General features: G+C 36.4%; 1 protein-coding gene and 1 long non-coding RNA gene across 2 annotated transcripts; one reads left to right on the forward strand and one right to left on the reverse strand.

Annotated features, from left to right (window-relative positions):
• Window positions 1-12,017: 12,017 nt before the first annotated feature.
• Window positions 12,018-212,195, forward strand: LOC110201195 (uncharacterized). Its single transcript, XR_002322421.2, has 3 exons — window positions 12,018-12,096; window positions 160,236-160,374; window positions 209,040-212,195. It is a non-coding gene; the product is annotated as an uncharacterized LOC110201195 (long non-coding RNA).
• Window positions 26,800-31,483, reverse strand: LOC110201194 (cyclin-dependent kinase 4 inhibitor B-like). Its single transcript, XM_020976698.2, has 2 exons — window positions 30,690-31,483; window positions 26,800-28,579 (listed from the first exon to the last, which is right to left on the reverse strand). Exons 1-2 carry the CDS (start codon window positions 30,846-30,848, stop codon window positions 28,319-28,321), a joined length of 420 nt encoding a protein of 139 aa, XP_020832357.1. The 5' UTR covers window positions 30,849-31,483; the 3' UTR covers window positions 26,800-28,318.
• Window positions 212,196-288,358: the final 76,163 nt, after the last annotated feature.

Genomic DNA, 288,358 nt, shown 5'->3' on the forward strand with positions numbered 1-288,358 from the left:
CTCATCTTTAAATATGGGGATTGGACTAAATGACCTCAAATGCCCTTGCAATTCTAAATCTATAACACTTAAAGCCCTGCTGTTCAGAGCTGATTGGTAAAGATGACTTTCTTTTTAGGGTGACTGAGGAGGAGAAAGAACAGAAGGAATGGCCTCATTATTATGTAATAATTTACATTTCTATACCTACAGCCTTATATTATTATTATTGGGGCATCTAATGATGACTGAGAAAATACTGTACTTCTTATCATTAAAGTACATCTATTTATTAGGAGTAGGGCAAGACCTATAATTACATATAGGGTATACCCAGATGAGGAAACTCCCTCTATCAACACTTATAGAAAGTTGCCTCAGTACTGCTAAGATTAAGTTACTTGCACAGGGCCACACAGCTAGTATGTGTCAGAGATTTGGACCCAGATCTTGACTTCACAGCCAGGTCTCTATCTACTATACCATACCAACTCTGCTTTTTCTGCTTACTAACATAGGAAAATGAACAATGTATTTTTGAAACCTTTTTATTCTAAAGGTTAATAAAAACAATTTCTTGAGAATTACATGGTTAATTGGAAAACTGATGACCATAGTGCCTGGCTTGTAGTAGGTGCTTAATAAGAGCATGTTGAATTCTCTAATGAATAAATGAGGCATCTACCTACAGCCAAGGTTCTTAACCTTTTGTGTGCATATCTTAAACCACACCATCCCTTTAGAAGTTCTTAGTATAATATTTTTAAATGCATCAAATAAAATGCATAGGAAGGAAGGAGACAAGTGTTTATTAAGTGCCCACTATGTGTTAGGCACTGTGCTACATGCTTTCCAAATATTATCTCATTTGATCCTCACTACAAAATGTGAGGTAGATGCCATTATCCACATTTTACAGTTGAGGAAACCAAGGAAGACAGAGGTTAAGTGACTTCTTTAGGGTCACACAGCTAATAAATGTTTATGAAGCCAGATATGAACTCAGGTCTTTGTGACTCCAGGCCCAGTTCTTATCCACTGTGCCACCTAGCTACCTTTAATTAGGATTTTTGTTTTTGGTTGGGCAATGGGGGTTAAGTGACTTGCCCAGGGTCACACAGCTACTAAGTCTTAAGTGAGGCTGGATTTGAACTCGGGTACTCCTGACTCCAGGGCTGGTGCTTTATCCACTGTGCCTCCTAACTGCCCCCTCTAATTAAGATTAAAAAAGAAACCAAAGGGTAGTAAAAATGAAACTGTACTTTTTCCCCATCCAAATTTACAACCTGCCCCTGAAATCTATCAATAGATCACATGGTTTCTAGTTCTTTTTGCCCAATTTGGAATAGTGTAAAAACCAAATATCAAAAAGAGTTACATGAAATATTATTCTTCATTTAATTGGACTCCATCAATTTTTATTATAAAATTCCATTTTAGATGATAAAATATCAGAAGCAGATGGGATCTTGAAGCTATCTAGTAAGAGCCCTTCAGTTTATATGAATATGAGGAAACTGAAATCCATTGAGGTTATGTCACTTACATATGATCAAATGATGTCAAATGGCAGAAATGGGACTTTAACCCAAGACAACCCAAAGAGCTACAGTGGAAATTAAATGACTTGAGTCAACCAACAATTTTGATAGCTTTTCATTTCACGACAGCAATGGTCATGAGCATGTGCTTCTATTGACACTAAGCTGACTCAGAATATCTAACTCTGACAAGCCAAAACTTAACTGGATCAAGCCTAGGGAGGTTATGACTTGCCAAGGTCACATTGGTGGTAAGTCTCAGACGAGATTTGAAACCAGATTCTCTGACTTCAGCACCAATGCTCTTCCTACTTTGTTACAGTTACTCTTAATAGCAACCTAGAATCACAAAATATCATTTAAGGGATTATCATTCTGAATACTAGTCAGAAGTTATATTCAGAATAATCTATATAACTTAGAGAAATGTAAACAACATAAACTAATGCAAGATTAATCTTAAAAGTATTATAAAGCAGTTTTCAATTAGAATAGAATTGTTAGATACCACTTTTTATATTTGTTCTAGAAATAAATTTGAATTCCTATATGATTAAAAATGAGTCTAATTTTGCAACCACCTTTGTGTGCACTGCTGATCTAGGCATTAACAAACTACTACATTTGTGGTAAAGATATAGGACCAAGATGACTTATTTCCGAGGAATGACATCTTTCTTTGTCATGTTTTCATCTCTTAGGGCCCCATAGGTGTTTTCACTTTGTACTTTTGCTGTCCAGTCTCCCATTCTAGTACCCTAACCCAGACCTACTCATCCCATGATCCAGCATTATTGACTTTCTCTTGCCCACCTTGCCTCCAAATCAAAATAAAATTTCCCTAATGTAACTAATCTCAGCTAGGCACTAGGAAGAAATCAATGCGATAATTCACAGTAAGCTATTAGCAATAGATAAGCTCATCCTCCTAGGTACATTTGCATTTTTTTAAACTCCTAAGAATCTATTACTATGAGTTGATAGGAATTAGTACCCACTTCTGAGAACTGGATTATTGTGCTAATCAAAGAGCTGTTCCTTACTATAGAGATCCTTAGCTCTGCCCTATCATTTTACAGATGAGGAAATTGAGATAATGTAGATGTTGCCTTTTATAAAGTTTAAAGCACTATATAAATGTCATATGTTATTGTTTGTATGATTAGGCTAAACATATCAGCTATTGGCAAAGGGAAAACTGAAACAAAGTAAGCTGTGGCTTTTTAAATTTGAGCCATAAGCAGAATACAAAAACCACCACCATACCTTGACTAATCATTTCATGAGGGTAAAACTGTACATTAATCACAGAATGTTAGAGCTGGAAGGGACCTAAACATTCTCATTTTAAAGATGACAGAAAAAAAACCTAAGAGGGATGAAACAATTTCACACAGCAAGCAAATGACAAAGTGAATGTTCCCATCCAAGCTTTGTGACTCAACATTAAAGTACCTCCCAAATATTTATTCTGAAAAGAAAATGCTAATTTAAATAGGTTTCTTTGGAAAACTAAAAAGCAAAAAAACCCCCAAACAAACAACTTGAAAAATCCAAAATATACACAGAGTATAATTTAGTTGCAAAAAATGCGTATTTGTTGTGGGTTTTTTCCCCATGCATTCATAGTAAACATATTTTTATATACACTCAACAGAATGAGAAAGAATATCAGGTAGGGGAAGTGACTGTTTTCTGAGTGACTCTGTTTCTTTAAAAAGTAGTGAAATGAAAAGTCTATTGAATAAGTGCTGAGTCAGATCATCAGGCAGCCAAAAAGAATCATGAGGCAAGAAAATGGTGGCACTGAAAGAAGGGGGCAAAACATGAGCATATTTTTAGAACAGATCTCCTAAATGAGATGCTGTCACAGAATAATTAAGATTACAAATCACAACAAATATTAGCCTTGTACTTTGGAAGAATTGTGTGTTTTCATTTGTGTTTCAAAACTGTAAATAATCCTTTAGTTTACATTATATTATTTTTTTTATTCTGTCAGTGTATTGCATAGAAACACACAAGACTAATCAGTTTTCTCTTAGTACTGGATTCCACTGGGGCCTCTTTTTCTGTAGTCTTACTGTGACACTTAGTTAACATGATTTTTGGCCTTTTTTATTGTATATCTCCTATGTAAGTTCATGATGGTATTTGTACTTGACTACATTTGAATTATATAAACCAAATGAAAACATTATTGTAGACACTTCCCATTCTTACTCTGTGTGTGTGTGTGAGAGAGAGAGAGATATAAGATAGTATTATCTAGTCAAAATGACAGATCCATATATGTCCTATTTCAATAGAAAATGGGTATACATATATTAGGTTTTGCCTTTTCTCTCCTTTTGTTTGTTAGTTTAGTGAAAGCTTTAGCAGCTTTTTAAATTGTGAACATACAAATCTAGATTCTGATCTAGAATCCAATCTTCCTGATTGAGATGAGTGAACACATGATTATAAAGGCTATCTTTCCTTTGCCAAAAAAAAATTCCCCACTAATCACAGAGGCCTTTCCCAGCCACTATATGTCTCTAATATTATTATTAATATTTTACACTATAAACATGAGACACTTCGAAACAAAAAGTAAATAAAAACAAAATCACATAATCTCCAATTTTTTTATTGTTCCTTTATATTTTCATAACTAAAGTATAGCCAAGACAGAAGAAAGCCTACCCCCTTGAATAGACAGTGATGGTGAAGACAAAGAATTTTATTGAAACTACCTTTACTTTCATAAAGAATGACTTTATATTCCCCTACAGATCTGTAATTTATTGAGAAGAGGTTCTTTTCAGTCCTCTTCATGTACAGCTTAATTCTGAACCTCTGCATTTAACTCTGTATTTCCAGAACATTCATTTAAAACATTCCCCAGAGCTAAAAATGAAATTTTTTTTGAGGTTAGGGGATGGAACAGAAGATGGAAGGAGTGGAGGTGGGGGGAGAGGACAGAAGATGACAGTAAGGGAGAACAAATTATCCAAGCATTTTACAAAAACCAAAACCAAAACCAGAGGTCACTGTAATTAAAACGAGGAAGAATCAAGTTACATTTTCAAACAAAAAACAAATTCATTATTTTCTATATAAATATAGAAAAAACATTTAAACATATTTTAACATGGCCCTGATAATATGAATTATTTTTCCTGTAATTTGTAAGCCAGATCAACATCTAAAACACTAGTCAAAATACATCTAACAATTTTCATGCAAGCTAAGTTGTTTATTATTAGTAAAAAGCATTTTCGTACTTTAGAACATAGGGTTTTTAAAGTTTTACTATTTACATTCTTTTAAATAGTAACAGTAGTCTCAAGCACAGGAAGGGACTTTGGGAATTATAACATCTAAAGCTTTCATTTCATATATTTGGTTTTCTGAGGTTAAGTCATTGCCCTATGTAACACAAATTTGCAAGATGTAGAAGCTAGACTTGAACCCAGCTCTTCTGATTCCAACTCCAATGATCTTTCCATCCTCTCATTAAAAAGTATTTTTACTTGGGGTGGGGGGAGGGGAGAAAATCTGGAACTCAAAATCTTATGGAAGTGAATGCTGAAAACTAAAAATAAATAAATAATTATTTTTAAAAGTGTTTTTTACCTTGGAGATTTTAATACAAAGCTTAATGAAAATGAATGTATCCTAACTGAAGTTGTCATTTAAATGCAGATAAGACATAATGGTTCAGGTAGACTCCTAGCTGTCAGAATTTTCTTAATAAAAATATTGATTTTTTTTCTTGCTTTTATACCATTGATTTTCTTTTTTTAGGCAACTGGGGTTGAGTGACTTGCCTAGTGTGACACAGCTAGTGTCAAGTGTTTGGTCTGAGGCAGGATTTGAATTCAGGTCTTCCTGACTTCAGAGCTGGTGCTCTATTCACTGTGCCACCTAGCTCCCCTATATCATGAATTTTCAAATAACTCTCTTTACCTCCTCCCCAGAGAGCCAACCTCTTGAATCAAATAATTTTTTAAAGTGAAAAAGAAAAGTCAGCAAAATTAGCCAACATATTACACAGTTCTGACAACACATGTAAAGTTCCACATTCATAATTCCCTACCTCTAGACATTTACTGGGAGCAATGAATTCAAGATTTTTCCTAAAGATGTGTACTTATCTACCTCACAAGGTAGACAAGGTAGTTATTATATTCTTATTTCTGCACTTTTATCTAGAGAAAACCTTTTTTTTAATATGGGAAAAGAGATAATAATGAAAAAAAATTTACTGTCTCCATCACTGGAAACAAGTAATAGCTTGTTGTCTCCTTTTAGTAGGGGATCAGCCCTTCTTCCATTTCCAACTCCCCTTTTTCAAAATCCCAGGAGGTAAAGGAAAAACAGGAGAGTGGTAGAAATGCACTTGCAATCACTTCAGAGACCTAGCCAGACCTGATGATAAAGAATGTCCCTAGCAAGGTTCAGAATCTGTTAAGTCTTCTCTGAATCTTTTCCTGCAAAGGTCATTAGAGAGCTAATTGCTTCATACACATACAGTCATATGTATATATACTCGTATGTATATGTGTGTGGATATATATATATATATATATATATATACATATATATATGTATATATATATATATATATATATATATATATATATATCCATACTTTGAACACCCAAAGCCAGAGTGACAGCCCTTAGTGTGAAGTTAAGAGAGTAGGGCAGTCATAAGAGTGAGGAATAAATATAAGTGGGAGTTAAGAAAGGGTCGAAGTTGGAAAATGTGGTTAGAGTGGAGAAGAAACCAAGGTTTACAATCACAGCTAACGCTTTCAGTTGACAATTCTAGTCTTAGGGCTTAGAGCCTGGGGAAGACTGTGTGTGTGTGTGTGTGTGTGTGTATGTTAAGCAGCTGGTAGTGGGGAGGATAGAAACTGATGAAGAGTCTGCTACTGCAGAATTGATCATGTCGCAAGAAAGGAGTGGTGCAAAATGGGGAACTAGAGAGGTAAAGGGTCTCCGGTATTTTTTCCATGATCTACAGGTAGGGAATTCTCCTAACTGGGAGCGCACATCATTCAGCCTTTTCGGCGCTCTTGGATCTGGGGGTAGATAAGGGAAGATGGTCCAGACCTGTAAGTCTGAGAGGTTGCTAGTGATCTGGGCCGAAGGAGACAGAGAGTGAATCGAATAGATCCTTAAAAAAAAATAGTGATGATTCACACAGACCTTATGAGGGAGTAAAACAATTGAAATTCTGGAAGCCTTGCTTTCTTCCAAGGCCTCTGAGAATGAAGTTTAGGCTTAATTACAAAAAACAAACAAACAGAAAAACAGCTTTACAATGACCTAATCTTTCACCAATGACTAGGGAGTTTGGGGTCCCACCTCCGGATTGGGAAGTAATCTATATCTAAATGTATCTATGTCCGTCTTCTATGATTTCCTGGGTATGGGAACTCCCTCTGAAGATGTCGAGTGGTTATAGAGAGATAAGTGACTTGTTCATGGTCAAGCTACTTGTAAGGGTCAGAAATTAGATATGAACCTGATTTCTTCACTTTAAGTCCAGTATTCTATTGACTACACCACATTGTTTCTTGTATGTGTGTGTGTGTGTGTGTATAGGCACACACATATGTATGTGTACAAATATATATCCTGGGTTTATTCTCTCAGCATTGAGTCTTTTCCCTTTCTCCTTACTCTCTACTCCTCCTAAGTAAAATAGATATGAAAGTTTATTTGTTATACAGAATAGTTACGTTAGTCTAGTTTTTTTTAAAGTGTAGTGTTCAATCAGCCCTGCACAATAGACAATAAAACATGCCATTAGAGATTGAATTGCTTCTTCTAAAGCATCACTGATTGAAGGCTAGAAGGAACTTTAAAGATCATCTAGTTCAACTCCCTCTTGGGAATTGAAGGAAAAGAGATTGTTAAGTAATTTGTTCAAGGTCACACAGGCAAAGCTCTGATTTGAACCAAAGAAAGTCCACTAACTCTCAATTATGGGGATTTTCCTCATGGTATCACCATGCTCCAGGGTCAGAACTGTGCATGGCAAGTGATTTGGAAAGTGCATTGGTTCCTCCAGGCCAATCCAACATATTTAAAGTCTTATCCTGGGAGAGAGGAGAAGGTAAGGGGGGGAGTGTTAAATTAAATAAAACTTTTACTAAACTTTTACTGTGTGCTAGGAACTGTGCTAACTGCTTGAAATAGAAAGGAAAGACAGTCCTTGCCCTCAAGGAGCTTATATTCTAATGGAGAAAGAATACATAAAAGAAGAGTTAGCTACCCCTGAGCATGCCTAATTTACTAATTTAGCAGTGATTTAAGCCTCTTGTCTATACTTAACGATCATAGTGTACTCATACAATTATCAGTCTCCACACAGTATTTCACAGCGATATATTACCAACCCATAAAAATATATTTTATATTTATGAAACTAGATCCTGTCATGTTCAACCTGAGACATACAATGTAAAAAAAAATGTGTTCTCAAAATGGCTTGAATTTATATATTTATAAATTCTGAGCCTCATATTGCATGATGCCTGTATTATGTACATTTCACATAAAGTGCAATTATTACTAATTGTATTTTTGTTGTAAGGAAATAATATACATTTCTAAAAACTACTATGTCATATATGTATGTCTCTCCATCATACGACACTTAAAACTTATCCATGCAAAAAAAAAATCAGAATCATGATGACTTACTTGACTTTTAAAATGTATGTGGTATTCATAACAGCATTTTCATGAATACATTTACATCTGTATGCTTAAGATACAAGCATATCTAAACTGATATTTTATGTGAAACATACATTTGCATGACAAATAAATGTTCATTAGCATTTATACCTATGTAATTTAATTATAGAGTTAAATTTAATACAGTTTTCAGCACGGTATTTTTTGTTGTTGCAAAAATACATTTTATAAATTGACTCAAGATGTCACAGGGAAAATGGGGTTTTTAATATAGACATTAAAGTATGTATATCTATTTACATCTTTCTATCTACCTTCACTAAAGCCCTACTACAATGTTTTGTGTTTGTTGTGGAAGACGCTTAGTTGTCTAAGACCTTTTCTTACAAATAGTTTTGGTAAGTGGTCAGTCCTAGCACACTAGAAATTCTTTTAGTATAGGCTTGGCAATGAGCTGTCTGTTCCATCTTAACCAGTCTAGCTAAACGCAATAAACTTATCATCAGGTTTTCTGCAGGGTGATGATTTTTTTTTCTAGTTAAAGGATCTCATGAAAACTAAATGGCAGAAAGGTTATGATTTTCATCAGCGGTGAAATTACATACACCTAGAGAAATACAGATCCTTAAGTTACGGAAGTGTCTATCTCTGTGTACATATACACGTGAATTTTCCATATATGAATCTCTAGCTACAACCACTAAAACATAGTTTATAATTTTGTATATTTGCTAAAAGTCCCAAAAATACCAAAAAAAATCTTATGCATGCTTTTAAATGAAGACATTACTATGCTGTCTTAAAAACAAATTTTAAACACAAATGCTTCACCAAGAGAATCCATACATATATTTTAAATATCTAAAATATGTAACTGTTGTAATACATCTGTGACTACTAACATAGTCTTTTCCGCATACACACAATATTAACAAAGTCAACATGGTGTGGTGGGTAGAGAGCTGGCTTTGGAGAATAAAGGGCTTGGATTTAAGTACTACATTTGACACATGCAGCTGTCGGACTCTGGATAAGTCACTTAATAACCTCTCAGTGCTCCAGAAAACTCTCTAAGACCAATGAGTGCAGAGAAGATTCTGACTTGCAATGGCAGAGAGGGGCACTGCCTTACCAGGACCTCACAACATAGATGAAATCACAATTTCAGTTCTTATTCTACATCATATTATTCCCATAAGCAGCCCAGTCTCTTATGTGGAATTATTTGAACATCAATAAGTTTTAAATTGGCTGTGCAGTAATTTTAAATTATGAATGAACAAAATGTCATATCTATAATTTACATATGCAGAAATACAATTATATTGTTTTTAAATTATGCATGCAATAACAGATAACTGTATGTCTTCATATACAGATTTACAAGTAGACCGGAGGAAGCAGGACCTCACAGTTGTTAAACAAAGAAGCCAAGCACCAGAATAATGCACATTTTACTATCATTCCCCCTTTCCTTATATTCACTCTAGTTTCAACCTATACCAAAGGATACATTTTATCTTACATATCAAATCACTTTATATATAGAGGTCTATGCTAATGGTTGTGAGGATCTCACATTTTTTTTTTGCTTAAGATTCAAAACTGTAATATTTTTATATCAAGAACCTCAGCTTTATTATCCACAAGAAAAAAAGAACACAATAAGTAAAATCTATTTTTCATACGAAATGAAGTGAACCCCAAATTCGACTTTGCCTCTTACTTTTACATAGGTATTTTTTTTTAAATGGGGAAGGGTGGCCACCACATGGGAAGTTATTCAAATAATAGGCCTCATTACTGTGTTGACTACATTGTTTTCAGGTTTATAATCAAAGATAGGTTAAGTAGCTTTGCTATCTTGACCCTAACATTTCCTTTCTAAACGAGTTTCTAAATGAGCTGAATTACCCTCGATAGCGAACATGTTTGCCTTCAACATGTGGACCAAATAGGCCTAGTATATATTAATTCCTTGCTCAGTAGTGTTGTAATCTGACTGGTTAGGGGGAGATCGCCAAATTAAGATGGTAATTGTCCTTCCTTATTTATAACGGAGGGACTTGCACAAAACATGACATCCCAATAAAACACGATCGAGTGTACCATTGAACAGACTGATTAAAACAAAATCATTCCTGAGAGCAAGTTGGCTCTTGCTGGTTGACAACTGGTGTGTGCAGTTTCAGAGGGGGGAACATTCTTCGAGGTTTGTCTCACTGGGGCAGTTGGAGTTAAGGGGAAGTTAAATCTTTTGGGTCCCTTCGCCCCCATTTCCCTCCAAAACTTCTAGAAAAGGGGAGGGGGAAATGCTAGTAAAAGGCGCCACCTCGAAAGAATGAAGAAGTTGGGACGGTAACAAATTTTCATGGCTAACAACAAACCCAGAAAACCACAAGAGGACTAAATACACCGTCACTTAATGGGGTCAGAATCCCACTCATTCTTGGACTTTAGGAAGTCACCAAATCACTAAGATAGCATCAGAATTCCCTATTGAGGAGTTTTGAGATAATTCCCATGGGAATAGCATGGGGGGGGAATACATGTGCTGGGCAGAACAGGGCTTTATACACCCTGAGCAAAAGACACTCAAAGAGATTTTTAAAAAAAAAAAAAGGTACGAGGAAATAAAAGGGCAGCAAGGGGGTGGAAGTGGGACTTTTTTCTCTGAAGGTCTCTAGCCGCTGTTCAATTACGTACAAAGGATAAGTTACCTGTTAATCAGACGCACCCAAAACACCTCTTTTTTTTTTCACGGCTTCTCTCCACGGCTTTTGCTTACCTGGTCTTCTACGATCACGTTTCCTCCTCACTATCAGCAACACTTGGAAGGGTATCGATTGATTGCTGCTGGCCAATGCCCGGCACAGCGCCTGCACTATCTTTGCCACGAAAGTCCCGATGCGGTAGGGTCGGCGAGCTCTGCCCACGCGGATGGTCACTCTAACCCTCCGCATCATTCTCTTGCCCGGGTTTACAGGCCCAGCACCTCTGCTCTGTTGCGCTAAGCCTGCAGCACTACAGACTCTCTCTCTCTCTCCACACACATAGATATACACACGCGCGCACGCACACAGGAGCGCGGCTCAGAGCAAAGCTGAAGGAGAGGGGCGGGGAACCTCTAGATCAGTCCCGTTGCTCAAGATCCGCTTTGCTTTGCTCGGGTAATGTGGACAGTAGGCAAGATAAAATTAAGGGCACGGGTGGGTGGGGACGAGAGTTGGGAGATGGGGGTGGGGACCTGGGGGTGGGGAGAAGACTTAGGGGTCGCTTCATCCCCCACCAGCAGAGACTGGCTGCTCTTTAGCTTCCTCTCCCTCCCCTTTCCCTCCTTCCCCCTTTCCCCCCCACCTTCCTCATCTCCTTCTTCTTACACCTCCCATTCCCCCCCCTTCCCGCTTTTATCCTTTCCCCTCCCCCCCGTTTTAGTTCCGCCAGTCTCAGCTAACCCCCCCGCCCCTTCCTGCTGTTTTCTCCGCCCATCTCACTTCGTACCCCTAGTATCTTGCCCGCCCTGCCCCCTATCTCTCCTTCCTTTCACCCCTCCTGGAGGGTCGCTAATTTCTCATTCTTGCTTACAATTATAAAAAAAAAAAAGCTTCGCCTAGATTGTATTCATCGACCAATCAGGAGCTAGAGGTCAAGTTTGAAATAAACGGCTGCACAAACACTGATATTTCTTAGGCGCGGAGTAGGGTAGTGGTAGGGAAATGGAACAAATAAATAAAAAGTTAACTTCACCTGGGGAGTGGCACCAACATCTGAGCTCTGTAAATCGAGGTTTGTGCGCTGGCTCCAGCGGGCACAACGAGAAAGCGTCAGCAGCTGCCGAGAAGCGGAATCTAAAGACTGATGAGAAGGACAAACAGTAGGTAGGCAAAGTCGAAAACCGAGGCGTGTCTCTGTCTCTGTGCCTTTCTCCCCTTCCCCCACGCAATCCCTCTCTCCCCTCTCCTCTCCATCACCCACGATTCTCCTCTCCCCCAGTCTTCTTCATCTCCCTCTTGATTTCAGCTCCTATAAGCCTCCCTCGATCGTAGATGGCCGGTATCATTCTGTGTTGCTGCTCTGCTCCTTTAGCAGACACTAAAGGAGGTGTCCACACACCCATTTTTATTTTCGGTTTTAAACATATAGATCCGCACAGAGAGGAGAATACGGACCCCTCTGGCATCCCTTCCCCTTGTCCTCTTTCCAAGGTCCTTTTTCCCTACGTCTCCTTGCCTCTCCTTTCCTACAAGAATTGGAACCGGAAAAGCAGGGGTGGGGGTGGGGGTGGGGAAATCCACAGGGTGAGGTCAGGACACCAAGGCTCCCTTAACAGCTGGGTCTTGGGAGGCCCAACAACAGGGTATTTCCTCCGACCAAAGGACATGTAGTGAGATCGCTTTCTTCGGGGACCCAGTCCTAACTCAAATTCCGAGTATCTGGAAGCCCTGCCTCGGGGCAGGCATCGAGTCTCTCTCTCTCTCTCTCTCTCTCTCTCTCTCTCTCTCTCTCTCTCTCTCTCTCTCTCTCTCTCTCTGGCAGAGTCCAACGGCCGGCCCCCACGGGGATCCGTTGCAAATGACAATTGTAGACCCCATGGTGACTTCAGTTAGAGACATTAGGAGTGTATCCCACATCCTCTCTTGGCTAGCGCCAACTATGTTGCCTCTTGTCGAATCGGGACTTGGATCTGCCTGGGTCCTGGTGTCAGACCAGATCTTCTCAGAAAATCTTCCTGGTGGTAGAGAAATACTCTATAGATATTTTGAGACAAGGCCGACCACTCTAGAAAAAAGAGATGTCTTCGATGTAGGTTATTTACTCTTCTACTCCTCCCTCCCTCCCCCCTTTGTATGTTTAAATTCGATAGTGTCTAAGGTGTCTTCTGAAATTCTGACACTTGTACATACTACCAACACCCACACCAAATCACCTGTTGGGGGTGTGTCCTAAATCTAGGATCATAGATTTAGAGCTCTAAGGGACCTCGGAAGGGGAGTCAGACTTCCTCATTTGACAGGTAAGGATACTGAGGCCCAGAGCAATTTATTGATAGTCAAACTTAAAGAAATCGGGGGAGCTGGGATTGGCACCCAGGCCACTCAGGCCCTTCAGACTCCAAATTCAGAACTCTTTTCATTGTACCAGGAATCTATAAAATTTCTAGTTAATACCTTGTAGCTGCAATCAGCACCCCCCCAAAAATAAACCAGGTATCCTCACACACACATATTGTTCAGATTTAGAACTGTAGTGTCTTTCCCACAGGTATGACCAACAGGTGATATTTCCAGATTCCTGACACAGAACCTGACTTTATGTGTGTCATTTTAAATGAACACTGAATATTGATTTAGAAATTAAGAACTTTGCTGTTGTTAAGAATGGTGAAAAATACCTGTCATGTTCCCTTATACTAATTTCATCTCTAATTCATCTTTCACATGGCATCAGGGTTACTCTTTTTTTTTTTATGCACAGAACTTTGGCTATGTCCTCTTCTCAGAGAACCCTAATGCCTACTCAGTAAATTACAAGCTATTTAGTTTTGAATTCAAGGTCTTTCCCTCAAATCACCTCACCTTTCTTGTCTTATTGTATACCCACTCCTCTCTACCTATGTCATGGTCTAGCCAAACTGGATTACTTATTATACACACAGAGACACACATACATATGTACACATACACACATTACACACACACACACATACATGCGTATATGTATACTAGGCTTCCCCAAAATTATGCTTTTGGTTTGTACTGTTCCCTACACCTACAATGCACTCTTAGCCCCAATCTCATCTCTGTCTCTTGAAATCCTATTGATACATAAATGAAACACTGAGGCCCAGCTCAAATGCCATATACTCTATTGTGACTATTTCCAATCCCCTCAAGGTTTTGATGCTCCACCTCCTTGCACCTTGAATAGCACTTGGTTTATTATATCTTTTTATATGTATATATATGTATGTGTATTGTATGTGTGTGCATGTATGTATACACACACACCTTGTTTCATTTTTTATTATGCTCAGTCATACATGTGCTGTAAAACTCTACTAGGTTTTGAGTTAAATGAGCTGAGATACTAAATCTTATGGGATTTCTGCATAGATGGTGGGAAGAAAGGATATTTTTCTTAGTTATGTTTTTTAAATCCTCCAATCTTTTCCCCAGAAAAGAATAGCTACTACCATATAGAGATACAAGAAATTTACGATCACAAAGTGAAACTGAAAAAAATTTTAACAGCCAATTACTGTATAGTCAGGATATTGAATATTGCAAATATCTTTTTTCCTTCATAACCTGAACTCCCATATTATGATACCAATTTTATGTTTATTTGGTGAAACAGGGCTTATCTATGTAAGACCATGTTAATTTTAACCTGTGGAACTTTCTGAAAAGTTAAAAAAAGAGGAGGTGCACCATAGAACTATAGGTTGTTTCACTGGAGGGGGAAATAACAGTACTTATGAATTCAGAGAAATATCTACTTCTGCCTTCACTGTTGTAAGGAGAAAGATGATAGTAGACGTTTCATTCTTAGTTCTCTGAATGATGAAAAATTTTTAACTCTATTTTTTTCCCCCTGCCATCCTGCACCTGACCCCATTATCAGTTGATGTATGCTGGGGAATTCCAGCTAATTTAAATAGCACAACAAAAATAATTAGGAAGATGCCTCTGTAGCGAAAGCATTCCAAAGAAACACTGAAATACCTTTTACTCGATCAATTGATACATCAATCAAAAAAATTACGTCCTTGTTGTGTGCCAGGAACTGTGCCCCTAGGTCCTGAGGATGCCAAGAGAAAACTTAAATAACTCTTGTCTTTAAGGAACCTACATTCTATTAGGAAAAAAAAAACACGTACAAAATATATAGAAAGAGATTTTTGGGGAGGGATCCAAGTACTTGGAGGGGTGTGGAATCAGGAAGGGTCTCATGTAGGAGATGGCACTTTAACTGAACCTTGAAACAATTGAGGGATTCTAAGAGGTGGAGGTAGAGATGAAGTGCACTTTGGGCATAAGGAGCAAGACTGCAACAGAGAGGGAGGTGCAGTGTTAGGTATGAGAAACAGCAGGTGGTCAGGCTGTCAGAAACTTGAAGAAGAGTAGAAGGAAAAATTTGTAATAAGTCTGGAAATATAGGCCAGATTAATAAGACTTGGAAGGGATCTTAGAGGCCAACTAGTTCATTTTACAGATGAGGAAGCTGAAGCACGAGGAAATTAAGTTACTTGCTCAAGGTATTATGGATAGTAAGTAGCAGGGCTGGGATTTGAACCCAGGGCTTCTAACTCCAAACCCAGTGTTCTTTCTATTACATTATACTTCTGCTCAGAAGACTACTGTTAGAACTGGGATGCAATCCCACACCTCCAAGGGAAACAGGAGTTTTTATCTTATCCTAGAAGCAATAGAGAAGTAGTTGAACTTTTTGTATGAGGTATTCAAGGTTTTTGTATAAAATATGATCCGATGTGCTCTAGGAATAGAATTGATGATGTGGGGTGATACTTGGGGCAGGAAAGTCTCATTAAGAGACCAGGTGAAGATGGGTTGAAGACCTGAAGTAGGGGATAACTAACTGTATGAGTGGAGAGAAGAAAATGGATAGAAGAGATATTGTGAAGGTTACATCATTAAGATTTAATAATTGATTGGATTTGGGAAGGTGAATGAATGTGAAGAAAATTATTTTGAGTTTGCAAACCTGGATGATTGGTACTCGTAAATTTTTTTAACATGTAATAGTATTTTATTTTTCCAATTGCATGTAAAGATAGTTTTCAATATTCATTTTTGTAAGATTTTGAGTTCCGAATTATTCTCCCTCCCTTCTTTTCCTCCTTCTTCCCCCAGACAGCAAGTAATCTGATATAGATTATACATGTACAACCATATTAAACATATTTCCACATTAGTTATGTTGTGAAAAAAGAAACAGAACGAAAGGGAAAAACCATGAGAAAGAAAAAGCAAAAAAAAAAAAAGTGAAAATAATATGATTCAATCTTCATCCAGACTCCATAGTTCTTTATCTGGATGTGGTTAGCATTTTCTGTCATGAGTCTTTTGGAATTGTCTCAGATCATTGTATTGCTGAGAAGAGCTAGTCAATCGTAGTTGATTATCACACAGTGTTGCTGTTACAATGTAGAATGTTCTAGTTCTGCTCACTTCACTTAGCATCAGTTCATGTAGGTTTTTCTGAAATCCTCTTGCTTATCATTTCTTATAGAACAATAGTATTCCATTACATTCATATATCTCAGCTTGTTCAGCCATCCCCTAATTGATGGGCATCCCTTCAGCTTGCAATTCTTTGCCACCACAAAAAGAGCTGATATACATATTTTTTTGTACATGTGGGTCCTTCTCCCTTTTTTTGTGATCTTTTTGGGATGCAGACCTAGTAGTGGTATTGCTGGATTAAAGAGTATGAATAGTTTTATAGCCCTTTGTACATAGCTCTAAATTTTTCTCTGGAACTGTTGAATCAGTTCACAGCTCCACATTCACAACTCCATGCATTAGTGTTCCAATTTTCCCACATCCTCTTCAACATTTATCATTTTTCTGTTCTGTCATATTAGCCAATCTGATAAATGTGAGGTGGTACCTCAGTTGTTTTAATTTGCATTTCTCTAATCAATAGTGATTTAGAGCATTTTTTCCCCCATGACTTTAGCTTTAATTTAGATGATTAGTACTCTTGACTGGGATTGTGGTATTCTTGACAGATATATGAAGTTAGGAGGGGGATTGGGGAAAAAATAATGAATTCTGATTTGAATGTGTTGAGTTTGAGGTGCCTATGGGACATTAAGTTGGAGTTCAACAGATAGTATATGTGTGGGATGTTTTGCATTATCTATACCACTACTTCCCTGTATTACCAAGATAACTCACAACAAACTCTAAAAATTATTTGTTATTTTAAAAGAGGATGTTTCTATATTATTGATCCCACTTCTTCTCTTCATGCCTTCTTTCGTGGTCTGTCATGAACACAGAATTCAACAAATGTTAAATACCTACTAGTCAGAGTGCACTGTGCTAAGTACGAAGATAAATAAAATCCCTGACCACAACGAATATATTCCAAAAATACAGAGGGAAGACCCTCCTCTTTGCCCCATTCAAGACTTGTGGAGGACATAACTTTAATCTGTGGCTGAATCTCAGGCTTACAGTATTTTACAGTTACTTTCTATATCCAGTACATTTTTGTATTTAAGATATGTGCAGAAAAGTGATATAGTGGGGGCAGTTAGGTAATGTTGTTTTGTCACTGAATTGTTCTTCAAAGGGTCATAGATTAAGATCTGTGTGGGAGACCTTAGTGCTCATCTAACAAACATCTCATTTTGGAGACAAGAAAATTGAGGCCTGGGCTGGGGATGTGCTTGCAGAACCTTGCAGGTTCTTAACTTCCATCCTCTGACTACAAATCTAGGGCTCTTTTATATAATTTATTACTCATAGATGGTAGGAATAAAATATTGTGAGACCACTTTGTATCCTCTTATCAAGTTCTCTACAGCATATATATACTTTTTTGCAAACCTTAAAGTATCATCATCATCATCATCATCATCATCATCATCATCATCATCTTGCTGACCAGCTGGTATGTTTGAGAATTGAGCAAACTATTATTATTGTTATGGTCAGACTATTATCAGCTGAGAGGCAGCTGTTGTATTAGAAAGTCTTCTGGACTTGGAGATAGGAGGTCTGGAATTGATTTCCCATTCCAACACTTTCTTCCTTCCAATATGTTCTTCTTCTGATACTTACTGGTAGTGTGGCCTTGTGCGAGTCACTTACTCTCTTAGTGTTCTAGGCCATTCTTATGACTGTAAGTTACAGAGAAGGTGCTGACATGCATTGGAGGAAGGGTTTTCTCCTATGGGAGCTCCTTATGTTAATGAAATCACAGGTCCAGTCCCTATACCTACTTTATCCAATATTTAGTAGCCATGTGATAATATGCAAGTTGCTTAAGTTATCTGAGGCTCAGTTTCCACATGAGGAGAAGACCTTGTGATATATGTCCCAGAGGACTATTCTGAGGATCAAATAATGTACAAAAAATCACTTTGAAAATTTTAGAGTGTTAGACAAATGTCAAATCTCATTATTTTTCAGATTATTTGGTCATGATGAAAAATCACAATGCATCAAGCTCTCAAACTAGCCTAGATAAGGGAGGGAATAATAATATGTAAACATATATGATAACACTTAAGAATGATAATTCCTAAATTACTTCTATTTGGTTTTGTAACACAGAGAGATACACAAATCAGCTTTTCTTTTATTGACACCAGTCCTTCCAAACTCAAGCATACTGGTTTATAAAAAAGCGGGGTGAGATTAGGGGTATGAGTAATTAAAACTAATATTTATTTGTCATTTTTACATTTGCAAAATTCTTCCCACACCTCATCTCACTTGTGCCTCACAACAAAACTGAAAAATAGATACTATAGGTATTATTACCCCCATTTTGCAAATGAGGAAACTGAAATTGAGAATGGTTAACTGACTTTGCTATAGTGACACAGTTAATATGCCTTAGAGGCTAGATTTGAACCAAGGTCCTTCTGATTCCAGTGCACTCTGTACTGTCATGCTGTCTCATGGAAGGGGATGAATTTCAGAAGACACACCACAGATACACAGCCAGTGTGTTATACCTATCTCTTGTTAAGATTAAATAATCTTCTTTGTCTGGAATCCAGACATGCCTTCTATATAAAAATCAGCATCTAACAAAGCCTCAGTTTCTTAAAATGGTTTAACAAATGTAGAAGCACACAACTGTTTAATTGACCATTGGTATGTGGTTAAAGACTCAGAGGGAACCTAGAGACAATGTAGTCCAATCCTTTTGTTTTATAGGTAAGGAAACTGAGGCCTAGAGAAGTGAAGGGGCCTTTGCAAAGCCAGATGACTCATTAGTGGGTAATTTGAAATTCAAAACCAGGTTACCAAGTCCTAGTCCAGTACTTCTTTACTATCTTCATATTTGGTTCAATTTTTTTTGTAAGGATCACAGGGCATATTTATTTTTTCTGATTCTGTTCTTGTAATATTCTGGCTTTGAAGAACAGTGCCAACAGGCTATATTAAGATTATTAAACAATTGAGTATGTAATTTGGGATTTGTTATGTCAATAAATCAACTAATTAAGGTCTCTTTCAGGAGCTATTTCCTAACACATTCCTACATATGTATTTATTACAAAGTGTTAATCACAGCTTTGTAACTGAAGACTAAAAGTTTACAATCTGAGTATTATTCAAAGTAGTTAACATAATAATCTTCTAATTACTGTTACTATTATCCCATTAATATCACCTGTTGCAAAGTAAGTTTTCCTTCATTAAATAATTGGGTTAACTGTGTCACTTCCTTCTCCAGATCATTTTACAGGTGAGAAACTGAGACAAACAAGGTTAAGTGATTTGCCCAGGGTCACACAACTTCTAAGTGTCTGAGGACAGATTTGAACTCATGAAGAAGAATCTTCCTGGTTCCAAGCCCAGTGCTCTACCTACTGCATCATCTAGGGGACCTATGTCAGTTACATATATATGTGTGTATATATATATACACATACATATATACACATATGAAAATGTAAGAATTATATATACACAAACATATTGCACATCTGGGAAAGTATTATAATCCCCTCTTCCCTAGAAGAGTAATGTTTCAATTCTACAAAATTTTTTTTTGTAGAATTCTACCTAATGCACTGTGCTAGATAACATGCATAATTTACATACAGCTAGGTCCCTGAACTCATGGAGATTACAGCCTATTATAGCCTAGTTGGGGGAAGATAACTATACAGCACAAAATAATAAATAATTAGTATAGTATATATGTTAAACAGGTATAAAGGAGTCACTGATAAATTTGAGAGTACATAACCTGATCACAAAGAGTGTTGAATCTTCTGAATCAACTTGATGGAATTACAGGTTGATGACCACTGGATGAAGGCAACTGATGAACAGATCATCCATGCTCCTTATGGCCTACATAAAAAGCAAGATGGCCTTACCTTAACTGAGCTTTGAAAGAAGGACTCAGTTGTTAAGGACTTTTGCCTATCAGAGACTGAAGCAAGTGTGTGTGTGAAATTTCTCTCTCCTCTTTCCTATCAATGGTGGCATCTTACACACAGCTTGAGAGGGAAATTCAAGCACATTGCCTCCTAAACTCTAAATTTCTGTGCTCAGGTTAGAATTCTTAAATGTTCTAGGCCTGGGATCTTCTCTATTGAGAAGATTTTTTTTTTGGATGTATCATGATCATATGAGTTGGAAAGAGATAGTTCCCATGTTTCTGATCCTGAGGCCTACTTAAAGTTCAAAGCCACTGAGGAGTTCTAATGGAGTGAGAAGCTAAAGGTGATGGAGACTACAGCAAAGAAATGATGTCATGTCCAGTGAAGCAGCATCTTTCAGTATCCAATAGAGTTTGCCTCTCCTCTTGTCCATCCTGACCATGTGTTCTCTATGGGTTCCCCTTGTGACCCCTATGTGTGTCCACTGTTCCCATTCATGCTGTCTTTATTTATGGAATAGTGTGCCCCAGGTTTATGGAGGGGGTCTTTTAAGGTACAAACCTTTTTAAAACTATGCCATTTCAGTAAATGCCTTTGTTTTAAGCTAATAGTATACTCTGGTTGACTATTAAAAAGGTAAATTTATTGGTGGAGGCTTTTGAACTATAGTTTTAGGAATGTTGTGGACCCACAGAGTACCTTGAACGTGCAATAGTTGTCTCCTGGAGGAACCCAACCTGTAAGCATGAATTGGGAGGAGATACTACCTATGGATATAAAAAAGTACAAATGGTTCAGAAACAGGGAAGGGAAGGTTATTGATGTCAAAATATTAGGAGACACCTGGCTTTCCAGAGCTGAGGACCAGCAAGCAAGTTATGCCCTGAGCTGGACATAACAACAATCCTTTGCACTCACTCTCTGGATGATCTCACCCTCTGGCAAAATCACATAATTATTGTATTGCTTTGACTAGCACCAGGTGTTCTCTGAGCTCAGACAAGCACATGATAAGTACTCATGTTCTGGTCATGAAGCTCTGCAGTGAATCAAACTTGCCTCATTATTTCTGTTACCCCCTTGTTGTCAGGGGTACAGCTCACTGCATAGCCATTGATATAAGTATTGAGACCCCCCCACACTGCCTTGGGTCCCCCCAGTAGGGGTGGGGTCCTGGCATATGTCTAGATCACCTCCTTGCTTGTAAGCCATTTCCCTCACTTTGAAACTTGTTTAATTCCTCACTCTCCTGTCTTTAACCTGCTCTACTCCTCTCAGACATCCACAGGTTAGGGGCAGGTCCCTCTGGTTGGCATTAACTACTTATGGGATAAGTCAGGGTAGGCTTTGAGAAGAGGTGCATTTGAATTGATCTTTAAACGCTGTGTGCTTCAAAAGGAAAAGTTTTTGAGGGTGGGGGAGGTCAACATAGTATAGACAGAAAAAACGAATCAGAAGACCTGAATTTAGATTCTGTTTCACATGGTTACTACCTATAAAAGTCTTAGGCAAGTTACTTAACCTCCCTCATCCTCAATTTCATTATCTATAAAATGATGGACTTGGACTAAATGGTCCCTATCATCCCTTTCATCTCTACATATATGACATTTTGTGTATAGTGAACAATTCACAATGCTCTTGTTACTACTGTATTCTAACAGGCAGATTGGGCTACGAAGCCCAGAATGAACTCATCTGTGATAATTTAAGTTAATAAAATAAAAGGTGGTACAGTGAGTCAAGTAATAGTGGGGTTTGAGATAATTCCTAAGACTTGGGGCACATGACTCATAATATTTCAGAATTCCCACCAGCATGAAGCTCTGGAGACAAATATACATTGAATTTATTATTCTGTTGAAATCCCAGCTTCTTTCCCACAAACACCCTTCTTAGTTACAGCTGTCAAGAGGGCAGTATGGTGCAGGAAATATACTGTTAAATGAGAAATTATAATTTACTTCTAGCTCCGCTATTTACCAGCTGTGAGACCTTGGACATATCATTCCCTTCTCTGGGAGAAGTGCAACTCACATATGACAAACAATTTGTCTCTTTTTATTTTACAGCTGTTCCTACATTACTTAATAGAAAAAACATTTTATTTTCAGTAAAGGGATAAATATGGCATAGATATTGAAATTTCTAAGAGACTTTTTCTATCTTTTCAAAGTAGCAGTAATAACATTTGTGTATCAGATTTTACATCAGGTTCAAAAATCTTGAAAATTGAGTTTCTTCATCTTTAAAATGGGAGGTCTGGATTATGTCACCTCTTAAGTCACTTCCACCTCTGATCAATTCCATATTTGTATGATTCTGCCCCTGAGACTTATTAATGGCAACGCCTATCTCATTCCTTTCCTGCTTTTATTCTCTGCCTGTCTCAGTAGCTCTCTCCCAGTTATAGCTGCCTTAAGTGGAAGAATATCCTGACTCTTTATGTGCTCTGCTTTTTCTCTCAGCCAAGTTGCTTCTGTAAGACTTGGGAAGTAAGGGACTAAAGAAAATGATCTTTGAAGCCAGTCAAGGAGTTAAAATATCAAAGATATTCTATCTTACTGTACTAATTCCACAAGAGTTATTTGTAGAGTATTATAAGAAGCTTCTAAGACTCCATAAAATATCAGAAATATAATGCCCACTTCAACTAAACAGTGAATTTTTAGTCTCAAGATCACTTACTCAGCTTGATCTGCATGGGGAAAATGCACAAAGACAAGAAAAGCAAGAAAGAAAACCTTTACTTTCTGCCTTCATTTTTACTCCCTAGGCTTAACTAATGTTTACACAATCTCTGGAATTAAAGGATATATTCTGAAATGAATAAAACAAGAGCAGACCTTCTTATAACTTTTTTTTTCCTCCTGAGGGCTCAGATTGTGTAGTAAATATGGCTGATCACGTTAAGAAAACATTTAATTACATATATACATTTAAAGTATTTCCCTTCTAGTTTACCCTGTCGCAAGAATTCTCAAAAGGAAACAGTTCCAACAAATGTGAAACTTAAATTAAAAAGTCTCAATGTGATCACTGTACAACAAAATTGTGCTTCATGATTAAAAAAAAAGGATCACGAGAATCTCTTGAAAATAATGTACTTTCATTTCACTATTTTTCCTTTTTAAAATAAAGTTAAATGGAAAGTCTTGAATCTTTGTCAAATGATTTTTTTAGAAGGTAAGAACAGCAATTTGTAAATCGTTTCAGAATCTGCTTCTATGTATTTAACAGAAGATATGAAACTGAAGTCCTGGTTCTGCCACCAGTTAGCTGCATGATCATGGACAAGTCATTAAATTTCCCTGAACCTCATTTTCTTCATCTTTAAAATAAGGAGGCTGAATTACATAACCTCTAATGGCTCTTCAAGATCTAGTGATCTATGATTTGTGAATTAGGATTAGAATAAACTGTATTGCAGATCCCCAAAACTGACTTTTACTTCAAAAGCCATCATCCCTCTCATCCCCCTCCTCTTTACACAAACTACTATTGCTACTAAATCTTTCATTCAGGAGACACTGTACTAGATTCATGAAAACTACATGATATTATATGATCTCATCAAATAATAAAATTCTTGTTAAGACTAAAGTATAAGAGAGAGGGGGAGAGAGAGAGAGAGAGAGAGAGAGAGAGAGAGAGAGAGAGAGAGAGAGAGAGAGAGAGAGAGAGTGTGTGTTGTGTGTACATGTGTGGATATGAATGCACACATCTGAATGCTTAGGTGTATACACCTGGCTGAATTTTGGCCTTTGTGCTTTGCAAAATGATTGTCTTAATTGAATGTGCTGGTAAAAAGCAAAATCATGAAAATTGTGGTAAATTTCAGATCTCCCGACCATCCCAATACACCTTTTTACATTTTCCAAAAAAGGTAAATGGATAGGTTGATAGATAGATGATTGATATAAAATAACCAATATGGTTATCTATTTCTTTCAAGATAACCAATATAGTTATCTATATCTTTCAAGAAAGGCCTTGGGCTCCCACCCTACTCTGCTACTTAATAGCTAAGAGAGCAAGTCATTTAACTCCAGAGGCTTCAATTTCCTGATCGAATAAGTGAGGTAGACTAGATTTCTAAAGGTTTCTTATAGGTTCAGCATTCTGAGATTGAACCTGAATTTCCGTTTGTAACATTTGCTAGCTGAACAATTACTCGACCTGTAGAGAAACAGAATTTGCTGACTTACATACATGAGAACCTAAATAAAATAGTTAATGATTATGAACTTTTCAGGCTTTTCAAAATTATTTATATCTCTGTAACTCTTTTTGAAATTCCATGAATTAACTAGCTATTAATTTATCATAATTTATTTCACTTTTAGTATTAAAATAATTTTTAATGAAAGTTAAGAGGTTATAAATTTCTTTAGGGCAGGGTTTATGTCTTTGTATATCCTCAGGTCTCATATATAATATTGCTTAATATTTATTGAATTAAATATAAAATTTAAGGCTACTTAGGAGCAATTATATTATTGTTTTAATATCCATTCTTGGCTCAAAAAGCCAGTGTGACCTTCTTCCAAATAGCACATATGTAGCAAAATAAAATCAAAGAAGTATTTATTTCACTGTGTACTATTTGGATTGAAGTCAGGCTGGGTTTATGAACCATAAACTTTTTGGATCTAGCTTGTACTACTTATGTGACCTATTTAAAACACACACACACACACACACACACACATACACACACACCCCTTTCATTTTTGACTTAGTGGTTGGTTAATGAAGGTATCATAAGAACTAAAGCAAATCGAAACCAAACCCATTATATACAGTGTCCCAAAAGTCTAGGTGCAGTTTTAAGCCTTCAGATTGAACTCTGCATTATAATTTTAATAAACTAAATTGAACCATACTCTTCTCTTTGTTTAAACTATTCTATAGATGTCTACTAAATATCTTGAAATTACTCTTATAAGTTATTAATAAGTTACTGAATCAGTGAATAGTCCCTAAATAGTTTATTTTTCTAAAACTTTTTGGTCTTGGGAAAGTAAGTTTGACTTTAAAAAAACACAAAGCTCAATATTATTGTGTTAAGAGAGTAATTTTCTTTTGGTTTTACTTTCAATTTCAGCTGCTCATTAGTAATAACTATAAGAAAGTTTTACTTGCCTATAAATGAAATAATTTGTACACAAACTTGAATTTATTTTATATACACCCTACAAAAGAGTTCTTTTACTCAGCATCATGCAACTACTAAATTCTGGCTTCTTGGAATTTTGGAAATACATAACAAGATAGTACACTAATTAATAATAATTTCTTTGGATTTACAAAATGCACTTTTCTCCCATAGCTTGTGAGCTAGGTAGTATATCTTCCCTAATTTGGGGTTAGGGACTGGTTTTAGGGTTTCATCTGTACCGGGAACTTCTGGTTAAGGAAACTCCCTCTATCAATTCAGGTCAAAAGCCTTCTTTGTCATTTATAGCTTTAGAGGGTTGCCAGGAGTGCTAAGACAAAAGAATGAAAGAGAGTGGGAAGAAGGGGGGGGAGGGAGGAAGGGAGAAGAGAGGAGAGGGGAGAGAGAAAAAGAGAGAAAGACAGACAGACAGGCAGACTGAGAATTATTAGGTCGTTAAAATGTCTTCTATTCAAGCTAATGAAACTATGGAAAAATTTGAAAAAGTTTTGGTAAGAAAATCTGCTCGAGATTCAATGAATATTTTTTAAATGCTTATTTTATAGCACTATGGTGACAAATAACCATATGGAATAAAGCAGATTGTGGCCCATAAAATTCACTAAATCTCCCAATCAGATATTTGCCAAGTGTTCCTCCAGTACATTAGTGGGAGAAAGTAGAGACTTCACATTTAAATAAGTAATTTTTTACTCTTCATAATGCTTCTTGTCTGATTTGTCCTGAATGTTTTTCCTCCATTTGAGCATGTTATGTACAATGCTTGAGATCTTAGAAGTGAGATAGATTCATCAATTAGATGTTTTGTTAAGTCATTGCATTTTTACTTGTCAGATCATTTTTTATAAATTGTTTTGCATAGTTACTTGCTAATGTTTGTTTAAAAAAACCCTGAATCTTCACAAAAATTAACACAGTTCTAAATGTGCAAATGTTTTAAAACATATATTTGGTATGGTGCAATTTCAGGATCTTCGTAACTTCGTTAGTTGGTGGTGAATTCATATTCATTTACTTTGTACCCAACTACCTACAACTTTGTGGGATTTACTTTGTGTCCTAAGTCCTGTTATTTAAGACTAAGAATTATCAGCTGTTGTGTTTCTGAATCAACTTACAATGAGCATTTAAACCTGGAAGCCATGCATTATGATTTATGCATTAGAAGGCAAATTATCATATTACAAGCTATTACAAGTCATTCCAAGAGCTATGAAAATTTCAACGGCTTTTAGACTCATTTCAATCCCTCTGCAAACCAATGGGAAATTTTTTCTTCCTACTAAGAAACCTAGTAACTGAATTCTGAGATAATTTTATTGAATAAATTCATCAGTGCTCTAAACCACATTTATAATATTTAAATGGTCATTTAAATACATCCCCCGAGACAAACCCACAGAGAAAATAGTTTGAAAAACAACAGACGAATAGGATAGGGATAGAGACTACATCTGTGATCTCTCTGGCTTAGGAAGCTCCTCAGTGAGGAAGTTCCTTCAACCTATGCAGATCAGCACCTTCTCTGCAACTGAGGGAAACAACAGCTCTCTTTGTGTTAAAGAGTTTCTTAGAGCCCTGAGAGATTAAGTCTAACTAGCCCAGGGTCACAAAAGCCAATTTGGATCTTGAATTCAGACCTTTGCTTCCAGGTGGGCTTAAAAGAATTGTAAAGGGATCCATTATCTCAGTTTAGACTAGTAAACAGGTTGTAATTAATGTAGTTCTAATAGAAACCTCCCAGGATGCTGTATTGAATTCCTTGATATCTAATCACCATAGTAAAATTAACATGGATGTTTTAGGCATGAGTTTGATGAGTTTACATGGTGCTATGGCACTTTCCCAATACAGTTAGCCTGAGTTTCAAAGAATCTCTTTAGAAAACACTTCCCTAACTCACACTTTTTTTTCCCACTCTGCTATTTCATCCTGGCTAGAACCTTTAAGGAGATAGGGACCCAAAAAACACTAACAGTGGCCAAAACATTTCAGAGAGCCATCTATCATTGCATCTCTTGGTTTTTAAAGTTTATGGGCAAATCTGTGACTTCCAATACTCCCTTCCCTTCCCTTCCACTACAAGCCAGACTGAATAAATCTGACCCCCCCCCAAAAGTGAGCACATCAGTTCTATTTGCCATCTTTGGCTCCCTTAGCAACTCAGTAGAATATCCCTCTCCCATAATAAAATCTACCTGCATCATTAAAACTTTCTTCTTCCCTCCACTTTGTACCAATATTACCAGTGTTCTAGGCCACTCCAGTTAAGCCGGGGAGGATTCCTACTGTACTGCCAGATCCTCCAGTGAAGGTTTTTCTAACTGGTTCCTCCACCAGGGATGCCTATCTGGATGAGACAGTATTCCATAGACCACCATTCCCCCACCTTCAGAGAAAAAAAAAGTCTTCTATCCACCACCCCACTAACTTCCCACCACAAATTATGTATTTAGAAGTCTCACATTTGCAGATTTTCTACCCTGTTCTTATTTCCTCAGATGGAAATACTGACCAAAAAATTGCTTCTCCATTTCTACTCAGCTCCTGTTTTTACTGTAAACTGAGAAAATGAAGGAAACAGTTGAGGGTATAGCTAGAGTATGAATACACCTTCTTCCTCCTTGGGGAGTTTTGGCTGGGTGGGTCTCTGACTAGAAACTTGTCATCCTGTCTGAGAAGGTGCATAAGGGAGTATGTTCAAAGCTGCTCTCTGTCACCTTCCAGGTATCCCTTCCTCAATCTGTTTGGAGCTGCTGTGGAAGCCAAAGGGAGAAGGGTAAGAAGTCCCAAGGGTGGATTAGTTTCATCATTGCTTTCAATCCCCTGTAACTGTTTGAAGGTATAAGGTGACTTGGTGGTGTCCCTGCTGCTGAGCTAGGTGCAAGGGGAGGCGGCCTAGAGAGTCTCCAATGTCCAAGCGGGCTCCTGCACGATGAAGCAAGATCAGGGTGTCCAGGAAGCCCTCTCGGGCTGCATCGTGGACTGGTAGGGTGAGGGTGGTGGGGTCAGGGACGTTGGGATCTGCTCCATGCTTCAGTAGGAGCTCTGCTACTCCGACATTGCCCATCATCATGACCTAGAAGATAATTGGAGTGTGGTCAATGAGGTGATGTGAATGTCTGACTTATGCCAGTGGAGATATGTGTACACACACACACACACACACACACACTTACAAATTTGCTATTTGCCTGGAAATTTTTTCATAAATTATTTTTTATAGTAGTGAAAGATTATACATATATTTGTCTATTTTATGTAAATCCACATATAAAAATAAGTTAAAACAAATTTCTCAGCTGTCAACTTTATACATGATTTCCCACCCCACCCCTATTTCAAATAATGATAAACTAGTACAGTAACCTTTTCTAGAAAATGACTTTTTAGTCAGGAAATGACAAATTACTAATTGTCTTACAATTACAAAATTTTATAAAACAGAATTTGACAGTATTTTTAAAAGATGAAAACAGTGACTGTTTTATTGACTTGAAATGAATATGAAAGTTTTAAACTATTAGTATTTAAATTAAATTTCATGTTGGAAAAGATGCACGTAAAAGATACATGCATATATATAACATATTATACATGTTATATATATATATATATATGTCCAAAGAGTATTTTTGCCCTGTGAAAAGTGTCATTTAGTCATTCTAAAAGAAAGTTGGAGTATTAGCAGTAAAATCCTTTAGACTACCAGCAACCCCCCCATACACATCTATATGAAGATTGACCAACTCCAGTTTTTAAACAGAAATATTTTTAAAGTGACTTATAGAATAAACTCCTTATAAGAGGAACTTTCCAAATGGAGAATAATGTGGGTTGGGTTTTTTTGTTTGTTTACTTGTTTTGGTAGTGCAGTCAGGTGAAATGGAAACAAATATGTTTAAGTGACAAGACCTTGAGTTCTAGCATACGCACATGTATGTATATGTATGTGTACATATACACACATACATAAACACAATACACTCACATGCATACATGTGCACACACATATGAAACTAGCTTCTACCATTCAAAGTTACAGTAGAAATACTTTGAAGCAAAATGGACATAATAATTAAGGAGAACTAGAAAGGAAAAACTGGTTCTCCAACAGAATCATATAGTACAAGTATGCACTATAAATTATGATAACATTTTAAGATTTTAAAGAATACACAAAAAAGTATTTCTATTGCCCTTCTGTTATATGTATGTTATTAAATACATATAAAGGGAATGATTTTTTTTTTAAATCGGCAGTTTTAAATCAGTATAGCATAGCAAAAGGCAATAGTGAAACGGACTACTTTCTTTGACTCCAAGTATTGGGGACAGGGACTCATGAAATTGTTTGTTCCTCTATAGACAAAATGTTTTTACGGGGAAACTGACGAAAAAGTAGGAATGATCTGGGGGAAAAAAAGTTATCGTTTCAATCAGCATTCTTTGACACCTTTCTAAAGTCGGGGGGGGCGGGGTAGTATTAACGAATAATAAGTATGCTACTCATGCAGTACTTTCATTACAAGGCTTGACCTACATTTAAAATCTTTTCAAATGTAATATGTCTGAAAAAATAATAATCGCTCAAATAAGCATGCAGTCTCCCCAACCCTCCCTGCTGTATGTAATACCGATAAAAATCTCGGTAGCATAATTTCTTTTCCCGATTCTCTCTGACATATAACATACCCGTATATAAACGCCCCACTTAGTTTTTTTTTTTTATTGAAAAGTAGCATTAGTATTCCTTATTTTTTGTTAAGTAGAAATACTTGCATACCTTCTGAATTGCGGAACTGTTCATTTACTTTCCAGCCTGTATGTGTTAATCAGTAAAAGTCAATAAACAAACAAACAAAAAAATGGCCCAAAGTAAATCCACAAAGAGCTTTCAGAATGGGAGAAGGGAAGGGAAGAGGACATCTTGGATATATTTTTAAAAAATATTTTAAAAAGTCGTGCGGTGCATTATGTCTATTATCCAGATATTTTTAAAAAATTCATTTCTCTTAATAATGCGTTTCATCAGATCTTACGGGCAAAGCACAGGTACCCGGCCGGGGAAATGTTGCAGCACCCGATTTCTCTGGCCCCACGTACCGCGTATTTCAAGAAACCATCCCAAGGCCAAGCTCCTGCTACTCTCCCGCCCTCTACCGACCATCCAGTATGGCCCCAGGTACCTGGATGGGCCGCCTCCCAAAGCGATTGACTCCGTTGGGATCTGCTCCCGCTGCCAGGAGCTCCTGCAAACGTTCTACTTGCCCTCGGGCAGCGACACTGGTCAGGTCGAGATAGCTGTCGAGGCGAATACCCCTTTCCTCCTCTGATTTTTCTGTCATTTCAGAATCCGTGAATGTCTCGACTGGATACTGCAAGGTTCACTCTGTGTACTTCTCTTTCCTCCTTCCCTTCTTCACTCCAGGGCCTTTGCACCTTGTTGGAGAGGGTTGCTTCAACCCCTTTTTCTATTCCTGTGGTGTTTTTGCACTGAGTCTTAAAGCTGATAGCTGGGCTTCCAGCCACCCCTCATATCCCTTTTCCGCCTCAGTGACCCGTGGTTTCGCAGTCCAGAGTATTAGCTAATTCCAGCTTTCCACCCCCATGAGGACTTTGGAGTGAATCTAATAAGCGAAAGTTTCCTCGCCTCTGCTAATGAAAGGGGTTCCAGTACTCAGACGCACCTGGGCAGTGCCGAAGCAAAAAGACCTTTCCCACCTCTGCTAGTTGCAGTAATGGGAATCCGCGTCTGGGAGACCGAAATTATTTTCTCTCTCCAGCTGGGACAGTGCCCTACTCTCCCCACCCCTCTATGGCTCCACCTCCGCTCCAGGCTAGCGCTGAACTTGTTCTAACTTGCCTGTCTTTTCACCCGGCAGCCGATGACATCACCGCAGACAATCAGGAGCGACCACACTCTCGAGAAGGGGAGGGCTGGGGTAGATACTGGGGAGCATGCGCCGCAAATCCATTCAGGTGGACCACCCCAACCCAAGAACAGACTGTGGCTTAGTACTCCCATGAACATTCCACCCAAAGTTCGTATTGCAAATGAAAGGCAGGAACCCAAAGACTTTGGAAATACTTGCAGAAACACCTCCCCTTCCACTTTCCCCATCTTCAAGTAGTCGTAGTCGCTCCCTTCTTTCTTAAGAGAAAACAGCAGGCCAACTCGATTGCTTTTGTTGTATCGGTCACAGTCAGCAGCTTTTACTCTTAAACCTAGTTCCTGGGATTCGCTCCGCTGGCGCCACTCTGTGGTTTAAACGACTGATTTTTTCTGCTGAAAGTTTAGTGAGATATTTTCAATATACATTTAAATAATTCCTCCTTTCCAGGAGTTCTCCCTTTTGAAGAGGACCAGTTGGTGACAGTTCTGTACCTGTCATGCTGGACAAGCCCTCTTCAGGAAGAACTTGGCATTTTAAAGGCTTTCCTGAAACCAAGTCTTGCATCAAGTGAAGAAGCTTTCTCACTTGGGCGTGTCTGGCAGCCAGAGACACTGAAAAATCTTGAGTATCCTGTTTTGTATGTGTATGTTTTTACTTTGAAGTATAGATGCAACTAGGTGGACATAATGCATTAAAAAAAGAAAATGTAGCCTAAAATGAGAATATTTTTATGAAAAGAAATCTTGGACTGTAGAATTTCAATGTGTTCACTCAATGTTTCCTTGTTTACACTTTCACCTATTTAAACCCACCACCTTGGCAAGCAATTAAATTTTTATTGTCAAGGGAATTTATGCAATTATAATTAAGCATATAGCCATAAAAATAAAACAGGGTGTGGTGCTGTCATGAAACAGCTGAGCAGTCTTTCATTTGCTTGAGTATAAAGGTCAAGTGTTTGGTATGACTTTTTTTTTTTTAAACCAGTATATATGGCAGTCATCTCCCAGTTCCAAGCTCATTAGGTTTAGTGTTAAATAAATGTATGCATCACCTAAAAGATTTTTTTAAAATGCTGTCTGTGCAGTTAGGATAGGAAGATAATGATAGGTTATGTCTTCCTGGGATCAAAATTTTATTTTTCTGAGGAAATATAATGGTGAATATACTTATGGGTGGGCTGTCTGAAGAGCTTTGGCTTGTAATGACAATGCAGTTAAGTGTACTGAAGAGGACAATTTCTTCAGTGTTGACTGAGAAGATTTAAAAGGCAAGTTGATTGTTTTCATAGGATTAAGACATAGAAACTGGGTATTTGTCAGAATTTCTTCCTTGCAACTCACATGAATGTAAACTACTTAATAATTTTTCTCTTCATAAAATGAAGGGATTGGACCAGATGACCTCTGAATCACTTTTTAGCTCTAAATCTATAATCCTCCTCTTTACTCTCTTCTTTGCTGTTTCCTTTTTCTCTTGAGGAAACCAGGATTTTAATGCTGCTGGTTTAAAGTTTGCTGCTGGGACATCCCATCTAATGAACCCCAGTAGTACTAATGTGACCATTAAGGATGCTATTTCCTTGTAACTGGGATTTTAATGTAGGCCTTAGTTTTTTTATTGACCATGCAAACAATATAAAAAGAGCTGGGAATAAATGATCTGGATTGAATTGTCACAATATACTTTCCTCATGTAGGGGCACCAATGTGAAGATTTTGCTTTGAAAGGAAGTATGACAGTGTAAAGGGAGTAAGAAAAACTGGATTCCTTGACTAGTTTTGTGTAGCTGCATGACCTTGGGTGAGTTACAGTTGTTCAGTCTCAATTCCTTTTTTTTTTCTTGCCTTCTTCACAGAATTATTGTGAGGGTCAGGTAAAACAATGGATATGAAATCATTTTATATAAACAATAAAGATCTATGTGAATGTGAGCTATTACTCTAGGAATTGTTTGGGAGAAATGAGGACTATGAGGTCACATTTGGGGAGTAAGGAAAAAAAGCAGGCAAAGACAGCAATATGGTTGAGATATTTCTAAGAGATAGCGTATCAGAGTGGGAAAACCAATACGTTTGAAGTTAGGGAACTGATTTTTGAAACCTGTCTCTGGCATTTTCTGTTGGGCAAATAATTTCAACTCTCTGAAAATCAGGTTTGTCATTTGTAAAACAAGGGATGAGGGACTAGATTATTTTTAAGGGCCCTTCCAGCTTTAAATCTTATGATTTTCCCCATGACAATTATTGGGAAAACATGTTTAGGGCAGAACTGGCGCCACAAATGCTTGAAATATTAGTACCACGGACAGCAACTTCATTAGACTCTTCTCAGGGTGGTCTTACATGCAACTCAGTTCCTGCTCTGCAGACCTTAAAGGAAAGAGGTGCAGCTTCATTTACTTTTTCTTCATATTTATCTACATGGGAGTCAAGTGTACACTTATAATTTCTGTTCATAAAATTATCTTGCCTTTTTTTTTTTTACTTCTAGTAACTGATTTGTCAAATGCAACCTTTTAATGACTAGGTCAGTTGTGATTGAATTCAACAACAGCATCTTTGTATGTATATAATCTATGGTCTGTAACAGATTTACTATCTCTCTCATTATTTCTTTGTACTTGTGTCTCCTTTCCCTCTCTTCTGTCTCTTCTTGTCTCCAACATTTTGTTCAGGTTATTCTCTATTGCTAATATATAAATGCCTCTTTCAGCAACCCACCTCTTTTTGTCCATTTCCTCTAAATGCAATGGATATCATCTTTGGCTACTGTGTTTTATTGCTATGGGGCCGCTAGAATATTTTTGAAGTGATTAGTAATAAATCATATACTCTAACCATATAAGGTAAAACTTAAGAAAAAAACCCCTACATATCTTAACCCCAAGGATTAATTTACATTTTGCTTTTCTGCTCATATTAATGATCCTGAGTTAGGTAATAGTGATTGTTAGTCTAGTTTTAGATTTGGAATGGGAAGAAATATCATGACCAAAATAATACAGTGCCAGTGCAAAGAGTAGAACCTGGTTATTTTGACTACCAATCTGGGGAGCCTCTCATATATCCCTTAGTTTCCTTTCAATTTTCTTTTTTTTTTTGGGGGGGGAAGGTAGAGGGAACAAGAGAGTGATAAATAGAGTTTAGTGTTATGAGAAAATTTACAATAAAGTTGACAAAGAACAAAACCTGAATGATTTTTTTATTTTATTTATTTTTATTTTTTTATCATAAAATATGCATCTTCTAAATATACTTCAAAAGTTCTTTATAACTAGAAAGCCCCACATATTCTTTTGTTATAGCACAACCCCTATCATGTGTTCTAAAATTCCCAATTTGGTCCTCATAGTACATTGGTCCTGTAAGCAAACCTAAATTTGAATAGCTACTTGTTATAAATAGATGCACATGTTTCTGCACAAATATATAAACATGTACATAGATGTACACATACTCAGATGGCCTTCACATGTGTTCAGCATAATCAAAATAACTGAAAGATTTGATTAGCTTGATTTTCCATGGCCAAGGTTCTACAATCACAAAACATTCTGTCTAGTTTATAATGGATTGGGCCAACCAAAAATTTCAAATGTTTGTATACATTCCAGTCTACTTGTACTGCTGACCTATATCTAACATGTTAGGTCTCAGGATATACTCTGATACTTTGATGGATATGTGATCTTATTGATATGAGTATTTCCTTAAATTTTTTTAGATTATAAAATTATAGAGTCAGGTGGCACAGTATATAGATCACTGGGGCTGGAATCAAGAAGACGAGTTCAAATCCAGCCTCAGTTACTTACTAGCTATGTGATCCTGGCAATTCACTTCACCTCTTTTTCTTCAGTTTCTTCACCTGTAAATGGGGATACTAACAACATCTACCTCCCAGGGTTATTGGAGATAAGAATGGTAAAGTGCTGAGTACAATGCCCGGCACATAGAAACTGCTATATAAATGTTAGCTATTATTATAACTTATCAGGCTATCCCATCCTGTGTGAAACTTGTTCATGTTCTCCCATGTATCATTCTCATGGGGTTCACCTGACATAGTGGATATCTTCCTCTAATTCTCTTGACCTTGTGTGAGTTCTAGTGGAACTCATGTTAAAGGGTCTTCTATCACTCTCACTATTTGACTTTTTTCCATTGTACATTTCTATGATAATAGATTTTATACCACTTCTCCTGTACAATTCCCAGATGGTAATATATTGTAGTGGTTTTTTTTTTTTAGCCTACCATGCGCCTGTCCATTACCCCTTTGGTGATCTGAAATTTACATTCTCTGGACACAGTGCTTCTGAACTTTACATCCATAAAATATTATTAGAAGATTGGTATTACAAATATGGGCCTTTGTTTAAGGGAAAAGATTAAGGTCATTAAAAGAAATGAATAATTTCCAATTATTCAGATGTTCCCACATATTCAGTTAGGGAGTTACAGACTGTCTCTTAAGTAGGAACCATATGTTAATATGTTAACATGGTACTTAGATTTTAAGTACAATAGTGGAATAATCTTAGAAAGAAAAAAACTGCATAAAGCCAAATAATACTTCGGCCTTTGGGCAGTTGCATAATATGGTTAGTATCTAAAGCTACATTTTTCATTACTTCAGCAGATATCATTAGGAGATAAAGGACATAAAAGATGGCATATTAGACTCAATTCGTCCTTCCTTTAGAAATAGAATAAGCAACATAATCTGGTACAAGAAACTACATTTGTAACCATAATTGGTAAGCAGCATTGTTATACTATCCTGGAGGTAATAATAACAATAGCTAGCATTTATATAGAACTTTGTTTTACCAGATGCTTTGCAAATATCATCTCATTTCATCCTCATAACAATTCTGGGAGTTAGAAGTTATATTAGGAAACTGAGGCAAATAGAGGATAAGTGATTTGTCCAAGATCCCACAGCTATTAAATAGGTGAGGTAGGATTTGAACTCAGATCTTCCTGACTCCAGGTCCAACACTCTAATGACTGTGACACCTGGAGAGAAACTTCTTTATATAACTCCAGGAATATCTATATCTCACCTTCTTGATTTTCTTGGATCATCTCCCCCCTCCCTAATTTTTCCTTAATTTCTCTTATTTGATTAAAAAAATTTTTTTTAAAGTTCTTCCAAGAACTCTTTTTGTGCTTGAGACCATTTGACATTTCTCTTTGAAAAAGCAGTGGCTTTTTAAAAGCTCCATTACCTTCCTCTGAATATGAACTGAGATCTTTTCTATCCCCACAGTAACTATCTGTGGTTGGGTTTCTCCTTTGCTTACATTCATTCACTCACTCACTCACTCATTCACTCATTCATTTATTTGTTTGTTTATTTATTTATTGCAGCTATTAGTGTAATCAAATTGTAGTCCTGAGGTATGAGGAATGATGCCCCCAAACTCAGGTCCTTCTTACTGCTATGTTCTGAGGTCTTTCTTGGGGCCCAGCCTTGGGCTCTCCTCTCTACTACATCACAGCTAGAGCCTCCTCCCCCCTGCCCCACTTGCCACACTGTCCCGCAATTGATCTTGCTCCCTGAGGTTCCTCTGGTGTCTGCAAGCTACAGCTGTTCTCTCTCCCTAGGAAATGAAACCAGGGACTTTGCTCTCTGGCAAGTGCCCACAGCTAATAGGGTCCCTGCTCCTTGCTAGCTCCTTCTCCCTGAAGCCACAGCCTGGGATGTGTCTGGTCAGCGCAGCTGTGCTAGGTGTCCCTCAACAGAGTAAGGGCCTTCATTCTTTTCCTACTCAGTCATCAGACCCCCACACTGGAAGTTTCTAAGGCTGAGGCTGCCTCAACTCAGCTGCCCCCAGGGCTTGTTGTTTGTTGATTCTGCAAAGTCAGCTTGAAGGTGTTTACACTTCACTGGGGCCAAACCTCTGCCCCTAGAGGTTGGGTCTTTTCTGGGGTCTTCTCAAATGTTCTTAGGACAACTGCTTTAGCTAGTGTTTATTTCTGTTGTTCTGAGGCAATGCTTGTCTTTTTTTTTTTTTTTGGTGGAAATCTGGAGAGCTGAAAGTTTTCTGACCTACTCTGTCATCTTCCCAGAATCCTCTGAAAGTTGGGTTTTAAAGAGACGCTTCCTCTCCCCCCTATTTTTCACTTGCTCATAAATGGAATAGAATTAATGTTCTTTCTGCTGATTCTACATTGTAATTTTTAAATCTTTTTTCCTCCTTTGGTGAGAAATATACTTTGAGAAATTTTACCTCCATTTCAGGGGTTGGGGGAGACGGGGACAGAAAGAGAACGGACAGAAAGGAAGGAGAGGGAAACACACACGTGCACACACACACACACACAGAGAAAGAGAAACAGAGACTGATTGAAAGTGAGAGAGACAGTAAAGAGAGAGAGATGAAAGGCAGAGACAGAATCACAAGACAGAGAGACAATGAGAGAGAAAGAGAGAGAGAGAGAGAGAGAGAGAGAGAGAGAGAGAGAGAGAGAGAGAGAGAGAGAAGAGAGAGAGAGAGAGAGAGAGAGAGAAGGGAAGACGTAAGGAGAGAGAGAAAAGAGAAAAGGGAGGAAAAATGGGGAGAGAAAAGGGAAGGAGGGAGAGGGAGAGAGAAACAGAAAAGAAACAGAGCTCTACGAGCCAAAAATGATGTTTCCCAAAATACAAAGCCAGAAAGCCAGAGGGGGTTTTAATCTCTTTAGAGCAAATTAGTGAGATAGTAACTTGAGGTAAGTAGCCAAGTTTAAAATAGCCAGGTGCCCCTCCCTGTGTGAGGAAGACAAAAACAAACACTGTAAAAACAGCCAACCTTACATTGGCACTATAGGTGAATCCACTTTCAATCTTAAGGCCTCACCTTCTCTCTGGGTGCCCAAGTAGGACACACCCAAACTTCCCACTGCAGAGGTGGGGCTAAATTCATGTCAGTGTAATTCTTGTTGTCATGGAGATGGGTAAAAAGCCTTTTTAGACAATAATCAACCTATACCTAATTGCCTAACCAAAGTAAAATTAATACCTAAATAGACCTGTACCTAAATAGTCCTATACCTATACCTAAATAGACATTTCACAGTACTTTAAAATGAAAAATGCCAGAACAACACTGTAATTAGTTCATATATGTCCTTTTACATGTAGATATACTTTTCAGTAATGTAATTCTTCTTCTAGTTCTTTAGCTGCTCTAAACCAGAGAAGCAATATTTGAGGATTTAGAAGAGAGACATTTTACTTAGTTATTGCTTCTCTCCTACCCTCAGGCCCATTGCATAGTACTTACTCCCACACTACAAAGGCAGTTGAGGGAGAGATAACTACACACTGGAGCAGGAACTGGAGAATGGGGTAACACTTCAGTTTCATTGGAGGCAGTGGGGTACAGTAGATAGAGTGGTAGGCATGAAGTCTGCAAGGCCTGGGTTCTAATTTCACTTCTGATCATCATTGGCTGTCTGACCCTGAATAAATCACTTAATCCCTCTACCTATAAAATATTTACAAAATATCTATATATCTATATAAATATTTATAAAATATTTATAAAATAAAAATATAAAATAGCTATAAAATAAAATATAAAATAGGGATAATGGGAGCACAAATCATCCAGGCTTTCTCACTCTGAGTAATTCTTGACCATGGCTTTCTACAAATCTTTCACAGGGAATCTCCCAAATATGCTGGATACTTTTTTCAGATTATTTTCGTATTTCATGGATAGTAGTACAGCACATGGGTTGTTATCACTGATGGTCAACCTATCTTTTTCTTTCCTTTTTTTTTTAATGGGAGTGGTAACTCTAATTTGCTAAATTGAGAAATGATATATAGTGTGTTATTGTTATTGTTCAGTCATTTTTGACTCTTTGTGAACCCATTTGGGGTTTTCTTGGCAAAGATACTGGATTGGCTTTCCATTTTCTTCTCTAACTCATTTTACGGATGAGGAAACTGGGGCTAATAGGGTTAAGTGACTTGTCTAGTGTCTGAGGCCAGATTTGAACTCAGGAAGATGAGTCTTCCTGGCTCCAGGCCCAGCCTTCTATCCCCTCTGACGCCTAGCTGCCCCTAAGCCTATCTTTTTTGGGTCAAGTTAACAACTACTATTACATGTCAGGCACTATGCTATGAGCTGAGGATACAAATAAATGTGAAAACAAGTAACAAATCCTTTCTAGTAGTAATAAATGTTAGATAGATTTTTGATTCAGGCAGAGTGGGAGAACTCCCAATGCTGGAATTCCTTCTACTGATACAGATCACAATTCATCCATGATTTAGTAGACAAGTTCCAAGGAGTTGCTTGAGCCACAGAAGTGTTAAATGACATGCCTAGAATCACACAGCTAGTAAATGTCTGAGGTAGGATGTGAACCTAGATCTTGTTGGTTATAAGATCCAAACTTTATCCATTATGCCATGCTTCCTCTAGTAGTACTGACATTTATATAATACATAAAAAAATGCCATGCATGATTTCATTTGATGATATATTTTACTTTACTTCTTTCATACCTATTTATACCAATCATATATTTTTTTTTTGGGTCATCTGCAATTTTGATTCTTCTGATATTATGGTACTTCCTAGTAACCACAGAGTGCCAATGAGAGAGCACTACTACTAAGATATAATATATGAAGTAGAATTTAAATTCAAGTCTTTCCTATTCCAACGCTTGCTTTCTATTCATTATGATCTTCTGCCTCATATATTAACTGTATACCTTTAAAAAGTAATTAAAATCTAGAGGCAAGTAAAATTTACATTTAGCTTCTTCATCCCAACAACCTTGTCTCCTCCTCTTCCTAACATATACAGAAAGTTATGAGGAGAAGTTAATGACTTGGTCAATTTGTGGCCTGGATTACTTGACCCCTAAATAGTAGAGAATTGACCTTATGGGATTCTTGGTTTTACTATAATTATTTGCATTGCTCAAACATTTGTGGGTGTTGAATGCATTTTGAGCAGTAGTCAACTATATTTCTTAGTTTACTTTTAAAGATTTTTATCGTCATTTTCCTAAAGAGCTCTATTCAGTCAAATCAGCAAGTATTTATTAAGCACCTGCTATGTGCCAGGCTCTGTGCTAAGCATTGGAAATTAAAAAGAAAGGCAACAACAGTCTCTTCTCTCAAGGAGCTCATAGTTTGATGGGGAAAACAGCATACAAACATTATACACACATACACATAGATGTATAGATATATAGATCTATAAGTTATATATAACTATATTATACATACAATTATATTATATAACTTATAAATATGTAGATTGTATATATCTCTGTGTATGTATGTATATATGTGTATATACATACACATACTACAAACAACTATATACACAACTATATGGACACATATATAGTTTGTACATACTTGTTTGTATGTTGTCTCCCCCATCAGATTATGAGCTCAAGAACAGAAACTATAGACATAGATGTCTATATACATATATGTATATAGATCTCTATATATGTATGTAGATCTCTCTCTATATGTATATAGAGATGTATGTATCTCTCTAGATATCTATACAGATTTCTATCAGAGGAAGGCCCTAATATTATGAAGAAATTCACCAAGAATTTATCAAGTGCCTACTATTTGCAAGGCCCTGTACATATAAAAGTAAACAAGCAAACAGTCCTTGCTGTTAAGAAGCTTATCTCCTCCTGGGTTTTAGAATACACTCTTTGTCAGGAGGGTAAGAATTAATTAACTTTTAATGTTAATATATTTAAATGGGATATATTTAAATCATCCCTTTTAACATTTCCATATATGCCCCTTTCTGTCCTCTGACTTACCACTTTAGTTCAGGCCTTCATCACCTCACACCTGGATTCTTACATTAGCCTGCTGGTTGGTCTTCCTGCCTCAAGTCTCTCTATATTAGTCATTCCTCCACTTAGCTATCAAATTGATCTTCCAAAAGGAAAAATCTGACCATGTCATCTCTGCCCACCAATTTCCACATTCAAAAAACTCCAGTGGCTTCCAATGATCTCTAATATAAAAATCTTCCATTTGGCATCTATCTTCATTATCTTATGCTCTCTCTTTCTTTTTCCATTGTTCTTATACTTTACTTTCCCTGACATTCCCTCCCAGCCCACATATTTTTTGATCCAGTGACACTGACCTCCTTGTTATTTCATTAACAAAATAATCCATCTTCTTTGTTTTTAAATAATTTTTTATTTTATTTTTATTTTAAATAAATTTTTTATTTTGTTTTCTATTTCTTATATCACCACATTATCCTATGTATCCTTCCCTTATTTCCTCCCAGGAAACCACCCTAAACAACAAATGGTATTTTTTAGAGAAGAAAAAAGGTCAGCACAACTAATTGATACATTGAAAAGCACAAAACTACGTGTAACGTGTAACACTGTGTAACCCACCTCCACCTAAAGTTAAGTTTGGAGTGTCTTCTCACATCTTTTCATTTGAATCCTACTTGATCATTATAATTTTGCTATATTTACTGTTGATTTTTTTGTGCCGGGAGGGAAAGACCCTCAGGGTTGCTGGCTAAAAGAAAAACAGTGCAGATATTTTTGAAAGCTATTTCAAATTATGCAAATAAAGTGATGAAAATATCCTTTGAACCAGAGATTCCATTATTGGGCTTATACCCTTAGGTATAAGAGAAATGTGACTATATAAAAATGCTAGAATATTTATAGCAGCACTTTTGTAAGAGCTAAGAATTGGAAACAAAGTAGATGCCCCTCAATTGGGTAATGGCTAAACAAGTTATGGTACAGAATGTAACTGAATATTATCATACTGTAAGAAATGTAAAGAACAGTGATGCACAAAAAAATCTTTACATTTACATTGTTATAGTTACTATGTATATTGTTTTCTTGACTCTGCTTAACTCAGCATCAGTTTGTACAGATTTTTCCATGCTTCTCTGTATTTATCACATATGACATTTGATTTTTTTAAAATTGTTATTAAAGGGGCCATCCTTTGACTCACTTCTTAAAGAGGCCTATTCACTAAATGGGTGTTGCCTTACTCAAAGTGAGAACCTGGAAAGACCTTAGCTTAAAAGGGCCAAGGTCTCCCACTGCATCGTGGGCCATCTCTAGTCTTCCTGATCAATATCTGGCTGCTGGACTGAGATGTGTTTGGAAGAGAAAATGAGGCCGGTGACTTTGCACAGCCTTCCCTCACTCAAATCAAAATTAATTTCAAGTCATGTCATCATCTCCCTGATATCATGGTTCTCTTCGAAAATGAAGAACAACCATTTCATAGCTTCAGCAACAATGTATTAGTGTGCCTGGTTTTTAGATGAAGAAATTAAAGCTATCTAGAGTCATATGAAAAAAATGCTCTAAATCACTATTGATTAGAGAAATGCAAATCGAAATGACTCTGAGGTACCACATCACACCTATCAAATTGGCCAACATGACAAAACAGAAAAATGATTAATATTGGAGAAGATGTAGGAAATTGGAACACTAATGCATTGTTGGTGGAGTTGTGAACGGATCCAACCATTTGGAGAGCAATTTGGAACTATGCCCAAAGGGCTATAAAAATGTGCATACACTTTGACCTAGCAATAGCACTTCTAGGGCTGTATTCCAAAGAGATCATAAAAATGGGAAAAGGACCCACATATACAAAAATATTTATAGCATCTCTTTCTGTGATGGCAAAGACTTGGAAATTGAGGGAGATGCCCATCAATTGGGGAATGGCTGAGCAAGTTGTGATATATGAATGTAATGGAATGCTATTGTGCTATAAGAAATGATAAGAAAGCGGACTTCAGAAAAACCTGGAAAGACTTATATGGACTGATGCTGAGTGAAGTGAGCAGAACCAGGAGAACATTGTACACAGTTAACAGCCACATTATGCGATGGTTAACTTTGATAGACTTAGCTCCTCTTAGCAAGGCAAGGATTTAAGATATCTTCAAAAGTTTCATGATGGGAAATGCTGTCCACATCCAGAGAAAGAGCTATAGAGTTTGAATGCAGATCGAAGCATACTATTTTCTCTTTTCTGTTTTGTATCATTTCTTCTTTCTTGTGGTTCTTCCTATTGGTTCTAATTCTTCTTCACAACATGACTAATGTGAAAATGTGTTTAATAAGAATGTGTATGTAGAGCCTGTGTCAGATTACACACCATCTTGGGAAGGGAGGTAGAGAAGAATGGGGAGAAAATTTAAAAACTCAAAAGTATATGGAAGCGATTGTTGAAAACTAAAAATAATTAATAAAAAAGTATTAGTGTGCCTGTCTTTCCACAATCCCTCCAACACTGATTGCTCCAATTCTGGGGGGTCATTTTTGCCAATTTACAGAGTGTAAGGTGAAATCTCAAGTGGTTTTGATTTACATTCAATTATTATTAGTGATTTGGATCATTTTTATGTGGTTGTGAATACTTAGCAGTTCTTTTGAGAACTGTTCATATCTTTTGTCAATTTGCAATTGGGGGATGATGTGTGTGTGTGTGTGTGTGTGTGTGTGTGTGTGTGTGCATGTGGAGAGAGAGATAGAGGGAGGGAGAGAGAGAGAAGGACCAAGGGGAAGAGAGAGAGAGAGAGAGAGAGAGTTAGTTTATAGCAGGGGTGGGGAACCTATGGCCTTGAGGCCGCATGTGGCTCACTATGTACTCAAGTGTGGCCCTTGGACTGAGTCCATGCTTTACAGAACAAATTCTTTTATTAAGGAGATTTGTTCTGTGAAGTTTAAATTCAGTGAAAGGGCCCTGCCTTGAGGCCCCAGTTCTCCACCCCTGGTTTACACACACCCACACACACACGCACACACACACGCACACACACAGAGGATACTGAATCCTTATGAAAGAAAATGGATACAAAGATTTTTTTCCCCCAGTCAACCACTTCCCTTCTTGTTCTAGATATATTAATGTTGTCTGTGCAAAACTTTAAGTTTCAAGTAATCAAAGTTGTCTATTTTTTTATTGCCCTTATCTGCTTTTTGGTCAAGAATATATCTCTTAATAGCTCTGGGAAATATAAAATCTATTTGTCTTCTAAATTATAATATGATCTTTAATATTAAGGTCATGCTTCCATTTAGAATGTATTATGGAGTATGGTATAATATCTAAGTCTAAGGCCAATTTGCACCAGACTGCTTTCCAGTTTTCCTGGAAGTTTCCTGGATAGGTAGTTTTTCTGTAGACAGTTTATGTTTTTTCACTTCATCAAACACTGAGTTATTGAATTCTTTTGTTTCTGAATTTCATCTATACTGTTCCATTAATATATCTTTCCATTCTTCTGCCAATACCAGGTGATTTTGATGACTGTTGCTTTATAATATAGTTTGAGGCCTGGAAGTCCTATATCCCCTTCATCTTTCTTTTCGTCATATCCTTTGATATTCTAGATCTTTTGTTTTTCCAAATAAATTCAGTTATTATTTTGTCAAGTTCTGAAAAGTATCACCTCGGTAATTTGTTATAGCATTAAAAGTATAAATTAGTTGTTAGTATTGTCATTTTAATTATATTGCCATGGCCTAGCTATGAGCACTGAATATTCCCATGTAAGTTCGTTATTTCTTTAAAAATCACACCATAAATGACCCTATAGAAGTCTTTTGTATACTTTGAGAGTTTAATTCCCAGATATTTTGTGCATTTTGTCATTATTTGAAAAGGATTTCCCTTTCTATTATTGCTTCTTGAATTTTATTATTATTATGTAGAAATGCTATTGATTTTTGAGCAGTTATTTTGCAGCCTGCAAATTTGCTGAAGTTATTCATTGTCTCAATGAATATCTTTGCTGATTCCCTAGAGTTTTCCAAGTAAACCATCATATCAGCCAACAGGCATAGTTTTATCTCCTCTTTACATATCTTTATTGCTTTATTGTCTTATTGCTATTACTAGCATTTCCAGAACTACTGTCAGGTAATAATAGGGAGAGTGCATGTCCTTTATTCACTCTCGTTTTTATTAGAAAAGATTCTAGTGTATCCCTATTAGATATAATGCTTGCTTTTGATTTAGGTAGATGCTTTTTAGGATATTTTAAAAAGGTCCCTCTATGCCTATATATTGTAGGATAGGTAGCGTAAAATAGTCTTGTAGTTTGTTTGACTTTTTCAACATCTATTGAGATGTTAATTTAGTTTTGGATGTTTTAGTTTTTAATATGATTAATCATATTGATTGTTTTCCTACTGTTGAATCATCCTTTCATCTCTTACCTCATTTAATCATAATGAATGCTTTCTTGGATACATTGCTCTAGTAAGTTTGATAGAATTTTGTTTAAAATTTTCAAGTCAGTGTTCATTCATGATGTTAAGTCTATACTTTTCTGCATGTTACCTTTCTCTGATTTAGGTATTAGGACCATATTTGTCTCCTAACAGGGTTCTAGTAGGGTGTTTTCTTTCTCAATTTTTGAGAATAATTTTTGAACTAAGGTTACTAACTGTTCTTTAAAACTTTAATAGAATTCTGCTATGAATTCATCAAATCACAAGGTTTTTTCTTTTAATAATTTCTTTACAATTAGATTTATTTCTTTCTTGTGTTTGGATTATTTGAGCTCTCTATCTGGTCTTCTACTAGCTTACATATTTTATATTTTGAAGGCATTCCTTCATTTATTTTGTATTCTTAGACATATTAGCATATAATTGTGTATGGTGTGTTCTGATTGTTCTTTTTTTCTTCTTCTGGATTTGCTATGATTTCACCTTGTTTATTTGCTATTCTATTGACTTGATTTTCTGCTGTCTTCTTAAGCAGATTGGCTAAGGATTTATCAATTTTATTAGTCTTTTCTTTTTTTCTTAGATTTATTTTTTCATATATTTTGAATTTCAAATTATCTCCCTCCCTCCTGTGCTTCCCTCATCCATTGAAAAGGCAAACAATATGAGAGTAATCATACATGTAAAGTCATGAAAAACATATTTCTATATTAGCCATGTTGAGAAAAAAGCAAGAAAAATGAAGAAAGTGAAAAAATATGCTTCATTCTGCAGAGTTAATTGGTTCTCTCTTTGGAGGTAGATAGCATTTTTTATCTTGGGTTCTTTGAAATTGTCTTGGATCATTATATTAATCAGATTAGCTAAATCTTTCACAGTTGTTCATTATTACAATAGTGCTGCTAACCATGTACAATGTTCTCTTGGTTCTGTTAATTTCCCTTTGCATCAGTTCGTATAAGTTTTCCTAGGTTTTTCTGAAACCATCTTATTTGTCATTTTTCATAGCACAATAGTATTGCATCACACAATCATATGCTACAACCAGTTCAGACATTCCCCAGTCAGTGGATCTTCCCTCAATTTCCAATTGTTTGCTACCACAAAAAAAGCTGCTATAAAAATTAGTACTAGTCTTTTTTCTTTTCTTTGATCTCTTTGGGATACAAAGTTAGTAGTGGTATTGTTGGGTCAAAGGTATGTGCAGTTTTTTATAGCCCTTAAGGCATAATTCCAAATTGTTCTCCAGAATGGTTGGACCAGTTCACAGCACTAACATTAGTGTATCAACTTTTCTACATCCTCTTCAACATTTGCTATTTTCTTTTTCTGTCATGTTAGCCAATTTGATAGGTATGAGGTGGTATCTAAGAGTTGCTTCCATTTGTATTTCTCTAATCAATAATGATTTAAAACATTTTTCATGTGACTATTGATAGCTTTGACTTCTTTTAAAAACTGCCTGTTCATGTCCTTTGACCACTTTCCAATTGGTAAATGGTTGTTCTTTTTGTAGATTTTGCTCAGTTCCCTACATATTTGAAAAATTATATCTTTATCAGAGAAACTTGCTGTAAAAATTTGTTTCCCAGGTGCCTGTTGTAGTTTAAATTTTGTCCGCATTGGTTTTGTTTGTGCAAAATCTTTTAAGTTTCATGTAATCTGTGATAAAATACTACTGTATTGTAAGAAATGATGAGCTGGTTAATGTTAGAAAGACATGGAAAGACTTGCATGAAATAATGAAAAGTGAAATGAGCAGAACCAGGAGAATGTTGTATATAGTAACAGCAATATTGTTCAAAGAATAATTGTGAATGATCAAGATATTCTGATTATTATAAATACTCAAATCAAGTACAAGAAAACCTATGAAAGAAGATGTTACTAGCTCCAGAGAAAGAACTGATAAATAGAAGTATGCATAGTATGGTTGTTCATATATCTATAAATCTGTGTCAAACAATAGCCTTCTGTAATGTGGAGTGGGAAAAGAGGGAGGGAGAAAGGCAGTTTGGAACTTAAAAGGTAAAAAATAAATAAAATTTTAAAAATTTCATGTAATCAAAATTATTCATTTTATTTCCTATGACCTCTTCCAACTCTTGTTTGGTCATAGACTATTCCCTTATCTACAGACCTAACAGGTAAAATTTTCCATGCTCCTCTAGTTTACTTTTAAAATAATTTTTAATATCTAAATCATTTACTCATTTTGACCTTATCTTGGTATACATGTGAGAAGTTGGTCTATGCCTAATTTCTGCCAAATTGCTTTTCAGTTTTATCTCTGTCTTTATTACATACTAGATTAGTATGGTCATTTACTACCATATATTGTGTACCTAATCTATTCTACTCTTTCATAGCCAGTACCAGATTATTTTGTTGATTACCACTTTGTAATACACTTTGAATTCTGGTATCCTTCTCTTTATTTTTCATCGATTCTTTTGATATTCTTGACCTTTTGTTTTTCCGATGAATTTTGGTATTATTTTTTCTAGCTCTATAAAATAAAATTTTACTAGTTCAATTGATATAGCATTTTAACACACCCAATTAGTATGGCATTTATTGCATTGGCTTGGCCTACTCATGAACAACAAATATTTCTCCAATTGTTAGATTGGTCTTTGTGTGAAAAGTGTTTTTTAATTTTGTTTATATAGTCCCTGGGTTTATGTTGGCATGTATTTTATAGTGTCTGCAGTTATTTTAAATGGAAATTTCTCTTTTTATCTCTTCCTACTGGATCTTATTGTTAGCATATAGAAATGCTGATGATTCATGTGATTTATTTCTTATCCTACAATTTTGTTAGAGTTAATTGTTTCAAATAGTTTTTTAGTTGATTCTCTTGAATTCTCTAAGTACACTATTACATCATCTGCAAAAAGTGACAGTTTTATTTTCTCATGATTTATCCTTTTTCCTTCAGTTTCTTTCTATTGTCTTATTGCTATAGCTTGCTCTTCTAGTACAGTATTGAGTAATAATGGTGATAATAAGACATCCTTGCTTCATCCTTGATCTTATTGGGAAGACTTATAACTTATCTCCATTACAGATAATGCTTGCTCCTGGTTTTAGATAGATACTACCTATCATTTTAAGAAAGTCTCCATTTATTCCTGTGCTTTCTAGTATTTTTTAATAAGAATGTGTGTCATATTATGTCAAAAGCCTTTTCTGCATCTATTGATATTATCAAATGATTTGTTCATTTATTTTTAAAATTTATATGATCAATTCTACTTAAAGTTTTCTTAATATTGAACCAGCCCTGTACTCCTGATATTAATCCTAGTTGGTCATAGTATATAATCTTTGTGATATACTGCTGCTATATCCTTGCTATTTTATTTAAAATTTTTACATTAATATCCATTAGGGAAATTGGCCTATAATTTACTTTCTCTGTTTTTGCTCTTCCTAGTTTAAGTATCAAAAGCATATTTGTGTCATAAAGGGAATTTGGTAGTTTATATAGTATTGGAATTAATTGTCCTTTAAATGTTTGATAGAATTTACTTATAAATCCATCCAGTCCTGGGGATTTTTTTTTCATGCAGCTCATTTGTGACTTGTTCAATTTATTTTTCTTTGATAGAGTTATTTAAGTATTCTGTTTTCTTTTCTGTTTCTCTGGGCCATTTATATCTTTGTAAATATTCATCCATTTTACTTAGATTGTCATTCCATTGGCATATAATTGGACAAAATAGTTCCTAATAATTGCATTAATTTCACCTTCATTGCTAGTATATTCACCCTTCTAATTTTTTATACTAAAATTTTGATTTTTTTTTTAAAAATCAAATTAACAATGGCTTATCTATTTTCCCCACATAAAACCAGCTTCGAGTTTTATAAATTTGTTTAATCATTTTTTTCATCTTTCAATTTTATTCATCTCTCTGATTTGCAGGACTTCCATTCTGATGTTTAATTTTTAAAATTTAAATTTTTTTCTAGTTTTTTTTAGTTGCTTACCCAATTAATTTATCTACTCCTCTCTTTTATTGATTTACACATTCAGAAACACAAATTTTTTCATAAGTATTGCTTTGGCTGCATCCCACAAATTTTGATATGTTGTCTCATTGTCATTATCTTTAATGAAATTGTTTATTGTTTCTACAATTTGCTCTTTGACCCAGTCATTCTTTAGGATTAGATTAGTTTCCGCTTAATTTTAAATATATATTTCCTTTATTGAATATAATTTTTATTACATTATGATCTGAAAAGGATGCAATTAATGTTTCTTCTTTTCTGCATTTGTGAGATTTTATGATCATTTTGTTTTGTAAAGGTGTCATGAAAAGCTGAGAAAAAGATATGCTCCTTTTTATTTCCATTTCATTTTTTCCGGAGGCCTATCATATCTAGCTTTTCTAAAATTCTATTCATCTCCTTAACTTCTTTCTTATTTATTTTGTGATTAGATTTATCTAACTCTGAAAGGGGAAAGCTGAGGTCCCTCACAAATACAGTTTTACTGTTTATTTCTTCCAATGACTCATTTATCTTTTCTTTTAACAATTTGGATGGTATTGCATTTGTTGCATATATGTTTAGTTGTCTTTTTACTTCATTGTCTTTTGTAACTTTTATTAAGATGAAGTTTTCATGCTTTTCTCTTTTAATTTTTTCTATTTTTGCTTTTGTTTTATCTGAGATCATGATTGCCACCCCTGCTTTTTTTTTTTACAGTTGAAGCATAATAAATTCTTCTTCAGCCCCTTATTTTAACTTTCTTTCTCTGTCTTTCTCTTTCAAGTATAATTCTTTGAAACAATATATTGTTGGATTCTACTTTCTAATCCATTCTGCCATTTTTTTCTGTTTTATGGGTGAATTCATACCATTCAAATTTCATTATGGTTACTAACTGTGCATTTTCCTTCATCCTATTTCTTTTGTTTAACCTTCACTCTATTTTAATCACGTTTCTCTTCAAAAGCCTTTTTTCCTCCCTGACCACTGCCTTTGTTAATTTGTCCTCCCCTTTAACACTCCTCACCTTTTTCTTTAATCCCCTTCTATCTTCTACTCTCCTGTTGGGTAAGATATGTTGTGTGTGTATATGTGTGTGTGTATGCGTGTGTGTGTACATACATACATACAGACATACATACATATATATATATATATATTTTTTTTTTTCCCTTCCCTTTTTGAACCAGTAGATAAGAGTGATGCTGGATGCCCAGCCATCCTCCCATTTTCCCTTCCACTATAAAAGCACTTCTGTGCATGCTTCTTTTATGTGAGATAATTTTCCCATTTTCCTCTCCCTTTCTCATCCATGCATTTTTTAAAACACTATCCCAATATAATTGACAAACTCCTCTGTTCTCTGTATAGAGTCCTTTTAACTGTCCTAATAATGATATAGTTCTTAGGAGATATATTTATCATCTTCCTGTATTGGAATGTAAACAGTTTAACATTATTGAGTCTTTTACAATTTCCCTTTCATGTTTAACTTTTAATTTTTTTCTTGAGTCTTGTGTTTGCACGTTACAATTTCTACTCATCTCTGATTTTTCCATCAGGAATGATTGAAAGTTTTCTATTTCATTGAATTTCCATCCCCACCACTCAAAGGATTATATTCAGTTTTGCTGGGTAGATTATTCTTGGTTGTAATCTTGGCTTCTTTCTCTTCTGAAATATCGTATTCCAAGCTCTCTACTCCTTTAACATGGTAGCTGCTAAATCTTGTGTCATCTTGACTGTATCTCAGTGGTATTTGTATGGTTTAATTCTGGCTGCTTGAAGCATTTTCTCTTTGACCTGGTAGCTCTGAAATTTTGAAATTATAATCCTAGGAGTTTTCTTTTGGCAAATTCTTTCAAAAAGTGATTGATGAATTCTTCCAATTTCTACTTTACCCTCTGGTTCTAGGATATCAGAGCAATTTTCCTCACATTTCCTTGAAATATGATGTTTAGGCTCTTTTTTTCCATCGTGACTTACAGGTAGTCAAATTCTTAAATTATTTCTCCTCAATTATTTTTCAGATAATTTGTTTTTCTGATGGAATATTTCACATTTTCATATATTTTTCATTCTTTTGATTTTGTGTTATTGTTTCTTGATGTCTCATAAGGTTATTAGCTTCTACTTGCCCAATTCTAATTTTTAAGATATTATTTTCCTTAGTGAATTTTGACACCTCTTTTCCCATTTGGCCAATTTTGCTTTTTGCGGAGTTATTTTAATCAGAGAAGTTGTGTACCTCTTTTTCATTCAACCAATTCTGTTTATTAAAGTGTTATCTTTGTTAGCATTTTTTGTGTCTCTTTTAACAAGCTATTAATTGTCTTTTCATAATTTTCTTGCATCAGTCTCATTCCCCCCCCATTTCTCCTCTTCCATTCTTATTTGATTTTTAAAATAATTTTTTAGATTTTTTTCAGGAATTTTTATTTGGCTTGTGTCCACTTTGCAGTTTTTAATTTGAGGCTTTATTTATTTATTCTTGTCTTCTCAATTTGTGCCTTGATTTTTCCTGTCATCATAGTAACTTTTAATGGTCAGGTTCTTTTGTTGTTTGCTAATTTTTTCCCCAGCCTATTTCTTGACTTTGAACTTTATGCTAACTTAAGGGTCTGTTCGCCTTAGTGGGGGGAAGAGGAGTGGATAGTCCCAAGCTTTAGGCTTTTTTGCACTGCTATTTTCAGAGCTAGTTTTGGGGATTCAAAAGTTTTTGGTGCTTCCAAAGTGATGATCCAGGGAGAGATGTGGTCATTGCTGTACTGGTTTGTACTCTGCTCCTTACCCAGGAAGGATCCCTTGTTCTTTTCAGCCAAAAGTACAACTGCAACTCAGGGCCCCTGCTCCCTTGTGACTGAAAGCATTTCTCTCCATTCTGGAACTGTGACCCAGAAGTGGGTGTGGTCAATAGAGTTGCTAAACAGTGCCCTGTCCTATGCCTAGTGCTACAACAGGGGTCCCTGTAATCTCTTCCTGAAAAGCTGCCCAATCCCCTTACCTGTCATGACTGAGAGCTATCAAAGTTATTGCTGCTGTTGTCACCACTGCCTCCAAGGCTCAGAGATGGTGTTGTTGACATGTGTGCTCCTGGCCAGTCACAATCCCAGTGTTATAGACTTCTATTTCCAACCCCCTAAGTTGTCTTGGACTGGAAAAATGGCTTACCTCAACTTTTTGTTGATTCTGCTGATCCAGAATTTTTTCTTGGCAAAGATACTGGAATGATTTGCCATTTCCTTCTCTGGCTCATTTTACAGATGAGGAACTGAGGCAAACAGGGTTAAATGACTTGCCTGGGGTACTAGAGTCTGAGGCTGGATGTGAACTCAGGAAGATGAGTCTTTCTGATTCTGGGCCCTGTACTTTACCCACTTGCAACTTAGGTGCCCTTTCAGCTAGTACTATTCATTGGTTTAATTTCACTTTTTGTGCCCCTATCCAAAAAAAGGTTTCTTTCACTCTCTTCATTATTCATCTTTTCTTGCCATTTATTCTAGACCCTCAGTCTCTGATTCATGACTTCTAAGATCATTTGGTCTCTCTCTTTTCTCTACATTTTTCACACAATCAAAATTTTCAAGGTATTCATTCTAGGATCTCTCTTCAAGATGCTTTCTTCTACTGCTTTGTAGGTCTTGCCTCATGGATTCCCCCTTTTCATTGTGCTTTATTCTCAGAACGATGCCAATTTTTGCATGCTTCAGAGAGGACACTGCCCACGGTAGGACCCTTTCCCAGTTCCCCTCCCACCCCCCCCCATTTATGTACTCTCTTTTTAATTATTTTTTCCTACATTTGCCTATAAATCTCTTCCCTATGTCTATGCTCTCCCATTCCTCCAGTTTCCAGTTGCCCACAAGGGTTACAACTCCTCCTTTCCCAGAAGAAGTAGACTTTTTTAAGCATTAAATTTCCCAGGCCTCATTCAGTGTACGTTCTTCTCTCCCTTAACCTACAGGAGCATTAATCAGTGGAACTGCCTCCTACTTCTTTCCTTTTTCCTTCCCCCCCCCTTCAGTCTTTGACTTCTCCTCCTTACTCAATCCCTTGTTGGCTCTTTTCTTTCTGAGGCCACAAAGGTCATCTTCCTCTCATTATTAACACTTGATTTGATTCCGGTGCATCATTCAGTCAGTCTTCTCTCTAACCTCTGCCTCCCTCCCTCCCTCTCTTTAATGTATCTTCCCCTGTTGCAACATGGTCCCACAAAAGAAGTATTCACCTGTAAGCAGAGTATCTCCAGTTTCTGTTGATAATTCCCCTTGTCTGCCTCTTTCCAGATTTGCTACCTCTTCCAGATTTCTGTCTTCACCCTTGTCTCCTTGTGTAAATCTAGAAAGAAGTCTTTCTGTGGTTACTTTGTTGCTATTGCTGTCCTCCTGAATTTCTGTTGTGTGGGGTGTTTAAGAAGCAAATAATCTCTTCACTTCCAGTTTTCTTTCTAAAAAAGTTTCAAACACTTTTATTATTGAATGTCCATCTTCTGCCCCATATAGTTAAGCTCAGATTTGTAAGATGTGCTGCATCTTGAGATCCATTGCTCTTTAGAACACATGATTCCATTCCCTCCTCCTTTTTCTAGTGGATATGGAATAGTGCTATGTTATCCGAATATCCTTTCCTTTGCACTTCAGGGTCTTTCCCCATCCTGATGGCTTGCAGAAATTGTTGTTTCTGAATTGAATTATTAAATTTAACCACTATTGTGTCTTCAAGTTTACAGCCCTAAGCTTTTTTTGGGGGGGGGGGTTTCTGGAGGCCATCTGTGAATTCTTTCACTTGGAATTTCATTTTTTCATGTTTAGAAGTTTTGGGCAATTCTCTTCTATTATTTCCTTCATTTATGCCCTGTCATGTTGTTCTGGGGGACCTATGATCCTCAGGTTAGCTCTATTCATCTTGTCTTCAAGATTAGTATGTTTTGCTCACATAGAAAGCATGTTATCTTCTAATGTCATTGTTTTTTTGCTCTTCTTTTAGATTGTCCTTTACTTCTGTATGTTTGCATTCTCAATGTATTATTCTTTCTTATGTTTCTTTAATGAGGCCTGCCATTGCAGATCCAAGTTTTTCTATTCTTCTCATTATCTTTTCTATGCAGGGAATAGATTCTGCTTTCATAATTCTAATTTTTTTTAACCACTCAGGAACAGTGTGTTGTGATTTTGCGTTCTCCTCAAATATTACCAGGTCCTTTGTCTCATGTGGCACTGAAACATTTCCTTTATTTTTCAGAATTTATTCAAAGATGCCTAAACTTGTTTACTGTATCAGGAGGCCATATTTAATTTTTGTTATCACTTTTTCCCCTTGTTTATCTACCTTTTTATGTTCAAGGTTTTTGAGATTTCTTCTTGAAATCTTTGGTTCTTCTAGTCTCTCTTCCCCTCCCCACCCCCCTATTGTCCTTATTACTTACTTCCTGATTGTGGTTTCCTTGGGGGTTGGATCTCAAAGTATCTTAGTCTCCTCCCACGCTGGACAATTCATGATTCTATTGCTTAGTCCAATAGAATTTTGGCTGTTAGAACTGGTCCCAGTTGAGTATTGTCCTCTTTCCCTGAGGTTTGGTGAAGTGCTGCACAGCCCTACACACCCATGGTGTCCTGCCCTGGTGATCTCCCACTCTCTCACTTGCTCACTTCTCTGGCCCAGCACGAGCAGTGCAGTCTGTTTTTCCTCTAGCATCAGCAGTTAAACACTTTGCAGAGCTAGTGCTTCTGAGTTGCCGTGCCTTCTGGCAGGCTTTTTCTCCTGAAGAACCCTTGACCAACCAGGATTGGTCAAGCTAAATGTTAAGCCCTGAACAAGCTTCCATAGCCTGGAGCTGGGGTCTCCATGACCCTAGAAGGAAGGAACAGGCACTAGGTGAGCTCAGGGTCAGTAAGCATGAGTTCCTGGTTTGTTCGTTTTTTTAATCTTCTTTTGATTCTTGGTGTTCTGGATAATGGAAACAGCCAAAATTGCTTTATCTTTGGTGTGTGATTTCTGATTTGGAGAAGCTTGAGTGGTTATACGGATCAGCCATCTTGTTCCATCTTGATGCATTTTTACTGACAGTGGACCATTCCTGCATCTCTCTCCTACCTCATAGTCATTTTGTGACTTTCTTTAAGTCCCACTTTCTACAAGAAGCTTTCCCTTAACTCCCTTAATGCTAATGCCTTGCTTCTGTTGATTATCACTGATTTATTCTGCATATATTGTTTGTACGTATTTTTTTGTATGTGTTTTCCCCAGTAGAACACAAGCTTCTTGAAAGCAAGGACTGTATTGCGCCTCTCTTTGTATTCCCAACCCTTCTTTTGAATTCCCAGCACAGTATCTGTCACATAGGAAGCACTTAAATGTTTGTTGACTTAATAAGTTTCCTTGGACTACATCTTTTTTTTTTCCTAAGCCCCATCAATATCATTCAATGCTGCAGAAAATTATCTTATCAACCCAGTTACTGGCTCGCATTGTGAGATGCTCATTTTTAATATGTAGGATTGTACAATCTCAAGAAAATACCTTTTATTGAGAAAGAAGCATCACAGGAAAAAGATAAACAGTTGTGGAAGTCAATAAGAAATCTTGGGTAATCATTTGCTATTATATTATGCATTTAACTTCTCTCAGTTTTTATGATTGAAAAATATATACCTTCCATACTGATTTCCATAATAAATATCAAAATAATTTAGAGAGAACACCTGCAGGGCTGAGAAAAAGCATATTACTGGGGCCGTGTTGTTGGATTTGTTTGTATGCACTGAAAAATATTTCATAAAATTATGAAAATCTGTTCCTTAATTTGTATGGTTATGGGCGGAAAGTAAAATTATTCTATGTTTATGTCAGTATCTATAATCATACTTAATTTAAGTCAGATACTTAACTTGTCTTACATGTTTAGGAAATATATGTATATACACTAGTGGAATTCTGCTTAAATATCTTTTGTTTTTTTTATTATCAGCTTCTATTACATTGCCTTGCATATAGGTATGTAATAAATAATTGTTACAGAGTCAAATCTAATCATCAAAATTGAGACTTTCAAAAGAAAGTTGGAATTAAATAGTATTCTTTCTCATTTCTACTTTCTATAACATTTAGACTTATTTCATATCCTTTAAAAATATATTTTAGTAATTGATTTTTGGACAAGGAGGGACAAAAGAACAAATCTGTGAGAAAAAAACCCTACTTAGTGGACATGGTTACTTTTTATTTAAATGCCGCAATCTTATAAATGAAGTATAAACTGGAAAGAATGTGTTGTGTGTTTAGTGAAAGTTGTATAAACTTTAATCTTTCTTTATAAAATTTTGGGATGATCTCTAAGTTTGTTTCCATTTTCAATATTCTATTATTTTAACAAAGTCTGCCAGGGGACATAGATGCTACAAATTGTTAGAAGTATGAGCTCGCCACCTAGAGGAAAGATTCAGACTTCTATTTTTTCAGGCATTTTATCATATTAAGACAAGGCAGTATTGATACATTTTATTTTAATAATCTAGCATCATTGTATGTGTATTTTGATCTAGTTACTGAAATAAAAATCTTTTATGTGCCTTTAATGAAGTGTTTTAAATTAACTTTTTAAAAAATGGGTGCACAAACATAATTACTTCATTAAACAAGCATTTATTAGGTACCTACTATATGCTTGGAACAGTACTAGATACAGAGGATATAAATAAAAAAAACACCAGTACCTTCTCTTAAGGAACTTACTTTCTTCTGGGAGTATGGGTGGGGACAGGAACCAGATTCCCTTTTCCAGTTCAGGTTGGCATCTTCCCTGCACTTTTTAGTCTTAAAGACTATAAATTGTGACATCAGCATTGGGAGATTAAGTGACTTGTCCGCAGTTCAAATATTCCTGGCTTAAAGGCCAGCCCCTTAAGCATTATGCCAAACTCCAGATTTTAAAAAGGGCATAATTTGAGGAGGAGGGAGAAAGAGAGAGAAGGAGAGAGAGAGAGAGAGAGAGAGAGAGAGAACAGTAATAACTAGATGAGGAAAGGCTTTTAAAAAGAGTTGGCAGTTGTGTTAAGTATTATTTGGTTTCCTTCAACTACTCTTGGCACAGTAGTGTACATATATATATATATATATATATATGTGCGTGTGTGTGTGTATGTGTGTGTGTATGTATATATATATATATATCCTTCAACAAATACTTTTTGAATAAATTTATTTTTGAATTGATATTAGCACAGTTTTCTGTGATATTTTGAAAGGTACTGATATTGATTTCCCTCAAGATCCAAATACCAATTAGGAGAAAAAGACCCTTTGTCTTTTGAAGATGGGATTAGTTAGGTTACAGCATTTGAGAGTGAGAAGGAACGTGAGAAGATCACCTACTCTAACCTCATTTTAAATATGAAAAACAAACAAACTGAGACCTAGAGAGGGAAATGATTTTACCTAATCTCAGCTAGCTTCTTTTTTAAAAAAACTTTTTAAAGCACTTTTTTCCATAAAATTTTGAATTTTACATTTTCTCTCCCTCTCTCCCCTCCCCCCCAAGACAATGCGCAATGTGATATAGGCTTTACTTATACATTCATATTAAGCATATTTTTACATTAGTCATGACATATAGAAGAGTTAGAACTAATGGGATGAACCATGAGAAAGAAGAAATAAAACAAAACAACAAAAGAAAAGGAGAGCTATGACTCCATCTGCATTGACTCCATAGTTCTTTCCCTGGATGTGGATAGCATTTTCCATCATGAGTCTTTTGGAGTTGTCTTAGATCCTTGCATTGCTGAGAAGAGCTAAGTATTTAAAGTCAGTCATCACACAATATGGCTGTTATTGTGTACAATGTGTCTGTTACTGTGTGCAATGTTCTCCTGATTCCACTCATTTCACTCAGCATCAGTTCATATAAATCTTTCCAGGTTTTTCTGAAGTCTGCCTGCTTATATTTTCTTATAGCACGATAGTATTCCATTACATTCATATACCATATCCCCAACTGATGGGCATCCCTTGAATTTCCAGTTCTTAGCTACTACAAAAAGAGCTGCTTTAAATATTTTTGTACATGTGGGTCCTTTTTCTGTTTTCATGATCTCTTTGGGATACAGACCTAGAAGTGTCATTGCTGGGTCAAAGAGTATGCACAGTTTGGGCATAGTTCCAAATTGCTTTCCAAAATGGTTGGATCATTTCACAACTCCACAAACAATGCATTAGTGTTCCAATTTTCCCACATCTGCTCCAGCATTTATCATTTTCCTGTTTTGTTATATTGGCCAATCTGATAGGTGTGATGTGGTACCTTAGAGTTGTTTTGATTTGTATTTCTCTAATGAATAGTGATTTAGAGCATTTTTTCATATGACTATAGATGGCTTTAATTTCTTCGTCTGAGAACTGCCTGTTCATATCCTTTGACCATTTATTAATTTGGTAATGACTTGTATTATTATAAATTTGAATCAGTTCTCTATATATTCTAGAAAAGAGGCTTTTATCAGAGACACTGGCTGTAAAAAGAGTGATGCTATATCTCTTAGTGCATATTTTTAGTATTGATATTACTTCATCGTTTATGGTACTTTTTAACAAAATGAAGTTTCCTTCCTTATCTACTTTCCTTCCTTATTCCCTATTATGTATTTTTGCTTTTGTTTTGTCTGAGATCAGGATTGCTTTTCCTGCTTTTTTTTTTTAACTTCAGCTGAAGCATAGTAGATTCTGCTTCAGCTCCTTACCTTTACTCTGTGTGTGTCTCTCTGCTTCAAGTGTGTTTGTTATAAACAATATATTGTAAGATTCTGGTTTTAGATCCACTCTGCCATCCACTTTAGTTTTATGGGAGAGTTCTTCCCATTCACGTCCACAGTTATGGTTACTATTGGTGTATTTCCCTCAATCCCATTTTTCCTCCTGTTTATCTTTTCTCTTCTTTCACCCTTTTCATCCTCAATAGTATTTTTCTTCTGCCTACTAACTCCCCAAGTCTGCCCTCTCTTCTGTCAGTTCTCCTCTTCATCTTTACTTAATTTCCTCCTCTCCTAATTTCCTGTCAGGTAAGATAGATTACTATATTCAACAGATTGTGTATATTATTCCATCTTTTAGTCAATATTGATGAAACTGAGGTTCAAGTGATGCCCACCACCCACCCTCCCATCTTTCCCTCAACTATAATAGGTTTTTTTCACCTCTTCATGTGAAATAATCCACCCCATTCTACCTCTCCCTTCCTTATGCACCAAGTGTACTCCTCTTTCTCATCCCTTAATTATTTTTACATCATTCTATCAAATTTGCCTTATATGCATATCCTCTGTCTGTGTATATTCCCTCAAATGGTATGGTTTTTAAGAATCACAGGTATCATCTTCCCATGTAGGCATGTAAACAGTTCAGCTCCATTGAATCTCTTATGCTTTCTTTTCCCTTTTTCTATTTTTGGGCTTCTCTTGTGTCTTGATATTGGAAATCAAACTTTTTGTTCAATTCTAATCTTTTCCTTATGAAAGCTGGAAATCTTTCTATTTCATTAGTGACCATCTTTTCTCTTGAAGTATTATGCTTAATTTCATCATGTAGGTGATTCTTGGTAGTAGTCTTGGCTCCTTTGTCTTCCAGAATATCATGTTCCATGAACTCTGATCCTTTAATGTTGCACTTGCTAAGTCTCGTGTAATCCTGCTTGTGGCTCCTCTATATTAGAATTACTTCTCTCTGACCATTTATAGTATTTTTTCCCCTTGACCTGATAGTTTTGTAATTTGACTATAATGTTCCTTGAGGATCAGTGACTGGTGGATAGTTTCAATGCCAAATTTGCCCTCTAATTCCAGGATATCCGAGCATTTTTCCTTGATAATTCCTTGATAATTTCCTTGATAATAAGGAAAATGCTTTCCAGGTCCTGCCTTTGATTATGGCTTTCAGGTACTCTAATGATTCTGACATTATCTCTCCTGAATCTATTTTCCAGGTAAGTTATTTTTCCAATGAGATATTTTAAATTTTCTTCTATTTTTTTCACCCTTTTGAATTTGTTTAATTGATTCTTGATGTTTCATAGAATCATTAGTTTCCACTTGCCCTAGTCTAACTTTTAAGGAGTTGTTTCCCTCAGTTAGCTTTTGTATTTCCTTTTCCATTTGGCCAATTGTACTTTTCTTTTTGGTGAGGTGATTGGGATTAAGTGACTTTCCCAGAGTCATACAACTAGTGAATGTTATGTGTCTGAGGCGGAATTTGAACTCAGGTCTTCCTGACTCCAGGGCTGTTGCTCTATCCACTGCACCACGTAGCTGTCACCGCCCCCTCCCCCAATTGTACTTTTTAAGAAGTTGTATTTTTCAGTGGATTTTTGTATTTCCTTTTCATTTGGCCAGTGCTACTTCTTAAGCAGCTGTTTTCTTTTTCCAAGCTGTTGATTTTTTTTCATCATTCTCTTGCATCACTCTCATTTCTTTTTACAGTTTTTCTTCTACCTCTCTCATATGACCTTTAAGCTCTTTTTTGAGCTCTTGCATGAATTCTTTCTGGGCTTGAGACTACTTCCCATTTTTCTTTGGGGCTTTGCCCCTAGGTGTTTTGACATTGTTGCCATCTTCTGAGTTTGTATCTTGATCTTCCCTGTCACCATAATAACTTTCTATGGTCATATTCTTTTTTAAATTGTCTTTTATTCATATTTTTTGGCCTTTTTGCCATACTTTTAAATTTGAGCTCTGTTCCTGGGGCAGAAGGGGCACTATCTCAGGCTTCTTGTGTCAGGGGCTGTGGGACCTGGCTGTTTATCTGGTGTTGCACTGATGTTGCTCTGAGACCTATAGGGTACCCTCATGTATGGTGCTGTGCTGAGGGGGAGGGGGATGGCTGGCACTGCTAGAGGCTATAGAGGTCTGGCAGCTTTCCTGATACTGAGCTAGGGTCCTAGTACTGGTGTCTGGCTTGTGCTGAGGCTGGTGAGATGTTTCTGCATTTTCACAGAGCTACACTGAAGCACTTGGTGGTCAGGCCGTGGTGGCTGTCTGTTTGCCCAGGGCTAGTTGAAGCATCTGGCAGTTCTCAGTGGCCATTTCTCTGAACTATGACAAGGCACTTGTGGGGAGGGGTCCTGGTGGGCATTTGCCTGCTCCACCACAGTGGGGCTCAGGATCTTCCTCTGGTTTGCTGAGGTGGGGCTTGCTTCTGCCTTGCTGGAATGCTTCTCGTCATGGACTGTGTTCCCCTTTTACCTGAGAGAAACAGACCTTTCTTGTTGATCTTCCAAGTTTCTTGAGTAAAATGATTATTTCCAACTAGTCTTTTTGCTGGTTCTGCTGTTCTAGGATTTGTTTTGGGTTGCTGTTTTGTGGTTGTTTGGAGGTGAAGAGAGTTATGATTAACTGATTACTCCACCATCTTTGGCTCTCCTTTTAGAGACTTTTCCCAGCAAGGACATCCTAAAAACCCCACTTTCTTCATCGGGTCTTCTTCATCCTCTTTTGGCAACAGGTCTGGGAACACTCAACTCTGTAGAATGCAAGTATTGCTTTAATTATTGATTTTAGCCTATTAACTTTTTTCTCTTTCTTAACTCGGCAATGGAGATAGTAATAGCACCTACCTCCCAGGGTCATTGAGGGGTTCAAATGAAATAGTATTTATAAAGTGCTTTCCGCAGTGCCTGGCACATAATTGTTGTTTGTTGTTGTTTGTCCTCTGTTCTCAAAGAGGACTATGACATCAGGGAGGTGTTGCCATGACATGCAAGTGAATTGGATTTAAGTGAGGGAGAGCTGTGCAAAGTCACCAGCTTCACTTTCTCCTCTAGAGTCATCTGGGTCTAGTGGCAAGATGGATTGATAAATGCTTATTTCCTTTCTTCCTTCATGCTTTCTAGTCATGTTGTATTTAGTCCCTTTTTTCATTTTTGTGTTGCTTTGTTTAGGTTTTTAGGGAAATGTTAATTGTCTAAGTTTTTTGGGCAGAGAACTTTTTAAATTTACTCAAAAGACAGTTAGGTGGCACAGTGGATAGAGCAATGGTCCTAGGGCCAGGAGGACCTGAATTCCAATCCAGCCTCAGACATTTACTAGCTGTGTGACCCTGGGCAAGTCACTTAACCCTGATTTGCCCCCCTCCCAATAAAATAGAATAATTTAAACATTCTACAGAATAAACTCAGGCACACCAGTGTTACTCGTTTATGGTAATGAACTCTTATAAGAGAGTGAGGTAGAGACTGGTACAGGGGAAAGAATGTCAAATTTAGAGTTAGATGAAATGGGTTCAAGTATTGGCTCTACCACCTACTAGATATGTAATAGTGGACAAATTACTTGTCCTCCTGGATCTTTGGTCTCCTCAACTGTAAAATGGGGATAGTCACACATGTTATCTTACAGATCAATTATAAAGACATACTTTATAATCTATAAAAGTCTATGTAAATATGAACTGCTATTATAGGCAGTAAATGTTATTACCTCCATGTTTATTTGATGAGGAAATAGACAAGGACATAAAAGTTCCTGAGATAAAGTGTCTATGGTCAAACTGAAGTGGCAGAGAGAGATAGTTGTTTTGATAATTCTAATGAAATCTCCAAAGAAAGTTAATAAAAATCAGTGTCACAGCAAATTTTCTAAGTCTCGTTGCATGTCAACATCATCCCCTATATCTCTGTAGGCTTTACAGTTTTCAAAGCATTTTATATACACTTTAATTGATCTTCATAATAGTTTGTAATCTGGGTGAAGGAGGTATTACCATTTTTAACTGGGAGTCAAGGATGATGAAACAAAAGTCCAGAAAGTTTATCCCACGTCTTAGTCTTTTTCTACTATATTAGTTTGCTTTACTAAATTTGTAAACTTACATATATTTTCTAAATCCACACTTACCAAATGGAATAAGGCAAACTTTTTACAATGTAAGCAAAATGTCCAATATAGATCTCACTACTACTCATACTAGCTCAGCTTACTCCATCCTTACTACAGATTCTCAGTAGGGTGTAAGTCCTTTGAAAGCAGGGACTTTCATTTTTGTTTATGGACCCTCAGAGCATAGCACCTTGTCTGACAACAGTAGGCACTTCATGAATGGTTGTTGAATTGAATTGAACCAAAAAAGACAAGTCCGAGGTCAGCAAATTAGCCGGAATTAGTTGTGATGGCTAGTGGAATTGAAGGAAGAGAGTAGAGGCAGCAATTACGGCTAGAATTGGACTTATCCTTGCCTAAAGACAAATTTATAATTTACTCATAAGCAGAGAGTGGCACTAATTTCTTTATTTTCATTGAAGTGTGGTTAAAGTTCATGTTTTTCAACATATAATCTCAATGTGACTGGACAAATTCCACTGTGAATTATTAGACAGCCTATTTGTTCCTTTTGATTACTACATCTTCATAGCTTAAAAGACTTGCCATTTTAAGAAAATAGTATTTATTGTAAAACTTTTCTTTTAAATTTTGAATTCCAAATTCTCTCCTTCCTTCCCTCCCACCCCTTCCTCAACCACTGAGAAAGCAAGCAACATATCAATTATACATGCGAAATCATGAAAGCATATTTCCATATTAGCTGTATTTTAGAAAAAAAGATCAAGAAAAATAAAGTGAGAAATTTACACTCAGAATTCACAGCTCTTTCTCTGGAGGTGGAGAGCATTTTTTTCATTATATAAATCCTTTGAAATTGTCTTGGATCATTGTATTGATCAGAGTAGCCAAGTCTTTCACAGTTGATTGTCATTACAACATTGCTGTTACTGTGCACAATGATCTCCTGGTTCTTCTCACTTCATTTTGCATCAGTTCATATAGGGCTTGCCATGTTTATCTGAAACCACCCCTCTTGTCATTTACCATTGCATAATAGTACTCCATTGCAATCATATGCCACAACTTGTTCAACCATTCTACAATTGATAATCATACCCTTGATTTCTAATTCTTTGCCACCACAAAAAGAGTAGCTATTATTTTTGTTTTGTATATTTAGGTCCTTTTCCTTTTCCTTTGATTTATTTGGGGTATAGACCTAGTAATGGTATTTCTGGTTGAAAGGGTATGTGCAGTTTTATAGACCTTTGGGCATGGTTCCAAATTGTTCTCCAGAATGGATGGACCAATTCACTGCTCCATCAACAATTCAGTAGTGTACATATTTTCTTGTTATCTCTTCCAGCATTTATCATTTCTGACAGATATGAGGTGGTACCTCAGAGTTGTTTTAATTTGCATTTCTCTAATTAATAGTGATTTCAAAAATATTTTCTATAACTATGGATAGTTTTTATTTCTTCTTCTGAAAACTCTCTTGATATCCTTTTACCATCTTCTGAAAACTCTGTTGATATCAATTGGAAAATGACTCTTATTTTTATAAATTTGTCACAGTTCTATACTCAGTATGTATTTGACAAATGAGGCTTTTATCAGAGAAACTTCCTGTAAATTTTTTTGATATTGCTTCATTGTCTGATTTCCTCTTTAATTAAGTCTATTTTTGCTTTGCTTTGCCTTTACTTTACTACCCTTGCCATTTGTATTTCACCTGAAGCGACCCACTATTTTTGAAGTACATTAGAACTTGTCTAAACTAGCAGAACAAGTATGACATATATAACCATTTTTTGACTTTTCAGTTTAGGCTAATGCATAGAGTTTACTATTTCTATGCTGTAACTCCTTTGAAAGGGAGCACCAGCATCATTTGAACAGCTTGCTAGCAAAAAATGCTAGCATCATTTGAAAAACCTGCCAGTGGGACCTACAGGGCTGTCCCTTTCCTGAAAAGCCCACTTGAGAGAATAATAAATAACCAGTCTCCAACAGCCCAGGGCAGCTCTTCATCTGGAGATGGCCAAGCACTGATGGTGCATGGGAAAAAGGCTATGTGCTGCTCAGTCAGGGTGAGCATCTCCCTATTCTTCCTATATGAATCTTCCCCTCTGCCCCACCCCCTTCCATGATTACTGGGGTGTGTGTGTGTGTGTGTGTGTGTGTGTGTGTGTGTGTGTGTGTACTTAGCTGTGCTGGATTGCTCAGTCATTCCTATTCCTGAAACTCCCCTTGTAAGGCTAATAAACAGTTGTCTATTAGGACAACAGGCATTCCAGGTGTCTCTCCTTCTTTGCAGAATCTGAACCCATTGGCTCACTCCACCTACGCCTTGCCCCAAATATATGCATTCTTATATAGCCCAATTATAAGAAATAGCAAGTTTCACCCCTTTTGCCTCCTTTCTACACTAATGTATTCCTTTTATCTTTTCTTCTCTTTTGCCTTTTCAAACTCTGAGAACAGAACTAATCTACTCCCAGGAGCTCTGTTTTTTCTTCTTTAACTCTTGAAGTGCTCTTTGAATACACAAAGTTCTGAAGGACTACTTGTTTTTTTCTACCCTCATTAGAATGCTAGCACTACATCATCATTTGTCTCCTTTCAATTGCTCCAGTACATTTACCTTTCAAGATTTCTCTGGACTCTTGTGCTTGTATTTCAAGATTCCTGTTTAATTCTGTTCTTTTCATAAAAAATGCTTGAAAGTTCCATTAAAGGTCCTTTCATTTTTAGGGTAAGTTATTATTAGTTGTAAGCCTACATGTTTTGTGTTTTGGAATATTGTATTCTAACACTTCCTTTGCTTTTTGGTAGAAGCTGTAAGATCTTGTGTGATCCTGATACTTCATACTTGAACTGCTTCTTTCTGGAGGCTTGAAGTATTTTTTGTTTTGATGTGGGGACTTTGGCTTTTTAAAAAAATGATATTCCTTTTATTTTTTCTTCTGGGTTCATTTTTGGAGGTGATTGGTAGATTCCTTATATCTTTACTTTGACCTTTGTACTTGGGCAGTTTTCATTTATTATTATTTCATTATTCATTTTCATTCATTCATTATTCTTTATTATTAAAATATTGTGTCCAGGCCTTTTTTAAGAAACATAGTTTTCAGGGAGTCTATTAGTTCTTAAATTATCCCTACCTTGACCTGTTTTTTTGGTAAGTTGTTTTAGATATGAGATATCTTATATTCTTTTCTTTTTTTCCAATCTTTTGATTTTGTTCTGATATTTCTTGCTCTCTCATATAGTCATTGTCTCATTTTGTCTATTCTTACTTTTAGGGATTCCATTTCTTAGGCATTTCTTAGGTTTTCTCTTATAAACTACATATTTTCCTTCGAATTCTTTCCTCTCAAGCATTTATTTAATTAAACACATCTTTTACTTTCTTTCAGATATTCACGTAGTCTTTGCAGAAAATCCATTTTCTTACTTTGAGTTCCTGCTTATGTTTGCCACAGAGCTAGATTTGTGATGATTTTTTACACAATTGGTGTTTAATTTATTCATCTCTCCTGGTCAGTTTCATCAACAAACCTTTTCTCCTGCTAGTTCCCTTTTATCACAATATCTCTGGCTTTTAGGCTTATCCATGCCCCAATTGGCACACAGATTAATTCACAATGGAAAAGTTCAGCAAAAGGACCTTGACTGAGATATTGCCCTGGCTTCAGCCTGCTCTGTTCTCCACCCCACTTAAGGCCAAGTTCTCTCTCTGTCTCTCTGTCTCTGTCTCTCTGTCTCTGTCTCTCTTTCTTTTTCTTGACCTTGTAGATAGAAATTTCATTATATTTCTCAAAATCACCGTGGACCTGGAAGCTTGCTCAGACTAAGTGCCTTCATTTGTCAGATTCCCAGAACTTCTGGCATTGTCACTGGTTTCCAGCAAGGGTGCTACTACATTATCATTACTATTATAAAATCAGGGAATGGCATGTGTTATGAAGCTTTTACTTCATTGTGGATGGAAGCAAAAGCCTACGATAATTGATGAATTGAAGCATTTATCAACTGGCATGAATCAACGAAGGAAATAGAAGCATTTATTGAGTATCTACTGTGTCCTGAACTAGGCTAGATGAAAAGTACCAATACTCGCAGTGTCAGCATTTAAAAAAAAAAGGTAAAATGGGTAGCAAAGATTTTTGGGGGGTCCAGATTTGAGATTTCAGAGATGTCAGGAACTTTCCCTAATACTAATCAACAATTTGTAACTATCATTTTAGAGAGCTCCCTGGGGGTACTGAAAGGTTAAGTGACCTTCCAGTCATGTATGCAACAAGTGGAAGTATGGGTCAGAAACAGGTCTTAATCCAGGTGTTCCTGATTCCAAATCTGGCCCAATGTACCAGAAAGCCTATCGTAACTTGCTGATACAATTGAAAGTTAAATGAATTGCTAAGAATGCATTATCAATGACTAAAATACATTCCTTCTGGAAATACTTCCGTGCTAAGCAATCATTGGGCCTTAACATCTTATATGGTAAGATACAAGCTTAAGACATTAGGAAATGCTGCAACTTTAACATTTGGATTTGAAAACACTAAGAATGAAGTAAGTAAGTAGATATATTTTTAGAGCTGAGCATTTTATCAATAGCTGCCTGCCTATTACTATCATCTATATAAATGTCTAACATATCTAACCACCTTGTTAAAGTGAATGAGCCCTGTGTTCTCTGCCCCCAGACCTAGTGCCTGCTAGCAAATAATATCTCAGTAGGAATGAGCTCAGTTACTCTGCATAAAGGGCCTGAAGTAGGGCACATACCAATTAAATCTCCTCATAGAATTGTGCTAGTTTTTCATCATGGTAACTAAATAAGATTTTTTCATCCTCTTAATTCCATGTAAAATTTCACTTGAATTGAATATTAGAGTCTGCTTCATAGAACCTATTCTTGCAGTTAAGTGCTTTCATTTTTCATAAAATTTTTATTACAGTTTCTATTCCATACTTACATCATTTTCTTTTTCTTTTTAAAATTCTTTTTTAATAGGATGAACTTGACAAACTTGAACATTTCTACATGCAGAGAACAGAAAACAAGATTGTATATAAAATTCTAGACTTCTATTACATAGTTTATTTTGTAAAATAGATACATATATATTAAATTTACAAAGTAGTAGCAAATCTGCCCTGCTTGTATCTCCTTCTGAACTTTTCTGTTTTCATCAGTGTATTTTTACTGTGTTCTATTGATCCCTTTTTCTTTCTTTTCTTCTTTTCTTGAATCCCCTATCATTTCAGATTTTCCTAGAAAATCTTCTCACCTTTGCCCCATGTAGAAACTCTTTGAACAAATAAATACACCATCATGCAAAATAAATTCATATATTGGCTATGTCTGAAAATGTAATCTGTACCATCATTTGCATCACTTCTCTACTATGAAGTAGGAGGAATGTTTCATTTTCAGTCTTCTGGAGTCAGGACTCATCAGCATATTCCTCAGAATTCTAGATAGCAAGGTGGTTCGGTCAACAGAGTGTTAGACTTAGAGTCAAGAATACATGAGTTTGAATCTTCCTTTAGATACTTGCTAGCTACGTGAATCCTAGTTGTTGTTGTGGAGTCGTTTCAGTCATGTCTGACTCTCTATGCCCCCATTTGGGGTTTTCTTGGCAAAGATACTGGAGTGGTTTGCCATTTCCTTCTCCAGCTCATTTTACAGATGAGGAAACTGAAGGAAACAGGGTTAAGTGACTGGCTCAGTGTCACACAGCTAGTAAGTGTCTGAGGCTGAATTTGAACTCAGGTATTCTAGGACTCTGTGCCCCTGGGTAAGTCATTCAATCTTGCGCAGCTTTGGTTTCCTAGTTTGAAAAATGGGGAAAATAATAGTGCCTATTTTACAGGACTGTTGTGAGGATCAGATGAGATAATATATATAAAGTTCTTTATTAACCTTAAAGTACTGCATAAAATATAAGTTTATATATCATAACATAACATCATATCACATCATTAGGCATAGTTTATTCATATCTACAGCCTCTTTTCCTGCATTGGGAATTTGGATTAAGTCCAGACTCTGCTTATTCCTGTAATTTTGGATGAGATGAACAGACCTTCCACTTATCACAGTGCCTGGCACATAGTAGATGCCTAATAAATATGAATTCATTGATTAATGTGGTCCTCTCTGTAGTCTATATTCTATTACTGATGCTTTACCAAAGTTCCAGATGGAGTTTCCAGTTTCTGATTCCCTTTTCTTTCTTCTTTTACAGCTCTGACCTGAGACATAGTACTGGGATTAGAGCTAAGATCAGGCCTGATCTCCTGCCACGATGCCTGCCTTCTGTTTCAATTTCCTAGTGGCCCAACATTGGCATTGGCCTTGGCCTTTTCTATGGCCTCATCATTTTGTACAAAGTGAAAATTTGCTTTCTCTCCTGCTGTGACAGTGATAGGCCCCAGTGTCAGTATACTATAGAAGCTTGTGCTCACTCTTTATACAAATCTCTCTCCTTACTTCTTTTCTAGAGGAATGACAGTTTGCAGTTACCCAAGGGGCTCAAACAGAAACTATTAGTACATGTATTGGAGAGAGCACATGGGATAGTTTCTACCTATATGCCAACATGCAATATTCATGGATGGCAGGGATGAAGCATAAAATGGTTTCATTTACTTGCTTCCTTAGGAGCTGTTGTCTTTCTAGCACTCATGTAGTCTGGGAATCTGATGTACAAACTATGGTGATGTATATATGTGTGTGTGTGTGTATAATAGACATGTGTATATTATATATATATGTATAGCTAAAGTAGTGTGGATATATATATGTATATATATGTATGTATGGATATATATATACGTATGGGTAGCTAAAATTATCTGAGTAATTCTGAAAAGAACATTGACCTAATGTGGGACTTAGATAACTCATATTATCTCTACTGAAAAGACACTGTGGTATTGTAGGGACAACTAGGTAGCTCAGCAAATAGAGTGCAGGGCCTGGAGTCAGGGAGATTCATCATCCTGAGTTCAAATCTGGCCTCAGACACTTATTAGCTGTGTGACCCTGGGCCAGTCAACCCTGTTTGCCTGAGTAGAGAGCTAGAGAAAGAAATGACAAACAACACCATTATCTTTGCTGATAAAGTTCCAAATGGGGTCAAAAAGAGTTGGATATAACTGAAACAACTAAACGACAATAACAACTGTTGGTTGAGACAAGTTGGAAGGAACCAAGAAACAAAAAAATCACAGAGATTTGATGTTTAGGAACAAACTCAGACTGTGTCCATGAGTTTATGTGAGTCACATGGACTGTTCAGATTCAGGAGAGGAGGGGCTGACTCTCTAGAAACCTTAAGTTCTTTTCCTGCCTGGAGCTGCTTCAACCACAAGGGTAGTTCTGTAAGTCTGATATGACTGTATACATTCCTGGAAGAGATGAGGGCTTATCAGATATTTGGGTTTCATGACTTCCTAGAAACCCTATATGAAAGGGTCTTCAACCCTAGTTTGGCACTTAGAGTAGAGGCAATTCTAGAGGTGTGCCCCCCCAAAAAGGGACTACAAAGTTTTCTTGACTTGTTTCAGATTGTGAGTAATTTGTATTCTTTGTTGTGTATAGTAAAACCTTATTAACCTGAAATGCTTAAAGAAAAATTAAATACCAGATCAAAGTCAGACTGGAGTCAAATTCAGATGTTGAACCCTGGACTCTGGGTGGGGGCCAAATGAATTACATAGATTATTTTCAGTGGGAAGTCCTCAGGTTTTAATGAAGTCAGTCAGAAGAAAATGTCTGGCAACCCCAGATAACACGTGAGTGACAATACTATTATTACTGGTAGTACTCTAGTTCACCAAATAATTATCAATAAATCCTCCGTTTCCCTTGATATAATGTAGACATGGCTATTATATCCAGAAAGCTGAAGAGCATAGAAATAGGAACAGCCAAAGAAATCCCTGCTCAAAAGTAATTGAAGGGGGGCAGCTAGGTGGTGGTGGATAGAACACTGGCCCTGGAGTAAAGAGGCCCTGAGTTCAAATCCGGCCTCAGACACATAACACTTACTAGCTGTGTGACTTGGGGCAAGTCACTTAACCCCAATTGCCACACGCACACACACACACACACACAGAAGTAATTGAAGGGTAGAAATACTAGCAGAGAGCTGGCTCATTTCTAGTGTACCCACATTTGATATTTTCTCTTTCAGTAAGAGTAGGAATTACTCTGGCTCCCTACTCTAGCCACGTAAACACTGCAGATGTTAGTGGGAGCTATTCCTGAGCCTCCAAGGAGCCAAGAGTGTCTTGGCACAGTGCTGTTTTAGCAGTTTTATGGCAATTAAGAACACATATGTTAGAATATCTGATGTGGTAACAATTTTCCAAAATATGCCTTAGGCTTTTGACATTTTTTTTTCTGGAGCTGTTTTTAGAAACTCTTCATATAATTTGTCAAATCAGGATTCTTGATACAAATATTTTATTTTGCTGAGAAATCTGTTGCTACCAGTCAAATCACTGGCCTCAGTGAGTACTTCTTCTTCTTTTATTCAAAGTGCATTAGGAGAGGTTCCCATCAACCTAGATAGGTCTTTTTTTCTTCTTGTTCTCTATTTTTAAAATGGAATCCATTTTGCACTTTTTCCAGAAGCGGTTTCCATAGCACTTGAAATCAGGATGTGGTCCAGAGTTAATGACACGAGGAAGCACTTTGCTCCTTATATTGCCAAATTGGTTTTTCAAACCTCTTATGGACTTGTCTTATGCTGTGTCACAGACCATGACTTTGTACTTCTCTCTCCACTTCCTCTCCAGGCCTCCCTCTGGTTTACAGTCCTCATAACTCATCTTGTTCCTCTAATTCTATCACTTGGTAGATGTCAAAGGAGTTCTGTGCAGTTTTTGCCTCCTGATCCAGCCTCACATATCTTGACTTTATTTCTGTCTGAAGTATTTATTCTTTGATTTATCTCTCTTCTTATAATTTTCCTTAACTTTCTTCTTTCACAATTATAAAAAAAAAACAAACCCCAAAAACCCAAAAAGCAAAACTTAGTTTTTCTGTGCTTAAAAACAAACAAAACCCCATAGGGGGTTTGTGACCCCATCGTTTCACACAACAGTAACAAAAATTTAATAAGCATCTACTCTGTGCCACGTGTTGGCAAAATGTATCTTGATAAAGTAGGAGTGGATTTCATGACCCCAGAGCCTTGAGGTATCCAGAAATTTCTAATCATAGGGTTTTGTGTAAGAGCTCTCTTCTAAATTCTATTAAAGCATTTAATTTCATTTAAATTCCATTAATCTATCTACAATTATGTGACTCATCTAGGTTGAGGTTGTAAAACCTGGGTGGGTTGTGATACCATAAATCTTATTCATAGCCATAGCTAGCACTCAAGAAGTCCTTGTATAGCTTGGTGAGGGTAAGGGGGAGGGAATGGAGAGAAGGCAAGTAGTGACAAAAGGGGCCCCAAGAGAACAGCTCCAAGTCAGTGTGGGGTCTCCAAAATTATCCCCTTTGCTACAAGTTCATGGTTTTGCTAATTCCACAAATTGTTACCTGTAGATATCTAAGGGTTTATAGAACACAGTATTTACTTGCAAGGCCCACCTCAGCTAAATCCTCTAAACTTAGAGTAAATGCCTCCCTGCTGAAGATTAATGACTCAGCTTCTCGATTTTTTAAAAGTAGAGCATATCTAATTTTTGTCATTATTAAAGCAGAAAATCTAAGCAAGCCTAGAAATAATTCAGAGGAGATAGGTAACTTTGAACTACTAGGAAAAGTACAAAAGTCCTGTCACCATTCATTATGTGTAAAAAAAAAATCCTTGGACTTCCAAATGTTATAGTTGCTTTGTCTTCTATTAACAACTTGCATCTCTTTCTCTCCATTCACACAGTCATCACTTATTCAGACCCTCATCTCCCTTGCTTGAACTAATCCACACAGTTGCTGCAGTGTCATTCCTAAAAAATAGATCTGACCATATAAACCTCTCTTCTCCCAGGTTAATAAAGGCTAATGTCTCCTTTTTACTTTTAAGATAAAATATAAACTGTTTGGTATTTAAAGCTCTCCATAACATGGACCCATCCAACCCCTCTAGTCTTTTAATACATCACTCTTCTCTGTGCACTCTATGGTTCAGCAATACTTGCCTTCTTTCTGTTCTTCACACATTATGCTCTGCCTTCAATACTCAATGCCTGCACACTGGCTGTCTCGCATGTCAGGAATATTTTCCCTCTTAAGACCTAGTTCAAGTACCATCTCCTTCAGGTGGCTTTTCATTCTCTCTCCAGCTCCTAGTGCTTCCCCCTCAAAGGCTACAAACTACTTTATATTTTTCTTGTATGTATTTATTTATCTATTGTATCTCCCATTAGAATGTAAGCTACCTGAAAGCAGGAAATATTTTTTCTTTGTTTACCCAGTGCTTATCATAGTGGTTGGCACACAATAAGAACTAAATATATGCTTATTGATTGACTGATTACCCTTAGTTTGATGGGAGGACTAGAGATTTTATTCATATTTAAGCTAACATAGGGCAAGGCATCTCTTCTGATAAAGTTATATGACCACAAATTTTAGTTACATTACTCATCCAAAGTGTTAGTATTTCAAAAACTTTCATTCCTTTTCCCACCTATGCAAATAGTCATTTACTTATCTTTTGGCAAAGAACAATATGCATATAATTAGAAATAAAGCTGGATTCCTTGATGAAACTGAAGGTGATAAGAAAAAAAACATAAAATAATTATTCAGGGCATATTTATTGAGTCATACCATGCACCTATTGAAGCATTTCATTTAGTCTCATAAACAGGTTTTCAGCCTTCAAAGCATTTCACTGTATTGCATATATTTATGTTTCTTGTGAAAAGAGTAATGGAACTAGGGACAGGTGAGCTGGATTCAAATTCCTGCTCCACAAGCCAAGGTAGTGGATAGAGCACCAGGCCTGGAGTCAGGAAGACCTGAGTTGAAATCCAGCCTCAGACACTAGCTATATGACCCTGGGAAGGTCACTCAACCCTATTTGCCTCAATTCCCTCACCTGTAAAGTGAGCTGGAGGAAGAAATGGCAAATCATTCCAGTATCTTTGCTAAGAAAACCCTAAATGGGGTCACGAAGAGTCAGACATGGTTGAAATGACTGAACAACAACAACAACTACTGTGTCACAACCAAGGAATGAAAGTTGGTAGATTTAAAAAAAATGAAGAAGCCGCTAGGACTTGAGATTCTGTCTCAGGCTCACCTAGGCAAGTAGATGAAGTCATTGCTATGTAGTTGCCTTAGGTGATACTGGGGAGGAAGAGGGGAAAGAACCTTCCTCCCTCCATCAGGACTGGAGAGTGGTGAGAAGAAAGAGAAAGAGGGCAAGTTATTTCTCCTTTTAAAGCCAACTAAGTGGGTAGTTCTTCCTTTTCAATAGCCAATAATCTTTGACATGATCCCAAGTGACAGGGATCGTGGAGACCAAATAGGAACTTCTGGTCATTCATGTCCTTTAGTAAGGGGTCCAAGGACAGTACTCACTAGAAGAGCCAAAGAGGTGAGTTCATCTACATGGGATGCGTCCTATTCAGAAGATCGGGGTTCTGATTGCCCCCATTATATATATGTAAAACTTTGATTTTGACATTTTAGTTGCAGCTGTTTGTAATGAATACTAGGACCAACTACAAATCTTTTTCTTGCAAATGCATGGAGCATTTGAGAGAGACTGGTCATCTGGAATATGAGGAGACCTAGGTCTTATTTCCTTCTCCGACGATTACTTACCTTGTGACTGACTTTGCATTAATTGCCTCTTTGTTCTTGTCTTTTCCTGGGAAAATAAGAATATAAGTAACTTATGTTTACAATGCACTTCAATCCTTAGGACACTTCTGACTTATACAGAAAACAGAATTGGAAACAATCATGTTTTTGGTGCCCCCCACAATGAGAAATTCAAAATTCAGGCAATATTTAAAGAGAAATACAATAAAGATAAGTAAAAGAATAGATAAATAAGGGACTCACAGATTCCTGTGGAGCACAGATTTAAATGTTCAGAGGTGAGCTTGTCTTTCACTAGGCAAACCAGTAACTTCCTTGGAGCTAAATGTGATTTTGAAGATGAGATCTTTGAAGATGAAAGCCTAAGCAGCTTTTGGACTATTAGTGCTCCCCCAGTCTATTTCTATTAAGAAAAATGTTAGTTTGGTGTCTTTTATGAAAACTTTTAGGACTTGGCTGACTGCCTGGTTTTATCCCAGGACATTCATTAGTTAGTGATAAAAGCTTACATTTGCTTTTCAGTCCAGAGCAACAGAGCAGTGCCGTTCTCCCAAAAGCCCTTTGTTCACAGTTCCTTTGTTTACCTGATTTGTGAATACAGTGCAATGAAACTGGTGATCTTTTGGGGTTTCTCTCCCTTGTTTCTTTTTTTAGTGGAGCAATCTGTAGGTAGGTTTCCTTACCTTTAGGGAGGCCCAGTGGCTGCTCCTCATACCTCCCTTTTATTTGGATGGCTCCTAAAAATCTCTAGGATGTAGTTAAAGAAACCAATAGTTCCCAAATAGTTGTTTTACTGGTATCACCTTTGAGGTAAGTAGGTTATTGAGCTTTTGGGGAAAATTTTCATCAAAATCAATTATACAGGTAAAGGAAGAAGATAATATGGTGTTGGGGAGAGGGGAGGAGATTAGGTTAGAATCCTTTTTTTATCTGTCACCCCATTGTACATTAAAAAGAGGCTTGAGGTTGAAACTTTCCCCACATAGTACCAGGGCTTCATATAAACTAAATTCAGAAAATGGAAATATCAGGACCCCCTCAATAAATCACTAATCTAATGATATCAGACCATAAGTAATAATCATTTAAGAAGCTATGTTGCTGAATTGAAACTGGACACAAAAGAATGTTTTTGTTCAGGGAAATTAAGATGAAGCAGGGTGGGGGAAGGAAGAGGGGATATAGGAACTAATAAATAAATTTTGACATCTCTAAAAAGTTTTAAGATTTATGCCCAAAGCAGCTTTGCACATATTTTTCGAAGATTATTAGGTCTAGAAATCCTGGGAATGTGGCAAAATGAGAGATATCCTAGAGGCCAGCTTTCCATTTACTCCCAAATAAGTAAAGACTACGCAAGTGCAGCAAAATCAGCAACGACAAGAAGAGGAAAATGGAGAGAACTCACTATGCTGTAATAATTACAGAAAAATAAACATTAACGGAAAAACAGCTATTCAGCTCATTGGTCCTGGTCTTTTCTCCCCACCTCTTATTGGTGCCAAGTTAGGACCATGTCTTCCACGCTGCAATTTTAGGCACTGATTTAGGCATAAAATTAACCCTTTGACAATATCCCAGAGGGATCTTTCCTTTCTTCCTTCTCTTCCCTTGAGGTCAGATTGAGGTCCCATTATTCCTGTAACTTCGTCTCCCACTTTACCTTCTTCTACCACATCTTGGAGCCATGAAGGCCTGGTCCACCCCTCCCCCCCAACTGGCCATCTAAATGTCAACTTTCAAAGTTAAGCCCTTGTTAGTCTAGGGTGGAGTGGATGGATTTTATTACTAGAGCATATTGAGACCTATGACTCAGACTAGCTTCAGTTTTCAAGGGGAAGGAAAGGGGGCAGCTGTTGGATGGATGGGCAGTTTAGCAAACAAGATTGCAGAGGAGGGAAGGGTCCACAGCTATAGCACTAATTACATCTACTTAGTACTTCAGAGGAGGAAAAGGAAGGAAGAAGTGGAAAAGGTAGAAGAAAGAACTAATTGCATAGGCTTCTCAGAGTTTTCCCTCTGCTTTGACCTGGGTAACCCATTCTAACTTGTTTCTACCAGCCCTTGGAGTTGGCATAGATAATAAAGTCAGTCTGGAGTCCATAAGAATGAGCCTGATAAAGGTAGAGAACAGATCAAATCACAAGGGCTCCTGAGAGCCTCTCTGCTAAATGATGCCTAGTGGGCACTCTAGTCTCTTGAAGGTAACAGATATCTAACCTCAGAGCTCTGAGAGAACAGAATATAGGCATCAAGGCTGGGGGAGAGGCACAACAGTGATGGTCCTACAAAAGGTGAAGAAGGATTGTCTGTAAGAGGCATGTTTATATCAAAATCATAATGGGAAAATCAGCAGAGTGATTGACAAAGGCAAAAAGCTGATTGGGGAGGAGAAGTGGTTGAATGTTATAGGAAAACACCATCTCAATGAACAAATACTTGGAGACAAAAGAAATTGAATCAATATCCCTGAAAAGAAGGTGAAGATGGTATTATTATAAATTCTTAAAGTTCCCTAGAAATGTTAATATAGTAATTCTTAGCCTCTACAGAATGGTTTTGAGAACAATAAAAAAATGGGTATAAAAATTAGCGTAACAAAAGCCTGGAGAATTTATGACAACAGAGACATTCTATGGTAGTTTTTCTTTTCTCTCCCCACCCCATTTTTGTTTAGTACTTTATTTTCCCACAGTCACATGTAAAAACATTTTTTAACATTCACATTTCAAATTTTGAGTTCTAAATTCTCTCCCTTCCCCCTGCTCCCCCCCCATCACCTTTCATTGAGAAAGCAAACAACTTGATATAGGTCATACATGTGTAATCATGCAAAACATTCCTGTAACAGTCATGTTGTAAAAGAAAACATATTGTCTATGTTTAAACCCGCAAGAAAAATAAAGCAAAAAAAAAAAGAAGTAGAATATTTCAATCTATATTCAGACACCATCAGTTCTTTCAGAGTTATCTTGGATCATTGTACTGCTGACAATAGCTAAGTCATTCACAGCTGATCATCTTACAATATTGCTGTTACTTTGTGTGTAGTACATTTCACTTTGCATCAGCTCATCTAAGTTAGGGTTTTCTGAGAGCATCTTGCTCATCATTTCTTAAAGTACAACAATATTCCATCACAATCACATGCCACAATTTGTTCAGTCATTCCCCAATTGACGGACATCCCTTCAATTTCCAATTCTTTGCCCCTAGAAAAGAATGACTATAAATAATTTCTGTGCATCTAGATCCTTTTCCTTTTTTTTATTATCTCTTTTGGGATACAGACCTAGTACTGGTATTGCTCTTTGAGCATAGTTCCAAATTGCTCTACAGAATGGTTGAATCAATTCACAACTCCAGCAACAGTGCATTAATGTCTCATTTTTTCACACATCCCATACAGCATTTGTAATTTTCCTTTTCTGTCCTATTGGCCAATATAATAGACATGAGGTAGTACCTCAGAATTATTTTAATTTGCATTTCTCCAATCAGTAGTGAATTAGAGCATTTTTTCATATGGCTATAGATAGCTTTTGGTTACTTCCTCTGAAAACTGTTCATATCTTTTGATCATTTGTCAGTTGGAGAATGGCTCTTATTTTTACAAATTTGGCTAAGTACTCTCTGTGTTTGAGAAATAGTATAAAACTGTTTGTTTATTAGAAATAAAGGAAACATGGAATATGATATTCTGAAGAACAATGGGCTTCATTACCTAAATTCAGAAAATGGAAGTATTAGGATCATTTAACAAACCACTAATCAAATGATATTAGACCATGAGTGATAATCATTTGAGAAACTACATTGTTAATGCTTATGTTTATTTTAAACACAAAAATTTGAATGTTCAGCAAAAAAGAGGGGTTTAATAATTCCTTTAAATTCCCTTTAAAAAGAAATTCAGACTAATAAAATAGAAAAATGTCCAATGATTTCAGATGGCACTGAGAAGCTAGAAAATAAAATATTTGAAAAACAAGTTGGGAGAATCTTTTGTTTGTCATTTGGTTTTCTTTTTAAAACATAGCATGTTGAAAGACATTGAGAAGACTAAGAGAACATTGATGGGTTAAAGAATTTAGAATATGAAAGATATAAAGAGAAAAATCAGTAGAGTATTTAGAAGAAATTATTTAACATTTTAGGGTAAAAGTATCATTTTCTCATTAGTAAATCAACAATATTGGTGGGAAATTTATATAGGGGAACTCCTATCCTATAAAGAGAGGTGTGACAGTGGGTACAGGAAAAGAGCGGTGAAGACTTTGAAAAAAGAGAGGTGATTAAGAGGCTTTCAATTTTTTTTTGTGTGCTAACTTTGAGTTTCTAGAATATCAGGGACCAGGTCACAGAAGGAGGAGTGGTATCTGTGTACATCTAGCAACAAGGTAATGATAAAGGCCCATTTTGAAGTGATCACACAGAAATGTGAAAGGTTAAGACAAGGTCTTTGAATGAATTCGTTTGTTGAAGAATGGACAGACATTTCAGATCAACTAGCTTTGTGCATGTTTGGTATGATTTTATGGACTTCCAAAAGCAGGGGGGAAGTGACTGAGAACCCAGTGGAGGGGAGGGACATAGATCAAATAATGCTGAATTGAAGGTCTTAGGTTCAAAGGAAAGATGGCAGGACATCATAATGAATAAACAACAAAATAAAAGACAAAGAATAGGATCAAGCCCTTTGGACTAGGGCTACAGAACACTTTCCACAATACTCTGTTGCCTCTGTTGAGAATTGGCATTCTTGGGAAAAGATTCTAGAATATGATAAAATGGTAAAGGAATTAAAAAAAGGGATAGAATGAAAACAATGCTTCTTGGAAATTAATTAATGCCACTGAAATGGGAAAATGGTTGAAGTGGTAGTGGTGGGTGGGGAAGATTAGGTACTCTACTCCTCTCTGAACAAGCAATAAGAAAAGTAAAATAAATAAGAGAGGAGAGAGAGAAGAGAGAGAGAAGAGAGAGAGAGAGAGAGAGAGAGAGAGAGAGAGAGAGGGAGGGAGGGAGGGAGGGAGAGAGAGAGAGAATATGAATACACTGAAGAGGGGGAAAGGAAACAAGAACTAATTAAATGTCTGTTGTATGATAGGCACTGTGCTAAGGGCTTCACTGTGTCAAGTGCTTTAATCCTTACGACAACCCTTCGAGATAGGTGCTATTATTATCCCTATTAGATAGAGCTCTGGTCCTAAAGTCAGGAAGACTTGAATTCAAATCCATCTTCAAATACTTACTAGATGTGTGATCTTGGGCAAGTCATTTAACCTCTTCTCTGCCTGAGTTTCTTCATATGTAAAATGGAGGTGATGGCACCTACCTGCTAGAGTTGTTGTGAGGATCAAATGGTATAATATCTATAAAATGCTTAGCACAGTGTAGTACTTAATAAATACCTGTTTCCTTCCTCCTCAATTTCACTTTTGAGGAAATTGAGGCAGAAAGCAGTTAAGTTATTTATCTAGGGTCACAAGCTAATAAGTGTCTGAAGGCATTTTTGAACTCAGGTCTTTCTCACTCTAGGAGCAGCACTTTATCCACACTATATACCTAGTTGTCTTGTGCCTAATGGGAGTGAAGATGAGTTGGGAGAGGAGACTGGTAGTGTAAAGAAAACAAAACAAAACAAAATATAAGGAAAATATGTATGGATGCATATATATAATGTATATGCATATATATGTATATGTATGTATAATACACATATTTATTCATTTATGTTTGCATGTGTGCATTTCATGAAAAGCCCCCACAAACAAAAATTGTGACCTAAAATATTAATGCATTAAATCCCCTAATAAAAAGAACAAGAATGAAAGAATGGAGGGAAAAAATGCTACATATAATAAACACAAAGATTCAAAATGAAAGTGAGAGGTTGGGACAAAATCTATCTGGTTGAAGTGGCAGGTGCAGAAGTTGCATTTCTGATTAATATGATTTCTGATTAATATGCTATAGAAACTTTCTTTGCTTCCTCTTTAAAAAAATGATTTTTTTGGAAGGGGAATTTGTTTTTTGGGAATGATATATAATGTTTGTTTGTTTTTGAAAGTTTGGATAAATATGTGCAATTAACTCCCCGGCTTGTATGCAGATGGTCAGCATCTCTGGCAAACACTATTTATGAAACTATAAAAAAGAATTGCATTTGGAAGATTTTTTTCCAAGGTTGATATCTTTTGACCCCATTTCTGGAACTCAGTTCATAGACTATACACTGAAGTCATGGATTCTCCAATTTTTTCACTTGTTTGTACATAAGACTCCCCCCCCCCCCACTGTACTTTAAGGTCACTTGCTGTACAGGTTAAGATAGTGCAAACATTTAGTTACACTCCTCTCATCACCCTACACAAAGTAACGTCTGTGACAATGGTCTTTGCTGGCAATTTCTGGGGCTACATTCAGATGTATAAAATAGTTTGGAGGGGCACAAGTGCATTTCTTTTGTTGTGTGCCCATGATTTAATTGATATAGGGAGCTCATACTATGTGACCTATCTCCAGCATTGCTTATCAGCCACTTTCTAACTTATAGTTTTAGAAAGTTGCCTGAGAGATTAAATGACTTTTTCATGGTCACACAACTAATACATGCCAGAAGCAGAACCTGAACCCAGGTCTTCCTGACTTCAAGGCCTGCCCTCTTAATCCTAACCTATAGCATTCTAGATAGCTTTTGTTGATTTCCTTTAGTTAGGAATGATGGCTTATAGCCTTTATTATATACTAAAGAAAAGTTACCTTTCCTTTAAGGAGATATTTTCTGGTTACTGAGTTTCTAGTAAAAACAGATAGTATAGACTGAGAGTCACTATAAAGGTGACCACAAATAGAAGGTACTTGAAACTTTGGGAGTGAATTAGGTTGCCAAGGGAGACAGTCCAGAGACTAGGTGAGGGCTATAGATACATTCTTGGGGAACACCCAACTAAAGATGTTAAGAAGACAATAGGGAGCCAGTGGGGAGAGAGAAAGAGTGATCAGAGAAGCAGGAAAGGTGGAAGGAAGTTAATGTCTTTAAATTCAAGGAAGGAGAGAGGAGGGCATGGTTAAATACTGTCAAAAACTGCAGAGAGGTCAAGGAAAATGAGTACTGAAATAAGGTGATGGGAGTTGTCAAGTCTTGAAATAAATAAAACTCATAAGTGGAAGAAAGAAGTGTCCTTAATTGAGATAACAGGGTAGCAAACCTGCCACTAGAAGGATATCCTGCCACATGATTTACAGGAAAGGTTCTCATACTTTTAGGAGAAAAGAGGGAAGGGATGACATTAGGTAGCAAGGCCTGGTTATAAGATGCAATAAACAATCAGAGCAAGGAAAACATTTCATTCTGGATGTTTTGTCCTTCATGCCATGAATCCCAATGGAAACAGGGTTAGGACATCAGAAGCTATTTTGGAAGCTGGTCTGGCTCAAGCTGGATTTGATTACAGGGAAAAGTCCCAGGGTGGGGACTTAGGTTGTGGTTGAGCTCAACCTAATGGAGAGTAGTAGGAATGCAAGGACATTACTGGAATTCTGACATTACTAGGATCATCATGAGGGAGTGGCAGGTAATATTACATTTGATATTAACAACTTTTTTGCCAGGGTAGAGAAGGGGGGATTAGAGAGGGAGAGGTAAGAAAGTGAATGTATTTGATCCTTCCTCCAGTAGTCAAGACTACTCAGAATCTTTTTCCAAGTTACCTCTGGGGTTAGGTTCCCAGATCATGCTGTGTGGCTCCTTTTGCTTTATTGGTTTTCTTTTGCTTTAGGGTACCCTGAATGAAGCATATCCTTTTTTATCTGACCCCATACAGAATTCCTGTGGATTTCAGACCATCTTGCATTGACCCAGCCGTTGTTTCTTTTGTCTTATCCCTCCTTGTAGTCTCTGGCCCCAAATCCCTGCTTTCCTCAATCTTACTTTTGATCTTTTTTCTTTCTGTCCTTTTTAGTCTCCCTGAAGAATCTTCACTCTCGAGGCTGGCACAACTTTTTAATTAAGCTCAGTTTTTCACCTAAGCTAACATCTTGATGTAGTCTCTTTTGTTCCCATGTGGTCTCAGTATGGTATTATCTTTTGGCAACTAGAATGTGATCTTGGTTGCCACAGGTGTTATCTTTTCCTGAAACTTACTCCCTTTGATTACAGGAAGTAAATGACTTATTTCTTCCTGTTTCAAAACCTGAACTCTTTTTTGGGGTCAACCCATTAAGTTTCTGTTTCCTGCCTAAGGGAAGCCTCCAGTTCTCAGTTAGACTGTTAACCATGAGCTCAAAGAGTGATCAAGTCATTCTTGGCCCATGCTGTCAACTTCACCCACTACCCAAGATCCACTCTGAAGATTAATTGCTCCAGTACTTTTCTCCTTTAGCTCTTTCCCACCTTGACTTCACCCCCCCAGTTACCAAAGGTGAGTTGTCTTACAGAACATTATTCCCATTTTTAACATAAAAATACTTTGAACATTTTTTTAGGGTACAATTGGAAATAACTTTGAATCAGAGAACTTGGGGTCAGATTCTGGCTGTGCTAATTACAACCTGTGTGATCATAGGTAGTCACTTCCTCTCTTTGATCTTCAATTTCCTCCTTAAAAAAAAAAGGTTATTGAACTAGGTCTTTTCCACCTGTAATATCTTTTTTTTTTTTTTGGTGAAGCAATCAGGCTTAAGTGACTTGCCCAGGGTTAGTATGTGTCACTTGTCATGTGTCTGAAGCCAGATTTGAACTGACTCCAGGGCCAGTGCTCTATCCGCTGCACCACCTAGCTGCCCCTCAGCTCCAGTGTCTTGAAGGAAACTCTAACTCCTATGGGATCTGAACCCCAAAAAAGAAAAAGCCCACATAGCTCAGATTCCTGGCATTCACCTGAGGCATCACCCATCCCAGTAATCTTTTCAACTGTCATTTCATTGTGCCCCACCTTCAACCCTTCATTCCTTGTTAGGTTTGACCCAGCTCAACCTTTCATTCTCTATTACCTCTGGATCACCCTTATAAAAAAAAGTCAGCCTCGTGCCTACCAAATGTGCAGATTCTTAAAATCCTGCCTGGCTTCTATTGGTGACACGATAAACCTTGTCTCTGACTGAAAGAAGGCTTGAGTGGTCAAATTCTTTCGCCACAGACCCGCATCCTTTGCCCTGTCATTTCAGGGTTCTTAGCACCCCCAGACCACAACACTAATATATCTTGTTTGTATATAGTTATTTGTATTTTCTCTCCTCCATTGAGGAGAGAAATTTTGAGAGAAGAGAGAGATTTATGTTTTCTCTCCTCCATTCCCCTGCCCCCCTCATTTTTTTCTCCTGTGATCTCTTTGAGGGCAGGAACTGTCTTATGACTGTATCTGAACAGGTACACACATGGTAGTCACTTAATAAATCTTGCTGACTTATTGACTTGAGCCATTCCACCTGTCCTGTCCAATGGTATGATTACATATGGTTAGTCCTATCAATTTGTTCTCCTGATTCTGCTTACTTCACTCTGCATTATTTGATAGGATTCTCTAAATCACCTCTTTCATCATTTCTTATGGTAATCTATTACAGTCCATTATGGTAATACATCTGATAATCCATTACATTCATATACCACAATTTGGTAATTGCATCATATAAGGCACCTCCTTTGATTCTTTTAAATTTCTGTGTTCCTTTAAATTCCTGCTTTTTTGTTCTTAACATTAAATGGAAAGCTAAGAGGGTATCTGCAGAAGATCCTGCCTGGTCAGGACACTGTCTTCCAGGACTAAAGCTATTGGGTAGACTGATAACTACGAGTAAAGTACAGCGGAGGTAATTGAATTGGGAGCTGAACTTGAGACTGGACCTAGGTGGCTAATAAGATGTGGATGAGAGAGCTGATTGGGCCAATGAAATAATGGTTGTTGAGAAATATTGGGTCCTATCCATAGCCTTTTATCTGCTCCTACTGTCCAGGGGAGCTGCTTTCATCCCTATTTCAGTCCATGGGAGAAGGAATAAAGGGAGAAAAGTAAATTCTGTCCCTACTTGGTTGTGCAAGTCATCTCCTTGATTGCTTTCTGGTTCTTTATTCACTTTGAAGTACCTGTGTAAAGACACTTGTTGGCCATCAACGTGAGCTTTCACTGCTGTCCTCAACCTTTGTCTGATGTCAGTGAGCCAATTAGGTAGTTTATGCAACTTATTAGTGTTACAGGAAAGATGATTGATTTCCCAGACTTATTTTCTTTGAAACTTTGTGTGAGAAAAGCTAGATAAGGACTAGAGCTAAAAAAGAGAAATGCTAAATAACGCCCAAAAGCTGTTTATTGTGAACAAAGCAACCATTTCTTTTGCCTGAGGGCACATTGTTCGATTAGCTGCCTGTGCTGTGTAGCTGCTAAACCTGGCCTAAGCGGAAGATGAAGGGCCAGGATCACTCTTACTTTGGTGCTAGGTGACACCTGACCTGTCTCAAGCACTCCTCCAATGGTTACACTAATAGCTAAAAGCTATTTATTTTCATCTTCTCTAAGAGTTTAAGATCCCTCACAATTCCATTGTCCACTGGAGCTACAGATATAATTACTGGCCCATCTGGTAGGCACAGTACTTCCAACAACTAGTTAAACATTACCATATCCAAAATACTTATTCCATCTAGGAATCCAGCCTCATCACTGTCCTTTTCCTTGCTAAGTGAACATTTTTCACAACCCCACCGTCTTTGTGATGTCAGTTCCATTCCTAGATAATTTAGGTTTTGTCATCTCACCAGTGTGATTTCAGAGGAGTTGTTATTTTTCAGGCTAGACCTTAGTCTCTAAGTGTAGGCCCCATATAAAGAAAACCTTCTGGCCAAATGTCTCTCCAAAAACCCTATCTCTTTTCCAAACCTGCCCCATTTTTTGACATCCCAGGAAATCCTAATTCTAGTTATAAAAGCTCCTAAGATAGTCATTCATTCTTAGAGTGGCATTGGCCATTTGCTTTTTGAGAGAGATTCCTAATCATTTTGAAACTGGCGTCAGTGGAAAGAATATGAATTTTGAGTAAGAAGACCTGGGTTTGAGTCATGGCTTATGACCACTTTCTAGTTTGGAAAGGGAAAGTTATTTCCCCTAGGTCTTGATTTTCTTATCAGCAATATGGAAATATTAATATTGCACTACCTACCCGATGGGATTATTGTGAGCATCAAATAAAATACTGTATGCAAAATGCTTTCTAAACCATAAAAAGCAGCATATATCTTTTGTTTGTTTTTGAGGGATTATGAACTTGTGATTCAACTGCTATGAGGAATTCCTGGTATGAAAACTCTTTCACCAACACATATAGGCAATCAATATGCAACTTGCAGTCTTACAGTCCAGTGGGGATACAAACAGGGCAAATCAAGCCAACAAGTCATCATAATTACTTTGTGTTTATTGTATACCAGGCACCATGATAATCTAAGCACTAAGGACAAAAAGAAAGGCAAAAATAGGCCCTGCTCTCAAGGAACACACATTCTAATGTGGGAAATAACATTGAAATATCTATGTACATAAAAGATATATATATATATAGGGAAATTTTGAGGTAATAGAGAGCTTCTGAAGTTTCCTGGTTATGGGGTGACAGAATCGGATCTATGCTTTAGAAAGATTAAGTTGGTGGGTTGAATCAAGGATAAATTGAAGTGGGGGAGACAAGCTGTGGAGACCAAACACAGGCTGTTGTAAGAGTTCAGGTATGAGATGATGAGGGTTTGCCGTCATCCCTGGTCACAGAGTTAGTATGTGTCAAAAGCAGGACTTGAAGCAAGGTCTTCCTGATTCCAAGGCTGGCACTCTATTTATCACTCTAGGGTGTCTTTCATTATATATTATCAACTATTATCATTATTACTTTATTAGAATTATTCTTCTCAGTGTAAGGAAAAAAAAGTCTTTACATATTGTCTCTTTTGTCCAGGTTACTACATCAGCTTAACTGTTATAAGGATGAAGAGAAGGAAACAAGCATTGATTGTGTGCCTACTCTTTCCCGGGCATTGTGTAAACTGCTTTACAAAAATGATGGTATAGTATGGAGAGAAGAGCTTAGGCACAGGCATATCTGGGTTTGGATCCCATCTCTTGTGTGGTATGAGAAAGTAACTTTATGTCTCTGAACTTATTTGCTCATCTGTAAAATGGGAACAATAATATCTATAGTACCTATCTCACTGGCATGTTGGGAAGCTCAAATGAGAACAAAGTGCTTTGCAAACCTTAAGGTGCTGTAGCAATATCAACTGCTAATCTTAATATGGTTCAGAATTAGTGTAGGATGTGAAAGAAAGGAGACCCAGTAGAGTGAGCTGGGTTGAGTCATTTAAGTGAGGTTTTACTTTCGTTACTGAAAAACTACCAAAATGTGTAGCTGTGATTATAGAAAAGTGATAAAAAAACCAACAGCAACTACAACAAAAAAACTGGAACTATAATTCACTGGAATAGGGAACACACTGAGGAAATTTGGCATACCAATATAGACTGGCCGCCTGTGCAATATGTGGTCCTGGAGAATTGCCTGAGAGATGGGGGACAGGTGGGGGGGAAAGGGGGAGGGGGAGGGCTGAAAGGTTAAATTATTTGCCTAACCTCACACAGCCAGTATCAACAGAGGCAAGGATTAGAATCAGGGTCTTCTTTAAGGAGTCAGCTCTCATATCTACTACTCCTGCCTCTTGATTTTTAATATTAACAACAATAACATGTATGAGTTAGTATATAAAGATATGTAAGTAGACATGCATGTATGTATGTATATATGGAAATGCCACAAATGCCTGTGATACTGTAGGTAGTGATGAAGAAGTGTGACATTTTGATCAAATGAGATAAGGTTAATGAAAATGCATTATATAACTATAATTTTGCGCCACTGCTACTACTACTATTACTATTGTTAAATCTCCTAGGTAAGAGATTTCTTTATAGAAAGTCAGTCCTCTCGAAAAATAAAAATAAAAACCTTAATTAGTCACATGAAGCTGAGCTGATACCTCTGTTAGAATTGATGCATAGTCCCTGGCAAATTACTAAATGCTTATTGATTTGACTAAAGTGCTTTCCCCCTCACTTTCTCTTCCCTTTATCACTACATTTGTTCAGACATCTGCAGACAGACTGATTTTCCTTAAGTTACATACACCTATACTTGAGACCAGCTTTCCAAAGCCTTCCTTTCCTGTGAATTCATGAGTGGTTTCCTCAAGTTGTTTCACTGTAGAATAAAGCCCCGCTGTAATACCAAGCTGCTAAGAAGTAGAATAAATTCTTTCGGTAGTTGTAGATACATGTCCTCTCCTCCTCCCCCCAACAGTATTAGTCATGGGCCAAGCAACCGAAATTTAAATTAGGCCTAGAGATTCTCTAGTTGAGGGAGAGAAAGTGACTTGCTTCAAGTGGCAGAATCAACACTTGAATCCAGGTCTTCTAACTTTACCTCTACTGTAACACACTTTCAGGTCCTCAGCCTTCTACAAGATAGTAGCACATCGATGTTTAATTATGCATTCACATGTAGTAACTACATATAGCTCATTGGATGGGATCAGAAAGATGAAATCCGTAATGAACTCTTTCTTTATCAGACTCTGTGCAGCATGATTTAGGCAAAGTAGTACCTCACTTTCTGACATATTGGGGAATAGGTCCATTCTTGCCTTCCTATCTTTCCTAGCACATTATGAGCATGGTGTTTTGTAACCAATCTCCACTTAATCCTCCTTTTTGCGTATAACCATACAAAAGACTGTAATTTTTAGTGTTAGTTGTACCTTGTGGGTTCTAGTCTGCTTTTCTGAGGAGGCAATGAGATAATTTGTGATAGATCAGTGATAAATCACTAATTGGTACAGTGGAGAAAGCTCCAGGCCTAGAGACAGGAAGACCTGAGTTCAAATTCAGCCCCTGATGCTAGTTGTGTGATCTTGGTCACTTAACTTCTGTTTCCTGTAGTTTCTTCATCTGTAAAATGGGGATAATAATAGCACCTGCTTCTCTAGAGTGTTATGAGGATTAAATGAGATAATAATTATAAAATACCTAGTACAGTGTCTGGCATATAGTTAAGTGCTATATAAATGTTAGCTATTATTATTATTATTTATATTAGTTAAAAAATATGTTAGAAAAGACTCCAAACATATGATTTCCTTGATATAGGGAATTTTTTTTTTTGGTAAGGGCAATTGGGGGTTAAGTGCCTTGCGTAGGGTCAAGTAAGTGCTAGTAAATGTCAAGTACCTGAGGTCACATTTGAACTCAGGTCCTTCTGATTCCAGGGCCAGTGCTCTATCCACTGCACCACCTAGCTTCCCCGTGGGGAGCTCTTAATGAGGACATTCACTTTACCAACACAAATCAGTACATGCTCGGTAACTTATAGTCTTAGAGAATTGCCCAGAAGACCAAGAGAGAGGTGATTTGCCCATGGTCACAGGGTCAGTTTGTCTCAGAGGAAGGTCTTGAACCTAGGACTTCCTTTTATTTATATTATTCTATATACACTCATATATGTACATCTCCCCCCCACCCCCATTGTTATAGGAATTCTAATGTGAGAAAATCTTCCACTTTTTTCTTTGTATCTCCAGTGCTTAGCAGAGTGCCTTAATAAATGCCTTTTCATTCATGCGTGGATGTATGCATGCATTCATTCCTTCAGGTGTGGCAAATGATGGCCATTATCTCTGCTCTTCTGCCAGGCCTATTGAGTACATGAGGAATAGTAGTGTGGAGATGTTGGCTCAGCCACTTACTGGGGGACTATTGATATTGCCTCACATCCATGTATTATTCTTTTCTTTTTTGTGCATAAGAAACTATGAACAGCTGTTACATGGCATATACATATATATATATATATATATATATATATATATATATATGTACACACACACACACACACACACACGCTAAATTTAACAAAGTAGTAACAAAATTGAATTGTGTCCCCATTTTCACTTAAAAAAAGTGTTATTGACACCTTTTTCCATGTCAATTGCTATGAAGTCAACTTATGTTTTCCCCCTGCCTTAAGCAGTACCTCACTTTGTAATAAACATATACAGTCAAACAAAACAAATTAATGCATTAGTCATGTCTGAGAAGGCAAATCAGATTCAGTTGTGTCTTCCTCTTCATAAGTCCATTTGGGGTTTTCTCGGCAAAGATACTGGAGTAGTTTGGCATATCCTTCAGCTTATTTTATAGATGAAGAACCAAGTAAACAGGTTTAAGTGACTTGCCCAGGATCACACAGTTAATAAATGTCTGAGACCAGATTTGAACTCATAATGATGAGTCTTCCTGACTCGAGGCCTGGAGTCCACTGTGCCACCTAGCTGCCCCAGAGGTGTAAATTCTATGCCTCTCTGCCCAGAGATGAGAGATATGTTTAATTACCAACTTTTTGAAGAGATAATGCATTGAAGAGTATACTAGAGCTTATTCCTTAACTGCAAAATGGGGATAGTAATAGGTTGTTGTGAAGATCAAGTGAGATGCATGTAAAATGTTTTGCAAACCTTAAAGCACTATATACATGCTGTTATTATTTTTGTTAATAATCACAATTTGTTTTTATTGAACACTGGTACTATATTTGGTAGTTTTATTGATCAATAAAATTAAGTAGGACTCTCCAGTCTGAAAGTCTTATTGATTCCACAATACCCTCTAATAATAGTAACTTAAATTTATCTATCACTTTATTTTAATAAACTACTTTAATTCATAAATCCATTTGATTTGTCACTACTTATATGATCTTTGACAAGTAATTTAACTTCTCTGGGCCTCAGTTTTCTCATCTATAAATTGAGGGGGTTGGACTGGATGATCTCTGGGTTCCTTTCCAGCTCTAAGTCTGTGATCTTTTGATTCTTTTAATCCTATGAAGTTTGTGTTATTGCTGTTCAGTCATTTCAATTATGCCCAGCTCTTCATGACCCCAGTTGGGATTTTTTTTGGCAAAGATACAGGAATGGTTTAGGACATTATTTTCTCTACTTTAAGGAAGAGGAACCAATTACTTACAGGTTAAAAATGATTTGCCCAAGGCCTCACAGGTTGCAATGAGCAGAGCCAGCATTATATCTCAACTGGGTTTTCAAGTGTGAATGTCTTTCCATCACACTGACCATCCTCCTTGTATTGTAAAATGGTTGCCTTCATGATGTTGTGGTGCTTTAGCTAACTGAAAAAGTTCCTCTATACTCCAGCTGTATCTGGTCTATTTAAATAGACCTGACTTAGATGTATTCAGGACTTGTAGAGGATCTGTTACTGAGAAGCTCTTTAATATGATACCCTACTCATTTCACAATATCTTCATCTTTAAGAGTGGATGTGGTCAATGTTTGAAATAGAATTGTATTTCAAAGATGCAAATTACTGCAAAAAAAAAAAGCAGGTACTTTCTGTGCTATTTTTCTGTTTACCCTGAGTCAACATCTCTTGATGTGCTTAAAAAAAATAGTGAAGAGTTCATACCATTCACTATCCATTGCTGATTTTAAACACACATCATTTAATGACTTCTTCTGACTCAATGGATGAATGAAAAGGATATGTAAAAAGTTTAGAGAGGAGATATGAACAGCTACTATGCATCAGTCTGAAAGGTCAGTGTTCTTTTTGTCCAATGTGGTGTGGAGAATAGAGAGAAATTCTGAGTACGGAGGTAGGCTAGAGAACCAAATGTAATTAGAAAAAACATATTCTTTTTTAAAATAACATTTCCCCCCAATTATGTGTAAAACAATTTTTAACATTCTTATAACAAATTTTGAGTTCGAAATTCTCTTCCTCCTTCCTTATTTTCTCCCCTCCTTGAGAGGTTAAGCAATCTGATGCAGGTTATACATGTTCAGTCATATAAAACATTTCCATATTAGTCATTTTGTAGAAGAAAACTCACACCCCACCCCCGCCCCAGAAAATGGAAAGTAGTATACTTCAGTCTATATTCAGACTCATTCAGTTCTTTCTCTGGAGGTTGTTGACATTTTTAGTTTCTATAAAATAGAGTTCTTTGAGATTGTTTTGGATCATTGAATTGCTGAGAATAGTGAAGTCACTCATAGTTGTTCATTGAACACTATTGTTGTTGCTGTGTACAATGTTCTCTTGGTTCTGTTCATTTCACTTTGCATCAGTTCATTTAGACTTTTCCAGGTTTTTCTGAAATTGTCTTGTTCATCATTTCTTATAGCACAATATCATTCCATTACAATCATATACCACAACTTGTTCAGTCATTCCTCAATTGATTGGCGTTCCCTCAATTTCCAATTTTCAGCCACCACAAGAAGACCTGCTATAAATACCTTTGTACAAATAGGTCCTTTCCCCCTTTTTTGGGTCTCTTTGGGACACAAATCTAGTAGGGGTATTGCTGGATCAAAGGACATGCAAAGTTTTGTTTTGTTTTGTATTTTTTTTTCCTTTTTAGGCAATTGGGGTTAAGTGACTTGCCCAGGGTCACACAGCTAGTAAGTCTCAAGTGTTTGGTCTGAGGCCAGATTTGAACTCAGGTCCTCCTGACTTCAGGGCCAGTACTCTATCTAGCTGCCCTGGACATGCAAAGTTTTATAGCCCTTTGGGCACAGTTCCAAATTGCTCTCCAGAATGGCTGGATCAGTTCACAACTCTACCAACAGTGTATTAGTGTCCCAATTTTCCCATATCTCCTCCAGCATTTATCATTTACCATTTACCTTTCATCATTTATTTTATCATAAGTTTTCTGTCATCAATCTGATAGGTGTGGGCTGATACCTCAGAGTTATTTTAATTTGCATTTTTCTAATCAGTAGTGATTTAGGGCATTTTTTCCATATGACTATAGGTAGCTTTGATTTCTTCATCTGAAAATTGCCGTTCATGTCCTTTAGACATTTATCAATTGAGGAATGACTCATATTCTTATAAATTTGACTCAGTTCTCTATATCTTTGAGAAATAAGACTTTTATCAGAGAGATACTTGTTGTAATCCCTCCCCCCTAAGCCCCAGTTTTCTGCTTTCCTTCCAATTACATTGGTTTTGTTTATATAAACCCTTTTTAATTTAATATAATCAAAATTATCCATTTTACATTTTGTAATGCTATTCATCTCTTGTTTGGTCCTAAATTCTTCCCTTATCCATAGATCTGACAGGTAAACTATTCCATGATCCCCTAATTTGTTTATTGTATCATCCTTTATGTGTACATCATGTACTCCTTTTGAGCTTATCTTGGTATACAATGTGAAATGTTGGTTATGTACCTAGTTTCTACCATACTGTTTTCCAATTTTATTAGCAGTGTTTTTCAAATAGTGAGTTTTTGTCCCAAATACTCAGATCTTTGGGTTTATCAAACACTGAATTACTGTGGTCATTTACTACAATATATTGTGTATATTAGAGGATCTAATTTTGATCCTCTATTCTATTTTTTGGTCCATACCAGATTGTTTTGATGATTACTACTTTTTAACACAATTTGAGATCTGGTATGGCCAAGTCATCTTTCTTCACGCATTTTTTTCATAGATTCCCTTGATATTCTTGACCCTTTGTTATGATTTTTTTCTAGCTCTACAAAATAGTTTTTTGGTAGTTTGATTGGTATGGCACTGGATAAGTAAGTTAATTTAAGTAGAATTGTCATTTTTATTATGTTGGCTCAGCCTACCCATGAACAATTAATATTTTCCCAAATGTTTAGATCTGACTTTGTGTGAAAAGTGTTTTGTAATTATGTTCATATAATTCCAAGGTTAGTCTTGGCAGATAGACTCCAAATTATTTTATATTGTCTATAGTTTTTTAAATGAAATTTTTCTTTCTATCTCTTTCTGCTGGACTTTGTGGTAATACATAGAAATGCTGATGATTTATGTGGGTTTATTTTATATCCTGCAACTTTACTAAAGTCGTTAATTATTTCTACTAACTTTTTACTTGATTTGGATTCTCTAAGTATATCATCATATCATCTACAAAGAGTGATAGCTTTGTTTCCTCATTGCTGATCCTAATTCTTTCAATTTCTTTTTCTTCTCTTCTTGCTAGTATAATACTGAATAATAGTGGTGATAATAACAAAAATTTAAATTACTCAGATTAACAAAACAGGAAATAGAATACTTAACTAACTCCATCTTAGAAAAAGAAATTGAACAAGCCAACAATGAACTCCCTAAGAAAAAATATTCAGGGCCAGTTGGGTTCACAAATGAATTCTATCAAACATCTAAAGAATAATTAATTCTAATACTATAAAAACTATATGGAAAAATGGGTAAAGAAGTTGTACTAATTCCTTTTATGACATAAATATGGTGCTTATACTAAACCAGGAAGAGCAAAAACAGAGAAAGGACACTAGAGACTAATTTCTCTAATAAATATTGATGCAAAATTTTTAATTAAAATACTAGCAATGAGATTATAGCAACATATCACAAAGATCATATACTACTACCGGGTGGGATTTATGCCAGGAATATAGGGTTGGTTCAACAATAGGAAAACTATCAGCATAATTAACCATATCAATAACAAAGCCAACAGGAATTATATGATTATCTCAGTAGATGCGGAAAAAGCCTTTGAAAAAATGCAACACCCATTCCTATTAAAAGCGCTAGAGATCATTGGAATAAATTGAACTTTCCTAAAAATGGTAAGTAGTTTCTATTTAAAACTATCAGCAAGCATTATTTGTAGTGGAGATAAGCTCGAAACTTGACCAATAAGATCATGGGGTAAAGAAAAAAAAAACACATTCTAATACCAAATAGAATTGCTTTTGAATGTCTAGAAATGAATTTCATCTCTACCATTTTCATCAGGGAAGATACAGTCTGGAAATATAATATTATCAGTGTCATATCTACCCACTGATAGAGCTGGATAACACTTCTTTAATTTGTGTACTTAGATGCCAAGAGATAGTAGGAGGTTAAGTGATTTTCCCTTGTGACACAACTGGAATTTTCCAGAGGCAGAAATTAAACTCTAAAACACTGATAACTAACTCTGAACGTTGATGTGATATAATTAGGAAACTAGGCAGAGTGATGGACAGAGCACTGGTCCTGGAGTCAGGAAGATCTGAATTCAAATCTGGCTTCAGACACTCACTAGTTAGCTGTGTGACTGACCTTGGGTCAGACACATAACCTCTGTAACCAATGTAAAATGAGGATATGACAGCACTTACATGCCAGGGTTGTTTTGAGGATCAAATAAGATAATATTTTTAAAGTTCTTGGCACGTATAGTAAGTACTATATGAACACTTATCCTCTTCTCCTTCCCTTGAACTCAGGTTTCCTAACACCCAGGCCAGGCTTCTATTCACCACTTTATACTGTCTTTATTTATAGCATTACTCAAATGGATCTGGGAATCTCATTTATACTTCCCTCCAAGTATACAGATTTTGCCATCCGTCTATGTCTCACCATCTTGTGCTTCTCTCATCAGTGTTCTTTTAGAGATTTGTTGCAGGCTATATAATACACCCAATTAAACTGGAGGCCTTTTCCTCCTCCAGACATTTATAGGACACTAGTGGAAAACTCTGGCTGTCCATGTGTCATCTCTTGCTCTTTCTATCGGACCAGGCCTTCTTCTGTCACGAAATTCTTAGATGGTATTCTTCACTCTTATTGTTCTTTAGTATTCCTCACTGCTTGTATATTACAACTTGTTCACATCCACCACATGACTCTCCATTGTCCTCTGTGAGATACTCATCTTTATTTCATTGGAAGTAGTTTTGTTCCATATTTTTCTGCCATATAGCAACACTGGTAAAATGTTAGTGTTGAAAAGAAGGGCGTTTGCTTCCATGGGATGCTTTGGGTCAGTGAGAAAGCTTGGCTATTTCAGGAAAACAGTCTAGCTCACTCTCCTTTTAAACTTGGGGTTTAGCTCATTGTTCATCTGTACTCCTGTCCCAGATATACATACTAATAGACAAGCTCTATAGGATGTCTGTCTAAATACAATGAAACATATTTTTGGACATGGCCAATGTAGTAATTTATTTTGCTTGACTATGCATATTTGTTACAAAGGTTTTGCTTTTCTAATTCTTTTTTAAGTGTGGGTATATGGGGTGAGGGGGGTGTTCAAGGAGGACTAACACCTTTGGTGTGAGGGTTTGCTGACCCCTTTTCAGGGCTGCTCATCCACCTTTGGCCCTCAGCTCTCACCTGTGGCTTCAAGAAGCTTTAGCACACTCAGTAGCCATGCCTTGGCAAACCATCTTCGCATTATGGGCTAAACCAGGTTGAGGGTAATACAGGCCTCAAACCCATTGGTGAGTTGAAGACTTCCTTCAGTGGAATGGGTGGATAAGAACAATTTATTCCAATGGCCCTGAAGGCAGGTGAAGCATGTGCTGTGGAGCACTTAGAGCTTGGTCAGACATTGAACATCCACTGCATCCTGGGCCATCACCACACTTGAGTTGTTGGTGGAGAAAGACCCAATCTGAAGGACTTGGGGAGAAAGTGAAGAGGATCAGTGTTTGGTCTTGTGCATTTAAAATATGAAGATAATTGACATTTTATTTTATTTGAAGATGATTCAAAACTGGGAGGAAGAGCTAACACATTGGATCACAGTCAGGATTTAAAAAGTTCTCAATAAACCAGAATGTTTGGCCTAATTGAATAAGATAAGACTTTATAGGGGTAAATGTGGTCTTACAATTAAGTTTAAAAAGAAATCAATCTCATTAGTACAAAACTGAGGGAATGTGTGTAATTGTATGGAAAAATCTTGACTCTGCCACTAACTCACTATGACTTTAGATAAATCATTTAATCTATATAAGGTTATTTAAAAAAAACAGGAAAAGAAGTACAATATATCTGCCTTATATAATTCATAGGACAGAGTAGTTCAAATGAGACAATGAGAGGGCTTGTGGAATTTATAAAGGACTAAATTAATGTAAAAGAATAGTTAATGTTGAATATTAATGATGTGCTATAGTCTACCACATGGATACAATTATTCATATTGCTTATCTTCACCTTAAAATGGAGATAAAACCCATGGTGTCCTCCTCATAGAGTTATATCTCTGGGACCTAACATACATTGGGCACATAATAAATGCCTATTAATTGTTGAATTTAGTTGTGATGATCAAGTGAAATGGTATTTGTAAAGGGGTTTACAAACCTGAAAGCAATATATTAATATCCTACATTAATATCATTATCTTCTTTGGTCTTCAGTTTTCATGATGACAATAAAAAGATTTTTCATAATGCTAGAATTAACTTAGATTCTTCAAAGCAACATTATAGACTATAAAATGAACTGACAGTTATCTACTTTATAGCCTATTGCTTATCTTAGGTTAAAGATCATATAGTACATAGCTCATCAAGGAAATTGGGTAACTGGATTTTTGACAAGTGTATAGAGCAAACCACACAAAAAGAGGTCTTGCCTTTAAGAAGTAGATGACATTTCTGAATTTTTTTCCCTTGAGGATTCAATAGGTTTGTAGTTTATAAGATGTAATGAAGAGATGATTTAATAGTAACATTTCTTAACATCAAATATGAAGATTTTGCAAAATATATATATGTTTACCTTTAAAATGCTTTTTAAAAATACTTAGTATTTGCTTCTGCTTTCAGCAATTCTATAAACCATCTGTGCCTATGAATGATGCAAGAATGAACAAAAATCCCCCAAAGTGCAGTACTCTGGCATATAGCCAAGTGTATTTAATGTTAAACAGCCTCAAAGAGAAAAGTTACCAAGCTAAAGATATAGTATGATGGTGTGTAGAGAACTGGGTGATTTCTTAGAACTAGCTGGTATTTCTCAGTATTTTATTTTTTTATATGGGTGCAAATTTCTGTTAACCACTCTGTCTATAACTAAAAGTTCTTGGAAATTAGGCTGATGAACAATCTGTTTATTACAAACAACAGTATCTGAGAAAGTACCTGAGTTAGGAAGGATTTGCATCCTTCTATGACCATTGTCTGGAGGATTCTACAGAATAGCTCATGTTTTTGCTCCTCATCTCCCTAAGTACTTTATTGAAGTCTGTGTGTGCTATATAAATTATAAAGTGCATTATAAACCTTTAAGTGCTTTGTACATGCTTTGTTGTTGTTTCTACTGGATCCAGATGGACTCTGTAGGAGAAAGTGAGGCTTGTGACTTTGCACAGCCCTCCCTCACTTAAATCCAATTCACTTGCCTGTCATGGCATCACCAACCTAATATCATGGTCCTGTTTGAGAACAAAGGACAAACAACAAAACAATATAAATTGTAACTAAATAAATTAACGAAGCAAGGTTTAATGAAGAATTTTTGGGTCATTATTTAGTACTCATTTCTATGTCCTTAGCATTCCTCTATTTTGATTTTATTCGTCTTATATTTTGCATTTCTTAAAACTGTATTCCTTTCCATCTTTTCTACTTAGAGTACCCTTCCTGCCTTTTCTTCATATGCTAAACAGGCTTGAGATCCTTTAAAGCTCCAGCTTGAAAATATTTTTTGTTTATTTTTAAATGAAAAAATTTTCAATTATTAAGCATTTTTTCTCTTCCATCTCTTGCCCCTGTTTTAACCCCTACCCCACAGAAGAGAAAAATAAAAATCGAACTCTTAGAAAAATATATATAGTCAAACAAAACAAATTCTCAGATTAGCCATGTCCAAAATATGTCTTATTCTGCACATTAAATTAGTCAATCAGCATTTATTAAATGCCTATGATATGGCAGGAACTGGGTTAAGTACGGTGGATACAAGAAAAGACAAAATATGGTCCCTTCTTTCAAGGAGCTCACAATCTAAAGAGGGAGACAACATGCAAGTGAATATGTGCAAACAAGATATGTATAGGATAAATTGGAGATAATCGACTAAGTGAAAGCATGAGCATTAAGGGGGTTTTGGAAAGGTCTGACACCTCTCTTTCAGAAGGTAAGAATCAATTTGAGAATATTCAAGCAAGACAGGTTTAGTTACAAGATTAGAAGCTCTTCAGGGTCAGGGGCCACGGCAGCTAGGTGGTGCAGTGGATAGAATGCTGGCCCTGGAATCAGGAAGACTTGAGCTCAAATTCAGCTTCAGATACTCACTAGCTGTGTGACCCTGGGAAAGTCATTAAACATCTGTTTGCCTCAGTTTCCTCATCTATAAAATGGGGATAATAATAACATCCATCTTGAAGGGTTGTTGTGAGGATCAAAAGAGGTAATGTTTGTAAAATGCTTACATTGTACTTGGCACATAGTAAGTGCTATATAAATATTAGCTATTATTTTTATTCTTTTCTTGCTTTAACCTCCCCATGACCTGACACACTTATCGACATTACTAACTTGCTAGCTGAGTAACCTTGAGCAAGTCATTTGACTTTCCTGAGGCCTAGTTTCTTCTTCGGTAAAATAGACATAATAATACCTAAACAGTCTGATGTTAAGGGTGCGTGTGTGTTCAGTTCTGGGTGACATATATATGTTTTGGAGGCAATGGGGGTTAAGTGACTTGCCCAGGTAAGTGTCTGAGGCCAGATGTGAACTCAGGTCTTCCTGAGTCCCAGGCCAGTGCTCTAACCACTGTGCAACCTAGCTCCCCTGGGTGCTATATTTTAAGAAAGATATTTAAGAAGGATAGAATATTTCCAAAAGATGGGAACAGTGAGGGGAGTGGAGAACATGCCATGTAATAATTAGTTAAAGAAAGGGTGGCATTTATTCTGGAGAAGAGATGGTTTAATATGGGGATGGGATGAGACTGGGCAATGATAGCTCTAATAGTTCAAGAATTGTTATGAAGAAGAGATAAAAATAAGTTTTACTTTTCTCCAGAGGTCAGAACTAGGAACTACAGGAGAAAATTTTAAGGAGGACTATTTAGACCTAATAGAAAGAGAAATTTCCTTTGAATTGTTGTTATTGTTAGTCATGTCTGACTCTTCATGACCCTATTTGGGGTTTTCTTGGCAAAGATACTGGAGTGGTTTGCCATTTATGAGGAACTGAGGCAAACAGGATTAAGTTGCCCAGGTACACACAGATAGTAAGGTTAGATTTGAACTGAAGTCAAATTGGAACTCAGGAAGATGAATCTTCCTAACTCTAGGCCTGGCCACTCTATCTACTGCGCCACCTAGCTGTTCTTTTCCTTTAAATTAGAGCTATCCAAAAGGTAGCAATGGGCTGCCTCAAGAGGTGTGTGTGTGTAAGGTGAAGGATGTGGGGGGGAGAAGGTTCTTTCTATCCAAAGATCTTTTGGTGAAAGTTAGATGAGAACTTGCTGCTGATTTTATCACGTAGGTAACAGAAAGCATTAAAGAAGTAGTCCCCTGGGCAGGATTTCTTTGTCACTTCTTCATTGTCCTTTACTTAGTTATACTACAATTTCTTCTACATTGTTTTTCTGTTTCATAATACTTAAAAACAATATCACAGCAAAGGAAGTAAACTCCTCTTAGAGATGACTGAGGCAGGGTGCAGGTGGGAGGTGAGAACAACCATGTAGGGGGAGGAAGTATAATAATATCATGGATGGAGGGAGTCAGAAAGACATGATTTTAGGTTATACCCCTGACACATTTCTAGCTATGGGAATTTGTAAGTAAGACCCCAACTTTTTTTTTTCCTAGCTTGTCAGTTATGTATGCATATGACTTATGGAAAGGTAAATCCCCTGGCTTTAAATAGATGTGTACATACAAATATGAGCAAACTTGAAAAAAAAAACCTCGCCTCTTAATTTCATAAAGACAGCTATAGTCAGAAGAACTGCATCAACTTGAACAAATTTATGATGTAATGGAGATTTGGGAAACAATAAAAATAGCTGAAATTTATATAATTCTTTAGTTTACAAAGCACTTTACATTGATTTTCTCTTTTGAATCTTACAGTATTCTGTGAGGCAGAAGCTACAGATTTTAATGACCCCATTTTACAGTTGAAGAAATTGAGGTCAAGAGGTGACTTTACATGGTCCTATGTCAAGAATTTTTAAAAAATAGGATTTTAGGAGAGTCTCCTTGCCTTCAAGTCCAGCACTCTATGTACTCCACTATGAAAACTCCATTTTAAAATTTGTTTTAACCGGTCATATTTATGTTAAGGAAAAATAAAGTGGAGATGTTCTTTTAAACATACTCCTTTCTTGTTTCAAGCCATCCAAGTTCAGGACTAGAAGGAACTTTCAGAAATTATTATATCTAGTCTGTTGCCATAGGCAAGTATCTACTTAAAACTTCCCAAATGGAGAGTTCTTGATCTTGTTTTGCAGTGTGTCCATGGATAGACAATTCTATAATTTCCTTTGCTAATCTGTTAGTACTTAATTGTTTTCCAAGAGGCAGCATAATGTAGTGGCAAAAACTCTGAACTTGGAACTAATTTGATGAATATTTCCCATTTACAACTTAATCTGGTTCAGGCTGCATTTAGCCCAGAATGCAGCTGAAGGCAGTCTCACAACAAGATTGAACGGGCAGGGCTGGGTTTTTGCATATCTCTGTACTAAGTTATCTCTAAGGAACCAGTCAGCTTTAAATTCTATGGTTCTACAAGAGGAAGAGAGGCATATTTAGGCTTGATGTCAGGAAAACTTTTCTGTATCTCTTTTTAGATTATGGGAGCATAAAATGCTAGTGCCCCCTCTCCTAAAACTTGTTCATGACCCCTTGGACCATCTCAGGAGCTCTCAAGGACAGACATACAAACTTCCCAACACTCTGTTCTTGGCTCATCACCTTATTAATTTTAATCTTTCCAAACTGAAAATATGATCTAGGGGTATATTCTGACATTCCTTCAGAAATTACTTAAATTACAAAACATTTTTTTTTCTATTTGGCTCAATCCCCTAGCCTGATAGATAAAACCAAGGGAATCTTAATCTTTCTTCTTTTCTCAGATTCAAATTTTTAATTCACAGGCTTAAATAAACATCACTGTAACTATTAATGAGACAATAAAGCTTGTTTTTGCTATTTAACTGTAGTAAACAGTTATCTACTTTTTAAAAAAAATTAGTAAATAACAAAGAAACAAATAGCAGCTTAGGCCACCTCATACAGGGAGAAGAAAACGTTAACTGAAATTCTTTACACCAGCTGTCACCAAGTTTTCATCTGTGGTCTTCTTTATTTTCATTTCCTGGTCTGCATGAGTGTCCCCTCATGTTTCACCTTCTCATTTCCCTCTAACTCCCTTCATGCATTCTCCAAAACTTGGGTGAAAATCTTCCTCAGTCTGTAACTGTCATAATTCTCAACTGCCAACTGATAACAGAGCTCTCATCAGATTATCTCTTAATAAATTTTTTCTTTTTAGGAAATCTGTGATTTCTCCATTTCTCCTCAGAATGTACTTCTATCAAAATGCCTCATAGACTTCTCCAAGAATAATTTCTTTTCTGAGAATACTTCTATAATCTTTTTAAAGGTACAGCATAAGAATCCAAAGTGTCTGTGGTACTGAGTCCTGCAACTCAGGGGCAATAGTTTGTTTTTCAATATCATTTCAATGCATCTGAGAGCCTACCCTCTGGCATGAAAAGTCTGGGCCACTTTGGAAACCTGTCACAAATTTTTCTGGCTTACATGTTACTGTTGAGGGGAAAACTTACAACTTCAGCACTTGGCACTTCTGTTAAAAGGGTGTCTTCATTACTTCTGCAAGCACTCAGGTGCTATAGTGCCAACCATCAGGCAAAGGATCTCATCAAGTAGTTGTGGAGACCTCTTCATTCACCCTGTATCAACCCAAAGCCCTTGGTTCTCTAATCCTATTTTAGCCCATCTTTCTTCATCTCTTCCTTTCTATACTGCCCAGGCAATGTGTCCTTCTGCTCAGCCAAAACTTCCTAGGCTGTTAAGGGCTGGGAAAAACCACAACCATGACATGCTACCCATTCTTATTTGCCTATCTTTTTCTCCTCATCTCCTTGAGTGGCTGGCCTAGACCACACAAATTACCCTGAGGCTCAGGGAAGTCTTGAGTAAGCATTGTAAACACCAATTGAGCAGGGGTAAAGCTGGTGGCTCATATCAGCGCTGATACCTATGAAGCACAAAATGAGGTTGCGTGGAGGAGAAAGGGAGTGCCAGGGAGAGATATGCAGAAACAGAAGATTCACATCCCATTTACATAATCTCCCTGGCCTGAGCTAAATGTTGTTATCACACTTTTTTTGGAAGCCCTCCATGTTTTCAATGCTTCTTTGCAGTAATTCAGATCCCCAAACAGATGTCTTTCATGTGGTTTGCTTATAGTCATACAAAAAGATACCATTATGAGTGCTGAGTGAGCTGACACTGAATTTGCCAATTCTGCAAGGTAGGATTATGAAAAGTAGAGACACAGTAGGTGTGGAAAGGAGGCTGTTTTAAGGTCACCAACTCTCATCAGAATCACAGAGACAGCTGGATAGTTAATAACATCAAGAGACTGGATATATGATGGAATCCACACTCTTTCCACAAGGTCTTTCTATGAATAGAGGTATTGGGTTTTCTTGCAGCTGTTGGCGATGTAAAAGAAACTTTCCTCACCTCAAGTCATTTAAGAAAAATGGGTAACATATATTTGAAGTGGGGACTCATTGTGATAGTAAACACAGGTGCCTTTGACCACTTGTAAGGCTCTGATAAATCATTTGATAACTCTAGTAATGCCTGGTATGAGAATGATGTTTGGCTTTAATTCATTAAAGGAGAGGAGTTTAATAATACTTGATAGCAGAGATTTCTGTAAAGGGCAAAAAGGGACATAGTTATAAAAATTTTTCTTCTGCTAGATGAATCATCTTTCCAGCCAGATTGACATGCTTATTATTTCCCTTTGTTCATGCTGTCCCCCTGACTTGGAATGCTCTTTCTTTCCTCATGTAAATATCCATATCTAGTCATCCTTCAAAACTCAATTCAAGTTCCATCTCCATGAAGCTTTCTGTGACCATTAGAGATATTTCTATATGGTAAGGAAATTCTATAAAGTATATGCACAAAGTAAAATTTTTTAGATGACAAGGCTTATTTGCCTCCTTTTCCATTGATTCACTATGTGATCTTGGATGTCAGCTACCTACATGTAAAAGAGATAATGTAAAGCACAGTCAACCTGGATTCCCTAAAGAAATTAGGAAGTCTAATTTAAAACAAGCTAGGCCAGTAAAATCCGCTAAGTAGCACATTCAATGTTATTAAAATGCTTTCTGAGTTTTGCCTTTAATTTTTGTTTTCAATTTTTGGGAAGAATTTCTTCCCATCAAGAACTGTAAAAGTCACCTTACTGAATCTAGTGTTACCTACCTTTTGAAGAAGAATATTTCAGTATATCTCAAGATTATTGAGATATTCAGCTATTTCTCAAAGGAAATTTAGTTCTTACTCCTGATTCTATTGTACTCTGGGCCCTGTACAATGTTCATCTTCAGTGTCTGCTCAAGATATTTGTTAATCAGTTCAATGGGCTGTCAATTACATATCATAGTTTTAAAAAGTTATTTTTCATCCACTTGGCTTTTCCTATATGAATAGTTAGGGTGAAGCCTTTTGAGTGATTGTTAATCTCGTTTAGGAGACTCTGGTATTCCAGGACTTGATACAGTCAGCAAAATGTCTTCTACAAATAGAAGTAGCTGGAGAATTCATTGCGTGTAAGAAATCCTTTGATGTGAACTATGTACTGAACCTTGTACGTTGCAGTGACAAGCACTTTCTGTGAACATACGGTTTTCTATTTTATGACTTGCTAGACATTAAAAACTGGCCTTTGATAGTCATCTTTGTTATTATATCTGTGAAAAAAATTGTGCATGATTTAGACATAAACATCGGAGACACAGCTGGAAAAAAAGCTTTAAACAAGCATTTTGCTCTATCAAATCAAAAGCCTACTTTATAGTCAACGATCAAGTAAGTACATTGACTTTAAAAGTTTTACTTTTTATTATGAATTTAACAAATAGGAACATTTTAATCTGCAAGGGAAAACAGGAAAACTATATGAAATTTTGAACCTTGGTTATGAACAGGTCTAAGTATATATTAAATTTAACATAATAGTAATAAAATTTCTCTGTCTGTCCCTGTCTGAATTTTCCCCTTTTCTTTTGCATGTTTAAGTTTTTTTTCTTTGACACTCTCTTCTTTTATTGTATTACTATCATGGTCTACCAACTGCCCTACCCATAGCACTCACTCAATGGAAATTTGCTTCCTTTGTAGCAAATATAATTCAGGAAAAAAAATCAATGTATTGGCTATATGATAATATATCTTTTACATCTCTAGTTTATTACCTCCTTGCCAAGAGTCAAGAAGCATATTTCATCATTAGTTTCCTGAAGTCGTGATTGATTGTTGTGTTGATCAGAATTCTTAAGACTTTCATAGTAGTTTCCCTTAACATATTGTAGTTGTATAAATTTTTCTCTTTGTTCTGCTTGTTTAACGCTATATTATTACATATAAATCCAGGTTTATTTGAATCCATCATAGTCTTATGGTATAGTGATACTCTATTACATTCATATGCCATCATTTATTCAGTCATTCCTCAGTTGGTGACATTCAATTTGTTCCCAGTTCTTTGTCAAACAAAAGTGTTGCTATAAATATTTTTGCTTATGTGAGTCCTTTCCCTTTGCCATTGACCAAGTCTTCAGGGACAGGCACATGACTAATAATGATATCATGGAGCCAAAGGATATGAAGAGTTTAATTCATTTTTGGAAGTATAGTTTCACATTTTTTTCAGAGTGGTAAACCAATTCATAGTTCCTCCAACAGAGTTTCATAGTACCTGTCTTTCCATGAACCCTCTAAAAGTTATAATTTTCCTCTTCTGTTATCCTTGCTAATCTGATTGGTATATTAATTTGCATTTTTCTTATTAGTAATGATTTGGAGCATTTTTATAAGATTATTTGCAATTTGCATTTCTTCTTTTGGAAAGTACACGTTCTTATCCTTTGACCATTTTTCTGTTGGGGAATGGTTCTTGTTCATATACATTGTATCAATTCCCTACATATTGTTATCTGAGAAGCTTGTTTAAAGAATTTTTCTCAGTTAATTGTTACTATTAACTTTCAGTTAATTGTTACTAATTCTAAGTGCATCAATTTTTCATGGGCAAAACTTTAAAAGCTGATGTAATCAAGATTATTCATTTTATTTCTTATGATCATCCCTATATCTTATCTAGTTATGAAGTCTCCTATCCATAGTTTGAAAGATATCTCTTTTTATGTTTAAGTTATGCATGCATTTGAAGTTTATTGTAATATGTCTGAGATACTGGTCTCAACCTAATTTTTGTAAGACCCCTTTCCAGTTTTTCTAGTAGTTTTTGTAAATACAGAATCCTTACCCCAAGGGTTAGTGTTCTTTGATTTATTCAACACAGTGCTATTATGTTTGATTGCTTCTGGGTCTTATTTACCTAATCTGTCCTATTGATACAATTTTCTATTTTTAAAATAGTATCTAACAATTTTGATAATTTTTGTTTTATAGCATATTTGGAGATACAGTTAGCCAACTCTCTCCTCACCTTCTCCTCATGTCTTTAATAACCTCAAGTTGTTCCCTAAAACAAAGGCTCATCTTTTCAACATCAGTATTCTTCTAGTGTTGTTATACGGTCATGTGAGTCATGGAATACCATTGTTTCCAAAATATTTAAGCTGAGGATCATCTAATTAAGAGGTGTATATTAGATATAAGGAGGCTGAAATATGCTTCTGATAAAGAATTATCCAGGAAAAGCAGTGTAAGATATCATTAGTGTTTGACCAGAAACACTTATGTAATGAGTGCAAAGGAAAACCAATAAAACAATTAACATGTTCCATTGTTCTTCACATAATGGTAAGAGATCTAGAGGGAAATTTCTAGAATGTTAGATCTCCTTTAAAGAACTTATAGGTTGTCATGTATAAGATGAGGAGTAAGGACAGATTACGTAGTGTACAATTTGAAATGGTATTTTTACTGACGATACTGCACAGGTTCATTGAAGTTCTATTCAATAATAATAATAATAATAATAACAATAATAATAAAACAATTACAGTTGGCATTTATATGGCAACTTAAGGCCTATAAAGTATTTTAGAAACATCAATAAATAATGAGATATCAAATCAATTGTGCAGAATAGCATATACTGATAGGCCTAATCAGAGCCATAACTAGGAGAAAATGACTTGGGCTTTGACCTAGGATGGCAATATCAGGAGGATTCACAATGTCCATGGTAGCCCTTTGCCAGTCTGTGTCATGCAATACTAGTGTGCCCCCTCCATCACCTAGTCTTGGGTTGCTGATAACATAGTTCTATCACTGGCATGCCCTCCATTCCAATGCCCACTTTTCCTTGTACTATAGATGAACCTCTCCTCATAAAAGAAAATGGAGAAATTAAGACTGATTGTTGGGGGCATGTGCCATACTCTTTGGGCATAGACCTCTCCTGTCCCAAAATGACTGCAGTTAACTGAGTTAGATTGTTTTGTGGACCTGGGCCCCACTTTACATGGGCAAATTCACATGAAATTACTCTCACTCACATAGATGAAGCCTTGAATCTTTATAAGGATCTTTCTCCACATAGGCCCTTGTGATTTAAGTTTTGCCATAGCCAGTTGCCTGCTGGTAAATGTTTAATAACCGATTCTCTGGGGAAAAATGTACACGTGACACACTTTTAAGTTTAATCTGCGTTATTAACATTTTCTCATTACTTTCTTAAGTCTTTATAAACAAGAGAACTTTAAATCAAACTCTGATTTGTAGCATTTGCTGATTTTTAAGGTGTACATAAATGATAACACTGAAAATTTAACAATCTGCTCTTGTGAATCATATGAATTGGCTCCAGCAGAACTCTGGCCATACCTGTCATTTGAACTTGCTCTGGGTGCCAGAATTCCTAGTTATGTTTTCCTGGACCCACAGGTGAGAGTTGGGTGAATTAGATGGACACCAAAGGTGGATGAGCAGCCCTGAAAAGGGGCTGGCAATCCCTCACACCTGAGGTGCTAGTACTCTTAAACACCCTGTGATTTCAAAAAGGTGGTAAGAGCCTAGACTTAAATCAGTGGGCATGGCAATGGAGAAGAAAGGGAGTTGATGACAGACTACATATAATGAAAGGCAAGAAAGAGTCAAAGGTGTCTCAAAGGTTTGTACCCTGTGAGGCTGGAATAATAACACTACTAAGTAAAGGACTTCTACACTTTATGACATACTTGTTTGTGCTCACCTGGCCACTGGAAGCCTAGCCTCATGTTTAAGAGTGTTGGGACTGGGAATCAGAAACTCTGGGTTATGTTCCCAGTTCTGCCAATAACTACCTATGTAATCTTGGGCAAATCACTTTACCTTTGTGGATTCTATTTTTTCACCTTTAAGATGAATAAAGTAGACTAATTGATCGTTAAGGTCCATTTCAAGTTATAAAAGACTATACTGTTTTAGTCTTTGGAAAGTATCTTGTGGAGTAACTTATCTTTTCTGTACTTCTAGATATAAGTAGAGAAGAAATGAGTAAATATGGAAATTCTGTCCAATGACTTGGCATTATAAGAATCTCCACTACCTGTGTTATAAAGATCAGCTAATGTTGGGCCTAAAATAAATTATGCAATTGGTGAGTATAAATAGCACTATGTATTGAAATTATAGCTCTTCTCAAATATTGTATTTTGGAGGTTACTGACAAGCAAAATGAAAAGGGTCATGGAAAATTTTGTGGACCAGTAAGAACTTCTACATGCCTAGATGATATCTTGATAGTTCATTTACCTCTAAAAGAGAAATTATATAGTTATCTTATGGTAAAAAAAAATTGTCCCCAAGTAGCTATTATTGTTTTATTTCAAAACAATTTACTATTAGAAATTGAGAGAATAAGAATGATCACAGAAGCCTGATGAAAACTCAGAAAACATGAGTCTAGGCTTCCAGTGGTCAGGTGAGCACAAACAAGTATGTCATAAAGTATAGAAGTCTTTTACTTAAAAGTGTTGCTATTATTCCAGCCTCACAGGGTACAAACCTTTGAGACACCTTTGACTCTTTCTTGCCTTTCATTATATGTAGTCTGTCATCAACTCCCTTTCTTCTCCATTGCCATGCCCACTAAATAAGTCTAGGCTTTTATCACCTTTTTGTAATCACAGGGTGTTTAAGAGTACTAGCACCTCAGGTGTGAGGGATTGCCAGCCTCTTTTCAGGGCTGTTTATCCACCTTTGGTGTCCATCTAATTCACCCAACTCTCACTTGTGGGTCCAAGAAGCTGTAGTATGTGTAGTGACCATACCTCAGTAAAATGCCTCAGCAGATGGGCTAAACCAGGTAGAAGGCAACTGACAGGCCTCAAACCTGTTGGTGAATTATGGGGATGTCTACCCCAAGTATGTGAAAATTTTCCTTGGCAGAATGGGCAGTTAAAAATAATTTGTTCCAATGGCCACAAAGGCAGTTAAAGCAAATGCTGTGGAGTGCTTAGAGCTTGTTGAAACATCAGATGCCAAGGTCATCATCCACTGCATCCTAAGCCAATGCCTGGAATATACTTCCTCCTTACCTCTGGCTTTTAGAAATCCCTGTTTCCTTCAAGGCTGAGCTCAAGTACCACCTTCTATATGAAACCCTTCCCAATCCTCACCACTAAGACTTTTGTCTTGCCACTGAACTTCAGTGACTCTGGAAGAGAAAGTGAGGCTGATGACTTTGTGCAACTGTCTCACCTAGATCCAATTCATACATGAGTCAAGGCGTCACCTGTGATGCCATTGGTCCTCTTTGAAAACAAAGGACAGACAACAGAAGCAGAACAACAAATCACTACAAAACTACATGGATGATCTTCTGTCTCAATTTCAGAATCTACAAATCTCAGTTGGAAGGGATTTCAGAGGTCATCCAGTCCAACTAACTTGAAGAATATTCTTTATGACCTTAGTCAATCAATCTTCTGAAGGTCTCTCATGAGGAGAAACCCACTAATTCTTGAGAAGTCCCATTCTACTTTTGGATAGGCGTAATTTTTATGAAGCTGTTCCTTAAATCAAGCTCTTCCTAAAATCCTCTCTGCAGCTTCTATACATTATTTCTAATTCTGCCCAGTTCTTTGATCTGAGATTAAGGTAAATAATGGTAATCTCTCTTCCACATGACAGCCATTCAGATACTTGAATACTGGTCTCGTATGCCCTTTAAATCTCCGTTTCTCTAATGCCCTGATTCCTTCAACAAATCTTCGTAAGATCTGTTCTCCAGTCTTCTCATCATTCTTGTTGCCATCTTCTGGAAGTGTGTTACAGTTGTCTTTTTTTGAAATGAGGTGCCTATAACTGGACAAATAGTCCAGATTTGTTATGATGAGAGGGTAATACAGTGGAACAGTTGACCTCCTTCATTATTCTTATTACATGGCTTCCATGTCACATTGTTGACTTGTATTGAGCTGGTAGCCTACTAAAACATTCAGATCTTTTTCACATTTGCTTTTTTACTGTTTAGCTGTGTCTCCATCATCCTACATTTGTGAAACTGAAATTTTGAATCCAAGATTCTTTTCCAAACCAGCCAATCCATCAACATGCATTTATTAGGTGCCTGCTATGTACCAGACACTGTTCTAAGCACTGAGGATATAAAGACAAAAATGAAAAAGTCCTCTCTGCTCAAGGAGCTTAAAATCTAGCTAGAAGAGACATAAATATAAAATATAACTGATTAAAAGATCATTTTGGAGAGAAGGCACTAGGAGTGGTGAGGATCAGGAAAGGTTTCATATAGAAGGTGGTACTTGAGCTCAGCCTTGAAGGACACAGGGATTTCTAAGAGGCAGAGGTAAGGAGGAAGTACAATCCATGCATTGGGGATAGCCGGTATAAATGTATGGAGAGTTATGATGGAATGACATATAAGGGGAACAGCAAGAAAACCAAATTTTCTGAACTATAGGATGCACAAGAAGGGTAGTTTGAGGTCAGATTGTAAAGAGCTTTTAAATGCCAAATAGATGAGTTTATATTTAATCTTAGAGTTAACTATCAATTAAAGAAAATGTAGGAGGGGAGTCACATGGTCAGACCTGTGCTTTAGGAAAACAATTTTATTGGTTTTGTGAATGATGGGCTGGAGTGGGGTCAACTTGAGGAAGGGACTTTATTTAGGAGGCTCTTAGAGTAGTCCAGGCAAAGAGGCGACGAGTGCCTGAAACAGAATGGTGACTGCTGTGTGAATAGAGAGAAGGGAACAGATGCAAGAGAGGTTATGGAAATAGAAATAAGATTTGGAAACTACCTGGATATGGTGGGATAAGGTAGTGAAGAGTTGAGGAAACACTGTGGTTGTGAATCTGAAAGACAAGAAGGAACAGGGAAGGTCAGATCAGAAGAGGAGCTGATTTTTGGGAAAAGAAAACAAGTTCTGTTTCACACATGTTCATCTTTAGAGTTCTATAGGGCATCCAGTTAGAAACGTTGATAAAGATGCATGGTGATGTGGAAGTGGAGTACGACAGAGGAGGTAGGGCTGAGAATATAGAAATAGTCCTTTCTCAGTCAAACTCTTAAAAAAGTTTTCACTACTCATTGCCCCAACTTCCTGTCCTCTTGTTTCACTTCTAAATCCTTTGCAATTTGACTTCTGACTTTATCACTCACTTGAAACTACTCTCTCTCAAGTTACTAAAGATCTCTGAATTGAAAAAGTGCATATATAGTTAAGCATTTAGTTTGGTTTGTAATTTTTCAGGTTTGTGTATTGAGTGAATTCAACTAACACATGTTAATTAACTACAATATTGAAGGTGCTATAGGGAAAACAAAGATGAATGATACCTGGACTCTGCTGTCAAAGTGCTTATAGTCTAATGGGGAGATAAAATATATAGACAAACAGATGGGGAAAAAAAGGAGAATATGTTAAATGTTACAGAGTTTAGAGAAAAAAAGTACTTCCTGGGGAGTAGGGGTGGGTTGGGACAGAACATTGTGGTTGTCATGAAATCCATCCTGTGCTTTGCCACCACAAAGAGAGTTGCTGTAAAAATCTTATTCATATTTGAAGTTGTAATCACTGTTTTTGAATTTCCTTCCATCTTATTTTTACTCACCATTTTCTTTCTTACCTCTCTTTTTACCCTATCCCTGTTATCTTATCTTCTCTCCCCACCCTCCCCCTCCCCATTCCCCCATTTCTTTAAAAGTCTCCACCTTCTCAATTCCAATCCAAACACCAAGAACTGGAAATTTCAGGGATCCCCATCAATTGGGGAATGGCTGAACAAATTGTACTGTATGGTTGTGATGGAATACTACTTTCATAAGAAGTGATGAGCTCAGTGATCTTAGAGAGGTATTGAAAGACTTACGTGAAATGGTGAAGAGTGAAATGAGCAGAACCAAGAGAATATTGTATACAGTAACAGCAATATTATTTTAAGAACAACTTTGAGTGACTATGTCATTTTGACTGTTATGAATGCACAAATTAAAAATAAAGGACATGTGAAGAAAGATGCTATCTGTAACCAGAGAAAGAACTGATAAATAGAAGTATGTGTACAATAAATTTACATATATATATGGATATATACATATATACATACATGCATATACATATGTGTGTATATATATACATATATATACACACACACACATTACACACACACACACACATGCCTATTTGTGTAATGTTTGTGTAATGGTAGCTATCTCTGGGGCAGGGTCAAGAGGGAGGAAAGAAAAAAAGGGGAAAAAAAGGAAATTTACATGATAATTTTGTTGTGTATTTAAACAGAATAGCAAGTTATACATAGTGGATTTGTGGTTTCATATGCAATCATATTATTTATTTTATTAAACTATGTTATAGAAATGCTTGTTTTATTACAAAAATTAAAAATAAATTAAATTTACAAAAATCCATTCCATGATTTCAGGGTATAGAGTACTCCAGGTGAGAAAACTTCCTGTACCAAGCCAGATTAGCAATTGCTCTATAACACAGTCTTTAGAAAGTTGTCTGAGGCACTGGAAGTTTAGTGATTTGCCCAAGGTCACACAAGTAGTAAGAAGAAGAGGCAGGATTTGAACCCTGGTTCTGTGACTTGAAATCTAATTCTCTTATTGTTTGACCACAGATACACTGAGGAAAGATGTGTGGAGGCAACCAGGCAGTGCAGAGGATAGAATGTGGGGCCTGGAGTCAGGAAGCCCTGAGTTCAAATCTATTACCTATTAGCTGTGACTCTGAGCAAGTCACATAACTATGGCCTGCCTAAGTTTCCTCATCTATAAAATGGAAACAATAATAGCACCTACCTCCTAGGGTTGTTTTGAGGATCAAAATGAGATAATGTTTGTAAAGCACCTTGCAAACCTTAAAGTACTATTTATATAAATACTAGCTCTTATTAATTTTTATTAAATTATTATTAAAATAAAAATTTTAAAATATTGTTTTATTTAATTTATAAGTAATAAAACTATTGTTAAATAATAGTCTGAATGAATATGTTCCATTTTAAGAAGAATAAAAAAAATTAGAAGCAGCATGGCTTTGATTTAGGAAGTCAGTTTTTGAGTTAGGAAGACCTAACACATCCTCGTGGTGTGCCCATAGGCAAGTCACTTAATCTCCTGGGATTTCAATTTCATCATATGTAAAATGAAAGGACTAGACTAGATGATCTCTAAGTTCTCTTTGAGCTCTAAATCTATGATCTTAGTAGACTATTTACTTCCTTATCTATAAGAATGATAGGATTGGACTAGATCACCTTTATGGTCTTTTCCAGGGCTAAATGTATGATCACACACACACACAGACACACACAGACACACACAGTATTGGATGTGATGATTGAGAAGTGAATTGTGAAAAAAAAATAGTGCACATTCTGTAGCGGTAGAGGCTGCTCTATAACTTTCTTCCCAGGAGAACTTAAGACATGAAACCAGGCTCTGTAAAAAAGCAAAATTAGCCAACAAACCCCATAAAGCCATCCTTGTGAACTTTGAAACATTACTGAGTGTACCCAATAAAATTTTCCCTGGGTATGCAACCCCTTGGGTCTGGGTGGACCTCAGGTTGGTTTTTCTGTTACAATAAACACAAGGGAACGTGAACATTCCAGTTGACTTTGTGTGAACCTAGTATCGAATAGACTGGTTACTAAGAGCCCCATACCTACTTGCTAACTCAAAATCAAAATTAAAAAGGCACTTTTAAAATAAATGTCAACTAGACAAAGGCATCAGATTGCTATAATTTATGACATTCCATTACCTCTTAATAAAAGGACACAAATAAAAGGACATGGTGAAAAAATTATTCCTTTAAAAGGTATACAATGAAGACAAAGGTGAAGTACACCATATTTTATTTTAATTTTAAATGATGACTATTAACTTAAAATATGTAAAAAGGCTTTGACTACTTTTTGTAAAATAAATCTCCTTGGGCTATGAAATTGAGATAACTATTATCAATCTAACATTTTTTTCCCATAATAGGCATTAAGTTGAGTTGATAGGATAAGTATTAACATAGGGAAGTAAATTTAACCTTGTGGATACTGCTGAGACTTGATAGAATATGGCTTATAACTAGAGTATGGCAAAGGATGTGTATACTTCTTTAATGTAAAGAGGAAGGTGGAAAGCATTGTACATAAAAAGATAGTCAATTGTGTAGAATTTCACAGAACCAAGGATCTGAATAAGTATCAAAGCAGGGAAAAACAGAAGTGATACAGGGTTGGGAGTATGGTATAGGTTACCAGGCCAGCTGAAAGAATTGAGTGATGAGTTCCTGTGACAGATCACAAATTTGTCACAGAAGTGAATATGGTATGAGAGGAGAGGCCAATTATGCAGACATCTGCTGCAAGTCTGTCTGCTAAAACCAGTGAAATTTGCAACTTTTTGATAATTTTTCCTTTCAGAAGGTAGGTAAGGTGGGGAGAGGTGTTGTTATTCTAAAGTTGATTTTGATTTGAAAGGAAGAACAAAGACAAATATTTGTAGTGGGATGAGCACTGGATTTGGAGTCATTGGCCATGGATTCAAAGCCTAACCCTACTAACTTACTGTTTGTGTCACTTTGGGCAAATTACTTATTACTTAACTTGCAATTTACTTAAGTTACTTAACTCTCCTCATCTGTAAAGTGTTTGTTTGTAGGGAGGTTGGATTATATGACCATCAAAGTCCCTTCAAGCTCTTAAATCTTTATTCCTATAATTCTATACTCTGTAAAATGAAAGAATTGGACTACATGCTTTCTAAGCTCAAAATTTTATGATGATGATTGCTAATGGATCAGAAATGACAGAAATGCCAAAAGGCAGCCACCATGAAATCTTGGAATTTTTAGTAGATAAGGAGGGGAGCATGAGATACAATGTAACATGTGTATTTTAGAATAGTGGATTTTAAAGAGTTGAGAGTAAGATAGGTAGAATACCCTGACTTGAGACTCTACAAGTGGAAGTTGGCTTAAAAGGGATGAGAGGCCCTCAGAATTCTAGGGACAGTCATAATTGATTATGAGGAAAAATTGGAGTAGTTGCCTCTAGAGACTGATGTGACTGAATAGAGAGCTCAATGACAGTTTTAGGCATACAGTAATAAGAAGATTTCTCACACACAGAATTAGCATAGCCCTATGAGAATAGCACCAAGAAGAGCAAAGTCCATTATGTCCTGAGTCTTGCAATAAATACTCAAGTTAACCATTTTGGAAAGTAGTTTGGAACTATGCCCCCAAAGCTATTAAATTGTGCATATCCTTTGACTTAGTGATATTCCTACTTGGTCTATACCCCAGAGAGATCAAAGGAAGAGGAAAAGAACCCAGATTTACAGAAATATTAATAGTAGCTTTCTTTGTAGTGGCAAAGGATTGAAAACTGAGGGGGGTGTCCATCAGTTGAGGAATGACTAGTTACAGCATACGAATGTTATAGATTACTATTGTGCTGTAAGAAATGAAGGTGATAGTTTCAGAAAATCCTAGAACTTGTATCAACTGATTTAAAGTGAAGTGAGCAGAACTAGGAGAACAATTTATACAATAACAACAATATTGTGGAAATAATCAACTTTTAAAGACTTAAGAACTCTGAGGATCAACTCAATGACCAACCACATTCCAGAGGAGTCATTGGACTAAGAATGCATATTGAAGCATATTTTCTCTTCTCTTCTCTTCTTTTTCTTCTTTCTTTCCTTTCTTCTTTCCTTCCTTCTTTCCTTCCTTCCTTCCTTCTTTCCTTCCTTCCTTCCTTCCTTCCTTCCTTCCTTCCTTCCTTCTTCTTCCTTCCTTCCTTCCTTCCTTTCTTCCTTCCTTCCTTCCTTCCTTCCTTCCTTCCTTCCTTCCTTCCTTCCTTCCTTCCTTCCTTCCTTCCTTCTTTCCTTCCTTCCTTCCTTCCTTCCTTCCTTTCCTTCTTCCCTGTTAACTATTATTACCATTATTGCCATCATTATAATGTACAAAATCAAATGAAGGAATTTTTTTTTACTTAAAAGACAGTTTAGCATAGCAGATAGAATTGGTGTCAGAGTCAGTCTGTCAATAAACATTTATTAAACACCTACTATTTGACAGACATTGTGTTAAGTTCTGGAGATACAAAAAAAAAAGCCAAAAACCAGTCCCTAAGAGAGGTAAGATTCAACAATTATGTACAAACAAGCAATATATTGGATAAATTGGCAATAGTGAACAGAGGACAGGTGTGAGGATTAAGGGGGACCAGGAAAGGTTTCTTGTGGAAGGTGAGATTTCAGCTGGAACTTGAAGGAAGCCAGGGAAGTCAGAAAATGAAGATGAGGATAATGGATAGAGTTGGCCTCAGAGTCACTCACTCAATCAATCAATCAGTCAATCAGGAAATATTTCGTGTAAAAGGTGGCACTTGAACTGAGGTTTGAATACAACTAAGGAATCTAAGAGGAGGAGGGAGTGTACTCCAGGCATAGAACAAGACCAGTGCAGCAGAGAGAGGAGAGATGAAGTTCAAGGACATAAAGAAGTCCAGTTTGCCTGGACCATGGTATGCAGGAAGGGGAGTAATGTATAACTAAGTTGTAAAAGGTGGTTGGGGCCAGTATGTGTTAAGCTTATCTAGGGGAATGACTTTACCTTAAGAAAATCAGATGAGGGATAACCATGAGGCAGGGAGACCAATTGGGAGGTTATTTTAATAATCTCCAGGAAAGAGGTAATGAAAGCCTGAAATAGGATGGTGACTGTTAAAAGGAAGAAAGGAAGAGATGTTGTTGAAATAGAAATGACAAGATTTGGAAACAATTTATGCATGTGGAGTTTAGTCACTTAACTAATAAGCATTTATTAGTTGCCTACTATGTACTTTGGGGACACAAAGAAAGGTAGGGTGAAGGATGGTAGGGAGTGGAAGATAATAACACATTTGTGAATCAGAAAGACTGGAAGGATAGAGGGAGAAAGAGCTGATCACAGTAAAAACTGTATTTAAGATTTTTAAGTAATAGTTTGAGGTGCCACAGTATTTCATAATTATACACATTGACCTGAAGACCTAGAGTACCTTCAGACCACTTACTCAATGCACAATCTGCTGGGCACTATTTTTTTTCAGCAGGTTCAGCTCCTTGCTATCTATGTTTTCAGATCTCACAATCTGTGTTTGGTGTGCTTTCATCAAAAAACCTGAATAATTAAATTAAGAACTTAAATTAATAAATTGGTAATTAACTATTCAGTTAGTTCATAAATAACTAAAATAATAAATAAATAAATAACAATGATAAATAAATAATCAATTACCCTGACAAAGCTATCTACACCTTCAACTTTGGAGAAAATTGAAGGATACTCAGGTTGACTTTTAGTGAGAAGCCAAAGTAACATAAAACAGGAGGAGACTATGATAGATTCCTAGGGAAGACCCTGCACAAAAGAAACCAGGTCGTGATCCTTCTAATTCAGTAAACATTTATCAAGCACCTACTAAGTGCCAGGCACTGTGTTTAACTTTGGGAATACAAATAAGAAAAAGAAAGACACTCCCAACCCCAAAAACCTTACAATCTAATGGGGGGAAGACAACACATAAAAGGAAACTGGAAAGGGAGGGGAGAGAAACATCACCTGATACCTGGTAGCCTGTGCAAGGGTATCTTCTTCCATGGAGATGAAAACAAGTAGAGCTGCAGAGTTTCCTGGAAATTGGTAGACAAAGCAGTAGGTTTCCTTGCCATATCAACCCCTTGGTTCTACTAGATTTTATTTCAGTCGATTATCCTCAACCCCAACTTTTATCCTCTGAATCCTTTCCCATCATTTCTAATTGTGGATTGGCAAGAAAAATGTATCATTCAAGATATCCTTGATGTACGGAAGTGATAGGGCCACCTTTAGTCCCTAATAAACTGGCAGAGGTACAAACCGAAGGAACAGACATTGGAACAAGCACATAATTTATTCCTGAATATCTGTCTATCTATCTATCTATCTATCTTTCTATCTATCTATCTATCTATCTATCTATCTATCTATCTATCCTTCTATTTCATAGGTATAGGGAACTTTTTAGTGAGGAACCTCTTTCTATCGAAGCAGATTAGCAACTTTTCTCAAATTTACAGACTTGGAGAATTATCTGAGATGTTGAGAGTCTAAGTGACTTTCCCAATCAGTATATATCAGAGGTAGGAGTGGAGTCTAGAACTTCCTAATTCTGGCGTCAGCTCCCCCATGCTGCCTCTTAGAAAATGTACAAACCCTGAATTTAGTAGTGACCTCTCACCAATGCCATCCCACCAAACTATAGGCTTGAGGTCTAGGGAGACTTTTCTGTAAGGAGGGATTATTGCATCTGAACCCGTGGTTGGAAAGGTATAGCTGATTCAACAAGGGAAATGGGAGATAATTCCTCTTACTCTGCAGGCACACAACCTCAGGGAATGAGGTGGGCCAGAGAACACCAGCAGTTACTATTAAAGAGGAAACAGTTGGCTCACCAGCATCCCTTGCAATTTATTTCTTCATCTCCTACAGATTTACAGACATGAATTCCTGTTTCTTTAGCTACTTTTCCTGCTTGTTTTAGGTCTTTGGATTTATGCGCCTTGCAGACACACTGAAACTCTCCTCTAGAGTTTCACTTTATGCCTGTTTTTCTCTCAACTTGGACTTCTGCCTGTTCTGCTTCAGTGGGAATTTCCCTTCTGCTAGAGATTTGCCTAATTTTTCACATGTCTGCTGCCTTTGATCAATGAAAAGTTTGAGAAAATAAAGCAGAACAAAACTCCCTAACAAGTAGAGCTATTAAAAAATAAAATTGATTGACTCAGGCAGCAGCAGATTCTCCAATACTGAGGGGAGGTCTCTAAACAGAAACTACATGGCCTCTTGTAGTGGATATTGTAGAAAGGATTTCTGTTCAGGTATTGGAGTTGTTGTCCTGAAGAAACACTGGATTTGAAGTCAGAGGACCTGTGTTCAAGACCTGGTTCTTCTACTTATTACTTTGTGACTTCAGTAGGCCTGTTTCCTCACCTTAAAAAGGAGATGAGGTAGTTAGATTAGAAAACCTCTAAGGCTCTTTCAATTCCAACTTTTACTTTGCTAATTTGTGACCTCTGAGGTTCATTGATTCCATTTGAAAACACCTGATACTCTTATAGGTGGGAAGAAGAAATAAGATACTTTATCCAGTTTCAGTAACAATCATGTGAGAGATGATCTCTCAAAAGTGAAGCCTCCTCAGGGGATCAATAGTTGTTGTTAATATTTCTTGATTGTTGCTTTCAAAACCTCTTCCTCTAAGACCCTGGTTTTTTTTTTTTAAAGGCTTAGCAGAAAGAATAGCCCTGCCCCCAACCTGAACTGCTTCCTGCCTTTTCTTGTCTCTGGAGGAAGGAGGAAGGGGGTTAAGGAGGGGAAATTGCAGTAAATTTCAGTTTCCTAGGAATTATCTAACTCATGGGAATTCGGCCCTAAACCTCCTCCTGATCACCACACCACTGCTATGTCAGCATTAGGTTTACTAAATAAGGGCATGTATGTTTGGATTGGCTACACCCTGTTTCCTTGTTCTTTGTCTTTGAATTTTCAATGTAGAATGTAAGCCCTGCCTCCCAGCTAATGGGATAGGAAGATTTTTCATACTTAAGAATGTAAGCCCACCTCCCCAGCCAATGGGAATAAGGGATAGTGGTGGGTGGAGGTTTGTTTGCATTAGGGTATATAATCTCATTTCGCTTTCTGTGCCTTGCCTCTTTCCTCCTGGAAGTGTACAGGGGAGCAGTCACCCCTTCGCCCAAGATTGTAATAAAAAGTAACCTTTGCTTCCACCTTGAGAAGTGTCTGAGTTTAATTGATTTAGCTGTCCCACACAGCTTTGGAAGTTCCACCTAGATGTGCTCACTTGTGAGCAAGATCCCTGTCTGGACCCTGGGGATTGGCCTGCCATCAGAGAGCTTTCCCCAACAGCCCTCAGGCCAGACTTAGGGAGCCTCCATTCCAGTTTGGGTAAGGTCTCAAAGAGAGAATCTTGGGGAAGCAAAGGCAAAAAGCAAGGTAGCAACAAGATTGTGTGAAGTCAGCCAGCCATAGCAATTAGGGCGTAGGAGCGCCGAGGTGCAGGAGCATCCGATCAGTCATGTAAGTTGTACGCATACAGCCTGGAGGTAAGCGACTCTCAAGTCCCTTTTATTAGTAAGTCTCTGACCTGGAGGAAAGGCGACAATCCTCAACTAAATTAACTAATTAGTGAGGCTCTGACTCACAGGTGAGTGCCATCTCTTCCAACCAAATTTTGGTAACATTGAGGAAGCACTTGGGTGACTGTGGGTAGAGGGTGACCTCTTCTGTTGGTTAATTGTTGAGTCTCTGACTTGGAGAGGAGAGAGATCGCTCCCAACCAAATTTGTGTGTTGCTCATAAGCATGAGCTAAAGTAGTAAATCAGAAGCTGCCGTTTGATATTCTGGAAGATAGTCCTTTAAGGAGTCGACTCCAGAATTGGAATGAGTCATACAGGGAAAGATGAGATAAAGGGAAGATAAAAAAGAAAATGATTAAATATAATTTGATAATTTGAGGATTCTACAGGAATTTTTTGTATGTCTATTTTGTGTTCCTGTTTGTGTCTGTGGTGTGAGTGAGTGAATATCCTGTGTAATTTGATGTGAAAGTAAAAAGGTTTGGAAACTCCTGAAGAGTTGTTGGAAAACATTCTCTTCCTGCCTCCTGCATTCTAACTTTGGCCAAGTTGTTGAATATAGAAAAGAGAAAGATAAGGAGGAAAGGACTGTGAATCTTTCCCCCTCAGATGAAAGGGAGGCAGGCTTAATAAGCCGTTAGCCATTCCCTGCCTTACCTAAAAGAGAAAAGTTTTTGCCTACCAGAACACAAACAAAGGTAATTTATGGGCAGCCAAGGGCTATGCTGAGGGCAGGTCTTGTTGGGGGTATCCAGGTTCAGAGGCTGCCAAGGCCATGCTGTTTCTCCACGAGCCCCAACTCATTCAAATTGGTAAATATATATTAAATGAAATGTGATGTTCTTAATTTCAGAACTTATTACACTGTTTGGCACTAAGGTAAATTGGGAAAATGTAAGTATCTGAAATTTGTTATCTTAGTTTATCTCACATGATTGGAAGGTGCCTAACACAATGCCTAGCAGAGGGCAGACACTAAAAATGTTAACAACTATTCCTTAATTAGGTGTGACCAGTTGAAAATGAATGCAACAGGATTGAGCCACCTGATTGGTAATGTGTCTATTCAAGTTTTAAACATCTAGTATTGTTTCAAATTGGTAAACGTTTGTATTGTTATGTCAAGTAGCTTTTCATAACTTGAATGTTAAAGTTGTAAAAGCAGTTTGGGAAGAGAGAGGGATAGAGGGAGAGCCCTATTTAATTATCTCCCTTCAGATTTGCAAAAGAAAGCTGTGTAGTAGTCTTGGTGAGTGTAATTTGGGTGGGGGCTTAAGTTCTCCACCCTTGGATGGGGATAGCTTTAGATAGTTTTAGAAGGATGAAAAAATAAAATTTTTTAGCTTAATTTGAGGGAAAAAAAGGGGGTTTTGACAAAATCTTTGATATTCTTTTAGAGGGCCTACTAAATTTCCTTTTGCAAGCCTAGGTATGTTGTGTCCTGGAATACCATAAGAAAGGGCACTGGTTTCTCAAATGTAGGTCTGAAAGGTTCAATACCCCACTCTAAGTTTTTAAGGGGTGTGTGTGTTAGAAGTGAAAAAGTTAAGACAGCTAGAACATTTTAGCAGATTCTGGAAGTTTTGAGATTGATCATTAAGGAGTTTTTAAAACACCTCCTTACAATCTTGTCACTCCCTTCCCCCACTCCCTCCGTCTGAATCAGGAGGGTTTCTCAGTGTGGGGATTCCAAGCAGCCCTGGGTTTTCTTTTTCTGTTAACCCCTTTCATCCCAGATCAGATTAGGAAGAGAGTGTTTTACCCCCCTCTCCCTTGCCTGCAAATTCACCTTTCCTGCCTGGCTATAGGAAGGAGGACGAGGGGCAGCAGCTGCAGCCTGGAAGTATCTTCCAGCACACAGCTGTGGGGAGAGAGTAAAAGAGGATGGGCCAAGGTAAAGAAACCAGTTTTTGTCTGTACTTGGTAAATCAGCCCATCCTTCTATCAATAATTTTACACTATCTGGAAACACAGTTGTTGCCATTTGAAGTATTGTTTATGTTACAGCTAAAACAATTTAGTTATCACTTATGAAAATTGTAAGATTGTTGGTTATTGTTTTAATGTTAAAACTTAAAACTGGTAATTTATTACTCTGTGTGTGTTGAAAAAGAGCAGTCTGAGGACTGCCCCTGAGGGGCTAGTTAAAAAAAAAAAAGCACAGCCTGTAGAAATTCTAAAGGTAGATGGGGTAGATGGGACAGCCCCTTCTTTGGGATCCCTGTTGATCCTCCTTAGTTTTGTAAACTTGCCAAAGAGCTTTTTTGGATCATGGAGTTCCTAAACAAGAAACTTGGCCTGCTGAGAATTTGCAAGTATATAGAAATGACTTCTAATGATTGGCTTTTACACCAGAACAAGTTTAAATTTGAGAAGGAAAGATATAAAGTGAAATCTCTTATGTATGTGAGTCCTGATAAATCTGTATTGCTTATTGCAACTTCATGAGAGTAAAATTAACTGTATCTGGCTTTAAGTTGTCATTAGTGAAACTTGCTGTTTGATGTAAAAGGCTCTTGGGACTATAACTGATGTTGTTTTGAGTTTGAATTTGGGTATAGTTGTCTGCATTAAATCAGTATCTGAGAGAAATGCCACAAGAACAGGTGGAGATCTACACAGAGGGAATGTGATTCATTTGGGAAAAGGCCAATGGGACAGTCTTAGCCTCAATCTAGGATGGGATCCTCCTGGCTCAGTTTCCCTATTGTGTTCCTTTGGAAAGGAATGTTTCCCACCTGACTGTTCCTGAGTCTGGCTATGAGGAGGAACAGATACTGTATGATTGGAGAGCTGTGACTCTATCTGAATTTAAACAAAGCTAAGGATGTTTTATCCTGTCATATTTGGTATGTCACATGTCCCTGCTCTTTTTCCTTCTGTTGTAAGTTTCTACAATCAGAAGGTTTTGTAAGTACAGTAACAAATTTACTAAAATAATTGATTATGGAACATCTTAGGTTACTATAGAACTGGGACTAGTGTTCCTATGTGTGTTCCAGTATGAGTTAGGATCCTTTAATTCTTGTTAATGATATGGAGACAATCAGGGGCTTGTGAGAATGTTATTTTATTATTTGGTTTGTACCATACTTGTCTAAAGTTTTGTTACAATTAATAATGTTAAAAGAAGAATGGCTTGTGGTATATTTTGTAAATGCCATCAAAGAAACATGGCATGAGAAAAAATTTAAGATCTTATATGTACAGTGTTAAAATTGATTATTTAATATATTTATGTATGTACTGGAGCCTGTTATTAATCCCTTAGTGAAATCTCATCTGCCTGGTGGGGATATTAATAATGGATTAATGTAAAGTATAAGACACTGGGTTCTGATGTGACTTTCTTAAACATGACAATTGGTCATAGTTCCAGTTTTGAGTGTAAAAATGATCAGGGTTATAAGGACTGGAAATAGTAATTTAAAATTGTGCTAAGGTTACTTTTGTAGGAGAATGGACAGAAAGCTGGTTCCCACAAGAAGATAAGAAGAAGATGCTGAGATGCTGTGCTGGAGATGGCTGGAACAAATACCAAGGACCAGAGGACGTCATTGGTGATGTTCCCTGACAGACAGCTGTCCAGTCTGAGACCACCCTGATGGTTATTAAGATTTAGTGGGATGTGAGGAGGGTTAAAGTTGTAAGAAACGAGAAGGGGAATTGTGAGAGATGATTTCTCAAAAGTGAAGCCTACTCAGGGGATCAATAGTTGTTGTTAATATTTCTTGATTGTTGCTTTCAAAACCCTCCCCTGCTCAGACCATGTTTTTTTTTTTTTAAAGGCTTAGCAGAAAGAATAGCCCTGCCCCCAACCTGAACTGCTTCCTGCCTTTTCTTGTCTCTGGAAGAAGGAGGAAGGGGGTTAAGGAGGGGAAACTGCAGTAAATTTCAGTTTCCCAGGAATTATCTAACTCATGGGAATTCGGCCCTAAACCTCCTCCTGATCACCACACCACTGCTATGTCAGCATTAGGTTTACTAAATAAGGGCATGTATGTTTGGATTGGCTACACCCTGTTTCCTTGTTCTTTGTCTTTGAATTTTCAATGTAGAATGTAAGCCCTGCCTCCCAGCTAATGGGATAGGAAGATTTTTCATACTTAAGAATGTAAGCCCACCTCCCCAGCCAATGGGAATAAGGGATAGTGGTGGGTGGAGGTTTGTTTGCGTTAGGGTATATAATCTCATTTCACTTTCTGTGCCTTGCCTCTGTCATCCTGGAACTGTACGAGGGAGCAGACGCCCCTTTACCCAAGATTGTAATAAAAAGTAACCTTTGCTTCCACCCTGAGAAGTCTCTGAGTTTAATTGATTTAGAGTTGCTGTCCCACACAATCAGAAGCTAATTGGTGAAGGCAGCTTACCCTATAGCATTGCTCTTAAGAGAAAGAATTAAGCTGGAATCATTTTATTTTCCCTTAAGGTCTCAGTATAATTTCCCTGGTTGGATTCATTGTTAGCAAGGTAAAGTTTGCCAGGGAGATCAGACCGATCTTACAGACTTCTTTTGATTTAGCGTGGTCAGAGGCTGGGTGTAGGGAGGTTGTAATGAGGAAAGGGGAGGAATCATGGGGAAGATCTGTCTTGAGAACAAGAACTTGCATATTATATGCTGACATCAAGCTCAAAAAATGCTGCCCTCTTCTGAGTCAACTAGCAAAAGGCAGTAAGTTTAGGGGCATAGGGTATATGCAATAGGGGAGCAGTGAGAGAGGAGCTGCCCAATACAGGAGAAATCCTTCCCTCACTTCCTCCACACTCAAGTCTTTTTGAACTTCTGGGCTATAAACTGCCACCTAGAAAAAAAAAAGACACCATAGATGACTAAACAGTCAGAAATGTACTAGTTTTGGACCCCTTGTTTTGGTTTTTGCTCTTATTGTTCCACTGAGATAGGAGAAACTGAGGCTCACAGTAGTTAAATGGATGGTCTACTCAAAAAATCTCACACATTACTTGTCATAGGAAACCTCAGAGCCAGGTTTCCTAACAGCCAGAACTTTACCAACTTTGTGAGATGGTAGTGTTTTCTTTAAAACTAAGTCATATAGCTTGATGTAGAAGGAACTAAAGAGATCCTCATTTAGACAGGAGAAACTGAGGTCCATAAATGAATGGTCTGCTAAAAAACAAACAAAAAAACCAAACCTCACATATTGATCAATAAATCAGTAAACATTTATTAAGCATCTATTATGTTCAGGAGCTGTTCTTGCGCTGAAGATACAAAAAGAAACAAAAGACAGTCTTTGCCCTCAAGGAGCTTAAAGTCTAATGGAACATATACATGGAAACATATACAAAGCAAGCTACGTACAGCATAAACTGGAATTATTTAAAAGAAGCCTAGCACTGGATTTGTGATTGTGGATTCCTGTAGAAGGTGGAATTTTAGTTGGGACTTAAAGGAATCCAGGGAGGTCAGTAGTTGGAGCAGAGAAGGGAGAGGCTTCCCAGTATGGGAACAGCCAGAGAAAATGCCTGGAGACAACAGATGGAGTGTCTGGTTCGTGGAGTAGCCAGAAGGCCAGCATCACTGGATGAAAGAGTACATGTTGGGAAATAAGCTATAAGAAGAAAGTAGAAGGGGGCTAGGTTATGCAGGGCTTTGAAAACCAAATAGTTTTGTATTTGCTCCTGGAGACAATAGGAAGCCCCTGGAGTTTATTGAGTAGTGGGCTAACATGATCAGACCTGCATTTTAGGAAAATCACTTTAGTGGTTGAATGGAGAATGGATTAGAGTAGGGAAATATTTGAGGTCAGCAGTTAGGCTGTTACAGAAATCAAGGCATGAATTGATGAGGGTCTGTACTAGAGTGGTAGTGACAGCTCTACGCCCCTTGCCAGCAGGAAGCAGAAGCTAAGACCTTCACCCCTTATCCCAAAAGAATTTGGGTCCCATTTGTTTGAGGGGAGAATGACAGGGTATAGGACCTGGACCCTAAAAGGAAAAGACTATGTCTTTAGGATCTGGACCCCAAACAAAAAGCCCCTAGACTTTCCCACAAGGCCCAGCCCTTCCCAGTCAATAATCCTTTGGAAGAGTTGCTGTGGAGAGTGAGATAATAAATTGATAAGAGAAGGGGTGTAGTAGGATTGCGCGACAGCAATGAGAGCCCAGTTGAGGTTATGTAACACAAATTCATAGTGAACTCAACTTAGAATGGTTTTTTGATTTTCTCCATTTCTGTTCAGCAGCATGTGTGTAGGCACAAAGGTGATGAATGGTAGGAATGATCCAAGGCTGAGGCTTTGGTTGGGCATAATTGGCAATATGATAAAGGGGATAGGGATTCCAGAGAGGACAGTGTAGATTTGAATTGGTTCATTATAGATTCAAGATATAGGGAACAGGAGAAAGTGACTAGTGTAGGGGAGATGGCCTAGGCAGAATTGAGGGGTCAAGGGATTAGAGGTCACAGTGTACGGTTATGTAAAGGAAGTCAGGGGGAAAGGTGAAAAGCCAATAGATTTTGGTCGGAAAAGGAGATTTCAGAATTCTTGAGCATGAAGGTGGTACATTTGTTTTATATGGCAAGGCTGAGTGTATGACCATCTTTGTGTATGCCTGATTTGGGATGGAGTAGTAGCTCAAGGGAAAAGCTAGTAGGAGGAGGATGGGTAGTGCTGAAACCTTACTCTTATCACGAATAGGTTAAAGAGGGAACAACATATATGTTTAGAAGGGTGTAAAGGTCTTTTAAATTCAGAAAGAAATAAGAGGGCAAGGGAACACAGTTGGGGAACAGGATAAGAGAGGGACTTTAACGGGGTGGGTAAGTTAAGGAATAGGAGGACAAAGTAGCAGGTATAAGTAAAGCAGAAGAGTGAGGAGGGCTAGGATAAATAGGGTGAGAAGGATAGTGAGGAAAAATAGGAAGGAGGAAAATACACAACAAGTAAGCATAGCTTAGAATGTGAATAGATGTATTTACCCATACAGTGGAAATGGATAGCAGATAAAAAAATTGAATTTAACAATATGTTGCTTTCAGGAAACTTTATAAAAATGAGAGACACAAACAAAGATAAAATAAAGGGCAGGAGTAGAATATAGTATGTAAAAAAGCAGGGATAGTAGTTGTGATCTCAGACAAAGTTAACATTAAAATAGATTTAATCAAAAGTGAAAAATAGAGAAACTACATTATGTGTCAGCAATATTATTCAATATTGTTTTATACTATTTAAAATACCTAGGCATTATAAAATAATTGAGCATATGCCTGTCAAAACAGACATAGAAACTATATGAACATAAACATAAAATACTTTTTATACAAATAAACTTAGATCTAAATAATTGAAGTAATTTTGATTGTTCATGGGTAGCTAAAGCCAATCTAATTTTTAAAATGACTCTACCTAACTAATATATTTATTCAATATCATCCCAATTAAGTTACTAAAAAATTATTTTACGGAGTTAGAAAAAAATAATAAGGTTCATTTGGAAGAACAAAGGGTCAGTAACTTCAAAAAAACCAGGAGGAAAAAATGTAAAGGAATTTGATTCAGCAGTTTTACCCATCCTCCCCCTACTAGCTTTTCTGTATCAATTTTTCCTTTTATGCCTCATTTGTATGAGATAATTCCTCCTTTTTATCTCTCCTTACACAGTTTATTTTTAGAATCACCCTATCATACTCAGCTCAGCCCATGCCTTTCTTTCAAACTACCCAAATGATGATGACAATCATAAGAGTACTGCTAATATTTTCACATATATGAAATAAACAATTTGACCTTGTGGAGTCTCTTCTAATTGGTCTTTAATGTTTACCTTACATTGTTCCTGAATGTTATATGTCAAATTTTCCCTTAAATTCTGGGATTTTTGTCACAAAAACCTGAAAGTCTTTGAGTTCATTAAGTGTATTTAATTAACTTTGCTGAGTAAGTTATGCTTGGTTATAACCCTAGTTCTTTTGCTGTATGGAATGTAATATTCCAAGACCCGCAGTTCTTCAGTGTGGTAGCTGTTAGATCTTGTGTAATTCTTATTGTAAAGCCATGAAATTTAAATTGTTTTTTTCTTGTTGCTTCCAACATTTTCTCCTTAGCTTGGGAGCTTTGAAAATTGGCTATGATATTCCTGTAAGTTCTCCTCTTGGAATTTCTTTCAGGTGGTGATTGGTGGATTTTTTTTTCTATTTCTACTTTACTTTCTTGTTCTAGAACTTCAGGGCAATTGTCTTGATAATTTCTTGTAATATTGTATTAAGATTCTTTTTGTAATAATTTTCAGGTAGTCTGACTATTTTTACATTATGTATTTCTCTTCTCTCTGTTCTCCAGATCAGTTGTTTTTCTGATGAGATGTTTCAATTTCTCTTCTATTTTTTTATTCTTTTGATTTTGTTTTATGATTTCTTGGTGTTGTGTAATGTCATTAGCTTCCACTTCACCAATCCTAGTTTCCAAGAAGTTATTTTAGTCCTTAAGTTTTTGATTCTCTATTTCCAGTTGGTTGACTTTCCTTTCATAATTTTCTTGTTTTTGTGGGATTGCTCCTTTTTTCTAATTTTTCCTCAATCTCTCTTATTTGATTTTAAAAGTCCATTTTAAGTTCTTCTAAGAACTCTTTTTATGCTTGGGACCATCTTACATTTGTCATTGAAAAAAAGTGGCTTTTCCATCTATAGTCATATGAAAAAATGCTCTAAATCACTATTGATTAGAGAAATGCAAATCAAAACAACTCCAAGGTACCCCATCACACCTATCAGATTGGTCAACATGACAAAAACAGGAAAATGATAAATGTTGGAGAAGCTGTGGGAAAGTTGGTGTAGCTGTGAAATGATCCAACCATTTTGGAGAGCAATTTGGAACTCTGCCCAAAGAGTAATAAAAATGTGCATAGCCTTTGACCCAGCAATAGCACTTCTAGGGCTATATTCCAAAGAGATCATACAAATGGGAAAAGAACCCACACGTACAAAACTATTCATAGCAGCACTTTTTGTGGTGGCAAAGAATTGGAAATTGAGAGGATGCCCATCAATTGGGGAATGGCTGAGCAAGTTGTGGTATATGAATGTAATGGAATGATATTGTGCTATAAGAAATGATGAACAGGCTGACTTCAGAAAAACCTGGAAAGACTTGTATGGACTGATGCTGAGTGAAGTGAGCAGAACCAAGAGGACGTTGTACACAATAACAGCCACATTGTGTGATGACTAATATTGATAAACCTAACCCTTTCTAGCAATACAAGACATCCTCGAAATGGAAAATGTTATCCATATCCAAAGAAAGAGCTATGGAAGTTGAATTGCTATTTTTTTTTCTCTTCTGTTGAGTTTTGTTTCCTCTTTCTGATGGTTCCTCCTATTGGTTTTAGTTTTTACTTACAACATCACTAAATGTGAAAATATGTTTAATAGGAATAGAAATGTACAACCTTTATCAGATTGTGCACAGTCTTGGGGAGGGTGGTGGAGAGGAAGGGGGAGAAAAATTTTAACTCAAAAGCATATGGAAGTGATTATTGATAAATCAAAATAAATTAATAAAAATTTTTTTAAAAGAGTGGTTTTTTTAGCTTTATTATTTTCATCTGAATATGAAACCAGATCTTCTCTATCCCTACAGTAACTATCTATGGTTGGGCTCTTTCTCCTTTGTTTACTCATTTGTATTTATTTATTCATTGTTTTATTTTGTTTTTAGCAGCTATTAGTGTAATCAAGTTGTAGTCCCAAGACACGGGGAATAATGTCCCAAAACTCAAGACCTTCTTGCTGTTGTTTTCTGTTTTTGTTGTTTTGTGTGTGTGTGTGTGTGTGTGTGTTTTTGAGGCAATTGGGGTTAAATGACTTGCCCAGGGTCACACAGCTAGTAAGTGTTATGTGTCTGAGGCCTGTTATTTTCTGAAGTCGGCCTTGGGCTCTCCTTTCCACTTCTAAGTTACAGTGAGGGCCCCCATACTGTCTCACAAATGCTCCTTCTCCCTGATGTCCCTCTGGTGGCTACAAACTACAGCTGTCCTTTCTGCCTGGGAACTGAAACCAGAGACTTTGCTCTCCTGGAAGTGCCCACAGCTAATAGGGTCCCTGCCCCTTGCTAGCTCCTTCTCCCTGCAGCCACAGCCTGGGATGTGTCTGGTCAACGCAGCTGTGCTAGGTGTCCCTCAACAGAGTAAGGGCCTTCACTCTTTTCCTACTCAGTCATCAGACCCCCACACTGAAAGTTTCTAAGGCTGAGGCTGCCTCAACTCAGCTGCCCCCAGGGCTTGTTGTTTGCTGATTCTGCAGTCTGCCTAGAGGTGTTTTCACTTCACTCAGGCCAAAGCTCTGCCCTGGAGGTTGGGTGTTTCCTGGGGGGGGGGGGGGGGAGTGTCTTCTCAAATTGTCTTAGGGCAGCTGCTTTACCCTGTGTTTATTTCTGCTGCTCTGAGGCAATATTCTGTCTTTTTTTGTGGAGAAAATTTGGAGAACTGAAAATTTTCTGACCTATTCCACCATCTTCCCAGAATCCTCTCCCTCTCCTCAAAGATTTCAATGGATATTATAATGACAATGCTTAAAGTCTTTTCCTTGTTGGAGGATGGGGAAAAGCTCTCATAGTTTCCTAGGAAGTCATGTATGCATATTTCCATGGGGAAGGGTGTGCTGGATATACACTCCCTCAAACTCTAGGTCCCCTTCTCATCCTTTACACGTGCAGTTGAGTACAGTATCACATGTTTGGGCAAATGGCCTGGGTTGGTCTCAAGGCCTAGACCTAGCTTTAATTAATTCCTCATCCCACACATTCCAAGCGAGAGATGGTGTTCCTTTGTTGTTAGCACCTCTCATGAATGATACTGGAATGTGATCAGCAACAATTAACTTCATGTGTTCCCAAGTGAATTATTAGCCTTGTTATAGTATAAAAATATCTCCAGTGTCAGGGCTTGAGTTCCCAGAGTTTTGCATCATTAACATAACACCATTCTGTTACAGGAACTTAGATACAGAGTCTCCCATAAAAGTCGTTTGCAAAGTAGAATATTAACTGAATGCCACTTGATGAGGTTAGGCATCCTGATGGCAGGATGAAAGACTGTAGTTAGAAAGAGCAGAGAGATTTTGCATTTAGAGACGGGACAGATGTGTATATATATGTATTTTTTTTTCACTCACTGTAGGTTTTATTGCCCTGATGGTAGATTTGTATGTTTGTCTGTAGCAAGAAGATAGACTTGATGTGAGGTGTTCTTCTAATAATATACATATGTACATACATACATACATGCATACATATTAGCTCATATTAAATATAAACATTTATAAATTAACATTTGTATGGTACTTAAAAATTTACAAAGCACTTTATGTATGCTCTCATTTGATAATTTAAACAACCTTTTCAGGTAGATGCTATTATTGTCCCTGTTTTACAGGTCCAGAGAGATTAAATGACTTGCCCTGGCATTCCATCCACCATAGCATTCTTCTATGTATATATAGCAAGCCCCTAGAAACAAGAGTCATGACTTCACATGTGTAGAAAACTGTACTTGATTTTCTAATTATCAGTATTTGGTATAGAAATAGGTATCTATATAATAAATACTATATGTATGTGCTAATATATTAGTTTATACATGTGTATGTATAGATATTTTGTTGTTATTCAGTTGGTTCAGTCATGTCTGACTCTGTGACCCTGTTTTTGGGTTTTCTTGGCAAAGATACTACAGTAGTTTGCCATTTCCTTCTTCAACTAATTTTTACAGATGAGGAGCAGAGGCAAATAGGGTTAACTGAGTTGCCCAGGGTCATACATCTAGTGTCTGAAGCCAGATTTGAATTCATGAAGATCAGTCTTCTTGACTCCAAGACCAGTGCTCTATTCACTGTGCCCCCTAGTTATCTAAGTATATATGTAGATATAGACATAGATACAGATATGTAGTGTCCCAAAAATTTCACAGCAGTTTTTAGCTATTAAAGTTTAAAAATGTTGTAAGAGTTTTGGGACATCATGTATATAGGCAGATGGTATAGTAGAGCATCATATATATTCTACCTACTATACCACAGTGCCATATCTATAGGTGTGTAAATACAAACAAACATACATGTATTTATGCACAAATGTATATGTGTATATATGTATCTGTATCTACACATCGTGAATATGTACATATGTGTATATATTTCTTCCAATCCTATACACACAACATGTTTAAAAAGATAGTTAAAAACACAGCAGTGAAAAATGAAATAATGACTTCTGTTACTAGGAACATACATCCATTTGCATATATATATATATATATATACACACACACACACACACACACACACACATATATATATATATATATATATATATATAAAACATATCCATAACGTATACACATAAACACACGTATCAGAGTGGCATAGTGAATAGAAAATTCTGTACTTTCCTACATGTGTTTACTTATACAAATATATACTCACAAATGCATGCGTATGTGTATATATGTGTGTGCATGTGTGTATAAATTAATCAGCATGATATAGTAGAGCATATTTATGCAAAATGGTCTACCACACCATGCTGATCTATATCAATATCATCTATATTGTTATATGTGCATATACACACATATGTACATATGTGTATATGTATATATTTTATTTTATAAATTATTATCAGTTCCAAATTCTCTCCTTCCCTTCCTCCCTCCCCCTCATACATTGAGAAGGCAAGAAATATGATACTTATACAACACACACATACACACACTCACATATATACACACATACATACATATATGCACACATATATACACACACATATACACATGTACATTTATATATATACATATATATTTATTCAAGAAAAACATATTTCCATATTAGCCATGTTCCGAAAAGAAAAGTGAGAAAAATAAAGAGAAAAAAATATACTTCAATCTATACTCTGAGTCCATCGCCTCTTCTCTTTGGTGGTGGGTAGCATTTTTAGAATTTTATATTTAGATTTTTTTTGCAGTTGATTATCTTTACAATATTACTGTTACTGATTACATTCCTCTCTTGGTTCTGCTCTTTGCATCAGTTCATATAAGTTTTTGCAGAACTTTTTGAGACCATTCCCTTCATCATTTTTTTATAACACAATAGTATTCCATCCAATCATATACCATAACTTGTTAAGTTATTCTCCATTTGATAGGTATTGCCTCTGTTTCCAATATTTTACCAAAACAAAAAAGAACAACTCTAGATATTTTTGTAATTATAGGTCCTTTTCTTTTCCTTTGATCTCTCTGGGATGTAGGCCTAGTTGCAGCATTGCTTGGTCAAAGGGGAAGCAAAGTTTTATAGTCCTTTGAGCATAATTCCAAATTTATCTCCAAAGTGATTATACTATTTCACAGTTCTACCAATAACTCTACCATTAATGTACTCATTTGTCATTTTCCTTTTTTATCATCTTAGCCAATCTATTTTAATTTGCATTTCTCTAATCAATAGTGATTTAGAGTATTTTTCATATTACTACTGGTAGCTTTAATTTTTCTCTGTAAATTACCTGTTTATATATTTTGACCATTCATCAATTGGGGAATGGTTCTCATTTTTATAAATTTGGCTCAATACCCTATATATTTGAGAAACTTGACCTTTATCAGAGAAATTAGTTATAATTTCCCCTGCCCCCAACCAGTTACCTGTTTTTCTTTTAATTTGACTGGTTTTGTTTGTGCATAAACTTAATTTTATACAACCAAAATTATTCAGTTTACCTTCCATGAACCTGTCTGTCTCTTGTTTGGTCATGAACTCTTCTCCTATCCATAGGTCTGACAGATAATTACATTGATCAACCATTCTATTTCTTTTCCAGTACCAAATTGTTTTAATGATTATTGCTTTGTAGTATATTTTGAGATCTAGTGTTGTTAGCCTTCCTACTTTCCCTTTTTTTTCATTGATTCTCTTGATATTCTTGTTCACTTGTTCTTCCAGTTGAATTTTGTTACTATTTTTTTTTAGCTTTATAAAGGAATTCTTTGGAAGTTTGGTTGGGATGGCACTGAATAATTTAATTAATTTAGGTAGCATTGTCATTTTTATTATTTCAGCTAAGCCTACCCATGAGCAATTGGTATTTCTCCAATTATTTAGATCTGTCCTTATTTGTGTGGAGAATATTTGTAATTGTGATCATATAGTTTCTGTGTGTGTGTCTTGGCAGATAGACTCCCAAGCATTTTATGCTACCTGCAGTTATTTTAAGTGGAATTTCTCTTTCTTCCTCTTCTTATTGGATTTTGTTAGTAATATATAGAAATGTTGATGATTTATGTTGGTTTTACATCCAGCAACTTGGCTAAAGTTTGTAATTATTTCATTTAGGTTTTTTTTTGGTTGATTGTGGAGGTCTCTAAGTATACCATCATACCTTCTGCAAAAAGTAAAAATTTTGAGGCAGCTAGGTGACGAAGACCAAACACTTGGCACTTACTAACTGTGTGAACTGGGCAAGTCACTTAACCCTAATTGCCTGAAAAAAAAAAGAGTAAAAATTTTATTTCCTCATTGCCTCTGCTTATTCTATCAATTTCTTTTTCTTATCTTACTGTTTGGCTGTCATTTCTAGTGTAATATCGACTAGTATGGTGATAGTGGACATTACTGCTTTTTCCCTGAAGTTTCTGGGAAAGTTTCTAGTTTATCCTCATTATTGATAACGCTTGCTTTTGGTTTTAGATGGATAATGCTTATCATTTTAAGAAATATTCCTCCACTTTCTAGCTTTTTACATAAGAATGAGTTTATTACATAAGAATTGGAGTTTTGTTTTGTCAAAAGCCTTTTCTGCATCTATTGAAATAATAGCATATTTTTTAAATTTTTACGCTTATAGTTTTCCTAATATTGAACCAGCTCTGCAGTCTTGGTATAAATCCCATGTGATCATAGTGTATGATCTTTGTGATATGTGTTGGAATTTCCTTGCTAGTTTTTTATTAATTTTTTTATATCAATATTTATTAAGGAAATTAGTTTAGAAATTTCTTTCACTGTTATTTTTTTTCTCCCCCTGGTTTGAAAATCAAAACATATTGGTGTCATAGCACTATTTCTTTACCTATTTTTTTCCCAAACAGTTTATATTGTATTGTTTTAAAATGCTTGTTACAATTTTAATTGTAAATCCATGTGGTCTTGGGTTTTTCCTTAGGGAACTCATTTATGGCTTGTTCAATTTCCTTTTCTAGGATAGGATTATTTAAATATTCTGCTTTCTCTTGTATTAATGTGGTAAATTAATATTTTTATAAATATTCATCCATTTAATAGATGCTTTGTTTTATTGGCATATAGTTGGGCCAGATGGATCCTAATAATTGCTTTTGTTTCATCTTCATTGATTGGGCATTCATCTTTTTCATTTTTGATACTGATAATTTGGTTTTCTCTTTTACTTTCACAAATCAAATTAAACAACAGTTTATGAAGTTTATTGTCTTTCTTCTTCATAAAAGCAGCTCCTAGTTGTGTTTATTAGTTAAATGATTTTTTCTTTCAATTCTGTTAATCTCTTCTTTACCTTTCAGGATTTCTATTTGGCTGTTTAATTGGATTTTTAAAATTTGTTGCTTTTCTAGATTTGTTTTAGTTGCATGCCCAATGCATTGATCTCCTGTTTCTCTCTTTTATTAATGTAAGTATTTAGAGATGTAAAACTTTCCCTAAGTACTGCTTTGGTTGCATCCTTTAGATTTTGTATGTTGTCTCATTTTCGTCATTATCTTTAATGAAATTATTGATTGTTTCTATAATTTGTTCTTTTACTCACTTATTCTTGAGGGTTAGATTATTTAGTTTCCAAATAATTTTTAATCTAGGTTCCAAATACTCCAAATGTCCTTTACTGAGTGTAATTTTTTATTGCATTATGTTATAAAATGCTGTGTTTACTATTTCTACTTTTCTGTATTTGTTTGTGAGTTGGTTTTTCTTTTGTCGTGTCCAACTCATTATGATCTCATTTGGGGTTTTCTTTTTTTCCCTCTAAAGAATATTAAAATTTTTTTTTTATTTAGTAGTTTCCCCCCCCAGTTACATGTAAAAATAGTTTTTAACATTCTTTTTTTAAAACGTCAAGTTCCAAATTCTCTCCATTCCTCCCTCCTCACCCCCTTTATTGAGAAAGCAATAGGTTATACCTTTGTAGTCATGCAAACCATTTCCATAATAGTCATGTTGTGAAAGAAAACAGACACTCATCCCCCAAAAAAATCCCTCAAGAAAAATAAAGTTGGGGAAGTTAGATGGCATAATGGATAGAACACGGGCCCTGGAGTCAGGAGGACCTGAGTTCACATTTGGTCTCAGACCAGACACTTGACATTTACTAGCTGTGTGACCCTGGGCAAGTCACTTAACCCCAATTGCCTTGCCAAAAACAAAAAAGTTAAAAATTTATATGCTTCAATTAGTATTCAAACACAATAAATTATTTTTCTGGGGCTGGATAGCATTTTTCATCATAAGTCCTTCAGAATTATCTTGGATCATTGTATGGCTGAGAAGAGCTAAGTCATTCATAGAGGATCATCTTACAATATTGCTGTTACTGTGTACACAGTACATTTCACTTTGCATCAGCTCATGTAAGTCTTTCCAGGTTTTTCTGAAAGCATCCTTTTACCATTTTTTTATGGCACAATAGTATTCCAACATAATCACATGCCATAATTTGTTCAATCATTCCCCAATTGATGGGCATCCCTTCAATTTCCAATTCTTTGTCCCCAGAAAAGAGCTGATATAAATATTTTTGTACATATGGATCTATTTCCTTTTTTTTTTTTTAAATCTCTTTTGGTATACAGACCTAGTAGTGGTATGGCTAGGTAAAAGGCCATGCATGGTTTTATAGCCCTTTGGGCATAGTTCCAAATTGCTCTACAGAATGGTTGAATCAGTTTACAACTCCACCAACAGTGCATTGATGCCTCATTTTTCCCATATCCCCTCCAACATTTGTCATTTTTCTTTTCTGTCCTATTAGCCAATCTAATAGGTATGAGGTAGTACCTCAGAATTGTTTAATTTGCATTTCTTCAATCAATAGTGAGTTAGAGCATTGTTTTCATATAGCTTTGATTGTTTTATCTGAAAACTGATCATATCTTTTGATCATTATCAGGTGGGGAATGACTCTTATTTTTATAACTTATTTTTATAACTTTGACTCAGTTCTCTATATGTTTGGAAACAAGGCCTTTTAAGAAACTTGCTTCAAAATTTTTTTTCACAGTTACTGTTGCTAACTGTATTTCCCTCTATCCTATTCCCCTCCCCTTTATTCTGTTCTCTCTCTCTCTCTCTCTCTCTCTCTCTCTCTCTCTCTCTCTCTCTCCTTTTATACTGTCCCTCCTCAAAAGTGTTTTGCTTCTGACCACTCCCTCCCTCAATCTGCTCTCCTTTCTATTACCTCACCCCCCTTCTCTTATCCCCTTTCCCTCCTACTTTCCTGTAGGGTAAGATAGATTTCTATACCCAACTGAGTGTATATGTTATTTACTCTTTGAGCCAATTCTGATGACAGTACGGTTTACTCACTCTACCTCACCTCCCTCCTCTTCCCCTTCACAGTAAAAGCTTTTTTCTTGTCTTTTTTAATGTGAGATAATTTGCCTCATTCTACCTCTCCCTTTCCCTTTCTCCCAGTACATTCCTCTCACCCCTTAATTTTATTTTTTTAGATATCATTCTTTCATATTCACTTCATACCTGTGCCCTCTGTCTATATATACTCCTTCTAACTGCCCTAATAATGAGAAAGTTCTTATGAGTTACAAGTATCATCTTCCCAGGTAGAAATGTAAACAAAGTCCTTTATGATTTCCCTTTCCTGTTTAACTTTTTATACTTCTCTTGAATCTTATATTTGAAAGTCAAATTTTTTATTCAGCACTGGTCTTTTCATTAAGAATGTTTGAAAGTTCTCTATTTCATTGAATATCCATTTTTTTTCCCTGAAGGATTGTACTCAGCTTTGCTAGGTAGGTGATTCTTAGTTGTAATCCTAGCTCCTTTGACCTCTGGAATATTATTTTCCAATCCTTAACATAGAAGCTGCTAAATCTTGGGTCATCCTGACTGTGGCTTCATGATACTTGAATTATTTCTTTCTAGCTGCTTGCAGTATTTTCTCCTTGACCTGGGAACTCTGGAATTTGGCTGTAGTATTTGTGGCAGTTTTCATTATGGCATCTTTTAGGCCGTGATTAATGGATTCTTTTAATTTCTATTTTACCCTCTGGTGCTAGAGGATCAGGACAGTTTTCCTTGATAATTTCTTGAAAGATATTGTCTAGGCTCTTTTTTTTTTTTGATCATGGCTTTCCAATAATTTGTAAATTATCTCTCCTGGATCTATTTTCCAGGTCAGTTGTTTTTCCATTGAGATATTTCACATTTCTATTTTTTCATTCTTTTGGTTTTGTTTTATTGTTTCTTGATTTCTCATTAAGTCACTGGCTTCCATTTGCTCAATTCTATTTTTTTTTATTTTTAGGCAATTGGGGTTAAGTGACTTGCCCAGGGTCACACAGCTAGTCAGTGTCAAGTGTTTGGTCTGAGGCCAAATTTGAACTCATGTCCTCCTGACTTTTTGGCTGGTGCTCTATCCACTGAGCCACCTAGCTGCCCCCTCAATTCTAATTTTTAAGGAATTATTTTTTCAGTGAGCTTCAGTTGCTAGTTCAACGGGTATGCATGGTTTTGTAGCCCTTTTGCTCCACTGCAGCTGCAAGCTTTGTTGGGCTAGTTCTCCTCATCACCCTCAGACTGCCACCCAGGACTACACCTTGGATCCAAGTATAACAAATCAACAGAGTCTTCCTTCAATGCTAGCACAGAGACCCCTGTAATCTCATTCTGACAATTTTTTCAACTTACTTACCTTCTGTAGGCTGAGAGCTCTGGAAAAAGCTGCTTCCACTGCTGATTCAGTGGCTTCCAAGGCCTGCTTTTGGATTGTTTGGGGCGGCGTCTCTGCTGGTGTGACCTGTGCTGGACTGTGCTCCACTCTCACCTAGGTTTGACAGATCTTTCCTGCCTACCTTCCTAAGTTGACTTTGGCTGGAAAATTATTTTACCCGTTCCTTTTGTAACTTCTGCTGCTCCAGGAATTGTTTTATGGCATTATTTAAAGGTGTTTGGAGGGATTTGGGGGAAAGCTCAGGTGAGTCTTGCCTTTTCTCTGCCATCTTGTCTCTCCCCACTTCCCCTGCCTTTACTTTTTAAGGACTTATTTCCTTCAGCATTTTTTTTTTGTACCTCTCTTGCCAAGCTATTAATTCTCCATATTTTCCTGTTCCAATGAACACATCTAGCTACAAAACCAAGACTTATTTCACAACCATAGTTATCAGTCAGCTACATATATGTGTAACACCAAAGTTACAAATATATTAATGAAAAAAAACATTCATGAAATACTTTGTGCAAAGCACCATGCTAAGCATTGTATATTCAAATAGAAAAGCAAGATAGTCCTTCATCTCAAGGAGCTCTCATTCTATTGGGGAGACACCACATAAAGATGTTTTCAACTTCAAGTTAGATTGAAAGGCATAGTAGTCTCTACAATGCAGTAGCAAAGCAAGTCTTAATGCATCTTTTTAAAAAAAATAAATTTACATTGACATTTCTTCTTTTTATCTTGACAAAGCTTCTCCCAGTACCTTTCCCTCTCCCCCTTTCAGAAAGCTATCTTATATAACAAAAAGTTATTTTTTTAAAGAAAAAAGATAAAGAATAGGTAAAAAACAAAATAAAACAGTAAAACCAATTAACATATTGAGAAAAGTCTGAACCTATATCCATTACATACCCATGAACCTCTCACTTTTGCAATGGAGTATATAGGTGAGGGAGGAGCTATCTTCTTATATCTCTTCTCCCTTGTCTATGCTTGTTTAATGCGTCTTAATGTTATTTCCATTAAAGACAGACTGAATTTATTTCTAACATTGAGCCACCTAAAGCTATGGATTTTGGTTGTGAAAACTTTATTTTTTCAGCCCCTTAGTAGAAAAAAAAAAGTAAGGGCTCTGATTTCTCAAACACATGTATCATATGACTCTTTAACTTGTACAGTAAGAACAGTAAAATGGACATCAGAAATATGGAAATCTGTATAATTAATTGTTCCTGTCCATCTTTTATCAGTAGATTGCATATTAACATCTAGGAGTTTTCAGCACTTTTGCTTTATGTGGAAATTCCTCTCCCATCCTCTCAGCCTTTAGCAACATGAGTCATCACTTCATTTTTTAAATGTTCTCTCCTTTCCTCATTCCCCACCTCTCCTCCCCGTCTCTCTCTCTTTTTCTTTCTCTCTCATTTTTATAGGTTAGTTAACATCTTTTTGGATTTGTTGTTAGAGCAACTGAATGATTTTGGATGAATCATTTAACTTCTTGAGTCCTCAATTTCTTTATATTTAAAATGAAAATATTGGACTAGATGACCTCTGACATTCCTTCCATCTCTAAATCTATGATTCTATTGTCTTAATTTTTTCCCTTATAAATCAAATATTTCACTTTGATTAGTTCTTTCCCCCCCTCTTTTTAAGACAGGTGACTTTCTGCCATCAGTTATTTGGGATCTCTAGGGTCAGATTCTGTCAGGAGATCTCCAGTTTAGCTTCTTTCATTTATTAGTCTGTGCTTCATGTCTAATCCACCAGGCCCTGAATGTCATAGGGTTTTCTAAGGAAAAATGTGGACGATGACATTTGGGCAGCTTAGCAAACCTTGATTGCTATTCAACTTCCTTTTCCTTTCTAAGGATTACAGTATTAAGAAATTTTCCCAAAGGCTGTTACATTTCATTTAAATTTGTTCAACTGCTAAAATGTACTAAATTAAGGAGGCTACATTCTTTTTTCTTTTGCAGGATATGCACTACAAAAATCTTGCTCAACAAATTAAATTGACTTTGTATATAGCCTCCTCTTTTTTTTAAAGTTCTCCATGACCAGTCTCCAACCTACTTTTAATTTTTTCTGACATTTTGAAATTTTTTACTCTGAATTTAACAAATATCATATAAAACGAGCATTTCCATATACAGAATAGAAGATACAATGAGGATCATACATGAAATTGCAAATTTCTATTATGTATTTGTTGTTCAGTCATTTCAGTCATGCCTGATGCTTTGTGACTCCTTCTGGGATTGTGTTATCAAAGATACTGGAGTGGTTTGCCATTTCCTTATTCAGATCATTTTGCAGATGAAGAAACTGAGGCAAACAGGGCTAAGTGAGTTGCCCAGGGTCACATAACTAGTGAGGGTTTGAGGCCAGATTTGAACTCAGGAAGAGTTCTTAACTCCAGGCCCAGCACTCTATCCACCATTTCACCTACCTGCCCTATTACGTATAGCTTGTTTTAAAAAAAGCAAACAAAAGAAAGAAACAACTATATAATAAATTAAACATAAATTTCAAAGCTGTCTTTGTTGTCTATGATTTCTTCTGTTCTCTTTTGTGTATTAAGAAATATTTTTCAATGACTTTTTTTTTTTGGGAAACCTCATCCTTAGTTTCCTCTCTGTCTTCCCCATAAGAAAAGATAAACAAAATCCTTGTAACAAATATGGACTGTCAAATGAAAGAAATTCCCATGTTGGTCATGTGTGAAAACATATTCCTTCTTCTTATTCTGTATGTTGAGTCCATTACTTCTCTGTCAGAGAGGTACCATGAATCATAATTAGTTCGCTTGAATTATAGTTGGTCATTGCTTTGATCAGATTTCCCAAGTCTTTCCAAGTTGATTTTCTTTACAGTATCATTCCTGTGGCATCAGTTGCCCCCTGGTTCAGCTTACTTCATTAGTTCATATACGTTTTCCTGGATTTCTCTGAAACCATCCCTTTTTAAAAATTTATTGTAGTACCACAATGTTCCTTCATATTCATATATCGTTTCTAAAATGTGGGCAATTTTTTAGTTTCTTTTTTTTCTATACAAAAAGAATTGCTATAAATATTTTTATACATAAGTGTCCTTCCTCTTATTCCTTCAATCTTTTGGGCAATAGTTGTAAATTATTCTCAGGAATGATTGGACCAATTCACAGCTTCATCAGGAGTATGTGCCTCTTTTCTCAGAGCCCTTCCAACAATTATTACTTTCCCTTTTTTTGTTAGCATTGCCAATCTGAAAGGTATGAGATAAAATCTTAAAGTTTTTTTTAAACTTCCATTTATTTAATTATTGATGATTTGGGATATTTTTTTAATATATTTGCTCATAACTTGGATTTCTTCTTTTGAAAATTGCTGGTTGAATCCTTTGAGTATTTATCGATCGGGGAATGGTTCTTGTTCTTTATGAGTCATTTATCAAAGAACTTTGATGCAACCATTTCCTATAAATTATAATTTAATTTATTTTATCTTATCTTCAATTGTTGTTAATTTTTATTTTCATTTGAAAAATTGGTTTTATCTTTTAAAAGAATCATATTTTTTGTTTGTCGTATTTTTTCCTTAACAAATCAGCACATAATTTTGTCAGCCAACTTTTTATTAGATTTTGTTTGTATTTTAGAATTTTTATTTTGGTGTTCAGTTGGTGTTTTTTGATTTGTTTTTTTTCCCTACAATTTTTAGTTTGATCAGTTTATTGTTCTGTTCTTTGTCTTTTGTTGATGAACGTATTTAGATATGTGTTCCCTAAAGACTCTCTTGGGTTTATCCCCAAAATTTTCTACGAATATTGTCATTTTCTTTATGAAGTTTTTATTGCATCTATCAATTGTTCCTTGTCTTATCAATTTTTTAGTATTAAATTATTTAGTATTACTTAATTTTTAATTCTTTATTCCAGGGCCCTTTGTTGTAGAAAACTTTATTATATTGAGGTTAGCAAAACTTGTGTAAATATTTCTGCTTTCCTGCATTTGTTTGTGAAGTCTTTATGTCCCAAAAACCTGGTCAAGTTTTGTAAAGTTGTCCTGGCAGCTGAGATATGTAAAGTCCTTTCTCATTCCATTTAGCAACCACCAGAAGCATAATCTGCTTAAATTTTCTCAAGTTCTTTTTAGGCTCCTAGTTTTTTTTTTTATCTTCTTGTTAAATTTTCCTAGGTCTGAAATATATGTTGTTGCCCCCATTATTATAGTTTACATTGTATTTTTCCATACAATTTGGTTTTTTAATATAATTTTTAAAAGCATATGAATTTAAATATAAATATATATTATTTAATTTTATCCCCATTTAAATAATTGTGTGTCCATTTAATGCACACACACATATATAATTGGGATGAATTCTGTACCATTATCTATGGTGCTTTAAACATATTGTAGTTTCCCTGCTCATCTCTTTTAATCATATCTAATTTTACTGTCACCTTACTTGAAATTAGCACTGCTTCTTCTGTTATTTCAAATTCCCCTCATGCATAATAGATCCCCCCCCACATTGTAATTGTGTGAATCTTTGTTTCAAGTGCATTTCTTTTAAACAGAATATTATTGTATTCTGTTTTCCAAACAAAACCATCTCTGGCCTGTCTGTCTTATTTAACTTTCTTTATGGCCCTTGAAAATATGGAGGTTTTAAGAAAACACTTGTTTCTTTTCATCCATTCAAATTTTACTACACTCATCAATTCTTTATTTCATTCACAGCTATGATTGTTAATTGTGTGTTTTCCCCAATCCTGTCTTCTTGTTTTTTTCTCTCTTTGCCTTTTCCCCTCTTTACAAAGAATAAGGTGGTAAAAGATCAAGAGTTTGCTTAACTTTATCTTTCTGTGAAACAGGGGACTGACTAAGCCTAGATTTTATGAGCAGGCATAGTATCCATAGCTGATACAGTCCCCAGATGAGTTTCAGAGCTTAACTGATTTTGGTCCACTAAATATATGGTGAAGAAATAGACTTTTGATTAGTGACCAACTCAGAACTTGGTGCACATTCAAACTAACCAAAGGCAACACCTTCCTCCCTCTCTTTACTGATTTGTCGATTCAACTGAGGAAGGTATGTTATAAGCTTCTAGATGGAGAGAGGCCTTGGACTCTTCCTACCCAGGATGAAATATGACTTGTGAAGATGGGCCTCATTCTTTAGCTTTTGCATTTATTCTTTCTCACTGCTAAGTGAAGTAGTATCAGACAAGCCTATGACCTCTTGACCTTCAAAAGTTTGGAAGAGAGATGGCAGAAGTCCAGGAGTTGGAGTTCATGCCAGATTTTCCAAATAATTGAGCCTACAGAGGAGCAAAGTCCCAAACAAAATGCTTGATCAGTGAATGGAAGACAGCCAAGTGGGAGTGACAGCAAATCCTTCATAGGCTATGTGCTCCATTTGGTCTTATGGAGTTACTATCTTCTTGCAGGCTTACCTCTTGGGCTTTTATTTTATTTTTTTATAATTGTGTCTGACAGTTTCTTCTATTTGTTCATATCTCCAGCCTCAGTTTCTTTATTGGGACTTTGTGCTTGGGTCAGATTCTACTCCTAAGATTCCTGTGTGGTGTTGGCAGGCCCTGCTTATTCCTGGATAGAGCTAAAATTGGGCCCCATCTTCTATGAGAATTCCAGATCTTGTGGTGTAGGATTTGGTCTTGACTTCTCTCTCTCCTCCTTCTTGAACAGTCCAAAACTTAGAGTTTGCTCCATCCTTTCAGTGACCCTAACTTGCTCCAACCAGATGCTATTGATTCTGCTGGTGGCAGATCTTCTGCAAAACCCCAGGTATTTTGCTTCTCAAGTACTGCCTTGGCCCTTTCTCCTGCTCTACTTGCTTGCATGGGGTGGACATGGACTCTCTGCTCTCAGGGATGTCTGGTTTCTGCTTTGTCCTGGATTCTTCGGTGGTTCAGGCTTTTTGGGCTCTGGGTTGACTTAGGAGGCCTGGATGTTGGGTGGGGTGGGGTACTTTGCCTTCCATTCACCTTGGCTTGTCTCTGCTCAGATCTTCCCTCAGTCTTTTTTGCAGTCCTAGACTGAACAAAGAAGCTATTTACATGATACCTGTTTCCCTTTGTTTTTTTTTTTTATAGTTGTTCCTTCAGGTACATTTTTAAAGCTTTACTGGAGAGTTTGTAGGAAATCTAGGCTCCTCTTGGTTCTAAAATGCAACCATCTTCCCATAATTTCCTGCCAGCCTGCCTTTCCAATCTTATTACAGTCTTCTTCATATACTTTATAATCAAACCACTGACCCAAGATATTTGATTTACATAGCAAGCCCCTCCATTCCTCCAAGCGGACAATAGTTACTTTTTCTATTCATCCTACCCAATTTTGCTTAGATGTGCTTCCTCAGATGAGTATAGTTCCCAACCTATGTAAGAATTTCTGTCTTAACTAAGTCTGAGAGTGACTTAGATTCTTTCCCATCACTCCCATTCTCTCCACTCATATAGTCACCACTATAATTGATTACATCTCACCTGGATTATTACAATAGCTTCCTAATTACTCTCCCTTCTTCAAGTCTCTTCCTATTCCAATTCATCCTCCCATACCACTCCCAAAGTTATCTTTAGGAATTAGGTCAGACCCTATCAATCTACTTCTTGATACGGCACAGTGGTTCCATATTGCCTCTGAGATCAAATATAAACTTCTCTATTTGTCATTTAACATGATCTACCTCTTTATAACCTGTTCTCAATATGCCTTTCCAGCTTTATTATACATTATTCCCCTTTGTGCACTCATTAGTCCAGCCAAACTGGTCTTCTCATTGTTCCTCTTTCATCACATTCCATCTCCTATCTCTGTGCCTTTGTGATAGCTGTTATCCTGTGCCTGATATGTACTGCCTCCTCTCCTTACCCCTTATGATTCCTAGTTTTCCTCAAAGCTCAGCTGAACTACCACTTTCTACATGAAATATTTCCTGATCCCTCCTCTGCTCTTGCCCTTTCCAATTACCTTGTATTTGTTTGATACATATTTTCATATACTTATATGTGTACATGCTGTCTTCACTGTTAAAAAATAAGCTCCTTAAGGGCAGAGAATATATATATATATATATATATATATAGATAGATAGATAGATAGGTAGATAGATAGATAGATACACACATATCCCTAGTGTTTTGCACAGTGCTTAACACATGGTAGTTGCTTAATAAATGCTTATTAATCAATTGACTGTACTTGATGACAGATTAGAAGAGAAAAGTTAGAGGGAAGAGCTATGAGCTTTCTACTAACTGAGATGGTGAGGGAGATGGAGATTGTAAGTGAGATGGAGAGAGGGAGAGGGAGAGAGAAGTGGCTAGGGAGAATTGACATTCTGGTATGGTTGTATAAGCTCAAGTATTCCTTTATTTAACTCTCCCTTACATAAGTTTCTTTATTTTCTTGTTTCCAGAAGGAAAATTCTTAGCTGCAATGACTTTGTCAATTTAAAGGCACTTCAGTGGAAGGGAGGAGAATGTACACTGGTACAAACAACCAAACACCCAGAGCAAATAACAGGTGATCCTCTGTCAGTCCTAAAGATAAGCAAAGGCATTGGAATGCTTTTGTAGGTTGAAGTCACCTGATAGAAACTTTGGCCTGATACTTTCCTGGTTCAATAGTTCAGCTCCAACACCTACTTTCTCTATCAGCTGGCTTTGGGCTGATAAGTCCCAGAAGTAAGCAAAGGTTCTTTATTAGCTTTTATTTCCATGTCCTTGTGATGTAAGTATTTGGGGATGAAGAGGGAGAGAGCTGTCTACCCGGAGAACTTTGAATTAAGTCACTGCCATTCTTGTAGAGAGTAGAGTTTGACTGAACTAGCACACTGCCTTCCAATAGTAGGTGGCCAATAAATATTTACTGAATGAATAACAGTAATTACTGACATTTCTTTAGTACTTTAGGCTTCTCATAACCACTCTTGTGAGATGATTTGGACACTGAGAGGGAGAAAATATGCAATACCCATTAATTGAACATCAGATTATGAGAGAAATTCCTAGAAATCCAATTTGACAAATATTTATTAAGTACTTTGTCCTATATGAAAAGTGAGAGGAAGAGTGAAGTAGCGGATGAAGAGCCAGCTCTGGGTCAGGACTGGATTCATGTCCAGTATCTGCCACATACTAGCCCATATGGCCATGGGGATGTCACTTAGCTTCTCATTGTCCTAGGCTGCTTTCTAAGACTGTAAGTTTTCTTGAAATTGCTTGCTGAGCTACATTAGTAGGAGTTTCCATACTGGGAGTTCCCTATACTGATGAGATCACAGAGCCATAACCCTCTCCATAACTTTCACTATCCTTCCAAATAAACAAAGTTTTTTGATAGGGACTGGAGAGAAAAGGACAGCGGTAGATTATACTCTTTATTCAAACAGCTTTGTCATTTAATCAAAGGAAACTATATATTCAACTATAACTCAAAGCTAAATGCAACATACATTTGAATAAAAACATTTTAAAGCATTTAGAGCACTTTACTAAGCACTGAGGGAAGTATACAATTTGGAGAATACATAATCACTAGCCTTCAAAACGGACTCCTAGGATGCACAGAACATAAAGTGCTGGACCTGGAATCAGGAAGACTCACCTTCCTGAGTTCAAGTCTGTCCTCAGATACTTACTAGTTGTGTAACCTTGGGCACATCAACAGGATTCTGTTGGCCTCAGTTTCCTCATCTGTAAAATGAGTTGGAGAAGAAAATGGCAAATTACTCCAGTAATCTTTGCCAAGAAAACCCCAAAATGGGCCAAGAAGAGTCAGACGTGACTGAAAAATGACAACAACCACTGTCAATATAGCTGGGATAGCTGAGGATGCAGGGATATCACTTAGCAAGTTATTATAATAGTCTAGGAGAGAAAGAATGAGGGCCTAAACTAGTGGTTTTTGTTTTGTTCTGTTTTGCTTTTTTGCAATGGGAGGCATAGGAGGAAGGGGAGAGGGAAACAAAGAGATATTATGGAGGTAGAATCAGCAGGACTCAGTAGCCATTTGTGGCTTAGTAGCCATGTGTGGGATGAGAGAGAGGGTGACTGCTACAGTAGGTGACTCCTATGTCATAAGCCTGGGCAATTGGGAGGATAGTGATGTTGTTCAACAGAAATAGAGATGTTAGGAAGGGGGTAGCAGAGAAGGGCTGCATTAATATGTAATGATGTAGAAGGGAGGAAGAGAACATTAAAATTTTGCTAATAATAATTGCCATAAAATGGAATTCTGAATAAAAATTTGTCAGTCTTATATTCATCCACATGGATTCAGTTAGTGATGAACCAATTAGAACTCATAATAACAACATAATAATGGAGTCTACTGTAGTCTAGGCCTGTTAGATACTTCTTTTTCCATCTATTAATACCTACCTATCCTAAAGCACTAGATAACCATTTATCCCTGGGTTTATCTTCCTCTTTCATTGCCTCTAGTTTGATTTGCATTCTATTCCCTGTGTCTGCTACTAATGTGCTGTATAAACTTCTGCAAGTCATTTATTCTCTCTGGGCCTCCTTTTCCTCATCTGTCAAATGAATGAGTGGGAAGCTTGTTTCAGTGAATAGAATGAATGCTTGGTTTGAAATCAAAGGACCTAAGTTCAAATGTAAACCCTACTATTTATTTTTTGGGGGGGCCAGGCAATTGGGGTTAATTGACTTACCCAGGGTCATGTAGCTAGTAAATGTCAAATGTCTGAGGTGAGATTTGAACTCAGGTCCTCGACTCCAGGGCTGATGTTCTATCCGCTGTGCCACCTGCTGCCCAAACAGATGTAGGAAATGCATTGGATTTTTTTTTTTTTAGGTAACTGGGGTTAAGTGATTTGCCCAGGGTCACATAGCTATTAAGTGTCTGAGGCTGAATTTGACAAATTCTCCTGAATCTACTGTCAGTCCTCTATCCACTACCCTACCTAGCCGCCCCTACCCTGCCGATTATTATCCATGTGACCTTGGTTGAGTCATTTTACTTGTCTAGGCCTCAGTTTCCTCATTGATAAAATGTGGGTGTTGGACTAGGTCAGAAGTTTTTAACCTGGAGTCCACGGATAGATTTTAAAGAATCCATGACTTTTGATGGGAAAAAAAATGAGATCTTTATTTCAATTAACCTCTAAATGAAATGTAGCCTTTCCTTTAATTGTGAATGTAGGCAACAAACTGCAGTGCTATTAGACTTTATCAGACTGCCAAAAGGATCAATGACACACACTCAAAAAAATAAAAAATTCTTAGACTAGGTGACCTCTACATTCCAGCTATACATTTATGATTCTAAGAGGACTATATAATTTTGAGATCCTTCTAGCTTTATGATGCTGCAATTCCATGAATATATCAACTAATTTTAAAAATTGTGAGTAAAGTTACGTTTAATTTAATTAGGTTAATTCTCATCATCATCTAATTTTTTGTTTGTTCTTTTAAACTACTAGGTGGATTTTTTATATGTATGAAAAACTTCAAATTTTTTTTCATAAAATCTTTAAATGTTTCAAAAAGGTACTTTGGTTAAATGTGAGGGGGTGGTATAAAGGTGAGGGCAGTGATCTCAAAGAAAAGTTCCTATCATTAATAAGAGAAGAGTCCAAAGTTAAATACTAAAGCAGACAGAGGTTAAGTGACTTGACCATGGTCATACAGCTGGTAAGTGTCTGAGGCCTGATTTGAACACGTTAGTCATCCTTATCAAGTAGACCAAAAAAATTACCAAAAGAAAAAAAAATGTACAAGGTGAACTCACAACAGAAGTAAAAACAAAATAATTAGAAATTTCTATGTACAATTATATGCAAATAAAACTGAAATATCTTATTTTTTTTTTTGGTTGGGCAATGGGGGTTAAGTGACTTGCCCGGGGTCACACAGCTAGTAAGTGTTATGTGTCTGAGGCCAGATTTGAACTCAGGTCCTCCTGAATCCAGGGCTGGTGCTCTATCCACTGCGCCACCTAGTTGACCCTAAAACTGAAATATCAAAGAAAATTGATGAGCATGTAGAAAAGAACAAACCAAACAAAAAATATGTACTTTAAACAATCCATTTTCATGAAAATAAATTGAGCAAACCATAAATGAATTTCTGGAACAGGGTAGGGGACTAGGTTAGGTGGAAGTCAATTCTAACAAACATTTTTTAAAAAAAAAAATTAACATCTATGCCATAAAAAACTATTGTTAAAAAATAAAAATAGTTTAAAAAGAAAGAATAATACAGTAAAGAAAAGAGGATTATTGAAGCATTTAAGAAAATACACAGAAGAAAAAATACCAGAAAGAATAAAAGACAAGCAAGAGATCCGAAAGTTACAAGCTGAATTCATTATATATTTTAAAAAAAAGTTAGCTTTACATAATATAGATTATGGTTGCATGTAAAATCTTTTATGTTCTACTACAAATATAAAAATTCACATTTTATTGTGTTTGCTAAGGTCAGAATAAAAAATAAAATTTTCAGAAATGGAGGCAGAAAGTTCTGTAGCAAACGCCTTTAACGTGACAAACGTGGTTCTGATACCCAAAAGTGGGGACAATAGAGAAATTATAGTCAAATCATACTTAGGAATATTGATGCAAAAAATATGTATAATTATTGTAAGAGAACCATAGAAATACATCCAGAAAACAATTGGTTATGGCCCAATTATATTCATAACAGGGATGCAAGGATGGAATACAAATAACATAATTAAATATCGAAGCTAGCTAAAAACAGGATTCAATAGATTCAGAAAAAAAGCCTTTGACAAAATTCAGCACTCAATTATGCTAAAAGCAAAAGCATAGAAGGATCCTTTAATATAATCAAAAGTGTATATTTAAACTCAAAAGCTAACTTTTTTTTTTATCATGGAGAAACACTAGAAGCTTTCCTAGTATAAATGGGGATACAGCAAGAGATAGCCCTCTCCCTACCATTATTTGACAGAATTTTAGCTATTCTAGCTATTGCAATAAAACAAAAAAAAAATAAATAAAAGTATAAAGACCCCCCAAAGAGGAAACAAAACTATCCCTTTTTGCAGAAGGATGACATAATGGCATAGTTGGAAAACTTTAATTTATCAGGAAAGAAATCAATTGCCACAATTAGATAAATACTAATTGGTAATGTTGGAGGATACAACAAATTCACAAAAACCATCATCATTTTTATACAGTATTGACAAAACTCAGGAAGAAAAAATGAGAAATTCCACTCCAAGTGACTAAAAATGTGCACAAAATACTTGGGAATTAGCAAGATGGATACAAGATTTGTATAAATGCCAAAACATTTTCTAGAAATAAAAAGAAGCTTAAATATTGAGAGAAATATTCACTTTAGTAAAAATACTACTGTATTACTGCAGTAAAAATGATGATACTACTAAAATTAATTTACAAATTTACTATGACACATCAGATTACAGAAGGATTTTTTTCTAGAATTAGAGAAAATAAAGTAACAGATACAGTGCTTCGCAAACCTTAAAGTGCTATATAAAATATTATCATTATTACTTTTGTTATTAACTCTACTGCTGGGTATATACACCAAGGATGTCAAAGACAAAAACAAATATCTGATAATTATTAGAATATTCATAAGAAACAGCTGGTGGCATAGCAAATAGAGTTCTGGCCTAGCACTCAGAAATATTTGAATTAAAATCATACATACATATATATATATGTGCACATATATATATATATATATATATATATATAAACATATTTAGTGTTTTTTATTTCATTCAATGTCTTTTCATATTTTCATGTTCTTTCTAAAATTCATGTTATTGATACCTTTTCACATCAAATTCATTTCAAACTTTACCTCCAGATTGACTTTTCCCTTGTGAAAAAGAAAAATAATAAATCTACATATATATAATGCATATTCATATATTCATATATTTATTTATATCTATCTACCTAATCCCTATCTCTATCTATGTCTTCTAGATAATCTATAGCTATATCAATATACATTGATGTCTATATCTAGCTATATCATTTCACTACAGACTTGTATCCTTCTTGATGTGATGAAGACCAGTCTTCATTCTTCTTCACCTGTCTGTTGCATTTGATATAGTTGAACACTCTCTTCCTTGTTCCCTTCCTATTTATTTATTTGCTTAACTGCTCCTTCTCAATATTCTTTGCTTATTCATCACCCAGGTCATGTCACTTAACTGTAGATATTCCCCAAGGTTCTGCCCCAGGACCCTTTCTCTTCTCTCTGTACGCTTTCTGTCTTACTGACCTCATCAGTTCTTATAGATCTAATGATCATTTCTATATTGATGACTCTTTTAGACCCACATAGCTTTGTTGTTGCTTCTCATTAAAATATTATTCATATTTGTGAGTATATTTTTATTATTTTGAAAATATAGAAATGATATTTTAGGGTTTTATTTGAAGATTTGTTTGATATTTGATGAATCAGTATTTGTTAAAATGTTATTTTTTTAAGAGTGAAAGGTATTAACCTCTTTCCTCTTGGAGTTTTTTTTATCTCAATAAATTTGGAAACTGATATAATTAGGATATATACCTACCTGATCCAATCTAATTCTCTTTTACCAGAAGTAAGCTCTGAGTGCTAAACCATTACTTTCACTAGTCTCCCTTTGAAGATCATGCTACTTTTGTCTTCTATTCATTTTAAATATGATTAAAAAAGAACTGTTTTTTTTTTTGGTGGCCATCTTACCAGATAAGCCCTTTTGTCTTCTACCCATTTAAAATTATGATAAAAGCCAGACTTTGTGAAAAAAGCTATTTTATTATAATTTTTTAAAAGGTGAAAGACAAAGGGTTTTTTTTTGGTAAGGTAGCCAGCAAAGGGGGAACTAAGTATAATAGTTGGAGTTCTAGTCCTAGTTCTGGTAGGACAGCATTAGATTGGACTGAGCAGAATTGCTGATCAAACAGAGATTCCTGCAAAGCTAATGTGTGTTCTTTAGCTGAGGGTTTTTTATCAAGAACGTTGAAAATGTAGTAACTCCTTCCAACAACTCCCCATGTCATCCCTAATGAATGATAAAGAGGACTCCAGGATGTCCAAAAACCATAATAGAACAATTAGTTTTGTGCTATTTCCTCCTTGATACACTTAATTTCTAATTTGTCTAATATATTTTCAATGTAAAAGTCAATATATACATACATGTTCATTTATGTATATATGCACACATATACACAAATATGCACATGCATATATGCATATATGTATATGTTAATAGGTTCCCGTTTCAACCCAATAATATGCTACCACTATTTTTACCATACTTATTATGTGAAAGGCAACATGGCATCTAGAGTGGATAGAGAAGCAGCCTTAGAGTCAGGAAGACCTGAATTCAAGTCCTGCCCCTGACATGTACTGTCTGAGTTACACCTGAGTGAGTTACTACTCATTTAATACCTTAGTGATTCAGTTAACTCTCGAAGATGATAAATAGTACAGCAGGTTCCAATTTGACTTAGAGAGTTTGTTATGCCAATGAAATAATTCCAGTTCTCCCCTCATACAAACCATGACTTGATAAAAATAATAAAACCTTTCAATTCAATGCAACAAACTTCCTATGGTGCCTACTACGTGCATTTTTTTGAGTCACCTAATTATACTCAGCTCACTGTAGTAAGTCTGAAGCAAAACAATGAAGAAGGACCTAAACTAATGTATACATATGCAAATATGTTTATGGATGCACTTATATACATATTTACATCACACACACACACACACACACATATTTGGAGTTTGCTTTTTAAAAAAGGATCAAGCCCATCCCTTCATCATTTGGCCATTCCATTTCTACACGTACAGTACAATTTGAATTCAGTGACCGTATTGACTAAGTTCAACTTTGAATTGTTCTCAGAATTTGATTTTGGAATGAACCTATTAAGATTTTTTTAAACCTTAGTTTACTAATTGATATTATTACATTTAACCTGATAGCTGTATGTTTAATTGTGTTTGAACTCCTAGGTTTTCATTGCTATTCCCTTCCTCTGTCCTCTTTATAAATTTTTCTGATATGAGAAGAAATCAGGATATTAATCTTTTTGTCAACATGTCTTCACAGTGCAGACAGACCTTTAAAGTATTTTGTATTAATCCCTGAAGCGAGAGACTACATAAACAACAGGTAAAAACTTAAGGGTCCTAACATAGATAGAGAAGAGACATTTGCAGGTAAAGAAGTAAGCCATCATAACAAATGTTCAGAACTGACAAGGTTCAAACTCATCTCTTTTTGCTCATCCTTCTAAAACAATTAATATCTTTTAATCACTTATCTATTGGGGAATGACTCTTGGTCTTAGATATTCCTGTTAAATTCTTATTTACTTAGGATATCAGGCTTTTTAAGGTAATAGGGATTGGACTTATTTCATTTGTAAAGGAAATATTCAGATGAAGAAATGCCTTCTATTATGTAGGTTAACACCTCTGCACCTTATGGTCTTACATAGTTGCCTAGAGCATTGAGAGGTTAAGTAACTTGCCCAGGGTCACACAGTATGTGTCAGAAGAGGGGTTTGAACCTATGTCTTCGTCACTCCAAATCCAGTGCTCTGGTGCAAATATTTTCTCCAAGTATCAGTTTCTCTTTTTATTCTAACTGCACTACTTTTTTATTTTTGTTTTTTGATAAAAAAAAAAGCTTTTTAATTTTATTGAATTGAAATCTTTATTATTATTTTTTAATGGTCACCTTTCTTCCCTATTTGGTTAAGAATGTTTCTCCAGGTATGCTTGTGTAAGTCACCTTCTTCCATTTCCCCCTAATTTTTTAATGATTTGATTTTTTATATATAAGTTGCTTATCTGTTTTGAAGATATTGTGGCATATGGTGGTAAGAGGACAGTATAAACTTGCTTTTTGTCAAACAACTTTCCAGTTTTCAGAACAGGGAGTTGTTTATGCTCTTTGGTTTATCAAACACCAGATTACCATGTTTGATTCTTTCTAGGACTTATTTGGTCTATTTTCCTGAAATAGTTTTCTTTTCTTTCTTTTTTTTAATCAATAACAATTTTGATAATCACTGATTTATATTATATTGACCTCAGCTCCAAAGGATAATTGATTGTTGGTGATTGATGTGGACTAAGGAGAATGTGTAAAAGTGACTTCAGTTTCTTCATTGGAAAATGAGATGGCTGAATTAATTATCTCCAAGATGACTTCTAGGTTGGACTATACTTGACTTTTCTTATAATTCCCTTACTTAAATAGGAGCAGAGGGACAGACAGTGCCATTCAGAGTAGAGAGAAGGTAAAGAATAAAGTAAAAGGCAAAGAAAAAAAGTAAGGAAAAGTATATGAGTTCTATTCTGGATAGCACAGACCATTTACAAAAATCACCAGGTTATAACTTTCTCGCCTATATCATGCACAAAGGAATATTAACAATGACTGAAAAAAAACATTAAAAAGGAACTAAACCTCAGGGAAGGTCAAACACACTAGCACTATTTTGTTTCAGAGTTAATTTTTAAATTCTCCCTTTCGTGTCTAGGGAAATGTGTTTCTCTGAAGAGGAAAAAAAAGTCCGTTCCTATGCTTAAATGAGAGAATTTAACCAGAAAAAGAGAAGTCTGAAATCATGCTTTAAAGTAAAGCCAGAGGATGTGAAATATCTTAATCAGAAAAACAAAATAAAAAGCACCAACTCACAGGGTTAGAAGAATGTTATGCTTAACTTGAAAGCCTGTGAGAGAGGTAGGGAAACAGACTTCCTGGATCTCCTAGGTGCACTAGTAAATAAATCATTAACAGCACCCAAATGATTTTAACTTTACAATGGCCAGGGTTTCTATAGCCTGTACTTTTATTGCTTTAACTCAGAATTCTCCCTGTAGTGCCACTTGATTCTCTCCTTTTTCACAGCATCCAAATTGACCAAGGAGTTATCAAGAGATGAAGGATATGTCTTTTCTCTCTGTCTGTCCCTGTTTCTGTCTCTGTCTCTCTCTCTGTCTCTCTCTCTCTGTCTCTGTCTCTCTCTCTCTCTGTCTCTCAGAGACAAAGAGAAACAGAGAAAGAGACAGAGAAGAAAAAGAGAGAGAAGAAATACAGAGAGAAAGAGAACACAGAGAAACAAAGAGACAAAGACAGAGAGAAATTATGATATAAATGGTATGAAAGTCTTTTTTGTTTGATCTGTTCTTTGTCCCTCAAATCTACCATGTATGAAATTACTTATAGGGTAGCCTTGGGGGAAAGAGATTCACTACATGGATGACAAAATCCACTTTATTGTTTAACTGAATATATGGAGAAGGGGGGAGAAGGTTAGGAGGATAGGGGACAGAGACACACAGGGGGGAGAGAGAGAGGAGAGAGAGAGAGAGAGAGAGAGAGAGAGAGAGAGAGAGAGAGAGAGAGAGAGAGACAGAAGGGATGAGGAAGAGAGAGGGGAAAGGATAAGGTAGGAAGGAATAGGTAGAGGAAGAGAGGGAGGGAAAAGGAGAGTGAGAGGATCATATTTCTCTTTCTGCCCAAGCAATGTTGCCTTCATCTGGAAGCTGTCAGGATAGAGAGGTGGATACATCTGCCTTGAGAGTACTAAATCTACATCAGCTGAATATCTAATCCAAACTAGGAAACACTTGCTTTAGCTCTACAATCTCAATAGGAACTTTCTTCTCTTTCCTCATCATACTGGGCCAATTCTCACTTTGAGGGCTGAAACTTCCCACTCTCCAGTATTCAGTCATGCTCTTTTCAGAAGCCTCATAACAGCAATAGCTCTGGTGACCTTTTTGGGTTTTCGACCACTTCCCTAATGTTGTTTTCTTTTTAAGAATCTATACCTCGTTAGAAAATAGGTAGTGTGCTGATGTTGCTATGCTATGAAAGCTTTCTATTTGTTCTCCCTCCCAATTTCTAGGCATATGTTTATTAAAATTTTCCATATTTCCAAAAGTTTCTACTTTCTACATCAGATATTTATTTGACTACACCACAGGGTCTATTATTTTTGTGTTTTAATGACAACTATAAACCTAATAAGTATATAACTCAACATATCTCTCTCTCTGTCTCATTTTAAATAACCATTAACCATCCTAGTCACTTTCTTCTGGTTGCTTTTCAGCTTGCCAAGGTACTGCCTACAATGTAGCACTAAGAATTGAGTGCAGTACTTCAGATATGATCTGATCAGGAAAGAGTCCAACAGGAATATCATCTCCCTTGTCAATCCAATTCACTTCACTTCATTTCAACAAACATAGTCCTGAGCATTATGCCTTTATTAACCCAGAATAAGGTAGTTAGCTTTTTTGACTGATGTGCAAAACTGTCTACTAATATTGTTCACTGAATTCCCCCCGGAAAATTTTCAGATTAGCTATTTTGCATCTGAGCCTCTTTCAACTTTTATTTGTGAGCTTGATTTCATTTGAACCAAAATTGTACAATTATTTTTTTTATCAGAAATTAAATGTGTACTCAGAGACACATAAAACCAGAAAAGCCACCAAGGGAAAATACTCATACACACAAAACAATAATGAAATTACAGTGTAAACCAAGATGGAAATCTTATAGTCAAATAGCTGATAAATTTGTGGTCAAAATGACTTTCTGGTGTCTCTCTCTATAAAAGTAAGCCTGCCTTGGTGGAACTTACCAGTTGCTAGCTAGTTATTTAAGTAAACTGATTAGTCAATCCTATCAAAATTAGTGAACCAGTTTCTGTGTCAACAAATATATGTATGATGCTTTTTTCTTGTTTCTGAGAGGTAAGCTTTAAAATGTAATTAAAATACTAGGTAGTCCAGAATCAAGAATTCTAATTGTGTACAGGTTTCCCATACTCACTCAAGTTCCCTGGACATCTATGGCAATGATTTCATAGAGCTTTCATATTTATGCCTTTTCTGAAAGGCAAATAATTTACAGTTCACTGAACCAAACAGTTTTACTACTATATATAATGCTGACTTCATCCTCAATGGCCTTTAGGAGGAAGGTTATTTAGTACATCAAGCAAAGAAGGGTGGGGAATAATGCTGATGGTAGAGAGGAAATAAGGAATAACAAAGGGAAGAAATATAATTTCATCAGCCTGTCTATTGTCAGTATTATATTATGTTTTATATCAGTAGTGGTAGTAGAAACATCATTGTTCAGTAGCCATAAAACTTGGTTTTACACCATGATCTTTGAAAGGAATTGGATGATTCATGGCTTGTTAGTGATATAGAGTGAATCTTTGATTTTGTTTCAATAGTCTGATCAATCAATAAATCAACAAGGATTAATTGAGTGATTGTATGTGTCTGTCACTGTACTAGATGTTAGGGATGAAAAGACAGAAATGCAATAGTCCCTGCTCCCAAAAGCTTACAAGATAACTAGGTGAGGCAACATGTACGTATATAGGTTCATACTAAATACTTAGAAGGTGATTGGAAGGGGAAGGACATAACAGATGGAAGGTATAGGAGAAACCTCTTTCATGTAGAAGGTAGTGCTTGAGTAGAATCAAGAAGGAAATTAGGGATTCTGAGAAACAGAAGGGAGGAGATTTTGTTTTATAAGCATAGAGTTCATCTAAATGGAGAAGCTTGCATTAGGAACAATAATAACATCAGTCTGGTTGGACCACAAAGTTTGGGAAGTAGATTCTTATGCAATAAAGCTGGAAAGATAATTGCAGCCAGGTTGTAATGGACTTTAAATGCTAAAAATAGTAATTTATATTAGTTACTTGAGGTCATAGGGAGTCGCTGGAGTTTATTGAGCAGTAGAGTGACATGAGTAGACTTGCACTTTAGAAAAATCAGTTTGTCAGCTATGTGAAGACTGGGTTGTAGAGGGAAGGGCCTTGAAGCAGGGACATCAATCAAGAAGCTACTGCAATAGTCTAGATCAGGCCTGTACGACATATGACCCTCAGGCCACTTGCGGTCTGCCAAAGGATTTTGGTTGGCCTACAAAAAATGTAGAGGATATAAAAGAAAGTAAAGATGTAATGAGTGCTTTGTCCATGCCCTCTTAACCTGCCTTCTACTAGTCACTATTGTGCCCCCACTAGTCACTATTACGTCCGTCATGGAACTTGATGGGTGGGTTGCCACTGCACACTCTCTCCTGTTTGTCATTTGACCTGCAGCAACCAACCATCATCAGTCTCTCTCTAGTGTGAGAAGAGTAAGAGTCATATCTTTTTGCTGTGTTTTCAGTTATTACTGGCATCGAACAGGAGCAAAGTGAGTGCAGCCATGTGTCATGCTACGAGTGGCAACAACACAAGGGTTTCTTCCCCTCTCTCTCTGCGTAGCTCCCCTCCAAGTTACAGGAGTGTCTGGCTCTCTCTCCAAGGTAAGAAACTCAGTTCAGTATTTCTTTGCATGTGAGCAGTTGCTGTGGAGATTTTTTTGGTGCTGACATTAAAGTTTTTGGGGTGACTTTGTAAAATGGATGACAAAAAGAAATGGAAGATCAAATCAGAACACAGAATGTTTAATCTGGAGTGGACAAATAGATACTTGTTTATTTATATGAGAGACAAAATATTGTGCCTTGTTTGCCTAGGAGTAATAGCCATTCTTTTTTGTTGTTGTTTTGTTTTGTTTTAGGCAGTTTGGGTTAAGTGACTTGCCCAGGGTCACAGAGCTAGTAAGTTTCAAGTGTTGGTCTGAGGCTAGATTTGAACTCATGTCCTCCTGACTTCAGGGCTGGTGCTTTATCCACTGCACCACGTAGCTTCCCCCAGTAATAGCCATTCTGAAGGAATACAATCTTCATTGTCATTTCGAATCAAAACATCCTGACTTAAGCAAATTGGACCCCAATGAAATACAAATTAAAGCATCCAAATTGTTGAAAAAATCTCAGTAGGGAACAATAGTTTTTCAAGAAAGTAAACTCAGGAGGTGTGGAGTGGAGCTAACATGGTGGAGTAAAAGCAGTGACTTGCTTGAGCTCTCCCCCAAACCCTTCCAAATACCTGTTAAAAAATGGCTCTCAATAAATTCTAGAGTAGGAGAACCCATCAAAAGACAAAGTGAAACAAATTTCCAGCTTAAGACAGCCTGGATGGTTGATGGGAAAGGTCTACTGTGCTGGGCTGGGTGAGAAGCACAGTTCAGCGTGGGCCACACAGGCAAAGACCAGGTATCAGCAAACCTGGAGTAGGCCTAAGGGGACTGAATCACTAGCAATTGTTGAGATTTCCAGACTTCTCAACCCACAAATGCCAAAAACAACTTAGAAGGTCAGTAGGAAAGGTCTGGTGGACCTTTGAGAGAGGAGCGTGGTGCAGCCCCAGTCCTGGTGCAGCCCTGGGGTGGAGGCTGCTTCCCAAGCTCTTATCCTGAAGACAGTCAGGGATCAAGTGGCTGATTAGAGGGAGATTTCAGGGATCTCTTTGCTAGTGCTGAGGCAGGATTCTCTTGCTTTGCTCATGCTTGAATCTGGGTCTCACAGTCCTGGATGGTGGTTCTGGGGCAAGAAGGAGCATTGGTGTGGTGGAGTTTGTGGTGGTAGTGCAGATAGAATCCTTTTCACAGTTCCAAGGCGGAAAAGAGTGCTTGTGGTCACTGATAGACCAGGGCACAGGCCAGGAAAAGAGTAAACATCTCACCCTTGATTGTACCACCTTGGAAGAAAATTTACAGGTCCCTAGAAGTATCTCTGAAAACATCTACACAAACCCCCCAAAGCTTGGGACAGTATATTCTCCACACTGGAAGTAGACGCCTACCTTAATAAAGAGTTTAAAACTCAAGTAATTGGCTGGGAACAGGAGCAAATAGCACAAAAAAGTCTTACTTTGGTGACAAAGAAGATGAAAACATGCAACCAGAAGAAGACAACAAAGCCAAAGCTCTTACATCCAAAGCCTCCAAGAAAAATAAGAATCAGTCCCAGGCCATGAAAGAGCTCAAAAAGGATTTTGAGAAGCAAGTAAGAGAAGTAGAGGGAAAAACTGGGAAAAGAAATGAGAGTGATGCAAGAAAATCATGAAAAACAAGTCAACAGCTTGCTAAAGAAAACCCTAAAAAATACTGAAGAAAATAACATCTTAAAAAATAGACTAACCCAAATGGCAAAAGAGGTCCAAAAATCCAGTGAGATGAAGAATGCCTTAAAAAGCAAAATTGGCAAAATGGAAAGAAAAAGTCCAAAAGCTCACTGAAGAAAATACTTCTTAAAAACAGAATGGAAAAGCAACAATCATCAAAACTGCTTGGTACTGGCTGAGAAATAGGGAGGTGGATCAGTGGAATAGGTTAAATATGCAAGACACAGTAGTCAATGACTATAGTAATCTATTATTTGATAAACCCAAAGACCCCAGCTTCTGGGATAAGAACCCACTCTTTGAAAAAAAAACTGCTGGGAAAACTGGAAAAGAGTATGGCAGAAACTAGGCATAGATCCAAATCTCACACCATATACCAAAATAAAGTCCAAATGGGTTCATGACTTAGATATAAAGGCTGATACCATAAGTAAACTGGGAGAACAAGGAATAGTTTACCTATCAGATCTATGGAGAACAGAAGAATTCATGACCAAACAGGAGATAGAGAACATTATGAAAAGCAAAATGGATAATTTTGATTACATTAAATTGAAAAGTTTTTGCACAAACAAAGCCAATGCAACTAAGATTAGAAGGAAGGTAGAAAATTGGGAAAGAATTTTTACAACCAGTCTCTCTGATAAAGGCCTCATTTCTAAAATATATAGAGAATTAAGACAAATTTATAAGAACACAAGCCATTCCCCAATTGATAAATGGTCAAAGGATATGAACAGACAGTTCTCAGATGAAGAAATTAAAGCCATCTATAGTCATATGAAAAAATGCTCTAAATCGTTATTGATTAGAGAAATGCAAATCAAAACAACTCTGAGGTACCACACCTATCAGATTGGCCAACATGACAAAACAGGAAAATGATAAATGTTGGAAGATGTGGGAAAATTGGAACACTAATACATTGTTGGTGGAGTTGTGAAATGATCCAACCATTTTGGAGAACAATTTGGAACTATGCCCAAAGGGCTACAAAAATGTGCATACCCTTTGATCCAGCAATAGCACTTCTAGGGCTATATCCCAAAGAGATCAAACAAATGGGGAAAGGACCCACATGTACAAAAATATTCATAGCAGCTCTTTTTGTGGTGGCAAAGAACTGGAAATTGAGAGGATGCCCATCAATTGCGGAATGGCTGAGCAAGTTGTGGTATATGAATGTAATGGAATACTATTGTGCTATAAGAAATGATGAACAGGCTGACTTCAGAAAAACCTGGAAAGACCTATATGGTCTGGTGCTGAGTGAAGTAAGCAGAACCAAGAGGACGTTGTACACAATAACAGCCACATTATGCGATGACTAAGATTGTTAAACTGAACCCTTCTCAGCATTATGAGGATCTAAGATATCTCCAGGGGCCTTGGGATGGAAAGTGCTGTCCACATCCAAAGAAAGAACTATGGAAGTTGAATCGCTATCACGTATTTTTACCTTCTGTTGAGTTTTGTTTCATCTTTCTGATGGTTCCTCCTATTGGTTTTAATTTTTATTTATAACTTCACTAATGTGAAAATATGTTTAATGGGTATATAAATGTAAAGCCTATATCAGATTGTGCACTGTCTTGGGGAGGGTGGGGGGAGGAAAGGGGAGAAAAATTTTCAACTCAAAAGCATATGGAGGTGATTGTTGATAAATCAAAATAAATTAATAAAATAAAAAAAGATGGTCAGATTCTTAAAAAAAATAAAAATAAAAACAAAGTGGAGTAAGTGGAAGCTTAGCTAATGACTTTATGAGAAATCAAGAAACAATAGAAACAAAACCAAGAGAATCAAAAATAGAAGACAATGTGAAATATCTCATTGGAAAAACAACTGACCTGGAAAATAGATCCAAGAGAGATAATTTAAAAATTATTGGACTACCTGAAAGCCACAAAAAAAAAAGAGCCTAGACATGATCTTTCAAGAAATTATCAAGGAAAACTGCCTGGATAATCTAGAACCAAGAATACACAAACCACCTCCTGAAAGAGATCCCCAAAGGAAAACTCCTAGGACTATCATAGCCAAATTCCAGAGTTCGCAGGTCAAGGAGAAAATACTGCAAGCAGTCAGAAAGCAACAATTCACATATTGTGGAAACACAATCAAGATAACACAAGATTTAGCAGCTTCTACATTAAGGGACTAGAGGGCTTGGAATATGATATTACAGGGGTCAAAGGAGCTAAAACTAAAATCAAGAATCACCTACCCAGCAAAACTGAGTATAATCCTTTAAGGGAAAAAATGGATATTTAGTGAGATAGAGGACTTTCAAGCATTCTTGATAAAAAGACCAGTTGAACTGTCTACATTCGTACAATGAAAGATGATATTTGTAACTCATGAGACCTTTCTCAGTATTAGGGTAGTTGGAGGGAATATATATATAGCCAGAGGGGTACAGGGTGAGTTGAATATGAAGGGATGATATCTAAAAAATAAAATTAAGGGGTGAGAGAGATGATTATACTGGGAGAAGGAGAAAGGGAGAGGTAGAATTGGGTAAAATATCTCACATAAAAGAAGGAAGAAGAAGCTTTTACCATGGAGGGGAAAATGGGGGAAGTGAGAGAGAATGAATGAATCATACTGTCATCAGCTTTGGCTTAAGGAGGGACTAAAATACACACTTAATTGGGTATGGAAAGCTATTTTACCCTATAGGAAAATAAGGGGGAAGGGGATAAGAAAGGGGGGTATGATTGAAGGGAGGGCAGATTGGGGAGGGGGGTAATCAGAAGAAAACATTTTTGAGGAGGTACAGGGTCAAAGGAGAGAATAGAATAAATGGGGATGGGATAGGATGAAGGGAAATGCTGTTAGTTTTTCACAACATGGCTATTATGGAAGTGTTTTGCGTGATTACACATGTATAACCTGTATTGAGTTGCTTGCCTTCTCAGTGGGTGGGGAGAGAGGAAGGGAGAAAATTTGGAATTCAGAGTTTTAAAATCAAATGTTAAAAATTGTTTTCACATGCAACTGGGAAATAAGATAAACAGGCAATGGGGGATAGAAATCTATCCTTTCCTGCAGGAAAATAGAAGAGGAAGAGTATAAGAGAAGGGAGGAAGGGTGATAGAAGGGAGGGCAGATCAAGGGGAAGGGGTATTCAGAATTCCTGCTGTCTTGGGGTATGGGGAGGGGAGATATGGGGAGAAAATTTGGAACTCAAAATCTTGTGGAAGTGAATGTTGAAAACTAGAAATAAATAACTTTTAAAAAAGAAAGTAAACTTAAAAAATGAGGCTGCTACTAAGGTTAGTTTTCAGATTTCTAAAGAAATTGTTGCTGCTGGAAGGTCTTTTACTGAAGGTGACTTCATAAAAAAAGTGTTTGCTGATTACAGTTTCTGGATTATGTCTCGATTTAAAAAAAAAAGTGTTTTTGAGAATATGTTTGCCCTATATGACCATGCAGCAAAGCATAGCTGTTAATAAACTGATTGTTGACAAAAAATGTAATAAGTTCCATTGACTAAATGTAAACAATAAGAAAACCTTAAAAATGTATTAAAACTTGTATTGCTTAGCAAAGTAATTTTTAAACTTTAATGTGATTTCATGATGAATAAAAATCTTAAGTAATAAGTAATTAATATTAATTGAAATTTCCCTTTTTAATATGGTTTATTTGTAAAATAGTTTCATCATTAATTAAACTTTTACTTGGAAAGTGAGCTGCTAAAAACCTATCTGTGGCCTAAAGAAGTTTAGCCTATTTTAATTTCAGCCCTACTGACTGCCAAGTTGTGCAGGTCTAGTCTAGATGGTAGGTGATGCAGGAGCTAGGGTGGAGGCTCTGTGAGCTGAGAGAAGGAAATATATTGTGAATGTAGAGATGACAAGATTTGGCAACTTAGTGAATATGAAGGATGAATTTGGGGAGTTGAAGATGACAAGAACATTTGGAACCTGGAGAACTAGAAGGATGGTGCTACTGCGCAGAGGGAAATTCAGAAGAGGGGTATATTAAGATAATGAGTTTAGTTTTAGTCATGTTGTCTATGAGATGTACAGCTTGAAATATCCATTTAGCAGTTGGTGATGATGACTGCAGTTCATCAGGAGCTTTCAGGAGAGAGACTAGATCTGAAAGTCATTAACATAGAGATAATAAACCCATTTGAGCTGATAAGTTCACCAAAAAAAAGTATAGAGAGGAGATGAAGGCCCAGTATAGAACTATAAGGAATGTCCACAGTAGGAAGTGTCTTATAGATGATAACCCAGCAAAGAAGCCTGAGGAAGAGTTAGACAGATAGGAGGAGAGACAAGAGAGAGTAGTGTCATGAAAAATCCTGAGAAGAGAGAGTGTATAGGAAGAGATGGTGGTCAGCAGTATCAAGTGCTGCAGATAATTCAAGAAGAATGAGAATTGAGAAAAGGCCATCAGATTTGACAATTAAGAAATCACTGGTGACACTGGCAAGGGCAGAATCACTGGGGTAATGAAGTCAGAATCCAAATTCTAGAATATTTAGAAGAGAATGAAGGGAGAGAAAGTGGAGATAAGAGAAGTTGACAACTTTTCCAAGAGGATGAAAAAGGGAAGAACGATACAGGACTTTAGCTAGTGAGGATAGCAGTGTCTAGTGAGAGTTGGGGTGACTGGCATGTGTTTGTAGGCAAGAAGGAAGGATCTACTAGATAGTGATTGAATACAATATAAAGGAGAAGGACAATAAAGAGGAAATCTGTTGGAGAAGGCAGCAAAGGATAGGGGTAAGGTTACATATTGAATCAAGGGATAATAGAATGTTTTAGCTAGAAGGGACCCTAGATGGGCAACTTTTAGTAAGATGGACAGTGAACAGTCCTTTTTAGAAGAACCTAGATTTGTTAGAGATGTTAAAATTAGAAGAAACACGAATAATGTACTATTAGCTCATTCTCTCCACTCGGCCCTAGAAGTCAAGGCCTTAGTGAGTCTAGTTCATTTGCTGCTTATACCACTTCATGATGATACTACCTGATACTTCCTGATAGTAAGTGAAGCAGTGAGAAGAGAAAAAAAATTGAGGTCTTTAAAGCAATTCTTCAGAAGCGATACTGGTTATTTCAGTACCTGAGGGATTTGTTTTGCATAGCAAACCCCTCAGTTTTCTCCAACTAGCAACATGCGTTACTTCCTCTTCTCAACCCATTGAGCTTTCTCAGCACTTCTGGGAAGTGTACTTACCACCTGGGTTCCAGTAAGAGTCTCTATCTCACTATAAGAGAGGGAGACAGAATCTCTTGCAAGTCCCCTTTTATTCACTCATGCAATCTCCACTTTTGTTTGTGCCTTTAGTACGTCTTTCATGGAATTCAATAGCCTTCTAATTTGTCTCCCTTCCTCAAGTGACTGACTACTCATTTGAGTCCATCCTCTGCAGGTACTCTGTCCAAAGGGAATGTAAATTTTAATCTGTCAGACTAAGACCTGTTAAAAACCTTACCTTGAAAAGGCCAATGTCCCCTACTATATCCTGGGCCATCTCCACTCATCCTGATCTGTATCTGGCCACTGAATCCAAATGGCTCAGAGGAGAAAGTGAGGTTGGTGACTTTGCACAGCCCTCCCTCACTTAAATCCAATTTGCTTGCATGTCATGGCATCACTTCCCTGATGTCATGGTCCTCTTTGAGAACAAAGGACAAACAGTAACAAGCAGCAATAATCACAAAGAATGCTGCCATAAATATTTTGGTGTATATGATGACTTTCTTCTTTACAATGTTTCTTAGTTTGGCATTCAAAATCATATACGATATGGCTCCACCTGTTACCAGCTTTGTTTCAATATGCTCTTCACAAACTCTGTGTTCAAGTCAAACTAGATGTCCACTGTCCCCTTTTCCCATTCTGTCCTCATATATCTGTAATTATGAAGACACAAAGGGAAATCAAACCAGTGAGAAGAAGAAATTGTAGTTATCTGAAGAGACTGATATGAGTATACAGAGAATTTGTCAGTCAGCTTAGATTTAAAAAATACAAACAGAAGATAGAAACAAAGTTCACTAACAGAGGATGAAGACAAGATCATAGCATCGTCCAGTAAAATGGTGTCAGAAGTGTTAAAGCTCATGAGCTAAGGTTAACAAGGGAAGCTAAGGAAAACAAAAGGGAAGGTGAGGTTTTTAAAGTTATTTTAGGAGAAGATGCAGTGTCAAAGAAGGGATAAGATATCTCTGCTTGTGGGAAAAGAGATGATAACTAATGAGAGAGCATAAACAGCTCCTAAATGCTTATTTTGTTTGTTTTCTCTGCCAAGGAGAATAGCCTTTGCTCTGGAAATAGCAGAACAAAACAGGCTAACAGGGAGTGTGAACCTCAGAGAAGAAATAATAATAAAGTTCAAGTTACCTAGCCCAGATGAACCACACCCTGAATGGCTGAAAGAGCAGACAGATGTAATGACTGAACCATTGTTGGTGATAGTTGAAAGACTGTGGAAAATGAGAGGGGTGACACAAAATAAAGAGGGGTGAATGTTTCAATTTTTAGGAAAAGGGAAAAGAAAACAGTCTGAAAATTATAGACCAGTGAGCTTGAATTTGATTCTTTGGAAAATTTTTAGAATGAGCCATTAAAGTGATAATTGGTATAGCTATAGAAAGGGAAGTGGGAATTACTAAAAAGCTGGAGAGAATGCCAGATATAGGGAAGGGTGGGGAGGGGGAAGAAGAGGGCAGTGGATGGCAGGAACCTCAAGAAGGAAGACAAAGATGAGAAGAAAGAATTGGTAGACCCCCTCACCACTGTGAGACAGTACTGTGAGCAGAGGGAGAAATGCACGAAGGCCCCTGAGCTGCTGGAGTTATATGCCCACCATGTTCTTGCCCACTCCCACATCAAAGAAATCTGTACTAGGTTGCTCTTTGACTTCTTGTATTCGAGAGACTACTGAATGGCTTACACATTCTTCAAAAGTGTGAAATAAATACCTGCACTCCCCTGCTAAGTGCTCCAGATTTTGACCCATTCAGGGGCATCTTATCAGCATAATTTTCTGTCACCCTAGATCTCAAACACTGGGGTACCAAGTGTCCTGTTATTCCATGTGAGGCCTTGTGGCCTTAGGCTTGGGCCTGGAGCCTGTGTGAATCACAGCATCTCTATTGGAATAAAACCCAGTCATCTGTGAAAAAATAGCTTCATAAAGAACAAGTCATGCCAGACTATCCTTATTTACTTTTTTGGGGAAGGTTACTAATCTGTTAGAAGAAGGGGAATGCAGTAGATTTGGTTTTCCTAGTTTTTCACAAAATATTTGTTAGAGTATTCTGTGTACAGAAAATGGAGAGATGTAGACTTGGTGAACACTTAGCATAATATCTGGCACACAGTAGGCACATGATAAATGTTTATTGACTGAATACAATTAGATGAAAGCAGAGCTGTATGAGTGGCTGGGCTGGAGAGCAGTCATTAATTATTTGATGTCTTTGAGGCAAAAGTCACCAGTGGATGTCCCAGGGATCTATGTGCTTGTTTAGTGTGACTTCAGTAAAGGTAGGTGATTTGGTCATCAAATTTGTATGTGATACAAAGCTATGAGAGGTAGCTAATATACTGGATGACTGAACCAGGATTGCAAAAGATCTTGAGAGATTAGAATATTGGACTAATTCTAAAATAAGATGGAAGTTAATAAGAACAGCTATAAGATCTTATACTTGGGCTCAAAAAGTCTACTTCACAATGCAAAATGGAGGTATGGTTAGATAGTAGTTTGTGTGAAAAAGATCTAGGGTTTCAGTGGATTGTAAATAATATGACATCTAAAAAAGTTAGTGCAGTCTTTACCACATGAGGAAAGTGGTAGCATCCAGGAATAAGGACATAATGTTCCTTTATGCTGTATTCATCAGACCCTTTCTGAGCATTATGTTCATTTCCGGTAAACATAGTTTAAAAAGGACATAGTGATAAAGCAGAGAGCATTCAAAGGAGTGCAACTAAGATAGTAAAGGGCTTTGATTCTATTTCATTTGAGGATTAACTGATTGAAACAACCAACATTTGAAAGGCTATCTTGTGGAAGAGGGATTTAGTCTCTTTGTCCCCAGAGCCAAGAGTAATGAATCAAAAATGCAAATGGGCAAATTTAAGTGTGATGTCATCACAATGTTCCTAGTAATGAGAATGTCCATCTCATAGCAGGTCTTTTTAACAGAGGCTGGGTGATCACTTCTCAGGTATGTTATGGTGGTGATTCATTTCAGGTATAGCTTGCAGTAGGTGACTGCTAAGATCTCTTCCAATTTTCAAATTCAATTTCTGATTCTTCATCCTCTGCTTTCTTTCATATTCTTTACCATATCCAGTATGGAATTTTTTCACCCACTCCAAATTCATCTACAGTGGTCCTTTTATTTCCCTAGTTAGAATTCAGATACCTTTACTTCCTTTGATTACCTGCCCCACCCTCACCCCAGCAAGATAGAGGTAATTCCTCTTTCAAATTTGTCACATTGTTTTCTTTGAACTTCTTTGGACTTTTCTTCTGACAAGCATTGTATTTATTTATGTATTTGCTTTGTATATATCCTCTATTAGATTATAAGTTCCATGAAGGTAGGTATTATGTCCTGGGTTCCCCTTTGTATCTTTAGTGCTTTGCACATTGTTCAATATTTCAAAGATTTATAATTTCTTTGGTGTGAGTAGCCATCTGTAACTTAGTAGATAGTCTTCAAGAGCTCCTCTGACCAAACAATTCATCACTCTGTGGTCAGTCTGGTGATAATCCATTCCAAATCTAACTGGGCCTGTCTTAAGATAAAGGAAATACAGACATGAAGAACATTGTTGGTCTTATATTTGAGTTTTCTACCTTGGTAGGATGTTTGAGATTGTGTTCTGCTATATATCCTTAAGGAATCCAAAGTCATCTCCATGCCATGGTGAGATACTGGAGACAGACTATAGGCCCATCTATCATTGTCCATAGGTTTAGAGCTGGAAGAGGTCTTAGAGATAAATGTGTGTAGTTCAAAATTCAATTTATAATGAGCAAGCTGAGAGCCAGAGAAAATAAGTGACTCGCCAAAGGTCAGACAGGCAATAAGCATCAGAGATAAGAGGTGTCTTTTGCATACTAGTACCTTAATAAAAGTTTGTTCAATTTAGTAGAATTCTGGTGTGATATTTAAAAGCTTGAGAGACATAGTTTCTGGGTAACAATCATTTTAATAATAAGGCTAGTAAGTTTGTTAATAAAAAGAGGGGAGTGACACTCTTGAATGTCAAAGACCCTTGTGATGATGGGCTCACAGTTTATATGCTCTTGGAAGAGCAGGTGTTCCTGAGGGTGGCAATCAACTATAGTTAACAATTAATGAGAAAATGAATATTATAATGAGATGTGGGCTCATTCTAATGAGAGTCTTTTCTTTTCTTTTTTTTTTTAGGCAATTGGGGTTAAGTGACTTGCCCAGGGTCACACAGCTAGTAAGTGTCAAGTGTTTGGTCTGAGGCCGGATTTGAACTCAGGTCCTCCTGACTTCAGGGCCGGTGCTCTCCACTGCACCACCTAGCTGCCCCTAATAAGAGTCTTGATGTACATCACTTATGTCACTCAAATCTTGGTCAAAGAGACTTATTCATTTCCATATCACCTGTCTGACAAAAGGGAGAATCAACATTTTCCCAGACCTGTATGAGTAAATGCAATGAACAGGAATCTATCCATTAGCCTAAACTTAGAATTTCTTGTACTGTTTGATTATATCTTAGCCTCAATAGGTCTTTGCCTAAGATTTCCCACACTGGTTAATTTCTAGTTGAGGAAGCAGAAAAAGGGAAAATTCTTGAGCCTGATTCAATAGCTAGTTATTAAATAAAAGAGAGAAATAATAATTTCTCTCACTGGCATGGATGGTACAAGTTAGGTGTTGACAGGTTTTTTCCTGATGTAGAGAACATAGCATTGGTTGGTAGAAGGGAAATCTGGTTTCATTGCCAGCTCTGTCTCTAAACACAGATATTTATAGCATGTCTAGCTATACTACATGTGATTAACTAATGTGTGTGTGTGTGTGTGTGTGTGTGTATGTGTGTGTGTTTGTGTGTGTATAGATAGATATAGATATAATGCACATGTATTTTCAAGAAATAAAGCCTTACTTTGGGAGACAGACTAAAATTGAATCTGTTGCTCTCTTTTTTCAGTCACAAAGAATTGTAGATATAAACCTACTCTTGATATGACCCTGCATTTACTTTTTTTTAGAGATCCTAATGGTAACACAGAACCTTTTTGAGTATTTCCTGAAAATTTTATCTTTAGCAAAGTATTACATAAGTGGACATCTAGATGGTGCAGTGGACAGAACACTGAATTTGAAATTAGGAAGACTCATCTCCATGAGTTCAAATCCAGCCTCAGACACTTACTAGCTGTGTGACCTGGGGCAAATCACTTAACCCTGTTTGCCTCAGTTCCTCATCTGTAAAATGAGCTGGAGAAGGAAATGACAAACCACTCCAATGTCTCTGCCAAGAAAACCCCAAATGGAGTCATGGAGAGTCTGACATGTCTGAAAAATGACTTAACAACAACAATTACATAAGTAGGTACTATGCCATTAAAACAAGTGCTCAAGTCATTCTTTGGGGTTAGTCAGTGTAGTAGATACAAATGAAATTTATACAGGACTTCTACTCTCAAGCTGTATACTCTTGTGGCACTCCCCTTTGGGAATTGTTTTAATCAACCAATCCATTATCAAAACTAACATGAATGGAATAGTCTAAGAACAAGGAAAGATTATACTGTGTGCTACCAATGCTAAGTACAATAGGAGTTTAGAGAATACAAGCATGAACGCGGTCAACTAGTTAGTATATGGCAGAGTAGATATATTCAAGGTCTCTTAAAAATCCTATGCTCCTTCCAATGTGCCAGAGCTGCCTTTCTATAGTTGTGGCAGGGTTTATGAAACTTGTAGGTTTTTTAGTGGTGCCTTAAAACATGGATAAGATTTGAGCTGAAAGAAGGGAGGTCATTTTCAATGAGGAAAACAACAAAAGCAAAGGTACAGAAGTACTACATATCATGATCTTTAGGGTCGATGAATATCAGGAAAGAGAATGATAGAGAAGAAGAAAGTTTCAAAATTTGAATTAGGAAAAGTTAACATTTGGTAACTATCCTCTTATCTTCCTTTTGGTGTTCCTCTTCCTGGCATCCAATGTCATGTTGTCTTAAGGCCTCCACTGTGATACCCCATTCAGGCCTACCCTAACCCCTGGATTTCTCAGTGCTCTATAATTCTGTATCTCCCCTAAAAATGCCTTCTAAGGATTTTTTCAGCTATAAAACCTATGATCCAAGGTCATACAGGTAGTAATTTGGAGAATCCTTCCATCCTCCTTACTACAAACCCAGTCCTTTACCTACTAGACCACATTGTCTTATTTTGTAGCAAAGGACTGATTTAACAGAACTCGCACAACTACTCTGTGTTGCCTTTAAAGCAGTCACCTTGGGAGACAGTATACATTTCAGTGATGGGTGCCCTAGTTTACTAGTTGTTTGTAACTCTTTTAGGGGAATTGTTTTCAGAGTCAGTTTATAAAACACAAAAAGAAACCAGTTTCTTTACTTTGAAGCCATGCTTCGTTTGTGATATCCACAATGGCATTATTCAGATCAACTACTTATTATTCAGCAGACTTAATTCTGAAGGACTTTTGGCTGTTTCACAAAATCAAATGCCCAGATAGTGAAAATTTGCCACCACTGAAAGCTTTCTAAAGAATAACCTCAATTTTAATATTAGTGACCTAGGCAAAGGTCCCTTGCAGATCTAACATTCTATGATGAAAGCAAAAGGTGAAAAAGAAGAATGAGCCACAGGCTCCTAAACTATTGTTCCAGAATAAGAGTTCCCAATGTGTGTTGTGAGCCATGGTAGCATCATTGAAATACATGAAAAGTCTCTTGAGGTGATGATTTTTGAAGAGGACATTAGTTCTTTAGATGAACATTTATTCAAACATTTTAAAGAAACAGTTGAATTCCCTGGACTGTAGAGAAGAGTGATGGTTATGAGCAGAAGACAAAGATGAAATGGAGAGAGACACAGAAGTTTATGGAGGGGCTGGTGAGACAAACCCACCTGGTCCCTAACACCCTTGTTATTCTTTGTGTTTGCTTTGGCCAAGTGAACATTTCTTCCATTTATCAGGTTGAACTAATTCCAGGGGCTTCCCTTCATCTCTTTATTCCTCCCTTTAGATCCCAGTGAGGCAGACTGAAGATGTTTGGAAATATGACTTTCAGATGGACTACATTTGGGGCTGAACAGGGGCTGGAGGAGTAGATTATTTTTTTCTTGATCTTTAATAACGGAGCTAAAAGCAAAGTTTGTTTACTGATTGCAAATTCCATTTTTGGGTGTGGTGAGCTACTGGAGGGCCTTTGGGCTCTGCAGCTTCTGCTTTTGTCTGTAGCACTTCCTCTCCTGGCTTAAGGGTTAGTCCTTTCACAGGTAGTGCTAGTTTTAGATTCAGCTGAGTTTCTGGATTGCAAGGTTTCAATGATGGTGGTGGTGGTGATGATGATGATGATGATGATGATGATGATGATGATGATGATGTGTGTGTGTGTGTGTGTGTGTGAAAGAGGAGAGAGAGAGAGAGAGAGAGAGAGAGAGAGAGAGAGAGAGAGACAGAGAGAGAGGCAGACAGATGCATGTAATGAGGCGTATTGAATAAGGAAAACAAACTGAAACAAAACATTTTTAGACCCTTACTTTGGGATCATTTAAATTAGTTCTTTTCCTGAGATGGAATGAAAAGAAAACATGTGGAGTGTTTAAGAGGAATGATTAAAAGGGAACTGAAGAAAACTTGAAGACATTACTCAAAGGAGAGTAAACAGGAAATAAACTTTATTGATTGATGTAGGGAATAGAAATTATCATTCTATTAAGTCAATAGTTCTAATCCAAGTGCTATCATGGGAGGACAAAGGTGATTAGAGCCTTCCAACCCAATCAATTGGAACAAATCCAACCAGTTAAGTTCTTTTGTTTCTATGTCTACAATATCTCTTATCTAGTTTCTCTTCTCTAATTCTCAAGTAATCAAGTAATCAGTCTGCTTCAGGCCCTCATCTCTTCTGGACTAGATGATTATAATAGCTCATTGGTCTTACCTCCAGCCTCTTTATTCTCCAATTCACCCTTCACAGTGCTTCCCTAATAGTCTTCCCAATGAACTGCTCAGAGTTGCTTTCCCCAGAAACTCCCAGTGCCTCCATGCCTCCTAAAAACATATAAACTCTTAATGCTGTTTTTTTATTTGTTTTGTTTTGGAGGGGACATTCGAAGGCTTTCATAATTTGGCTCCTTACAACACACCAGGCATTATTTCGTGTTTTCAGTCCCATCGCTTATAACACATTACAACTGAATTCTCTTATCTTCTATTCTTTTTCTGCCCTCTCCCATCTCCTTGCCTTTGCTCATGTTCTTCTCCTATGTAAAGTCCCATTTCTTCAGTGTACAACCCAGAAGTCACCTCTCTGAAGCCTTTCCTGACTAGGATAGGTGAAAAAAATCCTTTTTCCGATGACTTAATTTTGTCTGATGCTTTTTTTTAAACTAGGCAATGGGGTTAAATGACTTGCCCAGGGTCACACAGCTAGTAAGTGTTCTATGTCTGAGGCCAGATTTGAACTCAGGTCCTCCTGACTATAGGGCTGGTGCTCTATCCACTGCTCCAGCTAGCTGCCTCATCCAATGCTCTTTTTACATATATCTTATGAACATGGTAAAGTGGAAAGCACTGAAATAAGTTCAAATAAGGGGGAGCACTGAACTAAGTTCAAATCCCAATTTTGTCATTTGCTCCTTTTGGGACCTTGGGGCAAGGTGCTTAATTAACCTCCCTGGGCCTCAGTTTGCTCGGCTCCAAGACATGAGGGGACTGGACCAAATGAGCTCTAGGTCCCTTCTAGTCCTAGATGTTGCCTTCTTTGTATTTATCCTTCCTTAATCAATCAATGATCACTTATTCAGCACCTACTATAATCTAATCACTTGGTACAAAAACAAAACAATGCCTACCCTCAAGTAGTTTTATTCAAAGAGTGCAGGCAACATTTGTATGTCTATATGTGTGTATGAACTTTATTACACATATGCATATATTCCATGTATAAAATACACACGTTTGCATGTATGAATACACACAATGCACAGAGAGCATTTCGGCAACTTTGGCAGGGAAGGCAGTAAGAGCTGTATGGACCAGGAAAGGTCTCATCCGGAAGACAGCACTTGGGATGAGTTTTTTTCCCTTCTTTTTGGTGAGGCAATTGGAGTTAAGTGACTTGCCCAAGGTCGTAGCTTGTAAGTGCCAAGTGTCTGAGGCCTGATTTGAACTGAGGTCCTCCTGACTCCTGGACTGCAGCTCTATCCACTGCATCACTTAGCTGCCCCTCTTGAGATGAGTTTTGAAGGAAACTGAGGAACCCAAGATATGAAGGTGATAAAGAAGTGCCTTCCAGGAATGGGGGACAGCCAGGGTAAAAGCATGGAAATTGAACAAGGAGTAGAATACATGAAGAATAGCAAGGGCAGGGGCAGCTAGATGGCACAGTAGATAGAGCATTGGCCCTGAAGTCAGGAGGACCTGAGTTCAAATCCGGCCTCAGACCAAACACTTGACACTGTGTGAACCTGGGCAAGTCACTTAACCCCAATTGCATAAAAAAAAAAAGGAAAAAAGAAGAATATCAAGGACAAAATGACCGGACCATAGAATATACAGAGGGGAGTAATGCGCCATAAACTTGAAAAGGTAGGATGGGGCCAAATTATGAAGGGATTTACATGTCAAATAGATGAATTTATATTTGCTCCTTGAGGCAATTGTGGGCCACTGGAATTTTATTGCTTAAGGGTGTGACATGTCATAGCTACCCTTTAGGAAAATCTCTTTAGTGACTACATGGAGGATGGATTATGTGGGAGAGAAGCTTGAGACAAGGAGATAAACTAGGAGGCTGATGTAGCAATGCAGGTGAAAGGTGATAAAGGCCTAAGCTAGGGTTATAGTTATATGAGTGGAGAGCAGAGGCATGGGAAAAATCTGATAATAGAAGTAATAGAATTGGCAACTAAGTGAATACACACGGTGAGTGAGAATGAAGAGCTTAGGATGAAACTGAACATGGGTTACCAGAAAGATGATGGTGCTTTAAAAACAGGGAAATCTGTGAGAGGGGTGGGTTTAGAGGGGAAGATGAGTTTTGCTTTAGGCATATGCAGTTCGACATACCTATGGAATATCCAGCTTGAAATGTCTAATGGGCAGTTTGTTATGCAGGAGTAGTACTCAGGTAAGAGAATAGGACTGAATATAAAGAAGAAAGGTCCTAAACTTAAAGGTCATGGGGAAGGAGTTTTTTGAGCAACTTGAGGAAAAAGATTTGGAATGAATGAATGAATGAATGAGAAGATCATTTATTAAGAGTTCCCCTTGTGCCAGGCATTGTGCTAAACAATGGGGATATACAGACAAGAAGTTCCTACCCTTAAAGCTTATAACTTTATTTTTTTATTTAATATTTTATTTTCCTCCAGTTAAATGTAAAACAATTTTTAACATTTGTTTTTAAAACTTTATGTTTAAAGTTCTGTCCCTTTCTCCCTCCCCATCCCTCCTCATTGAGAAGGCAAGCAATTCGATGTAGGTTATACATGTGTAGTCATGCAAAACCATATTAGTCATGTTGTGAAAGAAAATGCAGACCAAAAAAAAAACCTCAAGAAAAATAAGAAGAGTAGGTATAGTGATACAGGAAAGTAATGAAGGGGGAAAGGAATTGGACCTCATAAGGAGAAGAGCAAGTTTAAGAGGAGAAGGCACAGGGAGATGGAGAATGAAAATATTATGATCAGAAAGTAATTTCAGAATTCTTAACCATGGAGGCAAACAATTGTGGATTATAGCAAGACTAATGGTATGACCATCCCTGTGTAAAAATGAGGTAGAGGAATATATCATGGGAGCTGAGTATATTGAGGAACTGGTTTAGAGTGTTTGAGGCAACATCAACATGTGTATTGAAGTCTTCTGGTATAGTTGCAGGAGTTAGAGTGAAGAAACTAAGAGGCAGTTACTGAATTCTTTGAGAAAGGAGGGAAAGTGACCTTCCCCTATTTAGATCATAAACTCCTTGAGAATAGGGCCTGTATTATATTGATCTTTATAATCCCAGCATCTACTATAGTGCTTTGCATGCTTTAGCTTTATATGTGATAATCAATTTAATTTAACTGAGCTCTCCAGTAATGGTGCTTTGCATGAAAAGTTTTTTATATTTGTAAATGGATAGAGATGAACAAATCTTAATCATGGTTTGGGATACCTAGAGTCGGCTTTTGTTGTGTATTCATAAAGTAATGGCTGACTCTTTCTGAAGTATGAAGACTGAAATTTTGAATGAAAAAAAATCTAAGTAGTGATACAAAGCCACTTTGGTGGAGTAGAAAGGACAAGAACTTACACAGAAAATGAGAAGACCGAGTTGAGGTTTAGATAACATACACATCTAGTGTTAGGTTCATAAACCTATTTCCTTAGCACTAATGGTAAACGACAGCATTACATTCTGAAACTTGCAATGAGGTTTGCCCCTTCCCCCTAATATCAAAGATGTGACTCAGATTCAAACACCTCACATTTATTCATACAGTTTCTTTTCAGTTTTCACATAACCCGTCACTTGTGTGAAATGTTCTATAATTATTATGTTATTGTTAAGGTTTTTTTGGTCTACAACAATAAGAAACTTAATGGAAATCCTAACCATCCACATGCTTTGACTGTAGGGTTTCTTAATTTCTTCTTAGTCAGACTCTCATAGTGTAATCTGGTGCATTCTTGGAGTCAGAGACTCAGGTTCCATTTCTCCTTTGTCACCTACTGTGTCCCTTAAACTCCTAGCATCCTAGAAAGCTCTCCAAGACTACAAGTTATAGATGAGTGGCTAAATTTGCCTTAGAGAAGGGAGTTTCATTGTCACCAAATATTTCCTCAGTTATAAAATCATCTGAACTAAAAAAAGAAAAGCTTGACTCCAAAGTCCCTCAAGCTGCTCAGTAAACACCACATTGTACTTTATTTGATGAAATAAAAAATAAATCTTCTGAAGACTTGGATTCTGCCCCTAGCTCTCCTACTGGCATGCTACATGACTTTGTATAAATCACATATCTCTAGGTCTCAGTTTATTCATTAGTAAAATGAAAAGGATTGAGTATATCTTAAAAATTGCATTTTGGTTAAAGACATATCCTGCCTAAACCAAAATATTTATAGTAAAAGTTGTTGTAGTATTAAAGAGATGGGAGGGAAAGTTGGGGATTCCCATCAGTTGAGAAATAATGCTTACACACTAGTGGATCCATGAATGTAAATAGGATATTTCTGTGATGTTTGAAAAAAAAGTAAATAAGCTGAATAAAGAAAAGTGAGGGAAATTTTAGATGAACTAAGTTAAAATGAAATAAATAATACAAGGAGATCAATATACAGAATAACTATAATAGCAATGAAAATGAAATGAGCAATAACCATAAAATAATAGAAATTAAATTCCATGAAATTATAACGATCAAGCTTGGGGCCAAAGAATACGTATAATAATTGACTCTCTTCTTTCTTTTCAGGGTGGAGGATTATGGATGTGGAACACTCAACATGTCATATTTGACATGGTTGATGGTTTGGTTAGTTTTGCTGAATTTCCCCCCCCCACACACACACACTTCTCTCTCTTTCTCACTCTCTCTTTTTTCCCCTCCTTTACCTTCCTTCCTTCCTTCTTTGCTTGTTTCTTTCTTTCTGTGTCTTCCTTGTTCTAACAGATGGCTCTCTGGAAATGGGAAAGAGAAGAAATATATTGGGGAATGTATATATTGTAAAAACAAAAGCTATCAAAAACATTTTTATCAAAAGGAATTGTACCTAGAAAGCTCTTGGAGCACCTTACAAGCAGTTCTATACAATATGAATTAATAATGGTACTCTGTAGACTCTGGATTAAACCATATAGTTTAAAGTTGGATAACTCTCTAAGGCTGACTATTTCAGAGGATAGTTGGGTACTCTGCTAATGGAAAAGCTAGTACTTTGTAGTAGGAGTTAAAAAAAAACACCCTCTTAGAAATGAGGAACAATTCCAATTTTCCCTTTTCTCGGCCTTCTCTTCCTGAAAACCCTGCCTAGCTGGCTCTGTGGAATAATATTAGTGACATTTATGTAGCATTTTAAGATTCACAAGGTGAAACATATATTATCTTATTTGATCCTCACAACAACCATTGGAGATAGGTATTTCCATTATCCCCATATTACAGATGAGAAATCTGTCTAATATTGATACCAGTCTTTCATCGGTTTATTATTTTCAAAGCACTTAAAGCATCTGTGCCTATAGGGCATAGGTTACTGGATACAACCAGAGGTAATGTGTTGCGATGAAAAGAGCCCTAGTGTTGGAGTCGCATGACTGGGGTTTAAATTCCCATTCTGCCACATGTATAACTTATGTAACTTTTGAAGAAGCAAGCCTCTTCAGTTTCCTCATCTAGAAAATGAAATGGTTGAATAAGATTTCTAAGGTCCCTTTGAGCTTGACATTTATAAAATGATCATATGCATTAGCCTGTGTCTTAAAACTCAAAACAGCTGTTTGTTCCTTTGGTACAAAGTTTTTAGAGATAAATGTCAGGAGTATTTTATCATACCTGAGAGATAACAACATAGCAATGGAATCATGCAACATTAAGGGGAATGGGGGTAAACACTGTGAAAAGTAGTAGTATGCAGAAGAAGAGCCATTGAAGAAAGATATGCCTCCATATGAAAGGTAGTTGGTTAGAGAGTTGGCCTTAGAATCAGCAAGACCTGAATTCAAATCCTACTGGTATCTGTGCAACCCTGGACAACTCATGTCACCTCTCAGTACCCCAAGCAACTCTCTAAGACGAAAAGCTGAAGAACAAGTACAGATCTGCACTATTTGAGGATTTCCTCACTGGAAATTCACTATATTAATGAAATCTTAGCACCGGTAAAATAATGTTTTCATAAATTTGCATCCAGAAATGCTATCTGTTACTATTCTGCTGCCCATGGGGGGGCAGGGGAGGTGAATTAGATTGGAGAGGATCAAAGTAAGCAAGTTAATAATAGACTCATAAACTCTATATTTAAAACTCACAGGACCTTAGAGGTCATTTTCTCCAACTCCATCTTATAGCTTGAGAAATGAGGTGCAGAGAGGTTAAGAAATTTGCCCAAGGTCACAATATCCTCAATAGGACTGGGCATTAGAACCTAGTTCCTCTGACTTCAAATTCACTTTGTAAGAGACACATGTAACTCAAAATTGCAGCCAAAATTACACAGTTTTTATTTGCTGCATTGAATGGTTGTGAAGGACCTTACTTCTAATCTTTGACTTGATTAGAATTAGTCCCAGAAGTCAGGATTGGACTCATATAAATAAATTCCTTATTATTTGCACACTTTTAGATAAAAGCAGAGACAGGGAAAATACAAAAAAAATCACTCTGATTTTTAAATGTGTCTTATAATGGAATAAGAGTAATTACTTACATCAAAATAAACAAATTCAATTAAAACAAATACTGAAGTCATACAATGAAATCTTGGCTCAGTTTCCCTATTCTGCAAACCATAAGGAGGTGGACTGCTCTCTTTTTCAGCAAAGTTTTGTGTTCTTTCAAGTCTTCCCTGGAGCAGAAGCCTTGCCTGAGCAAAAGGATTTTAGAAGATTTTATCTATGTAGAAAGTAAATAGAGGGAGTTGAGTCAACAAAGTTTTCACTATCTCTCAAGCTGTGAATCCCCTAGATAGTAACAAAATAGATACTCACATAATAAGGTGCTGACAGTTAATAAACTTGAAAGCAAGATTTCTGTCAGATAAGTCTCAATTCAGATGGACTGGTTTAATTGAGTAACCTTGTTGTTGTCATCTGTAGAAATTCTTGACCTATCAGGATCCCATCCCCCATCTCTATTTTTTACTATCCCGTTGTCCAGTCATCCACTATATGTGTTCCTTAAGCATCCTGCTTTTCCCTCACTCCTAACTTTGCTATTGTGACTTTGGAGATTTCTCCAGGCTGTAGAGAAGGTGGCTCTGGGGACTGAAGATGAGAGATTTTATTTAAATTATTTAAATTCATCTGGACTTTAATAGCTAGGAGTCTTTGACCTCTGTGAATGGAAAGGTCCAAGAACTGCTTGGTTGCCTGTGATTATGCCTCATAACCTAGGGAGGAAAATTACTTGTTATCTATACAGAGGTATAGTGCCATGGGCAGTCCCACCTGATGAAACTAATTTGTGTAGACTTCAACTATGTGTAGACCATACTGCATGTAGACACATGCTTCTGTAAAATCACTTGGTCATTTAACTAGGAGACCATAGTAAAGAATAAGAATATTGAAGATACAGTTTCTACCCTGTGGAGATTCACAAGATTTAGCTGAAGAGCTGTGCACAAATTAACAAAGCACAGTTCCTGTGGATAACAGGGGCAGGGAAGGAAGGAAGGGATTAAGCATTTATATACATTTATTCTGTGGTGGGCACTGAACTTCACCAGCACTAAGCACTTTACAAATATCATCTCTTTTGATCCTCAAAGCAACCCTATGAGATATGTGTTATTTTAAAACCCTATTTTAAACCTGTTGAGGAAAGTGAGGTAAACAGAAGTTAAAGGACAAGCCCAGGGTCACACAGTTATTAATTATCTGAAGCACATTTTGAACTTATGTCTTTCTGATTCCAGGGTCACCATGTGCCGTGTGTATGTGTTTATGTGTGTACACACATATATACATATAGATAGATTGAGAGAGATAGACCTATTTCTATATCTCAATAAGGTACAGAAACAATAAGATAGTCTGGAAAGAATCCCTAAGTTTGGCTCTTGTCCCTTATACCCTAACACTTACAGTCTTAGGGTACAAGGGAGGAATAGAAGTTGCTCTGGGAAGGAAATACATCCCCTTTCAGTCTCCTTCAGATAAGTAAAGATGTGAACAAAGCCAGATTAGGTTAATGAGGAAAGAGTTTCAAAGAATGATAAGTTTTGCAAGGTGTTCTGGAAAAGGTAAGGGGGAGCTGGGATAGGCAGTGAGAAAGTCAGTGTTTTTCAATATGAAGAGAATAACCCATACAATGACATAGGGTTGAAAGTAAAGAGGAGAATGGGGCGGGGGGGGGAGGGAGGGGGGAAGAACATGGCAAATGGAAACATCTCTTCCTAGACTTTCACTGAACCATGAGACTAAGAATCTCATCTTTGAGAGTGATGAGATTCAACCTCCTTGTTTTATGTCAAAAGTATACTTCTTTCTTACATTCCAGACAGATGAGACTCAATCCTGTTTTCAAAGGCTCTAAGAGAAGGACCAGATCCTGACTTCCTGTTGTGTTGTTACCAGTGAACTGAGCCTGGAAGGGTCTTTCAGGTCCTTCACCCTTCTCCTTGTCAATCAGAGGCTAACTGAAGGGACACACTACCATTGTTCTTTGGGCTCAGCTGGCAGATTATAGCAGAACCTACCTTTTTATCCTGCTAACTGCCTTGAGATGGTTCTGAATAAACCACTAAAAAAAAAGTTAAAAGGGCCATTGCATGTGCTAGATGTGAATTTTTCATATATATATCACTCACCTTAGGAATGTTAATTCAATTCAATTGAATAGGTATGTCTTCTAAGGAATCTGTTCTATCTAGGCCCATGACAGATATAAGTATTCACCCATATTTCTTCCCTCCTTGGTGTGTCCTACTGTACGTCATGAATATGTTATGATTTGACTGAAATAGATATCTTCTTATCTCTAATTATGCCAAAATAAAAGATATTTAGAAATATCTACATTGGAAAGAAAAAGATTGCCATACATACGTACATACATGCATACATACATATGTTTAATGTTTGTTGTTCACTCATTTTCAGTTGGGTCTGACTCTTCTCTTTTTCTTGGCAAAGATACTGGAACAGTCATTTGACATTTCCTTCTCTGGCTCATTTTACAGATCACAAAACTAAGGTAATAGAGTTAAGTGACTTGCCTAGGGTCACGCAGGTAGTAAAGTGTCTGAGGCCAAATTAGAACTCAGTCTTCTTGATTCCAGGCCCAGTGTTCTATCCACTGTGTCACCTAGCTGCCCCTAATACACACACACACACACACACACACACACACACACACACACACACCCCTTGAACTAGATTGTTTGGGAAGGTAATTTATTACATTACAAAATTTTTCAGTAATAATTTCTTTGCCTTTTTATCCATGTCTTCTTAGCTGACTGAGGAGGAATTAACTACTAATTTGTAAAATATTCTAGTTGTTTGCATTCTTTTCATATTTTATTAAAATAAAGCATGCTAGTTCAAAGGAAGAGGGACTGAATTTACAATGCCTTTTAACATTTAAAAAATCTGTTTCCTATTTTGTTGATTGGGAAAGTGCCATGAATAAGAAATGTGCTTTGTTAAAAAGAAAAGAATCTTCACATTTTTCAGCTGGATAACAAAAAAAACTGAGAGCAGGATTTTTTTTTTAGTATTACTAACTTTTTTGACAATATTTAGGTAATTTAAAGGACAGAGAGATGTTTTGGAAGGAGTCAGATGCCAACTGTAATAGTCTGTCCATTCATTGTAGATAAATATTTGTGTTCCTGGGAATTATTTAGTTTTTATAAAAATGTATTGAATAGAAAAGGCAAATTCTTTTAAGTCATTAGTTTTCATTGTCTATTTTTTCCCCATAGAAGTTTCTATGTGCCAAAAGAGCAACAAGTCTCCAGACAGACATACCATATAATGATCCTTATCATAGCCAGACAAAAGAAAATCCCTTTAATTCACAAGACAACTGTATAACTTGCCTCACAGGAACTTGTTGAACAAATATTGTAATGATTATTAAACTGATTGGGTCAATCTCTTACATCAATTTAACAAGAACCATTCCAAAATGTCTAGCCCATTCTACATTCCAAGTAGCTAACAATGGCATCTGCAAATTGGAATATATCCAGGGAATTTATGGTTACTTTTACTTGCTGCTTTAATAAGCAATATATTCCCTTGTCTTCCCTAATGTAAAGGGATAGCACCAATTCACAATACTTTGCACCAATGAAATTATTCACAATCCTGAGATTTAATCAATTCATCCCTCTCCAAGTTGCATCATGTCCCAGAAATCTCTTCATCCTTGAAACTTTGAAGTTAGCTGTGTATTCAAAAAATGAATATACCATATACCCTTGTGGCCTCTCCCTCTGATTGGATGACTCTTTCCAAGAATGCATCCATTTGAGGAGGGCTCCAAGACAGCCATGTCTTCATTCCTTTCCAGGCTGACCTCTAACTTCCTCTATCATGCTCCTCAAGCTAGGTAACTTTGTCTAGTTTCCCCCCTCCCTTTAACACTCCTTTTCTGTGTCATTTTCCTCATTAGCAATAACTCCTTGAAAGCAGGGACTATCTTTCTGCTTATATTTGATTCTCAGTGCTTAGCATAGTGCCTGACACATAGTTAGCACTAAATAAATACTTGTTGACTGACTGGCTGACTCATATTCAATGAATGGATAGACAAGTACTCAGTCCCTGTATTTCTTCAAAGGAAGGCCTCGGTTATCTCAGAGAGTTGTTATGCTGCCCATAGGGTGATGAAAGTCATTCCCATCTATTCAATCAATCCATGGAAATGTAAGATAATCACTCCATGGAGATGTTTGCACCTCTTTAGGAGGAACAATCACTCTTTCACATATAATCCAAGTCTCAAACAATGGTTTCAGCCTTATTCAGGCTTGTTCCCAGCCATATTTTTCTCTCACTTCAAATGTCACCTCTTCCTTGAGTCTTTCCCTGAGATTTCCTCCCTGTTCTGTATTGCCCCTCCTCTTTGGGAAATTCTCTCATCATGTAACATTGATTCAATGTAGTTTATCTGTGTCTTATCCTCTATTGGACTATAACTTCGTTGAGGGAAGTTGGAATTTGATTTATTTAAATTTTGTATCTTTGCCAGTGCCTAGCAAAGTGCTCTGAATACAATAGGTACCTAATTGTGTGTGTGTGTGTGTGTGTGTGTGTGTGTGTGTGTGTGTGTGTAAAGGAAAGGGATAGTTCAATACCACTCAAGAAACTAAAAGGACAGTGTAGAGAAATTTATAATAACTTTGATGTATCAAGGCCTAAGTCCAGAGTGGTCAACTAATGAAAAAAAAAAAGCTCAGTTAGATACCGTAGGTTCAGACGCAGGCTAAGTCCAAAAACCACAATATTGGAGGTCAGAAAGCTTAGGAGGAACTCAGGTGTGGAATCTGAGAAACTATAAAATCTTATGATCACAAAATTATGGATTTAGATAAATGGAAGGGACCCAGACAATATGGACAATCAGGATCTGGTGAATAGCAGCAAGGAATCTCAGTAGCAGGTATAGTACATTAGATATAAGAATGGAATTAGCTGTGGAACCACTCTTCTGAGGCAAGGGCTTCTCATATAATTTTTCCCAAGAGTTAAGACTGACTACATAAGAACTGATCCATTTGATTTTTAAAGCATTTTACAACCTGGCCCCTTCTTACTTTTCCCTTCTTTTTACATTCCACTGCCCTCTACATACTGTACTGCCCAGTGACAATGTCCTTTCTGTTTCTTGCGCTCTACCTACCTACACTGTGTCTTTTCCACTGTTCTTTCTCCATGCCTGGAGTGCTTTCTTCCCTCATCTCTGCTTCCTGGCTTCCCTGGATTTCTTTAAGATTCATCTCAAACCTCACAATCTACAAAAAGTCTTTACCCTATATACTGCCCTACCTGCCCCTCAATCACGTCCCTTGAAGTTACCTTCTAGTTAGCCTGTATATATCCTGAATGTTTTTTCAAATGGTTGCTGTCTTCTCCATTACAACATGAACTCCTTGAGGTCAGGGACCCTGTTTTCGCCTTTCTTTTCATTTAACAAAGTCTTACTCACTGATTGACTCAATGTCCATAAGTGAGGGAGGACTCTCGAAATACAACTGGAAGTGATTGACAGGTCAGAGATTCTGGCAGTACACACTTGGAAGTTATCTGGGAGAAAAAAAATATGTCATACTAAAAGGTATTAGACTTCAGAAAGTGAGGTAGCAACTGAGGAACAAGGTCTTTAGGAGGTAGAATCAGAATTAATTTAGAACCAGAAGGAACCTTAGAAATCAGAGGGCATAAGATTTTAGAGTTGGAAAGGACCTTAGAAATCATATAGTCAGAACCCCTTACTTTCCAAATGAGGAAACTGAAATGCAAAAGAGATAAATAACTTGCTCAACATCTCACAGGAATCAAGTAACAGAGTAGAATTTGAAGCCAGGTTCTCTTACAGCTACGTGGCACAGTGGATAGAGTGCAGGTTTGACTTGACAAAGAAAAAGCACATTCTTCCTCAGGTATAAAAGTGAGAGAATAAAGATACAGAAAAATGAGGTTCAGGAAACTTAAATTAGATGCCCTTGACTACTATAATAAAGTACGATTACTTAGGAGTAGGGCAAAGACCTTGGGCAAGTCACAACCCTATTTGCCTCAGTTTCCTCATCTGTAAAAGAGTTGGAGAAGGAAATGACAAACCAATCCAATATCTTTGCCAAGAAAACCCCAAATGGAGTTAGGAAGAGTCAGACATGACTGAAATGATTGAACAACAGCAACCTTTTGCTCTAGAGTCAGTGATGCTCTTTCTAATCCATCACACTAAGGTCATCTAGTTTAGCTCCATCATTTTACAAATGAGGAAACTGAGAACCATTGAGGTCAAGTGGTTTGCCTAACACAGAGATAATAAGTAATTGAATTAGGAATCAAACCCAAGTCTTAGGACTTAAACCTGGAAAGATCCAACCCTTCACTTTCCAGAGTAAGAAAATGAACCATAGAGGGGTTAAGTTACATCTCCAAGGTCACAAAAGTGACAGAACTGAGACCTTTTGACCTTCAATATGAAATTCAAGTAGTAAACAGCAGAAATGAAATTTGAAGCCCAGGTCTTCTGATTAAAAATCCATTTCTTTTCCTATAATACCATGTTGCCCTCCAAGAAAATAACTAAGAAAAAATAATCCTCCACTTGCTCTGTGCAGTGATCTTTCTAGGTAAAGAGAGATTGTTATGAGTCAGTGTGGTGTTCCCCAGAAGTCTGGGTGGGTTTTCAGTTTTCTCAATATCTGTATATTCTCACCAGAACTTTGGACTTAAGCATTATACTGTGAGTGAAATTTGATTCTATTAAGGAGACAACACTGTCCTTAAATAAAATAGAAAGGAAATGTGGCCTTGGCAAGCACTTTAGACAACTACGTTCAGTGTTTGGTTAATGAAAACATTTGTTTTCCCTCTTTAGATAGCTTTAGGCAGCTATTGCACCCATTTGCCTTCATCTTAGGGGCCTGCAAAAAGACTCAGAATTATTACACATCATGGTTTGTAAGAGTAATTCTGTTCAATATACTGTTTATGGCTCTTTTGTCATTAAAACACAAGGACCTTTAAAAGTATAATGCCTTTTAAAAAGATTTTAGAAAATCAGACAACATTTCCTAATTCTACCCTCAATATTTTGTTTGTTTGCTTGTGTTTTGGGTTAGGCAATGGAGTTAAGTGACTTGCCCAGGGTCACACTGCTAGTAAGTGTTATGTGTCTGACACGAGATTTGAACTCTGGTCCTCCTGAATCCAGGGCAGGTGCTCTATCCACTGTGCCACCTAGCTGCCCCCTAGGTCATTGTTTTTACAGTACCAGAAGTCCGTGAAGTAAAGAAGAATGTAATTAAATACTTTGAAAATGTAAGTGGTTTGTTTTTGGGCTGAACATCTGATTTCATTATTATGTCTATCTATATTATATAATATATATACATATAATATATATATATAATATACATATATATATATATTATATCTATACATCTCTATCTATCTTGGGTAAGAAATCTTATTTTTCACCTGTACTGCCTTGGACAAGTCACTCATCTCTATGTCTTGCCTCACAGGCCTTCATTCTACTGATGATCAACTCTAATTGTAATAGGGTAACAAATACAGATGATGTTAAGTTAGAGTTTTTGAAACTCTTTAAAGTCATGGAACTTGTTTAGCAAACATAATTTAAACTTGTTAAGTAGTTCTATGAAAATACTTCTTTAGGAGAAACAATATCATGGGGGACAGTTAGTTCCACAGGGAATTTTTTTTAATGGGGCAATGTGCACACTTACATCTTGGGAAATCATGCCATTTGTGCTCAAGTGATAGTTCAGTTTGTTGCTGACCTGTATACAATGTGCTAGACATTGTGCTAGAATTTGGAGATATAAAGAAAAAAATCAGTCCCTTTCCTCAAGGATTTTACAATCTACTAAGGGGATTCATCATGTATACAGATAATTGAAATATAGGGTGAAGTGTAAGTAGGGCAAGAGAGAGCTCAGAAAGAAAAACACTAGGGACATTTGAGGAGAAAGACAGCACTAATATTTGGGGGGATCAAGAAAAGCTTTATGGAGGAGGTGGCTCTTGAACTGAACCTTGAAGGAGGATAAGGATTTTGAAAGGCAAAGATGAGAAGGATCTATATTGCAGGCATTGCATTTGTATGACTATATGGAGTTTGGAGACGGTATGTTAAGTCTAGAGAACAGTTGGTAGTTAAGTATGACTGGAACATAGAATGCATGAAGGGGAGTTTCCTTTTTGTGTTTCTTATTTTCTGAGTCATAGGTAAAAAATGTATAATAACTTTTTTTTTCCCTATAGGGAACCCCCTTTGTACTCTACTTTCTAAGATGGCCTTTGATTACACTTGGGTAGAAATGCATTGCCATATGGTAATGACGAAAATTTTGGAGATAAAAAAGAATTTAATTCAGAAATAATATCTTCATACAAACTTAAAATATGAAAATAATGAGTTACTTTTCACATCCTTTTTTGTTTGTTTGTTTGTTTTTGCTAGGCAATGGGTTTAAGTGACTTGCCCAGAGTCACACAGCTAGTAAGTGTCAAGTGTCAGGTCTCTGACCCTATCTGAACTCAGGTCTTCCTGACTCCAGGGCCAATGCTCTATCCACTTCACCACCTAGCTGGCCCTATGAGTTACTTTTCAAAGACACTAAAAACTACTCAACTCATACCCATGGAAACCAAGCATAGTTTGAAAAATCTTGGTTTAAGTGATTCACAGACCCTTTTATTTTTTCTTGAAAAGCATATTAGACCATCTGTGGAATGCTATATTTATTTCTAGGTGCCAAATCTTAGAAAAGTAATTGATAAGTTGTAGAGCATTCAGAGAATGATTATCAGGAGATGATGGAGTTCAAGATTATGCCACATGAAGCTCAGTTGAGGGAATTGGGGATGTTTCATACAGAAAGCGGATGATTTGGGGCATGGATGACATGATAGTCTTCACATATTTGGAGGGCTATTACATGGAAGAGAAATTAAACTTGTTTGGCTTGGCCCTGAAGGGCACAATCTGGGCAAAGGAAAAGTGGCTAACAGATTTAAGTTTTATAAAAGAAAAACATTCCTTCACAATTAGAGCTTTTTGAAAGAGGAATGGGTTTTTATTGAGAAGTAATGAGTTCTCCATCAATTAAGGTCTTAAAATTGAAGCATGTTGTCCTCTTCATAGCATATTATAGAGGACGCTTTTGTTTAAGTAATTGTTGGTTTGGTGGTTGAGAAAGTGTTTGTGAATCACTGATGTGTTTGTGGCCAGAAACAAGTTTCATCCCTTTACATACATTTATTTCTTATCTTCAATCAAATTTAATTCAATAAGCATTTTTAAGCACCTGCTAGATACTGAAGACACAAATACTATGACAAATGTTGTCTGAGAGACATAAAAAAGAAATATATAGTTTTAGACAAAGCAGTTTTTACCCTGGAATCATGAAGACCTGAGATCAAAGGCAGACTTGAACACTTACTAGCTGTGTGACTGTGGGCAAGTCACTTAACCCCATTCAGTTCCTCATCTATAAAATGAGCTGGAGAAGGAAGTGGCAAACCACCCCAGTATCTTTGCTTCTTCATGATCCTATTTGGAGTTTTCTTGGCAAAGATATTGGAGGGAATTAGAAAAGTCTTCCAAAAGTAGATGGCACATGAACTGAGCCTGAAGGAAGATAAGGATTTTAAGAAGTAGAGGTGAGAAGGGAGTGAATTCTAGGAATGGAGGACAGTTTGTGCAAAACCACAGAGGTCAGAGATATAATGCCGATTTGGAACAGAAATCATAGCCCGGTTTGGTTGGAATATAGAGTTCACAAAGGGGAACCATGTGTAATAATCCTGGAAAAGCAGGCTTCTAGATTGTCAAGGGCTTTAAATGCCAACCAAATAAGTTAGTCTTTTATCCTAGGGGAAACAGAGAACTCTTGAAGGCTTTTGAAAGAAGGGTCAGATTTGTGTTTTTAGAAGATTATTTTGGAAATTAATTATATGAAGGACAGATTAAAAAGAGTAAAGGATCTAAGCTGGGATCTTCTGTGAGAAGATTTAACATCTGGAGCTACAATTTTTTCAAATAATCAAATAAAAAGAAATATTATTTAAACGCCCAAAAATTATTTATTTAGTACTTTCTACATGCAAGACAGTGTGCTATGCAATTTTGGGAAACTAAAAGAATGTAAGATCTGGTTGGTGCATTGGGGAGCTTATAGTTGTTAGGAAGACAACAAGTAATGAGTTGAACAGGTAAAAATAGTAATTTTTGTTGTTGTTCAGTTGTTTTTCAGTTGTGTCTGACTCTTCATGATATCATTTGGGGTTTTCTTGGAAAAGATACTGGAGTGGTTTGCCATTTCTTACTCCAACTCATTTTACAGATGAGGAAACTCATCTGTAACAAGGTTAAGTGACTTGCTTAAGTTCAAACAGCTAGTAAGGTGTGTCAGGCCAGATTTCAGGAAGATGACACATCTTGGCTTGGAAGCCCAGCACTCTTATCTACCACACCACCTAGCTGCAAATTCACCTTCCCCCTCTCCCATAATAATAGCACTTATTTGGTTTGGTAATTGCTTTATGTATGTTATCTCATTTGATCCTCACACTAACCCTGTGAGGCAGGTTGATATTATCACCATTTTATAGATGAGGGAACTGAGGCTGAGAGAGATGTGATTTGTCTAGACCTACACAGCTAGGAAGCTTTGAGGAAGGATTCAAATTTAGGCCTTCTTGACTTGAGATCCAGTGCTCTATCTACTACATCACCTTGCTGCTTCCAGAAAAAACATTAAAAAATTCACATAACACTTTAAGACAACCACAGAAGAACTGTAGAAAGACATTTATATAAAAGATTTAAAACTGGAGGGAACAGTTCATCCTTTTCATTTTACAAATGAGGAATCAGAGGCCTAGAGGAATTGAGTAACTTGGCTCAAAGTCACAGTCACAGTAAGTGACAGAGCTAGCTTTTAAATCCAAGTCTTTTCACTGTAAGTCTAGTGTTTTTTCCATTCCATCATGGTTTTCTCTTCCTGACTAATTAAAAACTGGACAGAGAATAGAACTGGGTGTGGAAGGTGGCATCTTTTCATTCAAATTCCTCATTCCCTTTGGAGAATTAGTGGGATCTGTTGCATTGCTAGACACATGCCTCTGCTATTTTCCCAATTATCTTGTTCATGAATTAATCATTTCCAACTGGATTATTGTATATCTTTTGGTCAATTTAACTTGTGTATTGGCTACAGTGGATTTCATTCTACTCAGTGTGGGGCCCAGGAAAATTATTTCAGTACTGCAGTTACCATCTCAATTCCTATTTTGGTGTGAATTAAAATAAAATATTTAGTAGTAAGAACTCCACATAACTCCCTTTATCTTCATTCAGTTAATAGCTCTTTATATGTATTATTTTTATGACTTAGCCTTTGGCTTTATAGGCATGTCTCACTTTAAGAAAAAAGCAGTAGTATAAATTTATGTTTCTTTAATCTCCTGTCTCTTGAATTAGTGGGAAATCCCCTCTTTTGGAAGCCAAATCTGAGAATTACTGTTCTGGAATTGTCCTGCCCACTGCTGAATCAGTTTTGGGTAGGCCCTGCTCCTGAGTGGATAGCAGAACCCTCCGGGAACTCAAGATTCATCTAGTGTGGACCCAGAAGAAGCAATATCCAGATGAGACAGCTGTCCCAAGATTCTGGTGAAGGCTGACTATATGGTCCTACTTTTTTCCCCCCTCTTCCCTTTTGTTATGTGCCCAACCACCAAGGCCCTGATTCAAGCATATGTTGGCATTTTCTCCCTCTGCATTCTCAACTGCACTTTCTTTTCTGCTTGCATGCAAACGACGGTTAGCAATAATAGTTGGGACACACTTCCCCATAGGTTACCCTAGAGGAACTAATCCCCCTGGGCAACATCTCATCCTGGCCTAACTGGCCCCTTGTGGAATCTTGGCTTATACCTGCTTCTTCTTTATTGGCCGTAAGGATAGCAGTTCTTTCACACCCCCTCCTTTTGGCCAAAAGGGGGAAATTTCAAGATATTAGGAAATACCTGGTTTTCCAGAGCTAAGGCCCAGCAAGCATACTGTGCCCTGAGCTATCAACAATCCTTTGTGCTCACCCTCTGGACGATCTCAGTCACAGCAAAATCCCAAAGTTGTTTCACACCAACATCAGGTGATCTCTAAGCTTGGACAAGTACCTGTAGTACCCATGTTCCAGTCATGAAGTCCTCCTTTGAATCAGACTTGTCACATCCTTCGTGTTACCCCTCATAGTCAGGGTTACAGCTTACTGCATAGCTATGGGGATAAGTAATGAGATCTCCCCATATTGCCTCGGTCCCCTACCCGCCAGTAGAGGTGAGGCTCTAGCACATGTGTCTTTTCTTGCAAACTGTTTTCCTCACTTCGAAATTAAACTTCTGTTTGATTCCTGACTCTCCTGTCTCTGGTCTGCTTTGTTTACTTCCAGCTACCCACAGGTTAGACACTGGTTCCTTTCAGGTTGACAAAAATCTTCTTCTACTTACTAAATTATGGGACTTGGGATAAACTGCTTCACATTTCTGGACCTTGGTTTTCTTCCCTAGGAATAATGGTCTCTGGTGGCCCCTCTCACATACTTTTATTCTATGTTTCTATTCTTCTCTTCTTATTCTTCAATTCATTGTTCATAGTCACCCTTTGGAAAGAATCACGGAGGAATAAAGAGAACTACTGAAATTACCTTCCATTTACACTGTGTATATCTTATATGTGTGAGGCAGCTAAGTGGCGCCATGGATAGAGTGCTGGGCCTGGAGTCAGGAGGACCTGAGTTTAAATCTAGCCTCATTTACTAGCTGTATGATGCTGGGCAAGCCACTTAACCCTATCTCCTCATCAGTAAATGAGCTGGAGAAGGTAATGGCAAACTACTCCAGTATCTTTGAAAAGAAAACCATGGATGTGGTCACAAAGAGTTGGAAATGATCGAAAATGACTGAACAACAAGAATATCTTATATATGTAAAGTGCATATATACATACATATATATATATATATACATATATATATATATATATATGTATATATATATATATATTCAGCCTTAAGTTATATTAGTTATACATTTAATTTGGTCAATACAGACACCAAATCGAGAAAATAGTTCACAAGCTGGTGTACTTCTTAGTGGTGATAGGGGTGGAGTGGGCTTTCCTGATTTATTTCACTTATAAGACCTGAGAAAAAGATTCTCAGAAGGAGTTCTTCAGATAGCATGATATCTATATATATACACGCACACATATACATACATATATGTATGTATGTATACATAAAGTTTGACACACAGATCAGCTACTTGATTATAAATTCTTTAGTCATGATTATCTGACCCATGAAACTCTTTTGTAATTTAAATACCCAACTTATACCATAGTAGATGACCAATTATTCTTATTTTCTAGAGAGGGATCCATGAGGTTTTTTATTCTTTTTTTCATTTAGAGAAAAGACTGTATGTTCAGTTTGTAAAACAGCATTTTTCCTTTACTACTTTGCTACATTCTTTCTTTCTCCTCCAGGAGGTCAGATTTTCAGACTCCCCCCTACCATCTCTGTCTCTCTCTGTGTCTCTGTCTCTATCTCTAAATCTGTCTGTCTCTGTCTCTTATTTTTCTATCTTTTTCCCTGTCTCTTTTTCTGTTTCTGATTACCTCTGTCTGCTTCTCTATATTAGTCTTCTCTCTCTCTCTCTGTCTCTGTCTCTTTATACCTTTGTTTTTGTCTTGGCTGATTAAAAAATAAACATTTAACATTAATAAAACAGCTAAATTTATTTAGTGAATCATCATATAATTCAATTAATTTCAAAGCATAAAGTATAACAGCACTCTTTCAGTCACTCCCTGGTAAAATGTTTCTGAAGTCCTAATGAGAACAGACAATGTAACAAACAGTGAGGTACCAACATGCTAGGTGTTCTGGGCTGCCCACTTTACAGGTCTTGGAGAACTTGGAGATGACTGAGAAGATAATAATAAAAAAAGATGATTAAAGGTCTGAGAATGGGAAGGATTGTTACTTAATTATGAGGGGAAATGAAAGAGGGTGGGATTAAGGAGTCTATAGGAGAAGCTAAATATAGACTTTAAAATGATCTTCAGTTATGACAGTTGATAGATGAAAGATGATGACCATCTGCATTGCTATTAAAAACCAGATAGGAGGTAAAAGGCTTATAATTCAGCAAGACAGATTTAGATAAGAGAAAAAAGGAAAAATTTCCAGACAATGAGGTTTGCTTCATATGGGAATGCTTTGTTAGAGGGCTTGTGGAATTTACTCCTCTAAGGTCCTTTAACAATGATATCCAGTCTCATATGCCAAGAAGATGGACTATAGATGACCTCTCAAATTTCCTTCTAATCACACAGGGTTTTTTTCAAGGACTAATAATGGTTTTATAAAGATTTGACTGACAATTTTATTAGTATAGGAAACTACCTCTACCAATACAGGCCTGCACTTTCTTTGCAACTTATTTCATTTGTTCAGTTATTTCAGTCATGTCTTTGTGACCCCATTTGGGTCTTCTTGGCAAAGATACTGAAGTGGTTTGCTATTTCTTTCTCCAGTTCATTTTATAGATGAAGAACTGAGGCAAACAGGTTTAAATGACTTGTTCAGCATCACACTGCTAGTAAGTGTCTGAGGCCACATTTGAACTTAGGAAAATGAGTATTCCTGACTTCAGGCCTGACACTCCATTCACTGGGCTCTCTAACTTCTCCCTATGACTTAAAGTCTTAGAGAATTCCCTAGAGCAATGGGAGTTTGTGACTTATTTAGATTACATAGCCAGTAGGTGTCAGAGGCTAGACTTTAGCCTGGGTCTTCCTCCCTTCAAAATGAGCTCATTTTTCCTCTAGGAATGCCTAAAAGTCAAAAGAATGCTTAAAACAGAAATCTTAAGTGTATATAAATATACATTCATTCATTCATTCATCCATCCATCCATCCATCCATCCATCCATATATCGTACACACACACACACACACACACACACACACACACACACACACACAAATACACACTATACCCTGTCACCTCTATTATACACCCTCAGGAAGATTTTACTTTCACCTTAGGTATATACAATCCAAGCAATCACTTAAGATCCATGTCTTTTGGCCAGTTAGATACGTATAACTAATTATCCTGTTGGTCATTTTCTCCTCTGAGAAAGGTGCAGTTGCAGAAAATACCTTCTGCAGGGCAATCAACACCCAATATGATGACTCTGGACCACTTGAGCTCACAAGGTAGCAACAGAGGCTTTAAACATATTTCTCGATGTCGGTCTTTGGGAAGAGACACAAAACAGGGAAGACAAATTGGACTTGAGATCCAGTCTCAGGCTCATCCAGACAAGATCACCTACTCATTGACATATTTTCATCCACCAAAGATGATTTTGATCCCTTCCTCCCCTCTTCCCTAGCTGGAAGTCCAAAGGAGAGCCAATATTATCTGTGTCCCAATAGAGACCACCTCAGAAACAGTAGTTTTCTCCTTGATTCCTTATCAGGAGACTCTTTCTGTCTCAACTACCACTCTCTTTGACACAACCCCACCCCACCCCACCAAAGGACCCAACTGGAGTCTTTGGCTATGCATATTCTTTTGTAAGGAGCTCAAGCCATGAGGCCTACCAGAAGGGATCAGTATACTATATATATGTGGGTGTGGATGTGTATACACACACACACACACACACACACACACACACACACACCCATATACATATATGCATATGTATATATATGTATATTTAACATCAGGTTATATTAGTTATATATGTAATTTGTTCAATTTAGACACCAAATCAAGAAAATAGTTCACAAGCTGGTGTACTTCTTAGTGGTGACAGGAGTGGGGTGGGCTTTCCTGATTTATTTCATTTATAAGACCTGAGAAAAAGATTCTCAGAAGGACTACTTTAGGTAGCATGATAAGGAAGATTTTCCTTAGGCAAAGAAGCTGTTTTTGTTTATTTCTTTTTTTTTTTTGAAGGCATACATAAGCAAGGATATCAGGACATTTTGAATATTTGATTTTTGATCAATTTCCTGCTGTGAACAATAACAAAATCCTCAGATGTCTTAATGCCTTTAATGGGATTAAAAAGTGATTTACTTAGAATCTTTATGGCAGAACCTGTGTGCCAAGTGGGAGGAAGTTTTCTTTATTTAATTTCCTTTCAGAGGATGTTTACCTTGCAAAAGTTCAGGGTCAAATGTTTGGTTTACCGGAAACTGCAATGACCTTAATGTCTGAGTGGGCAAAGGGAAAATTGTTGCTAGCTCCAGTTTTGTAGATTGTAATAAGGTTAATAAAAATAGCTGATATTTAGATATTGGTTTAGGGTTTACAAAGCTCTGTAATACAATTGTCTCATTTCATCCTAATATCTAGTCTCTGGGGTCAGTGCTGTGTCCCCTATTTTATTGATGAGGGAAAATGAGACTAGGAGACATTAGATGACGTTCTTATAGTCAGTAGGTCAGTTAATCAGCATTCCTTAAGCATTTACTATATGCCAGGCACTATGTTCTGGGGATACAAATGAAAGCAGAAAGAAAATGCATCCTTGCCTCAAGGAACATAAATTCTATTGGAGGAAGACAATATATAAGAGGGAAGATGGAAAGGATGGGGAAAAGATACCTGCTTTGTTGTTGTTGAATCATTTCAGTTGTGTCTGACTCTTTCTAAACCCTTTTGGGGTTTTCCTGGCAAAGATATTGGAATGGTTTGCCTTTTCTTCCTCCAGCTCATTTTACAGATGAAGAAATTGAAGCAAACAGGATTAAGTGACTTGTTCATGGTCACACAGCTAGTAGGTGTCTGGGGCCAGATTTGAATCAGCAAAATGAGTCTTCTTGACTCCAAGCCTACCACTCTATCCACTATGCCATCTAATTGTCCACCCTCTTTGAGGGCATGGTAAAAAAAAAGCCATATGGATATGTCAGCAGTGCAACCTGAAAGAAGGATGAAAACATCTTTGGCCTGGGACTCTTACTTAATTTGGAAGTTCTGGGAGGAACCAGCCAATCAGAAGGTGAAGCCACATTGGCAGAGGGTACTTACATTATGAGTAGTCCAGGCACAGAGTGAGCTTCCAGGGTGAAGAGGTTTCTTTTGCATGGTAGAGAAAGTCTTGTGATAGTTAACTCAGCAGTACAGCTAGAAAGGAATGAAGTACCGCATTTAGTTCATATTAGAAGTAAGAACTCTATGTCTTTCCTGACTTCAAATTCCGCATTTTCTCCATTCTATCATGCTTCTGTCCCAGAATTATAGTATTTTAATTATTGGTTCATTTTTTTCTGGCTCATTTTTCTACCAAACCTCTCTGATCCATCACTGTGACATCACTTGCATCCATACTCAACTTTTTTCTTCCTGTGAACAATATTTCTCTTTTTAATGTCACTTAATTTCATGATTGGAACTACTACCTTTATGCAGATGACTTCAATACCCAAATCTCTGGTCCTGAACTCTTTTTTGAACTTTAGACCCACAACTTTACATAAAGGAGGATTGTATCTAGACATCCCAATATCATCTCAAGACCAACTTGCCCCATAACTGATCTTGCTGTCTTTCTCCCTAAACTTGCTTCTTCTAAGTTAACCATTTCTGTTTGTGACAACACTAACTACTCCATCTCTCATGTTCATAATTTTAGGAATAAATTTTACTCCTTTCCCTTTCTCAACTCTCAATGTTAATAACACAAAGCTGGAAGGGCTAGATAACATATTGAAAGATGTAATCAAGATCCAACTTTGAGCCTAATGGAATAAGATGACATTTAGTAGGAATAAATGCAAAGTGGTACGATTTGGTTAAAAATCAGTTCCACATGTACAAGATGGTTGAGGAACCATTAGGTCTTAGTTCATTTGAAAAAAAGATCTGGGATAGTAGATTACAAGCTTAATATGCATTCAAAATGTGATATACATGTTAGCCAAACAAGTTAATATGAACTTAATCTGCATTTAAAAAGGAATAGAATGCAAAATGAGGGTGATATTAGTCCCACCATATTTTGCCCTATTCAGACCACAAATAGAGTATTATGAAAAGTTCTGAGCACCTCATTTTTAGAATTGATAAATGAGAGAGTATCCAGGAAAGACTAACCAAGATTAAGCCATAGGATGATTGAAAGGAAGTTTTGTAAGAAGGTGCAAAGACTTAGGAAGACATGATAATTGTCTTCAAGTATTTGAGGGGTTATTTTGTAATACACTACATTATAGTTGTCTGTGTTTATGCCTTGCTATCACCCCATAATATTCTCACCATCATCCACCTCTCTCTATTACAGGAGCTCCATGTGAGCAAAAACTGTGTTGTATCCAGATAGGGAAATTTCCACAGTACTGAAAAAGGAAAAGTACCCCCATTTTCAGAAGAAAAGTTGATATTCTACATAGTGTGAAAAACTATAGCTCCATGAGATTGACTCTGCTTTCTGGCAAAATACATGTACAAGAGGTATTGGACTTGGTCTCTTACCTTCACGAAAGCAGAATTAGTAGCAATGGGTGGAAAGTACAGAGAGGCATATTTAGTCTGCATGTGAGGAAAAGCTTTTCAACAGTTAAAGCTTTCCTAAAATGGAATGGGCTATCTCAGGGGGTGAGATAGTGGCTATCTGACACTAAAAGTCTTCAAGGAAAGGCTAGAAGACCACATGGGGATATGATAATAGGGATTCTTGCTCATAAGTAAGTTGGAAATAGATTCACCATTAGCTAATTTGATTTCTAAAATTAAAGTCAAATTACTAGTCTCAAAAATAAAAAAAAGAATTGATAAAAAAGAAATAAAGGAAATTTTATTAGAAATTATTTTCTCTTTTTATGTATCAACCAAATTGATAACTTCAATGAAACATATATTTTTACAAAAATGATAGATTAATAGAACAAGAAATAAATAATTTCTTGTTCTCAGCTCAATCTCAGAAAAAGAAATTGAAGAAATTGTAAACGAACTCTCACAGAAAGAAACCTCACATCTATATCATTGTCTTATTTCCATTGACCCATGCCATCCATGATCACAGTATTGGTTTTTACTCTTTTGCTTCTAGGTATAAGAGTTCTGACCATTCATGAGTACAGAAGACTAATATTGAATTACTTTTTTGTGTGTCTTGGTAGTATGTGATAGACTAGATGTGCAGAATGAGGCATGCATTTCAAGTCATAGCCAATGTATGATTATTTTTGACTGATTATACTGATTTCAACATTTAGTTCAACTCAACAAATGTTTTTAAAATACTAAACATTCAGGGGAGTTCCAAACAGTAGATTGTCAGTTTCCCAGCAGGTGTTCAGATATAATTTTATTAAGAAGGCCTAAGAAGCCCAAGCCCAGGTCTTTGCCCCTTGCCCCAAAGGGAATCTGGCTCCCCTTGTCTACAGGCCCCAGCCCCTTATCTGCCTTTGAAAGCCTTAGCCTACCTTTTAATCTCACTCAGATACCTTTCAGTTCCTTCATTATCTATTCCCATTGTCTATTCAATCTCTTAGACATTCCAATCTCTGGGAATTCTCACCCTGACCCTTTTCCCAGAACATTTTCCCAGACCCTTCCCTGGTCACCCAAAGTATATAAGATCTACCCTGGCCCTCATTCAGGGCTGAGAATCTCACGCTCAAAAGGCTGAGAACCTCTCATGCCTGCTCCTCCTATGGGCGACACCTGGCCTATATGTTTTATCACTAATAAACTTTTTCTCTGGCTGAAGAAAAAAAAAAGAAGGCCTAAGAAGTAGTTATCCCATCTTTGGAGATGGGAAACAATCCACAGCTTTAGTCACTAGGACTAAAGGACTAGAGTAAAAACCACAACTCTAATTCTTGATGGATTGGGTAAATGGAGCTAAGGTAGAGATGTAGTTATGGAGGGGAGGGCAAGTTGGAGACCCAGTTATTGGAAAGAGGATACAAGATGGCAGTTTGATAACTGAAAATAAGACAAGAATGTTTTTATTGGAACAAGTTTACATACACTGTTAGAGTGGAGTCATAAAGAAAGAAGTGGAATAACCAGAGGATACAACAGATTTAGGCTCATGATCTAATGGAGCAGAATTAAAGGCCCCAACTTTGTAGTCATTCTTTGCTTGGAATTGTTGCTTGAAATATGAATAGCTCATGACAATGGGCCAGAGTTAGAGTTTGAAAACTCTATTCAGGGGCTGGAGGGTTGGGGATCCCAGCCCTGCACTAGGAAAAGTCACTCTTTCCTTTGTGACTCCTGGGAATGTATTTGAGCCTACTACCAATGGGACACAAGTACTTCATAAATATTTGAAATAAGGTAGGGAATCAGGGTAAGGACCCCCTCTTCTTCTTGTATGTTTTTTTTCCTCATTGCTCCAGGTCCCTGAGTGAGCACAAAGGGTTAAAACGGTCTTACACCTACCCACTTGACCTTTTAGTTTCACCTCTTGTGGTCTCCAATGGAGACTTATATTTAAGGATGAGAATTGCTAATGGCTAGAGTTGTTCTATTGCTGCATGTGTTGTAGAAGCACTCCTTACCTTGCATCCTGTCTCCTTCTTTCCCCCCTTCCCCCTCCCTCTTCCCCCCTCTCTCTTCCCCCCTCTTCTGCCTTTTAGTCGGATTTCATGTTAACTTCCTCTTTTTCCATTCTGGAAAGAAATGAAGCTTTAGTGACAGCCACCTTTGCAGGCAACCAGCCCAAGTCTAACCAGAAGAGCTATTGCACCAGGTTAAATTTATGCCAAACGATGTTATGAGGTAGGGCTCCTGAAACTCTCCCTGATTAAGGACAATCTTTGTTCTAGAGTTTGGGATAGAGTTTAACTTTAAAAATAAAGAATCACTCTGTAATAGAATTTGAGAGAGGAGAGGAAAGCTGGATATAGCCTATTGTGCAGCCTAGACTTTAGGAGACCAAATTTCAAAGAGTTCAGGAAAAGGATATGCAAAAGTCAAAGACCTAATATTGTATATGATAAGTTGGTTCAAAAGGGATGTTAAGTTCTCAGGAATTAAATTGTAAGGCCATCAACACATAATTCTGAAGAAAAGGAAAAAAGGGATCTATCTAAAGAGTACTCCAGGGACCTGATTGGTGAACTCAGATTATTAGAATACATATATAGAAGAAGGAAGTAATAACAGGTAAATGACAATGAATGTAAAAGGGTAGCAGAGTCCTGTAAGAATAGTTTTCAGAGAACTACAACACAGAACGTGCTGAGTCTGGCAATAACAACCAGGACAACACAATTGGCTTTAAGAAAAGCTGTGCCAGAGAAAAATTAAAGAAAAGATAGGACTACTGCTCAGAGTGGATGAGATTATAGTAATACATGATAAGAAGAAAATAGAATTACTAACCTTTTATTTTGTTTCTGTATTATCTTCCAAAGAGAATACTATCTGTACTGGGAAAGTTAGGACAAAAATGGTTAATAGAGAGTTGAAACTAAAGATAAGGACAATGATAAGCCTCATAATCACTCTTTCTTTTAAAAAATTGATGCCTTTTGTTTTTGTATTAATTAATTTCTGAATATATTCCTTACTCCTCCCTTACTCAGCATTCCATCCCTAATACAATTTTAAAAAGAAAGAGGGGAAAACAATTTAGGAAAACTTATCTGCACATTGATTACCTGCAGTATTCCACACCCATAGACCCCCCTCTTCAATAAAGGGATGGAGGTCCGTTTTTCTCAGTTTTTCTTTGGGAACAAGTTCCATCATTGTAGTTGGTTAGCATTCACTTTTGTTTTATTGCTTTTTCCATTTATGTCACTGTAGTCATTGTGTATATTGTTTTCCTGGTCTTGCCTACTTCACTCTGTATCAGTTTCTATAAATCTTTTCAAGTTTCTCTGAATTCTTCATATTTGTTATTTCTATAATGCGGTAATATTGCATTACATTGATAAACTGCAATTTGTTTAGCCACTTCACCATGTATGTATGTATATATACATATATCTATCTATATGTATACATACATACATATGCATTATAGATCTTTATCAGGGATTTCTTAATGTGGAGCCCATGAACTAATTTTAAAAAGTACTTTTATGACAGTTGCATTTCCATGTGACTGGTTTTCTTGTACTCTTTGTACTCTTATGTATTTTATTTTATGCATTTAAAATATTATTCTAAGAAGGAATTCATTGGCTTCATCAGACTGCCCAGGGGTCCATGACCAAAAAGAAAAAAAAAGAGAGAGAGAGAACTCCTGCTCTGTATCTGCTTTGTTTCTAGTTTTTTGCTGCCCTTAAAATGCTGATATGAATATTTTGGTATATGTGAGAAATTTCAGTCTTTAAACTCTTTGGGTATATGCTTTACAATGGGATATATATATCTATATATCTATATAGATATATATATATCTATATATATATATATCTATATATATATCTTTGTTTGGAAACTATGTAGAAATGATAAAACCTACACACATTCTGAATGTTTATTATGTGATGCTTTGAAAGAAATAAAAGCCTACTCTTTTGTGTCCAATGTGTGACATTGTAATAAAGAACTCAAGTCTCATACCTCCGGTTTTCTGTTCTGTGCGTCTTTGGGATTGTATCTGTTTCCACCCGCAACATCATGCTCGGAAGTTTGTAGTCTGACTCAGAGGAAACTTTCCAGCTGAGTCCTCACATGGTCTTGTTTACAGCTTCTGAGAGTAGATAATGGCGAGGCTACTGACTTCCACAAGACTCAGCACACTTCCTGGGTGTCAGTGTGAATGAGATATTGTGTAATCTGCTTGGTATTCAGCTATCTGCACCAAGTTTTGAAATCCTATTTGTTTTTCAGAACTTGATTTTATAAACCAGCCAGAATCTGGCCCTTTGTATGCCCTAAAAGAAATGTGCCTCTGTTTAACTAGTACTAAGGTACTTGAATTCCAGTGCAAGCAATTCTGTCTTGTACTAGAGTGGAGAAAGAAATAGCTTAAAGGGTGATTCAAAATAAAGTTGGCAATGGTTCAGTAAACCCCAATCATCAGTATGTATATACATATTTATCTCTATGTCTAAAACCATATCTATAATCCATATCTATAGTATCTATCTATATTTATACCTCTCTCTCTCTCTCTGTGTCTCCCTCTCTCCCATATACCTATAACTATATCATCTATATATTCATTGTCTATATCTACTCTATAATCATTAACTATAGCATCTATCTATATTTATGTATAGTACCTATCTATATTTATACCTATACCTCTCTCTGTCTCTGTCTCTCACTATCTCTCATATCTATATCATCTACATCTATATGTGTCATCTACATCTAATCTCTGTCTATACCTATATCTCTATTATCCATATCTATCATCAATGTATCTTTGACAGACATTGCAAATGAGCAATGAACAGGTTCCATATTTGAGCAAGAAGTTGCCAAACTAAGCCATCCTTTACAATTTTCAAAGTTCCTGGAACAAAGGCTTGTCTTTTAAAATATGATATTCCAGTGATGTCATATGTCTGCAAGTCATGGAAAATTCCACTCTCCATGAATGAAAGTTGAGGGTCATCCAAAAGGCAATGAAAAGATGGATGGTGGGCCTGAGAAGCCTACAACACATTGAAAGAAAGGAATTATGCAGAAGTATAAAGGATGTCACCAAAGATATACATGACAGAATAGAAAATAGTGTGAGTGAGAGATAAGGTATATAGTATCCTTTTTTGAGATCCTTACAACAGAAAGAGAATGAATAAATTTATGGTGAGATGTGGACAAGTGTTATATAGAGTAGACAGTAATGGTTAGAATATAATCTTCAAAATTAGACAAATATCACCTCCACTGGAATATCAGGGTAATATTAAAGTCATTTTCACCTTAAGATAAATGTGAACTATTCTGTCTCTAGGCTGAATTATAATGATGTTATTCATCATAAATAGTCAGACAGTCAGATAACAAGCATTTATTAAGCACTTACGTTCCAGGCATTTTGCTAAATGCTAGGGATACAAAAAAGGGCAAACACACACACACACACACACACACACACACACACACACACACACACACACACCCCAGTCCTTGTCCTCAAGGAGATCTCATTCTAATGTTGGAGATAATATGTAAATACCTAGATATGTACACTATACATATAGAATAAATCTGTAAGATAGTTGTGGAAAAGAAGACATAAATAACACAGAGAAACCTGAAAAGACCCCCTAAAAAAAGTGGGATTTGAACTGAATCTTGAAGGAGGCTAAGAGGTAGAGTTGAGGAAATAGGTTTGAAAAAAAATCATTCATTCATATATTTATCTATCGATCTATCTATTTATAACATTTTTTTTTTTACATTTTAAGTTCCATTTTGGTAATAGCTACTAATGTTGTTCTTGAATTTTCTCCTGAAACTCATAAAGTTGAAATCTTTAAGCCTTAAAGGAAAGATTGACAATGATATGACTACGATTAGTGCTGGAGTAGTCATTATACTGAAGGGCCATAACCGCAACCCAGGGAAAATGGAACATGGATAGATATTTTTTTAAGAAACCAGATTAATTCTTCTAGTGAGTTTTAGAACAAAGCAATGGAAGCTGTATATTATCTGTTTGGTTTATGGAGCAGAATATGAACCATTATGACAAAGTGTTTGGGGGCATTATAAATCCAGAAGCAGATTTTCTCTTTGTGTTTTCTTCTCCAGTCAAACCACATCTTATTTGTGCATTTCTTGTTAATGTGGACATTTTTATAATACTATACTGAAGTAGAAATTATTATCTTGAATATTTGAGAAACCGTAATTATACCCATTTGTTTTATATTTATAATTTCTACTTCTCAGCCATGAAGTCTATGAAAGCCAATCAACATCACAGTTATAATTCATTAATCTTTTTCTCATAAAGACATTAGATCAGGAATCCTTACGTAGGGGCTTAAAATATATTGGTAACTATGTCAATATAATTGGTTTTTTTGCGAGCTTAAATGTTTTATTTTATGTATTTGAAAATATTATTCTAGAAGGAAGCCATAAGCTTCACCAGATTTCCAAAGGGGTCCATTACATATGAAATAAGGTCAAGAACTTCTGCATTGGCTAGAATACATGAATGTGGGAAGTAGAAAGTAGTCATTCAGATTAAAAGACAAGAATTAAAGTGTAGGAAAGGTTCTAAGGCTTCAGGTGTGGGCTATATATCCATTTTCTTTACTAAGAGACTGATATATATATATATATTATATTTATATACATATATATATAAATGTATATATATATCAAATTGACTTAATGAGCAAAATAATGAAAATAATAAAAAAAAACTAATTCTTCCCCAGCTTGTAATGTGTTACAATGCATACATTTAAGTCAGAATGGGGATTCCTTAAGTAGAATTTGAAGAATTATCACAACAAAACCAATTGGCAGTATGTAGATCATTATTAGATTATTTACCATATACATTTATATCCATCCATCTATCTATCTATCTATCTATCTATCTATCTATCTATCTATCTATCTATTGAGGTAGGGTGGTGCAGTTGATAGAATGCCAGGTGTAGAGTCTGGAAGATTCATTATCCTGAGTTCAAATTTAGCCTCAGACACTTACTACTGTGTGACCCTGGGCAAGTCATTTAACCCTGTTTGCCTCCATTTCCTCGTTTCTCTTGGGCAAGTCACTTAACTTCTGTTGCCTTAAGCCACTGGAGAAGGAAAAGGCAAACCACTTCAGTATGTTTCCAAGAGGGGTCATACAGAGTTGGACACAACTGAAACAACTCAACAACATATGTCTATATGTGCATATGGATTTTTCTTGGCAAAGAAACAGGAGTGTTTTGCCATGTCCTTCCCCAGTGAATTAAGGGGACCAAAGTTAAGTGACTTGCCCAGAGTCACACAGCTAGTAAATGTCTGAGGCTAGATTTGAACTCAAATCTTCCTGACTCCAGGCCCAGTGCTCCATGCATTGAATCATTCAGCTGTCTCCTATGCAAACAGAGATTAAGTGACTTGCTCAAGGTTAGGAAGTATCTGTGCCTGGATTTGAACTCAGGTCCTCCTGACATGTGTAGATAGATGACTTTGTATATATTTGTATCTTGTCTCCCCCATTAGATTACAAGTTCCTCAAGGGCAGGGATTATCTTTTCCCTCTTTTTGCATTCCCACTGCTTGGCACAATGCCTGGCATAGGGTATTTGTTTGATTAATGGATATTTGTTGATTATTGATTGAAAGTGATGTTCCCAATTACATCAACTCCATGCATCTGAGTTTACCCAAAGAGAAATTCTAGAAATCTGCCTTCTCACCTCACAGGTAAGCAAAAAAGAGACAGAGTAATGCAGTGGAAAGGGTACCAGGTTTGGAGCAAGAAGACCTAGCATCATATTCTAGCTGTGCTATGACCTATTTCTGTGTCCTTGTACAAATCACTTTTCCTCTTTGGGCCTTGATTTCCTTATCTGTAAAATAAGATGGGTATTACAAGGTGTTCCAAAATTTCTTTCAATTTTAGTCTTTAATCCTATAATCTGAAGGATTTCTGAGGAAATTATCATTGTGAATAAATTGTTGAATATAAATTTCCTATTTTGAATAGTGGCCACAGAACTCATTCATCTTTTCCCAGAATGATCGCTGTCTAGTCTTCTTTCACCAAACAATAGGAGCATTCTAAGTTGTTACTAAAAATGTCAAATGTGACCTGGGTCTAAAGATATCTTTAATGGCCTTGGGAAAGTCAATTGTAAGGAGATAGTGTCCCTGGGTTTATATACTTCACACCTGTGCTGAAGTATACAGTACCTAGAGCACTTTATCACTCCTTTGTCAAAGGAAAGTGATGTGTAATTATTTGAATATTAGCTTTTTGTCCAGTAATCTCCCAATCTTGCTTTATCAAGAACCATTTGATTAGGGTTCGCAAGCTACCTAGTGACTCTGGTATCATGAAAATTCCCAACAGACTCTTGTCATTTAAACTAGGGTTTATCTCCTTCCCATGAATCATACTTTATCCTTCATTATTAGCTCTTTTCCTCTCAGGAAGGGAGATTTGCAGCATTCCAAAAAAAGCTTTTAAATTTAGTTAAATTAAATTAGTTCTATAAGGAAGTGGGAATACATGCTAAAATAATGTTTTGCTTGATCATAGAGAACAGATAATTTCCTTCCTATTTTTTCCTGTTTTAAATGTTTTCTTTTTTTGTGTTTCAGGGCCATGGTGGTAAAGAAAACCACAAAATGATGATGTTGCTCAACGCCGTTAAATGCCATCAAGATGTTGACAAGATAAAGCTTCATTTTCTATGGAAAAGAGACCAATTTGCATTTTGCATGGAATTCTTTTTAAAATTGTTTTTCATTTATTTTGTTTGAAAGTCACCTACATTTAAGAATCCATCCTTCCCTCTCCCAGATAGTTACTCCTTATAACAAAGAATAAAAAAGAGAAAAACATGAGTAAAAATTAACTAAAACATCAACCAAGTCCAATGTTACATGTAGTATTCCACATTCATAGGCCCCTACCTCTACAAGAATGTGAGGGGAAATGGCAGGTACTTTTAAATATCTTTTTTGGGGGGCCAAACAGTGTCCTGTTTTGATTGTTTACCCATTCTTTCCATTCACATTAATTTTTTGCACTGTTTCTCTGATTCTGCTTATTTTGCATCATAAAATTCTCATGCTTTCCTGTATTAACCAAAACATAATTTCTTACAGCCCAGTAATAGTCTGTTACATGTGGCTATTACAGCTTTTTTTTTGGTTAGTCAATGGGGTTAAGTGACTTGCCCAGGGTCACATGGCTAGTTAAATAGTATGTTTCTGAGCCTGGATTTGAACTAAGGTCCTCCTGAATTCAGGGTCTGTGCTCTATCCACTGTGCCACCTAGCAGCCCTGATTATTACAGTTTTTTTAGCCATTCCCTAATAAGTGGGCTATTACTTCATTTCCATTTTTTCCTTATAACAAAAGTGCTGCTGTAAATATTTTGGTGTACATAGGCCCTTTCCTTTTGTCATAGACCACATTAATGAACAGCTTAATGGTGAAATCTCTAAGTCTAAGATTTAGGACATTTTGTTCACTTTCTTTGAATGAGTTGAAGTTGATTTCTAAATTAGTGGGATCAGTTTACAACTCCACCAAGTTATTAGTCTATCTTTTTTTCCACAACCCCTATAATATGGATGATTTGTACCTTTTGACTTCTAATGTCAACTTGGAGGCCAATTGTACAGAGAAAGTCTACAAGTCAATAAACATTTATGAAACACTTACTATGTGCCAGGCACTATGCTAAGCACTAGTAATACAAGTAGAAACAAAAAGAAAGATAATCCCCATCCTTGAGGAGCTTGTATTCACCTAAGCAAAGATGAAATATTAAAAGGAAGCTAAAAAGTTGGGGATGTGCCTAGGAATGCCTCCCTAAGTGGAGAGGGTGGAAAAGTCCAGACAGGAGAGGATCTGGGAGAGGAGTAAGAAGTAAATATGGCTGGCTGGGCATCTCTGGGAGGAAATCACCAATCAGAGAAGGGGGTTTTAGGATGGAGAGGTATCTTTCAAGGTGAGAAGGATGCTGGGAAATGGTAGAGAAATCTAGATTCAGGAGCTGAGTTGGAAGAAGAATGAACGAGAAAATATTTTAAACTCATTGTCAATCTATTTAGGACCAGACTGGTTATCACTTAGTGCTAAGGGAGTAAAATTAGGGATTTTGCATAACATATGATCTAGAGATAAAGCATGAGGTAATGATGATGGGCTGGCTTTGGAGTCAGGAAGACATGGGTTCATGATCTGGATCCAACATATATATACCCTCTGTGTGACCATGGGCAAACCATCTAACCTCTTTGTACTCTGGGCAATTTTCTTAGCCCATAGCTATTGCTCTGTAACTATGGAGGGTGGTTTCCATGTGGGGAATTCCCTACACCAGTGAAATTACAGGTCTGGAAAACAATTTTAAAATGATCTAGTTAGCTATGTATTTTGGCCATTGGCTGCATTCCTATCTCTACCAGTTCTCTCACAAATGTCAGTAGGGAACTTGGCAAGAGAGAGTGGATGAATAAGTATACATTTCCCACAAAACTATAAAAAGAATTCAAATATAAAATACCCAAATTAACAGAAAATGAAATGGAGATCTTAATTCAATCCCAGAAAATGAAATTGAATAGATTATTAAAGAACTGTGAGGTGAAGGGAGTAGGGACTGGTCCAGATAAGCTTAAAGTTGAACTCTATCAAGCATTTAAAGAACAATCAATACCTATACAATATACATTATCCCATTATCCTCAAAAACTGAGAAAAAATGCACTACTGAACTCCTTTTATAAACAAATGTAGTCCTAATTACCTAAATCAGAGAGAGAAAGAAATAAAAAAGAAATGTAAATCAATATTACTAATGAATATTGATAAAATATTTAAATGAAATCCAGAAAAAGGACAACAGTGATACATACAGAAATTATTTAAAATGACTGAGTTATATTAATACCAATTCAAAGATGGTTCAAAAGTAGGAAACAACATAATAAGCACATCAAAGAAGAAAAGCTCCAAACATGATTACATCAACTGTATGCAGAAAAAGCCTTTGACAAAGTACAATTACATATTCCATGTATTCTAAAGCACTAAGAAGCTCATTGTATTGGGAAGAGAAGGACATGCCATTTTTTAAAAGAACTATTTTAAACCTATACCTTTGTGTTATAGGAAGTTATTTTTTTTAAAAAAAGTACCTTTTGATAAAGCCTCATTAATACATCTGTAATTAAAGGATGACTTTTTTTTCCAGCCAGCTAAATGTCAGTCATGAACCAATGATCTCACCTCACATTTTGCATGAGATTCTCAATTTGTTTCTTAATTTAATAAGCCAAGGATGTGCACGTGTGTGCATGCGTGTGTGCGTGTTCTGGAAGCATTTATCAATACATAATACTGCTAGTAAGTCTTCAAGACAAAGTCTTTTTAACCATCAGCACTCTAAAAGAACTAAAAACAAGATAAATTCTTTCATTAATTTAAAACATAATTGAATGCAAATAGCATTGGCTTAGAAATTAAAATTTTGGGGTTCTAATATCATTACACCATTTACTATGTGACCTTGGACAGATTGTCTAACAAGTTCTCTAGGTCTTTCTGTTTCCATAAAATAGATTGTAAAATGGCCAAGGTGATTTTGTCAATCCCTTGCAGTTCTAAAATTCTTTGACCAGATGCTGACTTTGAGTTTTAATTATCCATTTATAGACTTTGTATGAATTAATATCCTTCATGTATTTGTGTTACCAAATGCAAACTTTTAGTGATTAATAACTCTGAGATTGTTTCGTGAATTGTAAAGTTTGGTGGTTTAGTCACTTTTCTTCCTCTTCCTGTAGCACTCACATAAACTCAGCCTTTCCTCAAAACTCATCATTGGCACAAATATATCACTTTCATCCCTTGCATACTCTCATTTCTTTGCTATGTCATTAATGTGCAGTACTCATAAATTATGTAAAAGAAAACTGACATTTTTGTTTATGCTTATGAAATATAGCATTTGGAAGGTATTTACTCAGATCAACTTTAGTATTGATTCCCTGACAGTGTCTCCCTTCCTTTTTTGAGTTGAAAGGACCTTAAACCGGAAAGCACATGATGCCCAGACCTCAAGGCAGACACTTCCATTTTTGGCTAGTTCAGAGAAGCAGAGAGATCTTTTATTTCATCAATTTGATTCAACAAACATTTTTTAAGACTCCACTTTCTGCAGAAAACTATGAAATACACAAAAATGTAATTCCCCTTCCATGTGACAATCCTTCAAAAATATGAAGACAGGTGTCATCCCTCTAAGTCTTCTTATCTTCAGACAAAATATCCTTAGTTCCTTCAACCAATCAATCCTCATATGATATTATTCCAAGAGCTCTCATCATTCTGGTTTTTCTTTTTTTCCCACCTTGACTACTGTTCCTAATACATGGAGGCCAGAACTGAACACAGGGCTTCTAGATGTAGACTATTCAATGCAGATAACAGCAAGAAGAGTTCATTTGATTTAATCAGTTCATTTTTCAGATGAGGGAACTGAGACTTGAAGAGAGGATATGAGTCATACAAATTAGTGTCTCAGAAGGGGCTAGAATCTAGGTTCCATAGATTGTGTAGGTTTTTTTAATAGGATTTAGAACAAAAAAGAAATTTAGAGAGTATCTAGCCTCATGTAATCCCTCCTTTGGAATCCCTGCTTTTTAAAACATTCTTACCAATTTCTAAGGTAATTGACTAAATGCCCCTCAGCAAGAATTCTCCTATACATAATTAAAATAATTTTAAAATAAAACCTGTGATTTTGTCACTATTTCCTCCCAGTGAAGAAATGTGCTCTACCAATTCAGATTGGCAAATTTTCTGCAATTTATAATCTTAAAGAGTTGCCTAGGGCATTGGGAGTTTCAGTAACATACCAGAGTCTGTTCTGCTTCTGTCACTTCCTAGCTGTGTGACCTTGGGAATATCTAGATCAAAAGCAACATTCATTCATTCATTTAGTAAAACAAAAATCCACTATGTATAGACACTGTACTAAGTGATGGGAATATAAATACAAGCAAAAAGAAAGATAGTTCCTTTCTTCAAGGAGTTTACTTTCTAATTGGGGAAGACAATATATAAAAAGCAGGCTGAAAATCAGAAATGGAGGGAAGGAGGGGATATTATGTCACAGGGGCATGTTGGAAGAGTCTTTATTACAGCTTGGTGAAAAACGAAGAGATGGCTGGCCTGGATGCCTCCTTAAATGAACGTTCTGGGAGGAGCCATCCAATCAGAGGGAGGGGCTGAAGGTGTTATGGGTATTTCTGAGGTGTGAATGCCAGGGCTGAAGTGATCTTCCAGAATGAAGAGTTTTCTGGGGGGATGATGGATTAGTCCAGATTGCAGCCTGATGAGAAACAGAAATTCATTAAATTCTAACTACTCTAGAATTATAGTCTCTCATTTGAAGCTTATAAAGGGCAGTTTCAAGGATCAATGAAAAGAAGCTCTATTATTAAATAGTGGGCAGCAAATTTGGGAATTTTGTAACCATAGGATATTAGAAGATTTCAGATAATTTCATTTATGGAAGTAAGTTAAATATACTTACAAACATTTAGGGTAGAAAGCATTAGTCTCAAGAATTGGACAAACTGGGTTGTGTTCCTTGCTCTATCACTAATGTGACTTTGGGCAGGAAGTCATTCTACTTCTCTAACCCTCAATTTCCTCAGTATTCCTGACCCCAAGGACAAAAATCTATCCAATAAACCCTGTAGCCTTTGACAAATCAAGCCACAAACATCCTATCTATAAATTTTAAAGTTTAAAATATTTGCTATTATATAGTGAAATAGCTAAGGATCTTGCAAATATTATGTCATTTGACCCTCACAACCACACTATGAAGAGTTGAGGAAACTGAGGCAGACAGAGATTAAGAGGCATGCCCAGAATCAGACTGCTAGGAAGCATCTGAGTCCAGATTTGCACTCAGATCCTCCTGATTCTAGGCCTGGTGCTTTAGCCACTGTACCACTTAACTGCCCTCCACAGGCTCTAAGTTTCACAAAGCTCCTTCCTCACAACTAGCCCAGGAGGGTCTTGGTCATCTTTTTAATTTGAAGAGCTCATTAAAAAAGATTTTTTTCTTTATAGAAGCCCTTTTATCTTTTCTATTCAATTTGATTTGACAAATACTTATGGAATGCCTTCTATTTCTAAGGAGCTATGCTTGGAATCAGAGTTATAAAGGCAAATGTGAAAAAGCATGGGGCTTATGTTTTACTAAGGGGAGATGAAAATACACAAACAAACATAATAAAATTTGAAGAAGGAGAAAACACTGGGTATGGAGTAGATCAGATAAGGCTTCAAGGTGGCAACTGTGTTGAACCTTGAAGGAAGGCACTGATTTGGAGAGGCTGAGAAAAGATGGGAATACATTCCAGGCATTGAGAATGACTTGTGTGACATGGCTAATATGAAAATATGTTTAATATGAAAGTATATGTAGAGCCTATATCAGACTGCACACCATCTTGGGGAGAGGGGAGGGAAGAGAGGGGGAGAACATTTAGAACTCAAAATCTTGTGGAAGTAAATGTTGAAAACTAAAAATAAATAAATAAATTTTTAAAAAAAGATAATGACTTGTGTGAATGTACAAAAGAGAGAGAATGAATATTAAATTCAGTGAATAGCTTGCAATTCCATGAAATGGAAAGTTCATGCAGGAGGACATGAAATAAGGGAGATGGTTGTAGAGGGCTAAGAAGTTTGTATTTTGTCTACAGGCAACAGGGGATTTGAACAGAAGAATGTTCCGCTCAGACCTACGCCTCAGGAAAACTATTTGGGAAGCTATGTGGAAGATGGGCTGGATAGAAAAGAGCTTGGAATCAGGGCAGTCACTTAGGTGTCCATTACTGTCTGACCTAGGTGAGAGGTGATGACTTGAAACAGGGTTGTAGGCATATAAATGGAGAGAATGAACTGAAAAGTGGCCACCAGTTTTGCACATGATATTCTGTATATTGTATGGGGGTAATGTTATGGTTTCTCTGTTTATGTTTTTTCCCCTACTACCCATCCTGAGTCATCATTTTCTTGGATTTTCTGACTATTCAAGCATTTTTGATTCACCCTCAATGAATAACAACAACAATAACATCAGGTGATATTTATATAACACTTTACCATTCTCAACACTTTACATACATTATCTTATTCTCCATTAACTTCACGTCCTATTTGTGGTCTATAACTGAAAATGTCTATGCCATCATCTCATATGTATATGTTATAGGGTTTTGTGCATGCCTAGATCACCCAAGATAGAAGATATCTGCTTCTGGGTGATATTTTGCATTCTCCAAAGTTGGCTGCAACTTTAAAGCTACCAGAATGGGATATTTTCTCTCTCTCTCTCTCTCTCTCTCTCTCTCTCTCTCTCTCTCTCTCTCTCTCTCTCTCTCTCCCCTTCTCTTATCCTGCCCCCCAGCATCGAAGGTATTCACTCACTTGTGAACTGAACTGGATGCCTGGTGCTCAAACCCAAGTGGGACTTTGGACCTGGAACTTGGTGGGACTATGCTATGTAGGAACTGAGTTAGGTTGTAAACCTTATCCCTCTCCCTTCTCCTGAAACTGAGTTGCAGTAGGGAAAAGATTATTCCCCAACATGTTAGGGGGGATGGTATATATTTGTTCTTGTTATACCTTTGAAGTAATATTCCTTTGTAAAAATGAATCAAACTATTAAGTGGCTAAATGGAACCAGGGTGCAGGAGACCCTTAAAATTTGAGGAACAAAATTAGTATGGGCTGGAGTCAATGATAGAAAGACTAGACACTCCCTCCCAGATCTTCTTAAGAGAATCAGGAACTTTGGGAGAGGGACAGAGAAGACACTGTTACATATAGTTTGGATTATTTTCCCTTAAATATATTATCTTATACTTGTCTCTACAGGCACTCACTTGTCATTTTTCTGCCCATTCATGAAGTTTTGTGGGAACTTCCTGAAAGCCTTTCTCAGCTTAACACCACTTAATGCCATGAAATTTAGTCATCTGAAGACTTAAAAACTTCATTGTATTTCCTTAACCAGGTCATGTAAGTATTGCACTACAGGTCAATGAAGGACGCTTCTCTACCCACAGAAGAGGATACTTAGTTCTGCTCTGCCCCTTGTTTATAACTCAGTTTTAATTTAGTTCCAAATATTACTTCAAATCTATTGCTATAGTCACTCAGTACTTGTTGTTCATTTCTAAATGGTATGCTCCTGGAATAGAAGCTTTACAGAATTTGTAGTCAAACATAATTATGTTCACATAATCTCCTGGTATGCATGCTTATTTTCCACCCATCTTTATTGTTCTGTACTGTCGAATCTATTATATTAGTGAAGGATGAGGTTATCTTACAGAAAATATTGGCTTTTTCCATTAGGGCACACTTGATCCTATATTCAGTGACCTCAGGCTTATTATAAAGTACACCTAATAGAATAATAAGCTGATTTTATAGAACATTGTAAAGTTAGAATGTGCTTTACATAGATTTTCTCATTTAATTGTCACAACAACCTTATGAGATAAATACTATAAATATTACCAGTTCCATTTTACAAATGTGGAAATGGAGACCGAGGGGCTTAGTAACTTTCACAGGGTCACACAATTGGTATTTGAAATGGGATTTGAATCCAGGGCCTCCTCATTCCAAGCCCAATACACCATTATATCATATTGACTACAATTTAAATGTATGAGGTTTTTGTTTATTTGTTTTAGCATTTCACCAGTCATCTGACAGAGTAGCCATTTACTGTGACAAATTACACATTTTACTGAATGCTTCTAGCAACATTTAGTTTCTTCAGAGACCCAGTTTCCTCATCTGTAAAATGAAGGGGTTGGCCTCAATAGCCTCTGAGGAGCTTTTCAGGTTTAGTTCTATATTAATTCTATTGCTATAGTCTCTTGACTTATTTCCATCCAGTTTCTCAATAAGTGTATCAGCGGGTAGCACAGCTGTGCAATTTTATGATTTCATGTTTAATAAAAGGACAATTAGAATATTTAGCAAGGTCAATTCTTGTAAAATATGATATTTTGGAGAGAATGCTTGATTTTATAGAGGTATTCTATTTTATATTATATTGCGGATATAGAAATGTCTGGAGAAAATGAGGTTAGCCTTTCCTTTGTTCCAAACAGTTTAGGCAGCTGATAGAGATATCAGTAGTCTTAGATGCCAAATTTTGTTTTCCTAGTTTTAATGAAAGACAAAAAGAAGTCACATGTAAGGCTAACAGGATGTAATCGGACACTACAGGCAAATTCTCTCTTCCTAAGACTGTTATAATGGATTACTTTCTCATTATTACTCAAAACTAGTACTAAAATATTTGTGTGTATTCAGTTTCTGAGTATGGCAGGAAGTTTCCAAGAAGCAAACAACATACCCTTCCGTCCCTGGCATATTTATAAGCTATTTAGGAGTGAGTCACTGGAATTTTGTGGTTTGTATATCCTGAGAGGAGAGAATATCCTGTGTTGTTAGCATTCATTTCAAATAGCTAGTGGCCAAAAAAAAAAAGTCACTTTGATAATGGACCTCAGTACTAGGTAAGAAATTTCTGCAGATAGAGTGATACTTTAAAAAATTATTCTTATGGAACCATAACAGATGTGAAATTTTCTGGGGACATAATTTATTTTCTTGGCTTAAATTCATTTATAATTTTACATCTTAGGGCTTAGTGATCTTATTAGTTAAGCCTAATGATTTACTTGGCATCCCTCTATTTTCAGAATCACACTGCCAAGTCAGATTGGTGCCCTAAGTTAAGAGGGACTACATAGCTACCGAATCAAAAATTTCTGGCATTTAGCAGAGAAAGGCAGAGGGTGTCTTATGACTGAGTTCTACACTGAAATTTTGCTTATTTGCTCAGTATTTGAACACAGAAGTATTTTTAACTATAGCAATTTCTCTAGAAAATTTGCAACATTTTTTTTTACAGGATTTCAAATAGTACCACAACATTACTAGACACTAAGGAAACAAAATCACTGCATTGAACTATTTGAACCATAGAGATTTGAGATCTATATCTATCTATCTATCTATCTATCTCTATTTCAGGTTATCTATTTACCTATCTATACCTATATGTCCCACCACTTAGTTCAATTTTCCTTTCCTGGTTCTCCCCAGCTAGTTCCCAGGCAAACATCAATTTATTCATTTTTATAATTTGATGTATCTATAATCTTATAAATCAACCAATCAGCCAGAAAACATTTACTAAGTACCTATTATGTTCTAAGCACTGTGATAATCACTGGAGAATAAAAAGATAAAGGTGAAACAGTCCCTACCCTCAAATTTAGGAGAAAACAACATGCACAAATATAGTTATAAACAAAATATGTATGTAACGTGCTCTCTGGAATATTTTCCCCAACTTGTAGTTATGGATTCTGGACTTGTGGTCTCTTGAAAGCAGATGCTTTCATGACACCACTCTTCTAAAATTACAACTCACCAGAGCCCATTTGTGTCCTTTTTATTAACAATTTATTAGCAGTCGGGCAGTAGACTTAACTAGCTCTTGGCCAGGGCATTTACTCAAATGGCAAGAATAGTAATTATAAAACCTGATATACCTGGGGTGCACTCTTTCACAGATACATACCATGTCTGGGGGGAGAGTGACCACAAACTTGTCGTCAATGTTACTGAGGCACATGTGTAGGAAAAACATTAGCTAAGGCAACTCACAACTTTGTAACTGTAGGGCATCTTGTCCTTTCACTGTTGGTAGAGTATTCACAGAGCTCACCACTGGGCCAGAGGACAGGTGCTACCTGAGGTCAAGGGTTGTATATATCTATGGCTCACCAGTCTCTACCAGTGTACTTCTCATTAAAAATCAGTCTGTAAACTCAATTAGTTCTTAACAAATACATTTACTTTAATGGCATAGAAAGAATAGTTATTATTAAACCTGAAAAACCTGAGATCCCACAAATACATACAGGTATCATAGGAGCAATATCTGTTACCCCTTCTTTTTCTTGCTAATTTAGCTTGCTTTTCCTTATAGTGTATTGAGGCATTCCTGTTTATGACACTTTTCTTAACTCCAATACTGGCTGTACCTTTTCTCATACATTAATTACACATTTATTCTAATATTATTTGCTCCCCACTGCCACTTTCAGAATTTCCTTTTACTTTTATCACTCAGTAATCTCTCTTCCTTTGAAGTTTGGTGAATCAAAATTTTCTACCCAGTCAAAATCATGGTAGCTATAACACACACACACACACACACACACACACACACACACACACACGTATAGATAGATATAAAGATATAGATAGAGAGATAAAGATAGATAACCTATAGATTATTTTCCCATATTTCTTTTTGAGTTCAGTATTTGACATACTATCTTTCTTCCCCCTCACTCTCCTTCTATTACATTAAGGGATATCAGTATTCACATTGATGCTCCCTCAAGCTCCATAACTTCTCAGTTCTTCAATCCCTTAAATTCCATAACCTCTTCTTTCACTCTAACTCAACCATGTGCAAGAATAGTCATATACTTTCTGACCATTATCCACAAATAATGGTCCTTTCTTATTGACATTATGCTGTCTGACCACAACCTCTTATCAGTCTACCTATCTCTATGCTTCGTGACCTGTCCCCAACATTTTCTTCATCTTCACTGTGTCCACCAGCTTATTTTCCCCTCAATACTTTCTCAGTCCATTACTTTTGTTCTGAGTCCACTTTCTTCCCTTTTCAATCTTGACCTTATAATTAACCATTTTAACTCTACACTGACCTACCCTTCTTTGGCCTTAAATCTCTTTTTCACCTGTTCTATCACTATTACTATCTTGCTAAACCTCATTCCTGGATCACTCCCATCACCAGTATCTTCCATTCCTAGTCACATACTACTGAATGGAGCTGGAATAAGTCTTACAACCATGAACAATAAATTCATGATATATAACTTCAACTGGGTCCCCATTGTAGTAAATAAATCCTTTTTTTCCCTCTGTAATTGATTACATATCTTATTTTTTATTTTTAATTTTTTGCTTTTTAGTGAGGCAGTTGGGGTTAAATGTGCCCGGGGTCACATAGCTAGTAAGTATGAAGTGTCTAAGGCCAGATTTGTACTCAGGTCCTCCTGACTCCAAGGCCAGAGCTCTGTCCCCTATACAACCTACCTGCCCCACATATCTTACTTTTCACAGAAGCCATTCTAAAATGTCTTTTCCCTCCTCAAGACTCTTATATATTCTCTTATCTCCCTCTCTTAACTTAGGACCTTGCTTTTTACTTTACTGAGAAAATGATGCCAATTGAAGTGATCTTCCTCTTCTATCCTCTAGTCATGTAAAAAATCCATTGGTATCATCTTCCTTCCTTTCCCTGGTCTCTGAAAAAGAGGTGCCTCTTCTGTTTGCAAAGGCTAACCCCTTTAATGTGCACTTGATCCCTTCCCATCTGTCTGCTCCAGGAGATTGCAAACTTTTTCATCCAGTCTTTTGAATCTTCAACTTTTCCCTACTTATTGCTTTCCCCCCCAACTGCCTTTAAACATGCTCAAGTCTCTTTCATTCTTTTTTTTCTCTTTCATTCTTAAAACCTTCATGACCACCGCCTTAAGTTATACTTCTATATCTCCTTTCTCATCTAAGATTATTGCAACACCTCCTAATTGGTCTTTCTGCCTCAAGTCTCATAACTCCAGTCCATCTTACACACTGCTGCCAAAGTTAAATTAATCCTTAAGCCCAGATCTGACAATGTGACTCCCCTACTCAATTGACTCTAATGGTTCTCTGTTGTCTCTCAGATAAAATATAAATTCTGCTTAGCTTTTAAAGGCCTTCTTTTTAAGGGCTCCTACCTGTCTTTTTAGCTTCATTGGATATTATTTCCATTCTGACATTCTGGGACCCAGCCAAACTGGCCTTATCTCTGTTCCTCACATAGGACACTTCATCTCCTGTCTCCATGCCTTTGGTTTCCCTCCCCTCCACCCCCTGCAATGCACTTCCTCATCACCTTGGACTAACTAGTAGAGTCCCTTTTTTCCTTTACCACATACCTCAGACATCATCTTTTGTATGAAACCTTTCCTGATCATTCCCAACCCCACACCAGTTAACCAGTGCCTTCCCTCCCAAGCAAACTACCTTATATTTAACTATTTTGTACTTATTTGTTCTTATGCTCTTTATATTCATTCCGAATATGCTGATATGTGTAATTGTTTTTTCCCCATTAGAATGTATAATCTTTGGGAATAAATTGTTTTATATTTTCTAATTCTGTCTGAAATACCTGGCACACTGCCTGTAACATAGACGCTTGATAAATGTTTATTGAAAACTTTATGGTACTTGTTAAAAAAAATAGAAAAGTTAATCAATGGAGCATTTTGACACTACAGCAGACAGAAACAGATGAGCATAGTAATATAGTTTTTGATTGACCTAATGACCACAACAGCTAGGGAAGAGTACACTCTGACAGAAATTTCTTGGAAAACTGGAAAGCAGTTTGACAGAAGTCAAATTTATATTAATATCTTATGTATATCACAATATATTTTAATTATCAATTTAGACTTACATATAAAAGATTACAATATAAACTAATAGAAGAGCAAGGAAGAAAAGCACTTTCTCAGCTATGAATAGGGCAAGAATTTATGATTAGACAAGGAATACAGAGGAACGTAGAATATAAAGTGGACATTCTTATTAATTAAATTGGAAAGTTTTTGCATCAAAACAATGTAGTTACATTTTAGAAAAGAAGCAATTAACTGGGAAAATCTTTACAGCAAATTTCTTCAGTAAAAGTTTGATATTCAAGATATGTGAGGAAATGATAAATATATAAGAATGACAGCCATTTCCCAATAGATAATCATAGGATATTAAAAGGAGATATCCAAATAACAAATAGCCATATTAAAATGCTCCAAATAACTAATAATTAAAAATTAAAGCAACTCTAAAATTTTCTACCCCACTCTCACCTGAATAGCAAAGATAAAAAAATAAAAAAATGATAGTTGCTGTAGGGATTGTAGGAAAACAGGCACATTTATGCAGTGTTGGTAGATCTGTGAATTGATTAAGTCATTCTGGAAAGTAATTTGGAACTATTTTCCCAAAGCCCCTAAACTATGAATATCCTTTGCCCCAACTTTGGCTTATGCCACAAGTAAATAAAAGAAAAGAAAAATTCCATTTATGAAGAGAAATATGTATATTAGCTCTTTTTGAGGTGGCAAAGAAATAGAACCAAAGTGGGTGTGATCAGTTGGGGGATGGCAGAACACATTCTGGTATATAAATTAATAGAATATTATTGCACTATAACAAATGAATAGTTTCAGAGAAACCTGAAGAAACTGAAATGATGCAGTCAACAAGGAGAACAATTTCTGTAGTACCGACAACACTGTAAAGTGAACAGCTTTGAAAGACTTAATGACTATGATCAGAGCAATGGTCAACCATGACTCCAGAGGCCCAACGATAAACTAGAGAGGGAAGATATGGAAGAAGACATACGTTCTTGTACATGTATGGGTATAGATTTGTTTCCTTTATTATATTCATTTGTTACAAGCCTTGTGTTTCTCTTTTAAAAGTTTTTGAGGGGATTTGGAAAGAAAAGCGGAGCTAGTAAGAGTGTTGCTAAAAAAGAAAAAAAAGAAAATAGGGTTATTGAAGGTTGTTTTTAATGCACTGAAGAGAATGGAAATATTCAGAAGGAAACATAGACAAGCAGGCCAGTTTAGGAAGTAACTTACTGAAATTTCATACTTTTTTTTTAAAAAGGCAAGTTGCATCAAATAGAGATTCACAGTTTCACATATAATATATTTTTTGTGTTCTATTTTGTATATAGAAGTGTTCTTTTTGATATTCATTAAATTTAGAACAAAACAATGTTTGTTGATTGGTTTTCTTGGATAGACTATGGCTGCACAATGAACTGTGCCCAGATTTGAATAGGAAAAGGAGAGTAGGCTGCTTTTCATTTGGGAAACTGTGTAGTGCTTTTGATGACCCCAAGCTTCCCCTTGAAACAAAGGCTCACTATTCTTCCATTGCTGTGATATATCTCTGAGTCATGGAATATTACCATCTCCAAAGAATTAAAGTGATAGGTCACCCAAAGGGCAACACAGAAGTGCATGGAAGGTGTAAGTGGGTAGTAACATGAATAACAAAGGATTGCATAAAAGTGGAATAAAATGTATGAGAGATGTAGAATTGTAAGGCAAATTGGTTGTGTATATTGAGTAAGGAATGGGTGGATAAGAATCTACATAATGCCAAAATGTCTAAAGGAAAAGTTATGTTGTGTGGAATCCTCTGTGGAAGATTTGTTGGGAACATGAATGAATTGTTCTTTTTCTTCTTGCTATGCAATGGAGTTAAGTAACTTGCCCAGGGTCACAGAGCTAGTAAGTATTATGTGCCTGAGGCTGTATTTGAACTCAGGTCCTCCTGAATCCAGGGCCAGTGCTCTATCCACTACACCACCTAGCTGCCCAAAATTGTTCTAGATAAGAAGTCATGGATGTTTTGTGATTTGTACCAACAAAAAAAAGGATCCATGTATTGATGATATTACAGATTCATACAGTTTCTGAAGTATCTGAGTTGACAGAAATACTTGATAGAACATGAGTACCCCATTTTTTTGTGTGTGTGGAGGAGCTACATTTACTGGAAGCTTTCTTTTTTAAAAATTTTTGTTCATTTATTTTTGGTTTTCAACAATCACTTCCACACATTTTTGAGTTTAAAATTTTTCTCCCTTTTCCATTCCCAAGATGATGTACAATCTGATATAGGCTCTACATATACATTCCTATTAAACTTATTTTCACATTAGTTATGTTGTAAGGAAGAATTAAAACCAATAGGAGGAACCACAAGAAAGAGGACACAAAACAAAACAGAAGAAAAAAAAGAGCAAATAATATGCTTCAATCCGTATTCTAACTCCATAGTTCTTTCTCTAGATGTGGATAGCATTTTCAATCATGAGACTTTTGGAGATGCACTTCTGAGAAGGGCTAAGTCTATCAAAGTTAGTCATCATACAATATGGTTGTTACTGTGTATAACGTTCTCCTGGTTCTGCTCTCTTCACTCAGCATCAGTTCATAAAAATCTTTCCAGGTTTTTCTGAAGTCTACTTGTTCATCATTTTTCTTTTCTTTTCTTTTCTTTTTTCTTTTCTTTTCTTTTCTTTTCTTTTTTTCTTTTCTTTTCTTTTCTTTTCTTTTCTTTTCTTTTCTTTTCTTTTCTTTCTTTTCATTTTTTTTGCTTTAGTATTTTTTTAATGTTCAATGTGCACTTTGAATAATTGTACATTGAAGGGATCTCATAACAGGAACATCTATAGGAATAACAGAAAAGAAAGAAACCTTTCTTTTCTATTATGTTGATTAGCTTCTCCATTTATTTTATAGCACTTACTTATCACTTCATGGAGTTTGCTCCTAACAACCAGAGTAAAAAGAGAAAGAGAAAAGCAAGGAAAAAAGAGAAAAGACTAATTAAATCTAATAGCACACTTCCAACACAAAGATAAAGTCTTACTGTAGTTTCAAGTTTTGAACTGCAGGTTCATATGTTGGCAGGAATATATTTTCTTTTTAAAATCATTAATGGAAGGAAAATTTAACAGATATGGGCATTTGTAAATTTCTGCAAACCATTTCAAATTACACAGGATGTCACAGAATATATGCTTAACTGCAAATAGCAAACTTTGTATTAAAAATCACTTTGTTACCATCTATAAACATTTCATGATTCTGTTTAGTTTGTGGTTGAATTAAAAGAAAATGAAAGCCTGAGACAAACCTCAGTGAATTCTTTTTTTTCTTTTTTAAACTGCCTTCATCAGAACCATAATTTAATGCTTTCTGTAACTGGGTAAAGAGATGAACAAACCTACTTTTATTATTCAATTAAATGTTGAAAAATAACTCTGCTTTTGATGAATTTTTAATAGTCTTTTTTTCTTATTCTTTAATTAATTTATTGATTTTGAGTTTTCAATATTCTCTTCCATAAGATTTTGAGTTCCAAATTTTCTCCCCCTCTCTTCTTACGCTCCACCCCAAGAAGGTGTGCACTCTGAGTACCCCTTCCCCTGATCTGCCCTTCCTTCTCTCACTACGGTTCTCTTATCTCTTTCCCCTTCCATTTGCCTGTAGGACAGGATAGATTTCTATACCCCATTGCCTATATATCTTATTTGCCAGTTGCATATGAAAACATTCTTAACATTTGTTTGTAAAACTTTGGGTTCCAAATTCTCTCCCTTCCTCCCTCCCCACCCACCCTCATTGAGAAGGCAAGCAACATGACACAGGTTATACATGTGTAGTCAGGCAAAACACTTCCATAATAGTCACATTGTGAAAAACTAACTGTATTTCCCTTCATCCTATCTCCCCCCTCATTTATTCTATTCTCTCCTTTGACCCTGTCCCTCCTCAAAAGTGTTTGCTTCTGATTACTCCCTCCCCCAATCTTCCCTCCCTTTTATCATCCCCCCTCTCTTATTCCCTTCTCTCCTATTTTCCTATAGGGTAAGATAGATTTCCATACCCAAATGAGTGTGTATGTTACTCCCTCCTTAAGCCATATCCAAAGAGTAAGATTCACTCATTCCCTCTCACCTTCCTCCATTTCCCCTCACTGCAAAAGCTTTTTCTTGTCTGTTTTATGTGAGATAATTTACCTCATTCTACCTCTCCCTTTCTCCTTCTCCCAGTATAAACCTCTCTCACCCCTTAATTTTATTTTTTAGATATCACTCCTTCATCTTCAACCCACCTTGTGCCCTCCATCTATCTATCTATCTATCTATCTATCTATCTATCTATCTATCTATCTATCTATCTGTCTGTCTGTCTGTCTATCTATCCATCTATCTAATGTGTATATATATGCATACATATATATATATATATATATATATGCATACATACATACATACATATTTTCCCCTCCACTACCCTAATACTGAGAAAAGTCTCATGAGTTACAAATATCATCTTTCCATGGAAAAATGTAAACGATTCAACTTTAGTAAGTCCCTTATGATTTATTTTTCCTGTTTATCTTTTCATGCTTCCATTGGGTCTTATAATTGAAAGTCAAATTTTCTATTCACCTCTGGTCTTTTCATCAAGAATGCTTGAAAGTTCTCTCTTTCACTGAATGTCCATTTTCCCCCTGAAGGATTATACATAGTTTTGTTGGGTAGGTGGTTCTTGGCTGTAATCCTAGCTCCTTTGCCTTCCAGAAGATCACATTCCAAGACCTCCAGTCCCTTAATGTAGAAGCTGCTAAATCTTGTGTTATCCTGATTGTGTTTCCACAATACTTGAATTGTTTCTTTCTGGCTGCTTACCATATTTTCTCCTTGATCTGAGAACTCTGGAATTTGGCTATGATATTCCTAGGAGTTTTCCTTTGGGGATCTCTTTCAGGAGGTTATCTGTGGATTCTTTCAATTTCTATTTAACCCTCTGGTTCTAGAATATTAGGGCAGTTTTCCTTGATAATTTCTTTCTTTTTTCTTTTTCTTTCTTTCTTTCTTTTTTTTTTTTTTGGCTAGGCAATCAGGGTTAAGAGACTTGTCTAAGGTCAGGTAATTTCTTGAAAGATGATGTCTAGGCTCTTTTTTTGATCATAGCTTTCAGGTAGTCCAATAATTTTTAAATTGTCAGTCCTGGATCCATTTTCCAGGTCAGTTGTTTTTCCAGTGCTATATTTTACATTGTCTTCTATTTTTTAATTCTATTGGTTTTATTTTACAGTGTTTTGATTTATCACAAAGCCACTAATTTCTATTTTCTAATTTTAATTTTTTTTAGGCAATTGGGGTTCAATAACTTGCCCAGGCTCACACAGCTAGAAAGGGTCAAGTGTTTGGTCTGAGGCCATATTTTACCTCGGCTCCTCCTGGCTTCAGGGCCGGTTCTCCATCCACTGTGCCACCTAGTGCCCCTGTCACATTTTAATTTTTAAGGAAGAATTTTCTTCAGTGAGCTTTTGGACTTCCTTTTCCATTTGGCCAATTCTACTTTTTAAGGCATTCTTCTCATTGGCTTTTTGGACCTCTTTTGCCATTTGGGTTAGTCTATTTTTTAAAGTGTTATTTTCTTCAGCATTTTTTTGGGTCTCCTTTAGCAAGCTGTTGACTTGTTTTTCATGATTTTCTTTCATCTCTCTTATTTCTCTTCCCAGTTTTTCCTTTACTTAGTTCTCAAAATCCTTTTTGAGTTCTTTCATGGCCTGGGACTGATTCACATTTTTCTTGGAGGCTTTGGGTGTAGGAGCTTTGACTTTGTTGTCTTCTTCTGTTTTTATGGTTTGATCTTCTTTGTCACCAAAGTAAGACTTTGTAGTCTGACTTTTTTTTTGCACTGTTTGCTCATGTTCCCAGACAATTACTTGACTTTTAATCTCTTTGTTAAGGTAGGGATCTGCTTCTAGGGTCCACTGGAGAATGTAGTGTCCCAAACTTCAGGGGTTTTGTGTAGCTATTTTCAGAGATACTTTTAGGGACCTGTAAATTTTCAGTCCTTCCAAGGTGTTTACTCCTTTCCTGGCCTGTGCTCTGGTCTATAAGTGATCACAAGCACTATTTTCTCCTTGGAATTGTGAGGATTCCTTCTCTACCACCACCACAAGCTCCACCACACCAACACTCATCCTCGTCCCAAAACCGCTCCTGGAATGGTGATCCACATCCAAGTAGGGGCAAAGCTTCAGTGCCAGTGAAGAGGTTCCTGCAATTTCCTTCTGATCAGCTGCTTGATCCCCCACCATCTGTGGGCTGAGAGATTGGGAAGCAGCCACCTCCCCCGGGCTGCACCAGGACTGGGGGTGGACCAAGCTCCTCTCTCACCAAGGTCCGACAAACTTCCCTACTGACCTTCTAAGTTGTCTTTGGTGTTTGTGGGTTGAGAAGTCTGGAAACTGACACAGCTGTCTGTGATTCAGTCCCCTGAAGCCTGCCCTAGGTTTGCTGAGGCCCATCTTTGCCTGTACTGCCCACATTTCCTCTCTCAGCCTGGCACAAAAGACCTTTCCTGCCAACCGTCCAGGTTGTCTTGGGCTTGAAATTTGTTTCACTCTATCTTTTTGTGGGTTCTGTTGCTCTAGAATTTGTTTAAAGCCATTTTTAAAGGTATTTGAAGGGTTTGGGGGAGATCTCAATCAAGTCACTGCTTTTACTACACTATCTTGGCTCTGCACTGCTGCTCATCATTTCTTATAGTATTTCATTGCATTCATATACCACAACATGCTCAGCCATTCCCCAATTAATGGACATCCCCTAAATTTCCAATCCTTTGCCACCACAGAAAGAGCTGCTATAAATATTTTTGTACATGTGAGTCCTTTTCCCATTTTTATGATCTCTTTGGGATACAGCCCTAGAAGTGCTATTGCTGGGTCAAAGGCTATGGACATTTTTATAGCCCTTTGAGCATAGTTCCAAATTGTTCTCCAAATGGTTGGATCATTTCACAACTCCACCAACAATGCATTAGTATTCCAATTTTCCCACATATTCTCAGGTTATGTTCTTTTAAATTTTAAGTATAAATTTATTTATTTTTAGTTTTCAATTTTACTTCCACAAGATTTTGAGTTCCAAATTTTCACTCCATCTCACCCCTCCCTCACCCCAAGATGGCTGCATTCTGAATATCCCTTCCCCTAGTCTGCCCTCTCTTCTATCTCTCCCCCCCTTCTCCTATCCCCCTTAACCTTCTATTTTCCTGTAGGGCAGGATAGACTTCTGTACCCCATTTCCTGTATTTCTTATTTCCAAGTAGCAACTCAATATAGGTTATACATGTGCAGTTATGCAAAAAATTTCCATAGTAGACATGTTGTGAAAAACTAACTCTATTTCCCTTAATTCTATCCTGCCCTCCCATTTATTCTATTCTTTCTTTTGACCCTGTCCCTTCTCAGAAGTATTTGCTTCTGATTACCCCCTTTCCCAATCTGCCCTCCTCTCTATCATGCCCCTGCTTTTTTGTACCCTTCTCCCCCTATTTTCCTGTAGGGTAAGACAGATTTCCATTCCCAATTGAATGTGTATGTTATTCCCTCCATAAGCCAAATCCTATGAGAATAAGATTCACTCATTCCCTCTCACCTTCCCCTGTTTCCCTTCCGCTGTAAGAGCCTTTTCTTTTCTGTTGTTTTTTTTTGTGAGATAATTTACCCCATTCTACCTCTCCCTTTCTTCTTCTCCTAGTATAGCCCTCTCTCATCCTTTAATTTTATCCTCCAGATATGACCCCTTCATCTTCAACTCACCCTGTGCCCTCTATGTATCTATGTATCCATGTATCTATCTATCTATCTATCTATCTATCTATCTATCTATCTATACATACATATAATTTTTTTCCTCCAACTACCCTAATACTGAGAAAGGTCTCATAAGTTATAAATATCATCTTTCCATGCAGGAATGTAAACAGTTCAACCTTAATAAGTCTCTTATGATTTCTCTTTCCTGTTTACCTCTTCATGTTCCACTTGTGTCTTGTATTGAAAGTCAAATTTTCTATTCAGCCCTGGTCTTTTCATCAAGAATGCTTGAAAGTCCTCTATTTCACTGAATGACCATTTTTCCCCTGAAGGATTATACTCAGTTTTGCTGGGTAAGTGATTCTTGGTTGTAATCCTATCTCCTTTGCCCTCCAGAATATTATATTCCATGCCCTGAGTCCTTTAATGTAGAAGCTACTAAATCTTCTGTTATCCTGATTGTGTTTCCACAGTACTTGAATTGTTTCTTTCTGGCAGCTTGTAATATTTTCTCCTTGACCTGGGAACTCTGGAATTTGGCTACAATATTCCTAGGAGTTTTCCTTTGGGGATCTCTTTCAGGAGGATCATGGATTCTTTCAATTTCTATTTTGCCCTGGTTCTAAAATATCAGGGCAGTTTTCCTTGATAATTTCTTGAAAGATGATGTCTAGGCTCTTTTTTTGATCATGGCTTTCAGATAGTCCAATAATTTTTAAATTCTCTCTCCTGGATCTATTTTCCAGGTCAGTTGTTTTTCCAATGAGATATTTCACATTGTTTTCTAATTTTTCATTCTTTTGGATTTGTTTTACAGTGTCTTGCTTTCTCATAAAGTCACTGTCTTCCAATTGCTCTATTCTAATTTTTAAGAAAGTATTTTCTTCAGTAATCTTTTGGACTTCCTTTTCCATTTGGCCAATTTTTGCTTTTCAGGGCATTCTTCTCCTCATCAGCTTTTTGGAGTTCTTTTGCCATTTGGATTAGGCTATTTTTTAAGGTGTTATTTTCTTCAGTATCTTTTTGGGTCTCCTTTAGCAATCTGTTGACTTGTTTTTCATGATTTTCTTGCATCTCTCTCATTTCTCTTCCCAGTTTTTCCTCTACTTCTCTTACTTGCTTCTCAAAATCCCTTTTGAGTTCTTCCGAGGCCTGGGACTGATTCATATTTTTCTTGGAGCCTTTGGATGTAGTAGCTTTGACTTTGTTGTCTTCTTCTGGTTGTATATTTTGATCTTCTTTTTCACCAAAGTAAGATAACATAGTCTGACTCTTTTTGTGCTGCTTGCTTATGATCCCGGCCAATTATTCGAGTTTTAACCTCTTTGTTAAGGTAAGAGTCTGCTTCCAATGTGGAGAATGTACTGTCCCAAGCTTCGGGGGCTTATACAGCTGTTTTCAGCAATCCTTGTATTCAATTCTTCCAAGGTGGAATGATAAGGGGCGAGGTGTTTACTCCTTTCCTGGCCTGTGCTCTGGTCTATTAGTGACCACAACTACTTCTTTCTGTCCTGTAAATGTGAGAAGGGTTTCCTTTCCACAGCCACTACAAGCTCCACCATGCCAGCACTCCTCCTCACCCCATGACCACAGCCCAGAACTGTGACCCAGATCCAAGCATGGGCAAAGCAAGAGATTCCTGACTCAGCACTGGCAACGAGATCCCTGCAATCCCGCTCTGATCAGCCTCTTGGTTCCCCCTCAGTCTGTGGGCTGGAAGCTTGGGAGGCAGCTGCCACCCCAGGGCCTTGCTCTTGGGGAACTGGATCTGAGACCCCATTCTCCTCTCTCAGCACTGCAGAAACAGATTTTTCCCACTGATCTTCTCAGTTGTCTGTGGATTGAGGAGTCTGGAAACTGCCACAGCTGCCTTTGATTTAGTCCTCTGAGGCCTGCTCCAGGTTCACTGCTGCCTGCACACCCACGCTGCACTGCACTCCTCTCCCAGACTGGCTTGATATCTTTCAGATCAACCATCCAGGCTGTCTTGGGCTGGAAATTGTTTCACTCTTTTTGTGGGTTCTGCTGCTTTAGAATTTGTTTAGAGACATCACTTATAGGTATTTGGAGGGGTTTGGGGGAGAGCTCAAGCAAGTCACTGCTTTCACTCTGCCATTTTGGCTCTAAACCCCCCCCATCTTCTCAAGCATTTATCATTTTCCTGTTTTGTCATTTTGGCCAATATGATAGGTGTGATGTGGTACCTCAGAGTTGTTTTGATTTGCATTTTTCTAATCAATAGTGATTGAGGGCATTTTTTTTTTTCATGTGGCTATAGATGGCTTTAATTTCTTCATCTGAAAACTGCCTGTTCATATGCTTTGACCAATTATGAATCGGCAAATGACTTGTATTCTTATAAATTTGACTTAGTTCTCTATATATTTTAGAAATGAGGCCCTTATCAGAGATACTGGTTGTAAAAATTCTTTCCCAGTTTTCTGCTTCCCTCCTAATCTGGTTTTCATTGGCTTTGTGCAAAAACTTTTCAATTTGATATAATCGATATTATCCATTTTGCATTTCATAATAATCTTTATCTCTTGTTTACTCATAAATTCTTCTGTTCTTCATAAATCTGACAGGTGAACTATTTCTTGCTCTCCAAGGTTGTTTATAGTATCAGCCTTTATGACTAAATCTTGAACCCATTTTGACTTTATTTTGTTATATGATGTAAGATTTTGGTCTATGCCTAGTTTCTGCCATACTCTTTTCCAGTTTTCCCAGCAGCTTTTGTCAAATAGTGAGTTCTTATCTCAGAATCTTGGGTCTTTGTGTTTATCAAATAGTAGACTACTATAGTCATTGACTACTGTGTCTTGCATACTTAACCTATTCCACTGATCTACCACTCTATTTCTTAACCAGTAGCAAGTAGTTTTGATGATTGCTGCTTTATAATACAATTTAAGATCTGATATGACTAGGCCACTTTCCTCTGCATTTCTTTTCATTAGTTCCCTTGATATTCTGGAACTTTTGTTATTCCAAATGAATCTTGGTATTATTTTTTCTATCTTTATAAAATAATTTTTAGGCAGTTTGATTGGTATAGCACTGAATAAGTAGATTAGCTTAGGTAGAATTGTCATTTTTATTATATTAGCTCAGCTTACCCATGAGCAACTAATGTTTTTCGAATAATTTAGGTCTGACTTTGTGTGAAAAGTACTAAATTCCCTTCTAGCACTTACTACCTTGTCTGGAACATAGTGGGTGCATAATGCTTGTTGACTAGAATTAAATTGACTTCCAGCTCTAGGTATATGACACTATACTTACTCTTTAAAGTCCAACTCAAAATGTTACCTTATTCAGAAAGCTATACCTGTTTCTTCCAGTTGATAATGAACATTAATTAATTAGCTCTCCAACCCTGCACCACAACTCTGTTACAGAGTTAGTATATATCATTTTGTATTATGGCCATTTAGGTAAGACCTTTAACTTCAATTTCTTCATCTGTAAAATAGCAATAATAACATTTGCACTAACTCACAATGTGTTCAGGGGAAAGCATTTTGTAACCTATGTAAATGTTAGCTATTAATCAGTGGCCAGGACTAAAATTCAGTCTTCCTAATGCAGAATACATTACTTACACTGAGACGATCACCCTTTTTATTTGCTTCAAGCCATAAATCACTAAAAACAGTTTTTCAGGCACCATAGATAATAAATTTGCCCAAAGGCTATTTATTTTAAAGTCAGAAATGCCAACTGTAAAATAGAAAACGGGAACAATTAGAAGCAAAATTTCTAGCAAGGAACTAGTATAATAGCAGGAGACTTTAAGGTTCACAAATTACTTTCTGTACATGAACCTCATCTGGTTCACTCAGTAATCTTAGGAGGTAGGTACTGTATTATACCCATTTTATAGATGAGGAAACCAAGGCTCAGCAACATTAAGTGACTATGGTGACCCAGCTAAGTGTCAGAGTCAGGATTCAATCCTAGACCTTTCTTGAATCCAAGTACCATATTGAACAACAGTGGTGATAATGGACATCCTTGTTTCACCCTGATCTTATTGGAAATGCTTCTAGTTTATCCCTATTATGCATGATGTTTGCTGAAGGTTTTAGGTAGATATTACTTATCATTTTAAGGAAGACTCCATTTATTCCTACGCTCTCTAGTGTTTTTAATAGGAATGGGTGTTGTATTTTGTCAAAAACGTTTTCTGCATCTATTGAGATGATCATGGGAACTTTCTTTAAAAGTGATAGTCAAGTTCTCCTGGGGCTGGAGGAATATAGTAGAATGTTTTACTTAACCTATGGAAATTTCCTTGCAAAGAAACCTAAATAAATGTTTTTTTTTCATTTTATTTGCAGCACTATTTTGACCATACTTTTATAGATGTCACCAAGAAGATCAAGATGACGGAGATGAATGCCCAGTGGTTTGGTGGAGGTCTCTCAGAATTCCCTCTTTTTTTTGGGGGGGAGGCAGTTGGGGTTAAATGACTTGCCCAGGATCACACAGATAGCCAGTAAGTATCTGAGGCTGGATTTGAACTCAGGTCCTCCTGACTGCAGAGCCAGTGCTCTATCCACTGCACCACCTAGCTACTCCCCCTATTCCCTCTTTCTTGATCCTTCAAGGAGATTATCCAGATCTTGGGGCTGCCAAGAGAACCCATGACTGGTAGTTTTGCCCCATACACATGGACTTATCTGTAATAGAAGCCATGAGAGTGTGAAAACATTGGGGAGAAGTAGCAACAGTAGTGGTAGAGAATATTAGGGAGTTGGAGAATTGAAGCCAAGAAGAGATAGTGGGGGAAAGCAACCATCATGATTTTGTCAGCACCAGGCTCCTGAAGTCTCTGTGGTGTGATTGAATCATGCATGAGACATGGTAGGTACTTCATTGCTGGAACAAGACAGGATGCCTGATACAAGTGCCAGTCAATAATGCTTCATTCCTCTCCTTCCCTTTTCCCCCTCTTTCCCTTAGAAGTGGAAGGAGACTAATCTGGACTCTAAAAAATTTGATTACCTTTCTGTCTCCTATACTTTTGTCTCTTATAGTGACAACTACGATAAATGGCTACTAATTACAGCATTGCTAATCTGTATGTTATTGTTCACATGTAGCCAGAGAGTGACAATTGAGCAGTAATCAGGAGAAGAGAAAGCAATTTAAAACTCAAATATTTTGCATTCTCTGGCTAGCAGCTCAGAATATGGAAGAGAACTTTGGATTACTTGTATGATATCTCAGGGAAGAGACGTAATACTTACATTAGTTTCTTAAATAGATCCATAAAAGGGGAAAAAAGTGCCTGGTGTGATCTAACTAGGTGGTTTGGTAATCTCATTTTCCTTCCTATTGTTTCCCAAGGCTTGGTTTGGAAGGAAACCCATTCTTCCAGAGAGGAAGGGGCTGAAGGTGAGAACAAGTAGAGTTCCTGACAGCTCTGTGTACTTGTCCTAGCTTAGCATTACATCTCCATTGTACTTCTAGATATTCATTCTTATCATGGGGAAGGGGCTGTGGTGGTAGCTGCCATACCAAACAAGTGGTCACCAATTGATTACTGGTTGGGAACCATTAAACATCTAACTTCCATTGCTATTATTTGACATTACCCAGCAACCTTCCAATGGGTAATTTGCTTCCTGAGTGAACCTTCTTACTGGAAGGGAATGTCTTATGCACATGATGAGTCTCAGTTCCTAGGCTAGATCTATTATCTTTCTTTAAATTACTGAATTATCTCTTTGTAAAGTAGTAAATTGACATTCTGGTTGATGAATCAATTTTTTTCTTTTGTGAGTTCAGTTAACATACTTTGACTCACAGCTCAGTAACCTTTGACCAAAAGAATAAACTTAACTTTGTGAAGGACTAAACTTTACAGTATAGTGACCACACCAAAATGAAGCACCAAATGAGAAAAAGTGTGATGTAGCCTGGCAATTTGACCCATCTTTCTTCAGTTACTAATGAGCACACACATTTTTGGTGTACAATTATGCTTTTAAAATACTTTCACTTTTTAAAAAAATTATTAAACATTCCAAAGACAAACCTCCACTACAATTCACACTATTTTCTTACCTATGTAAGTTTTTCTGTGCATGTGATACAACATAACATGATGATAGCATAATGTCATATCAGGCTACATCATATCATATTGCAGATAATAAAAGATAATGTAATATGATATGATATGATGTAATATAATATAATAAATAATAAAATAATGTAATATAATAAATAATCAACTTCAAAGCCAGGAAGACCAGAGTTCAAATCCTTTCCCTCACACATACTGATTGTGTTACCTTGACCAAGTTACTTGGCCAGTTAAGTGCCTTGGGTAAATCTATGATCATAAATTGTTGAGTAATTATGCTCTGCATTGGTAGTTTTCTCACTGAATCAATGAAGTAACAGGTCTAGACATAAAACAACAACAATAAAATCTTTTCCAAGTTGCTGCCAAAATTATTCTAAATTTATAGAGTCAGATTTTATTCTCCCATGTGTGGTAAGAGCAATATCTGTTAGGATTCCTTTCACATAGGCTAGGCTAACTTTTCCTAAGGCCTTAATCCATACAGGATAGGTTAATTTTTCCTTAAAAGGTATGAAACTTGGCCTAGGGAAGAAGGCTTAAGCCACTGATGCAGCTTCCCTGAGGTTTAAGTTCAAAATCCAGTATGTGAGGATTCAGGAGCTCCTCCTTCAGGCTTAATGCATGTTTCTGACCAGTGATGTACCATGACAAGTAAGTAAAAAGTCAGAGAAGCTTCATCCATCTGAATCAATGTCTGGTATATAAAATTACTTTCATTAGCAATTAGGTTATCTTTGTGTGTCTCGTTTCATTCATTTCTGAAAACTAAACTATTAGATTGGCATGAATCAGGCTGAGCCTACTACACCATGACACTGAACATTCATCACAAAGCTAAAAATTAAGAGCAAATTTTAGTATGGAGTGAAAAGTTTATGATTTAATGGTGAATAAGATCCAATGTAAGATCCAATAACATATCAATGTGATACTATATAAAATCATTAATCTAGGTATTGGAAATATGAGAGAAAAATAAAAAAAACTGCTTGCAGTTATGGAGCTTACATTCCATTCAAAAATAACATATGTAAATAGACATGATAATTTGAGAAGGAAGAGAACTCTAACAATTAAGGGTGTCAGCAAAGACTTCCCATGGGAGGTGGAACCTAAGCTAGGGTTTCTAAGAGGTAGAAATGGCGAAGGAGTACATTCCTTGGAAGGGTGCCAGTCTTTGCAAAAGCACTTGGGGGATTTGAGGAGATGTCTATTATATTTCACTATATTAACTGAATAACTCCTGGATTCCTACTTTCCTTTGCTTTGTACAAATAACCTTAACTAGGTTAATAGCCTTAACCAAGCTAATAAGGTGAAAGTGTGAAGAATCTTTTATTACCTCTGTCAGCTGCTTCGGATTTAAACCTATATAGCTAATCATTTATTAGCTTCTAATTTTAGAAGTAGCTTTTCGATGATAAGCGTCATAAAAAGCTAAAACCAAGATCCTTTTGATAAGGCAGTAAATCATTAAGCTGAAAATTGACCGACTGATTTATGACTTAACTTATTCACATACTTTCTACAAGCAATATACCTTGACTTCTGTTTTCCGTCTCTGCTCTATCTAGCTTTTTACTATTTTAAGCTCAGACTAAACGTAGCAAATAAAATTGGTGGGGCTTGTTTTTGTGGATTACTGAGCAGGCAGTTCGGAGATATATTAGGGCTGGTGGGATCTTTGCATCTTTCTCAACTCATGTCATTTAAGCTATGGTCTACTCTACCCACATGCCAAGGTTGGCAAAGAAAATGCACCTGGTAATCTCTGTCTTCAGACTTTGGGGTCCCTCAGTAGAAATAAATGGACTTATTTCCTCTCAGTTTTCCTTTTCCTTTCCATATGGTACAACTTAGGATGAAAGGTCACTGATTTAGTGCTGGAAGAGATCTTAGAAGTGGTAGTTCAAAAACATTGGTGCCAATATTTTATTTCTTTTAAAACTTCCATTCTTCATGAACTATGACAACTGAACAGAGTTCAGTGCTGTAATCAGATAACACTTTATAACTGGGAGAGGCTGACATGGCTAATGAGATGTATAATCTTTGTCCTCCTTGTTACTTAAGTACCAATGTTAAACAATTTATGTCTGACTAGAATTAGTATTATTTTATATACTATATTGATTGTTTTGGGAGCTTAGGGGAAGAGGAATGGGGAGATCCAGAATCATCTTTCAGGTTAATAATAAATCATTCTGGGTAGATTCCTTTCCACAACAAGTAGTCTTGGGAGCACATGGGAAAATTGGGGGTATAAGGCATGGGGTATGAAGCACTCTCCTCAATTTGCCCTACATTAGGCAATTTGGATGAAGAGAAGGAAAAAAATAATTTTGGAGAGGAAGGTGTTTTAGCACTGGAAAACAAGGGGTAGCTAGGTGGTGCAGTGCACAGAATGCCAGGCCTGGCAGGAAGACCTGAGTTCAAATCTGGCCTCAGATAGCTATGTGACCCTGAGCAAGTCACTTAACCCTGTTTGCTTCAGTTTGCTCATGTGTAAAATGAGCTGGAGAAGGAAATGGCAAAGCACTCCAGTAACTTTGCCAAGAAAAACCCACATGGGGTCACGAAGAGTAAAATGTGAGTGAAAAATGATGGAATACACACAAGAATAGAGTACTTTTTCAGGTGTCTTGGCCTCTTCAGGAGCTAATCACAGCCCAGTGCATTCAGGTACAAATCTATGAGATTTTTCAGAGGCTAGGTACATCATACTTCCCTTATGCCTCTGCTCCTCTCAGTATGAATTTATTGATAAAATTAGATTACAAGGATAAGATTACAGAAACCCCCCTCATTTACCTGTATTTCCAATAAAACCCTGAAAAGGTAAAGTACATTGCTCAAGGTCACATTGGTTGTGCGTAGCAGAATTAGGATTTGAACCCAGGCTGTGTCACTTTAAATCCTACATTCCTTCCACTTCACTACCCAAAATGCTTGAAGGGAAAATGAAACCAGAGAAAAGTTATATAGCTCACATGAGATATGTGTAAGGATAGGGAGTTGAGTAAGACTTATTGCCTTTGCTTTGCTTCCCTCATATCTCTTCCCACCCACTCCGTTGGTGGTGGCACCAGAATGCATTTAGTGATAGGTTGGTTGAACTATCTTTAGTAGCCATTATCTTCCCCACTGATTCCCCTGCCAGAGCTTCTCTCTGCTCCACTTGAATCCTGAAGCCCAGGGCCTGTGGGTGGGGAGGGTGGAGTCAAAAGGGATGTGGTTCTGACAGTCTCTCAGATCCCTTTATCTCTGCCACAGCTCTCTTCCTGTCAATGACCCTGGCCACAAGCTTCTTGGGGGAGAACATCCACAGTGACTAGCTCAGGGGGCAGGTGGAAGTTCTGCAGAACAGTGAACACCACTAGAAACTCAACAGAATAGGAAGCCCTCTCCTTTTGTGTTTGAGCCCATGCCTTTTCTTACAAATAAACTCCAAGAGAGTTCAGAACCAAGACTTTGGCAAGTCAGGAGTGCTTGGGAGAGACTGAGCAAATCATTGAACCCAAGCAAATTCTGTTTTACTCTACAAAATTTGCAGAGGCCTCTTTGAAGAGGTTATTAGTGTTAGTCTCTCCCTTTTCTTTGTCATTCTAATGTCATTGGCCCATGAACAGAATAAGAGAAAAACAGGTCCACCAGCAGTCACAGAAAATGGATAGAGAATTTAGATTTTCCTTCTTCAGATTTTTCTCCTAACCCCTACTCATACTCCCCACTGTCCTACACATTTTCTCAGAATAAAAGGGCATCCTCCACTTAGTAGCCAAAGGGATATTCCTGAAGTACAGGTCTGACCATATCACTCCCTTACTCACTAAATTCTAGGGACTCCCTATTACTTCTAGGATCAAATATAAAATCTTCTGTTTGGCTTTTTTTTGTTTGTTTGGTTGGTTTTAGGCAATTGGGGTTAAATGACTTGCCCAGGGTCACACAGCTAGTAAGTGACAAGTGTTTGATCTGAGGCCAGATCTGAACTCAGATACTCCTGATTTCAGGGCCTGTGCTCTGTCCACTGTGCCACCTAGCTGCCCCCGTTTGGCTTTTAAAGTTCCTCACAACCTGACTCCTTCTTACCTTTCCAGGATTCTTATCCCTTACTCCCCTCCACATAATCCATAATTTGGTAATATTGGGCTTTTCTGTGTCCTCGCACACTAAATTTCATCTCTCCTCTCCCTGTCTTTTCGTAGAACTCTATGTTTGGACATTCTTTCTTCTCATTTCCACTTCCTGGCTTACCTGGATTCCTTTATGACTCAGATCAAATCCTGCCTTCTGTAGAAGACCTTCTTTGTCTTTCCCTTTCCCACCCCAGTAGCTTCCTTCTGAGATTACCTCTCATTTATTTACACTGTATATATCTTGTAAGTACATAGTTCTTTGCGTGTTGTATATCCTATTGGAATGTGAACTCCTTGAAGGCAAGAACCATGTTTTTGTCTCTCTTTGTGTTTTATAAATGTATGCTGACTGGCTGCCTAGAATAAGTGTTTCTGCGGATTTTACAAATAAAACTTTAGGTGGTTAGAGGGCTACCCTTAAAAGGTTCATAGGCTCACAAGGCTACCATAGGATTTAATATTTATATCTAGAAAGGCCATGTGGTATAGTAGATAGAGGGGTGACCCTGGAATCAGGAAAATCTGGGTTTAAGTCTTTCCTCTGACACATATTAGCTGAGTGGCCATGGACAAGTCACTCAGACTCTCAGTGCCCCGGACAACTCTCTTTGGCTCTTAAATAGAAGCGGTTGATCAGTCAGTCTATTAAGTGTCTATTCTTTGCTGAGTTCTGGGGACAAGACGAAAAGGAATCTCTTCCCTCAAGGAGTTTATATATATAGGTGGAAATATCATATACATTGAGCGTATAGAAGATGTGTTCTCAACAAATAGGAGGTATACAAGGTGATTGTGTATGTTTGTGATGGGGGGGAGGACAAATTCTAGCACTAGCCAATGTACATTGGTGGAGCGAGCTCCAGTCCAAAGAGTTTCTCATCCCAGGAAATCATAGGACCAGAACTGTTTCCCCCAATCCCCATCCCCAATAACTGACATTTTTATAGTGCTATAATATTTGCAGAACACTTTATAATGGTTTACCTCACTTGAGCTTCACAGTAATGCTGTAGGAGAGGTAACTGTCATAGATTTGTCCTCAAAGGCAGAAATATCTGGTTTCAAGTCCCCATTCTGATGTATACTGACTGTGTTGTTGGGAAAGTTCCTTAATTTCTCAGTGTTCTAAATAGCTCTCTAAGTGTTTTAATTTCTAGAGCAGGTTCCAACCTGTATTGATAGAGGGAGTTTCCTCACCTGGGAATTTCTTATACCAAAGAAATCACATGTCTAGTCCCTACCCCTAATAACATCGAAAGGCAGGACTTGTATTATTGTTCCATTGTACAGATAGAGAAGCTGAAGCTCAGAGAAAATAAGGGTCTTGGTCACATTAGCAGTAAGCAGTCAGAGGTGGGGTCTGAGTTCGTCTTCATTGTACCAAGTTTATAGGTCTATCTATGCTGCAATGCTGTCTTCTCGATTTAGAGACATTGGAAGTCATTTACTCTGACCTTTTAATTTTACAAATGAGGAAAGTGAGGCTCATAGAGGTCACAAAAGTAGCAAGAAAGAGACCCAGAGTGTAGAGCCTTGAGGTAAATCGTACTGTGAGGGGTCTCCTCCTATTCCACTCTACCATTTTGTGCCGGTGACGTTGAACTAAAACTAATGTAAAGGAAGTCTCGAAGGAAGAAGAACAGGGATATGACAGAAAACATGAGCGATCACACTGAGGGCTGTGCATTTGTGCATTTGTGGGAAAGACATAAATGAAGCTATCTTCAAACCACCTGTTATCCACACTTTAATTCTCTAACAGATGTGTAGCTAAATGTATGGAGTATTTATAGCTGTACCTAGCAGGTGCTACTTCCTTTAATGTAGGGCTCTCCAAAACTTTAGGGTAGAAAGGACGATTTGGAGAAACTGTTTACTGGAGACCAGCTTCTTCCCCAGTCTGAAACTTGTGCCAATTTAACCTTTAGTTTTGAAAAAGACCCTGGCTAGGGGCCATAATTATGTCTGGAATCCGGATTAAGGCATGTAAATCTTTGGTGAATGGGATTACAACACATGCATAAAACTTCTCTAACTCTCAATGGACCTTGAAAGGCTAACCTCCACATGATGAATTATTTTTACAGTAAAGGCTTATCTTTTCAGGTGCTTTATAGAAGTCTACAAAATCAGCCTGTGAATGAATGAGTATGAAGCTATGGTTAATTCACAAATTCTCCAAACATGGAGTACAGTCTAGTGCCTGAGATGGGGTAACAAAGAAGAGAGAATTCTTCATTGTGGCATTAATTATGCTTTTCTTCTTCTAAACTACACGTCTCCACTTTTCCATTTCATTTCATTCTGTTCTACCTCCAAGGAGACAAATGGAGGATGGAAGAGGGAGAAAGGGTAGATATGGGAGGCAGGTTATCCCTTCCCCACCTCCCCCCACTTTCCTGCCTTAATTCTTGAGTAAGACAATCATGTCTTAAATCTATAACATGAAATAAAGGCAACCGGATAAAGTGAATGGAATACTGGTCTTGAAGTCAGGTTCAAAAGCTATTTCTTACAGTTATAGCTACTGGTTACCTTGGGAAAATTATTTGACTTGAGACTCTGTAAACTCTCTAAGACTTTCTATTGAATAATATTCCCATATCCATGATGGAAATCTATAATTTATGTATATTTTGTGGTCTTAGAGAGCTTCCTCCCATAGTCATATAGCAATTATTTCTGACTTCAAGGTCAGTCTCCTATCCACTAAAGTCAGGCTGCCTTGTACCTAGTAGGTGCTTAATAAATATTTTTTGAACTGAATATCCACATTGATGAAATAAAATAACAACAAGAACTACAACAACAACAACAACAAACATTTATAAGGCACTGTGCTGAGTGCTTTACAAATATATGTTCATTTGATCTTCTAACAACCCTGGAAGATAGGTGCTATCATTATCTCCATTTCAGAGTAGAAGAAACTGAGGCAAATAGGGGTCAGGGGATTTGCCCCAGTTAGTGTGAGTATGTGTGTGTCCAAGGCTGAATGTGCTCAGGTCTTCCAGACTCTAGGCCAAGTTGTCAATCTACTGAGCTACCTAGCTGCCTCGATAGATTTTGAATGACTAGTGACTAAGAAAATTATTTTTGAGGGGGAGGTGCAGAAACTGGGCTTAGACACCTGGGTGTGTGTGTGGTAGTGAGAAAAATGGGGTGAGTCAAAGATTATATATAGGTATATGAAGGTCCAGAGTGGAGAAGAGGAATTACCTCTCATCATTATTTCATGGGCCAATTGTAGAACTGGTAGATTATTCTTTTCCTCTGCACGTAAAGGAGAAAGAACAGAAAATGGGGGTGTTAGTGATATTGTTCTGAGGAAGGGAAATTGCTTCAATTTACTTCATTATTTAGAAGTTCATGCTTTAATAACCTCCCAGAATGTAGTCTTTCCCTGTACATTTGTAGATACACAATAGCTCCTCTGGGATTTTTTTCTAAACTGTGCCTTGCTCCTTTGCCTTGTAGGTTGGAACAGGTGTTTTCATTGCCTCTTTAAAATCTCCGAGGACAGTCTGCCTGTGAGCAGTCATTCCAAACCTAATTAAAAATTAAAAAGAGCAGTTATTCCAATGAATTCCCTTTCATTTACAGTAGTTGAATTTCTCCACCTGTATGACTACCAAATTATACTCATTACCTTAGGACCTGGGATGCATATAACTAGGCTAAATGGTCCTCTTCTATTTCTAACTTTGTAGAGGCCTTGCCGCATAAGGGAGCTTCTCTTATAATTTTTACTTTGAGGACACCTAGTGGTGATTTATTGGTTGAATCCCACAGGAGCACCAGGAAGAATAACAGCCATTTTATTCAGTTCAAGCAGATGCTTTATTCCCCTTTATTTTCATGATGATTCCTGATAACACCTGGATAGCTTCCCACTCACAGATGGGCACTGCCTGAGTATGGTGACGAGACCACTGGGGCATCAGTTATGATGTGAGCTAAGTAGGGTAAACAAAAACTTGCCAAGTTTTTAAAACACATTTTTCCCCTTTTCTGCCCAAGTCCCCACAGAAAAATTCTCCTGGACTGAATGTCTCACAATTACTTTCCAAGGAATCATTATTGTGTTTGTACTTTTTATTTTAAGTTAGAAGCCCAATTAATTGTCTGCATTACTATTGGCCTTCTTTCACAGTCTGTTGTTGAAATTCAGATTGGTTGTTTTAAATGCCCTGCTAATCCTGTCTACTTGGGAAGATATTTTGTGGCCCATGGATTGCCCAATCAATAGGTATTATAGAATGTGTTGAGTTATGGGGAATTGAATTCCCTCACCTCTTTTCCCTCCTCTATTCTGTACATATACTCAAGGAGCTTATGAACAGTTCATCTTCTGTATTGAGAGGAATTACTTGATTCCTGTTATCCACTCTGAATCCCTAGTATAATTACTGTGATTTTGCTTCATTGAGTACTTTTTTTTCCCTGAATTCCTTTCTTGCAGTGTGGTATGTGAGAAATAATGTTGAACTTGGAGTCAGGAAAGGCCTAGGATTGAATCCTGACTCTGACACTTAGCTGGGTCACCATAGTCACTTAATGTTGCTGAGCCTTGGTTTCCTCATCTATAAAATGGGTATAATACAGTACCTACCTCCTAAGATTACTGAGTGAATCAGATGAGATTCATGTACAGAAAGTGATTTGTGAACCTTAAAGTCTCCTGCTATTATACTAGTTCCTTGCTAGAAATTTTGCTTCTAATTGTTCCCGTTTTCTGTTTTGCAGTTGTCATTTCTGACTTTAAAATAAATAGCCTTTGGGCAAATTTGTTATCTATGATGCCTGAAAAACTGTTTTTAGTGATTTATGGCTTGAAACAGATAAAAAGGGTGATCGTCTCAGTGCAAATAACGTATTCTGCATTAGGAAGACTGAATTTTAGTCCTGGCCACTGATTAATAGCTAACATTTACATAGGTTACAAAATGCTTTCCTCTGAACACATTGCAAGTTAGTACAAATGTTATTATTGCTATTTTACAGATGAAGAAATTGAAGTTAAAGGTCTTACCTAAATGGCCATAATACAAAATGGTAAGTGTTAACTCTGTAATAGAGTTGTGGTGCAGGTTGGAGAGCTAATTAATTAATGTTCATTATCAACTGGAGGAAACAGGTATAGCTTTCTGAATGAGGTAACATTTTGAGTTGGGCTTTAAAGAGTAAGTATAGTGTCATATACCTAGAGCTGGAAGTCAATTTAATTCTAGTCAACAAGCATTTGTTATGCACCCACTATGTTCCAGGCAATGTAGTAAGTGCTAGAAGGGAATTTAGAGGTCATTGAGTCAAAGTCCCTTATTTTACAGATGAGGAAGGTCAGGTTAGATTCACATAGCTAATAATTGCCTGAGCCAGGATTTGACTTCCAAAGATCTTGACTGATTCTAACACTCCAGCTGACTCCACCTAGCTGCCAGGGGTAGCATGGTAGAGTAGTTATAAAGTGGGCCTAGGAATCAGGAAATCTTGGATTCCACTCCTATCTCTGACACATAACGAATATAAGCTCCTTGATGACATCGATTGTTTAATTTTTGTCTTTGCGTTCTCAGGGCCCAGCAAATAGCAAGTGATTGATAAATCCTTATTTACTGATGTCACCTGTTATATATTGGCTGCATGATTGTGGGAAAGTTACTTAACCTATTCATTTCCCAGGCAAGTCTCTTAGACTATTTATATTTACAAATATTTATATTCAGGGCAGCTAGGTGGCACAGTGGATAGACGGCTGGGCTGGGAGTCAAGAAGATTCATCTTCCTAAGTTCAAATCTGGCCTCAGAAGTTTACTAGCTGGCTGACCCTAGGTAAGTCACTTAAACCTGTTTGCCTCAGTTTCCTCATTTGTAAAATGAGCTGGAGAAGGAAATGGCAAGCCACTCCAGTATCTTTGCCAAGAAAACCCCAAAAGGGGTCATGAAGAGTCAAACACAATTGAAAATGACTGAACAACAACAGCAAAGAATGATTGCACGTCTGCACATGTAGAAGGATTTTCCACATCTGGAGTTTCCTATAGCAATGAAATCATGGGCCAGTACAAAAAAAGGATTCTGATAAATTGAGACGCTCTGAAAGGACATTCCAAGAGTAGAATAAAGAAAAGTGAGGAAACCAAGGAATAAGGAGGGATGTGCAATGATAAGTAGTGACTGGAAGGTGGTATACTAAAATAAGGAAGGCAAAATAACACAAACTTTTTTTTTATGTTTCCAGTGAAAATTCACCATATTAAGCAAAATTTGATGTACCGGATTTCTAGTGCATTGAAATTATCTGGCTATCCTTTTGAAGTTTTCTCTTTTAAGTTATTTCTTCAGATAAAGTATAGGCCATTAACATTCCCAACTTGTTGTTTGACTTACATAACCCTTTAGGATAATACTTTCAGGCTCCAGGGGAAACCCTCTAAAATCCCCACTTTTTTTCCCCTGGGGAATTTTCTACCTATTTTAGGAACAGTAGGCATGTGGAATCATCTCGATTAAGATGACTGATTTCTGCAGGTTGAACCTCTATTGCATATGGGAAATCAAAACAGTGAGTCATGTCATAAGAGTTGCTTCAACAGGGATGAAAAATGAGAAAAAACATGTATAAAATGCATTGTACTAATTAAATATAAGTTGGAAATGATGAGGTAGTTCCTGAAATATTAGTCATTCTCTGTCTAGGTTTTCCCCCAACAAAGATAGTGTCTGCATTATTAATGATGAAATAAGAGCAGATTCTGTATTTGTGCATGCCTGTGGAAGATCTCAGATAATCACCTTTCAGAGTTTTGCTCTGAAAGAAACATAAGAGATAGATGCAATGTCAAGATTTCTTTCTTTTTGCGTGATCATAGCACACATTGGGAGAATATGAAAGAGCTTTGCAAAATGATTTCACTATTTTACAAATGGGAAAAATCATTCACAGAGATGTTAGGGTGAAATATGAGAATCGACTACATTGGATTCCCACCCAGACCCAGGTGCTGGATATAGGTGTTCTCCCTCCCTCCCCTAATGCCCCACCCCCACCCCCCAATCAGGTTTATTCTCTGTGCCTTTGCATTAGCTGTTCATTATGCTTGGAATGCTCTGTCTTTTTACCTCTGCTTATAAGTTTCTTTGGCTTTCTCAGCTCAAATCCCACCTTCTATAGGAAGCCTTTCCTAGCACCCCCCAGGTGCTGCCATTGCCATCTTTTCTGATTGCCTTTTGTTCTGGGATGGGCCTGCTGCAGACCAATCCCCTGGTAGTTTAGTTTCAAGATCGGAACAAAATGAGATATTTGGATATTATTCAACAGTTAACAAGATGAGATTTACTTAGCCGTATTAGGAAAAGCATATTCAACAAAGGCTAGGCATAGAGAACATCTCGAGGAGTTTCAGCTGAGCGAAACTCCTGCACTGTGTTGCCCAACTTTTTTCTACCAGCCATTTTTCTATCATTTGTTACTATCAGAGAGTTCCTGGAGCTCTTCAAATGTGCACTGTACTCAGGAAGTGAGGTCAACAAACTGAATCTTTGATGGCCTGGAGCCAACCAAGAATCAGAGGTTGATTTCAATACCTTATAAGGAAAAAGAACCAGGCTAATTTAAAAGGTGGCAGGAATAAGGATATTTTTTCTAACCACACTTTGCTTCTAATATATATACATGTGTGTGTGTGTATTCTATATGTATGTATATATAGCATATACTGCATATGTATATGCATATATGTAGACATACTCTGTGTATGTGTGCATATGTACATATATGTACATATATACATATATACATAAATATATGTGTGTTTTTCTTATGTATACTTAGTTATTCACATGTTTTCTCCCTCATTAAAATGGAAGTTCCTTGAAGGCCAGGGACTGTTTTTGCTTTTCTTTGTGTCCCCAGAACTTAGCATTGCTTCTAGCACCTAGTAAGCACTTAATAAATGCTTGTTGATTGACTGACTAATTGGTACAAGTTATGAAATTTGTTATGAAGTTATGAACCATTTTTCTGAAATAAATACTTATTTTCATTAATACCCCAGACAATTTTGACTCTAACTTTCAGAGAAATCAGCTACAACAGTGAAATCAGGGTCTAGACCAAAAGTAAAGAGTACTCACTATTTATTCATTCACTCACTCATTCATTCATCATGGATTCATTCAACATATATTTATTAGGTAACTACTGAGTGCAATTTGGTACTATGAAATACTTGAAATATATGAAGGACCTATGATTTTGTCAATGTAGGGTAGTCCTAAATTTATTACTTAGTAGATGATATGCAAGAAGTTGCCTGAGGTATGGAGATGTTAGTTGACTTGCCCAGTTTAACATAAACAGTAATCTTCAGAAAAGGGGTAGAATTTAGGTTCCTCTGAATTTAAGCCCAGTATGCTTTCCACTATTCCATCTCCTGGGAAATACATCTATACCAACAATAATAATAAATATGTATGTATGTATGTATGCATCTAAGTATATATATATATACACACATATGTATGTATTATATATATGTATATTTATGTGTTTGTGTGTGTGTGTGTGTGTGTGTGTGTGTGTGTGTGTAATTGTTTGTATAAGAACTGTGGTCTTATTGCTAAATTCCTCTCTAGAGTCCCTATTCTCCATACTTCTTCTGCCATGCCACAAAAGCTTCCTCACCCTGGAAGGTCACTCCACACCTGGATTTCTCACCCTGGGAAGTATATTTCCACCCTCCTCACTTTGTCATTTCTTCTGACTGACTGGTTCCTTCTAAAACCTCCATTTTAAGGAAAGTGTCCAAGCCACTCATGCCTTTATTCCCTTTCAGGTTCTATAGCCAATTCTCTGGCCCTTATCTACTCTGCCCCAGCTAGGGTTTTGTACCTTCTTTCCTTTTTAGTTTCCTTCCCACCCCCCCACCCATTAGAATGTAAACTTCTTGAGGGAAGGGATTATCTTTTTTTTTTTCTGCTTGTAACTGTATTTCCAGCACTTAGCACAGTGCCATGCTATCTGTTTAATAGATGCTTGTTTTTGTTATCGATAGGGAAGTTTTGATAAGAAAACTCCTTCAATCAAGGAAAAGTAGCTCCTGCTCAGTGATTTTTAATGTTAGAGAGTTGCCTGCACTACTGAGAGGTTAAATGACTTGCCCAAGGTCATATAGCCAATAAGAGTCAGAGGAATCAGAGGCTAGATATTGGACCTGACCCCAGGTTTTCCTGAATCCCCAATGAGGCTGGATCTTTATTCATGAACACATCTTACTGCCTCTCAGATGAATAATAATAATGAAAAAAATAGCTCATATTTCTATAGTGCCTTGAAATTGATACAGCACTTCAAATTATTTAATTGGAACCTCATCGCAGTCTTGTGAGACTGATATTCTTATTAACCTCATTTTACAGATCAGGAAACCAAGGCTTAGGGAGGTCAAGTGAATTTTCCAAGGTCACATTAATTGTCAGAGGAAGTATTAAAAACCCATCTTCATGATTCCAGGTCCAGGTCTCTTTCTACTTGATCAGTGTCAAACTCAAGTAGAAAGAGGGCCACTAAGTCATGCATACATATCCCTATAGGCCCATATTGACTTAGAAAGCCAGATATTAACATTATGTTTTATTGTATTTTTACTTTAAAAAAATTTCCTAATTACATTTTAATCAAGTTCAACTATATTAGGAGTATTGTGGGCTATGATGTGGCCCACAGGCCTTGTGTTTGTTATCTCTCTGCAAGGCTCCACTGCTTCTCCATTTTATAGAATATATAATTACATATATAAAATATTTTATGAGTACATTTTATTGTTGTTATTGTTTAGTCATGTCCATGAAAACTCATTTGGGGTTTTCTTAACAAAGATATTGGAATGATTTGCCTTTTCCTTCTTCAGCTCATTTTACAGATGTAAAATAAGTATTCTACATACTTCTTCTGCCATGCCACAAAAGCTTCCTTACCCTGGAAGGTCATTCCACACCTGGAAACTGAGGCTAACAGGGTTAAGTGACTTTCCCAAGGTCACTCAGCTAGTGTCTTAGGTCACATTTGAATTCAGATCTTCCTGACTCCAGGCTTGGTGCTCTATCCAATGTACCACCTAGCTGTCCATAACATATTTTATTTTTATACATTTATATATGTTAGGTATGTACACTTATATATTATATTCATAATTTTAAGTATAGAAATCACATTTTATGTGACATTTTATAGTTTACAAATGAATTGCTTAGAACAATCTTTTAAAGTGGGCAGTACCTGTGTGGGATGTGGTTCCTCTTGCTGAGAAACTTTCAACATTGTAGGGGGCTTACAAAAATAAGTATAATTTAAAATATAAATGAGTGCATAAGAGAGATGCAAAATACCATAGGAAGGTGACATCGCTTTTGGCTAGGGAAATCAAAGAAAAGTTACTGAAAGGAGGAAGCATTTGAGCTGGACCTTAAAGGGCGATAGGGTTGTTGTTACAGGTAGAGATAGGGGGGCAGAATTCTAGGTATAGGGAATTATTTTAATTAGTTTTCTACATATCCTAGCCAAGATCAGTTTATACTGAAGGAATGAATGAAGCAGTCCACAGTTTCTAGGCATAAGGAGATAAAGATCTACTTTACCAGGTGTCCCAAAAATCTAAATGTAGCTTTAAATTTTAATAGTCCTTGTCAGACCACATCTAAAGTATCATGTTTAGTTGAGGAAGGATATTAAATAACTGGCAGTATCTAAGGAAGGCAAATGGGATGGTAGGGCTTCGAGTTCAGGACTTACAGAGTTGGTTGAAGGAACTAAGGGTGTTTAACCTGGGAAGAAAAGTCACAGATGACCACTTGTTACTATGTTGTAGCGATTCAGGTACAGGTACAGAGGTTCCTTTCTATTCTGAAATTCTTTGGTTGGTGGTATGGAATGGAAGTATTTATCATGGATGAGAGAAGAAGGGTGAAGAAATATGAATCATTCGTTTTAGGGAGTACTTAATCTTGGGTAACTAAGCTTCCAATAGCCTTTGAAACCGTAGAAAAAAGTCCTGCTGTTCCATGGATGTGTCTCTTCTAGAGTAATATTTTTTTTCTAGTAAAAAGAAATATATTTCTTAAGGCTGTGTCTTTGCATTGGGCCGAATGCAAAATTGGTACAAGGAGTTATGCAGCCTTAAAATTTAATTGATATTCTTCTTTATTGAAGTCTGGGTTGATTTGGAATTTGCTCTAATTTCCTTCAGGGAATATATATGTGGGAAGCCCACAGGCATCCATCTCTCTCTTTCCCTCTTTCTCCACACATATGTACATATATACACAATATGCAAACACACACACACATATAAACATAGAAACACATACATTTGAAATACATGTTTGTGTTTAGATATACATGTATGTGTGTAAATTTACATATATTATATGCGTGTAAATTTACATATACATTATACACACAATTAGGTACACACATATAATGTATGAATATCTATCTCAATGTAGTTAAATCTACATCTCTCTCCACACATGTGTATATATGCATATGCAAATATGCATAAACATATGAACACATACTGTGCAATACATATTTGTGATTAGATATACATATACTTTACGTGTGCAAATTTATATGTATATTATATAATTATACATGCATATATCATATATGAATCTCCCTTTATCCCCCTCCTCTTTTTCTCATCTGCCACAAGCTTTGCTTTTTACCACAAGATAACAGTTCTTGATAACAGCTTTTGCCTTTATAATTCTCCATATGATAGCTTGAATTTTCAAGAGGGAAGGGAAAATTGTGGCTTTCCATCCAATCAAATGAGAAGATAGATGTAAAATATTTTGCCAATCTCAAAGCACTACATAAATGTCATTTGTTGTTAACTTATTTCAGACCGTTTTATAGATGTCATGATGTACTTTTGACACTAGGTGGAACCAATAAGCCTTGCAAAGAAACTTCAAAGAAATCTGACACAGCAACCTGAAATAGCCCTGAAATTGGATTCAAATTAATTTTAGAGGTTTACAAATAAATTGTAAACTAGTGCATTATTTGAACCAGTTATTTAATTGCTTTCACTCTCTGATGAGTTCTTTGCACCACTAGTCAGCTTATTATTTTGGAAATGAACAAGTCCTATGCTTGTCTTTCTAGTTTTTCCCTACTTAGAGATAATTTTACAACATTGTATTAAGACTCTATTTAAGAATTAGAAGGTTAAGGTAGGTTCCTTATTGTACAAGTAGAATGTGGTTTCAAACAGTTTTGTATTTCAGTGTGGTAAAATAGTAAGACTATGAAACCCAGAAGACCTGAATTTGAATACCATACAAACACTAACTAGGCATGTCTTATTGAACAAGTCACTTTCTCTCTCAAATCCTCAATTTCCTCATCTATAAAGTAGGAATAAAAATATTTGCCTTCCATATCCTACAGAATTGTGAAGAAAACATTTTGTGGAAAGCATGTTACAGAAATTAATGAATATGATGGTGATGATGATAAACTATTGTACCCATCTTACATGTATTTAACTTTTTTTTTTTTGGTCTGGATCTTCAATTTCATGGGGGTGTAATCTCCTTCCACTGATGGATTTTGGCAACTTTTAGTAATGTACACCATTATAGAACTGTCTGAGGATATTGAGTATGATAAGTAACTGGTTCATGTGTTACAAAGGAAGGAAATTAATTCTTGGCTCCAAGATTAGCTCTTTATTTATTACACCTCTATGTGGCTGCCTCTTTACTTTGCTATGTGCAAACTCTAGATCTTCCTCACCTCCTTATCTAGAAATTCTTTCTTTTTTATATAAAAATTAATTTATTTTTAGTTTTCAGAATTCACTTCCATAAGATTTTGAGTTTTCAATTTTCTTCCCTTCACACTTCTTCTCCCCTCCCCCCTGAGATGGCATGCAATCTGACATAGACTTTATGTATACATTCATGTTAAGAATATTTTCTCACTAGTCATGATGTAAAGAATAATTAGAACTAATGGGAGGAACCATGAGAATGAAGTAACAGAACAAAACAACAAAGGAAAAGGAGAGCGATTAGTATGCTTCCATCTGTATTCAGACTCCATATTTCTTTCTCTGGGTGTGGATAGGAATTTCCATCATGAATCTTTTGGAGTTGTTTTAGGTTATTGCATTGCTGTGAAGAGCTAAGTCTATTAAAGTCAGTCATCCCATAATGTGGCTGTTACTATGTATAATGTTCTCTTGGTTCTGCTCATTTCAGTCCACATCAGTTCACGTAAATCTCTCCAAGTTTTTTTGAAGTCCACCTTCTCATCCTATCTTATTGCACAATAGTATTCCATTACATTCATATACCACAACTTGTTCAACCATTCCCCAATCGATAAACATCTCCTCAATTTCCAATTTGTTGTCACCACAAAAAGAGCTGCTATAAATATTTTTGTACATGTGGTTCCTTTTCCCATTTTTATGATTTCTTTGGGATACAGATCTAGAAGTGGTATCACTGGGTCAAAGGGTATACATAATTTTATTGCCCTTTGTGCATAGTTCCAAATTGCTCTCCAAAATGGTTGGATCATTTCACAACTCCACCAACAATGCAGTAGTATTCCAATTTTCACACATCTTTCCAATGTTTATCATTTTCCTGTTTTGTCATGTTAGCCAATCTGATAGGTGTGATGTGGTACCTCAGAGTCATTTTGATTTGTATTTCTTTAATCAAGTGATTTAGAACATTTTTTTCATATGACTATAGATAGCTTTAGTTTCTTCCTCTGAGAACTGCCTGTTCATATCCTTTGACCACTTATCAATTGGGGAATCTTATAGAAAAATTCTTACTCCAAGTTTTTGATTACTACTAGCTATTTTGCCTCAGATCTGTCCACTTGTATTCTGATGACAACTCTTCTCCCTGGGAGTACATTGATAGTTAAGGTGTTTATTAAAATTAGAAGACTGCAATAATAGAGAATCATGTATCATTATGTTGTCACCTTAGGTTTTTTTTTTATAATTAGGTTAGTGAGGCAACTAACATGTCTTCTAATTACTTTAAAATACATTTTATTAATGCTTTTTGCATTTATATCATGGTCATTTCCCACCCTCCCTTCAGACTAAATCCTCTCATGACAATGAAAAATAATTAGACCAAAAACATCTGATAAACCATGTTTGAAAATGTATAAAATATTCTATCCTAATAGTTGCCTACCTCTATGCCATGATAAAGAGGTTTATATCATTACCTCTTCACTGGAAACTTCATTTTATTGTTGTTACTCAAGAGTTCAACTTCCATGTACATTGTAGTCACTGTGTATATTGTTCTTTTAGTTCTGTTTATTTTGCTATATTCATACAAATTTGTTAATGTTTCTCTGAATTTCTTCTTTTTTCATTTGCTAATACATAATAAAGTTATTTTACATTCAAATATCTGATTTTTTTCAGCCATTCCCTGATCAATGAGAATAAATTTTGTTTTCACAGCTTTACTACCACAAAGATTGCTGCTGTAAGTACTCTGACATGTTTTAGTTGTATGCTATGTCTTTGACTTCCTTAGACTATGTGTCCAGTGGCAGGATCACTGGGTCAGAAATATGGACAGTTTATTCACTCTTATGTAATTTCAAACTGAAATATAGAATGATTGTACCATTTTATAGATCCACAAATGACACTTCAGTGCACCTATCTTCGCATGGCTTCTCCAACCTGATCTATCTCTGTCTCTTTCTGTCTCTGTCTCTCTGTCTCTGTCTCTCATCTTTCTCTCTCCCCCCTCTCTTCCTAATTTGCATGGAGTAAGGTAAATCAGTTTTTAAAATATGCATATTTTTATCATTAGTGATTTGGAACATGTTTTCATGTGGTTGTTCATAGTTTGCAAATTTTCTTTGGAAAACTATTTGTCCATATATATTGAACACCACCTATTTGTGAATGAATAGCTCTTGATATAATGAATTTATGTCAATTTCTTTTACATTTTGGATGGCAGATTTTTTTTTGGTGATTGATGCAAACTTTTTCCCCCTATTTTATTAATTCTCTTCTACTTTTATATTCATTGAATGTTATGTAGCCAAAGTTGTCTGTTTTATTTTTGGTCACTTTGTCTGGTTAAGGTTCCTCCCCACCCCAACCTGGAAGCTATGAAAGATATCTAACCTAATTTTTAATCAGATTAAATTTTTCTAAATTTCCTTATAGTGTGACCTTTAATATCCAGGTTGGATATCCATTTTAAGGTTAGTGTTGTATTGTTATGTTGGCATGACCCAACATGAACAGTGATTTTGTCTTTAATTATATAAGCTTTTCCTTATTTCTACAGAGGATATTTTATAGACATATTCATATAATTCTTGTCATACATGTAGATTAACTCCTAGATGTGTTATTAATTTTATAGTTATTTTGAATAAAAATCTCTTCTCTTTTTCTGATTTTTGTTAAAACTATATATGAATTGAACTTTTTCCTTACCTCTGTCTCATAGTCTGTCTCTTCCTTTGAGACACAGCTCAAGCACCATCTTCTGCATAAGTCCTTTCCTGATCCCTGAACAACTGCTAGTGACCACCCTTCAAAATTTCCTTGTATTTAACAATTTGTATAAAATGTATAAAAATTGTCTTATTCATTTTAAATTTATTATGTATAAATTTTCAATATGTATTTGTCTCTCTCATTAGAATACAAACTTTTTGAAAATAGAGAGTTTTTATTGTTTGGATTTGCATCCCCAATGCTTAACATAGTGCCTGGAAGTGTGTATTGTTGTTATAGTAATGCACTAATATTGCTGATTTTTGAGGACTTATATTTATCCCATATCTACTAATTGAAGCTATTAAGAGTTGTAACTGTTAATTGCCTCAATTAGTTTTTCACTGATGCTCTGAGACTTTCTAAATCTGCCATTATATCATTCCTCTGCAAACAAGGGTAGACATCTCCTCTATGCTCACCTTTATACTTTTGATTTTGTTCTCTTATTTTATTACTGTAACTTGAGTCTTGAATTTTGTTAAATCATATGGAGACAAAGGGCTTCACACTGTCTTTATATAGATACATACATACATATGTGTGTATCTATGTGTGTGTATGTATACAGAGAAACATGTATATGTAGATGAAAGCTTCCAGTGTTTCTCAATTGCAAATGTGCTTCATCTTGGCTCTAAATATATGCTCTCAATCATATTAAAGGTCCCTTCAATGCCCATGCTTATTTACCCTAAATGAATACTGCATTTTGTGAAAGGCTTCCTCTGCATCTGTTGAAAGAGTCAGGCAAATATTTACCTTTATTTTTTACATGACTAAATACATTAATTGTTTTCTATTCTCATATCTCTAATATACTCCACTTTTGTTGTAGTGAGTTATTTTCTGGATGCATTTCCAAAATCTCCTTAGGAGAACTATGTTTAAAATGTTTTGCATCAAGATTCATTAGGATATTGGTCTCTAGTTCTCTATCTCTCTTTTTATCCTTTTTCAGTTCAAGACTAGATTTGTTGAATAAAAGTAGTTTGGCTTTTTAAAGTTTTTCAAATTTGTCTTTATAACTTTAATTTCTGTGAATAATTTTGTGGCATGAGTGTTAATTAATTTATATGTGTGATATTTTTCACTTATAAATCCAGTTGAGATTGAGACTGTTTTGTTGCTTTGTTGCTTTGGGTATTTAATTTTTTGTAGATACCAATTTCTTTTGAATTCTAAGTTTTACCAGAAAATAATTGGGTATAGTAATTTTAAATAATTCATTTTCTTCCATATTGTGAATTCATCTTATACATCTTTTATTTTAATAATTTGATTTTTCTTGATTATGTAGGCTAATGATTTATCACTTTCTATTTTTTTAAATTAGCTCTTAATCTGGATCAGTTCTATACTCTTTTTATTTAGAAGACTGTCTATTTCTCCTCAAATGATCTCTGAAGTCCTTTCCAATTCTATGGAGCTCTTAAAAAATGAGAGAGAACTCAGTTAAAAGGACATGGTGTTTCTCTTATTCTTAAAAACCTGTAGAAATGAGAATGCTGTAATCTTTATTTTTATTTTGTAACTTAGATTTCATCCTATATGGAACTGGAAATATGAACTAAATAATTGCTATTAACTACCTTCAAAGAATGCATGCAATCCTTAGGGTGAAGATGGAGGGTAATTGGTTACCAGTCTTCTTAAAGCAATGATCCTTCCATCCTTGAAGACTCCCCTATGCCACTCTTTTTCTCATAGGAAAAGTTTGAATACAAAACACATACATTTTAAGTACCTGAGTCAAAGATTTCCAGAATATAAGTTGATTTTAAGTACTCTTGTTCCTAGAACTCCAGAATTATAGAGCTGAAAGTGACATCAACTGTCTCCCAGTCTAACTCCTCATGGTGAAAAAAAAGAAATTGCTACTCGGAAAGCTTTTGGTTTTGCTAAGGTCACCAAGCTACTTGGTAGCAGGACTGAGAGTGGAATTTGCTTCCCAGCCCAGTCCCCCCACACTCTTATTATATACTATTGTCTTTCTCTATCTTATTTTTCAATTGAATTAGAGAGACATTGAAGACAATAAGGAAGAATAGAAATAATTTGGTATGGCCCAATTACAGTAATTCAGAAGCATTTTTTCTGGGTGCTTAACTTTCAAAATGTCAGGAAACACTTTTCTGAGGCAGACAGTTTTTGGCAAGATGTTAAATGGATACTCCTGCTCTCAAATGCATGGAGAGGCTTATTTGCTTTTCTGTGGGTGGCAAGGGAACCAATATGCACATCTGCTTTCTTTGATCCTGATGAGATGCAGGGACATGGAGCTACCACCTCCTTCCTCTCCTTCCCCCAATTAGCTGAGGCTTAGAAAAGTGGGTCAGATGCTGATATAATGCAGTAATGTTTGAGTGAAATGTAATTTTTGGATCCATAACTAAGATCTTTTCCTTAGCCCTTAGAAAGAAGCAAAATTCATTTAGCTGTACTCTCTTTAGGAAACAGATTAAAACATCTTTGATCTATCTGGGTTTTTAAAGATGCACAGTGAAGTAGGAGACAGATGGCAACAAAATTATAAAATACCTCCTTTGCTGTTGTCACTAAAGAAATGTTTGTCTCTCCTGCTAATGTGTTTGAGACAGCTTCAGAGTGAAGATTACTGTAAACCTTTCAAACAAACACAATAATTCTGAGTCACTGAGAAATGAAAGCATATTGGATAACATGACACAAACCTTTCTCCAAAATAGAAGTTCATTAGTATTTTTGGTCCTCTAGTTTGGGCATGGAAAGCTTCTTGTCTTCCAAGAAATGTGGGCTCTAGGCACTCAGACTTCCCTTATGAGTTTTAGAGCTGCTTCTCAATACTCTTCATGATCTGTTACTAGCCTTAAAATCATATTGTTAAGGAAAAGGGTGTCAAGCTGGGACAAATGTATTTATGTATTTGCTTTGTCATTGTAATTTGGGTCAAGAATGTGACAAATCAGTCATCAGTTATGAAAAGTTTAGATACATGACCACAAAATATATGGTCAGTATAGTATAAATCTTCCAACAAAGTCTCATTTCAATGCCCCATTGTGGTGCACAGAGAATCCTAGATTCTAAAAGGCTTTGCCAGGATATCACAAGTTCTGATAGGTTCTATGGAGTTGAAAAGGCTTCCAGCCTTTGGGTCTGACAACAGATTGGATGAATATTGTCCAGTGACCAGCCTAACATAGTTTGAGAGGCCCATTGCCAGGTTAATTTAAAAGTAATGTGTGTTTTTTTTAGCTATTATAACCCACAGAGATCTTCTGCTAAAGTACAGAAATATGTGTCATTGGAAACCAAACATTCAATTTAATATAACCATGGATCCTTAAAATATTGAAGCAATATGATTAAAATTTTCAATAGAAGTCCCCTACCAGGACCTCATAATGGTAGAGGTAATATAAACAGAGGTTATGCTAATAGAGGACAAACCCTGGCAGATCTACAAAGGTGGAAAACATGCAAAATCATATTGATCATATCTCTATAATATGTGTCAAATCCTGTCCCTTCTCTTCTCTCCTAAGGCCACCAGCTTAGTTCATTCTTTCATCACCTCTTATCTGGCTTATTATCACACTCTCTCAATATTCCTTTTTGCCTCAAAGCTCTTCCCACTCCAATTCATCTTCCATATAACAAGTAAAGTGATTTCCCCAAAATGAAGATTTAATCATGTCACTCATTCTCTTGCTTATAAATCCTTAATGATTCCTTATTGTTTCTAGGATCAAATATAAATTCCTTTGTCAGCAGTTTGCTGGTGAATTCTTAACAACTAGCTCTCTGGGGAAAAATAGACATGACACACTTTTGAGTTTAATCTGCAATATTAACATTTTCTCCATAACTTTCTAAGTTTAGACAAGCAACAAAACAATAAATCAAACCTTGATTTGTATCATTTGCCCATTTCTGTGGTATAAATATTCTTATTGAAAATTTAACAATTGCTATTTGAGCAGGCTCTAGTATACTTCTGTAAAAACTCCTTAATGAATTGCCTGCAAGATAAGTTTATATTATGTTTGTATATACTGTTTATTTAGAAGGGGGAAGAGAAGAATGCTGTATCTTTTCTTTATATTAGTGACTAAATTTTAGAATTAAACTTAGTTCCATTATAAATTGAGCAGTCACATCTATTCTCCTTCAGTTGTGTTCTTTTTTTTTCCTACTTCCTTTCCCAGGATATTTGTAAGGCTTTTAATAATGCATTTCTGTCACCACCAATGTCCTTCTTATTATGATGTGATATTTGAGAACTGATATTTTCCTTTATCCCTCTTTGTATGGAATATTATTACCTTGAGTTTAGTGTAACACTCTTTCTGGGCTATTCTCTTAATCTGTACTCATATTCATGTGTTGGAATTGAAAAAGGAAGCTGCTACCTCTTCTTCAAGGGGTAACTACTATTACTACTGTGACTCACAAGCCCCCAAGTGTGCTTCCCACTAAGAACTAAGTTGACTAAGTGACTCTTAGCAAAGGCACTCACTAAAATGGAATAGTAAGAATTGTTGGTACAAAACATCCCTCCCCCAAGTTTGTGTGGCTTGTATTCTTCTCAAAATATACACAGTGTACATGAGAATGTGCCCAAACTTAGAAAATGATGGTTGTCAAGACATTAATAGGAACTATATGAATCCAACTCTGAAAATGCTCCTTGAAGAAATAAAAACACACCTAAATAGCTGAGACATACTAATTGCTGATGAGTATGCCAAGCCAATAAAATAAAAATCACAACATAATCTACATTAACTTATTTATTATCATACCAATTAAACTACCAAATGATTATTTATAAAGATAAGAAAAAATTAAAAATAACATGGTAGAACAAAAGGTAAAGAATCTAAGGAAAGTAATAAAAAAAAAGTAGGGAAGAAAGGAACCTAGAACTACCAGATCTCAAACTTTATTATCAAGCAGAAATAATGATAACAGTCTGATACTGACTGAGAAATTTGTTGATCAGTGAAACAGATTAAGAATACAGTATTAAAGTACTCAATAAACCCAAAGATTCAGGTTGCTTATAGTTAGGCCTCAGTATTTGACGAAAACAGCAGGGAATCTCTAGGAGAAATTAGGTTTAGTAGATCAACGTCTCACATCATACACTAATATAAACTTAAATGGGTACATGACAGTCATAAAAGGCAACATCATAAACAAATCAGAGGAGTAAGGAAAAAATTACCTTTCAGATCTATGGAAGGGGGGAAGACATCATGACAAACCAAAAATAAAGAAGTTTATATAAGAGATAAGAAGACAATTTTGAATAAATGAAATTTTTAAAAAAGTTTTTGTACAAACTAATGTAGTTAAATTTAGAAGAAAAATAACTGCACCAATTTTCTCTGATAAAGTTTCATATTCAAGGTATGTAAGGAAATGATTCAAATTTATAAAAAAAAGAGCAATCAATCTCCAAAACATAAATGGCGAAAAGATGTGAAAGGCAATTTTTAAAGGAAGAAACCCAAACTACTAATAAGCATACCAAAAAAAATGTCCCAAATCACTAATAATTAGAGAACTTCAAATTAAAGCTACTCTGAGATTTCAGCTCACATGTATAAGATTGACAAATAAGAAAAAATTACATTTGCTGGAGAGGCTGAGGCAAAACAGGTATAGGCATTGTTGGTAGAACTATAAATTGAACTAACCATTTTGGAAAGCAATTTGGAATTATGTTAAAAAGAAATCACTAAATTATACATACTCTTTGTCCCAACAATACAAGGCCTATGCCAGAAAGATACCAAAGAAAGAAGAAAAGGACCCAAATGTACAAAAGCATTTATAGTAACTCTTTTCCTAGTAGCCCTAAACTAGAAACTAAAGAGATACCAACCTTCTGGGAAGTTGCTAAACAAATTATGGTATATGGATATAATGGATTTTTTTTTATTCCATAAGAAATGATGGAATGGACAGTTTCATAGGAAACAAAAAGACCTCTATGAACTGAACCAGAATGAAATAAGGAGTATGAGGACAATTTATATAAAGACAACAGGATTATAAAAAACAACTACTTTGAAAGACATCAGAACTCTGATCAATGCAATGAAAAACCATATTTACAAAGGGTTGAAGATGAAGCTTATTACTCACCTCCTGCCAGAGAGAGGATAGATTTAAAATGAACAATGAGACACACATTTTTTGACAGAGACAATGTGAGAAAATCCTTTACCTGATCTGCCCCTTAATACTGTGATTTGTTGTCTTTTTGTCTAGCACAACAATTAAGTGATTCATTGCCCAGAAAATTCCAACACACCAACTCCTCCTTCCCTTTTCTGGTGCCAGATGAAAGGTAGGAGATTCCTTTAGAGAAAGCTGGAAGTTGCTGCCTTGGAATTCTAAACTTGACTGAAGCATGGAATTTCTTTTTAATTTTTTATCAGGTCATTAAAAACTCTTATTCCTGTTTTTGTTCATTCATATTTTGTTTTATTTTGGTTGGCAGGGGAGATCCAACAAAAGAGAACTTTTCCTTGAGAGAACTTTGTTACCTTTAATCAGAGCTGGACCCTCTTCAGTCACATGGATCTACAGACTGAGAAAAAAAATCTTACCTTCGGTGGAGGACTTTTGATTTTCTTTTCACAGCCAGGTTTGTAGCTTTTTCCACTAATGAGACTGTGGGCTGAAGGAAAGTCCAACATAAGAAATCTGCTTTTTATGAGCAGCACCTGAGCCCTCTCTCCTGTAATGTGTCTACAGTTTGGGAATAATAGTCAACGTTATCTTTGATAATGCATATAATTAAAAAGTTCCTTGAATACTTAATTAAGCAGGAAGAAATTAAGGCGTACAACTTTCCTTCTAAATCTTCTAGTAGTAGTTAAGTGGAAGGCAAGTATCAAGCCTAAACTATTTGAAATTTTTGAAGGAAAAATAAGTTTCTTTTTTAAAAAGGGAACTGTATTTTATGCAAAGGGAATTTGTATTTTATACAAAATAGGTAAAAAAGATATACATTTAAGAACCAGTGTTCCAGATCTGGATATGAAGAAGAAATAAAAGGAAGAGAACTGGATCAGACCACTTATAGATAACTAGTATCAATCATATTCCTTTTTTTAACATGTTATGGAATCCAAGAGAGGAAAATAGTATAAGATGAGATAGAGAGAAAAACAAAATTAGCTATCAAAACCATGCATGTGAAGGGGTTGAAATAAGTTGTAAAACAGAGTAGGGTAGAAGAATGAATTAGAAAGCAGAATCTTACAATATGATTCTAGTCAGGATGAAACCTGAAACATCACAATTCACAGAATTGAAATGAGAGAATGGATTATAATTTATGATACCTCAAGAGAATTTTTTAATGGCTATACAACATTATGTTTTAAGTTACCATAGAAAACATAATAATATCAATGCTTAACATACATATACCAAATGGCACAGCTTCTAAGTACTAGACAGAAACACTATTTAAATCACTGGGAGAAATAGATAGGCAAATGAAAATATTTGGGAATCTCAATGTGCTCCTTTCAGACTAAGACAAATGTAGCAAAAACATAAACAAGAAATAAATTTTAGAACACACATATTTATGCATGTATGTATATATGTATGTATGCATATGTGTATGTATGTACATATTAGGTCTCTGATGATAACTGAATGTACCTTTTAGTTTTTCTCTTGCCCTACGTGTATGATCCTGTGTGATCCAAGCTCTGTGTATTCCAGGGTTAGTGACATCTAGCTCATTCCAACGATTTTTGCCTGAAGTACCCTAAGTGTTGACTCAGAATTTATAAAACTACTGGAAATGGATAACATCAAATGAAACTACTTAAGCTTCAGAGAGGAAATTATCTCTGCTCTTTTTCGCACTGTGGGAAATTACTAGTATTTTATTTTTTCTCCAGTTATACGTCCAGAAAAGTTTTAGCATTTATTTTTGCAAGATTTTGAGTTCCAAATTTTTCTCTCTTTCTCTCCCCTCCCCTCTCCTAAAAATAGTAGGCAGTTTGATAAAGTTTATACATATGCTATCATGTAAAGATATTTCCATATTAGTCACAGCTGTGAAGGAAGAAACAGATCAAAAGGGAAAAAAAAACATGAGAGAGAATAAAGTAAGTGGAAAAAAATATGCTTCAATCTGCAGTCAGAGTTCATCAGTTCTTTATCTGGATATGGATAGCATTTTCCATCATGAGTCCTTTGTACTTGCCTTGGACCATTGTGTTGCTAAGAAGAGCTGAGTCTTAGTTGATCATCACACAATGTTGCTGATACTGTGTACAATGTTTTCCTGGTTCTTCTCATTTCACTTTGCATCAGTTCATATAAGTCTTTCCAGGATTTTCCAAAATCTGCTTGTTCATCATTTCTTATTGTACAATACCATTCCATTACATTCATATACCACAGCTTGTTCATACATTCCCCAATTGATTTGCATTCCCTCAGTTTCCAATATTTTACCACCACGAAAAGGGCTGCTATAAATATTTTTGCACATGTTGGTCATTTTCCCTTTTTTATGATCTCTTTGGGATACAGACTTTGTAGTGGTATTGCTGGATCAAAGGATATGTACCGTTTGATTGTCCTTAAGGCACAGTTTGAATTTGCTCTGCAGAATAGTTGGATCAGTTTACAACTCCACTAACAGTGCTTCAGTATCCCAATTTCCCCCCATCCTCTCCATTTGTAATTTTAACTTTTTGTCATATTAACTAATCTGATAGATGTGAGGTGGTATCTCAGAGTTGTTTTAATTTGCATTTCTCTAATCAAAAGTGATTTAGAACACTTCTTCTTATGTCTATAAATAGCTTTGGTTTTGTCATCTGACAACTGCCTGTTCCTATCTTTTGGCCATTTATCATTAGGGAAATGGTTTGTATTTTTATAAATTTAACTCAGTCCTCTATATATTTGAGAAATTTAGGCCTTTATCAGAGACATCTGCTGTAAAAATTGTTCCCCAGCTTTCTGCTTTCCTTCTAATCTTGGTTTCATTGGTTCTGTTTGCACAAAAGCTTTTTAATTTGATACAATCAAAATCATCTATTTTATATTTTGTAATTCTCTCTGTCTCTTGTTTGGTTATGAATTCTTTCCCTCCCTGTATATCTGACAGGTAGACTATTCCCAAGATATTGTAAGATTCTAGTTTTTGATCCACTCTGCTATCTGCTTCTGTTTTATGGGAGAGTTCATCCCATTTACATTCACAGTTATGGTTACTACCTGTGTATTCCCCTTCTTCCTATTCTTCCTCCTCTCTCTCCTTTCACTCTTTCCCTCCTCACCAGTGTTTTACTTCTTTCTACCACCTCCCCTGACTTGCCCTCTTACTTGATCTCCTCCCCTCCTACTTCCTTGTCAGGTAAGAGATATTTTTATATTTGCCTGATTGTGTATATGATTCCCTCTTTGAGTCAAGACCAATGATAATAAGGTTCAAGTGATACTCATAACCCATCCTCCCATTTCCCCCTCTACTGTAATAGCTCTTTTGCACCTCTTCATGTGAAATAATTTACCCATTCTACATCTCCCTTCCTTCTGCACCCATTGTATTCCATTTTCTCATCTCTTAATTTTTTTAGGTCATTCCCTCAAGCTTACCTTATATCTGTACTATCTGTCTATATGTATTCCTTTTAGCTGTATTATTAATGATCTAATTTTTAGGAATTACAAGTATCATCTTCCCATGCTGGGATGTAAATAGTTTAGCTCTATTGAACCCCTTCTGTTTTCTTTTCATTGTCTGCCTTTTTATGCTTCTCTTGGGTCTTGATATCAGAGGTCAAATTTTTGGTCTAGTTGAATGACCATTTTTCTCCCTTTGATATATTATGCTTAATTTTGCTGGGTGAGTGATTCTTGGTTGTAGTCCTAGCTCCTTTGCCTTCTGGAATATCATGTTCCATGACCTCTGGTTCTGTAAAGTTGCAGCTTCCAAGTCCTGTGTAAACCTCATTGTGACTCCCAATATTTAAATTGTTTCTTTCTGGACACTAGTAGTATCTTTTCTTTGACCTGATAGTTCTGAAAATTGGCTCTAATGTTCCTTAGAGTTTTTAATTTAGGATCTCTTTCCTTAGGTGATCAGTGGATTCTTTCAATGCCCATTTTGCCCTCTGATTCCAGGATATCAGGGTAGTTTTCCTTGATAATTTTTTGAAAGATGTTGTCCAGGTCTTCCTTTTGATTATGACTTTTAGGTAGTCCAATGATTCTGATATTCTCTCTACTGGATCTATTTTCCAGGTCAGTTGTTTTTCCCATGAGGTATTTTACATTTTCCCCATTTTTTTCATTCTTTTGATTTTGTTTGATTGATTCTTGTCTCATAGGGTCATTTGCTTCTACTTGCCCAATTCTAATTTTTAAGGTGCTGTTTTTCTTAATTAGCTTTTGTACTTTCTTTTCCATTTTGTCAATTGTACTCTTTAAGGAGTTGTTTTCTTCAGTGTATTTTTGTATCTCCTTTTACATTTGGCCAATTCTACTTTTTAAGCAATTTTTTTCCAAGCTGTTGACTTTTTTTTTCATAATTCTCTTGCATTACCCTGATTTCTTTTCCCAATTTTTCTTTTACATCTCTTACACGATTTTTAAGCTCATTTTTGAGCTCTTATGTGAGTTCTTTTTGGGCTTGAGTCCTCTTCCCATTTTTTTTTTGGAGTTATGCCCATAGATATTTTGAGATTGTTGTCCTCTTCTGAATTGATAACACTTTATAATCAGATTCTTTTTCTTTATTTTTTTTTTTTGCTCATTTTTGGGCCTTTTCCCTTTCTTTTAAATTTGAGCTCTGCTGCCAGGGTGGAGGGGATACTATCTCAGGCTTCTTGGTCCAGTGACTGCAGGCCCTTGTGCTGCACTGATGTTGCCCTGAAGCCCACAGGGAACCCTCATGTCTGATGCTGTGTTGGGAAAGCAGGGCATCTGGTACTTCTGGAGGCTGTAGGGGTCTGGCAGCTTTTCTAGTGCTAAGCTGGGGTCCTAGATGTGGTGTCTGGCATGTGCTGAGGCCTGGTGGGGTTTTTCTGCATTTCCTTCGGGCTGCACTAAAGCATATGAAGATCTGGCCCCCAGAGGATGCCCTGGGCTGCATTGAAGCATGTGGAGCTCTGGGCTACTTCCTTTACACACTGAAGGATATCTGTCCACCTGGGACTATGCTGAAGTATATGGTGATTGGCAGAGTTGGAGTCTGCCACTTCTCCTGGCTATACTAAGGCCTGTGGAGGAGCCTGGTACTGATTATTGCTGGCCCCACCACACTGGGGCTGAGGATCTTCCACTGGTTTGCTGAAGTGGAGCTTGCTGCTGGCTTGCTGGGATGCTTTCTGTCTTAGAACATGCTCCCCTTTTATCCAATTGAGAAGGACCTTTCTTGCGGATTCTCTAAGCCTCCCAAGCTAAAAGACTGCTTTACCCCATCTTTCTGCTGGCTCCAATGTTGCCAGATTTGTTCTGGGGAATTATTTTATGGTTGTTAGAGGTGAATTGGGGGAACTACAGTGATTTGCTGCTTATTCCACCATCTTGACTCCCTACTTTTTTTGCATGAATAACTAAGAAAATGCTGGTATCTCAGTGCATAGAGCACTGGACTTGTAGTGAGGAAGTTTTGAATTTAAATCCAGCCTTACACAATTATTAACCCTGGGCAAATCACTTAATCTCTCTGGGTCTAAGTTTCTTCATCTGTAACATGGGAATAATACTAGCGTCTATGATCTCAGCATTGCTATGAGCATAAAATGAGATTGTTTTTTATAAAGTGTTTTGTAAACCTAAAAGCACTACGTAAATGCAATTGAGAAGCCTTTCACCTTTAGGGAAGATGGCAGCTCTCCTCAGAATTCTCTGTCAGTAGCTACACAGCTTAATTTATCTTATCATTTAGCTTTCTCACCCAATGGTATGAAGTTTTCTTTAGCTTTTCTCTATCAGCTTTCTCATTCAGTGGCTAAGAGGCCCTTCCTCTCAGCCAAGTTACATAAGAAGATAAAGAGACCAAGACTAAGACTGGGTCTATTTTTGAAGTCTCATTCAAACTCTTTTATTTCAATCTCCTGATTTTACTCTTCCTTTAAAATTTGTTTCTTTTGAACTCTTGTTTTCTACTCTCTTTCCAGAGTCTCAGTTCATCTCTTACTTAAAGCAAGAAACAATAATTTTACTAAACAACATTTTAGTCATTAGTTCATATCATATCATGTGGCTGAGGTAAATGTCCTAAGTGAACTACTTATGTAGCAGAAAAGAAGTTGAGTAATACTTCTCTTAAAAATGGTCTTGATCTCCTCTCAATCAGCTCCTCAGAGAAAGCTAAAAGGTGATAGATATTTGCCTGTTTCATCTTCAATATACATCATGGTTTTGCTTTTTTAGGGTCTTTCTTCATAATAAAAAAGAGCCAGTCCCAGTTTGGGGTACAGTGTAGGTAGATGCTCATCACTCTTGCAGTATGAGTATGAATTCATGTCACTGAAATTTTTCACAAGCATCTTAAATTGTACACATTAAAATTAATGTTATCACCTTTGAAACTGTCACCTTACTAGACAATGCACTTATTTCAATGATGCCACCACTATTCATGAAACAATTTGGAAATCATCTTTGGAAACTGGTTTTCAGAGTGGCAGGAGCTTTGAATATACCTGATGGTACAAAGTCTTGTTACTTTGACAATGAACCTAATTTTAGGAAATATAAAATTTAGTTTCACAGCAATCAAAAAGGAAATCATCAGAAATTATTTTGTCCAATCATATGCTAACAAAGATGATAACTTTGAGGAAATAGATGGATATTTATGAAAACATAAAGTATTAAAAAAATTCTAAATAAGCTATTTAAATGATTAATCTTAGAAAAAGAAATTCAGTAAGCCATAAATGAAATCCCAAAGTAAACAAACAAACAAGCTCCAGGACCAGATGGATTTACAAATGAATTCTATCAAACATATAAAAAATACAATTAATTCTGATACTATGTAAACTGTGTGCCAAAACAAGAAACTAAAGTACCCTTCCAATATCTTTCTATGCCATAAATATGATCTTCATATCCAGGCCAGGAAGAGACAAAGGAAAGAAAGAAAAGTAAAGACCAATATGAATGATGAATATTGATGAAAAATTTTTATATAAAATATCAGCACATGATCTACAACAATGTAGTAGAAAGATTAACTACCCAAACAAATTGTGTTTATACAAGTGATTTAGCAGTGGTTCAACATTAGAAAAATAACAAATACAATAAATAATAGGTAATGTAAAGCCATATAGATGTAATAGGCAGTAAATAATAGATAACCATATGATTATGTTGACATATGCTGAAAAGTCTTTCAATAAAGCCCAATAACAATTCTATTAAAAAGTATAGAAATCATTGGAATTAAAAAACCTTTCATTGATATCTATTTATATCCAAAAGCAAATATTATATGTAATGGAGAGAAGTTAGAGGCCTTTCCAATAAAAACAAGAGTAAAGCAAGTATGCCTGTTGTCATCACTACTACTTAATGTAGTGCTAGAATCACCAGTTAGAGCAATAAGAAAAGAAACTGAAAGAATAACTATAGAAAAAAATAGAATTGTTTCTTTTCACAGATGACATGATGGCATACTGATTGATCTCTAGAGAATTAATTAAGATTAACTGAAATAATGAATAACTTCGTTTAAGTTCCAGGATAATAAATCCATGTAAATCATTAGTATTGCAAATTGCTAACAAAACTAACAAGAAGGAAGAGCTAGAAAGAAAAATTCTATTAAAATAACTATAGAAAACTGTAAAATGTGTGGGAGTTTATCTACTAAGTTTTACCTAGGAAATGTATGAATCCAACTACAAAATAATCTTTGCAGAAATAAAGATAGGCCTAGATAATTGAAGAAATGTTAATTACTCATCGGTAGGTTGACGCAATATAATTTAAAAAATTATAAGACCAAAATTAATTCAAATCATTACCAATCAAAGAACCAAGTAAACATTTTTATAGAGCTAGAAAAATAACAAAATTCATATGGAGGAACAAAAAAAGTTCAAGAATCTAATGGTAATTATGGGGGAAAAATGTGAAAGCAGGGAGACCTCAAACTACACTATCAGTAATAGCATTAAAATGAAATGGAGAGAGAAAGAGACAGAGAAAGAGAGAGAGAGAGAGAGAGAGAGAGAGAGAGAGAGAGAGAGAGAGCGAGAGAGAGAGAGAGCAATCAGTAGAGCAGATTAGATATACAAAAAGTACACACAGAAGTAAACACGGTAGCATAATGTTCAATTAAACTCTAGTCACTTGGAAAAGGACTCACTATATCACAAAAAACCAAAACAAAACAAAACAAAAAACCAACTACTGGGTAAATTGGACAGTAGTCTGGCAGATGCTAGGTTTAGACCAACATTTCATGTCATATACCAAAATAATTTCTAACATGATCTAGATTTAAAAGGTCACATCACAAATTAGAACATGAAAGAAATTATCTTTCAGATCTATGCCTAGGGGAAGAGTTTGTGACTAATCAAGTGATAAAGAGGATCACACAGTTAATCTGGAAATTTTGATTATATACAACTAAAATGATTTTGTACAAAGAAATCCAATGCAGTTAAAATTAAAAGCAAAACAGGTAACTGGGGAAAATTCTTTGCAGTAAGTTTCTCTGCTAAAGGTCTCATATCCACTATATACAGAATTGATTAAAATTTTTAATACTAAGAGCCATTTCATAAAAGGTAAAAGGTGAAGGGATGTAAACAGTTTTCAAAGAAAGAAATCTAGGTTATTCAAAATCATATGAAAAAATGCAATAAATCACTAATAATCAGAGAAATCTGAATTAAAGAAACTTCGAGGATTTACCTCATACCTATTATACTGGCAAAGTTGGCAAAAGAGGAAAATGTTGAATTTTTGAAGAACAGTGGGGAAATGGATATAATAATTCACCATGGGGAGTACTGTGAATTGATCTAGTCATTCTGTTTTTTTTTTCTTTGTTTTTGCTTTTTGGCGAGGCAATCAGGGTTAAGTGACTTGCCCAGGGTCACACAGCTAGTAACTGTTGAGTGTCTTAGGCGAGATTTGAACTCAGGTCCTCCTGACTCCAAGGCCAGAGATATATCCATTGAGTAAATGGTCCAGCCATTCTGGAAAGTAATTCAGAATTATGCCACAAAAATTACTAAACTGTTAGTCTTTCATTCTAATCTACTACTACTATGCCTATACTTCAAAGAAATCAAATAAAGAGGAAAATGACCTGTATGTAGAAAAATATTCAAAGCAGCTCTTTTTATCATAGCCAAAAAATTGAAACTAAGATGGTTTTTATTAGGGAGTAACTAAACAAATTATTATGTATGAATGTAAAGTAATATTAATGTGCCATAGGAAATGATGAAATAGACCTATAACAATGTTACTGAAAATAGTGCATAGCCTGCTTAGGGTGGTGATTTTGAAAGAAAATACTCGTTGGGATGTATATATCCTGACGTTTTTAAAATGTTTCATTATTTTACTAAGGCAGTTTGGTATAGTGGATGGTGTGCTGAATTAAATGTCAAGAAGAACTGGGTTCAAAATCTGCTTCTGATACTAAGAAACTGCCTCAGATTTATTTACTAAGTAATAGTCTGTGACCCGCAGTGGTGGAGGGGGTTCCCACACTGGGAGTTTCCCAGGCTGGAGATACCAGTTCATCATTAACTGAATTATTCATGCAAAACCTCAATAAATATACTTGACTTTTTCTATAATATCATTCTGCCCCCCCACCCAAGGGACCACCTATAATATTGCTCTTTCAAATGATCTTATACAGGATATGACATAGTTAGCTACAACTTTGCTCCTTACCAGTTTCATTAACATTTAACCAGAATCCTGTAGTTTGTTATTGGTTGTTAAAGAAGGAAAGCTCCTTTAATAGCATAATAATTCACATTAACAATAAAAATAATGAGCCACATGTTTTTATTAATAGGCACAAGAAAAAGGCTGTTATGAAGTATACCACTTCCAATGGGAATAGAATAATCTTTTACCACAACAGAAAGCATGACTTTGAATACATGAATTTGGGAATTAATGCAATGGGGAAAACATAGCCTACGTCAAAATAGGGTTTTTAACAAGGCCGCCTACTCCTACTATTCTAGAAATGTCCTATGATTATAGACAACATAGGATAGGGACTGGAATGGTGATTTCATTGAAGTAGGAAGCTCCTAGATTAGGAACTACCTCTACAATGCAGGGTGCAGTTGGGTAGCGCAGTGGATAGAATGCCACACCTGAAGTCAGGAAGATTCATCTTCATGAGTTCAAATCTGACCTCAGACACTTAATAGCTGTGTGATTGTGGGCAAGTCAGTTAATCTTGTTAGCCTCAGTTCTTCATCTGTAAAAATAAGCTGGAGAAGGAAATGGCAAACCACTTTAGTATGTTTGCTAAGAAACCCTAAAGAGGGTCATGAAGAGTCAGAAATGACTGAACAACAACAACTACTACTAATGTAAGTCTACATTTCCTTTGAAACACAAGTTAAAGGAAAAATTATTAGTAAAGTATAAGTTGAGAAGACATATAGCATAGTGGATAAAAGGCCACCTTGGAGTCAGGAGCACCTGGGTTCAAGTTAAGCCTCTTAAACATGTGTGACCAGGGGCAAGATACATAAATTGTCAGCTTTTCAGGCAATCATCTTAGACTTTAAGTGACAGTTACTTGACAATTTTCATTGTTGGAAAGAGTTGCCACACCAGGGAGCTAGAAGACAAATGATTTATTTTATTTTGTTCCACTGTGCAGAGAAAAATTATTGATGAGTTTTAACTTACAGGAAATCTTAAGACATGAAAAGGGTGAATTCTATTTTATATACTTTAAAAAGCTTAGTACAAGGAAAAATTACATCCAGAATAAGACGAAGTAAACTAGAAAAAAAAATCTTAGCTTCAAAAAACCTGATAAAAGTCTAATGCTCATCATTAATGAGGTATTGATGCAATTGTATAAACATATAAGCTATTCTCCAATGGATAAGTGGTCAAAGGATATGAGTAGTCATTTTTCAAAAGAAGAAAAACAAATTATTAAAGCTACATAGAGAAATGTTCAAAAACTTTTCAGCAGAGAGTTGAAACAGCAAAAGTAGCACAATGAATGGTGGCACTGGAAGATATCAGTGACCACAAAGCATTAAAACTGTGAGATGCTTCTATGAATAGGTCCTGGCCACATGTGATCTCTGTAAGTATTCTCTTCCATATGTACTCTTCAGGTGTATCCACCTTTCTGGCTGTGGTGTGCATATTTGTGGAAGAGTATGTGCCAGGTTTATGGGAGAAATGTTCTATTGTTATTTTTTTCCTTGCTATGTTATTTCATTTAATGTGCTTGATTTCAAGTAATTAGATGTGTGTATCCTCCCAACCTTTGGTTCAACTTGCTGATGGACATTGCCATGTTTCCCCTACATGTGAATGTGACTCTCAGAGGAGTCTTTTCCCCACCATTTTCCAAGAGATGAGATTCTGATATCTGGAATGTTTATGGAGACATTGTTTTTCATAATCACTTAGAAAATGTTTTAGTCTTCATAAATGTTTTTGCTTTAAAAATTTATATTCCTTGTCCTATCTTCTAGTCTGATGTTTTAATGATTTTAGAAGTTCTTAGTTGAGCTGAAATTGGAGCAGGAGCCAAATGAGGTAAATGTATCATCTGAATTGCTACCTGATGAATGCAATAATCCATGTTATACAAGTATAAAATGTCTCTCTAGTCACATTTAATAAGAGAAATTCAAATCAAAATAATTCTGAGAGTTCACTTAACATCCCTCAGATTGGCAAAGATGATAAAAGACATAATTTAAAACTAGCACATCTATGCTAATGTAGGCACACTATTATAATGCTGGTGGAGTTATGAGCTAGTCAACTCAGTTTGGAAACATGAAATTACATACTGAATTTAAAAATGTAGATTCCCTTTAACACTGTTAAAATGGCATCTGTGACTATGTCTTTTATTCAAATATATTACTCACAAATATGTATCATCATAATTTTCTGAAAGTATGAGAAAAAGTATGAAAAGAAGCATGATCCCTTAAGTGTACTAAACTTTAGAAGATTTTTAATCCCTAGGAAATAAACTCCTAGATTTCAAAAGAGTGTTTTTGTATATCTTTTTTTTTAACATACTAGAAAAATATGTCTCTAGCACTCAACTTATACATTGTATAAAGTCAGAATTTTTGTATGCTTTGCACATTGTAGAAACTTAATGAGTAATCAATTATGTTATTTTTCAAATTCCTGAAACAGAACAAATTATTTATTGAACATCAGAATTGATGATGATGATGATGATGGTGATGTTAGTGACAATAATACCTAGTGTTTATATCACTACATAGCTTATATCACATATTTAGGTTTTAAAAAGTGCTTTGCATGTTAATCTCAATTGATTCTCACAAAATCCTTATGAAGGAGATGATTTTTATTATATCCATTTTGGAAATAAGGAAGTGGGGCTAAGGGAGGATGAGTAACTTGCCAAAGTCATACATCTGGTAAGTATCTGAGTGCTTCTCAGATAGGACATAACACGCCTTATACTCAAAATCTTGACCATCACCAAAATTCCCTCATGTTTTTTGTGTTTTTCACTATATGTTGACAATCCCATCTCAGATTAAATACAAAATCAATGCTGAATATCAAACGAAAATTAAAGTTACAATTCTGACAATGGCAACTTTCTGTTACTACAGACTCAATAGCTCAAATCATACATTTCTTTTGCTTTATGTATCGAGAACTTCAATCCTTTTCTAAGTTGTTAATTACTAATTACCAATTTATAATATGGGACATTAGTAAAAATGTGCCTGAAGCTTCCCTACTAATTCTGCTTTAAAAGCAAATGATCAAATGATGCACAATGATTTACTAAGTAAAGTGTGGACATATATTCTCTTGGGGTTATTTAAGGTCTACGTAATACCCTTATCAGAGATTTATTTGATGAAATATTTGTGTAGTTGGTAAAAATTATTTTCACTTTTCATGAGGCTTCCCTCCCCCCTTTTAGCATGAACATTTAAAAGGTACATTTATTTCTCTATGGAGGGAATGTTCAAATGGATACCGTTAACTTGAAAACATTTATCCAGATTTTCCTCAGACCATTTTTAGGGATGGGATGACATCCTTGTGTAGGCACATTTTTCAATGTTCCCTTAAAAAATTTAAATTGACTTTCTCTTTCTGGGCTCTGCAATGGGAGGTTTATCATATTAGTCTGTATTAGCCTAATATTTTGCCCTTTCCCTCTTCTAAATACACATGTGTATAATTTGAATTGAAACATTAGCTTACCAACATTCAAAATTAAGTTTATAGAATCTTAAAACTGGAACTGACCTAGAAGTTATCTAGTGCAACTTTCCATTGAAATTGTATAGTATTTTCTTTATTAAGTATTCATAAAAAGTATCTTCAAGCTGAGTAATTAATTTTTCATTTTTGTTTCAAAGTAGATAATATTTTTGCTTTTTAGAGAAGTTTAATCAATTAATATGCATTTATTGAGCACTTATGATGTACAAGGTACTTTGCTAAGGGCTAGGGATGCAAATGGAATGAATAAAAGAACTCCTACTCCAAAAGGATTTATATTATGTTAGGTAAAACAATAAGTTATGTAGAAGAAGATATACAACGTAAATATAAACTGAATTAACACAAATAAATAGTAGCTAAATGAAAAGTAGTCTTGGAGGAAGTGTACAAGCAGTTGGGAGAAGTCAGGAGAGGTTCACTCAGAGAATGATACTTGAGTTGTATCTTAAAGGAAGAGAAGAATCCTATTAGAAATAGGTTAGGAGGAAGTGCATTCCAGACATGGGAGACGGCCAGTGAAAAGACAAGGACAGGAAATGGTGGGCCATTTGTAACTGAGAGAAAAGAATTTGACTGGATCATAGAGTGTGGGAGGAGTAGTATCTGATGAAGATGAAAATATAGATTGGGGCCATGTTATAAAGGCCTTTGAAAACTGAGGCAGTAGGAATCCATGAGAATTGGTTGATATTTAAAGTATTTTGTTTTTAGGCAATTGGGGTGAAGTGACTTGCCCAGATTCACACAGCTAGTAAGGGTCAAGTGTTTGGTCTAAGTCTGGATTTGAACTCAGGTCCTCCTGACTTTAGGACTGGAGCGCTATCCACTTCACCACCTAGCTGCCCCTGATATTTAAAGTACTAAGTTGCTACTATGTATGAGGGCCTGTGACAAGTGTTGTGAATACAAATACAAACAAAAACACCCCAATCTCTACCTTAAAAGAACTTACATTACATTGTTGTTGGGTTTTTTTTCAGTCATGTCTGACTGTTTGTGACCCCATTTGAGGTTTTCTTGGCAAAGAAACCACAGTGGTTTGCCATTTCCTTCTCCAGTCAATTTTGCAGAAGAGTAACTGAAGCAAATGGGGTTAAATGACTTGCACAGGCTCACAATATTAGGTGTCAGAGTTCATATTTGAACTCAAGGAGAGGAATCTTCTTGACTCCAGGCCTGGCACTCTACTGTACCACCTAGATGCCCTACATTACATTGGGAGAAGACAATTTAAAAAGTGGAGATGGAAAACAAGTTGAGAGGGAGGAAAAAAAAGAATACCTGAAGAGGGGCAAGGCTTCTGTTCAAGAGGTGGAAAGGTGCAAAGAGTGAGGCAATGAGCCTGGCCTGGGTACCTTATGGAACGGTGTTTTGAGACTCACCAACAAGAAGATATTCCTTGAAGGAAAAGGCTTTTCCATGGTGAGAAAGCTTCTATTTGTAAGGTGGAGAAGTCCAAAGAGTAAAGAGTAAGGTCGGGATCATTACAATATTTACAGAACAATTTAAGGGTAAATGTGTTTTCTTAAGTGCAATTACATATCGATGGACTCCTTTTTAATAGATACATCCCTAAAAATTGTTTATGTTTAAGTTTTATAAACTGAAATATTTTAAATTGCATGCACTGATGAAATATGGAATTTAAAGGAATATGACAATGAATCCTTTTGTCAAGTGACCAATCACCACTTAATTTATTTTCTTCTTCCAGATTTTCAAACACCTTGTTTGCTTAAGGACAGGGATATCCATAGGAGCTCAAGGTTTATCTCTCTGTAAGCAAGAAATCTTCCTTGCAGAAGAACTGATATATCAATATAATTCACTTTAGAACTGCTTATCATTATGACTGATGCAGATTACTGAAACCTCTGCTGATTTCATAGTGACATCTGCGTGTGTGTGTATGTGTTTAAATACAACAGGTGACCTATACATGCTATAATTATGATTTACCATAGCCCAATTCTCCCCTGAATGCCACTTTGTGTTATCATGTAGCCTTAGTTGAAGGCTACCTAAAGGGCAAGGAAGAGATACACAGTAGATGTCAATATATTGAAATATATTACCAAGGAGAAGTTATGCAAGAGAAGCTTTATGAAGAATATCATTAGAGAGAATGTATGATTGGAAAAAATGATGGGTCAGTCATGTTGTGAAAGAAAAGATTAACCAACCAATTGGCAACAAGCATGCTCCATTGATATAAATGGAATATTAAAAGTTCTAGAGGAAAGCTTATGACACATTGGCCATACAATGTGGAAGATTTATGGGAGGACTGAGACAAGGGTTACATGTATGAGAAGGTGTGGATGGAATTTGTTTTTGTACTGTTGAAAGAAGTAGCCACATCAAAGAGATAAAATCATAGAAATATCAAAGTATTATCATGATTTCCACTTTATTAACTATTTCAGCTATATAATGGGATGCACATTGCTTTTTTATATGGCTAGTATAACTTTATTTTTGTAAATATTTACAAGAAGTCTAAAATTTTTCCTGTTTCTTGCATTAAGAAGAATGTGGGAAGCAACCTTACTTGAATCAGTTTCTAAACCCTATACCTACAGTATCCTCTTTAAATGAGATATTCAAAAGAAGAAAGCAAACAGCAACACAGTGTTTGATGCTTACTACATGCTAGTCTTTCCCGAGTGCTTACCATTTATTTGGAGTTAATATGACAGTGATGTATAGCTCATAGGCTATGCAAATATAGGGAAAAATAGGATCCTTTCCCAACTGTTTTAAGTGGATTTTCTCTTCATTTTTTTTTGCTCCTCCATAATATCCTTCACTCACCATTTCCTCCTTATAATTTGTTTATTTCTTTGCATTGCACAGGTAGAATTATGAGGTCTGAGTTGGCTAATTATTTTGACAATCTTCTATTCATTATCTCACCTAGCAGGGAACCTCTTTGGACCACCAAGCTTATAAAATTACTATTGCACATTAATCAGTAGAATATAATTGCTTGTTGTTGCCTCTGGGCTTAGTGTAAACTGTATGATGCTAGGATGTATGCAATTAGATCTCAGATTTGTTCTTAAGCATCAACCTGGCAAAGAAGAAAATGAGCATTAAAGTAATTGAGATAATGAACACCATGGGTCCTTCTGTTGCTGCCAAAGGTAAGTAACTGTTACCATTGTATCACAGTGCTTTGACTCTTGCAACTCCTCAAATATATTGCTAAATGAAAGCTCTTTGGAAAAATATGATTTTATTTTTTAGGATTTTTTTTTGAGGTGGTGAGAAATAAGGAAAGGAAATGCCATACTTTACCTGCTGGTATATTTACAGTCTTCAGTAATTTGTTTTCCTCTTGATGTGCTCTCTAGGAAAGGTTTTGGTCTGCTCTCCTGACTTCAACTACCATTTCTCAGTGTATGGCTACTGAATATATATTGCTTGACCTTTCTTTTGATATATAATTCCATATCTCCAATTGCCTATAAGATATCTGGACCTGAATTACCCACCAAAAGCTCAAACTTTACTTTTCTAAAACTGAACTCCAAAGCTAATTTCTTTTTAAAAAATTACCTTTCCTAGTTGGGAAACAATTTTTACAGCCAGTGTCTCTGATAAAGGCCTCAATTCTAAAATATACAGAGAATTGAGTAAAATTTATATGAATACAAGTCATTTCCCAATTGAAAAATGGTCAAAGGATATGAATAGGCATTTTTCAGATGAAGAAATTAAAGCTATCTATGATCATATGAAAAAATGCTCTGAATCACTACTGATTAGAGAAATGCAAATCAAAACAACTCTGAGGTACCACAGCACACCCATCATATTGGCTAACATGAAAAAAAACCAGGAAAATGAGAAATGTTGAAGATGTGGGGAAATTGGAATACTAGCACATTGTTGGTGGAGTTGTGAACTGATCCAACCATTCTGGAGAGCAATTTGGAACTATGCCCAACAGGCTATAAAACTCTGTGTGTGTGTGTGTGTGTGTGTGTGTGTGTGTGTGTGTGTGATTCAGCAATACCACTACTAGGTATGTATCCCAGAGAGGTCACAAAAAATGGAAAAGGGCCCACATGTGCAAAAATATTTAGAGCATCTCTTTTTGTGGTGGCCAAGAATTGGAAGTTGAGGGGATGCCCATCAATCGTGCAATCACTGAACAAGTTGTGGTATATGAATGTAACGCAATACTGTTCCATAAGAAATGGTGAGCAGGGAGATTTCAAAAAAAATCTAGAAAGACTTGTATGAACTGATTCTGAAGGAGAATGTTGTACACAGTGACAGCAACATTGTGTGATAATAATTTGTTAGATTTAGCTCTTCTTAGTGATGCAATGGTCTAAGACAATTCCAAAAGACTCATGATGGAAAATGCTATCCACATCCAGGGAAAGAACTATGGAGTCTGAATGCAGAACATAGGATACTATTTTCTCTCTCTCTCTCTCTCTCTCTCTCTCTCTCTCTCTCTCTCTCTCAGCACTGTACAATTTCCCAAATGTAATTCAGTAACCACTTAGTTCTGGACCTGGTTCATTGTCTAGACTGTGCATGAGGAACAAGTTCCATTGACTATGCACCCAACAAGGTATTATAATTTGGATAATGGGCATTTTCACTCATTTTATTCTTACTGTTTGAATATTTAGATTGAATTCTTTTGAATTTTGGATTTAATTCAGAGATTTCAACACTTTTCAGGAGAGTGATATAATCAGCATGATTTTATCTACAAACAGGATAATCTGGCTTTTGTAACCATCTACAGGAAAGACCTTCATTTGAACTTTTTGCTGACTTTCCTCTATGACAGTGGCATACACCTTTTCTTTATTTTATGCCTTAGATGATAAACTGAGTCACCAAATAAAATTATCTTTGTGGTTACATTTTTTTTGAGGAATCTTGAATGACCTTAGATTGTGCATGGAAAATGCCTTGCTGCAGAAAAGCCTTTTAGGGAGCATTTTGCTCTGTTTCAGGGGTCCTTAACCTGTCATCTATTATCTTGTTTTCTATGAAGTATTTCAATATAATTGTTTTCTTTTGTAGCTCTATTATACTTTTTAAAAACACTATTCTGAAAAGGGGTCCACAGGCTTCACCAAACTGCTAAATGGGCCCATGATGCAAAAATGTTGAGAACTTTAAAAAAATTATTCCATCCTTCAATTACATTTAAAACAATTTTAACATTTTTTTAGTTCCAGATTCTATCCCTCCTTCCCTTCCTACTCCTCTCCCTGGGATGATCTTCTCCACTCCCTGAGATGCTAAGAACTTTTGAACTACTGAATCAATGTGTTTTTTTTTTTAAAACAAACAAGCATTAAACAAATTCTGAAGTGGTAACTTATTTTCTCTGAAATATTCATTCAATTGTTTTATTTTAAAGATGTAGCCTATTTTACAAATAATCTGTGAAGGTCTTTCCATCTTCATCAAGGATACCTTCAATGTTCTTGTAGACTATTTTCACAAAGGTTTTATAAAGAGGAGAAAGTAGTTTTATGGGTTAGGGTTTATTAATTTCTTAGGTGTGTTTTCTAAGAAAAAATAGCATTTGTAATTGTTTTCTTCAAATAATTGCTATTCTACTCTTTTCAGATATTTTACAACTCAATCCCCCCATGTCCTTCTTTGTGTATACTTGGTCTAGCAAAATTGTTTTTCTCATCTGTGTTTCTTTGAGACCATTACCCCTTTCTTTTTTCTTTTTGGTTAGGCAATAGGGTTAAGTGACTTGCCTAGGGTCACACAGTTAGTAAGTGTCAGAGGCCAGATTTGAACTCAGGTGCTCCTGACTTTAAGGCTGGTGCTTTATCCACAGCACCACCTAGCTGCACCCATTATGCCATTCTTGTGCAGCGCATCAAGAATGTGATGTTAGAGTACAAATGTAGAGGTTTCACCATAATTGAGAAATTAATCGGATATAGCAATATTTACAGATTTTTTTTCCATTTTTCATCTGTTTGTTGTCTACCTTAGTTTCACACTAAAATTCATCCTTGAGTCTTTTACTACACTTTCTGTAAATTCTTTCTTTTAACTATTTCTTATTACTTCATGAGATGATACTTCTCATAATCTTCCATCTTTCTCTTCAATGAACTTTTAAAACAAGTTCTTATTCTATATTAGTATGACCCTTTATGAGCATATCTCTTTTCAGTTCACACAATTCAATGTTTGCCATTTGTTGTAGGTTTCTTTTTTTTTGACTCTTTTTATTTTGTCATTGATTTACACCAATCAAATTTTCTTAGGTGAGATCCTGAGTTTTTTGATCATTTTACATCTTTTATCAACTGTTTATATAGGTCAGGTAAGAAGTACCTTAATTGCACATCATATCTCATTTTGATGAGAAATTTCTAATTTGGTAAACTGTTGATCTTTGCTCTACCAAATCTATGATCTGACTACTACACAAATGATAGATTTAGAAAATTCAACAATGTTAATAACCAGATGTTTCCTGTAAGAAGCAAATATACTTTTTGTGATGTTAGTGTTTATGTCTAATATGTCCTGACTTCTCAAAAAATGCAATTATGACATATAATTTTGAGGTTTCTATATAATCTATGGGATCTGGGCCTCTCTTTTTGTTCCCCAACAATGACTTTCAACAAATTTTCATCACCCTCCCCTATGCTTAGGTGAGGAAAGTTCATAGAAATGTCCAATCATGGATTCAAAGAGACTGATGGTGGCTTTCTCTATGATCATGAATATGAAATTCAAGAATAGAGGGATTGATTTCTCCATAGATACTAGGTGGATAAATACCTCATTATAGTTATGGAAAAATCTAAAGGCTCTAATTGTATATTCAGCATTTTTAACTATACCCAAAGGTATTAAATATAATTTTATTTACTCTTTACTGTACTATCAAATACTTTATAGAATTTCTTTTTCATTCATTCATTCATTCATTCATTCATTCATCCATCTATCTAGCTATCTAATTATTTTTCCCAGTTACATGTAGAAACAATTTTAACATTCATTTTTAAAACTTTGAGTTCCAAATTCTCTCCCTTCCTCCCTCCCCACCCCCTCATTGAGAAGGTAAGCAATCATGCAAAACACTTTCATAATAGTCATTTTGTGAAAGACTAATTGTATTTCCCTCTGTCCTATCCCCCTTCCTGTTTATTGTATTCTCTCTCTCCTTTTACCCTATTCCTCTTCAAGTGTTTTGCTTCCGACTATCCCCTCCCCAATCTGCCTTTCCTTCTATCCCCTTCTCTTATCCTCTCCAGCCAATTGATAAGAGTAAAGATTGCTCACTCCTCCTCATCTCTCCCCTCTTCCTCTCCACTGTCAAAGCTTTTTCTTGCCTCTTTTATGTCACATAATTTGCCCCATTCTAACTCTCCCTTTTTATTTCTCCCAGTACATTCCTCTCTCACCCCTTATTTTAATATTTTTTAGATATCATCCCTTAATATTCAATTCACTCTTATGCCCTCTGTCTATATATACTCCTTCCTAATAATGAGAAAGGTCTTATGAGTTACAAGTATTACCTTTCTAAGAGGGAATGCAAACAGTTTAACTTTAAAAAGTCCTTTATTATTTATCTTTCCTGTTTACTTTTTCTTGCTTTTCTTGAGTCTTTTATTTAAAAGTCAAATTTCTATTTAGCTCTAGTCTTTTCTCAAGAATGCTTGAAATTCCTCTATCTCATTCAATGTCCATTTTCCCCCTGAAGCAATACTCAAATTTGCTGTGTAAGTGATTCTTGGTTGTAAATCTAGCTCCTTTGACCTCTGGAATATCGTATTCTAGGCCCTCTGATCCTTTAATAGTAGAAGTTGTTGAATCTTGTGTTATTCTGATTGTGGCTCCATGACACTTGAGTTGTTTCTTTCTGGCTGCTTGCAATATTTTCTCCTTGACCTAGGAACTCTGGAATTTGGCTATAATATTCCTGGGAGTTTTCATTTGGGAATCTCTTTGAGGAGGTTATTGGTAGACTCTTTCAATTTCTATTTTATTCTCTCATCCCAGAATATCAGGGCAGTTTTCCTTGATAATTTCTTGAAAGACAATGTCTAGGCTCTTTTTTGATCATGGCTTTCAGACAGTCCAATAAATTTTAAATGATCTCTCCTGGATTTGTTTTCCAGGTCAGTTGTTTTTCCAATAAGATATTCCACAGTCTCCTATTTTTTCAGTCTTTTGGTTTTGTTTTATGATTTCTTAATGTCTCATAAAGTAATTCCATTTACTCCACTCTAATTTTTAGTTTTTTCCCCTATTTTCTTCAGTGAGCTTTTGGACCTCATTTTCCATTTGGCCAGTTTTCCTTTTTAAGGCATTCTTCTCCTTATTAGCATTTTGGACCTCTTTTGCCATTTGGGTTATTCTATTTTTTAAGGTGTTATTTTCTTCAGTATTTTTTTGTATCTCTTCTACTAAATTGTTGACTCATTTTTCATGATTTTCTTTCTCTTCCCAATTTTTCCTCTACTTCTCTTCCTCAATTTTCAAAATCCTTTTTGAATTCTTCCATGGCCTGAGACCAATTCATGTGTTTCTTGGAGGCTTTAAATGTAGGCGCTTTGACTTTGTTGTCTTCTTCTGCATGTGTGTTTTGATCTTCCTTGTTACCAAAGTAAACAGAGTATCTTTCCGTGATTTGCTCATTTCCTTAACCTATCACTTCACTTTTTAACTCTTCGTTAAGGTAGGGCTCTGCTTCCAGGATGCAGGGTGAAGTGTCCTAAATTTCAGGGGTTTTGTAAAGCTGTTTTCAGAGATACTTCTAGGGACCTGTAAGTTTTCAGTTCTTCTAAGGTAGAAGATCTTCACATCTTCTGATCTTCCAAGATCTATAGAGAGGTGTTTACTTCTCCCTTGACTTGTGCTTTGGTCTGTGAGTGACCACAAGCACTCTTTTATGCCCTGAAACTGTAAGGAGGGTCCTCTCTCCACTGTATCTGCAAGCTCTGCTATACTAATGCTCCTCCTCACTCCAGGACTGAAGCCCTGGACTGCAACCCTAATCCACATAGGGGAAAAGCAAAAGTCCTGCCTCAGTGCTAGCAAAGGGACCCTTGTAATTTTCTGATCAATTATTTGACCCCTTTGCTGTTTGTGGGTGAGAGCTCTGGTAGCAGCCATGGTTGCTGCTGATTCAGCCACTCCTAAGGACTGCTTCTAGTTTGCTGTGGCCACGGCTGTGCTGGACTGAGCTCCTCTCTCACCCAGATGTGACAGACTTTTCCTGCTGACCTTTTAAGTTGTCTTTGATGCCTGCGGGCTGAGAAGTCTGGAAACTGCCACTGCTGCCAGTGATTCAGTCCCCTGAGGCCTGCTCTGAGGTTTCTGGGGCCTGGTCTGCCCTGGCACAGCCTGTGCTAGATTGCATTCCTCTCCTTCTGTGATGCAGGATACCTTTCCTGTTGACCTTCCAGGTTGTCTGGGGCTGGAAATTTGTTTCATTCTGTCTTTTTGGGTTCTGCTGCTCTAGAATTGGTTTAGAGTCATTTTTAAATGTATTTTGAAAGGTTTGGGGGAGAGTTCAAGCAAGTCCCTATCTTTACTCCACCATCTTGATTCCACCCTATAGAATTTCTTTAGCTCTTTTTTTTTTCTATAATAGATATTGATGTATAAGCTGCAATTATCTTCATGGAGGTTTTTTTTGTTTCAAATGATTATGAATCTTCCAATTTAAGATGATTAATAGTCCCAAGAAATGATGTTTCTTGAACATGATCAAATTTACTCTTCCAGCTCCCACATTTGATTCTCTAAGGAGGCCATTTGATCTAATTTCTTCCTCCTTTTTTCTCTTCCTTCCTTCTTCCTTTCTTCCTTCTTCTTTTTCTTTTCTTTCTTTCTTTCTTTCTTCTTTCTTTCTTTCTTTCTTTCTTTCTTTCTTTCTTTCTTTCTTTCTTTCTTTCTTTCTTTCTTTCTTTCTCTTTCTTTCTTCCTTCCTTCCTTCCTCCTTCCTTCCTTCCTTCCTTCCTTCCTTCCTTTCTTTCTTTCTTTCTTTCTTTTTTCTTTCTTTTCTTTCTTTCTTTCTTTCTTTCTTTCTTTCTTTCTTTCTTTCTTTCTTTCTCTCTCTCTCTTCTCTTTCTTTCTTTCTTTCTTTTCTTTCTTTCTTTCTTTCTTTCTTTCTTTCTTTCTTTCTTTCTTTCTTTCTTCCTTTCTTTTTTCTTTCTTTCCTTCCTTCCTTGCTTACTTCTTTCTTTTCTTTCTTCTTCAAGATACTTTAGATAAAAGTCAAAGCCATTGCATTATTTTAAGTACATTCCTAAATATATAGCAATGTAATAGATCAATTTACCATAATTCTAATTTAAATATTGTATTATGGTGGTGACAAATCTGATTTTTTTTAGATCTTACCAAAAAATGATTTTAAAAAATCTTTCATTCATTTGGTTTTTCCTATCACTATGAACTATTTTCTGAAAACAAATGCAAAAAGAATTTTAATTGGTTTAATTGTTCTAGAGCCATACTGTACAAAGTCAGTGTAAACTTCTAAAAACATTATTTTCCCAAATAAAAGTATTAATTATTACCTACTTTAAGAGATTTTGGTTCCGTCTCAATCTAAATTTATTTAGAGAGAGTTAAGTGCTCTCTACTCAACATAATCTTTTTTCAATAAGTGAAGGCTTTAACTCTACATCCAACATTTTAACCTAGACCCTTTAGATCATCAACAATGACTGAAATTGGGATATTTGAAAGACAGGGCTAAATATGATAGGAAGATTTTCTAGAAGAGCTTAGAGCCAGATACTTTAAATTGATTTAAAGTAAAGGTGTAAAATACTGCCAGGATGTGACTACAACTCTTCCAAGTGCAACCAGCACAATTAAAACATAATTGAAAAATATTTTAAAAAAATAAATAAAATATAACACAGCATAGATAACATTAATATGTGTTTAATCTGAACATGGGCATTTTCTTTACTGTTAAAGATAATTTTTTGTTTTCTATACATCATCATATACACCAAATAATATAAAAGCATATTTGATGTAATATCAGAAAGAGTGAGGTTACTAGCAAGTAGAAAATAATTTCCCAGTACACAAGCAACCCCAGGAATGACCATTCTTTCATTGCAATTTTTTTCTTTCCTAGCTTTTCTGTAAAGGTATATGTGTGCATGTTTATATATATATGTGTGTGTGTGTGTATGTGTGTGTGTGTGTGTGTGTGTGTGTGTGTTTTCCCCATGTGGGTAATGTGTATTTACATGGTTCTATCTAGATGTGACTCAAAGGGAGGCAGGAATAGATAGCAGTGCAGTTTTTCTTCCCCCTCCTCTTCAAGGGGTACTTCTTTCTTTCCAGGAGAGGAGAAGGAGATTGGTATCAGAGGGTGGTTGCCCTATTTTCCTCAGAGAAAGATTACTGGGCTAGAATTATCTTTATCTCTTTCCCCCCAAAAAAATGTTAATTTATTGAAAGTGATTTTTAGGTTCAAGTTGCATTCCTAATCTTCATCTTTTAATGGAGAAGGAGTGTACATCCAAAGACTTGAATCCCTTCCCACCAAATACCTGTTACACAGAGTACATACATAGTGAATAGGAAATAAACCTTATAGCAAACAGAAATCAAATAAGTATACAGATGATAATAAGAAAGACAAAATACAGGTTGAATAAATGCTCTCACTAGGAGTGAAATATAGGAGAGGGAGAGAGAGAGAGAGAGAGAGAGAGAAGAGAGAGAGAGAGAGAGAGAGAGAGAGAGAGTCCTACCAGGAATGCCCTGAGGCTCCCCTGTCTTTTAGGCTAGGTTTGGCTTTGGGCCCTGTTGCTGTCTTCATCATGCGCTATTTCCAAGACAGCTTGGTTTGACGGGCATGGAACACCCTAAGGCTATTCCCTCCTAAGCCAGGCTTACATAGCCAACCATAAGTATGAGGAAGGCTTGGGCAAGGGAACACTGTGCTAGATTTCCCTGATTGACTCTCAGCTGCTCTCCGAGAGTCATGGAAGGCATGGGGTAGCTCAATTAGGGAGAACAAGGACTAGTCAGAAGACTTCAAGGTGTGATGCCTGCATCCATCCCTCTGCTCTGCCCTCAATCTGTTCTGGTGGCTTATATGCATCAGTATCTCCTCTAGCCTCTAGGATAGGAGAAGTCCCTTTGTGAATTCCTTGGTGAGTGTAGGAATCTAGAGGTGATTTCCTCTATGGCCTATGGGAATGATATTTCTCTAAGGATCATGAATTTCTTGCTGGGGATCTGGATTCCTTGGCATTCTAACACTGACATTTTCTTCCAATCCCCAACTTTCAGAAAGGTCACTCTCCCTATAATTATCCTTTCAGGGACATTAGAGGTTATAAAGGTTGGTGGACCAAGAGCCTCAGGAAGAACTGGAATGTAGGTTGCAGAAATACAATTGTCGGGACAAATTCAATAACACCTGCATGTGGTCAATTAATGACCAGTCAGCAAGAATTTATTAAGTTCTTACTATATTGCAGGGACTGTGTTAAGGGTTAGGGATACAAAGAAAGACAAAAACACAATTCTTGCCTTCAAGGATATGAGATGACACATTCCTTTAAACAAATTGCCTTGCCTCTCCTCCACTTTTCATAAAACAACCTACATAAATAAAATTCTTAGCTTGTATTAAATGTGGATAACATGAAAATTTTATTGAAATTTTATTACAGTACACCAATTCTAAATATGTAATCAAATAATACTCAGAAATTTCTCAGAAACTCTTCACAATTTCAATATTAATTACATTAAATTATTAACAATACTTATTTTATTGATGGGCTTATTTTGTAGCACAAGATCTCTTAAAATGTGGTGTCATTGACCGTATTGCTACTCACAATTCTTTTTCAACCACTAATCAGGATTGATGTTTTATCTTCAAATAACTATGGCAGAAAACCCAATTTCACATAAACAAGACGTTATGATTAATAGTGCCATTTGTATCACTTTGTTTTATAAAATAGAGAACACTTTATTCACCTTCAGCTAAAACATATGATTTTCAGATTCGAACACCTTTCCCATATATTACACAAGACAAGTCTATTAGCCATTCTGGTACAGATGGAATAAGGTCAAATATATCTTGTTTGTCCTTAGAAAACGAGCTTCTTAACTATTCATATATAAAAATGCTTCTCCAAAACAAAATGAGAAATGATTTTGTAAATTTCAGAAATGTTTAATAAGCATGTCTTTATTTTCTTCTC

Source organism: Phascolarctos cinereus, unplaced genomic scaffold, assembly GCF_003287225.1.
Source record: "Phascolarctos cinereus isolate Bilbo 61053 unplaced genomic scaffold, phaCin_HiC Scaffold_4;HRSCAF=312, whole genome shotgun sequence".
NCBI lineage: Eukaryota > Metazoa > Chordata > Mammalia > Diprotodontia > Phascolarctidae > Phascolarctos > Phascolarctos cinereus.

What these genes read in the sequence shown, in the direction of transcription:
- LOC110201194 (XM_020976698.2), bottom strand. Translation starts at nt 30,848, where the DNA reads ATGACAGAAAAATCAGAGGAGGAAAGGGGTATTCGCCTCGACAGCTAT. An exon ending in TTGGGAGGCGGCCCATCCAG is followed by an intron (nt 28,580 to 30,689) that starts GTACCTGGGGCC and finishes ATTATCTTCTAG; the next exon opens with GTCATGATGATGGGCAATGT.